The sequence below is a fragment of the Amblyraja radiata genome, chromosome 25, assembly GCF_010909765.2.
Source record: "Amblyraja radiata isolate CabotCenter1 chromosome 25, sAmbRad1.1.pri, whole genome shotgun sequence".
NCBI classification, from domain to species: domain Eukaryota; kingdom Metazoa; phylum Chordata; class Chondrichthyes; order Rajiformes; family Rajidae; genus Amblyraja; species Amblyraja radiata.
In genome coordinates, this window is record NC_045980.1 from 31,158,886 (window position 1) to 31,393,067 (window position 234,182).

The window sequence follows — 234,182 nt, forward strand, 5'->3', positions numbered from 1 at the left end:
GGCTGTAATTCTTTTTAATCATGAGTTATTTTTTGCTGCAAATTGTAGCAATATGTAGTAGATGTTTGTGTTCACATGGGAAGCTGTTTAATTTGACTGCTGTAGTATATCCTGGTCAGCTGTGAGTCTTAATCCCACCCCCAACTTACAGCAGACCCAATAATGCCAATAGACATTCTGGAGAAGTAACAAATATCCACCATCTAGGGCCCAGTGCCAGATAGGAATATAATTGAGGGGTATGTTTGGTTTCCATGTAGAACAGCTGGTATTCTGAAGGAAGCTGCAGACGACGACCAATTACTTTTTGCATAAGTCAGATTCAGATGTATTTCTTCTTAAAATGTTTTACTAGCAATCGTGAAGATGGATTCTAAGCGAGCTCCACAGGATAAACTGGCCTGTATCTCAAAATGCAGCAGACATATTTTCTCTGCAATCCAAATCTCCAATGAAAAGCCAGCAGCTGCAGATGACTTTCTCTCCAGTTTGATTCATGTGGTGCTGAAGGTGAACCCTCCCCGGCTGCATTCGAACATCCAGTACATTATCCGCTTTTGCCACCCGAAACGACTGATGACTGGTGAGGCAGGTTACTACTTTACCAATCTGGTGAGTGATGGCTCCTGTCCAGTGCTGGGGTGGGGGAACGGCAGGGGAATCAAATTAACAACATGGAAACATTGATTTATTTCAGCAGTGATTTCAGTGACTGGGTGCTCCATATTTAGGTTTTGTTGATTGTTTTGCCTTCCAAAAAGGCTTTCTTTCACTCCATTACTGGGATCTCTTGATCCATCTGGCACAGAATACTCCCCTTAACTTTCCAGCCTTCAACCAAGGCAGATAGATTTCATGACTCCATTTTAACAATGATTAATGATCCACCAACGATAGACACAAAAAGCTGGAGTAACTCAGTGGGACAGGCAACATCTCTGGAAAGAAGGAATGGGTGACGTTTCGGGTCGAGACCCTTCTTCAGATTGGAGAAGGGTCTCGACCCGAAACGTCACGCATTCCTTTCCAGAGATGTATCCTTAAATCAGCATCTGCAGTTCCTTCTTACACATTAATGATCCACCCTTCCTACCCCAACGTAGACTAACTATATTGGACTTAAGCCACATTTTTACAATTGTTTCTCTAGTTGAGTTGATCATTTATCTGTGAGCATAACTCATTGATTCATTGGAAGTATTGCTATTGCTGAAAGTTCATTATTTTAGCACAGCAATAGGAACAGTTCTCCAGTACCTGTAAGCTCCATGACTTTGCCAATGGTTTTGAGCCACTGCTCACCAGCTCATAATATTTCAATGCCTCTGCAGATATTAGCATTTTATTTGTGCAAAAAAAAACATGAAATTGCTTGCTTTCATGTGACCCCAGCTCAGATTTTGTAACTGAATTCTTTGCAAAATACTTCCTGTGGGAGTACAGTAAGTTTTCTTACCAATCGCAGCACCCAGTCTCAAACAGTGTTTGCAACTGAGTGCTGAGATCTGTAAGAATGTTTGAAATGGTTAGCCATTTTCTAAACAAAGTTGCTTATTTACAACATCCTAAACATGCCTAATCCTCTTAGACTGGCAGTGCCATGGGACGATTAGTATCTGTTGGACAGGATCACATTTAATGTCATGCGTACTCCTTGTTGTTCTATTGATTCTGATTTTGATATTGCTGATGCACAAACATTGAAAAAGGCTCCACGTAGGAGATGTTTTTGAACAGGGAAATAGAGCAAGACTTCTGCAACGTGTTTTCCCCTTTTTAAACTATAATGGATCATTCAAGTAAGTAGAGTATTGTGAAAATGAGCAACGGTAGAAAAAGGAAGTGTGTTCTATTTTGGGATTGTTTTGGATAGAATCTTTGGGTAATATTAAATTCTCTTTCTCTTCCAGTGCTGTGCTGTTACCTTTGTTGAGAAGTTGAATGGCCCCTCTCTCAATCTCTCTCATGAGGAATTTGAACAATATATGCAAGGTCACAAACTGTCTGCTAAAAAGACTCCGAGCTCCCCCTTCCTTTACAGTGCAGACCCTGGCATTCAGAAGATGCACAAGAATCTGCAGCTGCTCCTCTCTGAAGTGTGGGAGAGACAGGACCATATTATTAAAGAGGTGAAGAAACTGGAGCAGGAGGTTCTCGAATGGAAACGTTCTGTTAAGGAGGAGGTCGAGGAAACCATTGAAAAATTTCCACTCTGTAACACTTTGAATCCAGAATGAGGTATTTTGGAAATTGGGTCTGTGTAACTGTGACTTCCACTATTTGTAGAGAATCAAATTTTGCACAATAATTAGATTGCACAAATGAAGTAGGTTTTTATAAAACTTGAATGCACAATAAAACAAGCAAAATGTTTCATTACGTCTAACTTCCCATTCAATAGTTTGGCATCAGGAATTTAAATTTATGTTACCTTAATCTTGTGGCCATTCTTCAGTAATAACAGGAGACACAAGGAAAATTGGCACCCCAGAAAGTTCTACTGGATTCCTATTGTGATTATGACATTGTAGCGCATTCTGGTCTGTTTGTTGTGTCGCAGAAATATGATCCACAGAGCACAGTAATAAAGAGTGAAGACCTTTCAGGGATGGAGGGGGAGGAGAGAGCATTTTATATGACATTGTCAGAGTGAGAAGGAAACGGAATGAAAATATTTTTTGTTCTGATCAGGAATGTGACTTCATTCTGCCTCTAGTAACCCCATCAATAGAACCACTAGAGGGCATATCAGTTCTTTCAAATACAGATTTGAACTGAGTCCTGGACAGCTATGTGAAGGTTTATAATTTGTGATGGAAATAGTAGTAGATCGTTCAGTTATTCAGTGAGATCATGCCTGATCTTTTACCTCTGTATCCCTCCTCCTCCACTAACTCCATATCCCTTATGTAAAAATCTATCTATCCATCTTGAATATAGTCGGCAGCTGGGTCTTCACAAGCCTTGGATAGTGAACTACAAGATTTGCTATTGTCTGGGTGAAGAAACTTCTCACCTTATTCTGAGATTGTGTCCCTTCCACCCCATGCCCCATTTTTAACTACCTCAGTCAGAACAAATGCCATCCCTGCATCCACCCTGTGAAGTCACTTTAAAAAATGTATATGTGGATAAACTTCTTCTTCTAAACTCGTTTAATTCTCTCTGCGCAAGACAAACTCATTGCCCCAGAAATTGATCCTGTAAAGCTTTTCTGCACTCCCACTATTGAAAGTATATCCAGTCACATTTCCATTGTGGCATTGAAGCAGGCTATTGTGCCAGCTCTTGGCTCACGCCCATTAGTCCAGTCTCTTCCTCACTGGACTGCCCCACTTTACGTCTATGCATCCTGACTACTCTCAATAAATATCAACTTCCCCAAATTTCCTTCCAACTGTCCATACTAGGGGTCATTTACATGGCCAGTCAACCTATCAGTACATATTTAGGATGTGTAGGAAAGAACTGCAGAGGCTGGTTTAAATAGAAGGTAGACACAAAATGCTAGAGTAACTCGGTGGGACAGGCAGCATATCTGGAGAGAAGGAATGGATGACATTTTGGGTTGAGACCCTTCTGACTATTCTGGGTTCTGAGCATTTTGGAAGTGCATCCATATCTCCATTAGCACCACCATTGAAATCCTGGTGAGTAGGTCATCGGATCTTGGGCATTTATCACATTCAGTCCCATTAAGTATTTTTTTAAAAGTCTTCGATATCAGCCAGCAGAAGATGGCTGTGTAGCAATGCATCCACAAGGTTGTCCACTGTGGTTTAAGTGTCCTATCTGAGCACATACTGAAACAGTGTCCAGAGGATGGTGCCTGCCAGATGGGAAGAAATAAGTAGGTAGTACAAAAATTTCCAGAGTAAAATTTGCTCCCTCTCCAGCTTTGAAAGTTTATCTAGGGGGTTAAGCCAATGATGTCGTTAGATGTGTCACTGCCTCATTGGTAAGACTGATATGTCACCCATTTCTTTTACAGCATTCTTTTGAAAGCTTGACAGGTAAAGTTAATCAGTGAGAAACTAAATACCAGAGATATTAAATCTGCTCACTATATGGTCTCCTCTGAAATGGAGAAGCCAAATGCAGTTGGGTGTCTAGGTTACAGAATAGGTCTGGTTGACTTGCAAGGGGTGGCCCTGAATTTACAGATGCAATCTGTTCACTTTAATTCTTCATTCCACTTTCTGTAGCCGCTGATGCCCAAAGTAAGATTGGGGAACAACATTTCCTTCCCTTGGTCACACTGCAGCTCTCTGAACTCTACCCGATATTGTTTTATTCAATGATGAGAATTATTTTCTTTTATCTCTGACTGCTTGGATTTAATTTATTGCATTTTGGTCTCAAGATGTGCTTTTTCTCTGCAATTTGTTTGCTCCAGATACTGGGACCCATCTATCCAATTTCTCATCTTAATGTTGTGCAATAGTTGGGTTTTCTTTAACCACAGTGGTTGGCATGGGATATAATTGTCAATCAAATGGGTAGTTTGATCTTTTTAAGTGGATGTTTAGAATGAGATTTTCTTTGCATCGTTGCTCCAGCAAAGTTTGTTTATTAAGCTACTACAGTGGTTCTGTTGGAGATAAATTAAAGATATCAGGCAGGGCCTGTGGTTAAGTAAACTTAAAACTTGTGAAATTTTGAATTATAAACAGAATATTCATCTGTGAAGCTCCAATAATCCCTTCTCCATTCAAATTAAACAAGTTCCAGCAGGACCACTGGTCACAATTTATTTGCACGGTTTTCTTATTTGAGAGCCTGCTTGTGCCAAGGAATTAAAAATTCTCCTTCTGCCTTTGATTGTATCCACCCCAGCTCCAGTAACAGGCTCTGAGGCTGGATTAAGTTGCCTTGCATTGCTTGGTAAATGTCTGAATCAATTCTATCTAGTATCCCTTTGTTCTGCCATACGATTAACAATGGGCCAAAACACATTAAGATACTTACAAATTTTATTAGTTATGATTCAAGTTTAAGAATTATATTCCATCATGTAAACTGAAAGAGGGAGATATATTCAATGAAATATCTCTGACCTGTGAATATTTTACAACTTTTGTGAATTTATTCCTGATATTCTTGCAAACAAACTTTTTTGAATCTCAATGAATATGTGGCAAATCTTTATTAAATCCACTATATTTAATCTATTTGCAATATTATTTAAAATTTGGGACTTTCATCTTTGCACAGGATGGTAAATCTTTTCAGACTTGCTGTATTGTTCAAGGCTGAACTGGCAACTTGATAATGAGCTGTGGGTGAAATGACCCCCACCTTCTCGGGTAAAGAGTGGAACAAGTTCCTACACTAGCTGTTTGGGATACGAGTACAATAGAATTAACAAACCTGCCTTTTGTTTTCCCCCATCATCCTTTGAAAATTGTTCTGAAAATCAATTTTTGACACCATTATCTTTTTTTGCTTTCATTCCTGTAAAATGGTTAATTTCTCCAAATGCAAATTGCTGAATTCTATCTTGTTAGCAGCAAGTGTTATCAGATTTGCAGTGAATCTTTCTCCATTCATTCCAGCATATGCTTCAACTTGTACCTTGATTGACCATGTGGGAATTCATCAGTTGTGATCTCAAGGATAATTTAAGGACTTGAAGCCAGTTCCTACACTAGCTATTGCTTTGGGATACGTTTAACAGAATTGACTAATCTTTGAAACTAAAACATTCATCTTATACTGTACACTTGTTTGTCAAGACATCTCAAACTGTAATCCAGGAAGCATGAGTCATGCTCCAGATAATAACATTGAAAGTTATACTTTGATCAGCACCCTACTGAATTTAAACTACTGCTTATATAAGGTAGAAAAATGCAGGTTCATTGAGCTTATAATCATGGGCACTTCAAGCAAAATTATTTACCTGCTAAATGCAAAAGTCTACCTAAATGATGTGATTTGCAGCAGCAAGTCTGTCAGCCAGTCATTCACCTAAGACAAATATGCTGCTGTAAATGGAACCATGTCAAAACATCAGCACTTCTAAAGTTGGAATGTCAACACTGGGACAATTGCAGGTGGGTGTTCATAATTTAAATAATGAAAAAGTAAAATGGTAGATGTATGTACACAAGGAACAAATGGTACAATTGTATTTTTAATAAATATAATACAAAATTACAGGCCCATTAAACAAGGTGTAAAACTTTAAAGCTAAAACCTCAAAATGAAGTAACATTTTTCTAAAACACTGCTTACATTTCGTCCACATTGCAGCAGTGTACTAGAGACCTTTCCAATACACTTTGTAACAGGTGTATGTGTGGGAGAAGAGGGTTGGGGTATTCAGTCCACTTTTGTAATTAGTTCCTCGATGTAGGCATCGAGCTCGTCGTCTGTGCTAATTTCAATATCCTGTAAAGTAAACAAGCATTTGTTAGTGTCCTATTACAATAACCAGTGTAGTGTACTGAGTCAGTACACAAGAATTGCTGCGGTTTAGAAAAATTAGCAGTTACCTCTTGAACTTTCCGCAGCAGCTCCACTATGTTGTTCCTCAGTTTGCAGAGCTTTTCCTGTGCATCTGTCAGCTCTGCATCGTTCTGTTGCAACTTTTTCTCTGTGGTTCGGACACGCTCTTCAGCACGGGTCTGGTAAGCAGTGCACAGGTTCTTCAGCCCCTCTTCATACTGCTCAAAGTAATCTTTCTGTTTTTAATACAAAAGTAAATATTTTAATTACAGTAAAGCGACTTTAATACATCTGGTACTATACATATCCAAGAGGCAATACAGATTGCTGTTTGCAATATACATGAATGATTTGGGCATGGATGTAGGAGGCAATGATCAAGAAGTTTGCAGATGACACAGCCCAACAGTTGTGGATAGTCTTAGGCTACGGAGTGATATTGTTACGGGGAAATTGCAGATGGAGATTTCATTTAGATGTAAGTGAGATGATGCATTGTTGGGAGTATTAGTGAACTACAGACATACACTAAGAATTGGTGGCGTTGGGGAGCACTGATGAACCAATGGACTTGAGATCCTTGAAAATGGTAGCACAAGAATGTGGTTAAGAAGGCATTTGGGATACTGACTTTCATTAAATCAGGGCACTGAATACAAAAGCATGTAGTTTATGTTCCAACTTTATAAAACTTTAGTTAGTCCTCAGATAGAGTACTGCGTGCAGTTTTAGGTGCCGCATTGTGGGAAGGATGTGTGAAAACCAGGGAGGGTGTAGAGGAGATTCACCAACATGTAGCCTGGGAGGGAGCATTTCAGTTATGAAGAGACTAGAGTAATTTGGTCTACTCTCTAGAACTGGAATGGTGGAAGTTAAGAGGGCACATGACTGAGGTATATAAAACAATAGGGTATAGATAGGGTAGACTGCAGGGTTTCCCCCACCTAAATCAGTGATAGACTAAACATGATAACAGATTTAGAATAGGGAGGAAGAGATACAGAGGGTGGTGAGTATCTGGAATGCACAGCTCAAGAATACGACTAAAACAGTCCCTGACAGCATTAAGCAGCTCTAGATTAGCACTTTTTAATTACATGTGTAGAAGGGTATGGTCCAAGCCTTGGGGATGAGAGCCCACTGCTCGGTGCAGATGTGGTGGGGTGCCCAGCCTGACTCCTTGCTGACTATGAAATCTGAATCCCATTTAAGAATGGTTAATGACATCTTTAGGATGATGATCCAGTGTAGTGCTCAATTGTCATGATATCTATTGGACAAAATATTGGACGCAACATCCCTTGTCCTTCATTGCTGGATTCAAACATTCTTGGTATGGAGTTCTCCATTTATCTTTCAGTTCCTCGTTAATTTATAAACTTACAGGGGTTTTCCTCTCAACTGTGCAAATTCCAGGGAATCGCATATTTCGCATGGGCAGCTTACAGCCCAGTGGTATGAGTATTGATTTTTCTAACTTCAGGTAGCCCTGGAATTCCCTCTCTAACCCTCCCCCACCTAAGTCTCATTAGTGTCTCATTCTCACCCAACAAACAGCTAACAATGGCCTGTTTCCTTTATCAGTGTTACATTTTTGCATATTTTTCATTCATTGTTCTTTATCTCTCTACATCATGGTCTATATCTCTCATTTCCCTTATCCCTAACCAGTCTAAAGAAGGGTCTCAACCCAAAACGTCACCCATTCCTTCTCTCCAGCGATGCTGCCCTGTCCTGCTGGGTTACTCCAGCTTTTTGTGTCTATCCAGTGGATCTGTCTAATATAGTTTAAGATAGTTTGGTGGCAAACGTAGGCAGGTGGGAGTAGTTCAGCTGGGACATGTTGGTCGGTGTGGGTAAGCTGGGCCAAAGGGCCTGTTTCCACGCTGTATCACTCTATGACTATCCTCGGTGATTTGAAATCCATGAGCAACTCTGGTAGATCTGTTGCTGCACTCCCTCCAAAGCCAGTATTATAGATAGCCAGTACTCGGTGTTTCTGGGCAGTGTATGTTCTTATAAGGGATTTTGTACAACAATGGCACAACTTCTGTCTTGTATTATAGATTTTTATTCCTTTGGATTATTTCCTGTACTTTCCTTCAAGTTTTTTAAAATGGTGCACATAAAATCACTCTACTAACCCCAAATAATTTATATCTACTGTTTTGAGTTGATCACCATTAAGAAATTTACTCTCATCCAAAGTTCTGCATGAATACATTTGCTTAAATTTTAGAATAGGACTTGAAGCTACAGGCAAGTGTTACAAATGTAACCAAGATAATTACTGTGCAAATCTGATCAGCTAACCCGTTTGGACAGAACAGGCAAAGAGACTAGGAATGAGCTCTTATATCCACTGATTCGCAAGAGATGCAATTAAAAAAAAAAGCACATCTGCACAAAATGGCCAAAGTAAATACTTTTAACTTTGATCCAAATCTTACCAGAGGGAATGAAGCAAGTTCTTCTGGCGTCATTGAGCTCAATTCCTCCTTATTTATCCTGTAATTTGGTGGCAGAAAATACCGCAAAGTATTTCTGAATAAAAGGAAGTGAGAAAAATGATTAAATTGTATTCACATGTTAAGAGTAATTTAAAACAGGTCTTTGGCCTAACACACACATGCCGACCAAGATGCCCCATCTAAGCTAGTCCCATTTGGCTGCGATTAGCCCATATCCCTCTAAACCTTTCTGATCCATCTGTCAAAATGTCTTTTAAATGTTATTGTACTTGCCTCAACCAGTCCTTGAACTCCTCGTTCCATATACCCATATTCGCATTAAATCATTCCCCTCTCACCTTAAACCTGGGCCCTTCATTTTTGATTCCTCTAACCTGGGAAAAACTTTGTTTATACAACCATATCTATTCCCCTCATGATTTTCTACACCTCTATAAAATCACCTCTCGGTCTCCTGCCCTCCAAGAAATAACATCCTAGCCTACCCAATCTCTCCCTTGAGTCCTGGCAACATCCATGTAAATCTTGTTTCCATTCCATCTTAATGGCATATTAACCAAAGGAATAAAATGACAAGAGTATGTTTGTATGTTAGGCTCCTGGAAACAACTGAGGTAGGGATTGGAGCACTCCTAGAGACAGTTAATAAAATTCACTAAAGGGCCACAGGACCATGGAGGTCATAGGTTCAATTGTTTGGATGATGCAGTAGGGAAATACAAAACTAAGGGAAATAGAAGTTTGGGGGAGTGGGGGAAGAAGAGAAACAGGTGCCAGCAATTACTCATGATCCTGCAAGCCATTCTGGAAAAAGCACAAGTGAGAATCAGACATTGACTGGCCTCACATATAATTCATAGGCTAGATGCCTATGACGATTTTCTTGACGTTGGGGGAGTCCAGAACCAGGGGTCACAGTTTAAGAATAAGGGGTAGGCCATTTAGGACTGAGATGAGGAAAAACATTTACACCCAGAGTTGTGAAACTGTGGAATTTTCTGCCACAGAAGGCAGTGGAGGCCAATTCACTTGATGTTTTCAAGAGAGAGTTAGATATAGTTCTTATGGCTAACGGAATCAAGGGGAACGGGGTACTGATTTAGGATGATCAATAATGATATTGAATGGAGGTGCTGGCTTGAAGGTCGAATAGCATACTCCTGCACTTATTTTCCATGTTTCCACTCAATATCTGGAATTGGATATGAAGAATGTCAACTCCAAGAGCCTTTTGCACCTGATGCATCCCAATGTTGAAGTTGTGTAAATAATGAAGAACAAATTGCTCCTTATTCCTGAATGGAAACATTGGATGGCTACTGCATCAGAGATGTCATGTTTAAATACTTTGTGATAGTCTTTGTGATTTATGCCTGCACATTTTCCTTGACCGTCCAGTCAGAAGGTTAACGGGGTAGATAACCCATTAACTCATTCACCTGAAGCTGAGCACAAGTGATTCCACAGTCTCTTTGCTGGTTGTTGGCTGTGTAGTGTCTGGCTCCATCCTGGTACTGTCTGAAGTTGATCCTGTTTCCGCAGATATGTCTTCCTCACCACCCAGTGTGTCAGGTGTCTGGTATTCAGGAGACGGTGGCTTCATTAGTCTCACATCCATACTTCCCTTCTCAACCCTGCAGGAAAAAAGTTCTCAAGTTAACTAAATCAACTTTTGATCACAAGATGTGCTCATGGAAAGGACAGCTGGCAGTCACCGACCAGCTTGGAGTGCCAAAAAATCTAGAAACTGGAAATAAAAGCAGTTTATTCCATTAAACATTTCTTAGGCTGGAGAAACAGAGTTAACATTTCATTAGTTCTCAAAGGCAGAGAGAGTGGGGGAGGTATGTACAGAGCAAAGGACATGGCCAGTGTTGCTGAAGTTGTAAGCTGTTAATGGAGCCATCTAGTTGATAGATTAATAACAACAGTTAGGGAGACAGAACCCAAAGGAAAATGTATGGAGGCAAGAGACTCCAGCTGCTGGAATCTAGAAAAAATAAACTTGGAAGAACTCTGTCCAACAGCATTTGTGGAGGCAAAGGAATGGTTGACATTTTAAGTCAACACCCTGCATTTGAGCATTCCTTTGCCGCCACAGATGCTGCTTAGCCTGCTGAGTTCTTCCATCAACTGTAATATGGGGGGGGAGAGGGGGGTGAAATGCAGAGCTGCAGGAAGTGTCCAACAGTCCAGTTTGTGAGTGGACAGGGAAAAAATTCATTAGCTTTCTGCCCCCACAGCAGCCAATCAGCATTATAAAATAACTCAGAGCTGGTTACACTTATTTTCATTTAGTGAAGACCAAAGCAGTACGCCAAGGTGTGGTGAGCGCAACAGAAGGAATAGAATCATTCAAGGAGATGATGGCAGTGACAGAGTTGGATGGGGTTCTTATGATTCTACTGTTAAATATATCCTCCTCTAAACTAATTACACTCTGCGTATTAAACTTCTCTATTTGCAAAATAATAATTAGAAGAGGCTAATGAATAAAGAGGCATACTTCAGAGATGTCTTAAAGTGTAGACTAGGGAGTGATGAGTTTATAGAAAAGCGCAATTTTCTCACCATCGGTCTCTCGGAGTAGTTGCCGTTGGGACATAATCAAACTTGACCTTCCACCGCACTGACTGTTTGCTGGCTGCAACAGCAGTGACCCGACCCGTGTGCCACTCCTTATTCACCTTCATTTCTACCAGAAGTCCTCGGTCTGTACACAGGAAGGACAAAGTGTTCTCATTACACAATGCGGATTACCCAATGCATTGATGGAAATACAACACACTGCCCCATTTAAATAATTTCAAGTTCCAGCACAACATTTTTCCTCTCATGCGCAGATTGTTCAGTTACTTGCTGTGAATCATAAACATTAAGAGCACAAAAAATTCATTTGGTCCACCAGTTGGACTAAAATATGGAACCACATTGCTGGAGCCATAATGCTAGTCAGCTCTTTCAAAGATACTTCAACGTAGCTTAAGAGTAGGAAATGTAAACCCCATTCCCACCTTTCATGGTGCTGACCTGCTCCTCTTCATCCACCTCCCCTCCACTGTCCGAAATCTGTAATATAACACACTATTCAATTCAATTCAACTTTAATGTCATTGCACAAATACAAGTATAGGTACAACGAAATGCAGTTTAGCGTCAGTCCGTAGTAATAGTGCAATATAGAAATAAAAATACAGAATAAGCAAACAATGTGGACGGAGAGACTGGAGAAATCTATCGGCGGGACTCCGAGTTCAGCAATGTGATAGTGTTGTTGTAGAAGCTGTTCCTCATCCTACTAGTACGAGACCTGAGGCTCCTGTACCGCCTCCCTGATGGGAGGAGGGCAAACAGTCCATGGTTGGGGTGGGAGGGGTCTTTGATGATCTTCCCGGCCCGTCTCAGACACCGTTTTCGGTGGAGGGCATCCATGGCAGGGAGCGGGGCACCGATGATGTACTGAGCGGTTTTCACCACCCGTTGTAGTGCCTTCCTGTCCGCTACGGTGCAACTGCTGTACCATACCGTGAAGCAGGTGGTCAGGATGCTTTCGATGGTACAGCGGAAAAAGTTGGTCAGGATCTGGGGGGACAGGTGAGCTTTCTATAGCCCCACTAAGACACTTATTGGGGCTATACAAACAACCAGTTCTACAATTTAGAGAGAAAAAGCACATCATTGTTTATATCATCATAATAATCATAGTCATACTTTATTAGCCAAGTACGTTTTGCAACATACGAGGAATTTGATTTGTCATACAGTCGTCATACCAATAAAAAGCAACAGGACATATAAAATACATTTTAACATAAACATCCACCACAGTGACTCCTCCACATTCCTCACTGTGATGGAAGGTGAAAAAAAAGTTAAATCTCTCCCTTCTTTGTCCTCCAGCGGTCAGGGGCCTCTAACCTTCCTTTGACGGGACGATCTTACTCCCGTAGCCGGGCCTCCTCGTCAGGGCAATCGAGCTCCTGCATCGGGCGATCTAGCCCGGGTCGGGGCTAGTCGAACATCGTGCAGCTTTTGGAGCTTCCCGACGTCGGGCTCTCACCCGAGACTGCGAGCTCTTTGATGTTAAAGTCCACAGGCCGCGGTTGGAGCGTCGATCCCAGGTAAGGAATCGGTTCCGATGGTAAGTCCACGCCCCGCAGTGGGGCTTAAAGTCAGTCCCGAGCAAGGCCTCCAGCTCCACGATGTTAGGCCGCAGAGTGACCGGAGAAATGATCCGGTAAACAATCGCATGTCCGACAAGGTAAGAGACCGAAAAAAAGTTTCCCCCAACCCCCCCACCCCCACATAAAACAAACCAGAGAACATTAACACATACTTTTTAAACACACTAAAAACAAAAAATTACAGGAAAAAAATCTCAGAATTGTAATATTTCCGAGAATATTTTGAGATAATATTCTCAAAATATTATCCGAAGAAATATGTCTTGCCCATTTCTCACTTCCCTCCTCAAAGTTACCCAAGACCATTATTCAGATCTCACCACTGTCTGAAATCTGATTATTCCCATTTTAACCTAAAAGCTCAAGTTCAACTTAAAGTAAGGAGGAAGGAGAGAAAATCACTGGTAAACAACATGGGAAATTGTTTGCAAGTGCCCATGTAGGTGGTGGTGGTGAGAAAATGGTGAATGTTTCTACACAATGCACACCTGCATGTGCATGACTAACTCCATGTACTGTGGGCTCAGACCCTATCAATTGACACAGTACATAGGGATCTGGCTTCAAAACAGTTTCATCGATGGTTAGTAAGAGCAAGATTAAGAAACCTCATATACTGCAGGAAGGTGGCAAGTTCCAACCCTATTGATAACAGCTAATCCAGAATGGAGACCAGAAGGCCCAGTTCGCTCGCCCAGAATGGTGGGCCGGGAAGCAGACCAGCTGCGGGAGGCAGTGCAGTGCCTCGACAGAGTGGGCCGCTGAAGGCCCTGCAAGAGACTGGGGCTCGGCTAGACCGAACGGCGCTCCAAGATCCCGAGAGCATGGGACCGCATGTGGCCAACAGCGGTGGAGGACACCAATGGCTACGCTTGACCATCACTGCAAGGCCGCCAGGACATCGGGCCTTCATGGTCAGGTGAAGAACTCTGCACTTACAACATCTGGGACTTGACAAGAGGAAATTGCCTGATGTTGGCAGTTATCATACGCTGCTGCTGAAATGTATGTGGTGACTTGAGCACAGTGCCAGATTCACCCAAGAAGTCAATCCTTCTTTAGTCTCACCTAGGTTTGCCTTCCAAGCAAGATGCTAGGTGACTTTATACACCAAGGCAATGTGACCTCAAAAATCAGTACGGTATGGATAAAATAACAAAAAAAACACTGCTAAAGATTAGAATCCAATTACTTGATTATTTTCAAATAATAACAAATGGCATGGGGACATTGAAGGAATGTAGTGTTAGCAAATAAAAGGAGGCTACTGAGGGCACCATATAAAATGTTATATTACCTCCACCACATCAGCTGTGTCTTTTTTCAAGCGCTTTGATTCGGAAACGGTGGGGATTATCTTAGATTTCCTTTCTTCCTGTTCTTTTTCTTCTTCCTCATCATCCTCGTCGTCATCTTCCTCGTCCTCCTCACTACTTTCTATGATCGTATTCCTCTTCCTCGTTCCGGCAGACTGGAATAGAAAAACACCTTCAATTATAACATCTTCCTAAAATTGCCTTGGGAGTGATATGGCAGGTAAACAGACCACTGAACCCGCCCGCACTGACTACCAAACACCCATTTATAATAATCCACCACATTATATTCTTTCTACTTATCCACGATATCTCACCAGATCCTGCCACTCACCTATACATCAGGGGCAATTTACAGAGTCCAATTAATCCATACGTCTGGGACATGGGAGGAAACCAAAGCATCCGGAGAAGATTCTTGCAGTTACGAAGAGAATTTGCAAACTCCATATGGACAACAACAGAGGTTGCTTTGGCTCCGAGGCAACAGTTCAACTAATCAGTCTGAAGACGGGCTTCGGCCCGAAACGTTGACTATTTCCTTCGCTCCATAGATGCTGCCTCACCCACTGAATTTCTCCAGCACTTTTGTCTACCTTCGATTTTCCAGCATCTGCAGTTCCTTCTTAAACAGTTCAACTGGCTTGCTGCTTTCTGGAAGCAATTTAAAAAATATCTCTCTGCAACAGTCGGTGAAGTGTTTCTGGGGAATTCTGTAACGTTATAAGACCGTAGAAGTATCCTGGTTTTCATCTTCCATCTTTAAGTTCTATGATCCAACACAGAGGAAATAATTGCAGGCACCTGCTTGGGGGCCTGCGGTGGCCAAAATTATCTCTGGGGCCTTTTCCCAAGGCATTACCCATCCCTGGCCCTCAAATCATCAAGTCCACAACTCCTGCCAACTGCAAAGTGCACATTTGATACGCAACTAAGTGTTTTTTTGTTAGTTCTGAGTACTTCCTTCATACTGCAAAATTTGATATGAACAATTTACATTATCAGTTAAATATTGGATCCAGAGTAAAATCCAGATCCATTTGCAATACCAGACAAGCACCTTATTTCTAAGAGCACTTTAAAAGACACAGTATTTAAAATGTCAGTGCATTTTTTTTAACCACAGTGGACAGCAGGGAATTGTCTAGTTTTTAATGGAACATATGCATTAGTGCAACAGAACAAATTCTGAACTGAGTACCAACTATGAAGCATGCAAATGAGTTAGTTTGCAATAATAATGATCTACAACTGAAGATGCTTCATTGATTTAGCGATGTGTTTTCCTTAAACTTGTGTAAAATACCTGCACCGTCCTACTCGGCGTCTCCCTTTTGTGTCCCAAGGCCTTTGTTCCTTTCACCTGTTGGCTCTTTGTGTTCACAGAGACAGGGGTGGCATTCCTCACAGAGGTGGATGGCTGCGCTCCGATCCTGGGAGACACAGCGTTTTGTTTTGCAGAGGCTGACAGCCGCTGCTGGGATCTTCCCGCGTTGGTTACTGCTTTCTTAACGGTAACGTTGGCGTGAGTGTCTGCAGCCTTGCTTGCGAATCTGGAGGTGGAAGACTTGCGTTGTAGCGCGTGGGACCTCAATCCAGGTGGGTGGCTCGGGGCATTTTTGATGATGTCAGCCAACGGCGGTGATCGTGCACGCTGACTACTTACAGAAGCCCGTGCCTACAGAGAAGTCAAAGTAATATCTTACAAAGCACAAATACAAAGTTCAACAAGTTTATTTTACGTTTCGTTTAGTGACACAGCGTGGAAACAGGCCTTTCGACACCGCGCCGACCAACGATCGCCCCGTACAACAGTTACACCCCCACACACTAGGGACAATTTACAGAAGCCAATTAACCTACAAACCTGTACATCTTTGGAATGTGGGAGGAGACCAGAGCACCCGGAGAAAACCTACGCGGTCACAGGGAGAACATGCAAACTCTGTACAGACAGCACCCGTATTCAGGATGCTACCCGGGTCTCTGGTGCTGCAAGGCCACAACTCTACCAGCTGCGCCACTGTGGCGTGTTATTTAGAGACTTAAAAATGTTCTCTCTTCTTGCCTCAAGAGACAAATGAAAATGAGCAGGGAATCAATAACGCATTGCTCTACGTGGACATGTAATGAATTTTCTCCTTTCAAAAGGAGAATCGATGGAATGAAGACCATCTCTCAAAATGTTTTGGCAAATTTCAATCCACTCACTAAATTGTTATTGAAACTGTGGAGTGGATATCCAAACTATAAGCAGTGGTGGCAACCAAAGGCGTATCTAGTACAGTCTAGTCAGTTCATTTTCTCCTTTACACTCTTACCAATCTATATTAGGACGGCTGAAATCCTCAGTTTTCACTATTCTATAACAGAGTGGAAATGTCTCCGTTAAAAAAACTCGATTTCCACTCCTCTGACTCAGTCTGAAGAAGGGTCTCGACCCGAAACGCCACCTATTCCGTCTCTCCAGAGACGCTGCCTGTCCCGCTGAGTTACTCCAGCATTTTGTGTCTACCATCCATTAATTAACACCTAAATATCCCGTGATATGATATTACAGTTAACTTCAGTGCACAAGCCCAACTCATCTCTTCTCTAGATTGCATAGTAACCATTGAACTACCTACTACTCACCTCCAGCGTGGGATTGCAGCTAACATCAAGTGGAAGTTTCTTTAAATCAGCATTAGAACGGATAGGCATGTTTTTCTGGGGAAAGACAAAAACCAAAAAATATACATATAATAATAGCTAAAAAATGTTTGAATGAACATTACTTAAGACAAACATTACATAGAGTCATAGTGATACAGCGTGGAAACAAGCCATTTGGCCCAACTTGTCCACAATGGCCAACATGTTCCAGCTACACTAGTCCCACCTGTCTGTGCTTGGTCCATATCCCTCCAAACTTTCCCCCAATTCCCCCAATTTGGCTAGCCTGTGCTGTCCCCTCCCCTTCCTTCACCCTCTAGCTGTCTCCTCCCACCCTCCCATTCGCCCGCCCTCGGGCTCCTCCTCCTCCCTTTTTCCTTCTTTCTTTCCCCACCCCCCATCAGTCTGAAGAAGGGTTTCGGCCCGAAACGTCGCCTATTTCCTTCGCTCCATAGATGCTGCTGCACCCGCTGAGTTCCTCCAGCAATTTTGTGTACCTCCCTCCAAACTTGTTCTATCCATGTACCCGTCTAACTGTTTCTTAAACGTTGGGATAGTCCCTGCCTCAACTACCTCCCCTGGCAGCTTGTTCCATACATCCACCACCCATTGTGTGGAAAAATGTACCTCTCAGATTCCTATTAAATCTTTTCCCTTTCACCTTGAACCTATATCCCCTGGTCCTCAATTCCCCTACTTGGGGCAAGAGACTTTTCTACATTTTCCTAATTTTTTTTTGGCAAGCAGGAACATTTTAATTATCTGCGGGCACATTACATGTAGAGATGATGATCAACAATTATACAGTTTGTGTTAGATTTAAATAAAAGATGTGCCCACTCTGCAGAGATGCCGAGACAAGTTTAACAACGAGATCGAATAAACTGGTGTTACTTACTTTGAAACAGTAGCAGCCGGGGGAAAACTTAGTTGCGGGATAGTTACATTTCAAAGCAAAGGGACAGCACAGTGGCCTAACTAGTAGACTGCTATTTTACAGATCCAGACACTCAGGTTTAATTACAATCTCTAGTGGCATGTGACGTTTGGCCTCCCTGTGACTGGGTCCTCTATTTTCTTCCATGTCCCAAAGACGTGCTAATTTGTAGTTTCATTAATCACTGTAAATGGCCACTAGTGTGCAGGTGAGCGGGAGAATCCGAGGGATGCTGATAGGATATGGAGGGAATACGTTACAGGGAAAATTAACGGGGGAATGGGACTGTTCGGTAAACTAGCATAGACTCAATGGGCTGAAAACGCCTCCTCTAACGTAAAAGGAAATATGTAATATTCATATTACATGCTGGAGTAACTCGGCAGGTAACACAAAATGCTGGAGTAACTCGGCAGGTCAGGCAGCATCTCTGGAGAAAAGCAATAGGTGATGTTTCGCGTTGGGACCCTTCTTCAGATGTAATATTTAGATTGAGCCACTTACCACAGGATAAGGATCAAAAACTCAGGAGGCAGAAGTTTAAAGCATGTTATCTCAACACTATTTATGGACACGCAGGGAATTTAAATTCATATTATGATTGAGTCTAGGCATTTTACTTTCTGTTTCCTAGCTTTGCACTCTGCATCTGCAACATTTCCACAGAGTGAGCCTTTACTTGCTTATTTAACGCACTTTTAAATGTGTTTATATCCAATCAGTGGTTCTATTGGAATTTATTGTCTTTACTTGCACCTAGGTACGGTGAAATTCCCTTTTACCTGCTGGGAAAACATGAACATGGCCGTCAGAACCACTAGATAGTCGAAGAATCTGGTCATGTAACATATCACCTCACCTATGGTAGCCATTTGGGATGGCACCAAAAACATTAGCAAAGTACAAGAAACGCAAGTGAGGGATGTTAAAATAAGGCAGATACACGTTCAAGAATAATGAAAGTCTAGTGTCTCTGTTCACAAACTTAAACTATCTAAATTATTTAATGCCCCGTTTATACATCTCACCTTACCTTCAATGCTTCCAGCTTCTTTTGCTGCACTCGTATTTTATCTTCGTGCGACTTCACATCTTTTCGCAGTGTCCCTATTGGTACATTTTGCTTTTGCTCTGGAGCATCACATCTGGAAAAAAAGACGCGAAGTGCGCTCTAATGTAATACTGAAATGTAAACCATTCATTGTCCACTTTCAATACCATATTCAAATGGATTCTAGCCTTGAAATGTCTGATCCAGTAAATAGTTCGGCACAGTGATGCAGCGGTAGAGTTTTTGCCTTACAGCGCCAGATTCCCGGGTTTGTTCCTGACTACAGGTGCTGTCTGTACAAAGTTTGTACGTTCTCCCTGTGACCGCGTGGGTTTTATCCAGGTGTTCCAGTTTCCTCCCATACTCCAAAGACGTGCAGGTTTATAAGTTAATTGGCTTAAGTGAAATTAAAATTACTGCCAGCGTTTCGGATAGTGTTATGATCGCTGGTCTGCATGGACTTAGTAGGCCGAAAGGCCTGTTTCTACGCAGTACCTCTGAAGTCCGTTTTCCACTGTAGTGTATTTAAAACACATGCTCCTTTATCGTAAGTGCTCAATGTTGGAAACTTAACAATTACCTCATTGCAGTCTGTGCTCTCTGAATAGAATTTTAATCTTCCACACATCATAGGACAGTTGCATCATCCAGCCAGGTTAGACATAAAAGAGAGATTACCAACACTACCCTAACAATGTCAGGCATAGCAGGGTCAATGCAGACTTTTACCTCAGTTGTGTGTCTTGCATTTACTGTACGTACCGATTCTGGATATGGTCAGGGCTCATGGAACACATCCAACTGTCTGGATATGCCTTACCAACATCATCCACTCGGTAGGGAAGGGTCCGCCATTTTAAACAGTGATCTAGAAAGCAGTTCCAAAATTGTTAGTTTGCAGAAAATGGTCCATTTTTGGAATAACTGTTTAGTATCAACTTTGATGGCTTTTTAGCTTACCAATTTTACTCCCACTCAGTGCGGCAGTCTTTTAATCAATTCCCTTTGCCCTTTTTCTCTATAATTCTTCTAGGGCTACTCTCCATCAAATCAGGGCACTGACTCAATCAGGGTACTAGCAGTTCAACTACCTCAGCCATTAAGTTTACATTTGAGATCTTAGAAAGTGAGCAACACCAAACAAAAGCAATATATTTCAGAAAATATGGGACAATGTGTGATCTCTTGGACTTGAATTGAAATCTCTCAAAATAAACTTGTAATTTTTTTTTCAAAAGTGGAAGGGCTTTAAACACTTCTCTGCCAGTTTTAAGGATTTCAGTCCACCATTTAGTCAAGATAGCAGTCGTGATCGTAGTAATGGAATAGTGAGCTTCCTAATTGTTTAATGAGTAACTGCATGGCATGAAATTGAGGCATTCAAAATTGGCAAATTCTAAATTGCAGTTCAAGATTTGTTAAAGGCTAGCTGTTGTTCCAGTACTCATAGAGTCATATCGCGTGGAAACAGGACCTTCAGCCCAACTTGCCCACACTGGCCAACATGTTACATTAGTCCTATCGGCTTGTGTTTGGCCCTCCCAACCTGTCCTATCCATGTACCTGTCTAACTGTTTCTTAAACGTTGGGACAGTCCCTGCCTCAACTACCTCCTCTGGCAGCTCGTTCCATACACCCACCACCCTTTGTGTGAAGCAAGGATAAGAGGCAGGCTATGGGCATTTTAGCCCGCAATACTCACAATCTAATCTCCCAAAAGTAAAAGCTGGCTTGATACCAGAAAACAAAAAGCAAGCACCATCAATAAGGCAGAAGGAAAGAAAGAAAGCTGGGAAGCAGAACAGGACATGGATGGACTAAAAAAAGGGAATCAAATGTAATGCAAGTATGGAACATAGAATCAAATATGAAGTAAGAGCCACAACTTCAGTGGCTACTGTTTAAATTAATTGTTGGTGAGCAGGAGGAAGGATTTTGATTTATTTGACATGACTAGCCTAATAAGCGAGTTCGGTGTCTCAATAAACGCAAGGAATCATAGGATTTGTCAAAGGTCATTCGGGATAAAATAAAAGCGAACGCAACGCTGTATCAACAGTGTATAAATTGTTAACTATTCTAACAATGAGTTAATCTAGAATTCTGTCAATTCAATAACTTCCTTTCTTGTTCTGCTGTTCACACACTACTTACACAGGCCCAGTTCTAGTTCAGTTCATTAATCTGCAATTATGAGATATTCAAAAAGTTAGAATTTATTATTTTCATTTAATCCTTAATGTGTTAGCTACTGTAATAAGAAAATATTCCGCGTTTCAAACATTTTCTTATCTTTATTCATAATTTATGTGTAGAAATATATTTAATCTGAGGCAGGCAGGCAGCGACTGTATCAGTGTGATGTGGGCTGATGCTTTACCTACAGGCGGTGTGAATGTACCGTTAAGGCAAAGATTCATCTCCGAGGAAAACTGAGTACAGGGTTGGCCCTGTGAAGGAGCCGCCAATCCGATATAAGACATTTAACTGTGAAATGCCTGCCCTTTAGTATTGGATTGGTTGAGTGGAGGATCTGTGCAGTTCCAAGTTGCCGGTGGTTGCGGTGCGTTTCCCCAGCCATCTCACCCAGTGCATGTTGACCAGCACAGTTCGCCGGCCCTTGTTAGCAGAGGCTCTTTATGCAGGTGTTACCCAAAGCGCAAAGGTTTTGTGGAGGTTCTGCGTTAGGATCGGGCACGCAGCGAGCGAGCGGGAGGGTTGTCAGATCAGCTCGGGTTGCCGAGTGGCTGAAGGGCGGATTTTAATGGGTCGTTATTAAACTGTTCCGTCTGTGCGGCATCGCCAGCTCTCTTGCTACCAGATCCCCCGCCCCAACTGTCGACAAAGTCTGACTGAGTAAATGCAACCACTCATATTACGGGTTGGCTCCGCGTTTGACCACTCACTGGGGCAGGTGGCGCCTCCTTCAAAGAGAGCGAGAACAGGTCCCGTCAGCTGGGGAGCTGCCACCCACTCCTGAATGAAGCTTCTAGTTTGGCTGCGGTTCAAATGGCTGCAAATTCTCATAATTATCACCGCCTGATCACCCGGACCCGGCTCCCAACTGTGTGCCCTGACACACTGGAACCAACCCCAGAGGTTAAAGTGACAGCATCTTTATTTAAGCCAACCCACCTTGAAAGGTTAGCCAGCCTGTTCGAATCCAATCTGAACTTTCCAACCTACCTCCCACACAGCACGTTCTCCTTGTTTCCTTCCATCCAGGAAGGTTGTTTAGATAGGAATGCAAGGACTGTCTCAAATTGGTTGACCACACAACTTGTAATTCGTGTAAATCAATATCGAATTTGAATGGCTGCGACTCAGGCTAATGCCAGGGATTTGATAATCGACAGGTTCGTTCCAGGCATTCTTGCGTTTTTAAAACTGGTGCTGTATTGAGTCAATAATTTAAATAGATACAATTGTGGATTTGTGCAGCCTGCAGTACGCTGTGGCCTACTGCTGACATATATGACGGATAAATGTATTTATAAATCTCATTGAAATGAAGACGCAGGTCCGTACACACACACACACACAATAGCTCAGCTAGCGAGAATGTTTATCCCGAATGAGCCATGACCTGGGCATGCGCAGTTGTAATACCGAACTCGCTTATTCATACTCGTCTGTGGAACTTACCAACTTTATGCACAGAAAGCATTGTGGTGAGACGTACCGCACTGAATGGTGGTCGGAATCTCCATGGCACGCCGCCTCTTGTACAATGTCTCATCAGAAGGCGAGTGGTTCCAGTTGGCTGACAGATAGCCAAATTCATCCCAGAATTTCACTATCCCCTTCTGTGCTGTAGGCCAGGAGAATTACCGTGTTAACTTTGTAAGTCATATTCTTTAAAAAAAAAAGCTGTACTGCAATTAATCTTGCACTATGAAAAGAGAGTGTGCTCTATAACCTAGACACATCCAACAAGAACAGTTTCCAAGTAATGAATGGACAAAGGACAAGGACAAAGGACATTTATTGTCACATATCCCATTTCTGGTGTAGTGAAACTTGAGTTGCCATTTGCAGCACACCAATAAAAGTAAGACCACATTAAAGACGAATTTAACATAAAACATAAAAACATCCCCCCCACATTGGTTCCCACTGTGAGGGAAGACAACAAAGTCCAGTTCCTTTCCTCTTGTTCACACCTTATTCGGGGACTATTTGAGGCCTCCGCAATCGCCGCAACGGCGGCCCGATGTTTCTCATGTGGATGATGGAGCTCCGGCGTCGGGAGGACACTCTTCAGCGGCTTGGTGTGTCTGGAAAGGCTCCCGAAGTCCACAGGCCGCGCTGGTCGGAGCTCCGACACTGGCGATCTCGGTGAGAGATCCCAGGCTCCGTGGTGTTTAAAAGTCAGCGTCGCCGCGGCTGGGCAGCTCCGCGATGTTGGAGTCGGCGGTCTCAGCACTCCGGAGCTTACCACACGGCGACCCGGGTAAGGCATCGCCCGCTCCGCGCTGGTGCTTCAGCGCTGAGCCGCCGAAGTTATGGCCGGTCATGGCAGGGAACGCCGCTCCAGGCCCGTTGGTAGGCCGCGAGGAAGGGGCGAAGATAGGACTCGGAGAAAAGCCGCATCTCCGACCAGGTAGGGACTGAGAAATGCAGTTTCCCCCTTCCCCCCCACATAAAAAAGATTAGACCTCCAAGACGAAACCTTTTAACATACTAAAAAATGTTTAAAAGGGTGAAAAGACAGACAACTGCAGGCTGGGCAGCCATACTCGACAGCGCCCCCCACTCGAGCTATCGAGTCCCATGGATCCACCTAGAACCAGGTCTAAAATAGGAGTTGAAATAAGATCACCTGGACAGTCTTGTGAAAAATCACAAAGCAAAAGGGATTAAATAAAATGATGGCAACAGACAATATCAACAGGTGAGTGATCTGTTCAGGTTAATCTTAACTAGCAGGTGGCAAAGAACATGGTGCGTTAACCAAACTGGTACAAAATGACCAGCTAGGTTAGGTAACTCGGTCGGCATGGAGGAGTTGGGACGAAGGGCCTATTTCTGCATGGTATAGGTTTCAGACTATAACAAACAAATATCAATTCCATTACAATTAAAGTTAAACATGCGTTGAGCTGCAGATAAGCTGGAGGTTCATTGTCAACCATCTATCTATCTATATACTATTAAAACTCTGTGCCTGCCGCCTGGCTGCCTTTCTGCCTTTTGATTCGTTCCATCATGTGATGTCACAATGCCCAATACTCGCAGATGTCCAATCGGAATGGCCGATGCTCGCAGATGTCCAATCGGAATGGATCCATTTACATGTACGGCTGCCGGCTGCCTTTCTTCCTTTGATTCATTGCCACGCCGAATCCAGATGCTCAATCTCCGAGATCTTTTCCATTTTGGTAGAGATTTCGCTTTTCTTTCTAAGTATCCGCTCCTCATTACATTTCGTCGTGTTTAAGTACACGTTTTTAATCAAATCCTTCTCCCCCCCACCCCCCAATATTTCAAAAATAAACTGGCTTCTCACCCATAGAAGCAGCCATTTCGGTAGACATTTCACTTTCCATTCCAACTATCCACTCCTCATTAGATCTCGTTATGTTTATGTCCACATTTTTCATTAAAACCTTCTCCCTCCCCCACACTCACTCATTTTGTCGCCTCCTGCTAGCCAGCGACCATAACGGCTGCTGGCGCCCGCATCTCGCCTCAAAGACGCCATTTAAAACCAGCCGCACTGCTCATTCCTGGTCCGCTTGAGTTGGAGGACCACGTCTCCCGTGGGGGGTACGGGTAGGGAACGGCTGCGTTGGGGGAGCAGACCCAACGGGTCTGCCCTTGGTCTAGTATCCTTTAAAACTCTGCATCAATCCACCAATCAGTTTGTTGTTTGTAAGCAAAAGAACTCAAGAATAACATGCGCAGAAAAAGCTCAAAGGAGCGGTCAGGGTCTGTTTAACTATGTTTGGCACAGCTGAAAATCCTTCCCTTACCTATGCCGATATCTTTCCAGTACTGCACCAGGTGTTCTCCCATGGCTCTCAGTAGATGGCGATACTCCTTGGCATCTGCAAAGTCCTGCTTGTTGTGGGTGGGCTCCAGAACCAGGTATGGGACGTCCACTACACCCACAACTCCACCACACGCACTGATGATAAATAAAACAATCGTTTCAACTGTTTGCAGATTAACTTCCCCTTTTATGCAACATTTTTATCTATTCCTTGGTCACTTCTTAATGTAGCTTTCCTCACGCTGACCTTCATCCACTATGAAGTCTACAAATCATCTATTACACCTGGTCCAGAAAACATTGGCTCAGCTGCCCTCCCCGATTCCCCAAATAGAATAGAATGAAATCTTAGTGGTATTTGCACCTTAAACAACCTCAGTCATCATTGTCACTGCAGAACTAAGTTCCTTCCCATATGTTCCAGACGTCTGACTTCACTTCTTCCCTTGCTACACTCTCAGTGGCAGCCTCTATTCTGACAGATCCTCCAATTTCTCCACTCTGTAGCATTTTCCCTATCTTAAGGCCTTTTCCAATATACATGTGACTTTTCAAATGCAGTTAGAAAAGCCAGTGTGTTGTTTTTTATACCGGGCGGCACGGTGGTGCAGTGGTAGAAATTTGGGCCTTACAGCGCCAGAAATCCGGGTTCGATCCCGACTATGGGTGCTGTCTGTACGGAGTTTGTACATTCTCCCCATCACCACGTGGGTTTTCTCCAAGATCTTCAGTTTCTTCCCACACTCCCAAGATGTACAGGTATGTAGGTTATTTGGCTTGGTGCACGTGTAAATTGTCCCTATTTTGTGCAGGGTAGTGTTAATGTGCGGGGATCACTGGTCGGCATGGACTCGGTGGGCCTAAGGGCCTGTTTCCGTGTTGTATCTACAAACTAAACTAAACTCCTTAGGCAATTAGATAATGTGACAACTTGTCACACGAACATGTTGTATCACAGGACACAAATGTGAAAACGCACACCTCCAGATTCAGGGACAGTTTCTTCCCAGCTGTTATCAGGCTACTGAATCATCCTACTACAACCAGAGAGCAGTCCTGAACTCTTATCTATCCCGTTGGTGACCCTCAGATTATCCTTGATCTGACATTGCTGGCTTTATCTTGCACTAAACGTTATTCCCTTTATCCTGTATCTATACACTGAATGGCTCGATTGTAATCATTTATTGTCTTTCCGCTGACTGGATAGCACACAACAAAAGCTTTTCACTGCACCTCGGTACAAGCAACAATAAACTAAACTGCAATTGTGGTGGAACCTAGAGTGGACAAAGGACATTTTCAACAGATATCTTGAAGACTACGACAGACGCTGGACAAAGTGCCGTTTTCAAGATGGTGGCGGACAGAGGAGAGGATCGGTGTCGTCAGGACAACAGGCCTTTAAGGCCAAGATAAGACAAGACACTCTTAAGATCTTTGAAACTTTGTGTACTGTCTCGGCTAAGTGTACTATTACACTACCACCCTCACATCAGTCTGAAGAAGGATCGCGACCCGAAACATTGCCTATTTCCTTCACTCCATAGATGCTGCCTCGCCCACTGAGTTTCTCCAGCAATTTTGTCTACCTTCGATTTTCCGGCATCTGCAGTTCCTTTAAACATATTACACTACCATTGTTGGTTGCACTTTTGTACTTATCTATGATTGTGCCCATCTATCATAGGATTTTACTGGATTGCATGCTAAACAAAAATTGTCTCTGTGCTTAGGTACATGTTAATAATATCATCATATTCTAGTAATTTTTTAGACTGATACTGAGAAAAATGGACCTCATTTATCAAAGTAGTAACAAGCTTATGGTAAGATATTTAAACTAAATGCAGGCAATTCTCCAAATACTCACACTCCTCCTTCCAGCTGTGGCCCCACTTTCTCATACATCTTTATGAGACGACTGCAGTTATAAATAAACATTCCATCCTGGACGCGATACTCAATATTAACACCGAAAATAAAACACATCTCCTTTGGTTCCTTCAAAGCTCTATACGAGTTAGAAAATAAGATAGTTTACCAGAGATTCTCTTCAAGCACATTAACAGAAGGATTTTTATTTATAATTAGTTGGCTTTCTAAACACATTAACAATGCATCACCTTTCCGATGGTTTAATTTACCACCTGACACATGATGTTTCTCTCAGAAATTGGGAAAATGGAATGACAAGGGACCATAAAGAAAGATGTTATTCCACTTTTACACGAGACAACCAAGAAAACCCATAAGACACGAGGAGCAGGATTAGGCTGTTCGGCCCATCGAGTATGTTCTGCCCTTCCTATCTTTCCTTCTCAATCCTATTCTCCTGCCTTCTTCCCACCAACAAAATGGGAAATGGAACTTTAACAACTGTGGGGTTACCCGCTACTACAGCAATAGCTTATTGTTCTATTTTCCTGTCATTGCCTGCAAGATATTCTCATATTTGGCCACCGGAAAAAACCAAATCACTTAAGCATTTTAAGGCTCTTCCCAGATTCAAATGCTCAGTAGTAATTAGCATGTAATTAAAATATAGAGACCACAAAAAAAATCTAAGCCTGTGTCAACGGTCCTCAGTGACAGGAGGAGCATTTCATTAATCACAGTGGAGTTAGCATGGGTGGGAAGGAAAGTTGTGGACCCCACAAGAGAATAAATAGGTCTCATTCCTGATAACCCACAGAAAACTTTGCATGCAAGTATCAGAATAAACAGATCATACCATGATCTGCTTCAGTCAAATGGTTTTCCAGTGCTAAACATGTAGATTTACATGAAAGATAACCATCGAGTTAAATAATTGAATGGTAATTGGTAGCCATGAAATTATACCCAAGAAAAAGAAAAGAAGCCTGACAGGGCAAAGTCCACCCAAACCACCCTCCGTGGTTTTACCCTCACTGGATTTATGTTCACTTGGAAAGGCAGGGATTGATTAGAAGGAGTCAGCATGGTTTGTACAGGGAAAATTTCAGGTTGAGAACACAGGCAGTCTGACTAGTCTTTGCAGACAACATGGAAATTGGAGACATAGGTAGTGAAAAGGATTGGGCAGACCATAATCAGCTGCAAAGTTGGTTGGAGTGACGGCACAGATGTAATTTAATCCACATAGTTGTAAGGTAATACACATTGAGAAGATAAATTCTGGCTCAATCCGAGACTTCAAAAGAGTGGGAGGGTAGGGAGAGTTTGATGATATGTAAATCTTGTAAACACTGCCGAAATAAATTGTTAACCTGGAACATCATCCAGCATGACAGGTACTTTGCTAAAATAATTAAATATTAGAAGGTGGCATTGCAGTTTTCTTGGATTTTTTATGGTTGTAATTTGTACATTCAAACTTCTACTGATGTAGAGTCGCTAGCGATGTTTCTCAGTTTGCCCCCATTTTGAATTGAGATAGATTAGGGGGACCACTTCTCTATTCCCAAAGGACACGGCTAAGAAGCATCACCTATGGCTCTGAAGAAGGTCTCGACCCAAAACATCACCCATTCCTTCTCTCCAGAGATGCTGCCTGTCCCGCTGAGTTACTCCAGCATTTTGTGTCTACCTATGGTTTATACATCAGTCACTGGTGAAACTAAGGGAGTGACATCTTCAGCTTGTGCAAGGCCTGAAACGTACCGAAGTTTGGCTTCATGTATTCGCTTCTTCACATCAGCTTCTCTGCTGAGATTGAATGCAGCATCCTGCACTTGTCTCAGATGAACCTGGAAAACAAAGGTCATCTAGGTTAATTAACTGCAACTTTTGGTTTAAGGAGGAAAATAGAAACAGGTTCCTGACACTTACTAGAAAATACTAAAAGAACAAACTATTGCAGTTGCACAACCTTCTCACTTGATGTACTATTTTACACTGTACATCAAACCTTTCAAATTATTCTTAGTAAGATTGTCTTGCATTGAATTTTTGTCATTGGTAAATGACAAACAAACATTTCTAGTTGGGCAGCAATTTCCAGGTATGAGTTTTTCCAGGTATTTTTTGCTTTCATCTCTGTTGGTTTCACTTGTAAGTTTCTTAACCAACGAGTCTGGGTATGTAATGATTGACCAAAGATTTTAAGAGTGCTGGAAATGCTAAACAGTCCATTCAGTATATTTAGATGAAGCAGGAAAAAGCAAAAATAAATCGGATTAATAACATCCTTTCAGAAATGAAAATTAATCGACTTGAAATATTATTTTTTTTTTCTTCCCTGATGCTACCTGACCGGCTGAGAACTTTCCAAATTGTATTTTTAATTTATTTCCAGTACCAGTGTTTTGATTTGCTCTTTGATTAGTGATGATTAACCAGATTACAGAACTAACTTTGTGCAAAACTTTTCAAATCCTAGAAGTCGATGCCAAAGCTCTATGAAGTTTCTAAAGTAGCTATTTCCAGATAGCAATATTCCCTGTGTGGAAACTAGCATTTAGAGTTACAGCATGGAAACAGGCCCCGAGCCACACTGACCATCGACCACCCTCTCATACCAGCTCCACGATATCCCACCCCTACATCCACTCCGCACACACCATGGACAATTTACAGAAGCCAATTAACCTGCAAACCCACACGTTTTGGGATGTGGGAGGAAACCCATGCGGTCACAGGGAAAACGTGCAAACTCCACCAAGATAGCATCCGGGATCGAACCCGGCTCTTTTGGCAGCAGCTATACCAACTGCGCCGCCCCTTGCCCATATTGTTTTGCTCATGATGATGCAACGTTGCATAAAGGAGAAACAGTTTTCTTCAAAGCTATAATACTGACAACTTAATCAAGAAAACAGACAAAATTATCCTTTATGGCATGCAGCCAGCAAGCGACCACTGCCCACAGCTACCAGAGAATAACTATGACATTTCAGTTTATGACATCCACAAACAAATCCATGTGTGCATATTCAGAGAAATAATTGCATGAGTTCTAATTATTTACTATATACGCTAAATAAACTTACCCTTGATTCCCTGCTCAAATCACCACTCAGCTTCAATACCAGGGCACGTGCTTTACTCTCTGCTTCCCGTGACTTCTCCTCAGCTAGAAACAATAAGAGACATTATCTACTGATAGCGACACCATTAAGAATTAAAAGAAGTCATAACGTAAAAACAGAGATTGCCTTTCAAATATGAAGTTTTAATATACATTTCAAATATGACATTTTCCTACTATTTTCACTTAGTCATTTGGACAACATTTTCTTTGCAGATCCTAGTCAACAGAGTCAGGAACACATAGATGAACCCATAGCTTTCTCGTGATATAATGGAGCCCTGAAAATGCAAACAGTAAACCTTCTTTTTTGGATTTCTTTATAATAGATTTTGGTTAAAGCAGCCCGAATTTGTTGTAGACAGAGTTTGTTGTTTCACAGAATGACCACTAGGTGGATGGTGTTTTTGAACAATTTTAGCTTAAGCTAAAGTTTAGGGATCCAGCGTGGACCAGCGATCACCCTTACACTAGTTCGATCCTACACACCGGGGATAATTCACAGTGTGAAGAATAAAACGACCGTAGTGGTTTTATCTTTCCTCCCACATTGCAAAGACCTTGTGAAAGTGTGAGTTTCCCCAGGCACCTCCCACCCCCACTGCAAAGACGTGCAAACCTGCAGCCCAACTGGCCTCCGCGAACTGCTGACAAAGCAGCCGATCCCGGGCATCCCCAGCACCCGCTCCGGCACACCAGCTCCACCCCACATCCCAGAGTCAACTCACAGTGCAGGTTTGAACCAGTGCACTCAGAGAAAACCCAGGCGGCCATCGAGAGCATCCAAGGCCAGGATCGAACCCGGGCCCCTGGCACCAAGAGGCAGCGACTCCACAAGTGACCCACAGAAGCCAACCAGACCACAAACCTGCACGTCTCTCTGCAACGTGGGAGGAAACCCGAGCACCTAGAGGAAACCCACGTTGCGGCAGGGAGTACCTGAAGCCAGGATCAAACTTGGGTCTCTGACGCTGTGAGGTAACAACACTACCACGGTGCCACTGTGCCGTCCCAAGGTATTGTGTATGTCTGTGTCCTTTACTCTTTATTGTGTAGTGTATGGTTATTGGCTGCTTTTTTCCCCCAATACTACTCTACATATGAACCCCCTTATTCGAGGGGGACAATCGGTAATAACGGACACCATCTCCTCCGTGCAGTCCGTTATAGCAAGGGTTTAGTGCATTCACATTCATTCAGCTCTGAATAATCCTGCAACATTCACTATGTTACCTTCACTGTAGAAACAAAAGTTGCTGAATTACCAAATTTCAGCAAAGAGAAACATTTTCTAAAATTCTGTAAAACAATCAGCTTCATTAAAACAAATTCTCAGCACCAGCGCCTCCCGCTCAGCCCCTTACTATAATCCCTATAGACATTTGACTCGGCAGACAAATGCTGCTGCAGCTCCATAAACAAGTTTGCAGATGATGACAGTATCATAGCCGGGCTGGATCTCAGACAACAATGAGATGGAGATAGAGAGATCTATAGCATGGTGTCACGCCAACAACCTTTCCCTCAACATCGGCAAAACAAAGAAGCTGGCCATTGACTTTGGGAAACGGGGTGGGGTAGGCACCACGGTCTGTACCAAGGCTGTTGAAGTGGAGATGGTGGGGAACGTCATGTCTCTAGGTGTAAATATCCACAACAATTTGACCCACATCGCCAATACGGCCATAAAAACACACAGATACTTCTACTTCGTCAAAGTACTAAGGAAAACCAAAGACCCTTACTGAGTCTTAGGTTTAAACATGAATAATAAACACGATGTTGAAAGCTTTATTTACCCACTTTATCCTCAGAGCAGGTAACATGTACAAGGTGCTACCCATAAAGTATAGGGGAGGAAGAAACGTGTGTGGGGAAAAAAAAACCCACAATAAATTTTGAAATTTTAATGCTCCATTGTTTAATTTTCAAATCTCTAATAAATAATCTGCCTTTGTCCATTTGTCCTATGATGCCTCATCTGAATTAAAATTACAACACTGGAATACCACATCAAACAGTAAAAGGCAGAATCACAGCAAGAAATTAAAATACCTCAAAGTCGCTCACAGTCCAATCATCCCCTCGTACCTGGACCAAACAGATGACTAAACTAAGCCTTGACATCCCTCAGGCACAGCATGACATGGTTTTACGTGCAGAATCACATTTTTGCAGACATTCCTCTCCCTGTGAAACATACCTATTTTCATCAAGTGCTCAGCTTTCTTCACCTCTTGTTCAGCACGGGTCCTGAACCGATTCGATGTATACTTGTACATTCTGTGAAGGAGGGGAAAGCTAGTTAGAGCCACTGCATCAACACAAAGATCAAAACATAATCTGTGATTTTCAATTTAAATTTAAACAACATGGGGATGATCAGCCATGATCACATTGAATGGCGGTGCTGGCTCGAAGGGCCGCTCCTGCACCTATTGTCTATCACTACGATTTGCCAATTAAACAAAGATATTGGTTTTTAAAGATCACCATTTGCCATTTAAATTATGATGAATTTCTAATGTATATACCTGTTTATCCACAATGTCCCTTTCCCATTTCTCATTCATTATATTCGACCTCCACCATAAATGCACAGCAACTGTCAGGACATGCTGCCCATGCTGTTAAGAATTTGGGAACAGGAGTAGGATATCATTCCATTAAACGATATTTTGTTCATTTCAATGCTCCATCTACGAGTCATCTGCTTGACTACGAGTCAAAGCTACAGGTTCAATTCTTTCTCCATAGACATGAACACGAAAATCTAAGCTCACAGCCAACTGCAGCCAAGACAACATGAAATAAAAAGGAACTGCAGATTGTTCAAAAGGGAACTGCAGATGCTGGAATATCGAAGGTACACAAAATTGCTGGGGAAACACAGCGGGTGCAGCAGCATCTATGGAGCGAAGGAAATATGAACTGCAGATGCTGGTTTATATCAAAGATAGACACAAAATGCTGGATTGACTCAGCTGGTCAGGCAGCATCTCTGGAGAAAATGGATGGGTGACGTGTCTGGTTGGGACCCTTCTTCAGACTCAAAACCTGAAGAAGTCTCTAATCTAAAGAAGGGTTCCGACCCAAAACTTCACATATTCATTTTCTCCAGAGATGCTGCCTGTCCCGCCGAGTTACCCCAGCATTTTGTGTCTATCTTTGGTACAGCTAAGATAATGTTGGATTATCTAGATAATGAAAGTGGTGCAACTTTCAGATGAAATGTTACACCAGAACTCAGTTTACCCTCTATCTCAAATGTATAAACAAGAGCAGAGGGATGCCCCATCCTTCCGATGTCTTAGTCAGGTTATTATCAAGCTCCTGTCACTAAGATCTTGCTGTATATAAAACGTCGGCTAAATTTTCCACATTACAACATTGACCAAGCTGTATTTAATTTACTTAACACATGGGCATGTCTGAATTTCAGATCAAGTCACAGTAGAGTTTATTATCATACGCACAATAACCGTGAGATACAGGTCTGAAAAATGCTGTTCTCAGCAGCATCGCAGGCACAGACCTAGACAAACACCCCAAAACAAATTATACGTAAATTTCATATAAAATTCTAAAGGAATGCGCAAAAACACACGACATTAGTCCAATAACATACATGGAAAACAAAACCAAGTCCACAAAAGTGCAAAAGATGGGTTGGAGTATTTGGTTGTCGGGGCAGGTTGTGTAGGTTTTTTTTCAAGAACCTAGTGCTGGGAAAGTCGCTGTACTTGAACATGCTGGTGTGGGATTTCAGGCCTCTGTACCTCCTGCCCGATGGTATCAATGAGAATACGGCATGGTGCGTTTGTGAAACACACCGTATAATCCAAGTTTATCTTTATGATAGTAAATGTCCATAGAGTCATCGTGCATGGGAAAAAAGCCCATACAACCCAACTTGTCCACACCAGCCAACATGCTCCATCAACACTGGTCCCACCAGCCTGGGTTTGGCCCTCTAAACCCATCCTGTACATGCAGCTGTCCAAATGTTTCTTAAACATTGCCATAGTAAAACGTTTGCTATTACCTTGGTTTAAACAGGCAGCAAGACAGTCGTTTTGTCCGGACCTTGTGACCCTGGATAAAGATTCTCATTCTAGGGTCAATGTATAGAACAGCTGTGTATGCTCTGAAGGAGCGCCGCTCTGGTTTGCTACAAAATAGATACATCAATTAGAAAGCTAAATTCAAAATCTCCAAGCAATCATGCAATAATCTTGAGTGACCTGCTCTCTCCACACCTGAATCTCAACCTCAGTATAGAAGTTGGGAGGTTATGTTGCAGTCGTATAAGACATTGGTGAGACCGCATTTAGAAAATATTGTGTTCCGTTCTGGGCACCATGTCATAGGAAAGATATTGTCAAGCTTGAAAGTATTCAGAAAAGATTTACGAGGATGTTGCCAGGACTAGAGCTACAGGGAGAAGTTGAGTAGGCTGGAGGCGCAGGAGGAAGAGGGGAGATCTTATAGAGGTATACAAAATCATGAGAGGAATAGATCGGGTAGATGCACAGAGTCTTTTGCCCAGAGTAGAGGAATCGAGGACCAGAGGACATAGGTTCAAGGTGAAGGGGAAAAGATTTAATAAGAATCTGAGGAGTAACATTTTCACACAAAAGGTGGTGGGTGTATGGAACAAGCTGCCAGAGGAGGTAGTTGAGGCTGGGACTATCCCATCATTTAAGAAAGTTAGACAGGTACATGGATAGGACAGGTATGGAGGGATATGGACCAAGCGCAGGCAATAGTGGGACGTGTAGCTGGGACATTGTTGGCCGGTGTGGGCGAGAAGGGCCAAAGGGCCTGTTTCCACACTGTATCACTCTATGACTCGGCTTGGAGACTTGTTAACTAGTTTCCAAGGAGGGAAACTACCGACATACTAACCCTCACATGCATCATGTTAAATTGGCAGATTGCAGGGATTACACCCACAATAACGGTGTCATGTTTCTCAGCCGAAAGAGAGTGGTAGGGAGATTAGTGTGAAGAGGAAAATAAGATGTAGAACCCTCAAGAACTTTGTTGAGAAAGTCATCACCGCCTCTCCAATTTTCAGGACAAACTGAAGAAAGAAATGGATTGATGGTGAAAATAAAAAGTAAACTGCTCGTTTCCTCTTTGTGGAACTGGTCTTCAGATTTTCATAACTATATCTTTTACTCATTTATGACTTCAAGTCACAGTGGGAGACTCTAGGAACAGAGGCCACAGCCTCAGAATAAAAGGATGTAACTTGAGAAAGATGAGGAGGAATTGCTGTAGTCAGAGGGTGGTGAATCTGTGGAATTCATTGTCAGATTGCCATGGAGGCCAAGTCAATGGATATTTTTTAAGGCAGAGATTGACAGATTCTTGATTAGTAAGGGTGTCAGGGGTTATGGGGTGAAGGCAGGAGAATGGGGTTGAAAGAGAGGGAGAGATAGCTCAGCCACGATCGAACAACGGAGTAGACGATGGGCCAAACGGCCTAATTCTGCTCCTAGAACTTAAGAAATATTTAAAATTCCCAAAGGATCTACATCAAATTCAGTATGCACCGTGAGAGCTACAAACTATCAACACATTTAGATCAATATTTAAGTTTATTTTTTATTGTTTTACAAAAGACTACCACAATATCCAACCTCCCTTTACAAGTGCAAAAGGAATGGGTGATCTGGTTCTTCACCACCAGTGAGAGAGAAGAATCAGAGGGTGGCAAGAGTGCATTTCAACCAATGGTTTATATTATCATTCAGACCCCATACCCTACAGCTCATAGTAATGGTTTAAATCCACATGTATTATTTAAAATTGCAAGTCATTTCATGGCAGCTTTCATCACATTAAATAGAAGTTAAGTTGTTTGCAAGGTACTGTAAGCCTTATTCACTGTGGAGATTTTTTCTTCCCCAAATAAAACACGCCCGCAGCCTCCTCACTGATTACTCACACGCCCTCAAGTGGTGGACCTGCCATCAGAATGTCAGTAGGATCAGAGATGGCATCCAGCTCTGGCTCACCATTATCCATCAGTTTAAGGTTATAAACAATCACCAAAGTACCTGCAAAGTATTAAAACAGTACAGAATGCAGTTGAGGATTTAACAAATACACTTCACAATCAATTTTCACTGTAACAATCTTTCATCACACATAATGGACACATTGTTCATTTCAAGAATTGTGGAAACATCTACAATTCCACGGTAAAACAGGTCACTCTCTAACACTTGTCTGCATCAACATTTGTTTTACTTTCCGTCAACTATTCAAGTGCTAGTTTCTCACATGCTCTTCGTAACTGAAGAAACAGGAGAGAGCCAAAGAATATTCCAGCCTGATCCGCCATTGGGCATGGCAAATACTATGGCTCAAGCCCATTCATAATTTTGTCATGTCAAAGGAGGTCGTTCTTCAGGGTGGCACAATGACGCTGCAATAGAGCTGCTGCCTGACAACGATAGAGACCTGGGTTCGATCCTGACTATGGTTGCTGTCTGTACTGAGTTTGTACGTTCTCCCTGTACGTGTGAGTTTTCTCCGGGTACTTCGGTTTCCTTCCACATTCCAAAGACGAGCAGCTTTGTGGAACCTTACCTTACGTGGAAAAGACTTCCAAACTTATGTCTACTCATCAGGTCTGGAGCTTAGCTTAAACTACATTGGTTGGTGTGGACTTGGTGGGCCAAAGGGCCTATTTCAGCGCTGTAGTTTTAAAACTAAAGATTGAGGCAAGCCACCTTTGCCATATTCATATCTTTACTAGCTCTAGAATTGACCATTGTAATACCATCCTAGTCAGCCTCAAATCCTCTGGTGTAGAAATTGATGCCTTACGCTAGGGGTTTCCAACGTTTTTCATCCTGTTTACCCCAGGCAACTTTAATAGCAAATGTTAGTTTCACTTATTTATGAACAACTAATGATGAACAGATACCAGAACCAAACAGTCAGTCAATGAGAAAAAATATGTACAAATACAGAATCAACAAATTTACCCCAGGATGCTAACCTTTGCCTTACGCCTTCCTTTCAATTGTGAATCATTTCTCAGTCCATCAGCATCAAAGCCTTTGCACTCCCATTCTATGCCAGTATCTCTACACTCACAACCCCAAACTTGGTCTCCACTTCTTGTTTGAAGCTCGTCACTACATCTACTAATACTTTGGGATATATTATGCTAGAACAGGTTTGTCATGGAAAAAGGTCCTTACCATTATTTTCTTTGATTTTCTCAAACTGCTCCATGACCTCTGACTTGGACTTGAATGGCGAATATTTGTAGATGAGTTCTGTTTCGATGGCAAATTTCTCAGGATTGTCAGTCATGGGCTCCCTCGTTTTGGAATTCCATGTTGGAAGTGGAACTATCACCTGTTGTGTCCCAACCAAAAAGAACATAATTGAAATGAAGGAACCACAGCCAAGGTTTTCAGGCTATCACCTCTGCAATGTGAGGATTATTACTCAGCAGGTATTAAAGATTCCTATTTATTTGGTCAAGTTAACAGAATTGGTCAGAACCACAGAGGTCAATTCCTGGCCTATGTGGCGCAGTTCAATCCAACTGTCTGACAGTGGTCATATTGGAACTAATCACAGTTCCCCAAATTAGAGACCAAAAAAAATAGGACTACCACTTCTGAGGCCACAACAGTAACTGCAGAAATGTGGAATACAAGTGGAAAAAGCAGAGAGGTCATTAAAAAAAGCATTCACTTGCTGTCAAACAGCATAAATTACGTTTAAGATTAGGCTATTGAAACACAAGTAGAATAATGTTATCTAAAAACAGAAACTAACCTCATCAATCCCTTCCTCCTCATGAAATGTTCGTGAAAGGAAAACGCAGGTCATTGTATCCTCTTTTTTGGTGAATAAAATGAAGTCTCTGCCTATTCGCATTGAGCCACTGAAGGGGATGAAAACAAAATATTTAGCACAACGATAGAGTTGCTGCCTTACAGCGAATGCAGCGCCGGAGAACCGGGCTCGATCCTGACTACGGGTGCTGTCTGTACGGAGTTTGTACGTTCTCCCCGTGAACTGCGTGGGTTTTCTCCGAGATCTTCAGTTTCCTCCCACGCTCCAAAGACGTACAGGTTTGTAGGTTAATTGGCATGATAAATGTAAAAATTGTCCCTAGTGGGTATAGGATAGTGTTAATGTGCGGGGATCGCTGGTCGGTGCAGTTATCCTTAAAGTTATCGTGCGATAACACGTATTAAACAATTACCATCACAGTCACTGGTTATTAAGATCTTGCAAACTGGTCACACAATGACTAGTCTGTGGTTTATCCATATCCAAGCAAATTCTAATAATGGGTTTCCCGAGGCTTCATTTTCAATGGCTCTTTTACACAAACGGCAATAGGTATATGGAACCGCCGGCGGCGGTGGCAGTTTAGCCAAGTAATATTGCAATGTTTAAGAAACATTTAGACAGGTTTGGAGTGATGTGGGCCAAACACAGGCAGGTGGGACTAGCGTAGATGGGACATGTTGGTCGGTTGGGCCGACGGGCCTGTTTCCACGCTTTATGATTCCATGACTCTGCCAGAGTTTTGATACGTGGAAGACACATTATTAATCTATATTCTGACTTTTCTCATACTTCAAATAGGTGTTATTATTACTTCAATTTAATTTCACCATCATGGACAATGCCACATATCCCAATGAAACCCAATATAACCTCTGTTGATATAAATGCATGTCACACAAAATAAATCCCCTTCCCTTACTCCTCTGCCTCTATTATTTTATTTATGACAACAAGGCATACATCTACTTCAGACTCTCCAATTTCTTAAATATTACTGGCCCCTGGGCTTACAGAGTTTCACTATTACTCATCCTATTTAACAATTTTGGACTGATTTCCTAAATGATGTCTCATCGGCCACCCACCAGAAATTCTATTTTAAGCAGATCACCAGTCATCTGTACCACTTGAATAAGGAGGTTCCGCTCTTTCAATGTCCGCAGTAAGATGCTGCAGATGTTCTATCAATCGGTGGTGGCCAGTGGCATCTTTTTCGCTGTCGTGTGCTGCGGTAGCAGGGCGAAGGATGCAGGCGCCGACAGAATTAACAAGCTCATCGGGAAGGCTGGCTCCGTCCAGGGAATGGAGTTGGATTCATGGGAGGTGGTCTTGGGGGGGGGGGGGGGGGGGGTGGAGGGGAGGATGCTCCTCAAACTGCGGAGCATCTTGGACAATACAGCTCACCCCCTGCATGACACACTGGTCAACCCGAGGAACACCTTCAGCAACAGACAGGTTCCACCAAGATGCAGCACAGAACGCCACAGGAGATCCTTTTCCCCCTGTGGTTATCAAACTGTACAACTCCCCCTTCTGTCGTGGGGTAGACACCCCTTCCCTTTCTCTCCCCTCCCCCCACCCCCCCCCCCAAAGTTTGCACATCGCCAATCCTAGACATTCCACTCCTCACTTTAATTTCACGTTTCATGTTTCTTGCTGTGTTTTATGACTGTTGGCAGACCAATTTCCCTCCTGGGATGAATAAAGTTCTATTGTATCGTAATACAAGAACATGATCATATGACCACATTTTTCATCCTAACCTAGCTGTCCAAAAAAAAAAACAACTGTGCTTTCAGAGTGAAGACACTTTCATAACTCAGAATTCTAGTGACAATCAAGTAATTTCCGTTTAATTTGGTGGTGGGTGATTAATTCGTCCAGAATACTTGGGAATGAGAGCCTGTTAAATCGACCGTGACAAATCTAGCCTGTCCATCATTTTTTCCCCTCATCTCCTCTAGGTTTATAAAACTTTGTTCACACCGTTCACTACTATGAGCATTTTCGGATCGTATCTTTACAAAGTTACTGATGACAAGGTTCTCAACTACTCTAATCTTGGTCTTCAGGATGACACTTCTAATTGTTCTCCTGTCCCCCCCCCCCCCCCCTATATTTTATATTTTATAGAATGGCCATTTATTTGACCAATCACCTCAAAAGAGCTTTGAATATTGTTGATGCTAAAGTCAGCAGCAAAACCCAAGTTGCTGCTCTAGTAGAATTTTGTCTTCAATCTTCAGTGAAGGCTTTCTTCAACACTAACAACTGTGAAATATTTCCATGGTTGCAGGTCAATTGCCTACACAACATCAGCAAGAATTATCGCAGTCTTTGGGAAATCTTGCTTTAAACTATATCAATATCCCATTAGTATTTAACAATTTCTAGTATTATATAACACCAAAAACAACATAACTTGCCACTACAAAATCCCAACAATGTTTTGCTAAGAGGACAAAGTACATTTAAAAATAAATCAAATCGGACTGAAAATGGAAAAGCTTACGACTTGAGTCCATTCCCATACTGCCCGATCTGCGTGGATTCTGGGGTTCTTTTGGCAGATTTTCCAAACTGGATCACACTGGCAGCCTCATCTGTCGGGGAAGAAGTTGAGGTAACTTAAAAAAATACCAAGGACATGTCATAAACTTCCTTCATGCTGTTAATAAAGCACGTCTGTCAGCACTCATTTATATTCCAATACCAGATTTCATACTGCCATAAAGTAACGAGTTACAAAGGTAAAGAACACACACTTGAGCAGGACGGGAGCACCACATGTTAAAATTAAGGTGCTCTAGACCAAGGTGCTCCAACAACTAGAACCAAGTAACTCCAATACAGGGTGCCTGCATATGCACGGATGGGACAGGTTTAGAGGGATATGGGTCAAACTTAGACAGGGACTAGTATAGATAGGACTGGTTGTTGGTTGGTGTGGACAAGTTGGGCCGAGGGGGCTGTTTCCCCACTCTATAACTCCACGACTCGATTCATATTTCATTGTTTTCCTATTCCTGCAATGCCATTAAAAAACCAATGGGGCACATTTGAGATAAAATCAAGCATGATTTTCTAACTCTGCCTTCTGACAGAGATGTTAATCATTTGCCCTCTCAAATTAAATGCACAAATCTGTGGCATTAATTTGAAAAGATAGCTATCTCTGAGGATCCAGCTAACTTTTACCCCTCATTCAGCATCATTAAAATAGCCTGGTCATTATCACATTGCTTTTGGGAGCTTGCTACGCACAGATTGGCTGGAGGATTCCCTACAAAAAAGCAATAATTTCACTTTTAAAATAAATAATTAGCTGTAAAGCTCTTTGCAGTCTTAAGATTAATTAAAAGCAATGCATGAATGCATTTTCAGTCCGATTTGATTTATTTTTAAATGTACTTTGTCCTCATTTCTCACATGAGAACCTCAAAAGATATCCTTGCCAAAATAAATCAAAATAAGAGTGATCTATTTTGCCAGCTGTCTGTTGACTATATTAAAACATAATTCACTGGCTATATTAAATGGAACTCAATTCTTTGTGTGAGATTATTACGTCATTCATATATCAGTTAAACATAATTAGCAATGCCATTGTGACCTGATAATTTGCCTGTAATCAAGATTGATGAATAAATTATTGGCCAAAACACTGGGAATAATTCCCACACTTCTCATTGTTAAACAATACACTGTGTATTGTTTAACATCAATCCAATGGCAATAAGGCCTCCAATTAGTGCTTTGCTGAAAGATAGCGTTTCCGATCGTGGTACATCGGAGCAATAACCGTGATATTTTAAGTCAAGTCACTGGAGCGCGACGAGACAGCACAGAACCAACACAGTTCCAAATGCAAGCCTGTCTAGATAGTATAATCAATTATTGGTTTTGTTTGGGAGGGGAAATGATGGAGAAATCCAAACCTTGATTTACTGATTTAAAAAAAATCTGATTTAGTAGACAGCAGATTAGTTACTATAGCACAAATAAATACAAATAGAAACTGCAGCATTAAAAAATTTCTCAAAGTGCCATGACTTCACGTAATTAATTATTTATTAACTGTTTTTTTACTTGATATGTCCATGAGTTTGTTAAATATAAATTGGACTGATTAAAATTAGTTGTTTTCACAAGTCATAGTACTTTCATAAAATTAAAATCATGGTTGGAAGCTTGCTCTTCAACAACCATGGATTTTTTCAGAACAGTTTTTCGGTTACCTTCACCTTAACAACCCTCTTGAGATCCAGAACATGCCAGAAGTGAATTGTCAATATTGACCTGGTAAAGTACATTACCACAAAGAGTGGCCCTCCATGCAATCACCTATAGCTAGTTATATTGGAAATAAATTCACTAATCCATAACATGCCTTGGAATAGCTTATATACTTACTGTAATCCATTCCAGTTCCATCGTCCAGAAAGCATAACATGAATGCTCCTCGAAAATCCACATTCTTTACTGGAATGTTAACAGCACAAAAGAGATAAAACGTATATGAATAAATCCATCAGTTTTGTTTAGGGTTCAACAGGATGTGATTAGATGTCATATCCAGCAAGGGTAAGAATGAATAAAACTCCCTTTACCCACCAGTGCAACATTCGTAATTTCTACACCTGCGCTATTTCTAAGTGGCATACAAGAGTCATGTGTGTGCAACAATTTAAGGTGGTTGATATAAGTGAATCAGCAGCAGCCAGGAACTAAAGGACTAAAGCTCGTGTTCCCAATTTATCATTGTTACAAAAAAAGTTGCCTTTGAAATAAGAATTCAGATGTCCTGGTGGTGCAGACACTGCAGTAATTTGTACGACATGGAGCTCATTTATTTATACAAATTTAAATGGTCCAGCATATAGCAGGTACTTCTGTCACATAGCATCCTTACTCTGTATGTTTTGAACTAGCATAATCTTGACTCTGGTCTTACCTGCTCTCCTACGTGATTGGTACATATTGAAAAGCTATAACCAAATTAAAGATTTTTTTAATCCTTCTGTTTCTATCATCAATTTAATTTTTACTATATTTACAGTTTTGTTTTCCTCTGGGCTCCATCAAATTCCCCCACTAACTTACTGGTATCTCAGAAACAGGTTTCACAGACTTTTAATCAATTAATTTAGAAGCAGCACCAAAGCATATGTAACCATATCTTAAGCACAAACGGAAAAATAAACCTTTTTCTTCCAGCACCTTAGTGGAATGGCCATAAACCCCAAGTCAAGCCTTTTTTTGGGCCTTGCTATATCTAATTTGTTAAGAACATATAATCTTTGCCTTGGCATCAGCTCCACCTACATCAACCGACTCAAACTGGTCCAGAACGCAGCCGCCCGACTCATCACCCACACCAAATCCTGGCATCACATCACTCCAGTCCTCAAACAACTTCACTGGCTTCCCATCTCCCACCGGATCAACTACAAAATTCTGATCCTCACCTACAAAGCCCTCCACCATCTGGCCCCCCCATATCTCACTGACCTCCTCTCCCCCTACCAACCCTCACGGTCCCTCAGATCCACATCAGCCAGTCTCCTCTCCATCCACAAGTCCAACCTCTGCAGTTTTGGGGACAGAGCCTTCTCCAGGGCAGCTCCCAGGCTCTGGAACTCCCTCCCCCAACTGATCCGCAATTCCGTGTCCCTCACCATCTTCCAGTCCCGCCTCAAGACCCATCTCTTCACCTCTGCCTATCCTTAGCCCCACGTCCCCCTCCCTTTTCATCTGTGCATTAATTGCCTCATATTGTGTTTTGTATTGAATTCTGTCTTTACTTTGTGTACTAGTCATGTCTCTACTATTTATTTCATTCCCCTTACATGTTTTTCCTCTACCTGCTAAATTTTGGTAAGGTGTCCTTGAGACTCTTGAAAGGCGCCCATAAATAAAATTTATTATTATTATTATTATACTAAACATCTTAGAATAAAATTTACAGGATTTTAAATGATCCCATTTTCTGTGGGTCTTGTTAATAATTAATGTGCAGTATAACATTTTCTATTTTGCATTACCATTTGTTTGTTAACAGTTAAATTTCAAAACTGTTAGCTAAAGTCGGGATTAAAAACATGCAAAGCCCTGAACAGAGCAGTGGAGTGCAGCAACAATGGTGAGATAACTGAGCTCAGAGTAGAAATAACAAAAAAAACAATAAGAGGAAAATATGCTGGAATATTCATGAAAGAGACGAGGGCAATATGCCCTTCATAGTCAAACAGTCTTCAATATTCATCACCCACAGTTAAAAAGTATCCAACTGTGAATTTTGCAGGATTTCCAGCAGACATGTAGGACCACATTAGCAAACCATTTTTAGAAGTGAAAAATTGTACAGAAGACTAATTGCGCCCCAAAACAAAACTGTACTGCAGAAAGTTGTTTTGGAGGCATAATTTTTACCCCCCCCCCAGATTCTCATCCTTTTCCCTCCCAAAATAAAAACTTTGTAGTGTCAACGAGAAACATAGCATGGAAACCGGCCGTTCAGTCTGCAAAAGATAGCAACAACCCATATAACTCTTTATTTTATTATTCCCATATTTTCATCAATTCCCCTACATTTTCTCCGAGATTGTCGGTTTCCTCCCACATTCCAAAGACGTACAGGTTCGTAGGTTAATTGGCTTGGTATAAGTGTAATTTGTCCCTCATGTATGTAGGATAGTGTTAATGTGTGGAGATCGCTGGTCAGTGCAACTTGATGGGCCGAAGGGCCTGTTTCCACGTTGTATCTCTAAATTAAACTAAACCAAACCAAGTGGTAATGAGCTTTGGACAATGCGTAAATTTGCATTTAAATGGAAATAATTTTGTTACTTCTCACCCCATGTATAGGGCCATAATTGGGTGAATATCAGAGTAAAATTAATACAGAATAAACGCAGCCAAGTTCCAAATAATGACATGACATTATGCATACGATGCCTACATGGTGTGCTTCTAAGAGCCATCATCAATCGTGTTTCTCAAGGCAGAATCCACATGAAAGTTACTGCTTGACTGCATGGGCAGTCGACCTGCTCTTCGGCCTCTACCACATTCATCCACCTTTTCAAGCGTTGGACAGCAACCAACTAGCAAATGTTTCCAGCTTGTCAGATTCAACCTAGTTTCTTTCCCCCGCTTGATGGAAATCTGCAATCACCACTTCAGGGACAATCTGGGCACACACTTGCACCAACGTTCCGTGGTGCAACATTCTTTAATTAATTGCAGGGTTTTTTTGTTTTTTTAAAACAGCGCATAGCTAATCTATTTTAATAGGAAGAAGTGATTAACTTTAACTTACCAGTATATATGTCCACTCTTGTAGCACCTGCATCTCTGCAAGATTTAATAAAAGGATAGAAATTTGAGATGAAAAACTGAGGTCATTTTTGCCCAAACCATTAAAGGATAAAATGTTTCAGAACCACCCCCCATCCATCCCTTTTTCAACGAGGCCTCTGCTTGTACATACTAGTAAATGATTGGAAAAATAAAACAGCTTGCTCTCGGGATAAAGCCATTCAGTTCTTTCAATGTTCCACAAAGAGGTCAGGTGAAGAGTCAGGATTGTTAAACCCTTTATCTTGAATAGGCACCATTGAACCATTTTAATATATCTCTGATGTTAAATAATTGCATCTACAGTATGGCACCTACAACAGCATCAATACTACTCATTAGTGATTTAATGCCACTTTATTGGCCCACGTACCCAAGTACAGTGAAATGCTTTGTTTTGCGTACAACCTGGTAAAATCATGAAGCAGACCTCACCCAGGCAGTACACAAGTGTCGCCCCTTTTTGGCACGATCTTAGCGAGTATACATTTTTCACATAAACAGGATAGATTGAAATAATTAAATATTCGCAAGTACAAGGGGAAAGAAAGTACATTCATGGACATTCTTCAGCTGGATAAACACATAAATGAAACGAAAGCAGCTGCAATGGCTCGCGTACATGAATGTAGAAATGAAAGGGGGCAGCAGATGTAAAGATTATACTCCTACCTGGCATTGTCCACCAGCTCAGCCAAAGCTCCAAAAAGAAACTCATGAGTAGTTCTGAAATGTTAAAAAAAAAAAATCTCAAGAAGAAATATTTATAATCACTTTTGAACCACTGTATTTTCAAAACATCCACATGCAAGAACATTTCAAACCATCCACAGATGCTGCCTGACCCACTGAGTTCCTCCAGCATTGTATTTTGCATGCGTTTTTTCCACGGGTCCAAATTTTATAACACTAAAAAAAGTGTCTTGCTGCGATAACCTCAAGTGGCAGCAATATTTTTGTTGCATTGAGAAATACTTAGGTATTCCACCTATGGGGATTAGGGCACGGTAACAGTCCCTACAGCCTTTGTGAGGCTGCCAACCATGAATTTACATTAATGGTTAATGTAATTCAATTCTTCCCATTGTTGAAGATTAGAATTATCACACAAAAACCTAGCAATATGAGCAAATCTTATTCACTGCAAATTTTCAGTAATAGTTTATTACAAAGAAATGCTTGGATAACAGTGGCTAATACCATAATTAAACAAACTAAGCATTATCACCTGCAATAAGCTAATGGATACTAAAGGAGTAAAAGTTATACTCCTAACATCATTAAAAATAAATACTTGTTGATTGCCTTGACAATCATAACATCACAATGATCGGATATTTCTGAGAATCAGTGGGAAGCCTAAACTAAATCTGTCGCAGCATGACAATTATGGTTGACGATCCCTTCACACAATTTCTTCATGGGTGATTTTGTACAAAATGTATATGTTTCTTTTTACAATACTGCACACAAAAATGTGACAAATGGGGTCAAATTTCAAATTCCTTCAAAAAATTTGACAAGCGGTTTATTGGGTTCATGACTGACATAGTATCAACACCAAATATAAGAAAAGATAGCATATTGATGGCAAGTTTCTGAAAATGGCCATCTCTCGTGTAACGGTTGTTGCGTGGTGTTCACCAGTGAACTGGTTGGCAGAGTTAGTACACATATTTCTTATTCCTTTCTACATTTATGAATACCACATGGAACAATAAAATTGCAAACACCATTTCCACTCCATTTACCCAGTCATGTAGTAGAATACCAGTTCTAGCCTGGTCTAGCCAGTTCTAGAACTGGCCAGTTGAGGCCAGTTCATTGGCTATATTTAAGAGGGAGTTAGATGTGGCCCTTGTTGGCGAAAGGGATCAGGGGGTATGGAGAGAAGGCAGGTACAGGATACTGAGTTGGATGATCAGCCATGATCATATTGAATGGTGGTGCAGGCTCGAAGGGCCGAATGGCCTACTCCTGCACCTAATTTCTATGTTTCTAACACTGCATCCATCTGAGTGGACACCACAACGCGCATGACACATCATACACACAAACGTACGTTGCAGTGGACACTAAAAAAAAAAAGCGTTTGCTTAGTTGTCCCAGCGAAAACCAAGCAATTTCACTGATGCAATCTAAACGGTACATTACCTTATAGATCTGAGCGACAACGATGGCCAATGATTTGTCAGATCGTTTGATTTGGGCAGATTATTTTGTAAGTAAAATGTCTCCGTAACGGTCATTGCGGAGCTTTCCGAAGTCAACATGAAGTAATGAAGTTAGCGACCTGGTCCGTAAAGGTAAACAAGCGGCGGTGTGTTGCCAAATTGAAGATTGGCTCAGTTTCTTAGTTTTGATTACCAATTTATGTCAATAATTTTTTTTTAAATAATATTTTTTAAATTCGGGAAATAAACCGCAAATGGACGTTGCGTTTGACACGTTTTTGATATATTAAATTGCAAAATTAGAAAAAATAATTAACTCACCCAAAGATCGCTACTGCCATAGGATACCTCATTGGGTGTTTGAAAAGCATTAGAGGTTTGGAGCCTCCATGGTTTAACTTACGGAGGTACCGACCCCCATAACAGACGTTGTGACAATGGACACCAAGCACAACGAACGTCACGGGATCTTTACTGTACTGTATTACCTTTATGTTACTGTATTTTTCTCCCAGTATAGAAGATATTTACCTAGACCATTATCAAAACGAATATGTATGAGGGGCCATATGAAGTTTATTTATGAATTAAATATTCATGACTAAATGTGGCAGAGTTATTAATGTCACGCTTTAGGTGTCCAAAATGGCGGGAAACAATGTAAATGAGTCTATTATGAAAAAAGTGTTTGACTTTCAGTTTTGAAGTTATCTACATTATATCTGCTATTTATAAGGTTTCACATGATGGGCAGATTTTTGTTAAGAACAGTGTATTGGGGTAAAAAAGTGAATACTAATTTTGTTTGTCAAAAACTCTCCAGTATTGTAAAAAGACATGGTAGACAAAGGTGCTGGAGAAACTCAGCGGGTGCAGCAGCATCTAAGGAGTGAAGGAAATAGGCAACGTTTCGGGCCGAAACCCTTCTTCAGACTGATGTAGGGTGGGGGGGGAGATGGGAAGAAGAAAAGAAAAAGGAATAAGGAAGAGGAGGAGCCCAAGGGCTGAGGGAGAGCTGAGAAGGGGAGGAGGCAGCAAGGGCTACTGGAAATTGGTGAATTAAATGTTTATGCCACTAGGGTGCAGGCGGCCCAGCGGAATATGAGGTGCTGTTCCTCCAATTTCCGGTGGTGCTCAATCTGGCCATGGAGGAGGCCCAGGACAGAGAGATCGGATTCGGAATGGGAGGGGGAGTTGAAGTCTGAGCCACCGGGAGATCAGGTTGGTTAATGAGGACCGAGCGGAGGTGTTCGGCGAAACGATCGCCAAGCCTACGCTTGGTCTCACCGATGTAGATCAGCTGACATCTAGAGCAGCGGATGCAATAGATGAGGTTGGAGGAGATGCAGGTGAACCTCTGTCGCACCTGGAACGAGTCGAGGGGGGGGGGGGGGGGTAAAGCGACACGTGTAGCATCTCTTGCGGTTGCAAGGGAAAGTGCCCGGGGAGGGGGTGGTGCGGTAGACAAGGGAAGAACTGACCAGGGAGTTACGGAGGGAGCGGTCTTTGCGGAAAGCAGACAGGGGGGGGAGATGGGAAGATGTGGCGAGTGGTGGGGTCACGTTGGAGGTGGCGAAAATGACGGAGGATTATTTGTTGTATGTGACGGCTAGTCAGGTGAAAGGTGAGGACTAGGGGGACTCTGCCCTTGTTACGAGTGGGGGGGATGGGGAGAGAGAGCAGTGTTACGGGGTATGGAAGAGACCCCGGTGAGAGCCTCATCTACATTGGGGGAGGGGAACCCCCGTTCCCTGAAGAATGAGGACATTTCCGATGCCCTGGTGTGGAACACCTCATTCTGGGATCAGATGCGGCGTAGACAGAGGAATTGGGAGTAGGGGATGGAGTCCTTACAGGAAGCAGGATGGGAAGAAAAGTAGTCTAGATAGCCATGAGAGTCAGTAGGTTTATAGTGGATGTCAGTCAGATGTCTATCACCTGCGATGGAGATAGTGAGGTCAAGAAATGGTAGGGAAGTGTCGGAAACTATGTTAAAATTCTTTAAACATTAGCCATTGTTTTTTAAATTATATCTTCTAACTAATTCCCAATTTACCATTGTCAACACATGTCTCATATCTTCATAGTTTTGTTTCGAACCCAGTTTCAGATTGAATTTTTTTTTTAAATCAAAAAAAAAAAATCAGGTTTAATCTTTATCTAAAATTCATCATATTATTGCTCTTCCCCAGCGTTATCTTACCTAGCGGATTATCAGGTCTTTGCCTTCTTTTGTTCCTCAACATCCTGATCTTAGAAAAGTACCTCTTTTACAACTCAATGAATGTCTTGCTTAGAATTACTAGTTATCCCAGTCAATGTGCAACATGATTATTATATTATCAATGTTACGAGCACCTCTAATTGCTGATTTATACTACACACTATACTAACTATTGCTATTGTTTGGGAGCCTAAAGGTAATTCTACTTTTTGATTTCCTGAGTTATAATCTTTCCCATCTATTACTTTTAACCATTCTTTGATATTAGGACCATGGTTTCATTTTGCCCCATCTAAAAGTGAAGTATGTCTGAATATTTAACTCCCAACTTTGCTCACCACAACCAGTCATGCCTATTTTATTTTTGTATCATTAATTCTTCCACCATCTTATGAATCCTGGACACATTTCGATAAGGAGCTTTTGTTATAAATTGGACTAATGTCATGGTCGGTCTCATTATTCATCACACATGGTTAAATCTGAGGTTACGTTGTTAAATAATCTTAATTCTTCAAATTGCTTCAATCACTGGTGAGAGCAGTAATAAATTATTTTTGCATCATACCTCTATTTTCTTGTGAAATAAAAGTGGACCTAATACAAACATTAAATGTAGATAATTAGTGCCCCAACTCCTAATGATATCACTGGTCCCATCAGTACTGAAGCAGACAGTGGGATGGCTGCAATACACAAATGTCTACAATATGTCAACATCTGAACCCTTCAGGATGTTTTTCTTTTGCAAGAATTCGAATTTGTTTGTCTTTTTTTTTAAACCGAAAAGCCCGTAGCAACAATGATGTTAAGTGTTCACAAACCCCTGGGATTCCTGTTCAAAGCTAGTTTGTAGTTTCACCATTAAATTGTTCTGCTTCAATGAAAGCAGATTACCATGTCACCAATTGCCTCATGATTTGCATTGTTAAGACCACACTCTCTCCAGTAACAGCAACGGTTAATGATAAATAAAACAATGGATCTATTCTATGGGAATCATAAAAATCTGCACGCCATACATCTGAACACAAACATTTCCCTTCAAAAATTAATTGTTATCTCAAAATATCAGAGCATCCAAAATAAAGCTTGCAGTTTCATCAGATACAATGACTAATATCTAAAACTGTCACAAAAATAAAGACCAGGCTACAATGCCTTCACAATTGCAATGGAGTAGCGCAGGAAGTTCCCGTGGCTGAGCAAGGCAGAGGGGGATTTGGAACTAATGTAGGCAAGTGGGATTGTGTAGATAGACATGTTGGTTGGTTTAGACAGTGGGCTGAAGAGCCTATTTCTATGCTGTACAATTCTATGGCTTTGAGTATATTAGCTAGTGTGAAAAGACCAGTGTGGACATATCAAATAAAGATGCAATGCCCTTACTCATTTAATGTGCACAATTCAGTTTTTGTCTTTATTTTATAAATAAGTGTCCAGTTGAGGTACAAGAGTTTCATATTCCCATGGTACCGTTCTACGCAGCCAAACTCATCTCTCTCCACACCACATCCATAGAAACATAGAAAATAGGTGCAGGAGTAGGCCATTCGGCCCTTTGAGCCTGCACCGCCATTCAATATGATCATGGCTGATCATCCAACTCAGTATCCTGTACCTGCCTTCTCTCCATACCTTTAGCCACAAGGGCCACATCTAACACATCTAAAGGGACGGATTGCATCTTAACAGGTGTGGGACCAGCATTCTGGCAGGCAGGTTTGCCACTGCTACACGGGTGGTTTTAAACTGAATAAGGGGGGTGGGGTGTCGAATGGGATAGTGGAGGATGGAGTTAAAGGGAAAGGGTTTCTTAAATGTGTGAGCGTAGAGACAGAGGGGTGTAAAATGAGGGTAGAAGCAATAGTTAGCAAGGTGAAAAGTAAAAGTGGCAGGCAGACAAAACCAGGGCAAAAATCAAAAAGGGCCACTTTTCAACATAATTATATAAGGGGTAAGAGTGTTGTAAAAACAAGCCTGAAGGCTTTGTGTCTCAATGCAAGGAGCATTCGTAATAAGGTGGATGAGTTGAATGTGCAGATAGCTATTAATGACTATGATATAGTTGGGATCACAGAGACATGGCTCCAGGGTGACCAAGGCTGGGAGCTGAACATCCAGGGATATTCAATATTCAGGAGGGATAGAGAGAAAGGAAAAGGAGGTGGGGTAGCGTTGCTGATTAGAGAGGAGATTAACGCAATGGAAGGAAGGACATTAGTTTGGAGGATGTGGAATCGGTTTGGGTAGAGCTGCGAAACACTAAGGGGCAGAAAACGCTGGTGGGTGTTGTGTACAGGCCACCTAACAGTAGTAGTGAAGTTGGAGATGGTATCAAACAGGAAATTAGAAATGCGTGCGACAAAGGCAAAACCGTTATAATGGGTGACTTCAATCTACATATAGATTGGGTGAATCAAATTGGCAGGGGTGCTGAGGAAGAGGATTTCTTGGAATGTATGCGGGATAGTTATCTAAATCAACATGTAGAGGAACCAACGAGAGAGCAGGCTATTTTAGACTGGGTATTGAGTAATGAGGAAGGGTTAGTTAGCAGTCTTGTTGTACGTGCCCCCTTGGGCAAGAGTGACCATAATATGGTTGAGTTCTTCATTAGGATGGAGAGTGACATTGTTAATTCAGAAACAATGGTTCTGAACTTAAAGAAAGGTAACTTTGAGGGTACGAGACGTGAATTGGCCAAGATTGACTGGCAATTAATTCTAAAAGGGTTGACGGTGGATATGCAATGGAAGACATTTAAAGACTGCATGGATGAACTACAAAAATTGTTCATCCCAGTTTGGTAAAAGAATAAATCAGGGAAGGTAGTACATCCGTGGATAACAAGGGAAATCAGGGATAGTATCAAAGCGAAGGATGATGCGTACAAATTAGCCAGAAAAAGCAGCATACCGGAGGACTGGGAGAAATTCAGAGACCAGCAGAGGAGGACAAAGGGCTTAATTAGGAAAGGAAAAATAGATTATGAAAGAAAACTGGCAGGGAACATAAAAACTGACTGCAAAAGTTTTTATAGATATGTGAAAAGAAAGAGATTAGTTAAAACAAATGTAGGTCCCTTGCAGTCAGAAACAGGTGAGTTGATCATGGGGAACAAGGATATGGCGGACCAATTGAATAACTACTTTGGTTCCGTCTTCACTAAGGAAGACATAAATAATCTGCCGGAAATAGCAGGGGACCGCGGGTCAAAGGAGTTGGAGGAATTGAGTGAAATCCAGGTTAGCCGGGAAGTGGTGTTGGGTAAATTGAATGGATTAAAGGCCGATAAATCCCCAGGGCCAGATAGGCTGCATCCCAGAGTATTTAAGGAAGTAGCTCCAGAAATAGTGGATGCATTAGTAATAATCTTTCAAAATTCTTTGATTCTGGAGTAGTTCCTGAAGATTGGCGGGTAGCAAGCGTAACCCCACTTTTTAAGAAGGGAGGGAGAGAGAAAACGGGGAATTACAGACCAGTTAGTCTAACATCGGTAGTGGGGAAACTACTAGAGTCAGTTATTAAAGATGGGATAGCAGCACATTTGGAAAGTGGTGAAATCATTGGACAAAGTCAGCATGGATTTACAAAAGGTAAATCATGTCTGACGAATCTTATAGAATTTTTCGAGGATGTAACTAGTAGCGTGGATAGGGGAGAACCAGTGGATGTGGTGTATCTGGACTTCCAGAAGGCTTTCGACAAGGTCCCACATAAGAGATTAGTATACAAACTTAAAGCACACGGCATTGGGGGTTCAGTATTGATGTGGATAGAGAACTGGCTGGCAAACAGGAAGCAAAGAGTAGGAGTAAACGGGTCCTTTTCACAATGGCAGGCAGTGACTAGTGGGGTACCGCAAGGCTCAGTGCTGGGACCCCAGCTATTTACAATATATATTAATGATCTGGATGAGGGAATTGAGGAATTGAAGGCAATATCTCCAAGTTTGCGGATGACACTAAGCTGGGGGGCAGTGTTAGCTGTGAGGAGGATGCTAGGAGACTGCAAGGTGACTTGGATAGGCTGGGTGAGTGGGCAAATGTTTGGCAAATGCAGTATAATGTGGATAAATGTGAGGTTATCCATTTTGGTGGCAAAAACAGGAAAGCAGACTATTATCTAAATGGTGGCCGACTAGGAAAAGGGGAGATGCAGCGAGACCTGGGTGTCATGGTACACCAGTCATTGAAAGTAGGCATGCAGGTGCAGCAGGCAGTGAAGAAAGCGAATGGTATGTTAGCTTTCATAGCAAAAGGATTTGAGTATAGGAGCAGGGAGGTTCTACTGCAGTTGTACAGGGTCTTGGTGAGACCACACCTGGAGTATTGCGTACAGTTTTGGTCTCCAAATCTGAGGAAGGACATTATTGCCCTAGAGGGAGTGCAGAGAAGGTTCACCAGACTGATTCCTGGGATGTCAGGACTGTCTTATGAAGAAAGACTGGATAGACTTGGTTTATACTCTCTAGAATTTGGGAGATTGAGAGGGGATCTTATAGAAACTTATAAAATTCTTAAGGGGTTGGACAGGCTAGATGCAGGAAGATTGCTCCCGATGTTGGGGAAGTCCAGGACAAGGGGTCACAGCTTAAGGATAAGGGGGAAATCTTTTAAAACCGAGATGAGAAGAACTTTTTTCACACAGAGAGTGGTGAATCTCTGGAACTCTCTGCCACAGAGGGTAGTCGAGGCCAGTTCATTGGCTATATTTAAGAGGGAGTTAGATGTGGCCCTTGTGGCTAAGGGGATCAGAGGGTATGGAGAGAAGGCAGGTACGGGGATACTGAGTTGGATGATCAGCCATGATCATATTGAATGGCGGTGCAGGCTCGAAGGGCCGAATGGCCTACTCCTGCACCTAATTTCTATGTTTCTAACTCCCTCTTAAATATAGCCAATGAACTGGCCTCAACTACCTTCTATGGCAGAGAATTCCAGAGATTCACCACTCTCTGTGTGAAAAATGTTTTCCTCATCTCGGTCCTAAAAGATTTCCCCCTTATCCTTAAACTGTGACCCCTTGTTCTGGACTTTCCCAACATCGGGAACAATCGATTCATACATAACCTACATAACATTGATTTTCCCCAACCCCAAACACCATCTTCTTCCTTTAACATTCAAGACATTCTCAATGTACACACATTGCCCAATGAATTAAAATGATGGCATTGTAAATAAGAACAGAAATCCAGATAGGAAAACTGGGTTAGATGTACAAAAATCGTACAGAATTAGCAGGATTTCTCATTTACCTTAACATAGCTTACAAAGTTAAAGACAGTTCCATTGCCCACTATCTAATAGCAGTTGGAGCTTTCGTTGCTAGGAAAACAAGCCTTCCACTTCTACAACACATCTACAATTAACTCTTATTTATCTAGAATTCTCATGCAATCAACCAAAAATATTAAGCATTTGATTCCGACTCTCAAAAGTTCTGAAGACCTGGTGAAATGCCATTAGAGTATCTAGAACAATTTTTTGACATTTCAGTTTAGTGCTAATCCCTATGCATGAAAGACTATGCAGAGCCTACATAAGAACGGTCTTATTTTTATAAAACAAAAACTTTACCTGCATTTGTACTGTTATGCAAAATAAGTGTTAAACAACATTTTTAGTCAAGTTACGTTGAATGGAAGTAGTTGTCAGCCAATTAGCAGCAATATCCTCTTTGAAGATGGTGACCTGTCACTGTTTTTACTTTACTGTAACACTATTCAGTCTTTAAATATAGAATTGTATAAAACAGTTAATTGAAGGGCAAGATAAGATAGTTCAGCAATTTGAAGGTTTCTGCATAGAATACTAACGTGTGATGCACAGTATTTTATTAAAAAACATTTCTCACAACCAGCGCTTGCTGAATGCACACTACATAGTCTGATAGCCACCACTTTGACAGATATGAAATGGTTATCTGTGTCGATACCCGTGCACATGAAAATTGGAGCATAAGACGACAGGAGCATTTCAAAACAAAGAGGTCTCTGCCACCCAAATTGAACCTTGGTTAGACCACAGGTAGAATACTGCATACGCTTGTGGTACTTATACTGCTAAAGCGTATGGACTCACTAAGGAGGGTGCAGCGAAGATTGGATGACGTTAGAATGCACAGTCCACATATCAGGAAAGGATGAACAGATTGAGTCTCTCTTTTTAAATATTCACTTCGCATGCTTTTGTCATATAAAATTCTGAAAAGGTAATGATATGGATGTAGTGACAATATTCCTTTATGTAGAGAAGATCGTAACTGGAGGCAATCACAATTGAATAGCCGCCAAAACATCCAACTGGGAATTCAGAATGGGAAAGAGCATGGAACTCATTACCACGTGAAGTGGTTAAAATGAGTAGTTGAGATTCATTTAAGAGGAAACTGTATATGTATTAGCATAGAAGGGAGAAGGGAAAAGTGTGTATTATTGATGAAAGATGTATAAATTGGTTGGATTAAACAGGCAGGTGCTGTGCTGTACATATCCATGCAAGTCCACATCATCTCTGCTGAGCTAAATAAATCATCAGCACCAACTGTCAAGGAAGGGAAGTTAACTAAAGTTAATATTCAACCAGCTGCATACAACTCATGCCTGTCAATACCCAATACGGTCGGTACAATCCCCAAAACATATACACAGATAACACCATATGAGCTGGCCAGCATATTTAGGAACCTCCTTTAAATAAAAAAAGTCAAAATACAGAAGTAGGGATTTTTTTTCATTTGCATTATAAATTCACAGATCAAATTAGTACATTTTCTTGCAACAAGAGCCTAACAACCTTCAGCCAAACAAACCAACCCAAACAAGTCAAATAATGAAGGAGGCTACAGAAAGTGGTGGGCATCGCACAGTTCATCAAGGATATTGAACACCTCACCTTTGAAGTGATGGGCAGGAGGTTCTGCATGACACCAAATATCAAAGACCCACACCACCATTGCCACATTCTCAACTACCACAGGGATGATGATACAGAGCCCAAGAATTATTATCTCCACGTTCAAGAACAGCTTCTTCCCATCAACCATGAGGCCCTTGATCTACACTGCACAATCCTACCTCAGCAACGAACTACAACGGACATTTTATAGGTTACACAATATACTCCGGCTTGCACTAATATAACTGCTAATTTATTGCATTATATTTATTGTACATGTATTTGTTGTGCTGTTGCATTAACAAGCCTGTAACACTACAGCAAGTAAGCTTTTCGTTGTTCTTTTCCTGGTGAATAAGACAAACACTCTTGACTTAACACTTGAGATTGATAAATGCAAAGTAGCAGGCAATTATTATATCTAACAGTCTATCCACCTCCTTGTGGCATTCAATGAACATTAGTGCCTCCTCCTCCCCCATCAACACTTTGGGTTATCTCTTACGAAAAATGCAAGTGGACTGAATGGTCAAAGGGCTTGGCATCCTGTGGCAAGAGATTCAGCCCATGACTCACAAAATCTTCCCCTCCGTTCTATCTGAAATTGTATGTGAAGGAATCACCTCTACTTGTCTAGGTAAGTGCAACTCTAACACATCCAAGCAGAATGGCCATCCTAGCTGGAGTAACTGAGCGGGATAGGCAGCATCTTTGGAGAGAAGGAATGGGTGACATTTCGCTATTACAGCAATATGTACCACATACAAGATGCACTGCTACATTATGTGACTTTTTCGATGTCAGCTTCCAAATCTATGATCTTATGTACCTCGAAAATGTAAAGCATGTGCTTGGGAACATCACCTTTAATGGAAGATGCTGGGTCTAAAACAAAATAATGGAATTCTGTATCTTGCCGCAAGTCATCAGCTCACCACTACTTCCCGACGGCAGTGTATGCTGGCTTTGCCAGTGATTCCCATAACCATAAACAATATCATTTCAGTTGCATTTGTGCATGAAGTTGCACCAGATTTATATTACTGCCTTTAGTTTGGCCTTCTATGAGTTTTTTTTACTTTTGTACTAGATCACAAATTAAAGAATCAAGGGGGACCCTTGGAGGATTCCAACTTGATGTTAGGATATGGTAAAATAAGCAATCAGTAGATTTCATGGTTATAATCAGATTAGTGCAGTTAATTTGTGCAGATTGACCAAGGACCCAAAATCCAGTGGTACTGAAAAAGGAACTCAGAAACCACACATTCAACAAACAGATAATTTGTGGGCTTTTAAGAGAAGGTAAATATTGTTGCAGGAAACTAACTGATTAATACAGAGATGGAAACTTGTCACCCCCCACCCCGTCTGATCAACATGGAGATAGACAGGGTGAGGATAATCTTGAACCGAACCATCGCATAAGAATCGTGACCCACCTCCATACACCTATTGAGTTCCTTTAGCAGGTAGATACAAAATGTTGGAGTAACTCAGCGGGACAGGCAGCACCACTGGAGGGAAAGAATGGGTGACGTTTTGGTCGAGACCCTTCTTCAGACTCACCAGATGATCCAGAGATGCTGTCTGTCTCGCTGTGTTACTCCAGCATTTTCAGGGCTCTGACAACTTTTTTTCTCTGTTTCCAGCCAGGCAACCTAGGCAACTTTTTAGGTTGCCAAATGACAGTTTAGGTGGTCACTTAAGGCAGCTTGCATGACGCGTGCGATAATGTGCTCGGACAAAGTGCGTAGTTACCAGTCGGAATTATGCGCAAATGAAGCATTCACATATTATTTCTGCTTCAAATAAAGTCACAAACGAAACATATTCACCAATCAAGATATGATATATACCACAATGACATGCAGCAAAATTATAATACAGTATATACAGTATCTCAACTCTTTTTACACGTTGCAATGAATGCAATTTATATTATTTCTTTCCACTTCCAAACAAAAATGTGGTTGGATCATTCAGCATATGATCAACCTCGGTGAGACCAAGCGCAGGCTTGGCGATCGCTTCGCACAGCACCTCCACTCAGTTCGCAATAACCAACCTGATTTCCCGGTGGCTCAGCACTTCAACTCTCCCTCCCATTCCGAATCCGACCTTCCTGTCCTGGGCCTCCTCCATGGCCAGAGTGAGCCCTATCGCAAATTGGAGGACCAGCACCTCATATTTCGCTTGAGTAGTTTACACGCCTGTGGTATGAACATTGGCTTCTCTAATTTAAGGCAGTCCTTGCTTTCTCTCTCCTTCCCCTCCTATTCCCAGCTCTCCCACAGCCTACTGTCTCCGTGAGTTTTATTGTCTTGTGTTCCAGATAGGACAGTAAAATTCTTGCTTGCTGCAGCACAACTGAATATGTAAACATAATACAGAACAGGAGATAAAGGTTCAGTGTGTCTCTACACCATAGACCATATATATACATAATAAATAAACAGATAAAGTGCAATAGGCTGTTATTTTTTCAGAGTTTGATGGTAGAGGGTCCACTCCAGTTTAAATTTCATTTGGAATATCTTTGGAGGACCAGGAAACCAAGAAGCAAGAGTTACTCCAGGGAGTTACTCCAGCTCCAGGTGGTGATTCTGCGTTGGTTTTCAGCGGTCGCGGCGACCGGCCAGCAATGGCGGCCAGATCTCCCACAATGCAAAGGGAGGGAGAAAGTGCCCGGCGCCAACCAGTTGCCGCAGCAGTGCGCATGTGCAGGGGCGGCCGATGATGTGCTGGCTGTGGTTGTGCGCATGTGCAGGGGGAGGATGTGCAGGCCGTGGCAGTGCGCATGTGCAGGGGCGGCCGATGATGTGCAGGCCGTGGCAGTGCGCATGTGCAAGGCAGCCGGCCGTGCCGGCGGATGAGGAGTGGGCGGAGAACCGGCGGCCTGGACACAGATACGGATGGCGACGGAGAGTGACAGAGAGAGGGGGGGGGGGGCCCCCATTCGTAGTTGAACGATACGTGTCCCGGGTGCTTGCCAAGCCGGGCAAAATGGCATGGCTTTTAGGTTACCCGGCGGGACTGTAGGTGGCCATTGGCACCCGGGCAACCGTTAATTTCGAGCCCTGATTTTGTATCTACCTTCGATTTAAACTAGCATCTGCAGTTCTTTCCTACACATGAGTCCTTTAGCAGTTTGTTTCTTTGCTATAGTCTGGTCAATTTGTAAATACAATCCTACAACAGAATATTAATATAACACAATTTCTTACGACCAACCAGAAATTAATAACAAATGTAGTCTTTAAATAAGGGATATCACATCTACATCACAGAATGCCGCTTGTTACTTTAACTCAGGGGAATTATGTTAAGTGTTGATGAACATACAGATGGACCTGACAACTATAACACTTCATGCTTCAACCTAATGAAATGTATTATTCACATAAATATCTTATCATTCAATTTCAGTAAATGAACAAAATTTTATTTCTGGAAAATCATCATATTAAAGGGGAAACGTGATCATTCCTAAACAGCACCACCTTCAACAGTGCCGTCAAACTTACAAACACACTTTGATCAAAACTTTGCTCCTTTGTCCGCATGCCTACATGTTCTGAAGAAAACGTATATGCTGGTGTTTCAGAATATGTAGGCATACTCAACTTACACCACTGCTGAAAATGATTTCAAGCTCCATGTTAATCATTTCCAATTGACTCCTATAAATTCGTCAAGAGTGTTTTATTGTCATATGTCCCAGACAATACAATGAAATTCTTACTTGCAGCTGCACAGCAGAATATGTAAACATGGTACAGTATAATAAACAAGAAAAAAAATATCCAGCACAACCTTTCCACAGAATTTCTTTCTCCAGCTTCAGTCCATTTAACCTTGATATTTGAAAATATACCACTACATCTGGTTAAATCTGACATGGATCTAAATAGCAAAATACAACATCTCTAGTCCCTTTTCTGGAGGATCTATTACCCACCCCCTCATTGTACAGGGTATTGGTGAGACCAAACCTGGAGTATTGTGTACAGTTTTGGTCTCCAAATCTGAGGAAAGACATTCTTGCCTTAGAGGGAGTACAGAGAAGGTTCACCAGACTGATTCCTGGGATGTCAGGACTTTCACATGAAGAAAGACTGGATAGACTCGGCTTGTACTCGCTAGAATTTAGTAGATTGAGGGGGGATCTTATAGAAACTTACAAAATCCTTAGGGGGTTGGACAGGCTAGATGCAGGAAGATTGTTCCCGATGTTGGGGAAGTCCAGGACAAGGGGTCACAGTTTAAGGATAAAGGGGAAATCCTTTAGGACCGAGATGAGAAAAACATTTTTCACACAGAGAGTGGTGAATCTCTGGAATTCCCTGCCACAGAAGGTAGTTGAGGCCAGTTCATTGGCTATATTTAAGAGGGAGTTAGATGTGGCCCTTGTGGCTAAAGGGATCAGGGGGTATGGAGAGAAGGCAGGTACAGGATACTGAGTTGGATGATCAGCCATGATCATATTGAATGGCGGTGCAGGCTCGAAGGGCCGAATGGCCTACTCCTGCACCTATTTTCTATGTTTCAACAGAATTTACAAAGGCATGCACTTCCATGGAACAGAATCTTATGCTAACAGAACAAATTTGTTGCCACGTCCTAATCTTACAGTAAAAATTGTTGCCAACACAAGAAATTACAAAGGTTACTTACTGTACTTTATTGCACATGTACATTCTACAGGCACACCCCTGTCCAAGAGTTCAAAGCAAGAACATCTTCAAAGTGGGAGCAGAGTCCAATAAATATGCCTTGGTGCAGGGATATTCTTCCTAATTTAATGAGTTACTATCTTATAATAAATGATCCACTAGCATTACATGGCACCCATCAGAAAGCTACCATTTACATGTCTTTTAAGGATATACTTGAATTATATATTTAAATTGCTTGACACAAGTTCCAGACTGATGAGCACTGGTGATACCTGTTGGGCTGGCACGGGAAGTGTTGAACATCTTCCATATTTTTAAGCAGTTACACATAATCTTGTGGATGCATAGGTTCATAGTACCATCCTGGAGAAGCATATTTTCTAAGTACCGTTCTGGATGCTCCACCTCCATTGTCATTTCGAGCAAGATGTCCATGACAGATGTTGAGGTTGTGATGTTTTTTGATGTTCTCTCTATTTAATTGAAGAAAATTTCTGCTTTGACAGTTATTGGATGACAGAGAAAATGTGACAAATTTGAGAGGATGGAATAGCCGAAAGAGATGGTGGCGAAATGGATAGATGTGATATGACCTTGATTTATAATCGCCACGCATCGCAATTAAATGATCTTTGGGTGCAATGCTGGAGTGGGAAAATAAATACTTGCAGATTTGATCAATAATAAGAAACAAAACGTGGAGAATGCAGGAAAGGCACAGTGGAAGACAGACTGATCAAATTTGGAAAAAGCTTCAGATATATCACGATGGCTGATGTTACAATTTTTGCGTAAAATTGATAAAGATTGCAACCTGACTTCAATCAGAGCCTGTTCAGTACCACAATATAGCTGCAAACCATTTGACAACAATTAAATGTCAACCATATTGGTGGGTCTGGAGTCACAGGGGGCAGTGAAGAGGGTTTTCCAAAATTACAACAGGATCCAGATGAACTGAGGAATTGGAATTTAACTATCATGTGCGAGGTGTTCCCTTTTGATAAATTAAACCAGCACAGTACATGGAAGATCCTAGGACAGTGATGTAGAACAGAGAGACCTATGGATATAGATATATAGTTCTCTAAAGGTAGCAATGCAGGTGGACAGGGTCGTGAAGGCAGCATTTGGCAAGCTTGCCTTCCTTCAGTCAGAGCACCGAGTACAAGAATTGGAGCATCATATTGCAAATGTACAAGTTATTGTCGAGACCACATTTGGACTGCTGTTTACAGGCAGGTCCCCCACCTACAGGAAGGATGTAATTAAACTAGAAAGGAACAGAAAAAGATTCATAACAATGTTCCTAGGACTGGAGAATTTAAATTATTACAGACTGGGATCTTTTTTCCCCTGGAGCGTGGGAGGTTGAGAGAAGATATTTTGGAGGTATATAAAAATCATGAGGGGCTTAGATAAGGTGAATGGAAATAGAATTTTTCTTAGGAAAGGAGAGTCTAAAAACTAGAGGACATAGATACAAGGTGAGAGGTGAAAGATTTAAAAAGGACTCAGGGAGCAACATTTACACACAGCGTGTTGGGTACATGGAATGAACTACCAGAGGAAATTGCAGAGGTGGGTACAATTATAATGCTTAAAAGACATTTGGACAGGTACAGGCAAATGGGACTAGCTCAGATAGACCTCTTGGTCAGCATGGAGGAGTTGTGCTGAAGGGCTGTTTTTGTGCTGTGTGACTCTGTGGGGTTGGTAAGGATGGCACATTTCTCTATTGAGGGGCAGGGTAGGTGGCATTTAAGAATAATCTAACAGCTGTATGGTCACCAATGTTTCTCACCACCCCCTTCCTGGATTATTGAATGTCCAGTGAAACCAGCAAGTGCTCCAACTGAAACATGTACTCCAGGATTACATTGTATCTGGACCATCATCAGAGCTCTTAATGATAGCCCAATAACATAACTAAGCTCCCATACCAAAATGACGGTGTAAAGTTACAACCATCACTTTCCCTGACTGGAAATAGCTTTAGTATCAAACAAGAAAATGTTCAAAACAACTTAAAAATACAGAGAACAAGCCACTTCATTTGGCTGCAGAATCAAAAGGAACACCTGTCATTTCCACATTGTGTTTACTTCACAAAATAAGGACAAAATTAAGTACCTGAAAGAACAGCAATGGAAAACCAGCAAACTGCAAATGTTGGGAATCTAATATAACATTTTTAAATTAAAGCCAAGCCTCCTCAGTCTGAAATGTTAATTATTTCTCTTTTCAAAGTTGCTGCCTGATCTGTTGAGTGTTCAACATTTTCTGTTTTTATTACATAAAAGAACTAGCAGCCAAACCAAATTAAACTAATGGTTCATAACAAGCAAGAGTAAAACCACAATAGGAAAAGTAATAAAATCTGGACAGATACATTTCAAATCACTTATGTAAGAGGGATCTCACAAGCAATTCTAATTGTTTCTATTTCTTATTTTCTCATCTTTCTTATTTGAATAAAATGCTACCACATGAGATTAATCAAGTAGACATTGCATAACATAAAACTAGAGCTTCCTTCTTTAAATTATTTCATCAATGCACAATCAAAACACATTCTACATTTCCTTATAATCGTCTGCTTTGGTCTATGTTTTCACATCTTACCCTTCCATATCTGTCTCCTCTCCACTGATTCAGTCTGAAGGTCTCGACCTAAAACGTCACCCATTCCTTTTCTCCAGAGATGTTGCCTGCCCTCGAGTTACCCCAACATTTTGCGTCTATCTTTAGTGTAAACCAGCATCTGCAGTTCCTTCCTGCACGGTCTTTTTAAGTTTATCTTGAGTATAACTCAAGTTAACCCGCCTATAGTTTAAAGGGTGTAGGAAGGAACTGCAGATGTTGAGTTACTTTAGCATTGTGTGTCTATCTTCAGTTTAATTAAAGGGCTCGAATAAACCCAGCACAATGTCAAGAATGAAGAAGGAGAAATGAGGAACTGCAGATGCTGATTTACAAAATAAAAAGATACAAACATTCTGGAGTAACTCTGCGGGCCAGGCAGAGTTGGAGGAGCCAGCATTTTTTAATTTCATTTTAAGAGTGAATTGAATGTATCAGAAGTAGACTGATCAGTACACCAAAAAAATGGGGGTGATAATATAACAATGTAGATACAGAGTGTGAAGAAAGCAATCACATCACTAATGAATTTTAGGAAACATGGAATCGACGATTGTATCTTCAAATAGCGAGTGTAAAGTTAAATACGCACGCCTGGTTTGATTTAGGTGAGGGGTTCACACTGGCTACTCACGAGTTAGTGTGCAGGTATTCGAAGGTGAGTTGAGCACGGTTGAGGCAGCTGTAGTTGGTGGTAGCCATGGCGCCTCGCTTCACCTTGCCCCGGCCAAACCTCGCCTGATGTGGGCCTGCCCGCTAACGCGGCGCCGCGGCCTCAGGCTGCGCCACCCGGGCCTCGCCTGCTCGACGTGGGCCGCTCTCCCCGCCACATATAACGCTCCCAATCGACGCGGGGCTCGGGATTTTTTTTTAAAATTCTGTTGAACTATACGTGTGTGTTTTTGTTTGATAAATCCGTCCGGTCACTCGTCGGCTGCGGCTCTGCCCTCACTCACTCACTCCCGCCACCGCATCAGCGCCGCACTCCCCCCTTTCAAAAGTAACTGCAACCAGCGGCCCCTCTGCGCAGGCGCCGCCTCGGCGGTCCCACTGCGCAGGCGCCGCCTCGGCGGTCCCACTGCGCAGGCGTCGCCCCGGCGGTTCCACTGCGCAGGCGCCGCCCCGGCGGCTCAGTCCTTCCACCCATCATCACACCAATCTACGCATGCGCCACAGCACCTCTCCATCCCTGCCAACTCTGTCATGGTTTGGAAGAGAGTAGTCAAGGCAATTACCTCATTCTATTTTTCTGCCCCCCCCAAAATAAAGGGGGGCATGTTTTATTCCTCCCCTCCCCCCCCCCCCCAAAAAAAAAGAACTGATGTCAGCTACTTTCACAGCATAGTCTACGTTCATGTTATGGTATGTTAGCTTTCATAGCAAAAGGATTTGAGTATAGGAGCAGGGAGGTTCTACTGCAGTTGTACAGGGTCTTGGTGAGACCACACCTGGAGTATTGCGTACAGTTTTGGTCTCCAAATCTGAGGAAGGACATTATTGCCATAGAGGGAGTGCAGAGAAGGTTCACCAGACTGATTCCTGGGATGTCAGGACTGTCTTATGAAGACTGGATAGACTTGGTTTATACTCTCTAGAATTTAGGAGATTGAGAGGGGATCTTATAGAAACTTACAACATTCTTAAGGGGTTGGACAGGCTAGATGCAGGAAGATTGTTCCCGATGTTGGGGAAGTCCAGGACAAGGGGTCACAGCTTAAGGATAAGGGGGAAATCCTTTAAAACCGAGATGAGAAAAACTTTTTTCACACAGAGAGTGGTGAATCTCTGGAACTCTCTGCCACAGAAAGTAGTTGAGGCCAGTTCATTGGCTATATTTAAGAGGGAGTTAGATGTGGCCCTTGTGGCTAAAGGGATCAGAGGGTATGGAGAGAAGGCAGGTACGGGATACTGAGTTGGATGATCAGCCATGATCATATTGAATGGCGGTGCAGGCTCGAAGGGCCGAATGGCCTACTCCTGCACCTAATTTCTATGTTTCATAGTCATAGCATAGTCATAGTCTATCTTCACACAGAGAGTGGTGAATCTCTGGAACTCTCTGCCACAGAGGGTAGTTGAGGCCAGTTCATTGGCTATATTTAAGAGGGAGTTAGATGTGGCCCTTGTGGTTAAAGGGATCAGGGGGTATGGAGAGAAGGCAGGTACGGGATACTGAGTTAGATGATCAGCCATGATCATATTGAATGGCGGTGCAGGCTCGAAGGGCCGAATGGCCTACTCCTGCACCTATTTCCTATGTATCTATGTCAACTATGAAACCAAGTACTGCAGATAGACACAAAATGCTGGTGTAACTCAGTGGGTCAGGCAGCATAACTGGAGAAAAGGAATAGGCGACATTTAGGGATGAGCTTCTTCTTCAAACTGAGAGACCTGTCTGAAGAAGGGTCTCAAACCAAAACGTCGCAAAGAACGGCTGATGCTGGTTAATACTTTAGGAGAAATTGAGGAAATTTTGAATACCAAAATTTGCTTTAAGCAGAGAAAGGGAACGATGCATTAAGATATCAACATGCATCTGCAATTAGGTTTCAGGGGTCATAACTCACAAATTAGTGTTAGCTATTCCCTCAAACACTCACACCTCGAGTTCAAGCATGCCTGGCATCTTGCGACAATGTTACGGTAATTCAATACCGAACGACAAACATTTTGAACCATAATTCCAAACAAGCGATTCAGCACATGTCCTACTAAATGCTGTACCCTTTATCCTTCATCTGTGCACTGTGGACGGCTTGATTGTATTCATGCGTTGCCTTTCTTTGACTGGATAGCATGCAAACTGAAGCTTTGCACTGTACCTCGGTACATTTTAGACTAGACATACAGCGTGGAAGCAGGCCCTTTGGCCCAATATGTCCATGCCGAACAGTGATTACCCCATACACTCGGATTCTTCTACACACTGGGTACAATTTACAGAAGCCAATTGACCTACAAACCTGCACATCTTTGGAGTGTGGGAGGAAACAGGAGCACCCGGAGAAAACCCACGCAGGTCTTGGGGAGAACTACAAACTCCGTACAGACAGCACCCGTAGTCCGTATCGAACCCGGGTCTCTGGCGATGCAAGGCAGCAACTCTACCGCTGCGCCTCTGGACCACCCTAAAAGAGGTGATTGTTCAATTCATGGCGACTGTTCCCTCTCCATATAACCATATAACAATTACAGCATGGATATAGGCCATCTCAGCCCTTCTAGTCCGTGCCGAACACTTACTCTCACCTAGTCCCATCTACCTGCACTCAGACCATAACCCTCCATTCCTTTCCCGTCCATATACCTATCCAATTTATTTTTAAATGATAAAATCGAACCTGCCTCCACCACTTCCACTGGAAGCTCATTCCACACAGCTACCACTCTCTGAGTAAAGAAGTTCCCCCTCATGTTACCCCTAAACTTTTGTCCCTTAAGGGTACAGCTTGTCTCTCATAATAATACTACTTCTGCCTGATCGTTCATACTCTTCACCCCATCGATCGGTAGCCTGCCTCAGAAATCTGAAAGCGAAGATGAAATGCCAAATACCAGGATCGAGGTGACTGTAAAAATACTAGAACAGCTAATAAAAAAGTATATCCTGTTAAAAGTAGGCCAGATCAGAAAAGGAGATTTCTTATCAACAGCTTAACTGCTAAAATAGATCTGTGGAACAGCTATTAAACAAACAAACTGTAAAGTATTTGCAAATTTTATGTATCTTTTTCCAGCATTAACACACGTGATCTGCCTCGAGACATTTTATTTGATTACATTTATTCCCCCATCAGGACAACCTTGCCTGAGGCGGATGTCCATGAATACTTTGGCAGACATCTGACATTTGCAAATTTCTGATAATAATTATCTGGGATGTTCTCAGACATTCAAAAGAAATCCCATCAGTACAAGGAACAGCAAAGTTCTTTAAATAATATTACATTTAAACCAACAAACAAAGTTAACAAATTAACGAATGCTTAAACCATCACCTCAATGACAGCACCCTTTTTTAAAACAGTAAATGGAAAATAGACCATTTTCAAAGTATACTGTAAGTTATTACAGACATTTGTAAAGATGTTTGCCAAGTCTTACAATTGGTGGATGACCAGCGGATTTTACACAATTAAAAAAATTCCACCTCCTCTTAAATAACAATCATGCCACAAGAAATAAATATCATTTGTGAAAGGAAATAGCAATAGTTCCAAAATTAATTGTTTTCAAAGGAAGAGTACAAATTTAATATGAGATTTAGCTCATTGCTATGTATATTTTCCTTTGGAGTGATTCACAAGAGATACCAAGATGAAAAATTCTCCATTCTCCTCATGGATCCCAATATTTCTCTACACAAGAGTTTGGTCAAAGATCACATTTCCAGAAGATGGACCTGGAATATAAAGAAACATCAGTAAAAGCCATGAATGTCAAGACAATTTCATCCTCATTTCTAAACAAACCAGCCTACAAAAGATACCGTGGTTCATTAACTGTGTGCTGGGCTGATGGGGATCAGATCTGGCATCAGTTCCATCACTTCCATCTGTTTATCTAAAAGCCTTTTAATGCATTCCAGGACCCCCACCACTCTCTGTGTAAAAAAAACCTGACCCACACATCCATCTCCATTAAACTTTCCCCCTCTTACCGTATAGCCATGCCCTCTAGTGTTGGACATTTCAATCCTGGGAAAAGGGTTTTGCCTGTCCACCTTATTTATGCCTCTCATAATCTAACATATTTCTATCAAGTCTACCCTCAACCACTGAGGCGTAGTCCCACTTGGGTGACCTAATTAGCGAGTTTAGAAGATGTTCGGAGAGTTTGAAAAAATTTCATGTGGAAGACCTCCTTCGACTATGTAGAAGATCTCCTTCGACCTCCTTCGACTATGTGGAAGACTAGCTTCGACTAGCTACGACTAACTTCAGGAAAATTGAACACCGAATAGTGGAGAGTGAAGACGACCTCCTTCGACCTCCCTTCGACTATGATGAAGGCTATCTACGACTGCCTTAGACTACCCTCGATTACCTATGACTAAAATGCCGACCTACTACGACTAAACCTACGAGTAAAAAAAGTATCGATTTTTTCCATGGCGACCTTTCTTTACTCGCGGGCATTTTTCAACATGTTGAAAAATACGCCGCGACCTAGCTGAGGCCTCGAGCACACGGGCAGGGCCGGATTTACCTATAAGCTAGACAAGCTTAAGCTTAGGGCCTCGAGGTCTAGGGGGGCCTCGCAGAGCCGGATTTACCACTTAGCTTCATAGGCTGAAGCCTAGGGCCTCGAAATTTAGGGGGCCTCCGGCCAAGGCAGGACACCTACCGTTCAACTCTGGGTGGGCCCCCCTCTCTATCTCTCTCTCTCCATCTCCCCCCGCTATCCGTGTCCGGGCCGCCAGGCTCCGCTCGCTCCTCATCCACCGGCACGGCAGGCCGCCTTGCACATGCGCATTGCTGCGGCCTGCACGTCCTCCTCCATGCACATGCGCACAACCACGACCAGCACAGCATCGGCCGCCCTGCACATGCGCACTGCAACAGCAACTGGTCGGCGCTGGGCACTTTCTCCCTCGCTTTGAATTGTGAGAGATTTGGCCGCCATGGCTGTCCGGTCGCTGCCTCGCCGCCAGCGCTGAAAACCAACGCGGAGGGGGCCTCACAAGTGGAACAGCTTAGGGCCTCTCTTCATCTAAATCTGGCCCTGCACACGGGGATTACTCTCGAGCATGAAGGAGAGTTATAAAGACCTCCTACGACCTCGTGTCGACCATGCTGTGAGTATGAGTCGAGGGCAAACTCGCCAGAACTCGCGGATTAGGTTGCCCACGTGAGACAGCCCCTTTAGTATATTGTGTGCCACATGATAAGCTTCTAGTCTGTGGACTTACACTGCAGTGCAGGTCCATCAGATCGGCTACCCTCCCAAAGGCCTTTCAAGAGGAACATCACGTGCACTGGTTGTAGTGGCCATTTGGCTTGTTTTGTGTGTCATTAATTATGGCATATGTCTTTAAATTTTAGACAGCCCGTTATTATGTGGATGGGATTTATGACGTATTTTAGGGCGTGTTTGAAGCTAAGTTTCTTACGCAGAAGCTTAGTTTTTAGTTTAGTTTTGGACCAGCATAAGGAAGGTATACCCTTTGACCATGCGAAGCGTAACAGAGACACGGGTTTTCTAACCTTTAAAGTGATATGCTGGAGTTCGATGAAGATTATAGTGTACGAGTCGCAAGAAGGTTGGATGTACCCTATTTTTATTCATCAACAATAAATAATCTAATAATCAAAAGACTGTGTTATGAATATTTATCTGTGAAGAAGCTCTGAAGTTCTCTGACGGAAAGCTCACATGCGTGTAACGACATTCTCCTTAATCATGTAGTCCACTTAGATTAAGTGGCTAGAGGGAGTAATCTCTTGAACGATATAAAAAATCTGCCGCTACCCTGGTGACGAATGTTAGAGCTAAGAGAGGTGGCACCTTCATCCATCTACCGAACATATATTCTCAGCAGAGTTCACAGGACTGCTATTGTAAGGAAAAACAATGGCCGATTATTTTTTCTGATAAAGGACGCAGCGGGTAACGGTTGGCATCCTAACTCCCACCACAGCTGAGCACAGCAGGGGAAAGAGAAGCTGCAACCTTCAGCATCATGTTGGAGGCACCCGAGGACCGCAGATTTGTTTTGTAGGACTATTTGTGTAATTTTACTACAGATCCACCACCGATTTTCTGGAAACTGGTAGTTCGGCACCTCCTTTAATCTGCGCGCCCCCCCCCGCGTAAATGTGGTGCCTAGGCCGGGTGAGGCGGACAATACCGACCTCATCGGGACTTGGAATTTGCACCCCTGCAGCCGGGGCTCTGGAACTCCGGTCTGGCCGGAGCCGGCAGATCCGTTCCCATAGCCGACTTCCGCGGCCAACTTTGCGAGCCGGTATCTCAACCCCTTGACTTCCTAGGTCGACCATCCCAGTACTGTTGGACCTCTGAGGCTGTGACCTCTGTTGGTCCAGCAAAACGGATAAGCCAGAAAGGCTTTGGAACCAAAGGTTTCGGAAAATCAGTGGTGGACCTGTACTAATTTCTTTAAAGGTGTCAATGATGCAGTATAATTGGTACAAATAAGGGCACAGGTGTATTAGAAATTTAAAATAATCACAATATTATCTAAAATTATCACAAACAAAAAAACCTCTAAAGCCCTAAACATATCAGTGGGAGTAAGGATGCTGCAGTTATTTGCTGCATACTTTATCAGGAAAATATTTTTTTATCTTACTAAACCATTTACCTGACATTCAGCAATCCTGCTTCAATACGAAATAGATCACGGTTCTCCTTCGGCAAATTAAGGCACTGATGATGCATGTTTTCCAAAAGGAAGCATGAGAACTATTGATATATTGTTTATTACCAAAAGAGTATGAATGAGCCTGGTTACCTTGTGTAAGTTTGTCTCTTTGTGCCTCAGTTTCTTTCTCAGCCCGGCTGCCACAGATACACTGAAGATAATGAGAGCCAGCAGAATTAGAACATAACTTGTATTCAGTAAATGCTGGCTGCAGAGAATCCGATCTTCCTACAGGTGAGAAATAAACAAGCAAAGTACATGTGACTCAATGAGTTCATCACTTTCGGCTGAGGAATTGTATCCTCTTGTTTAACACGAAACAAGAAAACTGCAGATGAGGGACAATTTACATTTTTTTCCAAAGCCAATTAACCTACAAACTTGTACATCTTTGGAATGTGGGAGGAAACGGGAGCACCTGGGGAAAACCAACACAACCACAGGGAGAACGTACAAACTCCGTACAGACAGCAGCGGTAGCCAGGGTCGAACCAGGGTCTCTGGCGCTGTAAGGCAGCAACTCTATTGCTGCACCACCGTGCCGCCCTGAACACAGTAGATAAGATATTTGTTGTTTTCTTTGTAAAACGATAGAATTAAACAAATAACGAATACTAAAGTAAGGTGTTTTTATTCAATTCTTACCTCCGACAGCAGAATGGTGAACTTGGGCTCAGGCATGTACTGTGCTGTGTAGCACTCAGGAGAAGTGTGACCTTTTGAAAATGCCTTCTCTGACCTCTCTGCGAATGTGGCCTCGTACAGAGACGCACCAGTGAGATTCTCCAGGTTACAGGAAGGAAAGTACCTAAAAGAAACAGAAAAGAAAGAAAATGTATTTAACGTCGCTAGTAACCTTAGTGCTCTAAAGGACACAAGGGACAATTTTACCCAGGATAGTGGACTCATAGGTTAGGAGCAGAGGTTTGGGTAGATTTTGCAGTTCAGGTAGATTTTGCTTCACAAACAATTCAGTATTTACCACAAATATTAGCATTTATACACAGATATGCTTAATTAATTTAATTTGAAATTCCTTACAATTGGATTTTAATTCATATAGTATATCTGGATCTGTGGTCCAGAAATGTCGATTTAGTTTAGTTTATTGTACGTGTACCAGGGTGCAGTGAAAACCTTTTTTGCGTGCTGAGCAGTCAGACGAAAGACTATACATGATTACAATCGAGCCATCCACAGTGTACAGAACAGGATAAAGGGAATAACATTTAATGCAAGATAAAGTTCAGTAAAGTCCGATTAAAGATAGTCCGAGGGTCTCCAGTGGAGTAGATAGTACCGCTCGGTCCCACTCTCGAGTAGGATTGATAGGATCGAAGTCCCTCACCCTGAGCACAGGATCCCCCCAGGGTTGTGTCCTCAGCCCCCTATTGTAGTCCCTGTACACAAATGACTGTGTGGCTAGGTTCAGCTTCAACTCGATAATCAAGTTTGCTGATAACACTGTGGTGGTGGGCCTAATCTCAGACAACTATGAGAAGGCCTACCGGGAGGAGGCGGCTGATTTGGCACTCTGGTGTCAGGGCAACAGCCTACTCTTGAACATCAAAAAAACTAAGGAGCTGATCGTGGACTTTAGGAGGGCACATCATCCGAGGACGTACATACCATTGAGGATAAATGGGGATACTGTGGATAGGGTGAGCTGTTTTAAATATCTGGGAGCAGTGGCGGACTGGGTCTAAAAATATTGGTTGCCAGGAGACAAAGGGGGCCCACTTCATCAGGGGCCCACTTGATATAGGGGGCCCACTTCATCAGGGGCCCACTTGCCATCGGGAAAGCTGACACCCTGGCCAGTCCGCCACTGCCTGGGAGTCCACATCTATGACATGGACATCACACGCTGCAGCACTCGTGAGTAAGGCAAGGCAGCGCCTTTACCACCTCAGGCAATTGAGGAAATTCAGAGTGTCTCCGAGGATCCTCCAGTGCTTCTATTCAGCGGCTGTGGAAAGCGTTTTGTCCGGAAATATCACAATCTGGGTTGGGAATTGCTCTGCCCAAGACAAGAAGGCTCTGCAGAGAGTAGTGCGTTCAGCCGAACGCACTATGGGAACTTCACTCGCCCCCCTGCAGGAACTATACATCAGGAGGTGCAACTCCAGAGCCAATAAGATCATGGGAGACACCTTCCACCCCTGCAACGGACTGTTCCAGCTGCTACGGTCAGGCAAACACCTCCGTTGCCATGCTGTGAGAACGGAGAGGTGGAGAAGGAGTTTCTTCCCAGAGGCCATTAGGACTGTAAACTCCTATCTCACCAGGGACTAACTTTACTGTACCATTCTACTGGGTTTTTTTTAATTGCTGGGTTTTTTTTCCCTTTTTCCTTCCGCTCGCAATATTTAATATGTAAAAGAATATGTGATTCTGTTCCATTCTGTTTGTAGTTTGGTTGTTTGTTTGTTTGTTGCACATAGTCTGCGAGCATTGCCACTTTTCATTTCACTGCACATCTCGTATGTGTATGTGACGAATAAACTTGACTTGCCTCATAACAACTGGGATGAAACTGTTCCTGAAATATAACTAATGGACCTGTAACCTCATTCAGCTTCAGATTAAATACAAAATATAGACAGTTTGGGATGTTGTCGGGGAATTGCTACCACTCAAGGTGGGTACCCTCAACTTGACCAACTTCAGGAGACAAGATAAAATTCAATGAAATTATGGTGAGGAAAACTGGAAACTGCTAGCATTAGTCAAATCCATGAGTCATCACGTTCATCGCAGTTTTTTTTTTAGCATTAACACACTGAAGACAGAATATCCTAAACTGGATAAACTGGTTATCATTGAAATATGAGTTATCCTAATCATATGATGTAAAGACAAGAGAAAAGCAGCATAGAGGGTGGCCCGGTGCCGCAGTGGCAGAATTGCGGCGTTACAGCGCCAGAGATCCGGGGTCGATCCTGACAGTGGGTGCTGTCTGCATGGAGTTTGCACGTTTTCTCCGTGACCGCTTGGGTTTTCCCCGGGTGCTCCGATCTCCTCCCACACTCCAAAGGCGTACAAGTTTGTAAATTATTTAGCTTCAGTTAAAATTGTAAATTGTCCCTAGTGTGTAGGATAGTGTTAGGGTACAGGGATCGCTGGTGGGCGTGGACTCAGTGGGCCAAATGATCTGTTTCCGCGCTGCATCTCTAATCTAAACTAAACTAAAAGGTCACATTTAAATTCTACCGATGCATAAGATCAAGAGAAGATCTTGAAGTTGTGGGTCAGTGATTTTATAGTTTTAAAACACAAAGGGGAATGTAAATGGCAGGAACATCAAGACCATCCGCATAACTTAAATTGTTACAAAGCAGAAGATTTTTAAAAATCTCTTTATGTTCAAGATCTTCCAATCAATGGGGATACCATCTGCTCTCAATCCCTTGTCTTTTGCCTGGCTTATGTCCTTTGTACTTATCAGAGCAGCGCACTTTCCACATTTTATCATGACTATCTCACCACGACCATGCAACAACTCCCCAAATTGATCTTATTCATTCTTTCCCTTGTCCACCTAATCCTAGTGTGTATGAAGATGGGAATAATATATGGTTCCATCTGTAAAGTAAAAAATGGCTTGGTGTTTCTTAAGGTCTGTATTCCTCCCTTACATCCCCCTCGTTTCTGGTCATGATACGTTATCCTGATCAGGTTTAGCAGTCAACAGGTATTAGTTCAATAAATTACAAGGAAAATATCAACAAAGAGAAACAATTTTCAAATTACTGGTGGCTAAGCCCTCATACTTTTACTCAACCCAATACAATAAACATCCTAAAAAACACACAAAAGTGCTGGAGTAACTCAACGGGTCTCCAGTCTGAAGGATCCCGACAAGAAATGTCAACTATTTATGTTCACTAGAGATGCCACCTGATCCGCTGAGATACTCCAGCACTTTTTATGCAAACTAGCATCTGCAGTTCCTTATTTCTATGTTTCAACAAACATCCTTCACAATTTATTTTTCACAGACCTTGCTTGGGGCAGGACATGTGCCGCTCCAGTCAATGCGATGCAGGTGAGGGGACTCTTGGTATTCGTGAAATTTACTCGTGAAAGGTAATGTTCAGGTATCCATGGTGACATGAGCATGACGTTAATCAGCTCCTTCGAATCTGAAACACAAAGGCGATGACGGCAATTGTTTAAAGTAACACAACGGAAGAACCATGGGGAAGCTCCACACAAATTTCTCAGAGGTAAGTAAAGGAAAGTAAGGGAGAGGAAGAAAAGAAAAAAACACTATAGTGGTATTAAAATTAAACATCACGTCATGAAAGGACACAAAGTGCCGGAGTAACTCTACGGGTCAGGCAGCATTTCTGCAGAACATGAAGAGGCGATGTTTTTGGTTCAGGAACCAGAAACTTCACCTATCCGTGTTCTCCAAATATGCTGCCTGACCTGCTGAGTTACTCCAGCACATTGTGTCGTTTTGTGTAAACCAACATCTGCAATTCCTTGTTTCGACTATGTCACTTTAGTCTTTTCGCCATTTTAAAGTGGTCTGAAAAATATGCCCTCAGTCTGCATAATTGCCACTGATTTAGATACAAAAGCCAAAACTGTCTCTCTAAACCTAAAAACTGTTGCTTTTATAGATCAATTTTAGACTTCAGAGATACACCGTGGAAACAGGCCCTTCAGCCCACCGAGTACACACCAACCAGCGATCACATTAGCACTATCCTATACACAAGGGACAATTTACAATTTATAGAGGCCAATTAACCTGCATGTCTTTGGAATGTGCGAGGAAACTGGAGCACCCGGTGAAAACCCACACGGTTACAGTGAGAATGTACAAACGTCATACAAACAGTACACGTAGTCAGGATCGAACCGGGATCTCTGGCGCTGTAAGGCAGCAACTCAACCGCTGCGCCGCCCTTTGATTGGGCAAGGAGAAGAGCAGAAGGAAAAGCATCTCAAATCCTACAGGTACACAAAAATGCTGGAGAAACTCAGCGGGTGCAGCAGCATCTATGGAGCGAAGGGAATAGGCAACGTTTCGTCCCAGATGCTGCTGCACCCGCTGAGTTTCTCCAGCATTTTTGTGTACCTTCGATTTTCCAGCATCTGCAGTTCCTTCTTAAACATCTCAAATCCTACATCTGTATTTACATTAAAAAAGTTTTGGAGTAACTCAGCAGGCATCTGTGGACGACAAGGATAACTGATGTTTTGGGTTGGGACCCTTCTTCAGACTAACTGTAGTAGGGGGGGGGGGGGGGAGAAAACCTAGAAGAGGTGGGGACGGGACAAAGCCTGGCAAGTGAATATTTACATAGTGTCGTTAAACATTACAAAACAGAGACTTAAAACAAAGACATAATTTATATTCAAGTGGATTCTAAAGCAAAGCAGTAACTCTTATGCAGCTACAAAAAAACTATATCAAAGAAAGGAGTCCTTGGTTTAACAGATAATGCTCGAGTTTTATAATCTTCATTGCAACCTGTCATTTTCCATGTGTCAAAACTATTACAGAGAATAGATTAATGAACAAGCATCCATAGATATTAGTTCTGAGGGATCAATACTGTATACTTTTGCTTACCTCCGAGTCCCAGCAGATTACCAGGCACCACAGCCTGAAGATGAGTTGTGTTGTCATACAATCTTTTTAATGGCTTCCTTAAGTCAAACCTCATGGGCACCAGCAGAGAGATGCTGACTGGTACACCGGGTGTAGAAACAGGGGTAGAAGGCTGCCCTGTTGTGGTATGAACTAATGGTTCTGGGTCTGGTCGCCTCCTTACCGAACCATGTCCCACAAGAGCAGGTAGACCTTCTGAGCTTTCATTTTTAAATGGACAGAATTTCAGTTTCCCGAGAGATTCAAGGACTGTATTCCAGATCTAAATCAAAATAGAGACATATTTAAGCACTTCAAATAAAATGGATGGCATCTCAGTAGCATCAATCTCAGTTAATCCCCCTTCCCCCCCAATCCCCCCACCACTTCAGAAAATATTGAGTTGAGGTGGGAATAACATTTGGGGCAGCACGGTAGCGCAGCTGTAGAGTTGCTCCCTTACAATGCCAGAGACCTGGATTCGATCCAGACTACGGGTGCTGTCTGCATGGTGTTAGTACGTTCTCCCTGTGACCACGTGGGTTTTCTCTGGGTGCTCAGATTTCCTCCCACATCCCCAAGATGTGCGGGTTTGTAGGTTAATTGGCTTCCATAATTGTCCCTGGTGTGTGGGATAACGGGTGATCTTTGGTTGACGCAGACTCGGTAGCTTGAAGGACCTGTTTCCTTGCTTTATCACTAAACAAAACCAAACAATTTCACAGCCATGAGGAGCTATCCGGTACTATATCTGCATAAAACCTACCCTATCCATGTACCTGTCTAAATGTTTCTTAAACATTGTGATAGTACCTGCCTCAACTACCTCCTCCAGCAGCTCGTTCCATACACCTACCACCCTCTGTGTAAAAAGATTACCCCTCTAGTTCCCATTAAATCTTTCCCCCCTATGTCCTCTGATTCTCGATTCCCCTACTCTGGGCAAAAGACTCTAAGTGTTTTACCCGTTTCTATTCCTCTCATGACTTTGAATAGCCCAAATCTGCTCCTATGACTTATGAACTTGGATGGGGCATCTTGGTCAGTATGTGCAAGTTGGGCCGAAGGGCCTGTTTCCACGCAGTCATGAGTATAGAGTGAGTACAGCAGGGGGGCTGAGCACGCAGCCTTGAGGTGCTCCCGTGCTGATTGTTATCGAGGATGACACATTGCCACCAATACGGACAGACTGTGGTCTGTGAATGAGGAAGTCGAGGATCCAACTGCAGAGGGATGCGCAGAGACCCAGATCTGAGAGCTTGGTAACCAGCTTGGAGGGGATGATAATATTAAATGCCAAGCTGTAGTCAATGAATAACAGCCTGACATATGAGTTTTTGTTGTCCAAGTGGTCCAGAACGGAATGGAGAGCCAGTGAGATCGCATCCACCGTAGATCTATTGTGGCAGTAAGCAAACTGCAGTGGGTCCAGGTTTTTGTCGAGGTATGAGTTGATTTGCGCCATGATCAGCCTCTTAAAGCACTTCATCACCACAGACGTTAGTGCCACTGGTCGATAGTCATTGAGGCACGTCACCTTGCTCTTCTTGGGCACCGGTATTATTGATGCCCTTTTAAAGCAGGTGGGGACCTCAGACCTCAGAAGTGAGAGGTTGAAAATGTCCGTAAAAACTCCAGCCAGTTGGTCCACACAGGTTTTCAAGACACGCCCGGGTATACTATCAGGTCCAGGCGCTTTCCGAGGGTTCACCCCTCTGAAGGATCTTCTGACGTCGGCCTCTGTGACTGTGACCGTAATGCCATCACGGCGAATGGGGACTCGGGAAGGCACATCAGTATTCTCCCTATCAAAGCGTGCGTAAAACGCATTGAGCTCGTCAGGGAGCGAACTCCATCATCAAGTTCGCCGACGACACCACTGTCATGGGATGTATCACTGATGGGGACGAGTCAGAGTATAGAAGCGAGATCGACCGATTGACCAAATGGTGCCAGCACAATAACCTGGCTCTCAACACCAGCAAAACCAAGGAACTGATTGTGGACTTCGGAAGGGGTAGGATGGAGTCCCACAGTCCCGTTTATATCAACGGGTCGATGGTAGAAAGGGTCAAGAACTTCAAAATCCTGGGCGTTCATATTTCAGAAGATCTCTCCTGGTCCCAGAACACTGATGCAATCATAAAGAAAGCACATCAGCGCCTCTACTTCCTGAGAAGATCACGGAGAGTCGATATGTCATGGAGGACTCCCTCGAACTTCTACAGGTGCACAGTAGAGAGCATGCTGACCGGTTGCATCGTGGCTTGGTACGGCAACCTGAGCGTCCAGGAGCAGAAAAGGCTGCAAAAAGTCGTAACCACTGCCCAGTCCATCATCGGTTCTGACCTCCCCACCATCGAGAGGATCTATCGCAATCGCTGCTTCCAAAAGGCTGCCAGCATCATCAAGGACCCACACTATCCTGGCCACACACTCATCTCTCAGCTGCCATCGGGTAGAAGGTACAGGAGCCTGAAATCTGCAACATCCAGATTCAGGAACAGCTTCTTCCCCACAGCCATCAGACTATGAACTGTAACTATAACTATCAAACTATGAACTATAACAACCTATTGCACTTTATCTGTTTACTGGTGTGTGTATATATATATATTCTATGGTTTATGGACACACTGATCTGATCTATATTTATGACTACAATATCCTGTTGTGCTGCAGCAATGCAAGAATATCATTGTCCTATCTGGGACACACGACAATAAACTCTCTTGTCTTGAACTGTGCACGACAAAGTCCGATAAAAGCATTCATATTATCTGGTTCAGTGGGTGCTGGTGATGGTTTAAAAAAAACCTACAGGACAAGTTTTCAGATTTTTCAAATGTGCCATAGTAACCTCTGCAACCACTTTGAAGAACAGACAAGTGTCTGTTTAACATTTCGTCTAAAGGGTGACATATTGAAGTGCCAAAGATTACTCAAGGCCTCAACAAGTGGCTTTCCGAGAGAGGTTTCACCCAAAGATCTTTGGTGCACGCCATACGCAAGAAGAAGAAGAAGAAGCACATAGCTCCCAAATTATCTCATGCAGCTGCATAAATGCAAAGGGAATCTGATTTAAGAACTGTACACTTTAACCCTTATATTTTCATGTGCAGTGGAGAGGGGGAGAGGGGGAGGGGGGAAATGACAAATTAGGCATGACATTCTTATTGCCAATACAGTATAACAAAAATGTGTACATTTTTCATTGACTGAGTTTAGTTCATTTTGAGATTCAGCATGGAAACAGGCCCTTTGGCCCACTGAGTCCACGCCAACCAGCAATCACCCTATACACTGGCGCTACCCTACACACTAGGGACAATTTACAATTTTTACCTAAGCCAATTACCCTACATTCCTCCCACGTCTTTGGAACGTGGGAGGAACCTGGAGCACCCGGGGAAAACCCACGTGATCGTTGGGAGAACGTACAGACAGCACCCGTGGTCAGGATCGAACCTGGGTTATATTTAACCTGGGTTGCTATATTTAAGAGGGAGTTAGATGTGGCCCTTGTGGCTAGAGGGATCAGGGGGTGTGGAGAGAAGGCAGGTACGGGATACTGAGTTGGATGATCAGCCATGATCATATTGAATGGCGGTGCAGGGGCTCGAAGGGCCGAATGGCCTACTCCTGCACCTATTTTCTAAGTTTCTATGGGTCTCCATGCACTTTAACCCGTATATTTTCATGAGCCGCAAAAGCAGAGGAGAGGGGGGAGAGGGGGAGATTATACTTCACGGTTATAGGTTTCCATGCAGAATCTCAAAATGAAATAAACTCAGTCAATGAGAAATGTACAGCCTTTGCTGTAAGGCTACAACTCTACCGTGTTTGCTCATTGCATTTTACCAGCTTACCTGAGGCACGTCAGGGTTTGTGATTTCATGTGACCGGATGTATATCCCCAGGCTGAAGAATGCGACACCCAGTGAGCTAACGCACAATATAAACACAACCAGTTGGGGCTGGTGGATAACAAAATACTTCACTTTCTCCAACGCATGTCGTGTTAACATGGCGGCAGCTAATGAAGCTAAATTAAAAAAAATATATACACATTAGTAAGTATTAAAGACATCTTTGCATAAAGCTCAAAACTGAAATGTGAATCTTGTAGAGGTGTATAAAATCATGGGGAGGGGAATAGAAAGGGTAAATGTCCAGAGACTTTTTACCCAAGGTAAAGGAATCCAGAACCAGAGGACATAGGTTTTAGGAACTATTGGGGTAACTTTTTCACTCAGAGGTTTGTGGACACAAGGCACATCTAATCAGACCGACTTCACCACAACCCATATAACCATTGAGTGGCATTTGGCGTGGGTTTCTGCACAGATGAAAATCATGACTGCGGCCCTCTTACAAAAACAGCAACCTGTTCACCTCAAAACCACAGATCACCGAGAAAGCACTGGAGCGCAAATTTTAGATTTCTCTATGGTTTTGCATGTTACTGAAAAGAGGATCTGCTGTCTCCCAGCGCCAGAAAATTGGGTTTGATCCTGACCACAGGTGCTGTCTGTGTGGAAATTGCATATTCTCTCTGTGATCGTGTGGGTTTCCTCTGGAGGCTCTGGTTTCCTCCAACTGCAAGGGTTTGGGCCGGGTGCTCCGGTTTCCTCCCACCTCACAAATTAAGATTTGTAGCTTCATTGGCCTCTGAAAATTGACCCTAATGTGTAGGGACTGGGAAAATGGGATAACAGTGTGAACTAGTGAAAATTGGTGTAAATGGGTGGTCGATGGGCGACGTGGACTTGGTGGGCCGAATGGCCTGTTTCCATGCTGTATCTCTATACTAAACTGTTAACAGCGGGATCTATGCCCATCAACTAAACTATACTATACCATTAAAACTCAGATCTGTGAAACAGAGCTCAAGGGCTACGTGTTTAAGAAGGAACTGCAGATGCGGGAAAATCGAAGGTAGACAAAAATGCTGGAGAAACTCAGCGGGTGAGGCAGCATCTATGGAGCGAAGGAAATAGGCGAAGTTTTAGGTCCAAGTTTCGTGTTTCCAGGTTTTGTCACAAGTTTTATCTTAAACATGTAACACTAATACTTCAAATGAGGTGATATGAAATAATAGATGCTACTACAAAGAAAAACAACAAAGCAAAAAATAAACTGCTAGAGGAACCCTGCATATCAAGCACTATTGTTCTTCAGCAGTTTATGTTTTGAAGTTGAGAGGGATGTTATGTTAGAATATCTGCCATTTCAAGACACCAGAAGCTTGAACAGATTAAGCTTTGTTTTTTTGTGAGTGATTTGGCAAAGGGAATGTTACACCTATTCCAAAAGTGGATGTATTCCAAGACATTGAGGTATTTTTGTGGTGTTACTCAAAAATAGGCCCTGACCTGACCTGCATCATAACTGCCAACATGACCTGCACCTTAAGGTAACAAAAGATACAAATTGCTGGAGTAACTCAGAGGGTAAGGCAGCATCTCTAGACAACCTCTTTAAAAGAAGGGTCCCAACTCGAAGCGTCACCTAACCATGTTCTCCAGAGATGGAGAATGTGGTGCAGCGGTAGAGTTGCTGCCTTACAGCGCCAGAGACCTGAGTTCGATCCCGACTACAGGTGCTGTCTGTACGTTCTCCCCTTGACCTCGTGGGTTTACTCTGAGATCTTCAATTTCCTCCCACATCCCAAAGACGTACAGGTTTGTGGGTTAATTGGCTCGGTATAATGTAAAATTTGCCCCTAGTGTGCGTCGGTTCATGTGCTGGGATTGCTGTAGTTGTGGACTCAGTAGGTGTGTCTAGTGTTCCTGTGCAGGGATCGCTGTAGTTGTGGACTCAGTGGGCTGAAGGCTGTATCTCTAAACTAAACGAAAAATGCTGCCTGACCAGCTGAGTTACTACAGCACATTGTGTTATATTTTGTAAACCAGCATAGGCAGTTCCTTTATTCTGCACCCTGAAGTCATTGCTCTACAATACATATGAGTGACGAGTGCCTATATTTTCAAATACCGTTTTGTATCCGAAGTAAATATGACATTTTGGAATGTAATATCCGGGTATGATGTTTGTGTGCTGGATGCAAATATTGATCATTTTTGTGCTAGTTGTTCCACAGTATGGATTACTCATGCCATCCATAACTCACCAAATGGTAGAAATGTCTATCAGTCTAAATTCTTAAACCTAAACTAGAGAAATGGAGAGTAAAATCTGCTTCAAGTTGTATATTTTTTCCAGTTCATTCTCTGAATACTAACACAAACACAGCCCATAGGTAATCACATCTTGATATAATATTATTTAAGAATTTCAATCTAAAAAATAAACGAAATTCTGTGGTTGAGGTTTCGTAAGTGGACTGATTATCAAAAATTCATATTTCATTTCGTTTCGTTTAGTTTAGGTTCAAGATACAGCGTGGAAAGGCCCACTGAGTCTGCGCCAACCAGCGATCACCTGTGCATTAGTTTTATCCTACACACTAGGAACAATTTGCAGAGGCCAATTAACCTGCAAACCTGCACGTCTTTCGAATATGGGTGGAAACCGGGGGCCACTGTGCCGCCCTCATGTATGGAATAAAATTATCAGTGTAGGAAAGAACTGCAGGTGCTGGTTTAAATCGAAAGATAGACACAAAATTCTGGAGTAACTCAGCGAGACAGGCAGCATCTCTGGAAAGAAGGAATGAATTGGTGACATTTTCGGGTCGAGACCCTTCTTCAGACTGATAATTATTAGTGTACTTTACAAGAATGGGTAACACAGAGAGCTGGGTTTGCATGGATATGCTGGTCCTCTTGTGGTTATTTTTGCGCTAAGAAATTGCAGTTGAGAAATGGCATAAGTCATTTAAAAAAAATTGCAAAGAACAGTCCTAGAAATGAAACGTGTGCAACTGTAATGTCACAAAAGATAGACACAAAATGCTGGAGTAACTCAGCGGGTCAGATTCTGATTTGTGAAATTGTGAATTAAGAACAGCGGGTGAGTTTATGCACAAAAACGGTGAACATATACCCAACGTCAACTGCAAGCCAATCACTGGGACACACGTTAGGCAAGGCTTCCAAAGTCTGAATCAAACTGCAATGTACCAGCTGTGTTGTTAACGACTCTAATCCACATGGGAGTAATGGGAAACCACAGTACAAAACTGTCGAGATATCTCAGGTCAAGTCTCACCGGAGCTTCATATATTTGAATACAGAGCAATTATAATTATATTACAGTTTTTATTATTTTTGCAAGAATGATTCATGATCTATTTACCCCCCCCCCCCCCCCCCCCCCAAAAATCTCCAACTGTTTGTCTATTCCTAATCACACATCCTCCAGAGACATTAGTGTCGAGAAGAGGAAACCGTGTTTGTTTTGACTTCGCTGTTCTCATCTGGCACAAGGCTATGAGTCAGATATCATAGTCTGAGTCTAGCATGTTATGGGATTTGTCTCAGTGTTATGTCCCCCAGGAATTAGGAATTTAGCAAGGTTTGGACACACTGTGGAAGGAAGAAAACTAGGGTGGTGGGAGCAGCAGGCACTATATTAGAACAGCTGAGAACAGAAAGTGCTGGAGTAATGCAGTGGGTCAGGCAGCATGAATTATTCCACCACTTTTTGTTCTATGCAAGATTCCAGCATCTGCAATACCTTGTGCCTCCATTATAACAGTTGAGACAGATGGTATCTCAGCTGTTCCTTCTCTCCAGAGATGCTCAGCAGCGGCTCCACCCTCTCCGGAGACTAAGAAAAGCAGGTCTCCCTACTGTTCACCTAAGGACCTTCTACAGGGGCACCATCGAGAGTATACTGACATAGAAACATAGAAACATAGAAAGTAGGTGCGAGAGTAGACCACCAGGTCCGTCGAGCCCGCACCGCCATTCGCTCATGGCTGAACACTAAACAGACACACTTACCCACAAACAGTAGACACAAGACACAGAACACAAGACACTACCCTCCCCTTTATACCGCTATCACCCCTCTCCACCCCAAGAACCGCGTGATCTCCTGGGGGAGGCAAAAAAACGGATAAAAACCCAGGTCCAATTCGGGAAAAAAATCCGGGAAATTCCTCTCCGACCCCAATCCAGGCGATCGACACTTGTCCAGGAGATCACTCAGGTCTTACTATACTAACCATACCTAGGTCCATATCCCTGCCCTCTCCCCGTAGCCCCTTATCCCCTTGGCAGCTAAAAAACCATCTATTTTAGACTTAAATATATTTAACGTTTCTGCTTCCACTGCTCCCTGGGGCAGTGAATTCCATAAATTAACCACCCTCTGGGTGAAGAAGTTCTTCCTCATCTCAGTTTTAAAAGAGCCCCCCCTTATTCTGCAACTATGTCCCCTAGTTCTAGTTTCCCCGATCATTGGGAACATCCTCGGTGCATCCACCCGATCAAGGCCCCTCACGATCTTATATGTTTCAATGAGATCGCCTCTCATTCTTCTAAACTCCAAAGAGTAGAGTTCCAGCTTACTTAACCTTTCCTCATATGTCAATCCCCTCATCGCAGGAATTAATCTTGTAAACCTTCGCTGCACTGCCTCCAGGGCTAGTACATCCTTTCTTAAGTATGGACCCCAGAACTGTACACAGTATTCCAAATGTGGTCTCACTAATACTGTGTACAGCTGCAGCAAGACCTCCGTGTTTTTATACTCAATCCCCCTAGCAATAAAGGCCAAAACTCCATTGGCCTTCCTGATTGCTTGCTGCACCTGCATACTGACTTTTAGTGATTCATGTACTAATACCCCTAGATCCCTTTGCGTTGCATTACAACGCAGCTCCTCCTCATTTAGAAAATAACTTGCCCTATCATTTTTTTTCCCAAAGTGAATGACTTCACATTTATTAGTATTAAATTTCATCTGCCAAGTTGTTGCCCACTCACCTAGCTTATCTATATCCTTTTGCAGACTCTTCCTATCCTCCTCATCCCCTACTTTTCCTCCCATTTTTGTATCGTCCGCAAATTTTGATATATTACACTTGGTTCCCTCCTCCAAATCATTTATATAAATTGTGAACAACTGGGGTCCCAGCACCGACCCTTGCGGAACCCCGCTAGTTACCGGTTGCCATCCCGAGTATGAACCATTTATCCCCACTCTCTGCTTCCTATTTGTTAGCCAATCCTCTACCCATGCTAATATATTACCCCCAATCCCATAATTTTTTATTTTTAGCAATAGTCTCTTATGTGGCACCTTGTCAAAAGCCTTTTGGAAGTCCAAGTATACCACATCCACCGGTTCCCCTTTATCCACCCGGGTTGTTACTTCCTCAAAGAATTCGAGCAGATTCGTTAAACAGGATTTCCCCTTCACAAAACCATGCTGGTTCTGTCCGATGAAGTCATGTTTATCCAAGTGCCCCGTTAGTGTTTCTTTAATAATTGTCTCTAACATTTTACCCACCACCGATGTTAGACTAACCGGTCTATAGTTACCCGCCTTCTGTTTACTTCCTTTTTTAAATATAGGTGTTACATTGGCCATTTTCCAATCCACTGGGACCGTTCCTGCCTCCAGGGAGTTTTGGAAAATTATCACCAATGCATCCACAATCCCCTCACCAATGACCTACGGCATCACTTCCTGGTTTGGGAGCGGCAAGGCTTATGAACAAAAACAACTTAACAGGATAGTGAAGACAGCCAGCAGGATCATTGGTGCTCTACTCCCTTTCCTGTTGGAGATCTATCAGAAGCGGAGCATCAGCAGAGCCATCTCCATTATTAAGGACCCCTATCATCCATCACACCACATCTTCTCCATTCTGCCATCTGGGAAGAGGTACAGGAGCATCAGCTGCAAAACCAGCAGGATGCTACACAGCTTCTTCCCACAGGCAATAAGACTGGTTAACGGACTGTGTCCCCTCCCCATACATTATACACCAACACATCTAACCTTGCCCATACTTTGACAGCTAGGCACCTGCCAAAGCAAAGCCACTGTTCGGTCTGAATGTCTGTTTTTATTTCAATTTCTAGGCCTATTTTAGATATGTTCATTTTAATTTTAAAGCTATATGTATTTATTCTGTTTTTATTAACTGCACTGACGGGAATTGATTGAGAAACAATTTTTTCGTTTCATCTGTGTATGTAAGTACTCAGTTAAAATGACATTAAAGTAAATACTGAATACTGAATGCTGCCTGCCCTGCTGAGTTACTCCAGCATTTTGGGTCTATCTTCGGTTTAAACCAGCATCTGCAGTTGCTTCATGCACAGGTGGCATCCTACTTTTTAGTAACTAAGGAAGGGATTACATTAACTACATCGTGTTCTAAATTTTTCATCCCACCTCTCTAATGCATTCCGTTCACCGCTCAGTTGGATGGTCCTGAATTTGCCAGATTCCACTCGTATCTATCTGCAGATAGAAAATCATCATATTAAAGGCACAGAATAAGCTGAAATAGTATTTGCCTCATACGAGAAGACTAATATATCGCTTAGCTTTTCAAATTTTAAATAGGTCAAGAGTTTCAGAAAAAGAAAATTACGTTGGAATTCTGAGAAATATTGATTCAGGTTGTTTGGTTTAGTATATTGTCAAGTGAACCAAGGTACAGTGAAAAGCTTTTTTGTTGTTGTGTGCTATTCAGTCTGTGGGAAGACTGTATATGATTACAATCAAGCCGTCCACAGTGTACAGATCCAGGATAAGGGGAATAATGTATACTGCATGATAAAGTCCAGTAAAGTCAGATTAAAGATAGTCCGAGGGTCTCCAATGAGGTAGATGGTAGATCACGGCCGCTCCCTAGTTGATCTAGTAATGAAACATTTAGATTTACTGAACTCAATATATTTGTGATAAATAGCTTTAAAATAATAGGGCATGGACACTTCATCTATTTAAAAATATGAAACATCTTAAAATAAGCAATTCCCAAGCAGTATTCAAATCATGTAGTAATAAGTTAGCTAATGGATTAGAAATAAACAAATCTCCCTAATCACTCTTAAGCAATGTTTTGAAAGATACAATGGATCAGAATCACCTACCAATTACGAAGGCACATACCCATCACGAGTTGATTTAGAGCCAAATTATAACAAAATTAGGCACACGTACCAATGAACTCTATAGATGCGCATAATGCTTATAACTTAATTATCACAAGAATCCAAGAGATGGAAACAAGGCCATCAAATTAAATTTGCAAAAACAAGTTTATCATTAGGGAGCATTTTTCATCTTTTAACTAATCCAAGGTTTAATCTCGAGAGGGAAAACTATAATTTCCAGTCCTGCTGCGTTAGAGTCAAGAGTGTTTAATTGTCATTTGCACCGACAATGGAAGAATGATATGCTTATTTGCAGCAGAAAAACAGGCCTGTAAAAGCAGTGCACAGATAATATATACAATACCAAAGAATCAATGAACACACAGAAATGCAACTGTAGTACATATATTATACATAAATGTTGTAATGGAGTGATTTTCTGTGGCGTCTTTTGACGGGGAATTTAAGCTACCAGTCATTTATCTTTGCACAATGTCACCTAAATGCAAGATCAATTAGAACGTTAGTTTATTGTCACGTGTAGTTGCGTGCTAACCAGTCAGCGTAAAGACAATTCATGATTACAATCAAGCCAGCCACAGTGTACAGATGCATGATTAAGGGTTGTTTAAGAAAGAACTGTAGATGCTGGTAAAATCGAAGGTAGATACAAAATGCTGGAGTAACTCAGTGGGCGAGGCAGAATCTTTGGAAAGGAATTGGCGACGTTTCTTCTGAAGAAGGGTTTCGACCCGAAATGTCGCCAATTCCTTCTCTCCATACATGCAGCCTCACCCACTGAGTTACTCCAGAATTTTGTGTCTACCTGCATGATAAAGGAAATACGTTAATAACGTTTAGTGCAAGATAAAGTCCAGTAAAGTCTGATTAAAGTTTGATTAAAGGTCTGAGGATCTCCAATGAGGTAGATAGTAGCTCAGGACTGCTCTCTAATTGTTGGTACGATGGTTAGTTATAATTAAGGTCATTAGTGATAGGAATTGAATGAGGCCGTTTGGCCCATCAAGTCTACTCCACCATTCAATCATGGCTGATGTACCTCGCTCTCCTAACCCCATTCTCCAGCCTTCTCCCCATAACCTCTGACACCTGTACTAATCAAAAATCTATCTATCTCTGCCTTTAAAATATACATTGAATTGGCCTCTGCAGCCTTCTGTGGCAAAGAATTCCACAGATTCACCACCCACTGGCTAAATAAATTTCTCCTCATCTCCTTCCTAAAAGAACGTCCTTTAATTCTGAGGATATGACCTCGAGTCCTAGACTCTCCCTCTAGTGGAAACATCCTTTCTAACCAAGCCTTTCACTATTCTGTATGTTTCAATGTGGTCCTCCCTCATTCTTTTAAACTCCAGCGAGTACAGGCTCAATGCCGACAAACCCCAATGGGTTAATATACTAATTCCTGGGATCATTCTTGTAAGCCTCCCCTGGACCATCTCCAGAGCCAGCACATCCTTCCTCAGATATGGTGCCCAAAATTGCTGACAATATTCTAAATGCGGTCTTACCAATGCCTTATAGAGCCTCAGCATTACATCCCTGATTTTGTATACAAGCCCTCTTGAAATAAATGCCAGCATTGAGTTTGCTTTCTTTACTACCGATTCGACTTGCAGATTAACTATTTGGGAATCCTGCACCAGCACTCCCAAGTCCCTTTGCACCTCCGATTTCTGGATTCTCTCCCCAGAGAAAATAGTAGATACCTTTACTCCTCTACCAAAATGCATGACTGCACATTATATTCCATCTGGCACTTCTCTGCCAACTCTCCCAACCTGTCCAAGTCCTTCTGCAGAGTCCCTGCTTTCTCCACACTGCCTGCCCTTCCACCTATTTTCAGATCATCTGCAAACATGGCCACAAAGCCTTCAATTCCCTCATCCATATCATTAAGATTGATATAATTGATTGTATAATTGAACAGTCTCTATCAGTTGGTTCTTTATTGAATGAAGATACAAAGATGTCTTCAAAGTTAAAAAAGACTCGTTGTCTGTCCATTTGGCTCCTCTTTGTAACTTGTTCTTGACTTCACATAAAGGGAGGTCAGCGAGGTATTATTAAGGTTAATCTTGTGCAGTTCTTTTCATGAGGTTAAGTTTGTCAACTGGGATGTTTGACAAGATATGAATCGAACCGTTCTTCCATAATTGTGGCACAAAAGGCGGAGAGAATTAGAAGACACAGCAAAGAAAGATTGGGATGAAACTCCAGTGAGAAGTAAAAATGAAAGTACATTAAATAAAATGAATCGAGAAAGAATACTTGTCAGCAAAGATCATGATGACAGACATGTAGATAGAGGGGACGAGGTTGAATGAGAAGGCAACAAAATGAATGTAAAATAATTGAATGTACAAAATGCCAGAGTAACTTGGCGGGTCTGGCAGCATCTCTGGGGAACATGGATAGGTAACTTTTCGGGTTGAATTCTTTCTGCAGTGCTTGCTACTGGACCACAACCTCACACTTTCGAATCTGTGTGGTAGGTGGTGTGCAATGGACATTCTACATTAAGTTTATATATAATCCAAAGAATACAAATTCCTTTAGAGAGGAGATACAAGGGACTGCAAATGCTGGTTAACAAACAGACACAAAGTGTTGTAGTAACTCACGGGTCAGGCAGCATCTCTGAAGGACATTCTTAGGTGACGTTATGCATTATGACCCTTCTTCAGACTTCACTCCTTAGGAGTGGAGTGTGGAATGGAATCAGATTGATGTTACGGATGAAAAGGTGAAGATAAAGGTTTCACTTCACACCAGTGTGTTAAAATAAACAGTTTCATCCAAGGCGTAATCAGATGGGCTGACTGATAGAATGGAGGCAGTTAAGAGCTCAATTAAAGTGTAGAAATTTAGGTTTAGGTTTATTATTCTCACATGTACTTAGCTACAATGAAAAACTTTGTTTTGCATGCTATCCAATTAGATAAGGTAATACTTTGCATAAATATAATCAAGTCAAATTCAAGTATGAATGAATGATATCTTTATTTCGAACGATTAAAAAAAGAAGAAAAGAAAAGATGAAAATGAATAATAAAAGGAAAATTATATATATGCATATATATATATGTATACATATACATATGTATACATATATATACATATATATATATCCCGACTGGACTATTGCAACTCACTTCTCCTTGGCATCAGCTCCACCTACATCAACCGACTCCAACTGGTCCAGAACGCAGCCGCCCGACTCATCACCCACACCAAATCCTGGCATCACATCACTCCAGTCCTCAAAAAACTTCACTGGCTTCCCGTCTCCCACCGGATCACCTACAAAATCCTGGTCCTCACCTACAAAGCCCTCCACCATCTGGCCCCCACATATCTCATTGACCTCCTCTCCCCCTACCAACCCTCACGGTCCCTCAGATCCACATCAGCCGGTCTCCTCTCCATCCACAAGTCCAACCTCCGCAGTTTTGGGGACAGAGCCTTCTCCAGGGCAGCTCCCAGGCTCTGGAACTCCCTCCCCCAACTGATCCGCAATTCCGTGTCCCTCCCCATCTTCCAGTCCCGCCTCAAGACCCATCTCTTCACCTCTGCCTATCCTTAGCCCCACGTCCCCGTCCCTTTTCATCTGTGCATTAATTGCCTCATGCTGTGTTTTGTATTGAATTCTGTCTTTACTTTGTGTACTAGTCATGTCTCTACTATTTATTTCATTCCCCTTACATGTTTTTCCTATACATGCTCAATTTTTGTAAGGTGTCCTTGAGACTCTTGAAAGGCGCCCATAAATAAAATGTATTATTATTATTATTATTATATATACATAAATACATACACACATACATACACATACATATATACATACATATACACACATATACATAACATATATGTACATACATAAATTAAAAAATCAAAAGCCAATTTCAACATAATACACATTAGACTCGTTCGAAAAGGGATAGGAAGAAGCTTATGCTTGTCAAGTCCTACCCCCATTCTTCATCATTAACAAATGCAAAATTCAATAAAATAAAAGTACAATAGATAGAAGATGTACCTTCTGCTGGATGGGAGACAAGACACAAAATACTGGAGTAACTCAGCGGGACAGGCAGCATCTCTGGATGGGGGCAAGGAGGAGGAGTGATTGGGGTGTGACAGGTCTTTGATTACGATGGCTGCTTTTCCATGGGGGCGTTAAGTTTAGATGAAGTGAAAGGTGGGAAGATTAAGTTGAGTATCCAGCACACCTGTGACATTGCCAAAGGTTGTTGGAAAGATGCAAGATGCATATTTTATTGAACATGAGGAATGCCAATAGAGGATGGAGAAACCATTACTAGTTTCTTATTACTGTGATTGAGTAGCTCAATGGAACTGGATGAGATGAAAGAGATTCAGAGTCTGATGTGGTTCAATCTTATTAAACTAATTTACTGATGCCGAATCTTCTAACCAGAGAAGGGAATCAAGAACCAGAGGACATAAGTTTAAGTCAAAGATCCTGAAGGGTATTTGTTTTCCACACTAAGAAGGTAGTGGGTATATGGAACGAGCTGTCAGAAGAGGCAGTTGAGGCTGTTACTTGAACAACATTTAAAAGACATTTGGACAGGTGCATGGATAGGAAAGGTTTAGAGGAATATGGGTCAAATACAGACAAGTGGGACTAGCATGGATGGGGCATCTTTGTCGGCATGGGCAATTTGGGCCGAAGAGCCTGTTTCCATGATGTGTGGCTCTATGAAACCTTTGTGAAAGAAACATGTCACAAAGCTGGCCAAACAGGGAGAGAAGGGCACAAGGAAACTCAACCATCCTAACACTGAAGATAGACACAAAATGCTGGAGTATCTCAGCAGGACAGGCAGCATCTCTGGAGAGAAGTGATGGGTGGCGTTTCGATTCAAGACCCTTCATCAGACTGTCAGGGGAGAGTGAAACGAGATGTGGAAGGTTACAAAAACATGTAAGGTGGGAAAAGAACAGATGAAAACTGACCCTAACACTATCCAAAACTATCTGAAAGAACTGATCCTAACACTGACTTTAAAAAAAACCCTCAAACTACGGGAACCACCTCGCCCCTTCATCAAAGAAAATAAAATGCTGGAAACTTGAAAAACAACAGAGAATGTTGCAAACGGTCAACAGGTCAGGCAACATAAAGTAGGGTTAATATTGTGTAGTAAGGAACTGCAGATGTTGGTTTAAATCGAAGATAACACACACTGAGGTTAATGACATGTACTAAATATTCAATTCAATTCAATTCAAAAGGCTGGACAGAAAAGGAATAGGTAACGTTTAAGGGTCGAGACCGTTCTTCTGACTAAAGAAGGGTCTGGATCCGAAACGTCGCCCATTCCTTCTCTCCAGAGATGCTGCCTGTCCCGCTGAGTTACTCCAGCAGCTTTTTGTGTCTTATTTTCCTTTCTTCAGACTTTGGGGGGGGGTCTGGAAATCAGGCAGCAGTTCCCATGGAGGCCGCAGCCTTTCTCCAATAAAGTATCTCACGTACCGGGTAACTAATACTTATCGACCACCGCCGTCACACTCTCCCCCCCTTGTCCCTCTCTAACTCAACGTTGTCGGGCCCATCCTCCATGTCACTCACCTACAACGCTGCGGCGTCAACTCCCCGTCCTGGTCCTGTCCCGCCCGCCCGCCCACCTCGACGGAAATGGCCGCCAGCATCGGCGGATATGGCGACTGTTCATCCCAACACACGTAGCACTGGTGCAACAGGCGAGGTCAGGGCCAGGACGGCGCTGCCCAGCACAACCTGGCCCCGTTGCACGGCCGCTGCTGCAACGGATTACACCGTCTCCCGATCCTCCTCCTCCTCCTCCTCCTCCAAATTTCCAGCAAACATCAGCACTTGCATTTATAATATCAGCGCAGAGAATCAATTCAGCGAGGCATGGTCTTGTGTCGGAAGGATCTGCACTTGATGGGATTTCTTACACCCAAGATAGACACAGAAAGCTGGATTAAGTGTGTAGGGACTGCAGATGCTGTTTTTTCCAAAGATCCTGTAGCAGATCTTTGTTTTTTTCCACCAAAGACAACAGACCCCACAATGCTGGAGTAACTCAGCCGGTAGGACCAGAATGTTGCAAATGTCAAACATACCACCTGTGAAGAAACAAAGAGCTGCAGATGCAGGTTTAAGCTAGATACAAAGTGCTGGAGTAATCCAGCGGGTCAGGCAGTATCTCTGGAGTTCATAACTTCCAGGAGCAGGATTGCTAGACTTGATGGCCGCTCTGCCCATCAAGGCTACTCCATTCATTCATGATATGGGTGATCTATTCACAGCTATTTTCCTGCCTTCGCCCCATAACCCCTGCTAATCATGAAACTACAAAAGCAGTCATTCAGGGAGGAAACGTGCCCTTCGGCTCAATTTGCGCACATTGACCAACGTGCCCCAACTACACTAGTCCCACCTGCCTGCAATTGCTCCATATCTAAACCTATCCTATCCATGTACCAGTCTAAATGTTTCTTAAAGGTTGCCATAGTACCTGCCTCAACTACCTCCTCCAGCACCTTATTCCACACACCCACGACCCCTTGTGTAAGTTACCATAGGATGGATGGTGTTTTAGGTCGAGACCCTTCTTCAGACTGAAAGTAGCGTGGATTTGAAGAGCTGGAGGCGAGAAACACATCACTACACCAGCAAAATACAAAGTGTTGGAGTAATTCAGGGGTCAGGCAGCAGCTGTGGAGGGGATGGACTGATGATACTTTGGGTTGGGACCCATCTTCCATTCCCTCTGCAGATGCTGCCAGAGAATGTTGCAAACGTTTAACTGGTCATGCAAGTTGTTACTCCAGCACTTAAAAAAAAATAAATTATAAACCAGCACCTGTAGTTCCTTAAATGTCCAACATAGAAAAACAGGTGCAGTAGGCCATTCAATATGATCATGGCTGATTATCTAAATTCAATACCCCGTTCCTGCTTTTCCCCCCAATATCCCTTGATACCTTTAGCCCTAAGAGCTAAATCTAACTCTCTCTTGAAACATTTAGTGCTTGCTCAAGATTCTGACCTGTAGTTTCTTGCATCTACATCATTTGGTGAGTGTCCTTTATGCAGTTTTTGAGAACAATACATCCAGGGCTGCCCTTGTATTGCCAGACAATTAGCACATTACTAAAAGCTGCACTATTAGAAAAGGAATGGACGACATATATAAATAGATAGGCCAGTTAAATTTAGATGGGAACAGTGACTATTGGAATCAATCCTGAAAGACCTTTATTTAAAAATACTTATCAAAGAAAATCAGCTTATATTGTAAAGTTCAGTTGGTAGAGCTGCTGCCTCACAGCCCGAGATATTGGGTTCAATCCAGACCTCTGGTAGTTTGTCAAGTTTGCACCTTTAACCTGTAACCATGTGGGCTTCCTCTGAGAATCTGCTATTAGTTTCTGCTCCAAATTCTACTCTTCACTCACTTGGCATATCAGTTAAAAAGCATAGAAACAAAGTACCAGCAAGCCAGGCAGCATCTCTGGAGAACATGAATGGGTAACGTTTTGGGTTGGGTAGTTGGGGTAATGCGAGGAAAGCTGGAAGAGAAGTGGGGGCAAGTGATAGGCGGACATAGATGAGAGGATCTTTTGATAAACAGATGGTTAGACAAAAAGGCTGGCAGTATCATCAAAGACCCACACCATCCTGGCCACACACTCATCTCCCTGCTACCTTCAGGTAGAAGGTACAGGAGCCTGAAGACTGCAACGACCAGGTTCAGGAATAGTCATCAGGCTATTAAACCTTGTTCGGACAAAACTCTGAACATTAATAACCCATTATCTGTCATTTTGCACTTTATCAGTTTATTTATTCATGTGTTTTGTAGTCAATGCCTATTATGTTCTGTGTGCTGAAGCAAAGCAAGAGTTTCATTGTCCTATCAGGGACACATGACAATAAACTTGAACTTGAAAAGTGTGAGATAAGGAGAGAAGAGGTGCAGATTGTGCCTAGAATGGAAAGCCTCATCTTGGGAGCAGATGCAGAGATTGAGGGAGAAGATCAATGTAAGGAATCACCTGTTAAAAGAAGAGAGTCAACATTTTTACTCCTCATTTGCAAGTCTTTGGAACTCTCTTCCTCATAGGCTAGTGACAGCAGATCCCATGAAACTTTCGGCAGACCCAGATATGTTTGTTGTAAGCAAGGCGGTGAATGGTTGCCATGAGTAAATAGGAATGTGGAGTTGAGGTTACAATAAGACGTTAAATGTTTGAAGGATCATGTAGCTTACTCCAGCTCCCAATTTGTACGGTTATGTTCCAACTAGTTTTTTATGATTATGATGTGAAAAAGTAAATTATTCCTTGAATAACTCTAAAAACTGTAAATTAAACTGAACATCAAGTCTGAATAAAATAAGTTGAAACAAAACAAGTAAAATTACTGAATACCAGTTTTAATAAATGCCAGCTTTTATGACTTGCTTAGAAGACCAATTTGTGTGGATAAACCCCCTTAGACAAATAGAACGTGGAATGGAGGTAACCACGTAGCTGCTGGACCTTTTTAATAACAGACATGAGCTGGCAGTCCACAATCTTCTGGTCTTTCTTGCGCTGTTCTGTTAACTGATACTTCTGTGAAGAGAGAAAAGGATAATAGTGAGGCAAGGTAAAAAACTCAGTAAGGCTACAGTAATTATTATCAAATCTGGTAACTGCTGTAATGTTGTATGTGAATTGTGCGTTGGACCATTAAACAACTGTTACAGATTTCAGCTTCCTAAGACAGAGAAGTCGCAATTATTGTTTCTGCTCCAAATTGTGATGCAACCAAATGAACACTTCAAAAAAATGCACAGGATCAGGAGCAATACTTAAATTTGTGCATTTAATGCCAGCAGCAATGCTATAATTATTTATCTCTTAGCAAGATAGTATAACGTGTGCCCAGCAAAGTATACAATGTACTCGCATAGAAATAATCAGCAGATAGATTTTTAGGCTCATGTCATGTGCATTCCACTTTGGGTGGCACAGCGGTAGAGTTGCTGCCTTACAGTGCCAGAGACCCGGGTACGATCCTGACTACAGGTGCTTAGGTTAATTGGCTTCTGTAAATTGTTGCTAGTGTTGGTAGAGTGGAGCTAATGTACGGGTTGGTGCAGACTCGGTGGGCAGAAGGGCCGTTTCCACACTGTATCTCTAAACTAAACTTAGCTATAATTATTAAGCACTTGTATTGACATAGGGTAATCAAACAGGTTTACTATTTTGTACATCCTACTTACTTAAGAGGCTGTCCCACTTGGGCGACCTAATCCGCGAGTTCTGGCGAGTTTGCCCTCGACTCATACACGCAGCATGGTCGACACAAGGTCGTAGGAGGTCTTTGTAACTCTCCTTCATGCTCGAGAGTAGTACCCGCGTACTCGAGACATCAGCTAGGTCACGGCGTATTTTTCAACATGTTGAAAAATGCCCGCGAGTAAAAATAGTTCGCCATGGAAAAAAAAAATCGATACTTTTTTACTCGAAGGTTTAGAGTAGGCCGTAGTAGGTCGGCATGTAAGTCGTAGGTAATCAAGGGTAGTTGAAGGTAGTCGTAGATAGTCTTCATCATAGTCAAAGGGAGGTCGAAGGAGGTCGTCTTCACTCTCCAATATTCGGGGTCCAATTTTCCCAGTTAGTCGTAGCTAGTCAAAGCTAGTCATCAACATAGTTGAAGGAGTCGAAGGAGGTCTTCTACATAGTCGAAGGAGGTCTTCAACATGACATTTTTTCAAACTCTCCTAAACTCGCCAATTAGGTTGCCCAAGTGGGACAGCCCCTTAACCAGATCCAGTGGGACAAATGGAAAATTGTATCCCCAAGATCATGGTGCAGAACATTGAATCTTTTTTTGATGCTCATTACTGGGAAAATACTTATTTGCAGTAATTTTCATTCTAGAAATTCCTTAAATCAGCATCAAAGGCTAGAACTGTGGAACACGCACTAAAACTTATCCATAATATGCTAATGGACATGTAGTTCCTCAGGACCTCCAAACGCACTTTCGATCTATGATTCTATAGAGTGATACAGTGTGTAAACAGGCCCTTCGGCCCAACTTGCCCAGACTGGCCAACAATGTCTCAGCTACACTTGTCCCACTTGCCTACGCTTGGTCCATATGTCTCTAAACCTGCCCTATCCATGTACCTGTCTAATTGATTCTTGAACGATGGGATAATCCCAGCCTCAACTACCTCCTCTGGCAGCTTGTTCCATACACTCACCACTCTTTGTGTGAAAGTTACCCCTTGGATTTCAATTAAATCTTTTCCCCTTCACCTTGAACCTATGTCCTCTGGTTCTCAATTCCCCAACTCTGGGCAAAAGACAGTACATCTACCCGATCTATTCCTCTCATGGTTTTGTACACCTTTATAAGATCTCCCCTCATCCTCCTACGCTCCATAGAATAGACACCCAGCCTACTCAACCTCTCCTTATAGCTCACACCCTCTCATTCTGGCAACATCTTCGTAAATCTTTTCTGAACCCTTTCAAGCTTGACAATATCTTTCCTATAACATGGTGCCCAGAACTGAACACAATATTCTAAATGCAGTCTCACCAACGTCTTACACAACTACAACATGACCTCCCAACTTCTATACTCTGACCGATGAAGACCAAAGTGCCAAAAGCTTTTTTGACCACCTTATCTGCCTGCCACTCGACCTTCAAGGAACCATGCACCTGTACTCCTTGATTTCTCTGCACTACAACACTACCCAGAGGCCTACCATTTACTGTGTAGGTCCTGCCCTTGTTCACGTCCCAAAATGCAACACCTCACACTTTTCTGCATGAAATTCCATCAACCATTCCTCCACCCACCTGGCCAATCGATCCAGATCCTGTTGCAATCTTTCACAACCATCTTCACCATCTGCAAAACCACTAACTTCTGTATCATCAGCAAACTTGCTAATCTTGCCCTATACCTTCTCACCTAAATCATTGAAGATGACAAACAGTAACGGGCCCAGCACTGAACCCCAAGGCACACCAGTCACAGGCTTCCAGTCTGAGAAGCAATCTTCCACCATCAAACATCACACTAAAACTTTATCACAAATTCAAATCATTCTTTTACAAACCTTGGGATAAATCTTTGTTTCATTGCTGTTTGTCAACACTATTACAGCATCTCTCGTGGGAAAGACCACTGAATGGGTTAAGACAACTACTGCAAGGAAAAAATTGTAGTAAATCATTGGTCAACTTTTTCCAGAGTGGAACTTGCACCTGCACACTCAGTAGGAATCATATGCAGTAGTTGACTTGAGTAATTACAAAAACAATGACTTTAACCTTCTAATCCAAAGCACAGAATAATAAATGGGGTATGGAGAGAAGGCAGGTACGGGATACTGAGTTGGATGATCAGCCATGATCATATTGAATGGCGGTGCAGGCTCGAAGGGCCGAATGGCCTACTCCTGCACCTATTTTCTATGTATCTATGTAAAACTGTAATCCATCTAAATAAAAAAAACTTCCCACTTCACAAAAAAGCACAAGGTCCAAAATTCTACTCAATTAGCACGTAAAGATGTTGACACACAATAAATACGACAGCCACTAACCACCACATACAACAATGTTTATCACTGGATTTTTTTCAAAGCAAAAAAAGTGGAAAATAGTATTAACCACAGGACACCCGAATGTGTCACAAATAATTAATAACATAGTGCCATGGGGTCTTCCTGGTCTAGGAAAGAGCGGGCAAGTTTCTTTCAAATGATGCCTTATTTTGCCAGATTTCACTTCTTCAGTACTATGGGGTCTTACTAGTCCAAGAAATTGAGGATAGATGCTCTGCCTAACAATTTGTTCAATTTATGACTTCCTTTGGCAGACTGCACCTGGATGTCAGGACTTCTAGACATCTGTGTCTTGTCTCTGGAGTAAAATTAAAGCACATGCTGGGACACAAGGTGCCACTGATGACACAATACAATTCCGAAAAATGTGATGTTGAAATCAAGTCTTGTTTTATCCCCCTCAGGGGCGTACAAGATCCCAAGGGACCAGTTTGAAGAGTAAGCATATTGTTGCCAGAGTCTGGTCAAAATTCACCTTTCAATTGACGTCATTGACATAAACTATCCAGCTATGACCAGATTGCTGTTTGCAGCGTGTCCTGTCACAACAGCAACTACACTTCAAGAAAGAACTTCATTAGTTGTCAATCGAGTGACTAGTCCCAAACAGTAAATGGCATCATGTAAATATACTACCCCCACCCACAATCTATACTGTTGGTCAAACCTTTAGACATTAAAAGTTCAGTCTAGAATGCCACAAGGGATTGAAAGACAGCAGAAAAATGGAAAAAAAGAAAATCGACTCTTAGCAGAAAGCTCCCATTTGTAATTGAGACAATAACAAGAGCAGGATTGATTGCAATACAATCATGCCCTCTAGCCTTCGTTATATCCAACACAAGAGGTTTCAGATTCTCAGCCTCTGCTGTGTTTCTTTAAAACCGCTTTCTAAACAGCTACGGCAACAGCATGAATCATAAAGAGGTATCAGGAAGAGGTAGAGGGAGGGGATAAATCATCCCACTTTGATTTCTACAATTCTAGATTTCCCCCCATAATATGACCCCTTTCTACAAGTAATTTACCTGAAGATACAACTCATATAAACCAAAAAGTGACGTGACCTGCACTGTCGCATGGCCACCCATTCTCCAGCTTGCTCTGCAATGCTAGTTGCCCCAATCCAGTAATGAATGGGATTCAAATCATTAAAGGGATTGTGATTCCAAAATAGTATCGGTAAAAGTTTCAGAAACTAAGTTTCTGTAAGATGCTAGAATCCAACAAAACTGCCCTGCGGCTCATGGGAGGGGCAACATGCGATTAATGGAATTCAGGTCACGCTCCAAGTTAAAGCCTCAAACCGTGTACACCACACGAGAGATACTTTAACCACAACCAACTGTACAGGGAAGGGGAAAATTGAGGTACCATGCACAGGGCAGGAGCAAAGGCCAACCTATTGTCTCCACCAGGGAAAAATTGGAATACCAGGAGAAAAGAGAGGCCATTTTGGCGACTCAAGTAACAACCATCATGTGTTATGACTCTAGAGCTGGAGCATCTTAATATAGCGCAATGTTACCTCTTTCTCAGTGTCAAAGATCTCGCCTTCTTGGTGTTTGGGCCGGCGCAGCCTCTTCCTCTTGAAGTAGGAGTCAGTCAGGTGCTTGGGAAGTTTCACGGTGGACACATCAATCTTTGTAGTTGTCGCAATGACAAATTTCTGGTGAACCCTTCGCAGTGGGACACGGTTTAGAACCAGGGGGCCTATGGCAAAAACAAAACAGTAACCATCTCAATCAACACAAATAATCTGGAAAAGAAACATAAAAAGTAAAGTTTAATGTTAGCCCCATTGAATAATTCACATGTTTTTATTGCAATATGTCCCAATGCTGTTATAGTATGTTTTATATTAAAGAATTTCAATAAGTCAGTCTGACACACGAAAGTAGAGGTCAGGATAGGTAGTGGGAAGTTTAATTGGATGCATTTGTCTTTTTGCACCACTTTTGTAACAAAAATACATACCATTGTGACAATGGCCTTTAAAGGCAAAATTAGTTTATAGACTCATGAATTTCCGTCCAAATTACCATTTTTGTATGAGAGGAGCAGAATCAGGCGAGTCAGCCCATCATATGTTTGCAAAGAAGTTGTAATTATGAATGAGTGCATGGAAAACATGCCAGGAGTAATATCAATTGCCCCAGCAGAAGAAATGAAGGTGATAATGCTGTGGAAGAAATTGTATTTACCTGAGACCAGCAACAGACCGCTATCGAGCTGCTTCAGGAAAACCACACGCTGCAAAGTGAAAATAAAAGTCTCTATGAAAATCATTGACCACCAATGAAATTTGAAAATGACCCCCGATGCCAAATGGAAAAAAGCTTTCACTTGCCCACAAAACCCAGTATTTCCTACACATCTCTCACTCTAGTGTTTCACACTCCCACCGAGACTACAATTACTACAATTGAATGGTAAATCCACAGCCTCTACCTTGCACCTGTGACGACCGGTCAGCAAGATAAGGATTGTTCCTGGGGTGATGGTTTTCCGCAGGCGTCTTTTATGCTGGCTGAAAGGTTTGTTACCATGGCTGAGCCTTTTACGGGGAACATCTTCAGTGGGGTAATAACGTGGCTGAAAGATACAAGGCAAACATACAGAATTATAGGTGACTGCACAGTACACTTATGTCCCACATAATGTATGTTAACAAAATATAATATAATAAAATTGCACCCAAGCTTTATTCTAGCTGCCCAGAGACCTACATCAGCCCACAGGGATTGTGAAGTAACAAGGAGTAACAAGAGCCCATGCCCCTTATCATGTGAAATGTGCAAAACCATTGTCAGAGCTTGGGGATGGGGGGGGGGGGGGGATAAGTAAAGGTAAGAGGCTGTGAATTGAAGCCAAATTATTGCAAAACTTGAAATCTCAATGTGAAAATGGCAGTTTGAAGGTTGCTGCTAACATCATTTTGTTCCACAACACTTCATAATTAGCCATTTTAAATCAGAACTCCAAGACATATTAACTCAAATAATGAAAGGCCTCGGTGGAGAGGATGTTCCAGTCATGGGAGAGTCTAGGACCAGAGGGCACAGCTTCAGAATTAAAAGACAAATCTTTAGAATGGAGATGAGCAGGAATTATCTTGCCAGAGGCGGTGAATCTGTGGAATTCATTGCCAAAGACGGCTGTGGGGGCCAAGGCATTCAGTATTTTTTAAACGGAGATGGATGGGTTCTTAATTGGTATGGACGATAAAGGTTATGGGGAAAAGGCACGAGGATGGGGTGCATGGTGAAGAATAGATAAGCCGTGATCAAATGGTAGAGCAGACCTGGGGACAAATGGCCCAATTCTGTTCCCATGTCTTATGGAAATTGGGCAATCCTAATACTAGCTATTACCACATCTCCCTTAGGGGAGAGAAAATCACCAAGCGTGCTGCAAAATAAAACAAAGTTTCATACAACAGTCTCAACTTAATATGACTTGAAACAAAATGAACAAAGTGATGGCCCTCCTGTTCCACTGTGCCAAAGTAGGATTTTTTAAATCATACTTTGGCATAGTGGAACAGATTTGTTTGCAAATCTCAAAACAGAAAAGGGTTTTGTTACCATCTTGCGGATTTTGACAACGCGGCTACCGCCATTCTTGTCTCCACCAACAGGCTTGGTGACGCTAAAGGGCTTCTTTTCCTTCAGCTTCTTCTCAATCTGAAAAAGGAATGAGACAGGACTTTAATTTTAGTCACAAAAGATGCAAAGAAAAACAGGTGTACAGAATTGGATGCTTAAAACCAGTTACAGCAATAATTTACACACAATATCTTTTGGGTGCCTAAAAAAACATACTAGATTGTAGATGACACTGTAAAACAAACTTCCAGAGTGCCTTCAGATCCTTCTGCTCACCTTGGTTTCAGGAGCATAATATTTGCGCTTGTACATGGCTCTTCTGGCAAACATGGCAGAGCGGGAATATCTGCCAATGCCCCGGGCCAGCACTGGGTTGCGGCTGCAATGGTGCTGTCCTTTCTTTGCTTCCTTTTTTTCTTCTGCCATTGGTTCTTTCTTCTCCGCCGCTACCTGTTCCTTTGTTTCCCCTGCCATCTGCCAAAACGATATTGGGTTTTAGTACAGGTGCGCAAGTGCATGAAATGAGACAAAAGTGACGTAGGCTGCCATCCCACTGGTAAATCAACCAGACCAAGGCAATGCTGGGAAATTAGGTTACTACATGCAAATTGCAGCCCAATTTGTTAAAATAATACCAACATGATAAAAGACCCTAGGTAGACAAAAATGCTGGAGAAACTCAGAGGGTTAGGCAGCATCTATGGAGCGAAGGAAATGGGCAACGTTTCGGGTCAAGACACTTCTACAGATAAAAACCTTAGACATCTAAAATTAAACACATTACAACACCGTCCACAATTGAATAAACAATTTACTGCTGGACACAAAATGCTGGAGTAACACAGCGGGACAGGCAGCATCTCTGGAGAGAAGGAATGGGTGACGTTTCAGGTTGAGACCCTTCTTCAGACCCTAAATGTCACCTTTTCCTTCTCTCCAGAGATGCTGCCTGACCCTCAGAGATACTCCAGCATTTTGTGCCTACCTTCGATTTAAACAGCATCTACAATTCTTTCCTACACATTTACTGCTGGATATGATTTCAAATAATATCTGAAATAACAGAAAATTTAAATGGACTGGTTTGCCATGAGTCAACAATGAAGTAAAATGCAACTTTCTGCTCTGGATTGTCAAGGACTGTCACTGCTCTGCTCACATCTTAAGTCCCACACATCGTCACAAGGATGACACATTGATGCAGCAAGTAGAGCTACCTCACAGCACCAGAGACCCGGGTACAATCCACACCTCAGGTGCTGCCTGCGTGGAGTTTGAATGTTTTCTCTGTGATCACATGGGTTTCCTCCCACATCACAAAGCCGTGCTAGTTTGGTTAAAGGTTAATTAGCCTTGGTAAATTGCCCCTCAATGTAGAGGGTGTGGATGAGAAAGTGAAATAACATTAAACATGTTATTAATGCTAGAAACGCGTACTTTCAAACCTGTTAAAAACCGCGAAAACGGTTAGTTTTTGCGCTATAAATAATTGTGCCAGTCGGGGTGGCCGTGAGACACAGCTATCCTACTTTAGAGTTCCAAAGATTAAGAAAAATGAAGGTAAAGAGAAGAAAGAGCTGAAGGGAAAATAACAGCGGAAGTTGTTGGCCGTGCAGATATAAAGATAGAAAATATCGGGAATTATCGCGTTTGCTCACTGCATTTCATCAAAACATCAATAATGCCTTAGTTTTGATGAAATGCAGTGAGCAAACGCGATTTTTCTTAATCTTTGGAACTCTAAAGTAGGATAGCTGTGTCTCACGGTCACCCCGACTGGCACAGTTATTTATAGCGCAAAAACTAACCGTTTTCGCGGTTTTTAACAGGTTTGAAAATACACGTTTCTAGCATTAATAACATGTACTGGAAGTGACGTTTGTACCCCAGTTGGATTTTGCGGCTCCGTGCGTGAAGACCTATGACTCAGTGACCTTTCGTGAAATCACCCAATAAGCAGATAATATTCATACAATGAGCAAGTGACAATATTATTTGCCAAATGGAGAAAAAACGTCAATACCCATTGATTTGTAGGAAGGAACTGCAGATGCTGGTTTAAATCGAAGGTAGACACAAAATGCTGGAGTAACTCAGCAGGACGGGCAGCATCAATGGAGAGAAGGAATGGGCGACATTTCGGGTCGAGGCCCGTGAGGGGAGTGGGTGGGACAGAGATAGAATGTAGTCGGAGACAGTAAGACTGGTGGGAAAACTGGAAGGAGGGGGGATGGAGAGAGAGGGAAAGCAAGCGTTATTTGAAGTTAGAGGTCAATGTTCATACCGCTTGGGTGTAAGCTAACCAAGCGAAATACGAGGTGCTGTTCCTCCAATTTGCACTGGGCCTCACTCTGACAATGGAGGAGGCCCAGGACAGAAAGGTCGGAATGGGAGGGGGAGTTGATGTGCTTAGCAACCGGGAGATCAGGTAGGTTAAGGCGGATTGAGCGGAGGTGTTCAGCGAAACGCTTGGTCTTGCCGATGCACAGAAGTTGACACCTGGAACAGCAGATGAGATGCAAGTGAACCTCTGCCTCATCTGGAAAGACTGTTGGGGTCCTTGGATGGAGTCGAGGGGACAAGGTAAAGGGACAGGTGTTGCATCTCCTGCGTTTGCAGAGGAAAGTACCTGGGGAGGTGGTGGTTTGGGTGGGAAGGGACGAGTTGACCCGGAAGTTGCAGAGGGAACGGTCTATGCGGAAAGCAGAAAGGCTTGGAGATGGGAAGATGTGGCCAGTAGTGGGATTAACCAATGATGGGCAATAACCATTGATTATTCAGTATAGAAACTGAACCTAGTGTTTCAGAATCGAAGAAGCAGCAAAATGTATTTATGGACAAGTCAGTTGGATAAACTGGTTCCATGGCTATTAAAATATAATAAGGGATAAAGGACCTGGGACAGTTATGTTCTAGTTAACCCTGTGGGAGAATTAACAGGAAGGCCAGGCCGAAGCTCAGTTGTAGCTCCAACAACTAACCCAATGTAGACTGTCGGCCCTGGCTACATCTACTCTCCTCTCTGTTATATATAACGGTGACTCGGCATCCACCGTGTCCGTGCCGCTTTCCAGCTCAGTGTCAAAGCCCAGAGCCGGCATTACGCCGCCTCTCCTCTGGTCCCGCCGAACTCCCCCAACAAAACGCCGCACAAACGGCAACTTAAATCGGCATCCACCACAAATAGCGGCTGATCCCGACCGATGATACCCCGGGACGTGCTTTTCGTGCATCATTTGATGTTAACAAGTCCCCCCCAGCACGGATGGAGCCCGATATCCAACCCTCTCGCTTCACGACAAACGCCGCCATTCTTACCTTTCACTCTAAAAAGGCCTGACATCCGGGCCACCGGGGTATTAACGTCTGCGTGCGTCACACAACTTCCGGCAAAAACCGGCAAGGCACGTTGGGAGTTGTAGTCAATTAACCTCCACTTCCATTGAAGATAGACACAAAATGCTGGAGTTTAACTCAGTGGACCAGGCAGGCAGCATCTCTGGAGAACATGGAATAGGTAATGTTTCGGGTCGAGACCCTTCTTCAGACTGAGAGTCAGGGGAGAAGGAAACTAGAAATATGAAGAGGTACAGAGAACAAATGAATGAAAGGTATGCAAAAGGAGGTATCAAAACCAGCAAAGATCAGGGAAACGTGGAGCCCACAATGGTCCATTGTTGGCTTTGGAGATGGTGATAAGGAGTGGAACTAATGAGTGAAATTTTTAGGACAATTAGGGTTGGGAAGGGAAGGAGGGAAGGCCGAGGTTCTTTGAAGTTAGAGAAATCAATTTCATACCGCTAGGTTGAAAGCTGGCCAAGCGGAATAAGAGGTTTTGTTCCTCCAACTTGTGCGTGGCCTGGTTAGTATGGGAAAGGGTGAGAGAGTTAAAGTTTTTGGCAACCGTGAGATTGTGTAGGCCAAGGCGGACTGAGCAATGGTGTTCAGCGAAATGATCAGCCAGTCGGCGATGGTCTCGCCTATAGGAGAACAGCGGGTACAGCAGATGAGGTTGGAGGAGGTGCAAATGAACCTCCACATAACCTGAAAGGGCTATCGGGGTCCCTGGACAGAGTTGAGGGAGGAGGGATAGTGATGGGCAACACCACGAAGCACCCGGAGGACGTGCAAACTCCACAGACACCGCCCAAAATCGAACTGGGTTTCTAGCTCTGTGAGGCAGCAGGTCTATCAGCTGCGCTACTCTAAATGAAAACTTGTGTCGAGACCTAAAATTATTTACTTCTAAAGATATTTTGCTACCTTTCATTCCTTGCTCCTTTGTGTGCCTACCATGGTAAGAAGTGCACATGAAACGCAAGCCATTAATGCCTTGGAGACAAGAACAAATCGTGACACAATGAGATGCACTGAAAATAGCAAATATTTTAATAATTATGTTTTAATCTTTCTAAAAAGATATACGGATTTTGGATGACTTTATGGTGGACACAGTCATAGAGTGATACAATGTGGAAACAGGCCCTTCGGCTCAACTTGCCCACAACGACCAACATGTCCCATCTACACTAGCCCCACCCGCCTGCTTTTGGCCCATTTCCTTCTAAACCTGTCCTATCCATGTTTCTTAAACATTGGAGAAAAAATAGTGAGTCATGAAACATGGAAAGCAGGCCCTTCGGCCCAATTCGTCTATGTCGACCAAGATTCTCCATCGAAGGTAATTCCGATTGCCAGTGTTTGTCCTATATTCCTCAATCTTACTTATCCCTCACTTGCTCTCATTCAACCAATGATACAGCAATCTCATCAAATCAACTAGGCAAATTGCAACCAGCTCATACTTTACCCGTCAGTAACTTTGCTGAACCATCATCTTGATACTCCGTGTCACAAAGTAGCTTCCTCACGGCAGGGTGAAAAAACAGTAACAATCTACGTAGATTTTTCTTACCTAAATTTGATGAAAGGAATAGAGAGGATTGATGCACCGAGTCTTTTACCCAGAATAGGGGAATCAAAAACCATAGCTATAAGGTGACAGGGGAAAGATTTAATAGAACCCAGAGGGGCAACCTTTTCCACACAGGGGATGGTGGGTTTATGGAACGAGCTGCCAGAGGAGGTAGTTGAGGCAGATGCAATAGCAACATTTAGACAGATACATGGATTGGAAAGGTTTAGAGGGATATGGGCCAAACACGGGCAGGTGGGACTAGTGTAGATGGGACATCTTGATCGATCTGGGCAAGTTGGGCCGAAGGAACTGTTTCAATAGACAATAGGTGCAGGAGTAGGCCATTCGGCCCTTCGAGCCAGCACTGCTAAAAGAGTCCATGTTGAATTGCTCTATGAAAGAATAAAGTATTGCAGGATTGTGTAAAAATACAAAGACAATTCGTGTTATTGATAATCCAAAGTATTTCACAGACATGATTGTAATTTTATTTAAGAAATGTATAGGCTTAAAAAACACACAAGCAATTGTTCTGTTCATCCCCAGTAATCAGCTGTTCTTTGTGGAGCCTATTTGTTTCAATTCAAGCTTGGCAACAAAATTCCTATGAACCTCATCTGGACCATCAGCAAGTCGCAACGAGCGTGCCATTCCAAAAAACTGAGCTAAAGGGTAGTCTTCACTGAGGCCAGCTGCTCCAAATGCCTGAAAAGTAAAGAAATAAAGAGTTGGCAAACACAAGTGTTGGATGATTTTAGACTTTAGGGATACAGCATGGAAACAAACCCTTTGACCCACCGGGTCCACGCTAACCAGCAATCTCCATACACAACCACTATCCTATACACTATAGTCAATTTTACCAAAGCCAATTCATCTACAAACCCACGTCTTTGGCATGTGAAAGGAAACTGGAGGACCCGGAATAAACACAGGTAGTCACAGGGAGAACGTACATATTCCGTATGGACAGCACCCATAGTCAGGATCAAACCTGGTTCTATGGTGCCGTATGGCTTTCTCTCTCCTCACACCTCACACCTCACACCTCTCAATATGGAAATACTCTAACGTTAAAAGATGCTACCCAACAACTCACTCAATAACCACAATTGGCAGCACCGTGGGGCAGCGGTGGAGTTGCTGCCTTGCAGTGCTAGAGACCTGGGGTCGATCCCGACTACGGGTGCTGTCTGTACTGAGTTTGCGTAACTTTCCTCTGCATGCTCCAGTTTCCTCCCATATTCTAAAGATGTGTGGGTGTGTAGGTTAATTGGCTTCTGTAAATTTGCTCTCAGCGTGGAGGATGCAAAAGTGATCTAGCGTTGAACTAGTGTTCAGGCGATCAATGGTTGATGTGGACTTGGTGGGTCAAAGGGCATGTTTTCACTCTGTATCTCTAAACTAAACTAGGAAATCTGAATTTCACAGATAGATGAGAGGCTCAGCTTTATGATGGCATCTCTGCATCAATCAAGTATGATCCTAGAATGGAAACCTGAAATGCAAATCTTCAACTTCGACATTGCCTGAGGTTTCGTAATTAAAGCTTCAATGTTAATGTTTTCCCCTATGCTTCTGAGGAAGTGCCAAGGTTGGTCCACCACAAACTTCTGATACTTTAGACAAAGGAGGGAAAAAATTCCCTACCAGGCTAGTTTTATGTAGGAGATTAAGGTTTTCCAAACTCTTACAGATCGTGTTATAGGCATGATGACCTTTAAAACATTGATTTGCCACCTTTTATGTATAAGTGCCCCGAGGATGCACTAGTTTATATTTGATGTTGGGTTTGATAACTTTATAATTTGATATAAGCAATGAGATTTCATCAAGAATTATTTCTAACCTATGGTTTACACAGGCATTTCAGCAGGGAAAACATTGACAATAACCCAGGTAGAAACAAAAAGGAAAATCATTGTGGATACCCTTGGCTTAGATTCAATAGTGCTACAGCTTGAATGAAAGAATGGAAACACAATTCATTCTTTATTTACACACAAGCTACACTCACCTGGATGGCACGGTCAATAACACGCAACGCCATGCTTGGTGTCACCAATTTAATCATTGAGATCGCAGAAGCTGCTTCCTGCATTGTTAAAAACAAAATTCATAAACTATTGTATTAAGTATAAACAAGTGAGAATATTAGCTGCAATATACAAAGCTATTAGTAAAGCAGAAAACTACCCTGGTTGATAATGCACCAATACTTCATCCATAATCCATTAAGAAGCAACAATAACAAATATTTGTTCTCTTAATAATGACCTGTTATTATTGGTGATTAAGCTTTAATCGTATCACATTGGTGGTGTGGGCCCATGATAAGTTGGAGGATGTGTCACTGTCATGCCACAGAAACAGGCCCTTCGCCCCAACTTGCCCATGCTGACCAAGATGCCCCATCTACAGTGGTCCTACCTTTTGTTATTGTACCTGCCTCAACTAATTCCTGGGATGCAAGCAGAAGCCTCCACGTGGCGCATCCCGGGCAATGCTGACGACAGCAACTGTACCACAGTGACTGACTGAAGTAGCCAATTCTGCAACCACCGACCGTCAACCGTCACTGACCGACCGGAAAGACGTGATATCGAAGATGGCCGGACACGAGGAAGAAGAACTATTTCCTCCAGCAGCTCATTCCATCTACCACATGTTATTTGAGAATGGTGGGAGAGATGTACAACTTAAAGCATTACTAGATGGTCAGACCTCCTTTGGCATCTGCTAATTAGACTGTCCTCACATAGTCTAATGCATGTTTCGTTAGGATAATACTGCTAATTCTAGGTGGACATTATAAACCAAACAAATATTACACCAATGTTTGTATCCCAGGAATAACCAGCCCCCCGAGATTCAATGCACTATAGTCTGACGTGACATGGATTATTTATTCATACAAATTCAAGTCGTAAGAGGGATTAAGTGGCATCAAGGACATCAATGTACAAGTGCCAAGAGTTCAAACGAAGTGAACAGCTGGCACTTCTTTCATTCTAGTGAATTACAATGCTTACAATGTAGCTTGATTGGGCGACTGGTTTGTAGAGCACATGAATTGATAGGGTGAATGCAACAAGTCTTTTACCCAGAGTAGGGCAATCAAGAACCAGAGGACATAGGTTTAAGGTGAGAGGGAATGAGTATAAGAAATGTAAAATGTTGCCAATTTTTAAATCGGAGGTACAAATAGATCATGCTCAGTGAGTCTTTACCTTGTTTCCCACAGTATCCATCAGATGGGCAGCTTTGAGCACCAGCAACCGTGCTTGCTCAATCTCAACCAGGGAGTTGGCAATGTCAGCCTTGATCGTGCCCTGATCAGCTAATGACTTTCCAAAAGCCACTCTTGTCTTTACCTACGTACAGACAGTGGGAAGTTAGAAAACAAGTTAACAATCATCCCTACATAACTGCATTCCAGTTTTGCAGAATTAGACAGTACCAGCAAAGAGATTAGGCCGATACACCGAGCAGTTGCAGCTATTGAATGGAATACCTTAGTGGTGTTATGTGTAATGGTTCCAATGGGACTTTATTTGTCACATGCAGTGTACAGTGTAATTCATTTTTCTATATAGTCCAGTACAAATATCACTGTACATAAGGACTTAGATACTACTGCAGCATGACATACTAACACAAAAAAAATATCATTTATAAATTGTTTGATATTGTTAAGACATCTCTAAACACCACACCATGAAGCATTTCAGAATACAACCAATTGCAACAAGTAACATGGGTTTTTGGTTTGTACATAAAACAGGTCTGCATAAACAACAATCCCTGGTCTAGGTCTGACTGAAGATATATTAAAGGTCAATTTCTTTCTGTCAGACACTCACCCTCTCCTTCATCAGTTCCAACGCCCGATCAGCATTGCCGATGAGTCGCATACAGTGATGTATTCTTCCTGGTCCCAGTCTACCTTGGGCGATTTCAAAGCCTCGGCCGGGCCCCAGAAGAATGTTCTCTTTTGGCACTCGTACATTTTCAAATATAAGTTCACTATGACCACCTGGAGCAAAACAACAAATTAGCTTTTATCATCAAATATAGGCAGCACGGTGGCGCACTAGTAGAGTTGTTGCCTTACAGCGACTGAGACCCAGGTTCGATCCTGACTACGGGCGCTATCTGTACGTTCTTCCCGTGACCGCGTGGGTTTTCTTCTGGTGCTCTGGTTTCTTCCTACACTCCCAAGACATAGTTTTGTAGGTTAATTGGCTTTGGAGAAGATTGTAAATTGTCCCTCGTGTGTAGGATAGTGCGAACGTACGGGGATTGCTGGTCGGCGCGGACTCAGTGGGCCGACAGGCCTGTTTCCACACTATCTCGAAACTAATCAATCATAATTGGATCTACCCCTCTTTTTACCTCATTTTGACAACTGTCTTATTGTCTTACAACTGCATATTTGTTATTTTTCCCAATTCTCTATTCAGGCCAAAAACTTGGCTTACGTTCACAAGTCATTGGAGCAGAATTAGGCCATTCAGCCCATCGAGTCTGCTCATGTGCTTATCAACCACAGTGTAGGAAGTGGTGATTTGGCCCAACTTGCTTATTCTGATTAAAAGAACCCCCAATTAGTCCCATGACCCTACTACATTTTTTTTCCTAATTTCTTTCTGTTATGTGTTAAAAAATTGAAGAAGTTGCTGAAGAACCTTCTTTGAAATGGAACAACCCACATCATAATAATTCACTGTGTACAAATAATTCACCCCATTGTTTTCTGCTTAATAGACCTTACTCCCCATCTGCTTGGTCAAAAGGTTTTAAAGACCCCTAGTTGTTCAACCAGTTCCACAGTTATCTAAATTAACCTAAGATGAATCTCCAATAACACCTTGCCTTACCTGGAGGATCTTCCATTCCATAAACAGATAAGGGTCGGATAACTTTAATCCCTGGAGTATCCATTGAAACCAGGACCATGGACTGCTGTTTGTGTTTACTAGCTTGTGGATCAGTCTTCCCCATAAATACACAGAGTTTACAGCGAGGGTCCATCGCACCTGTTAAGATACACAGAGGAACAATGGCTATCACTGCAAGGACGGTAAATTCACGATGTTTGTAAGTATCACTGATAGATTGTGTAGCATAATTATGCTAATAGATAATCATAATAATTCAGTTTTAATACCCTGAGAATTTTATTGTAGGTCTGATTACATGCTCTACAAGGAAAGATCAGTAAAACTTGAGGTCTACGGTTGAAAAATAGAAATGAACGCGACAAATTAGTTTAGTTTATTGTCACGTGTACTGAGGTACAGTGAAAAGCTTTTGTTGGATGCATTACCAGTCTGAAGAAGTGTACCGACCCAAAACATAACCTATCTATTTTCTGCAGAGAAGCTGCCTGACCCGCTGAGTGACTCCAGGACTTTGTGTCTATTTTTGCTACAGATTTCATGCAAGGCAAAGAAAAGGTATCTCAAAAATTTGCCTTACAGCACCAGAGACCGGGTTCGATCCTGACTACTGGAGCTGTCTGTGCGGAGTTTGTACGTTCTCCCTGCGACCGCGTGGGTTTTCCTCGGCTCTGGTTTCCTCTCGCATTCCAAAGACGTACAGGTTTGTAGGTTAATTGGCGAGTGTAAATTGTTGCTGGTGTGTAGGATGCAAATGTGGGATAACATAGACGTGTGAATGGATGATCGATGGTAGGTGTGGACTCGGTGAGCCAAAGGACCTGTTTCTATGCTGTATCTCTAAACTAAACATTGAATTTTCTAAGACAAGGGGATATAATGTAGGCTTAAAAAAAGTAAAAAAATAAATTAAAAACAATTAATTAGAACCTTTTTGTACAAAATGTAAACAATTATAATAACATGCCATGGAGGCTAACAGATATAAAATAGAAATTCAAAGTGCACCGAAATAAGAAAATGGGAGACCTAGAGTAGAATGTACAGTATATAAAAAATACATTTATGACATTTCCTCTAAAATGATAAATTTCAGAAATAGGACATGCATGACAATATCTAATTATCTCATATAACCATATAACAATTACAGCACAGAAACAGGCCATCTTGGCCCTTCTAGTCCGTGCCGAACACTTATTCTCCCCTAGTCCCATCTACCTGCACTCAGACCATAACCCTCCATTCATTTCCCGTCCATATACCTATCCAATTTATTTTTAAATGATAAAATCGAACCTGCCTCCACCACTTCCACTGGAAGCTCATTCCACACAGCTACCACTCAGTTTTCACTTTTTATAATTTAGTTAGTCCGAGCACGAGTTCAACTTGGGCTAATGACAAAAACATATAGAGATTATAAATAAGAAAGACTACAGAGAAGAGCAGCAACATTATTACAAAATGTAAAACTGCTGGACTTTGATAAAAGTTGGGAAGATAGGGAAAGTAACAGATGAAGCATTATTAATTTGGCAGTCAATGAAAGAAAGAATGCATTAATTATTGACATCATTATTCATTTGGAGAAACATTTTCAGTGAGAACTAAAAATGCAAAGTATTGGGCATGAGAAAATATAATTGAATTCACAATCACTGGCAGAGGGATGAATGGGTTTAGTTTAGTTTAGAGATAGTGTTGAAACAACCATGCCCGCAGCGATCAACACCCCATACACCAGTTCCATCCTACACTCTAGAGACAACTTACAGAAGCCAATTAACCTACAAACCTGCACATCTTTGGAATGTGGGAGGAAACAGGACCAACCGGAGAAAAAAACCCATGTGGTCACAGAGAGAACGTGCAAACTCAGTACAGACTGCACGCGTACTCAGGATCGAACCTGGGTCTCTGGCACTGTAGAGCAGCAAATGTAACCCTGCACTACTGTGCCGCCCAAATTAGCAACTGATCATTTGGACGTGTCCTATTTTAAAATCCAATATAAATACGAGACTTGTACGACAATTTCTAGATGATCCATGCAAACCAACAAACAAGAAAAAACTCTAACACAGCTTAATTCGACATCATCCACACCAGAATCAACTGCATCGCTGGGAATGTCCTCCTAATTTCAATCTTTACTTGGTTATCTCCAAGCACACATCTCCTACAGTAGTGGTTTGAGAGGGAACCATCCCACTCTTTCCCATTTTATCACATTGTGCATTTTCCTTACCCGATGTCCACCACTTGTGGCCATTGAGAATATAGAAGTTGCCCTCCTCAACAATTGAGGCTTCAATGTTTGTGGCATCGGAAGAGGCAACCTGCATGATTCAAGAGAAGGAATCTGAAACCTCTGCAAATAAACCTCTGGCAAGATGATTATCAAGATCTTGAATATGAACAAGCAACTGAGTCTTTTAACGCAAAAAATAAATAAAATTACAATGCAGTCTATTTTAATAAAAATAGAAGTATGGGAGGAAACCGGTGCATGCAGAGAAAACGCACTCAGTCACAGGTAAAACGTAGAAATTCTGAACAGACCTCTGTTCAGGATCGAACCCGGGTCTCTGGTGCTGTGAGGCAGCAACTCTACCGCTGCACCACTGTGATGCCCCACCCATTGTGGATCCTTACAGGGAAATAGTTCCCAAAACACCAGCATTTTGAATATGTCACCAAGATGGTCATTCTTCTCTTGACAGAGATGTACTGACACTGTTGTGTTGCTGGAATCCTGACCAACAAAAGTCGTTTTGACCAAGCAGATGGTGAGAATGGTTTTAACCAGCGGAGACAAGGTTAAGGTAATCAGGGGAAAATACTGGGGAGAATTCCGAGTGGAATTTGCACGTTGTTTCTCTGCCAACCTTTGTTTCACTTCTTTGAGATGCTCTTGTTTTGTCCCGCATCTCAAGGAATTGCTGGTGGGTTAAGTGGCGACTGCAAATTGCCCCTTCTGAAAAGTAGGTGATAAGAGAATCGGGGGCAAGTTGATGGACATCTTACCTGGAAATAAGTATATTGAAAAGAATGTTCTGAGAGCCAGCATTGACTCAATGTTCATAAGTTATAGGAGCAGAATTAGGCCTTTTGTCCCATCAAGTCTACTCCCCCATTCTATAATGGCTGATCCACCTTTTCCTCTCAACCCCATTCTCCTGCCTTCTCCCCATAAAGCTCTGTTCATCATCTTAATGTATCATCCCATTGAAAGCATGTTCAATTAACTCTTGAGGTCTTCACATACCTCAATACCCACCAACTGATTCCAATACATTTATATCTGATTGTATTCTTGTTATGGATTCCTTTTAACAAGCAAAGAGAATATATCAGATCAAGAGCACTCAGATAATGGCAATGACTGTCAATGGGTTACAAGTATACACATTCTGAGGCATTTTGGGCTTCTCTAACAATTTTGGTTATGAGCAGAGCAACAAAGATCAGAATATCTTTCATACCTGCGGTTCAGTCATAGCAAAGCACGACCGGATTTTCCCCTCCAATAATGGCAGAAGCCATTGCTGATTCTGTGCTTCTGTTCCATATTTCACCAGCATCTCCATATTCCCTGTATCTGGTGCAGAACTGTTAAAAATCTGTTCAACAGAATTCGTTATAAAAATATTAGCAGACTCGTGTGAATAAAGGTCAGTTCACTACATCAGAAACATGAGTGCACTCTTTACCACAAAGATACAAATGAAACAGTAATACCTCTGGTGCAAACAGAGATCTCCCCATAACCTCACAGAAAAAAGCATATTCCAGATTTTTCAGCCCAGCTCCATATTTAGCCTCAGGATCAGTCTCCAGGGGTAGAAACAAGTTCCAGAGACCACTTGCTTTGGCTTCATTCTGATAATGCAAAATAAAAATCTTTACTTATTAGACAGCATCAGAAAACATTTTTGCTAAACATTTTCTTGTCAGCATACTGCTTTCTACTACTTCACACAACCAAAACCCACAACATTCTCTGATAACCTGCTTGAGCTGTCTCAGGATGTTTTAGGGGTCAGGGGTTATGGGGATAAGGCAGGAGAATGGGGTTAGGAAGGAGAGATAGATCAGTCGTGATTGAATGGCAGAGTAGACTTGATGGGCCGAATGACCTAATTCTGCTCCTGTGACTTATGACCTTAAATCAAGCAGTTTCCAGACATCTTTAAACCTCAGTCTAATGAAATCCCCATTCTATGATGCTTTGCTTAATTTCCCCTTCCTCATAAACGCATAAAATTCACCTCCAGACTTGATGTCTCCTAATCCTTCCTCAATACATCATACACAAGACACAAACATCAAATCTAAAGCATTTCCAATTGTAATTTGTCAAATGTTTAGCCATCTCCACACCCCTCATGACCTCCATCAACTTTTTATCTCCTATGTACATGTTCAAAAATCTAAAAAAAAAACGACATCAGATAGCAAACATATCTTAAAATGATGCCTCGTTCCAAAAATTCAGAATATCATTTTTAATATCTTTCTGTTCCATATTTTACCAGGACTTCCAGGGATCCAGGACTGAGTGGGCTGAAGGGCCAGCTCCCAGGATTCTTCCTTAAAACTTGGTTCAGATACAGTCATACAGCATGGAAAGAGGCTATTTGGCCCATCTTGTCCATGCCGACCAAGATGCCCTATTTAGTTAGTCCCATTTGCCTACGTTTGGCCGACATCTTTTAGGACCAATCATTTAGAATGTGGATCCGTTGGCCTGGTATGGCATATCAGAACGTTGTCTCTGTTTGGAACTGTACAGTGCAATAACACCAGACAAAGTCGGTGGGTAATTTAAAAAAGATTGGCAGGTTCTTGATTAGTAAGGGTGTCAAAGGTTATGGGGAGAATGCCGAAGGATGGGGGTGAGAGGGAAAGATAGATCAGCCAAGATTGAATGGCGGAATGGCGGATGGGCCGAACGGCTTAATTCTGCTATGGCATGCAAACTTATGAACAAATTCTTCAACACAGTTGAACACACCTTCAATTCCTCTATTCTAGGATTTGGGATCCATCGACGATCAGATCTGTGATAGTCAGCAAGTTCCTTCTCATGGGGATAGACATGTTTATCCATGAAGACAGTCAGTCTGTGGTACAAGTCTTTCACCCGCGTAGGTAGTCCCTCAGGTGAGATGATCAAATGTCCTTTAGGAACTGACACCAAAGGTCTGTGGTGATTAACATCAAGCAAAGAAGGAGACAAGAATGTTGCTGGCGATGTCCTCTGCCGGTTCCACGTGGAGTACTTTCTCACTGGAGGCCCTGGATTTCCAACAGGAATTGAATCGAAGATTCGGAACCCTTCTCTTACTGCAAACACCCATGCCAGGTCAGCCATTTTTGCAGCAAGCTTCCCAACTATTTCACCTTTATCTGAACTTGCCTGCCCTAAATAGAATATTAAGAGAAACATGAGATCAATTAAATATTCAGAAACATGGAACTGCAGATGCTGTAGTAGCTCATCGTGTCAGGACCCTCGAGAAGTGTTCCCACCAGAAGCATCGCCTACCAATATCCTCCTGAAATGGTGCCTGACCCGCTGAGTTACTCCAGCACTCTGTATCTTCCATTCAAATATGTATATTGAGCAACCTGTGTAATGGATGTTCGAGGCTCCAGTTTGGAGTCCACAGGTTAGTGAAGGGATAAGAATAAATAATAATAGCAAATATAATGGCTGGCCATTCGGCATGTTTACTTGAGCTCAGTTTAGAGTTGTGCGCGTGGAAACAGGCCCTTTGGCCCACTCAGTCCACACCGGCCTTGATCAGCAGTTCACACTAGTGCTATGTTATCCCACTTTACCATCCGCCAAGGGGAATTTACACAGGCCAATTAACCTATGAACCTGCACGTCTTTGGGATGTGGGAGGAAAGCTGAGCTCCTGGAGGAAACCCACACGATCACAGGTAGAATGTGCAAACTCCACACAGAGAGCACCCGAGGTTTGGATTTAACCTAGGTCTCTGGCACTGTGAGGCAGCAACTCTACCGCTATGCCACTGTGCTGCCTCGTGTGCATAAAATCTCTCCTAAACTTCTACAGATGCACTATGGAACGTAGTTTAACTAGACGTATCTCAGCCTGGTGTGGCAATGGCTCTGCTTTTCTCTCCCTCTTTGAATAGTTCAAGAGAATCTTTCCCAAATACATTTCGTTGTTTTCTTGACATCCTTTTTGCTTCCCAGGAGATGAATTGATTTCTACTGCAGATTAATACTTAGTACTGAAATATCTAAGACCATAGACGCAGGAGCAGAACTAGGCCATTCAGCCCATCGAGTCTACTCCGCCATTAAATCATGGCTGATTATACAATCTAATTGTAACGTGACTGAATGGGTCTACAAATGCATGGAATTTCTAGATGTCATTTAAAAAATCCTTCCTCTCTTTCTCCTGCTAACACTACAGCCAAATGTAGCATCCTTGTCGATAGCAACCAATCTGGAATTGTTATTCTCTGAATGGCTCAATAATTCTTATATCAAACTTAGTTTTGCAATAAAGTTTGAGCCGCTAGTGATGCCTCAGTCATTCAGCACTCTGCATTAACGATGCTAAGCCCTACATGTAGAACAAGGTCCATAGTCCAATCCTTCTGGATCACCAGGAAGTCAATGGAGCACAAATAGAATGCGTTCCGTGTCATGGTCCACAGTCTTACCTTGAAGTGACCGCTTATAGACACCCTGGAGTATCGCTGAGATTCGGAAGAAGGAGAAAGCCACATAGAAATTCCAGTTCTCAATGGGATTCACCCCCAAGTTGTTGCAATAAAGGGCAAGGTATTCCAAATCGGACGGAATTCCTAATTCCTTTAAATCACACTTACTCATTCCTGCGGCAGAATAGAAAGAGGCTGAATTAGGGTTGAACCACCACAGTAAATCAATCCTCAATCACTGACCTGAAGATTATTGCATCAAAATTTTAATGTACTAAATTAAAATATATCAAGAACTGTAGCAAAATAACCTACATGTAAACCACATTGAACCAGCTTGTTTCAGTGATATCTCTATTCGAGTGCAAAGAAATCGTGATCTGAGTGTAGAAACTGAAATGTATCATTTATACACTTAAAGCAACGTAAAGGAGCATATTATGACTTTGGACATGAATGTTTGAGGTTTAACCAAAGCCACCACTGACACATTAACTGATCAGATGAAGCCAGACGTTCTAGCAGAGCAATTAGGGTGGCACAGTGTCGCAGTGGTATTGTTGCCTAACAGCGGCAGAGATCCGGGTTCAATCCTGACTATGGGTACAGTTTGTACGGAGTTCTCTCTGTGACCGTGTGGATTTTCTCCAGGTGCTCCGGTTTCCTCCTGCATTCCAAAGAAGTGCAGGTTTGTAGGTTAATTGGTTTCTGTAAAATTCTCCCTGGTGTGTAAGATAGAACTAGTGTACAGATGATCTCTGGTTGTTGATTGTATGCTTATTTTGTATTTTGTATTTTTACTTCTACTATCTTGCACTATGACTATGACCAGACGCTAAACTGCATTTCGTTGTACCTATACTCATATTTGTGCAATGACAATAAAGTTGAATTGAATTGAATTGAATTGATGTGCTAAATAAACCAAATGAACTTGTGCAATGATTTGGCCAGCATTAGTTTAGTTTAGAGATAGAGCATAGAATCATGCCCTTCGGTCCACCAAGTCCACACCGACCATCAATCACCCGTACACACCAGTTCTATGATAATTCATAGAAACATAGAAAATAGGTGCAGGAGGAGGCCATTCAGCCCTTCGAGCCAGCACCGCCATTCATTGTGATCATGGCTGATCGTCCCTCATCAATAACCCGTGCCTGCCTTCTCCCCATATCCCTTGACTCCACTCGCCCCTAGAGCTCTATCTGACTCTCTCTTAAATCCATCCAGTGACTTGGCCTCCGATGCCCTCTGTGGCAGGGAATTCCATAAATTCACAACTCTCTGGGTGAAAATGTTTTTTCTCACCTCATTCTTAAATAACCTCCCCTTTATTCTAAAACTGTGGCCCCTGGTTCTGGACTCGCCCAACATTGGGAATTTTTTTCCTGCATCTAGCTTGTCCAGTCCTTTTATAATTTTATATGTTTCTATAATTCACTTTCGGATCCACTCCCTTCACACACGGGGCAATTATACAGAGGTCAATTAACGTCCAAATCCGAGGATAGACACAAAATGCTGGAGTAACTCAGCGGGTCAAGCAGCATCTCTAGATAGAATGAGTGTAAACCAGCATCTGCAGTTCCTTCCTACACATTTAACCTCCAAACCCACATGTCTTTGGGTAAGAAACCGGAGCACCTGGAGTCACAGATCGTCCCCCATCAATAACCTCACACGAGGTCAGGATGGAACCCGGGTCACTGGCACTGTGAGGCAGCAGTTCTACCCGCTGCCCCATTGTATCTCCTTCATCCTCACTAGTGCCAAAAACAGGTTGACGGGGCATCCATCTCATTGCTCGTTGGCAACGAGATTGAGTTATAAAATAAATGCAATTTATTTATTTCATTTTGGTATTAAGGCCCCAGTAATAGAAAACTGTTTAACTCATATTACCTCTGATAAGGGGGAAGTCCTCTGGGAGATGATGTGCTACGCAGTTATAGGCAACATCACAGATGGGATCACCCAGTGTAGACAGCTCCCAGTCCAACACTGCCAGCACCTCAGGCTTGTCAGGGTGGAAAATAAGATTGTCCAGTCTAAATCATTGAGGAAAGGATGGAATTAAACAGGGTGGATGTGGAAGGGAAATGTTTGGTAAAGATGGAGAGGTAACAGGAGGGGCCAGTAGGTTTGGGGGGTGGGGGGGTGACGGACGGACAGGAAAGTGAATGTAAGTCAGAGGAGAGAGAAATTGAGAACAAAAATAGTGTGGTCAATAAAGAGAAAAATATTTGATTTCAATTATAAATTTCAATCATTTTCAAAATTGCACAAGGCTACACAAAGTTATACTTGCAGCATAACAGGGGCGACACGGTGGCACAGCGGTAGAGTTTGTGCCTTACAGTGCTAGGGACCTGGGTTCAATCCTGACTACAGGTGCTGTCTGTACAGATTTTTATACGTTCTCCCTGTAACCACGTGGGTTTTCTCCAGGTGATCCGGTTTCCTCCCACACTACAAAGATGTACAGGTTTGTAAGTTAATTGGCTTCGGCAAAGATTGTAAATTGTCCCTATTGTGTAGGGTAGTGCTAGTGTACGGGGATCGCTGGTCGCCACGGACCCGGTGGGGCGAGAGGCTTGTTTCCACTCTGTATCTCCAAACAAAAGATACTTTCGTATTTCTTGAATACATTGATACCCAGATTACCAGCTTCAACGGGATGCTGTGTCCCATGGTTTAAGTCAAGTCTTCAATGGTCCATGGATTTTGAACCCTAGTCTTAAATATTACATTAAACTGGTATCTCTGAAGCTTGTGGATAAATTTGTCTCTGATGAGACAGTTATCATTAAGTAGGACAGTTTAATACACACCTGAAGTCTCCGTGCACAACTGTGGTCTTTTCCTGCTCTGGGATGCGCAGTGGAAGCCACTTTATCAGTTGTTCCATTGCCGGAATAACATGGGTTTCACTCGCTCGATACCGCTTTGTCCATGTGTGAACCTGCCGCTCAATGTAATTGCCTACGTGGAAATACAGTAAACACTCGTTTTAACCGACCCCTTTACAATGGATTTCAGTTATAGAGGACGGACCTGCTGATACCATCCTCCTGTAGCCTCCCAAACAATGGCTTCCGCGTTACCCTGGGCTCGCAAGAGGCATGAGCGAGCCCTTTGTCATCCATCAAGCGATTCGGTTAACGTGGCTGTTGTTGTCAAAGATCCTATAGCGGAGCAAGATAGACCACTCCTTCTAAATGCAATGGGCTGACGTGTAGTACGCAACGGAGCGGAACGTGGGCCTTTTTTTCATCCATTTCAGTAACCCGACCCGACCCGACTCGCAGTGTAATCAACGTTGCGGGGGAACAGTTTGTGTTAATAAATTATAATTCTGAAAATGCGGAGAGGATTTTTACCAAAGAACTTTTATTTTTACGAGGATGTTTCCGTAACCGGCTTCCGTCTCCGCACTAGTATCTTTGATCCGCTATGGGATCTTTGGTGCGGAGACGGAAGCCGGTTACGGAAATGGGGCCGAAAATTACCCATGAATCTGCCCATGGGTAATTTTTCTACGTCTTTTTCGTCGCGTGATCTATCTTGCTTGCTATAGGATCTTTGGTTGTTGTGGCCCATGTTGTAGCCCCTGGGGACAGCACTTAGTGCGGGCCGCCAGCGCGGAAGTGTCACACTGGATCACCGCACGGTTCCCTCCCCTCTCACCTCCTCCTTTCTTCGCTTTTTCCACTCCCTACTCCACTACTGCCTCCTCCTCCTCCTGTCCACTCGGCCTCTCCTTTCCCCTTCCTTCTTCCTCCCCGGAGTCGCCGGCATGCTCCACCTTGGAGGGTGTCAGCAGTGGTGGGGAGAGTGAGGGGGCGGGGGGGGTAGGAGGATGAAGGGCGGGGAGCGGGCCCCGCCGTGGCCAGCTGCATCTTGTTGTTGGCGGCAGACTGAGGGGGAGCTGACAGCCAGGGGCTGCGGCGTGGGCCGAGGCTGAATCCATCTGAAGAAGGTTAAGGTCATAAGTGATAGGAGCAGAATTTAGGCCATTCAGGCCCATAGAGTCTACTCTGCCATTCAATCATGGCTGATCTATCTCTCCCTCCTAACCCACATTCTCCTGCCTTCTCCCAGGAACCCGACACTCGTACCAATCGAGAATCTATCTCCTGTATTAAAAATATCCATTGGCTTGGCCCCCACAGCCTTCTGTGGCAAAGAATTCCACAGATTCATCGCACTCTGAATAAAGAATTCCCTCCTCATCACCTTCCCAAAGGAACGTCCGTTATTTCTGAGACTATGACCTCTAGTCCTAGACTCCCCCACTACTGGAAATATCCTCTCCACATCCAATCTATCCAAGCCTTTCACTACTGGGTAAGTTTCAATGAGGTTTTCCCACCCCCTCATCCTTCTAAACTCCAGTGAGTACAGGCCCAGTGCCGTCAAACGCTCATCATATGTTAAATTAAATCTAACTCAAAACACAACTAGAAGGAGCAAATATACGATAGGCAATAACTGATCAGAAGGTGGCACGGCGATAGAGTTCCTGCCTTACAGCGCCGGAGACCCGGGTTCGATCCTGACTACGTTCTCCACGTGACCTGCGTGAGTTTTCTCCGAGATCTTTGGTTTCCTCCCACACTTCTAAGACGTACAGGTATGTAGGTTAATTGGCTTGGTGTATGTGTAAATTGTCCCTAGTTTGTGTAGGATAGTGTTAATTTGTGGGGATCACTAGTCGGCACCGACTTGGTGGGCCGAAGGGCCTGTTTCCGCGCTATATCACTAAACTAAAGAAGGTGTCCCATACCAATTTTCCCATAATCCTCCAGTCCAGCAGCCTGGATATCAACCTTGTGAATCTTGCAGAGGACATGGTTCATGGCGGTGTAGATGTCTCCCCGCTGGTTGGCTGTTAGTCCGGGCAATGTTGGGTCTTTAAATATCCTTCCCGGGCAATATTCCATCAGGTAAAAGGAAGTCCCAACAACACTGCGAAAAATAGGGGAAAAACACCATGTGTATGGATGAATGATCGTGTTATACACCTGTGCAAGTGTGTTTTAAAACACAGCAACGTGTCTGGGCAACAAAGGATAATACAACCTTCAGATAAATAATAGGTAAACAAAAATGCTGGAGAAACTCAGCGGGTGAGGCAGCATCTATGGAGCGAAGGAATAGGTGACGTTTCGGGTCGAGACCCGAAACGTCACCTATTCCTTCGCTCCATAGATGTTGCCTCACCCGCTGAGTTTCTCCAGCATTTTTGTCTACCTTCGATTTTTCCAGCATCTGCAGTTCTTTCTGAAACATTTTGGATTAATAATCATTAGAAGTACAGTAGAAGTAAAATTATGGGCATTACAATTACATTTCCAGGTAGAGTTCAGCTTATGCTTGAAAACGCATATATAATTAGACTAACATAAATCTGCAACACAACACATATTCGCTAGTTTATATCCAAAACAGATTATATTCTTCCTTTCCCTCATTGTTCTAAAATCCTTCAAGTTGCTTTTTATTAGCAGATAAGGTAAACAATCATAGAGGATGTTATGTACATTATTAAGAGCAAAAGGTTAAGAGGAGAGAGAACAAGGCCATTTAAGGTCGACGTGGTCATCTGTGTGTGGAGGTGCAGGAGATTGGTGAGGTCTTAAAATAATATTTCTCGCCTGTAGTCATCGCAGAGGTGGTCATGGAAGATGGGAATTCAGAGGAGAAAATAGAGTCTTGAAAAACATACCCACATTGCAAGGGAGAAGATTTTGGCAGTCTTAATTGTGGATAGGAATAGTTTGGGGCATGGATAGGAATAGTTTGGGGCAAACACAAGCAAATGGGACAGGTTCAGGTAGGCGGGTTAGTGGGCATGGACAAGTTGGGTTGAAGGGCCTTTTTCTGTGTTGGATAACTCTATGACACCCACTTGCCCCCCTTCTCAGGTTGCATACCTACCCTTTTTTCCCCCCAAATACTCTTGCCGGCAATAATGACGATACTCATGCACTTATTTATACGCAACATACATTGGAGCTCATCTTTTGTACCTGGGGTCCTCGCAAATGTCGAGTAGCGTAGGAACGGGAATTCCCACAGCTCCGAGAGCCTTCATCACCCTGAATAAACAGAGAAGTGAAAGCGAAACTTTAAGCATTTAATTAATCCTCTCAGCAAACTACAAGATAATCTTTAGAATAGTGTGTAATTAAATGTCCATAACCTCTGCAACTTGTGTAGGAAGGAACTGCAGATGCTGGTTTCAACCAAAGGTAGACATAAAATGCTGGAGTAACTCAACGGGCCAGACAGCCTCTCTGGAGAAAAGGAATAGGTAATGTTTCGGGTCGAGACCGTTCTTTAGACCTCTGCAACTTCCCTGTTTTGACCATTTCTTTCCTCCCCTCCTGGGTTTATGCAATTCAACATGTATTGGAAGCTTTCAATTGCATGCTGGCTTTACTTATTAATCTGTGTTTGCGCATTATTTAGTTTAGTTTAGAGATATAGCGTGGAAACAGGCACTTTGGTCAACCAGGTCCACGCCGACCACCGATCCCGGTACACTAGCGCTATCCTACACACTAGGAACTATTTTACAATTTTACCAAAGCCATTTAACTTACAAACTTATACGTCTTTGAATGTGGGAGGAAACTGGAGCACCCGGAGAAAACCCACGCGTTCAAGGGGGAGAATGTACAAACTCCGCACAAACAGCGCCCATAGTCTGGATGGAACCCGGGTCTCTGGCACTGTAAGGCAGCAACTCCAGCACTGCGCCACCGTGCCACCTATTTATTTAATCCTTGATCAGCATTATTAGCCATCTCATGGTCACCAGCGCAACCCTACAGTTGCTATGTCAATGTATAAATCCTGCCTGGAACCAAGGGAATACTATTTGGCATCCACCCTTATGAAGAATATGGTGAGCAACTCCCTTGTTTTGATTACTGCTTCCCCCTAACAAAGGGGATACATGTCCTGGTGACTTAATTACCGCATGTACAGGCATCCTTACCAACAGAACGAGTTTAAAAAAAAAATCCTTATCCAGCTCCTCAACTACTTGCTCTTTAACTATAAGATTGGGAGTATCTTCTTTCTTGTAAAGATAAATGCAAAGTATTATTTTGGTACCTCTATCATCATCTCTGCCTTTTTGATACTTAATCAGTTCTTTCCCACTTGGCACTATCATTTATTATTTATAAACCAATGGGAAATTCTTATGTGCGCTCCATGTCCACTTTCCTTCGATTTACTTTTCATCCGATGTTTCTATATTTGGTTCAATTTTCATTCATGTTATCAACGTGAAATCTGTTTACATTCTTTTTTCCTGCTTCATCTTATTAGAGGTAGAGTTGCTGCCTAACAGCGCCAGAGACCCGGGTTCGATCCTGACTATGTATGGTGTCTTGTACGTTCTCCCCATAACCACATGTGTTTTCCTCACGTGTTCTGGTTTCCTCCCACACTGTAAAGTCGTACGGGTTGGTAGGTTAATTGGGTAAATATTGTAAATTGATCCTAAGATGTTGGGTAGTGCTAGTGTACGGGGACCGCTGGTCCGCATGGACTCGGTGGGCCAAAGGGCCTGTTTCCACCCTGTATTTCTAAACTAAATGGGTCAAATAAAGTATCTGGAGATATACCTGTCTGGATTTTTAAAAAGGAATATGATGAAGCAGGAAAAATGCAGCCTGACTTCCTGACTTATTCCTGCAGTTGTGCATTTTTTTAAACTAAGATGTGAAGTTTATGACAAGCACGTTCTCCCTCCGTTTACTCACAACACACCTGTATTCTCTCTCCACTGCATGCGCCGACGGCAGTAGTTTTCCGGGAGGTTTCTTTCTCAGAACCAGCTGGTGGGCACCACTCTGTACGTGGTACGTAGGATTAGATTGTCCGTGACTGAACTGACGGAGGAGCACTGCATCTGGAACCAGATTCATTGTTTAATATATGAAACAAGTCATCAATAAACAAATTCCCACCAAGGCAACACTGGTCACAGACATAATTCCACAGGAAACACAGTAGCCCGTGCACCCACAGATTACAATAATTCACAAACAGAGTGTAGGGCTGCATGTTTGTTTCCAGTGTCAGCCTGACTGCCTGGCAAAATGTTAGCAGTTCCACTCAATCCAAATTACTAGTTTTGTTTAGAGATACAGTGCGGAAACAGGCCCATCGGCCTACCGAGTCCTCACCGACCAGCGATCCCGCACACTAACACAATTTTACCAAACCAATTCGCCCACAAACCTGTATGTCTTTTGAGCAGGGGCAAAAAAAAATTGCTATCAAAACATGGGGGGTGGGGACGGCACAATCTCTTGGCGGCCGCGCACACACAAACACGATTTTAAGCTGTGACGGGCGATGAAAGGCCCCGCGAACGGGCCGATTCAAACTCCACTCTATGATCTTTGCTCCACCAGGAAGTCTTCCCACCCCCCCCCCCCCCAACACTGCCTGCTGACCGACATCTCTCTTGTCCAATTGGCACCCTCGATCATCAGTCCGCGGAAAGCGGAGATTTTTAATATTTTTTTTCACCGAATTTAATAATCCAGATTACAAAACATGGGGGGGATTGTCCTCCCCATGCTTTGGAGTGTGGGAGGAAACCCACGCAGGTCTCGGGGGGAACGTACAGACAGTACAGAACATACAGCACCCGTAGTCAAGATTGAACCTGGGTCTCCGGCGCTGTAAGGCAACAACTCTACCGCTGCGCCACAGACCATCTTGTGAACATCGTCTTACTTTCTGAGTTAATTACTGTGAAGCCATCTCAATGTTCTCTCTAAGGCAAGCAAATACTTCCTTGGATACGGAGATCAGACCAGAAACATAATTGTAGCATGATATTTATACCTTCATCCTCCATGTAATAAATACACAAAACATTCTTTAGAGAAATTGCAGGTGCTAGAATCTTGAAGAAGACACAAAGTGCTGGAGGGACTCTTCTCTGTCTCGTGTTCTCGTGTATTTTTATTTCTGATCTTCCAAGAATCCAACACTGCAGAGGTAAGGGTTTCACGAAGGTGCCCAACGTACCTTCTGAACTTAGCCCCAGAGTAGTCTGGAGATAATTCTTTAGACTGTCTGTCGGAATTTCCATGCCTTTACGAACGGCCCGAGTTCCATGCACAAAGCCACGCAACGGAAACCCCAGCTTTAATTCCAGCTCCTGGATAGCTGTGGCTCTATCTGCAACCTAGAAATTAAAATCAAAAACCTGTCCCATATTAGACCATAAGACACGGGAGCAGAATTAGGCTCTTCGGCACCATTGAGTCTGTTTTATCTATCTTTCCTTCTGAACCCAGTTCTCCTGCCTCCTCCCTGTAACCTTTGACATCCTTACTAATCAAGAATCTATCATTCTCTGCTTTAAAAAATAACCAATGACTTGGCCTCCACAGACATCTGTGGCAATGAATTTCACAGATTTGCCACCCACTGGCGAAGGAAATTCCTCTTCATCTCCATTCTAAAACTATGTTCTTTTATTCAGAGGCTGTGCCCTCTAATCCTTAAGCCCCTGTCCCAATTAGGAAACTTGAACGGAAACCTTTGGAGACTTTGCGCACCACCCAAGGTTCCCGTGCGGTTCCCGGAGGTTTTTGTCAGTCTCCCTACCTGCTTCCACTACCTGTAACCTCCGGCAACCACCTGCAACCTCCGGGAACCGCACGGAAACCTTGGGTGGGGCGCAAAGTCTCCAGAGGTTTCCGTTCAGGTTTCCTAAGTGGGACAGGGGCATAATTCTCCCACTAGTGGAAGCATTCTCTCCACGTCCACTCTATCTAGGGCTTTCATTATTCAGTAGGTTTAGATGAGATTCACCCCCGCCCTCCCCCCTTCCTCACCCCTCACCCACTCATATTGTTGTTCAGCTGTTGATTCTGTGTATTTTATAAACTATTTAATATCCATGCTATTATGAACTCTGCAATGGAGCTGTGCAGTGGCCTTATGAGTTATAGCAACACACAAATGCACCATTCAGACTATAAAGGTCTTCAAACTGATTCCCGGCCAAAGATGCTGTTGGATCAGTTCCCTCTGGGCCAGAGTGGACCATAGTTTCCACTCTGGATATCTATCTGGCGACCTGGAAAACTATAACCATGGATGGTGTGAGTTCTATTGTGATGCCAGAACCATCATATATCTGGTTTGTGATCACCATCTGGTTCATTCATAAAAATCACTCAAGTGGTCTAGATTTGAGAGGAGAAGATGCCATCTGACACCGAGGATGAAGAAAAGCTGTAATTTGGGCAGCACAGTGGCACAGCTGGTAGAGCTGCTGCCTCATGGTGCCAGCGACCCAGGTTCGATCCTGACCTCGGGTGCTGTCTGTGTGGAGTTTGCATGTTCTCCCTATGACCCCGTGGGTTTCCTCCGGCGTCTCTGGTTTCCTTCCACATCCCAAAGAGGTGCAGGTTTGTCGGGTAATTGGCCTCTGTAAATTGCCCCCAGCGTGTGTAGGAATGACATGACATATAAATAGCGTGAATGGGCGATTAATGGTCGTGTGTGGACCTGATGGGCAGAGAGGCCTGTTTCCATGCTGTTTCTCTAAACTAATATTGACAGAATCAATGGTACCTGTACAATGCATCTCTCTTATCATTAACCCATTACAGTCTCAGACTCGCTACATTACCTTAATGGTGTGGATCCCAAGCTGGGCTGCTGCTTTCAGGTTTTGTCCAAGATCATCGAGGAAGATGGACTCTTCAGGGCAGACCTTCATTCGGTCCAAACAGAGTTTGTAAATCTCAGGGTTCGGTTTGGAAACTCCTTCCCGGCACGACTCGACGATCTGCAAAATAGAACAGTACAGCACAGGAACAGGCCATTCGGCTCATAATGTCTGTGCCGAACATGATGTCAAGTCCAACACTTACCTGCCTGTACATGCAAGAACGTAACTCACTATCAAAGCATGGCGGGGACGGGGGACACAATTTTTTGGCGGCCGCTCGCACATGCGCACACTCACACACGTGCGCGAGGCTTCGGAGGCTCAATCCAGCGCTAAATGCACCGGGTTAACTACAGCCCTGTCTGGACTGATGGGACACCAGCGCTGCTTCTCCATGCTGGCCATATTTCCCGCAAGTCCAGGCAGGTTAACCTGGCGGGGATGTCGCCCACCTCTCAAAACATGGGGGGGACGTGTCTCCTCTGGCCCCCCCCGGGTTTTCCGCCCGTGTACATGATCCATATCCCTCCATTTCCTGCATACCCATGTGCTAACCGAAAAGTCTCTTAAATGCCACTAATGAATCTGCCTCCACCACCCACTCCAGCAGCCTGTTCCAGGAACTCTGTACAAAACAAACTTTCCCCACACACTTCCTTTAACTTTGCCCCTCTCACCTTAAAGCTGTGCTCTCTAGTATTTGTTATTTCCACTCAGCGAAAAAGGTTCAGACTGCCCGCCCATTTATAAAAAAAGGTTCTCAAGACCTGGCAACATCCTCGTAAATCTTCTCTGCACTCTTTCCTGCTCAACAGCAGCTTTCCTATAGCTAGATGACCAAAACTGAACTTAATACTCCTGAAGTCTGAAGAAGGGTCCCGACCAGAAACATTACCTATCCCTTCCCCCCCCCCCCCCCCCCCCCCAGCTAGCTGCCTGACCCGCTGAGTTACTCCAGTACTTTGCATTTATCTTTGGTATAAACCTGCATCTGCAGTTCCTTTCTGCACAATACTCCAAATGTGGCTCTCTCAACGCCTTGTTTGTACAACTACAGTTTTCTGGGAATTTATATGTTGGAAATATTTGTTCAAATGAATTCAAATAATCAACTGCCTAGGCAGCATTAAATCTCATTTTCCTCTATTGAATGTTTTAAGTCAATGACATTTCATCAAAACTTGTTGGAATAGCTCATTGACCTGAAGCATGTACTCCATAGTTTTATTCCAACGATGCTTCCTGATCAGCAATTGATTTAACTTTATATTTCAGATTTTAGCACTTTCATATTCTGCCAATCTATGCCTCTCATAATAATTTTATATGCCTCTCTCCTCATGAAGAAATTTCAAAGCACACTGAAGCAAAGAGTAACTCTCAATCCAATTTGATTTCTGCATCCATGGCTTATAATTTATGCATTTGACACTGCACCACATTAGATGAACTATACAAATCACTGCAATCAAAGTATGCAATACTGTACCAAAAAAAGTAATCCTTGATGAATTGCTTATACATAAAGCGCTGGAGTAACTCAGCAGGTCAGGCAGCATCTCTGGAAGTCATGGATGGGTGACCTTTCTGGTCGAGACCTTTCGGGCCTCGACAGAAAATAAGCAGGACTGAACTTAAAGCAGAGTCCACATGGTGGCACAGAGCATTCGCAGTCTCAGCTCGATTTAATAGCTTGTTTGCGCAACATAACAAAGATGCAGAAAGAAAGGGAGGGAGAGAGAAAACGGGGAATTACAGACCAGTTAGTCTAACATCGGTAGTGGGGAAACTGCTAGAGTCAGTGATTAAAGATGGGATAGCAGCACATTTGGAAAGTGATTAAATCATTGGACAAAGTCAGCATGGATTTACAAAAGGTAAATCATGTCTGACGAATCTTATAGAATTTTTCGAGGATGTAACTAGTAGCGTGGATAGGGGAGAACCAGTGGATGTGGTGTATCTGGACTTCCAGAAGGCTTTCGACAAGGTCCCACAAGAGATTAGTATACAAACTTAAAGCACACGGCATTGGGGGTTCAGTATTGATGTGGATAGAGAACTGGCTGGCAAACAGGAAGCAAAGAGTAGGAGTAAACGGGTCCTTTTCACAATGGCAGGCAGTGACTAGTGGGGTACCGCAAGGCTCAGTGCTGGGACCCCAGCTATTTACAATATATATTAATGATCTGGATGAGGGAATTGAAGGCAATATCTCCAAGTTCGCGGATGACACTAAGCTGGGGGGCAGTGTTAGCTGTGAGGAGGATGCTAGGAGACTGCAAGGTGACTTGGATAGGCTGGGTGAGTGGGCAAATGTTTGACAGATGCAGTATAATGTGGATAAATGTGAGGTTATCCATTTTGGTGGCAAAAACAGGAAAGCAGACTATTATCTAAATGGTGGCCGACTAGGAAAAGGGGAGATGCAGCGAGAACTGGGTGTCATGGTACACCAGTCATTGAAAGTAGGCATGCAGGTGCAGCAGGCAGTGAAGAAAGCGAATGGTATGTTAGCTTTCATAGCAAAAGGATTTGAGTATAGGAGCAGGGAGGTTCTACTGCAGTTGTACAGGGTCTTGGTGAGACCACACCTGGAGTATTGCATACAGTTTTGGTCTCCAAATCTGAGGAAGGACATTATTGCCATAGAGGGAGTGCAGAGAAGGTTCACCAGACTGATTCCTGGGATGTCAGGACTGTCTTATGAAGAAAGACTGGATAGACTTGGTTTATACTCTCTAGAATGTAGGAGATTGAGAGGGATCTTATAGAAACTTATAATATTCTTAAGGGGTTGGACAGGCTAGATGCAGGAAGATTGCTCCCGATGTTGGGGAAGTCCAGGACAAGGGGTCACAGCTTAAGGATAAGGGGGAAATCCTTTAAAACCGAGATGAGAAGAACTTTTTTCACACAGAGAGTGGTGAATCTCTGGAACTCTCTGCCACAGAGGGTAGTCGAGGCCAGTTCATTGGCTATATTTAAGAGGGAGTTAGATGTGGCCCTTGTGGCTAAGGGGATCAGAGGGTATGGAGAGAAGGCAGGTACGGGATACTGAGTTGGATGATCAGCCATGATCATATTGAATGGCGGTGCAGGCTCGAAGGGCCGAATGGCCTACTCCTGCACCTAATTTCTATGTTTCTATGTTTCTAAAATAAACCTTGCTTGAAGAATTGTACTCACCACATCAAAAAGGTTTTTATCTGAAGGCAAGACACTCTGGCCTTTGAACCAAAAGTTATTGGTCAGTATAGCAGCTTTCAGTCCCTCTGCCTTGATGCACTGAACTGCCTCTCTCATTGCCACACACATCCCATCACTCACGTGATTTGTCAATTTCAATAAGTAAGATTGGACTGTATTGGTAGTTTGAATCTGTGTGAGGAAAAGGAAAATGGTTAACACGTTCAATAAAGGGGAATGATGTACAAGTGAAAATTAAAAATAAACAACACAATTGGGAAAACACACAGGGAAAATAGATCATTTTTTAAAATGTAGACACAAAATGATGGAGTAACTCAGCGGGACAGGCAGCATCTCTGGAGGGAAGGAATGGGTGACGTTTCGGGTCGAGACCCTTCTTCAGAGTCTCCTTGTACATTACTCACTGTAAGTATGCATGCAGGTGCAGCAGGCAGTGAAGAAAGCAAATAGCAAGTTGGCCTTCTTAACGAGAGGATTTGAGTATAGGAGCAAGGTCCTACTGCAGTTGTACAGGGCCCTGGTGAGACCGCACCTCGATTATTGTGTGCAATTTTGATCTCCTAATTTGAGGAAGGACATTCTTGCTATTGAGGGAGTGCAGCAAAGGTTCACCAGGTTAATTCCCGCGATAGCAGGACTGACATATGATGAAAGAATGGAACGACTGGGCTTATATTCACTGGAATTTAGAAGGATGAGAGGATATCTTATAGAAACATATAACATTTTTAAAGGATTGGACAGGCTAAATGCAGGAAAAATGTTCCCGATGTTGGCGGAGTCCAGAACCAGCGGTCACAGTGGAGATAGGCCATTTAGGACTGCGATGAGGAAAAACTTTTTCACCCAGAGAGTTGTGAATCTGTGGAATTCTCTGCCACAGAATGCAGTGGAGGGCAATTCACTGGATGTTTTCAAGAGAGAGTTGGATATAGCTCTTAGGGATAAAAGAATCAAGGGATATGGGGAGAAAGCAGGAACGGGGTGCTGATTTTGGATGATCAGCCATGATCATAATGCTGGCTCGAAGGGCCGAATGACCTACTCCTGCACCTATTTCCTGTGTTTCTACGTGCTGTCTATAGTTAGTTTTTTTAATAACAAACTCGTTAGTGAGAATCGGATTTCTGCTTATTGATTATTTTATAATCTGAGTGATACTTACAGCCGTCCCTGGATCTTTGCCGCATAATTTTACAAACTCCTCAAATGTCAGTTCCCCCAGCAAGCAGCGATCCCACGCAATGCGAGTCTCTCCACTTAATATTGTCCGCCATATTGACCCAGCCTGGAGGCCATTCTGCCGCTCCCACTCTGAGGAACAGGAAGAATTAAATAAAGCTATGGATTATAGAATAGTCGACAGCTGGGAGCTACAAAACATGGAGGTTATGGCCTTCAGAAAGGCTACTGCACCTAAACTAGACCATAGAAACAAAGAACTGCAGGTACTGGTTTAACCTAAAGATAGACACAAAGTGCTGGAGTAACTCAGTGGGTCAGGCAGCATCTCTGGAGATAAAGGATAGATGACATGGAGTCGAGGGAGAGGGTACAAGGACAGATGTTGCATTTCCTGCTGGGTTTGCAGGGGAAAGTACCTTAGGAGGCAGTGGTTTGGATAAGAAGGGATGAGTACCAAGGAGTTGCAGAGGGAGCGGTCTCCATGGAAGGCGGAAAGGGGTGGAGATGGGAAGATGGGATTAGTGGTGGGATCACGTCGACAATAATATGTTGGATGCGGAGACTAGGGGAGTGAAAGGTGAAGACCTGGGGGGCTCTGTCCTACTGGAGTCTGGGGGGGGACGAGAACAGAGCTAAAGGACACAGAGGAGACAAGTGTGAGCGTCCCATCTATGACAGAATGGCAAAACCCATTTTCCCTGAAGTGTGAGGACATCTCGACTGTCCTAGCATGGAGGGAGCAGAGGCGGAGGGATTGGGAGTTGGCAAAATGACAAGGTGTCCTAGTCTTTGTATTTCCCTCCACACTGCCATACAGTTTAAGTTTCTCAGGTACACAAAAATGCTGGAGAAACTCAGCGGGTGCAGCAGCATCCATGGAGCGAAGGAAATAGGCAACGTTATTTCCTTCGCTCCATAGATGCTGCCTCACCCGCTGAGTTTCTCCAGCATTTTTGTGTACCTTCGATTTTCCAGCATCTGCAGTTCCTTCTTAAACAGTTTAAGTTTCTCAGCAGCCCTGGACATCTGAGAAAGCAGAAAAACCTGCTTGTGAAAGGGACAAAAGCAGCCACTTATCCTCCCAGTAACTGTGGTCTCTGCAAAGACCCGAGCATGTTGTTTATTAAATATCAAACGATAAAATAAGTGCAGCCAAATCTCTGTCCTTTCTCTGAAACTGAGAAATGATCTGTGTAGCTGTTCTCGATACAGTTGCCCAACTGCTTTTAATCAGTTTAAAACTGCCCAAGTGGGAAATCTGTATTCTGAGTTTTCGTGCAGGTTAGGTACAAATGGGATTAATGTTTAGGGTACTTGATGTCGTAAGACATATATGACATACGTCATGACATATAGCAGAATTAGGCCATTCGGCCTATCAAGTCTGTTCTGACATTCAATCATGGCTGATCTATTTTTACCCTCTCCACCCCATTTTCCTTCCTTCTCCCTATAACCTTTGACATCCTTACTAATCAAGAACCCATTAATCTCAGCTTTAATAAAACCCAAATGATCTGGCTTCCATTGCTGTCTGTGGTAATGAATTCCACAGATTCACCACCCTCTGCCTAAAGAAATTCTTCCTTGTCTCCATTCTAAAGGTATATTCTTTTATTCTGAGGCTGTGCCCTCTGGTCCCAGATTCTAGCACTACTGGAAACATTATCTCCACATCCACTCTATCTGGGCCTTGGCCTCCACCGCCGTCTGTGGCAATGAATTCCACCGATTCACCACCTTCTGGCGCTGTAGACTCAATCATCTGAGTTCCAGTTTCCACTCCTGTATAACTCCTGACTCTATTCCAACTATTTGCCATCCTGAATAAAAAGCAAATTAAAATTCTGCAGCCTCACCAGCAGCAATCCTGTATGGAGAAACCATCAGAACTCCGCCCATGTCGAATATCACGGCTTTGTACTGTCGAGAGGCAGAGTGTTTCCATCGCGATGATGCCCACACGGACAGGGGTAAATGGCGCAGGGACGTCAACCTCCATGGTTTGGCCGAGCAATACCGCGAGACACAGGACATCCCACAGACTGACATGGTGGTGGGAGCAGCTGTGGAAAGAAAGGGAGGTGTGCTAATTGGAAGCCCAAAGGTGCAGAAATGACAACACTTGAAATACTTGTTCAGTTTATTATTGTCATGTGTACTGAGGTACAGTGAAGAGCTTTATGTTGCGTGCTGTGGCGGGCCGTGACACTTTGGTCTCGGACGGTCCTGCGTCGAGCTCGAACACTCGCGTGGACCTGGCATGATCTGGGCCGAACAATCAACGCTGTCAGCTGGCGGGATGCAGCGAACGGCAGAGCTAGTCTCCACTTCATGGTCAACACGTTAACACACACAACTTGCCCTTTTGGACTAATTGTTGAGCTGTATCGTTTAAATATTAAACTGAATGTTTAAACATTAAACTGAGTGTTTATGCAACACATGAGCCTCTTCAGTGCTAACCAGTCAGTGGAAAGACGATGCATGATTACAATCGAGCCTCCACAGAGTACAGATACAGGATAAAGGGAATAACATTTAGTGCAAGATAAAGTCTGATTAAAGATAGCTCAAATTTTTGTTTCAGTTTAGTTTAGAGGTACAGCATGGAAACAGATCCTTCAGCCCACCGAGTCCACGTTGACCAACTCTCACCCGTACACTAGTTCTACCCTACACACGAGGGGCAATTTAACCAAAGTCAATAAACCTGCACATCTTCGGAGTGTAGGGGGGAGACACCCGGAGAAAAAACCACGCCGTCACAGGGAGAACGTGCAAACTCCATACAGACACAGACAGCACCTGAGGTCAGGATCTAAAATTAGAAATAATAGAATTTTTCTTAAGTCTTTATGATCCCAATATTTTGCTGCAAAATATGTCGCTGCCAGATGAAAGATATCTTCAGGACTTGAGAAGTCTTTCTGGCACTGAATTGAATTATTTCTTCATGTCTAACAACACACCTGAAACATTAACATTGGCTGACCCAAGGAACTGCAGATGCTAATTTATACAAAAAGAGAAGCTGGAGTAACTCAGCGGGTCGGGCAGCAGCGAAGGAAGACATGAACAGGACTCAGTAGGCCAGTAAAATATAGACACAAGGGACAGCAGATGCTGGTTTATTCACGTCCTCTAGCGGTGCTGCCAGATCGGCTGAGTTACTCCAGCACTTTGACACTGACTAACAACATTAACTGTTTCACTCCCCCACAAACAGTGCCTGACAAATTGAGTACTTCCAGCATTTCCCCTTTCAAGCATCTGTTGTGTTTTCTTTTCCCATTTATTTACTGGATAAGAGCTCAGTAAAATTCACCATTCCAGGTCAAATAAAGCTAGACTCCCGAGATTCAAGTTTAGTTTAATTTAGTTAGTTAAGAGTCATAGAGTACGAAAAAGAGGCCCTTCAGCCAAACTTGCCCACACCAACCAACATGTCCCAGCTACACTCGTCTCACCCGCCCGAATTTGGCCCGTTTCTCTCTAAACCTGTCCTATCCATGTACCAGTCTAAATGTTCCTTAAACATTGTGATAGTACCTGTCTCAACCACCTCCTCTGGCAGCTCTTTCCATACATCCACCACCCTATGTGTGGAAAAAGTAACCCCTCTGGTTCCTATTAAATCTTTCCCCACCTCACCTAAACCAATGTCCTCTGGTTCTCAATTCCCCTAATCTGGGCAAGAGACTGTGGGTCCACCCGATCTATTCCTCTTATGATTTTGGACACCTCTATCAGATTTTTTGGTAAATTTAGTTTAGTTTATTATTGTCATGTGTACCGAGCAACAATTAAAAGCTTTTGTTGCGTGGAAAACTAGGACACCTTTTCCCATTCAATTGAAATCAGGCGTATGAGTTTGATGCTTTTGATTTTGATCCAGTTCATCACGTCGACAATGGCTAATAAAAGACCTTAGGTAAATCCCGCTTTCAGGTTCTTGGTTCCCCGCACTGTGGTAACAGCTCTTCAAATGTTTATCCAGGTATTATATGCTTTAGTTTTAGAGATACAGCGCAGAAACAGGCCCTTCAGCCCACCGAATCTGCGCCGACCAGCAATCCCCAGACACTTACACTATCCTACACACTAAGGACAATTGACAATTTAACTAAATCTATTAACCTACAAACCCCTACATCTTTGGAGTGTGGGAGGAAACCAGGGATCCCGGAGAAAACCCACGCAGTTCACTGTTTTACTTTACTGCGCTAATTACGTTTTTTCACATCTTTCATTCAATTGTTCTATATCACCGTCTATATCTCTCGTTTCCCTTTCCCGACTCTCAGTCTGAAGAAGGGTCTCGACCCGAAACATTACCTATCCTTTTTCTCCAGAGATGCTGCCTGACCCACTGAGATACACCGGCTTATCTACGGTTTTCTGTTTCCTCCCATATTTCAAAGAAGTGCAGGTTAATTGGCTTCTGTACATTGCCCGGGGTGTGTAGGATGGAACTAGTGTACGCTTGGCTACACGCAGAAAGTGTGGCCATAATGGCCTGTTGTTGGCTGAGGAACAGGTGATAACGAAGGGATACATGGATGCAATACAATACAATACAGTTTTATTCGTCACATTGCACATAAAGTGCAAGTGAAATGAATTTGACAGCAGCGGTACAATGATAAAGAACACCCAAATCACACTAAAATTTTGCGAACAGCAGAACTGGTAGGATGTCTAGACTAGAGTGGCGGAGAGGGGATGGATGCAGGAGTTACTTGAAATTGGAGGAATCAACCTTCATGCAGCTGGGTTGTAAACTGCCCAAGCGAAACGGGAAATCATTGACTCTTCAACCATCAGTTAGAGGCTCCATTAAAAAAATCGAGCCATTTGCACAATTGCCAATTAATTGGCTCGGGTATGAAGAGTAAAATTACTAACTTCAATTCCCAGACTCTTTTGGGATGTTCTCGGCTTGTTTCACGCAGACATCTGCGGCATGGAGTTGACAACTAACTTATTCTCAGACTTCCAGCCGGGCGCGGCCACTGGACGGAGGGATCACAACAAGGGCGACACCAGGCCTCGACACCTTCCACTGCCCCGCCCAGGCACCGCCCCGTCCAGGCCCCGCCCAGCCCCCAACCGCCGCCTGGGCCCCGCCCCGCCGCCCAGACCCCGCCCCTCAGGCCCCGCCCCGACGCCCAGGCCCCGCCTCTCCTCACTCGGCCCGGCCCACCACCTGCCGTCAATACGCCGTCACCCTCCCCCTGCGTCCGACCTCACCGTCCCACCCACCTCATCATCCCGCGTCCGACCTCACCGTCCCATTCACCTCATCATCCCGCGTCCGACCTCACCGTCCCACCACCTCATCATCCCGCGTCCGACCTCACCGTCCCACCTACCTCATCATCCCGCGTCCGCCCTCACCGCCGGGATCCCCTCGTCATCCGCGGGACTTAACGGCCATTCGGCCCCTCGAGTCCGTTCCACCGTTAACTAGTCATGAGGCAATACGGCGCGGGAACAGGCCCTTCGCTCTATCGAGTCCATGCCGATATTCCGGGCTAGCCCCAATTTGGCCCATCCATATCCCTCTAAACCCTTCGTATCCACTTATCTGTCCAAATGTCTTTTAAAACTCATAATTGTCTACGTTTCTTTCCTATTTCTTTTCTCCAGAGACGCTGCCGGTCCCGCTGAGGTACTCCAGCATTTTGTGTCTAGCCGGTGTAAACCAGCACTTGCAGTTCCTTCTCACACATTCTCCCATATCCCTTAATTCTTTTTAACAACTAAACATCAATTCATCTCTGTTTCAAATGAATGAGGGGGCAGCACAATAGCATAGCTGGTAGAGTTGTTGCCTCACAGCGCCAGAGACCCAGGTTCGATCCTGAACACGGGTGGTGCCTGTATGGGTGAACGTGTGGGCTCAATCTGGGTCGTCTGTTTTCCTCCCACGTCCCAAAGACACACAGACAACTAATGTAGGTTCATTGGCCTCTGTAAAATTGCCCCTAATGCGTAGGGAGTGGATGGAAAAGTGGGATAATGTTGGCGTGGCCTTGATGCAAAAGTGGGATTAATGTTGGTGTGGCACTGTGAGGCAGCAGCTCCACCTGCTGCGCCTATCGTTTGAGAAATAATCGATGATAAGTGTGAGTAGAACATGGATGTGGGAGATTTGAAATTGAAACTCAAAATGCAATAAAGCAGTATCTGTGCCTTATGAACATACTCAAGTTATTACTTCAACTCAGTTAGCGGTTTCCGATATTTATTTTTATTTGTTTCGGGGTCAAGACCCTTCTTCATACTCGGAAGAGAATGATCCTTGACTAGACTACACAACTCAACGAGGGTACAAAGACTAGACAATAAGACATTCCAAAGACGTACATGTTTGTAGGTTAATTGGCTTGGTATAATTGTAAATTGTCTGTGGTGTGTAGGATAGTGTTAATGTGCAGGAATCAATCAGACGGTGGTCGGTGTGGACTTGGTAGGCCGAAGGCCCTGTATCTCTAAACTAAACTATAAGGGTGTGTAAGGAATGTGAGCACTGCATCCTGCTGCTGCAGATCCTCTGTCATGTTGTATTTATCTCTTTTCAATACACTTTTGATTATTCCTGCGCCTTTGTTGTATCTTCTGACGCTCTGAGAATGGCTGAAATCTTATCTAAGTGATCCGTGTTGAGAAAGTCAGAAATTGTGCGCCTCTCACAAATCTCAGCACCATAGAAAATGTAAAGTACGGAATAAGGCCATTCGGCCCATTGTGTCCCCACCAGTTGAACATGATACCTCGCCAAAGAACCTTCAAGCAATTGGATCACGTGGCACAGCTGGTAGAACTGCTGCCTCACGGCGCGGCTTTATAATTGCCGCGGGACTTATTTACCATCGCCCGCCGGGGGCTTTGACTGACATCGGGAGGAGAACGAGGAGTGCAGGGGAGAGATAAGACTTTGCCTTCCATCACAGTGAGGAGGAGATTCACTGTGATGGATGTTCGTGTAAATTGTGTTGTGTCTTGGTTCTTCTTCTTGTTTGTATGACTGCAGAAACCAAATTTCGTTTGAACCTCTGGGTTCAAATGACAACAAATAAATTGTATTGTATTGTATTCCTTCTCTCCAGAGATGCTGCCTGTCCCACTGAGTTACTCCAGGTTTTTGTGTCTATCTTCGGTTTAAACCAGCATTTGAAGTTCCTTCTTACACCAAACGTCACCTATCCATGTTCTCCAGGGATGCTGCCTGACCCTCTAAGTTACTCCAGCACTTTGTCTTTTTGTTGTTTGTAAAGCTACATCTGCAGTTCCTTGTTTCTCCATTTTACTATCACAAGAGCTGGAGATCAGCTCATGGATGAAGCCTGCTCTCCACTCCCACAGCTGGCTTGAGCAGCCCTTCATACGGATAGGATGATTTAAAAACGATACTGCAGAATAAATCACTACTAAATCAACTATATGTCATGTAAATGGCTTTATTTAAACCACATCTTATAAAAAGTACATGTTAAAAATGTTAATATTAACAAAAATAATGAACTAAGCATTAAACATATAACTATAGGTACAAAGCAAGAATTTCATTGTCCTATCTTGAATTACAGCACATAAACATATTTTCATCAAATAGCTTTGCAATCCAAATGTGAACAGTCTCATCTGGAACGATACACTAAATATTTTGCTTTAATGTCACAGCAACTAGAGACATTAGCAGAATCGCTACACCGCTCACATCTGATTTTTGTTGCATTTGCTCTTGCTTTGCATCCACTACCATATTTCCATCATCAATGCAAGCCTGATTTACAGTATTTGCATTACCCATCATCAGCTAAAAAGTTGAAATGTACAAGAAAAATGTACCTCAACTGAGGAAACATACTTCAACCTATCTGATATATACAGGTGCTTGAATACACTTTGGTGAGTAAGAGTGTATTATTGTTTTAATTATTTAATGCTTTTACTCTACTCGCACTTAAATTATCTTAACTGTCTAATTTTTATTCCCAGTGCTGAACAAATGTTATAGTCATGGTAAATAATGAGTCCACTGTCTGGTCAGCTGGAACCAGTTATTTGAAATGAGCCGAATCAGAATTTATGGACCCTGGGGTTTCGGTTCTGTTAAGGCACAGCTTCTGACGTTAGTTGTATGGGGTTCGCTGATGGTCATCGGAATACCCCCATGAAGATTTAAATGGATTAACTAAGTCAGTACAGGCGGGCACAAAGTGCTGGAGTAACTCAGCAGGTCAGGCAGCATCTCTGGCGAATGTGGATAAGTGACTGACCGGGTTGATGGTGGAGTCAGATACGATAGTGGCTTTGGATTGGCACATGGATATGCAGGGAATGGAAGGATATGGATCAGGCGGAAGAGATTTAGTTTGGTGCTGGAGTAACTCAGCGGGTCAGGCAGCATCTTTGGAGAACGTGGATAGGTGACCTTTTGGGTTGGTACCCTTTTTGAGACTCAAAATCTGAATTGTCACCTATCCATGTTCTCCCAAGATGCTGCCTGACCCACTGAATTACTCCAGCACTTTGCATCTTTTTTTTCGTAAAGCAGCATCTGCCGTTCCTTGTGTCTCCATTTCAGTACTGGCACAGCTTTACAAAAAAAAGACACAAGGTGCTGGAGGAATAATGTAAATGAAAAGAAAAAATTAATGTGCAGATAACAGAGTTACAACCGAAAATATAGGACAAAGAATATATATCTTTGGCCTGCTCCACTGTTCACTTATGCATGGCTGAAAGAGTATTACAGTCAACATTACAGTGATCATTCACGGCGGACTTTGACATATATATCAGGCAAGTCAAAGCAACAGGTATAGGGCAAAGTGAAGACTCATGGAGTGTATCAGAGATAGTTTACCAAATTGAGGAACCAATTTAGGAATAGCCTACATTAGATCTATTATTGTGCAATAAGCTTAATTGCTAGTGCTGTGATGAGGTCTCTGGAGGAATTGACCTAATCCAAATATAAAATGAGACACCATATATTCAACATTAAAACTGGATAGACACAAAAAGCTGGAGTAAGGACAGGCAGCCTCTCTGGAGAAACGGAATGGGTGACATTTCAGGATTTCTGAACATTCTGAAGGATCTCAACCCGAAACGTCACCCATTCTTTCTCTCCAGAGATGCTGCCAGTCCCGCGGAGTTACTCCAGCTTTTTGTGCGTCTATCTTCGATTTAAACTAGCATCTGCAGCTCCTTCCTACACATTAAAACTCGAGGTACGTGAAGGAATGGAAGGAGGATGGTCATTCTCACACCATGTTGGAGGGAGTTCGGGCTATTCTCTCGGGGAATCTACTCATCTTTTTTTAATCCCCTCGGGCAGAGCAGAGCTTAAACAAGGACCATTTCACTGCAATGTATGAAAGCACTGTATAATAAGACATCGGAAATAGGTATTTCAGCCCATTCAGCCTACGCCATTCAATCAGGGCTGATCTAATTTTCCACTCAACCCCACTCTTGCCTTTTCCCTGCAACCTTTGATGCTCTTCCTATTCAAGAACCTTTCAATCTCACAGCATTTAAATAACATTTGGACAGGTACATGGATAGCTTTTCACTGTACCTCGGTACACATGACAATAAACTAAACTAAACTCGAATGTTAGCAAATCAAAACGTTAGCTTCGTGTTTTTCTCTCCCCAGATGCTGCCTGACCCGCTGAGCATTTCCAGTCTCTTCTGTTTCTTTTTGTATACTTTAAAGATACAGTGTGGAAACAGGCCCTTCGGCCCAGAGTCTGCAGCAAACAGCGATCACCCCATTTACCAGCACTATCCTACACAATAGGGACAATATACAGAAGCTAATTAACCTACAAACTTGTACGTCTTTGGAGTGTGGCAGGAAACCGGAGCACCCAGAGAAAACCCACGCAGTCACTGGTAGATCATACAAACTCTACAGACAGCCTCCGTGGTCAAGATCAAACCCGGGTCTCCGGTGTTGTAAGGTGGCAATACTACCTCTGTGCCACTGTGCTGCACCATTTTTTTAAAAAACATTTAAGGGACCGGTATACTCGTGCCAATATATATCATAGTCTCAGAATAAAACAACATTGGATTGGAAACTAAAATATTGTAGTTTACACAATTACAACAAACACATTATGGATTCTGGTTAAAATTAGACGCAAATCTCATTTGATTTTCTGAAGATGCATGTTCAGCCTGATTTTAAGTAGTGTTCACCATTTTCTGTCGCGCATCAGAAATCCATTTGTAAATTGCAGAAGAATGGATTTTATTACAAAAAAAAGGTTATGGTAAATAAGCTATCAGAGCAGTGTGAAGGGTGTAATTAAAGGCCTCACATTCTCCCAGATGCAGGAGAAGTTCAATCTTTGTTAACCAGCTTCAAACACATTCCCATCAAGGTGTTAATTCCCTACTGAGCACCAATTAACTGGGCGTCGTTCATATTTTCTAGGAACAGAATTAGGCAATTCAGCCCATCAAGTCTACTCCTCCATTCAATCATGGCTGATCCAGCTCTCCCTCTCGACCCCATTCTCCTGCCTTCGCCCCATAATCTCTGACACCCTTACTAATCAAGACTCTGTTAATCGCCTAAAAAATATCCATCGACTTGGCCTCCACAGCCGTCTGTGGCAATGAATTCCACAGATTCATCACCAGCTAACTAAAGAAATTCCTTCTGATCACCTTTCCAAAGGCACTTCCTTTTATTCTCTAGTGCTCAGCAGGCTGTGTCATTCAGAACCAAACACTTCACCCTCTGGCAGTGGAAATGCAGATCTGCAGCGCTTCCAGGAGTGTTGAAACCAGTAGATGTGGATACTCCTATTAACGTTAAAGTTCGGATCTTCAATGAGATCGCTTTGGCTAGTGATTGTCAGCAAGAACACTTCTAAACCATCACGCATGGTGGCATTGGAGGCACCGTTCAGAAGCAGCAGGAGGAATTAGGCATCAGTGATCGCCAGTCACCGATAGTGTTCTTAAAGCATTTTCACCAAGGCTTCTGTAATGGAATGGCGAGTCATACAATTCTGCTTCATGTACACTGCGTGGGAAATTAGTCATATCTTTGGATTGTAGGTTCTCTTCTTTGGAGCAGGTCCCACGGCAAATTATTAAGAATTCAAAACAGGGACTGGGACCAGTCACGGTGACAACTGCGGTTCTTATCCACGACGCACGTCAAAAGGCCTTCATTCCACCTACGCATGTTGCACGATTGTTTTAAATATAACTTTCCATAAATAATCCCAGAGGCAACACCGTTTCACCGAGCCTTGTTGATGTTCTTCGTTCCTTAGCATTGACAGGTACCCACTCACCAACTAAACTCACTGCTAAAGACCACTGCACTCCCTGGAAATCTTCTCACACAGGGACAGAACAGTTAATTACACACAGCTAAACCTAGAAGGTAATAGTCCGTCACCAAGGCATGACACTTTGTGTTCTCGGGGTTGATACTGAAAGCAATATACAACTCCGTAAAACCAGTTTCCTCAGCACCGAGTCCATGAAGCTTCTCTCAATTAAATAAATAAAATTCACATGTTGCTTTCTTCAGCAAGCTTCATGTTGTCAGTGAAGCTGATGGAACACGGAGGCTTGTACATTTCTAGCTTCAATTTGATCGCCGGCTCCTTGCTTCCTGCTGCTGCCATCTCACCGATGGGAGTTATCGAAGATCTCAGACGCTAGAATTCACATAAAGAAAAGCTGGTTTATTTGTGTTTCGATTTGAGACTTTACTTTCAACTGTAGAGATACGGCGTGGAAACAAGGGCGATGGACCACCGAGTCCACGCCAACCAGCGATAAACCCCTTACACTAGCACTGAAACTAACAGAGGAAGAGTTTTAGTGTTAGAGAGACAGCCTACAAACAGGCCCTTTGGCCCAGCGAGTCCACACCGACCAAAGATCACCTGGACACTAGTTCTATCCAACACATCAGGGACAATTTACAGAAGCCAATTAACCTACAACCTGCACGCCTTTGGAATGTGGGAGGAAACCGGAGCAAAGAAAACCCATGCAGTATAAGGGAGAACGTACAAATACCGTACCGACAGCACCTGTAGTCAGGATCGAACCTGGGTCTCTGGCGTTGTAAGGCAGCAACTTTACCACTGCACCATTGTGCTGCCTTGCTATGGCCGTGCTGAAAATTTATGACCTGGATTTTCATTGAATGGTCCTCACCCAGTGCCTTGTATTCCACGTATGTTTGGTCGCACTCCCAGACAAATGACGTCAAGGTATTTTTCTGTCCCTTACACCATTTCCCTTATAAAGCACAGAAGAGTAGAATGGCCCCGACCCGAAAGGTCACCTATCCATGTCCTCCAGAGATGCAGCCTGACCCGCTGAGTTACTCCAGCACTTTGATTATTTGAAAAATACAGCATGGAAACAGACTCTTTGGCCCATCGATGCCATGCTGACTAGTTCTATGACGGCACAGTGGCGCAGCGTTAGAGTTGCTGCCTTACAGTGCCAGAGACCCGGGTTCGATCCTGGCTGCGGGTGCTGTCTGTACAGAGTTTGTACGTTCTCCCTGTGACCACGTGGGTTTTCTCCGGGTGCTCCAGTTTCCTCCCGCGCTCCAAAGACGTACAGGTTTGTACGCTAATTGACTAGGCAAAATTGAAGATTATCTCTAGCATGTGTATGACAGTGTTAGTGTTTGGGGATCGCTGGTCGGTGTGGACTCGGGCCTGTTTCCGCTCCGTATCTCTAAACTAAACTAAATCATTGGTCTACCAGCGGCACACTGCGAGCAGCTCTCCCCGACCCGTCGCCATTCTCACCTGAATAAATGAGCCTTTGCTGGTGTACAGGGTGTGCACAGCTGCCAGTGGGATCCAGATGATGGAACAGAGGGAGATGATCCAGCCGAGGCCCTCAGCCCAAGGGGGGTACTTGTATGTTTGACCGTATCGGGCAGGACTATAGCGGACTATGCTGGACACCAGGATAACCTGCAGGGAAGCAACACACGGCATCAAAGACTAGTTTAGCAAACATTAAATGTTGCTGAATGAATGTATCAGATAAACATTTTCATGAATTGCACCGTCATAGAGTCGTAGGATAAGGCAGAGCCAGTGGATGTGGTGTATCTGGACTTTCAAAACGCCTTTGACAACCTTTAGAATGGAGATCAGGAGGAATTTCTTAGTCAGAGTCTGAAGTCTTAGTCTGAAGGAACAAGGAGTATCAAGAGCCTTTGACCCTTATATTGTGAAATGTACACAACCATTGTGGATAGGGGGTGATAAGTAAAGGTGAGGGACTATGAATTGATACCAAATTACTTTTAAGTGGAAAGGCAGGAGGGTTGAAACAAGACCACTGCTAACATATCATTTTATTTCACAACACGTTATAATTAGCCATTTAAAATCAAAACTCCAATAAATAATAACTCAAACAGAGAAAGACCTGGAGAGATTGGATGAGGAGAGGATGTTTACACTAGTGGGAGAGTCTAGGACCAGAGGGCACAGCCTTAGAATAATAAGATATATTTAGTATATTTAGAATGGAGATGTGGAGGAATTTCTTTAGCCAGAGAGTGGTGAATCTGTGGAATTCATTGCCACAGACAGCTGTGGAGGCCAAGTCATTGGGCATTTTAAAGGGAGATTGGCAGGTTCCTGATTAGTAAGGGTGTCAAAGGTTTTGGGGAGAAGGCAGGACAACGGGGTTGAGAGGGAAAGAAGGATCGATCAGCTATGATCGAAGGACGAAGTCAACTCGATGGGCTGAATGTCCTAATTCTGCTCCTGTAACTTGTGAACCGCTGGTCGCCTCCAATCTCTGAGGAGTTGTCATTGTTTTGGGAGGGGGAGAATTAATGGTCAAGGAGCTTAGCCCCTCCCTGAATCGATGTGATCTCCCCCTCTATCGCGGATAAGAGCGTTATTGGGAAGTTTAGTTACTCACTGTGACCAGCAGTGGAGAGACAACCCACCAGCACAGCTTGAAAAATAAATTTGGTTCAGTTCCCAACATCTCCTTGTAGTTGGCAGATAATCTACGAACACCTGCAACAGAATGCACACACAACACAGTGAGGATGTTGCTCTGTAAACACAATGTGGCTGATAAATACTATCTTGCTTCAAAGAGGATATTACTGTTTATTACTTAATTACGGTATAAGCATAAACATTATTAAGAGCAGTGTTGATTTTTCAGCCAACTCATAGTAGAGTGGAGATACAGGGAACTGCAGATGCTAGTTTACCAAAAAAAAGACACAGGGCTGGAGTAAAGGCCGTTAGGAGGGGAGAGAGAATGGGGGTCTGGCCTATCGCACCCTTCAGGTCGGCTGCGGGGACAGAGGTGGAGGGGCGAGGAGAGGGACGTGGCGTAAAAGGAAGAAGATGGCTGGAGACCTGGGGCAGGCAGCCTGGGACTTGCCTGGAATGGGCACCGCTCATAAGAACTGGAGCATGGACATTGCAAGACAGCACGGTTTGGGAACAGCTCCAACCAAGACTGCAAGAAATTGCAGGGAGTTGTGGACGCAGCCCAGACCATCACCAAATCAACCTCCCTTCCATTGACTCCATCTACACTTCACCCTGCCTCAGCAAGGCCACTAGCATAATCAAGGACCAGACTCACCCCGATCACTCCCACTTCTCCCCTCTCCCATCAGGCAAGAGGTGAAAATGAACACCTCCAGATTCAGGGACAGTTGCTTCCCAGCTGTTATCAGGCGACATAACCATCCTATCACAAACTAGAGAGCGGTCCTGACCTACCATCTACCATCTAAAGAGATCTTTGAATTTTCTTTAACACCAAGCTTTTATCCTGTATCTACCCTGTGGACGGCTTGATTATAACCATGTCTAGTCTTTTTGCTGACTGGATATCAGGCAACAAAAAGCTTTTCATTGTACCTCGGTACAAGTGGCAATAATAAACTAAACTAAAGTGTATGGTGTGAGCTGGAGTGCAGGATTGTTGGATCTTAGATCGGGTGAGGGCAATAAAAGACTTCATGGATGAGTGAACATTGACAATTAGATTGGCTATTACTGAGAACCATTGTGATCAAGAGCAGCATCCCTTACCATCCCGTTTACAACCATCCAACTTACAGCTTGTCACAATTTATTTTGGTCATAAATAACACTTGCACTCTTCTCTTAGAGCCATACAGCTTGGAAACAGGCCCTTGCCCACACCGACCAGCATGTTCCATCTACATCTACCAGCCTGTGTTTGGCCCATCTCCCTCCAAACATGTCCTATCCATGTACCTGTCCATCTCTGCCTTAAAAATACCCAAAAGGCAGCAGGTTTTCTTAAACGTTGCAATAGTCCCTGCCTTGAGTTGAGTTTTGTTTATTTATTCTCACCTGTACCGAGATACAGTGAAAAGCTTTCAACTACCTCCTCTGGCAGCTCATTCCATACACTCACCACCCTTTGTGTGAAAAAGCTACCCTTCAAATTCCTATTAAATCTTTCCCCCCTCAGCTTAAACCTATGTCCTCTGATTGTCGATTCCCCTACTCTGGGCAAGAGACTCTGTGCGTCTACCCGATCTATTCCTCTCATGATTTTGTACATCTCTACAAGATCACCCCTCATCCTCCTGCACTCCATGGAATAGAGACCCAGCCTGCTCAACCTCTCCCAGTAGCTCAGACCCTCGAGTCCATGCAACATCCTCGTAAATCTTGTTTGTACCTTTTTCAACTTCTCTTGTTTTATAATCTGGCTGGATCTAGCAAATGAAACACTTAATATATTTAATCCTTCTGCTCAGGGACTCTGCACAAAGCTCTCCCGTGTAGTTCAACACATGCCCATACTTGTGGGATAGAGATAATGCTGAACTTGGCAAATGCAGGAGGAGACAGGTTACTAGTTTAAAGGTTAATAAAAAAGTTGAGGCAGGTACAATAACAACATGTAAAAGACACGTGGATAGAACAGGTTTAGAGGGATACGAGCCAAAGGCTGGCAGGTGGGACGAGTAGATGGGGCATATTGGTCGGCATGGCAAGTTGGGTCAAAGCTCCTGTTTCTCTGCTGTCTTTTGGATATTTTTAAGGCAGAGATGGACAGATTCTTGTAGGGGTTATGAGAAGAAGGCAGGAGAATGGGTTTGAGAGGGAAAGATATATCATCCACGATTGAATGGCAGATTAGACTTGAATGAAGGGACAAATTACCTAATTTTGCTCCCATAACCCATGAACTTATTTATCAGGACAGATCATTAACTTATCCGTGTTACTGCAAGAGGGGCAGAGGGTAGATATGAACAGGGTTCGGAAGGGAATCTGGTGGAAGTGGAGGGCAAGATCTAGACAAAATAAAGCAAGATATCTCACAAAAGCAAGGGGGGAGCACAGCATCGGGCTTATGAGTGTCGATAAGGTAAAATGAAGGTTGTACCATAAAACCAACAAACGGCCAAAACTTCAAAGAAAGCCAGGAACATGAGTGACACCACGGCTGTGTAATGATCCATTAGTTGGAAGAAATAAATTCCGCCCTTTGAAAACAAAACATGAGTTAATTAATCACCTTTTGTTGCATAAAGATAATGTGATATTTCTAAACGACTTTTAAAAGGCGTTTGGACAGGAACAAACTGGATTGGTTTTATTAAAATCGAACAATATGTCGATGGCCCACATGACCTTGCTTTCCTGTAACTACTTCCCTGCTCTCCAAAAGCTCTAAACCATCCCTGTGGCTCTGGATCGTAGAGAGTATAGATCTACTTTCTGCTCTATGTGGAGTCAAATGATTCTGGCTTCATTTACATGGCACTTGAAATGCGCTATACAAATAAAATGTATTATTATTATTATTATTTACAGTGGTGCAGCTGTAGAGTTGCTGCCTCACAGGGCCAGACACCCGGGTTCGATCCTGACTACAGCTGCTGTCTGTACGGAGTTTGTACCTTCTCCCTGTGACTGTGTGGGTTTTCTCTGGGTGCTCCGGTTTCCTCCCACACCCCCAAAGACGTGCAGGCTTCGGTAAAAATTGTGAATTGTCCCGAGTGTGTGCAGGATAGTGCTAGTGTATGTGGTGATCGATGTTCGGCGCGGACTCGGTGGGCCCATGGGCCTTTTTCCGTTGTGCATCTCTGAAGTCTCAAAATAAAAACCATGGTCAACATTCAATCCCAGTATTTCTCCTGAACATCCACTAAAAGAACAATACCTGTGTGACGTTGGGAATTCCAAGCAAAAAGGCCACACAACACACAGCAAGAACCACGAGTTCTTTGCGTCTGAAAAATTGCAGCAGACTCGACCCCCAATTGTCCATCAGACTGACCACCATCACCTCCACCATGGCGAACTAGATCGTAATGAGTTAGAGGATTTATTAACAAATAAAATGTTCAGAATCAAAAACATTCACCACATAGCTTACTGCAAAAATAATCTGCACTTCTATATTCTCAAAACAGAATAAAACACACAAAATACTGGAGTAACTCAGCAGGTTAGGCAGCATCTCCGGAGAACATGGATACGTGATGTTTTGGGACGGGACCCTTAATCGTTCAAAATCTGAAAAACGGTTCCCACCGCAAACGTCACCTATCCACGTTCTCCAGAGAAGCTGCCTGACCCGCTGACATGCCAGCATCAAACTAATCTCCTCTGCATGCATGAGATCCATATCCCTCCATTCCTTGCATGTCGTTTTCACGCTTCTGTACCTCTTGCCTGATGGGAGAGGGGAGAAGAGGGAGAGTCCATGGTGAGACTGATCCTTAATTATGCTGCTGGCCTTGCCGAAGCAGCATGGTGTAAATGGAATCAATGGAAGGGAGGTTGGATTGTGTGATGGTCTTGGCTACAACCCACCCGTCCCCAGCCTATGATTTCCCTCAGGTTTAACCCTTCCCCCGACTCCGCGTTCCTTCCCACCCGGCCTTGGGTTAAACTAATGAATATTTACCCCTTCACCCCGTTATAGCAGACAATCGGCAATAAGGAACGCCATCCCCTCTCCTCCCGCGGTGCGTTATAGCGAGGGTTTCCTGGATGTTATTTATGTGTATTACGCTTACAGCTATGCTGCTGCAAGAAAGGGTTTCATTGTTCCGTTGTCGGTACATATGACAATTAAACACTCTTGACTTCAGACACGGTTGTGAGATCTGCTCTTAGCTGGCAGACGGCACTTAGTCTCTTACCTGGCTGTCCACTCCCAGGCAGAGGAGCATGAAGAAGAACAGACTGGCCCACATCGGGGCAATTGGCATGGTTACAAAGGCCTCCGGATACACGACAAACACTAGGCCCGGGCCTGCCAGAGGCAATCAGACGTGAAATTAGTCAGAAAACTCTGCCGAGGACATTCGTCAACACAATGAGATTTCTAACTCTTCCCGCAGCCTGACAATATGCATGTTTAGATTTATTATTGACAGGATCTCAATCAACTGTTTGATCAAATTTTTTAGTTTAGTTTATTATTCTCACAGGTCAGGTCAGGTCCGCTCTCCAGTAGGTGAAAGGACGGTTTAGTTGCCTGATAATAGCTGAGAAGAAACTGCCTCTGTATCTGGAAGCGTGCATTTTCAAGTCATAATCTGTCTGAAGAAGGGCTCCGACTCTAAATGCCACCTATCCATGATCTCCACAAATGCTGCCTGATCCACTCCAGCACTTTGTGTTCATCTTTGGTAGACCTACAATTTCAAACATTCATTCCAAACATTTATCTCCCTCCCTTCCTGTCTGGTGAATTGCTCCCATTATATTTCTTGTATTTTGCCCTAATCAACTACATTATTGCTGCTGATAAAGTAATTCTGTGAACAAACCCCATTGGAGACCCTTGGACTATCTCTAATCAGATTTTACTGGACTTTATCTTGCATTAAATGTTATTCCCTCTATCCTGTATCTGTACACTGTGGATGGCTCGATTGCAATCATGTATAGTCTTTCCGCTGACTGGATAGCACGCAACAAAAAGCATTTCATTGTACCTTGGCACACGTGACAATAAACTAAACTATCCATCCCATTAAATCAATGCCATTTTGTTGGAGATGAGAAGCTGCTGGCAATGTCTACCCAGGACTGATGAGAAGGTGACTTACCATCAGTGGCAATGTCTTCAACAGGTAAATTGTGCAGGTGGCTCATGTACCCAATGGCAGAGAAAATCACTAATCCTGCAAAGATACTTGTGACCGAGTTTATCACTGCCACAATGAATGTATCCCTGGGAGAAGAAAATAAAGTACAGACATGTAGAATATACATAGCAGAAACACCCAAGCAAAAATAAATCTGATGTCACGTTTCAAGCTGTTGTTAAGCAGAACTGGTCATTAAATGTCACAAATAGGCCTGCCAGGAGTCACTATTGGGCAACTTTATTTATTCTCACAAGCTGCTATCCTGGTCTCTGGCGTCGTAAGGGTGGCATATGAGTAGAGTTGCTGCCTTCCAGCGCCAGAGACCCGTGGTGCAGACTACGGGTGCTGTCTGTATCGAGTTTGCAAGTTTTTTCATGTTCTCCCTGTGACAGCGTGGAGGTCGGGCTGGTTGTGATCCAGGCGCTCCGGCTTCCTCCCACATCCTAAATATGTGCAGGTTTGTCGGTTAATTGGCCCCGAGTGTGTCGGATAGAAGCAGAGAAGGTAAGACAAAGATCATTGGAGTAACTCAGCGGGTCAGGTAGCATCTCTGGAGAGAAGGAATAGGTGATGTTTCGGGTCGGAATCCTTCATCAGACTGAAAGGTAGCGAAAGCCAGAACAAAACAGGACTGGCAACAGATGACCTCAGGAAGGATGGAGTCCATAATAGAACTAGAAAAAGGGTGATCGCTGGTTTCCACGCTGCATCTCCAAAATTAAACATTGTCTATCTTTTAGCGTCACTTTTCCTGTTGAGATCTGATGGTATCTCGAATGTATAAATGCTACCCTTTCTGCAATAATAAAACAGTGAGCAGGAATGTTACCTGAGGATGTTGTTATTGAATTTGTTGTAACTGGCCATGGATATCATGGAGCCAAATCCGATTCCAAGCGAGTTAAAAATCTGTGCGGCAGCATTCACCCAGACCTATGGCGACAAAACAGGAGACACATAAATATGACATGATGATGTGATGAGTGATCAATTGTGAGTTACGTTGAACTTGATCATCAGTCACTAATCATTGACAAAATACTACAGTTGCTGAAAATCTGTAGGTCATTGAGCCGAAGCATTAACTTTGCTCCTCTCTCCACACATGCCTCCTGACACAAGATGGCAGTGATGGCCAAGTCAATGGGTATTTTTAAAGCTGAGACTGGCAGGCTCGTGATTAGTAAGGGCGGCAAAGATTACGGGGAGAAAGCAGGAGAATAAGGTTGAGAGGGAAAAATAGATCAGCCACGATCGAATGGTGGAGCAGACTCGATGGGCTGAATGGCCTAATTCTGCTCCGATGCCTTATGAACTTCTCCAGAAATATTGAAAAGGAGAAGATAAGATCATTCAGCTCTGTGAGCTTGTACTGCTATTCATAGAGTCATACGCTGTGGAAACAGGCCCTTCAGCCCAACTTGACCACGCCGACCAATATAAGTTCCACCTACATGTGTTTGCCCCATATCCCTCCATGCCCATCCTATCCATGTACCTGTCCAAATGCTTCTTAAACATTGTGATATATTACCTGCCTCAACTACCTCCTCTAACAGCTCGTTCCATACACACACTGCCCTTTGTGTAAAAAAAGTTACCCCTCAGGTTCCTAATAAAACTTTCTTCCCCTTATGTTATACCCATGTCCTCTGGTTCTCAATTCTCATACTCCGTATCTGTGCATTGACCCAATCTATTCCACTCATGATCTTATACACCTGTATAAATCTCCCCTCATCCTCCAGCGCACCATGGAATAAAGTCCTCGCCTGCTCAACCTCTCCCTGCAGCGCAAGCCCTCGAGTCCTGACATTGTAGCTCATTCCTGATCACATATTCCTGTGCTGGTCCCAGCTTCAGTGACTAGGTTCGATTCTAAACTCTGGTGTTGCCTGCGTGGAGTTTGCATGTCACCCCGTTATCATCTCCCATATCCAAAAGACGTGCTAGCAGCTGATAGGTTATCAAGCTCCTATAACGTACTCATAAGCGTTGTGTGTGAAAGGGTGTGCGTGTTACAGTAAACCAAATACGGGAAAGGGATTGCTTTGTGGGCTAGCATAGTTTGATGGACTGAATGGACACCGTAAGGAAATATAAAAGTATAAAACATAAAATAATACGAAAGGCAGTTTTCTACTAAAATCCTGGTGCTGACAGGCTGATGACGTGGAGGGGTTTGGGGGAAAAATGTTGCCTAATCAGATTTGGACAGCGTGCATATTGTTGAACCAAATCCCAAACAGATTAGACACAATTTTTCCATACTTCCCTCTACTCACAACCCAGGGAATTAACAGGAGAAACTCAGCGGGTGCAGCAGCATCTATGGAGCGTAGGAAATGGGCAACGTTTCGGGTCGAAACCCTTCTTCAGAACCCGCCTGAAGAAGGGTTTAGGCCCGAAACGTTGCCTATTTCCTTCGCTCCATAGATGCTGCTGCACCCGCTGAGTCTCTCCAGCTTTTTTGTGTACCTTCGATTTTCCAGTAACTGCAGTTCCTTCTTTAACACCAGGGGATTAACATCCCGCTTGTTTAAATGAATAGAATGCGGCCACCTGCTTTTCAGAAGATCGCGTGTAAAACAGTTTTGTTTTTTAACGACAGAGCCAGAGTGAAGCATAGGGACAGTGTCTCTGCCTCGCTCTGACCTCCCTCTTAAAACCCATTCATTGTTCTCATAGACACCTGGACATCCAGCAGCTTGCTCCAGTCGGGCGTGAGGAAGAAGAGAATCCCATCCTTGGCTCCTGGAAGCTGGACATTATTGATCAGCAGGATCATTAAGATGATGTACGGAAATATGGCTGTGAAATACACCACCTGGGAAGAGAGACGACAAGAGATTACTCCAGCATTTTGTGCCTACCTTCAATCTAAACCAGCATATAACCATATAACAATTACAGCACGGAAACAGGCCATCTCGACCCTTCTAGTCCGTGCCGAACACATAATCTCCCCTAGTCCCATATACCTGCGCTCAGACCATAACCCTCCATTCCTTTCCCATCCATATAACTATCCAATTTATTTTTAAATAAATCAGCATCTGCAGTTCTTTCCTACAAATGAGATTGGCCCCCATTTGGTACACTACAATGCAGAACAAAATCCTATTTTAATCAGTCAGAAACACTTGGAGCCCTTTTCCAATCCTCCTGACAAAAGCCCACAGGATATTCCAGTTGCCAAACATTTTAACTTCCCTTCCCATTCCCGTACTGACCTTTCTGTCCGGGGCCTCCTCGACTGTCACGTGGGGCCGCATGCAAATTGGAGGAACAGAACCTCAAATTTCATGTTCATAAGTTATAGGAGCAGAATTAGGCCATTCGACCCATCAAGTCTACTCCGCCATTCAATCATGGCTGATCTATCTATCTTTCCCTCTCAATCCCATTCTCCTGCCTTCTCCCCGTGGCCCCTGCCACCCGTACTAATCAAGAATCTATCAATCTCTGCCTTAAAAATACCCATTGACTTAGCCTCCACACCCGTCTGTGGCAATGAGTTCCACAGATCCACCACCCTCTGACTAAATAAATTCCTCATCTCCTTCCTATATTATCATGCAAGCATTTAAATTGGCCCAAGGGTCCGAAACGCCCACCCCACTCACTTCAGCTTCTCCTCACCTTTCCAGATGATTTGACTCCTTTGAATATACAGAAATAAACAATGATCCAAGATAAGATCAGAAGGCCAAACAGGTTCCACTGCATGTTGCCGAGCTGCTCGATCCCACTGCTCATCCCCAGCAACCTGTAACTGTTCAAAGAGTCAACTTGCAGAGTTTTGTTTCACTCCCATCACAATACTTCAATCGTACTTGATTTCTCACAGTGGATTAAATTCATTTTTTCTATTCAGTGCAGCACAAGAGTCTTTACACATAAGCATTCAGATACATCTTAGATAAATGTCTAATGGGAGTGAGGGGTAACCTTTTACACACAAAGGGTGGTGGGTGTATGGAACAAGTTGCCAGAGGAGGTTGTGGAGGCAGGAACTATCCCAACATTTAAGAAACAGTTAGATAGGTACATGGATAGGACAGGTTTGGAGGGATACGGACCAAATGCGGGCAGGTGTGTCTATTATAGCTGGGGCAAGTTGGGCCGAAGGGCCTGTTTCCACTCTGTATCACTCTATCTCAGATACAGTACAAGCGTATAGCAGTAGTACAGTGAGACAGTATACAGAGTCGCCAGTATACGGGCAACAGGTTTGTTTATAGGCAGTGGTGCAATGAACACCCAAGCTCCATCACAGAGACAGAATAGGCTAGAGTGTCACTCTTCACACAGAGCCGTCTGGGATATATATGTTGTAAGAGTCACCGAAGATAGACACAAAATGCTGGAGTAACTCAGCGGGCCAGGCAGCATCTCTGGAAAGAAGGAATGGGTGAAGTTTCGGGTCTAAAAAAAAGGCTCTTGACCTGAAACGTCACCCATTCCTTCTCTCCAGAGATGCTGCCTGGCCCAGAGTTACTCCAGCATGTGGTCTATCTCCAATGTAAACCAGCATCTGCAGTTCCTTCTTACACATATTGCAAGTCTGCATGCATGGAACAATCTGCCAGAGGAAGATTGGTACAAATATGAGACTTAGAGGGCGGCGCAGTAGCGCAGTGGTAGAGTTGATGCCTTATTCATGTTCGGCACAGACATTGTGGACCGAATGGCCTGCTCTTGTGCTGTACTCTTGTTGGCTCTAGTACAGAGGAGGAAAGAGGGACGGCACCATGGCGCAGCGGTAGAGTTGCCACATTCCAGCGCCAGAGGCCTGGGTTCCATCCTGACAACATGCAGTGACCATTTTGTCAGGGAGTGCATTTCTAAGGTGGAAAATTATGTACAGAAACATTATTAACGATGGAGATTTGTTTTTAGGTTGATGAATAATGACAAATTGCAAAGGCTTTGGAATTCTTGAATATTCAAGAAAGCCTCCTTTAATTGCAAAGATTCAATAATATTCTCAAGTGTCTGCACCGCAGGTCATGTTTTTCCAACTGTTCACTATGTTCTCACGGGAATCACTGACTCACCCAGATGGGAACCTCTCTTCCATTGAGAGAAGTGGAAATTTCCGTGTTGTCAAACAACATCTGGATTTCTGCCCATAAGAACTAAAAGTTCATAACATTGAAGGAGTCACTGGACAACCACTAGGTGGCACAATAGTCGGCTTCTCTCCTCGCCTCTACCATGTTTGAAAACTGCAGATGGGTTTCGACACAAAACTGTCTGAAGTCTCGACCCAAAACGTCACCCATTCCTCCTCTCCAGAGATGCTGCCTGTCCCGCTGAATTACTTCAATTTAAACCCCAGCGTATCTGCAGTTCTTTCCTACACAAGGAACTGCAGATGCTGGTTTACACCGTAGATAGGCACAAAATGCTGGAGTAACTCAGCGGATCAGGCAGCATCTCTGGAGAAAAAGGATGTGTGACATTTTGGGTCGGGCCCTCTACACATTTACCCTTCCAGCAGCGGGCAAGATTATTGGGCCCAACACTTGCAAGCTACATTATCATGAGGGGTTATAGGATTAAGGGATATGAATGGGGCTGTGAGACTATGGGAGGATTTGAAGGGGCAGCACTGTGGTGCAGTGGTAGAGTTGCTGGTTCACAGCGCCAGAGAACTGGGTTAGATCCCGGCTACAGATGCTTTCTTTAAGGAGTTTGAAAGTTTGCACGTTCTCCCCATGGGTTATCTCCGGGTGTTCCTGTTTCCTCCTACATACCAAAGATGTGCAGGGTTGTCGGTCAATTGACCTCTGTAAATTGTGCTAGAACTAGTCTACGAATGATTGCTAGTCGACCTGAAACGTCACCCGTTCCTTCACTCCAGAGATGCTGCCTGTTGCGTTGAGTTACGCAAGCATTTTGTGTCTATCTTAAATGAGTCGGGACATCCACACACTAAACTAATGGTATGTCATTGTGAAAAAATCGTCACGAAGGCCCTGTTTCCATGCTGTATCTCTACAGCTGACCTAACCTTTGGGTCTCGACCTGAAACATCACCCATTCCTTCTCTCCATTGATGCTGCCTGTCCCGCTGAGTTACTCCAGCACTTTGTATCTATCTTCAGTTTAAACCAGTATCTGCAGTTCCTTCCTACACCAACCTCTTTACGACACATTTGCAACACTTTTGAGGATTAATAATGTAAATAGGTTGGGATGTGTATGAAGGAACTGCTGAAGTCTTAAGAGGATATCCACCTGAAATGTCACCCGTGCCTTCTCTCCAGAGACGCTGCCTATCCCGCTGAGTTACTCCAGCATTGTGTGTCTACCTTAAATTAGTCAGGACATCCACAAACTAAACTGTGAAAAATACACCCCAAACAGCAACTGTTCACTCCAGCATATTTTTTACCTTGTACCTCTCTCTCTTATACTTACTCAAAAAACTGCTGACTGGCGGATTCGAGATGGGTGGCGTTCCTAGCAAATCCATCCGAGCAATTTTCCACCACGTTCCACGTGTTGTTGCAGCTTTGCCAGGGAAATGTGGCCCGGAAGGAGTTGAAGAGGTAGTACAGAGCCCACGTGATTATAACATTGTAATAAGTACAAAGCAAGAATGAAATGACAACCGTTGCCACGCCGACACCTGCACAGCATCAAAGGGAAAGTCATTAACAAAAGAAATGTGAGGTGGGAACAAACCACAGGCCACATCTGCGCCTCGCACGGAGTCAACAGGAGGCCGGCACTCCAACACGAAGACTTGCCCGCGGACCAAAAACACTAACAGTCAAACTTCACCTATTGATAAGATATTGCCTGGAAAGGAAGCAAAACAGAGTCTTTCATTGTATCTCGGTGCAAGTGGCACTAAGAGTTCTCCCCTCATAATGTGCAGGAAGGAACTGCTGATGTTGGTTTACACCGTAGATACAAAATACTGGTGTAACTCAACAGGTCAGGCTGCATCTCTGGATAGAAGGAATGAGTGGCATTTCAGGTCGAGACCTTTCTTCAGACCTTCTTCAGTCTGCAGAAAGGTCTCAACCCCAAACGTCACCCATTCATAGAAACATAGAAAATAGGTGCAGGAGGAGGCCATTTGGTCCTTCGAGCCAGCACCGCCATTCATTGTGATCATGGCTGATCGTCCCCTATCAATAACCCGTGCCTGCCTTCTCCCCATATCCCTTGACTCCACTAGCCCCTAGAGCTCTATCTAACTCTCTCTTAAATCCATCCAGTGATTTGGCCTCCACGGCCCTCTGTGGCAGGGAATTCCATAAATTCACAACTCTCTGGGTGAAAACGTTTTTTCTCACCTCAGTCTTAAATGACCTCCCCTTTATTCTAAGACTGTGGACCCTGGTTCTGGACTCGCCCAACATTGGGAACATTTTTCCTGCATCTAGCTTGTCCAGTCCTTTTATGATTTTATATTTTTATTCCTTCTCACCTCTTAATCTTCTCCCCTCAGGCAGAAGTTTATAGAAGTGTGTAAACGCACACTTCCAGATTCACGGACATTGTCTGCTTTGATCTATCGTTTACACACCTTACCCTTCCACATATCTCTAGACTCCCTCGCCCCTAACTCTGTCTGAAGAAGGATCTCAACCCAAAACGTCACCCATTCCTTCTCTCCATAGATGCTGCCTGTCCCGCTGAATTACTCCAACATTTTGTGTCTATCCAGTTTCTTCCCAGTTGTTATCAGGCAACTGAAGCATCCTACCAACAATCAGAGAGCGGCCCTGAGCTGCTATCTACCCAATTGGAGACCCTCAGATTGCCTTTGATCTGACTTTATCTTGCACTAGATGTTATTCCCTTTATCATTTATCTGAGGACGGCTCGATTGTAATCATGTATAATGTCGTGTGATAGGAGTAGAATTAGGCCAGTCGGCCCATCAAGTCTACTCCGCCATTCAATCGTGGCTGATCTATCTCTCCCTCCTAACCCCATTCTCCTGCCTTCGCCCCATAACCTTTGACCCCTGTACTAATCAAGAATCTATCTATAGAACATAGAAACATAGAAAAATAGGTGCAGGAATAGGCCATTCAGCCCTTCGAGCCTGCACCGGCATTCAATATGATCATGGCTGATCATCCAACTCAGTATCCTGTACCTGCCTTCTCTCCATTACCCCCTGATCCCTTTAGCCACAAGGGCCACATCTAACTCCTATGTTCAAGAAGGAACTGCAGATGCTGGAAAAATCGAAGGTAGACAAAAGTGCTGGAGAAACTCAGCGGGTGCGGCAGCATCTATGGAGCAAAGGAAATAGGCAACGTTTCGGGACGAAACGCTGCCTATTTCCTTCGCTCCATAGATGCTGCCGCACCCGCTGAGCTTCTCCAGCACTTTTGTCTACCAAGAATCTATCGATCTCCGCCTTAAAAATATCCGCCGACTTGGCCTCCACAGCCTTCTGTGGCAAAGAAGTGGTATAGTCTCTCTGCTGACTGGTTAGCACGCAACAAAAGCCTTTCACTGCACCTCGGTACATGTGACAATAAACTAAACTAAATAGACTCATGCCAGGTATGAGTCTATTTAGTTTAGTTTATTGTCACTACTACCGTCCGGGGGGGTCAGACGGTAGAGTGCTTTCGACTTTACTTGCCGTGCATCTAAATATTGTTCCAGGAAATCTCTGTAGGTAACAATTACTCCAAATAAAAGCTCCCTCCCACTCAAATAAGACGGGTGTGGGGGATAAAATTATTTAGGCAATGCTTTAGAAACGTCCATTAGGTGTTCTTCTATAATGCTCCGTTAACTTTTCCCCCCAAAATAAGTATGACTAGAGATATTCTACAGATGTTGTTAAACCGGAAAGTGTGCAGGAAAAACTAACGAGGATGTTGCCAGCACGCAAATGCCTGAGTTATCGGGGGGAGGTTGAGCAAGCTAGGACTTTATTCCTTGAAGTGCTGGAGGATAAGGGGTGATCTTATAGAAACATAGAAAATAGGTGCAGGAGTAGGCCATTCGGCCCTTCGAGCCTGCGCCGCCTTTCAATATGATCATGGCTGATCATCCAACTCAGTATCCTGTACCTGTTTTCTCTCCATACCCCCCAACATACCATCCCTTTAGCCACAAGCGCCACATCTAACTCCCTCTTAAATATAGCCAATAGAGGCGTACAAAAATCATGAGAGGAATAGGGTCGTGGAATCGAGAATCAGAGGACACAGGTTTAAGGTGAGTGGGGGGAAAGATTTAATAGGAACCCAAGGGGAAACTTTTTTTTACACAAAGGGTGGTGGGTGAATGGAAAGAGCTGCCAGACAAGGTAGTTGTGGCAGGTACTATCACAATGTTTGAGGAACATTGAGACAGGCACATGGATAGGATAGGTTTTGAGGGATATGGGCCAAGCGCAGGCAGGTGGGACTAGTGTAGATGGGGCATGTTGGTCGGCATGGACATGTTGGGCCGAAGGGCCTGTTTCCATGCTGTAAGACTCTATCACTCTCTATACTCAGCATTTGCACTTTTTTTTTTATCTGCACCTTCCCTGTAGTTCCTGCACTATATTCTGCACCCTGTTTGCTTTCTCTTTCGCACTGCCCTATGTACTGTGATACGCTTTGCCTGGAATGCATGCAAAACAAAATATTTTACTGAAATTTGGTTCTCGTGGTTCACGTGATACTTATAGACCTACGGCAGGTCTCAGGAAGTGGCTGACGGCAAAACACAAAAGGGAAACCAAACGAGTCTAGTACACGGCATCGTGGTGGGTAAAAGCTTCCTGTGAGTCCGACTGTCGTGCGCTTTAGACTTAAAGAGATGCAGCGTGGAAACAGGCCCTTAGTCCCACGCTGACCAGCAATCGCCCCACACACCAACACTACCCTACACACTAGGGACTGTTTACAGACACTAATTAACTTAAAAACTGGGATAGACAACATGCTGGAGTAACACAGCGGGCCAGGCAACATCTCCGGAGAAAATGGATGTGTGATGTTCCGGTTGGAACCCTTTTTCCAGAATGAAAGTATAGTGTGGGGGGGGGGGGGACACCTTTATATCTTTGGTATAAACCAGCATTTGAAGTTCCTTCCCACATATACCCTACAAACCTGTACGTCTTTGGAATGTGGGAGAAAACAGAGAAAACCAACGCAGGTCACGGGTAGAACGTGCAAACTCCGTACAGACAGCACCCGTGGTCAGGATGGAACCCGGGCCTGTGGCGCTGTGCTGCAGCAACTCTACTCCTGCGTCACTGGGCCGACCTTTCCGATTGGGTAGATTTAGATGCCTGCCCTTATTAGGTCTAATGTGGTCCTGTATATACTTGGAGTTTGTCCGCTCATTGGGAACTGAATTTAACTAGCACCTGAAACACAAAAGGGAAAGACCACTCTTTGTTGAAGTTACAGTCTGGGGTCTAGCTGATTCTTGAATCCAACCTCCTTTCTGAAGAAGGGTCTCAACCTGAAATGTCACCCATTCCTTCTCTCCAGAGATGCTGCTTGTCCCGCTGAGTTACTCCGGCATTCTGTGTCTATCTCCTTTCCTAAAATGTGTGCTGAAGATGCCCTGATAAAATGTGGCAGCTGTAATGGTGCATTAAAGGCGAGAAGAGAAAGAATCAATCATCAAGCGGCAAAAATAAAATCTAGCAGCACAAATGAAAACAAGGAAGTCAAGGCACAAATATGTGGACTCGGGAAGCACAAGATATTCCAGAGAAAAATGAACAAATAAAATAACAAACACCAATGTTTGGAACCCAAACATCTAATTAATAAATATCTTGATTCGTACGGATGTCAGGGGTTATAGGGAGAAGGCAGAAGAATGGGGCTAGGAGGGAGAGATAGATCAGCCATGATTGAATGGTGGAGTAGACTTGATGGGCCGAATGGCCTAATTCTGCTCCTATCACTTATGAACCATGTAAAATCGGCTAAACCATCGAGGTATCACACAACGTAGCCCGTGTCATGACCTTCGGGATGGATTTACTGAGTGATACCGCTAAATATTCAACAAAAAAACATTAAAGTGTAAACACTATAGGGTTTGAAAAAAAACAAAAAAACATCTGATAATTAATAAACCATTCACTGGAAAGGCCAAGATGACCCCTGGCCAGGTTGGCTTTGTGACAGTATTTCTCCCCAAACCTTGAATTGCTAAGCCCGGACTTTGACGGTAACAGATTCCCACCAGATCACCTGGCGTCAGCAGAAGATTTTTTTAAAAGAATCGTTAAATTTATCCTTACAATCTGCTAAATGGCGTCATGGCAAAGAATCAAAGAAAAGCACTAATCTCAATATCATATGTACCTGTCAGGAACTCATCCAAAAACATGAAGTGGAAAGTTGGAATGGCTTTGTTTTGTGCTGTCAATTCATGATTAAAATGGGCAAACAAGAATTCACATCCAAAGATTGGATTTGAATGTCATTGTAATACGTGGAGATCAGGTAACAAGGTAATAAATAGTTGTTCGTGTTTATTTTTCCTCTGCCAAGAAAAAGCAAATATTTCACATTACTTTATCTTGAAATTTCTCATGGAGTCAACATCCGTGGAACTGGCAAGGTTAATAGCAAGTACAATTGTGAGTTGACTGCATTACAGTGGGCCATTATATTAGGGTGGCGCAGTGTGGCACCGCTGGTAGAGCTGCCTCGCTACACCCGACACCCATGTTTGATCCTGACCCCAGGTGCTGTCTGTGTGGAGTTTCCATGTTCTCCCTGTGACCACGTGGGTCTATTCCGGGTGCTCCGGTTTCCTCCCACATCCGGATTATAGAAAGAGTGAAAGGAATTCCAAAGTACAATTATTGGCTAATTGCATCTGAAAACAATGGAGATGTGAGGGAGATGTGGAGCTTTGTGGAAGGTCCAGTCTGAGTGAATGTTTATCATGATCGAACTAAGCAAGGCGCAATATTAATTCCAGGTGGCAAGTATTAGACCCCAAGGACAGCTGTGATAAAACAATGTTACAATGAGGACAGAACGCAGATGAAGAAAGAATGCAGGTACATCATAGCATACGATGAGCGTTTGACGGCACTGGGCCTTTACACGCTGCAGTTTAAAAGGACGAGGGGTGCCTCATTGAAACTTCCAAATAGTGAAAGGCCTGGATAGAGGGGATGTGGTGACAATGTTTCCACTGGTGAGAGAGTCTTGGACCAGAGGCCATAGCCTCAGAATAAAAGCACATACTGTACCTTTGTTAAAGGCGATGAAGAGGTCAGAAAGTGGTGAATCTGTGGAATTCATTGCCAAACAAGGCTGTGGAGGCCAAATCAGTGAATATTTTTATGGTGGAGATTGACAAATTCTTGATTGGTTACAGGTATCAGGGGTTATGGGGAGAATGCAGAAGAAGGATTGTTAAGGGCTTGGACACGCTAGAGGCAGGAAACGTGTTCCCGATGTTGGGGGGGGGGGGGGGGGGGTGTCCAGAACCAGGGTCCACAGTTTAAGAATAAGGAGTAAGCCATTTAGAACGGAGACGAGGAAACACTATTTCTCACAGAGAGTGGAGAGTCTGTAGAATTCTCTGCCTCAGAGGGCGGTGGAGGCAGGTTCTCTGGATGCTTTCAAGAGAGAGCTAGATAGGGCTCTTAAAAATAGCGGAGTCAGGGGATATGGGGAGAAGGCAGGAACGGGGTACTGATTGGCAATGATCACATTGAAAGGCGGTGCTGGCTCAAAGGATCGAATGGCCTACTCCTGCACCTATTGGCGATTGTCTAATGGGGTTGAGATGGAAAGATAGATCAGCCATGATTGAATGGCTGAGTAGACTTGATGGGCCTGAATTTATAATGGGAAACAAGGAAATGGTAGAACAGTTAAACGAGTACTTTGGTTCTGTCTTCACTAAGGAAGACACAAACAATCTCCCGGAAATACTAGGGGACCGAGGATCTAGTGGGAGGGAAGAACTGAAGAGAATCCACATTAGTCAGAAAATGGTGTTAGGTAAATTGCTTGGACTGAAGGCAGATAAATCCCCAGGGCCTGATGGTCTGCATCCCAGAGTACTCAAGGAGGTGGCCCTAGAAATCGTGGATGCATTGGTGATCATTTTCCAATGTTCTCTCGACAATGTTCTCTCGACTCTAGTTCCTGTGGACTGGAAGGGAGCCAATGTAACTCCACTTTTTAAGAAAGGAGGGAGAGAGAGAAAACGGGGAATTATAGATCAGTTAGCCTTACATCAGTAGTGGGGAAGATGCTGGAGTCGATTATTAAAGATGTTATAGCAGCACCTTTGGAAAGCAGTGAAGGGATCGGTCAAAGTCAGCATAGATTTATGAAGGTGAAATCATGCTCGACTAATCTTGTGGAATTCTTTGAGTATGTAACAAGTAGAATGGATAAGGGAGAGCCAGTGGATGTGGTGTATCTGGACTTTAAAAAAAAGCCTTTGACAAGGTCCCACACAAGACATAAGTGTGCAAAAGTAGAGCACATGGTATTGGGTGTACGGTATTGACATGGTCAGAGAACTGGTTGGCAGACAGGAGGCAAAGAGTAGGAATTAACGGGTCCTTTTCAGAATGGAAGGCAGTGACTAGTGGGGTGCCGCAAGGCTCGGTGCTGGGACTCCGGTTGTTTACAATATATATTAACAATTTAGACGAGGGAATGAAATGTAACATCTCTAAATTTGCGGATGACACAATGCTGGCTGGCAGTGTGAGCTGCGAGGAGGATGCTATGAGGCTGCAGGGTGCTTGGATAGGTTGGGTGAGTAGGCATGCATTCATAAGTGCTTTGCACCTCCCCTGCTCCACTCGTAATCTGTTGAGGGTCTTCCAGGTTGGCCATGGGAGGTCGTGCCCGCTGGCGAGGCATTCAGTCGGAGTGATTCCTCTCTCCATCCAGTCGTGGGCTCGTGTGTTGAGCTGGTTCCATTCAACTTTCCAGATGTTGGTCCTTGCTGTTTCTTTGGTTGTCTGGAGAGGTTGGACTGTCTGCAAGAAACTGGCTCTGGATTTCAGTCGGGGTGGAGGTGCTGTGTGTCCGTGCAGGGGGTGCCTGGTATCGATCTCCTGTGCTCTCCGCTCGTCTTGGGCGACGATGGATCGTCTGATATGGGGGGGGGGGGGGGGGCAATACCAGCTAGGGCGTAGAGGCATGGGACTGGCGTTGTCTTTATGCATCCCGTGATAATGCGGCAGGTGTCGTTGAGGGCTGTGTCAACCAGTTTGGTGTGGTGGGAGCGGCTCCAGCTTGAGCACGCGTATTCAGCTGTGGAGAAGCACAGGGCTAGGGCAGTTGCACGGATGGTTGGTGGATCAGCGCCCCACTTTGAGTTTACCAGTTTGCGCAGGATGTTGTTGCGAGTGTTGACCTTGGCTTTGGTGTTCTGAAGGTGGGTTTTGAAAGAGAGTGTCCTGTCGAATGTGACTCCGAGGTACACGGGGTGGAAGTGGTTGGAGAGTTTGTGGCCATCCCATGAGACGTTCAGTTGTTTTCCTGCATCTCGATTTTTAAGATGGAAGCTGCATAGTTGGGTTTTTGATGGGTTGGGTTTCAGGTGGTTGTTATTGTAGTAGGTTGTCATCTCTTGGAGGGCGCTTTCCAGGACAGACTCGATCTTCTGGAAGTTCTCCTGTTGGGTGGTGATGCAGAGGTCATCAGCATAGATGAAGCGGCGGCATTGTGGGGGAAGTGGTTGGTCGTTGGCGTAGATGTTGAAGAGGAGGGGGGCCAGTACGCTGCCTTGTGGTAGGCCATTCTTTTGGGCTTTCCATTTGCTCTTCTTGTCGTTTAGTTGAACGAAGAAGCACCTGTCGTTGAGAAGGCTTTTGATGACTTGGCATAGTTCGAGGTCACCAGTCATGTCTAAAGGTTTCCTGATCATGGTGCGGTGCTGGACAGTGTCGTAGGCAGCGGTGAGGTCTATGAAAGCTGCTCCGGTGATGAGTTTGCACTCAAAACCGTCCTCAATGTGTTGGATGAGGTTCAGTAGCTGCCCGGCACAGGAGCGGCCAGGGCGGAAGCCAGCTTGATCTTTAGTAAGCTTGGAGTCTATAAGTGGCATAAGGCGTTGGAGTAGTAGCCTCTCGTAGAGCTTGTAGGTGATGCAGAGGAGGGAAATGGGTCTGTAGCTCTTTGGGGATGATGGGTCCTTTCCAGGTTTGGGAATTGCGACAGTCTTGGCCTTTCTCCATACAGGTGGAGTTGTTTTCTGTGCCATGCACGAGCTCAGCATTGCTAGGAGCCAGGTCTTTGCTTTAGGTCCAAGGTGCTGTATCATTTCCGTCAGTACATCATCGACTCCTGCTGCTTTCCCAGGTTTCAGCATGCTCATTGCAGCTTCGAGTTCTTCTAAACTCCAGAGTAGACAAGCCCAGCCGCTCCATTCTCTCAGCATATCACGGTCCCACCATCCCGGGAATTAACCTTGTGAACCTACGCTGCACTCCCTCAATAGCTAGATGCAAAGTTCAGGAATGTTTGTAGGATATATGAGCTCTAGCAATTATAGTATTTGTTTACATTGTGGTCACATTCGGAAGTTTCTTTGCTAGCCTCTCCAATGGAACGACAAAAGTATTTACTTTCATATGTGCAAAATTAGATACAGTTGCTTCGTTAAAGCGCCAGAGACGCATGATCGATCCTGACTACGGGTGCTGTCTATACGGAGTTTGTAGGGTCTCCCGTGACCGGCACATGTTTTCTGTGGGATCTTCAGTTTCTTCCCACACTCCAAAGATGAGCAGGTTTGTAGGTTAAGTGGCTTGGTAAAATTATGTGTGGGATAGCGTTTGTGTACTGGGATCACTGGTCAGCCTGGACTCAGTGGGCCGAAGGGCATGTTTCCGCGGTGTATTTCTAAGCTAAACCAAACTCAGGAAGGGAAAAATAAATATCAGAGGCCGTAGCTTTAAGGTGAAAGGGGCAAAGTTTAAAGGAGATGAACGGAGCTTTTGTTTTAAAATACAGAGGTTGGCGAGTGCCCTGAATGTGCTGCTGGGGTTGGTGGTTGAGGCAGATAAGATACAGGAACTCGTGTTCAAAAAGGAACTGCAGATGCTGGAATATCGAAGGTACACAAAATTGCTGGGGAAACTCAGCGGGTGCAGCAGCATCTATGGAGCGAAGGAAATAGGCGACGTTTCGGGCCGAAACCCTTCTTCAGACAGGATACAGGAACTCTGTTGGACTTCTCTGATATCGCTGGTCGCTGCAGGGTCGAGTCATGGATAGGGATGGTAATGCTGTCATCTGATAAATGATGTTTGCAAACGGCAGGGCAGTTTTGTCTACGCAGTACTTTGCAACAGTGATCATAGAAAATAGGAGCAGGAGGAGGCCATTCGGCCCTTCGAGCCAGCACCGCCATTCATTGTGATCATGCAATAAAAGCTCATTTTTCGAGAAAAAGAGGCAGATATTAAGAGACTTATGGATAACCATATGGATGTGTAGGGAATGGTGGGATATGGAATCTGTGCAGGTGCATCTTGACCCGAAATATCACAGTATCCATTTTCTCCCGCAGCTGCCTGACCTACTGAGTTACTCCAGCATTTTAGACTTTAGAGATATAGCGTAGAAACAGGCACTTCAGGCCACCAAGCCCACGCCGATCTGCGATCACCCCGTACACACTCACTATCCTACACACTAGGGACAATTTACAATTTTTACAGAAGCCTAATTAACTTACAAACCTGCAAATCTTTGGAGTGTGGGAAGAAACCAGAGCATCATGCAAATCCCACGCGCTCACAGAGAGAACATGAAAACTCCACACCTGTGGACAGGATCGAACACTGCGCCACTGTGCTGCTATTTTGAGTCTATCTTTGGTATAAAGCAGCATCTGCAGTTCCTTGTTATTAGTTAAGAGATGATCTTGGCATCAGGTTTGCCACAATGTGGGATGAAGGGCCTGTTCTTGGGCTGCACTGCTCCATGTTCACATTGATCACATGCCATGATGCACATTGAATGGCGGTGCTGGCTCAAAGGGCCGTATGGCCTACTCCTGCATCTATTGCCTATGTTCCATTTAGATCGCACCCTTTCTGATCCTGCCAGCCGTTCAGATTTTTAATATTCCACGTGAACAAGGCAGACCGAACCGCAGTGTAATGCCTCACTCTTTCACAAACGCAGCAAGAGTTAAACTTTGCAGTGCACATCAGCTTACATCACTGGGAATGCACGTTCCCAGCCAGCAGATAAAAATCAGTCAGTGAAGAAAAGCTAATTCTCCACAGTAATTAATCTATGCTGCGGAATAATTGTAACGTGCCTCATTGCAGAACAAAAAGTGCAGAAAGGAGCAGCACGGTGGCACAGCAGTAGAGTTGCTGCCTGCCAGCGCCAGAGACCCATGTTCGATCTTGACTATGGGTGCTGTCTGTACGGAGCTTGTATGTCCTCCCTGCGACTGTGGATTTTCGCCAGGTTCCTCCCATTTCCCAAAGATGTGCAGATATGTAGGTTAATTGGCTTCTGTAAATTCTCCCTCGTGTGTGGGATAGAACTAATGTGTGGATGGGCTGAAGGGCTGGTTTGCACGCTGTATCTCTACACTAAAAATACCCAATGACATGGCCTAAAAAGCCATCCGTGGCCATGAATTTGACAATTTACCACCCTCTGGTTAAAGAAATTCCTCCTCATCCTCATTCTAAAGGTACGCTCTTGTATTCTGAGACTGCGCCCTCTGATCCTAAACTCTACCACAATGAAACATTGTATCAAAAGATTGATCGGTCATAAATTACTACACATCTTTCTAGTGCGGAGGTCCAGCCCTCTTAATCAACGATATCCAGTAAAATCATTCATCAACTGAACAGTCCTTTGGATTTATTAAACTCCAATTAACTGCATTTGTGAGGAAGGGTCCCGATCCGAAATGTCACCTATCCATATTCTCCAGAGATGTGGGCTGACCCTCTGAGATGCACCAGCACTTTGTGTCTTTTTTGTAAACCAGCACCTGCAGTTCCTTGTCTCAGCATTGGTGACTGGTAGCCTGAGGAGTTAACTGTATCAGCTATGGGTGTTTTTATTCCGGAGAGTACAGGATAATGTAATGTCAAGTACAATATCTTAGAAAGAGTGAAGTCGAGAAACGTGCTGATAACACACCCAGGAGTAGAATTACAGCTAATAGCTAAGTGAAGAATGAAGTCCCTTTGGCACTGCAAACATGAAACATTATTACTTTTTGGAATCTCAGCCATGCTGATAGACAAGATAGTCCAATACAAATCTGAGTGATTTGGCAGCAAATGCAGTCTCAAGAATAGTTTTAATTTTTTTGTTTTCGAGATACAGAGTGGAGACAGGGCCTTCAGCTCACTGAGCCGACACCGACCCTTGATCACCAGTTCACACGCCCATGTTATCCCACTCTCGCATCCACTCCCTATACACGAGGGGAAATTCACAGAAGCTAATTAACCTACAAATCTTTGGAATGTGGGGGAGGAAACCATGACGTTACAGGGAGGACGTACAAACTCTGCACAGACAGCAGCCATAGTCAGGATTGAACCTGGGTCTCAGGCACAGCAAAGCAGCAACTCTACTGCTATGCCACCTTACTGCCAATAGTAGCAGCAAAAGATGTGCAACGTTGGTGAAAATTCTTTTAAAGCCGAATCAAAGCCATAACATATTAAAATATAGCAAGTTACAATTTAATCCGAGCACAATCTGGGATTGTGTACCAAAGTGCGAGAGAAAATGTGCTGTTTGACCAACAACATTCTTTGCCTCATTACCTCTAATATTGAAATGATTCTGACTGTTGTCAGTATACATTGATAGTTGTATGAAAACAGAAGATGTAAAAGTACAACACACTTTATTGCAGCTAAACATAGAAACTAGTTGCAGGAGTAGGCCATTCGGCCCTTCGAGCCTGCACCGCCATTCAATATGATCATGGCTGATCATCCAACTCAGTATCCTGTACCTGCCTTCTCTCCATACCCCCTGATCCCTTTAGCCACAAGGGCCACATCTAACTCCCTCTTACATATAGCCAATGAACTATGATTCAAAAACTATGGTGGAGATTAATGAATGGGCTTTCTCTCTTGTTTATATGGATAATTAATGCCCTGATGCCCAAGGACAAGAAAAACACAATTTAGAAATTATAAAAAATTAAAATACATATAACAATCCATAGTATATTTAATTAGTCTAAAGAAGGGTCCCGACCCAAAATGTTTCCTATCCATGTTCTCCAGAGATGCTGTCTGACCTGCAGCCACCCAAGTTGCAGACTTTGGAATGTAATTTGTCATAGAGTTTTTCAATTATGATACTGTTTCACACCACACCGCCCCTGTAGACTTGAGATACAGCATGGAAACAGGTCCTTTGGCCCGACCAGCGACCACGAGGGACAATTTATAATTACACTGAAGCCAACTAGCCTACAAACCTGTAGATCTTTGAAGTGTGGGAGGAAAAGGGAGCACCCGGAGAAAACCCACATGGTCGCAGGGAGAATTTACAAACTCCGTACAGACAGCACCCGTAGTCAGGATCGAGCCCGGGTCTCTGGCGCTGCAAGGCAGCAGCTCTGCCCGCTGCGCCACTGTTCCGCCCTGTATGCTACAGGATCTATACATGAAGACTACCACCAGCCTCCAGCAACGGCACTTTGAGTTGATTTATTGAACCTATGAAGCTCATCACCAACTTGTATGGCAGGGAGATGGTCTCATTGTCCTCGAATGCAATCAATGTGTCTATTATCTGCCCCAAAGGCAACTTTAACATCATATATGTAATTTGATGTAAAAATAAAAGCTGCAAATGTAAACAGGATAAGTGTTCCTTATTCTTAACCTGTCCCTGGATGGACGTTGGCAACGGTGGCACAGCGGTAGAGTTGCACCAGAGACCAGGGTTCGATCCAGACTACTGTCGCTGTTTGTCTGTTCTCCCTATGACTGCGTGGCCTTTGTTCTAGTGCTCCACTTCCTCCCACACTCCAAAGACGTACATGTTTGAAGGTCAATTGGCTTCATTAAAATAGTTAATGGTCCCTAGTGTGTTGGATAAAGCTAGTGTATGCTGGAGAGTGTAGACTTGGAAGGCCAAAGAGCCTGCATCCGTGCTGTATCTCTAAAGAATGCCCACACCAAAATGCTTCGATCATAAGATTGCAGAAACACCCAGTGATTAAATTAATCATCTCATGCATGTAAATGCAGGGCAGGCTTTACTAGAGCTAATTTTTAATTGAATGAGGAGAGAACAGTATGGTTAAAGGCACACAGTTGAAGAAAACAACAATGAAAAGATAATGGTGTTGGGAGCTGAACTGCACCGTGGACAAGTGTAGAGTTAAACACTCAGCAGGTACCTCCGCTCCTGCGAATAATACTGTGGTGGTGATAGGACTCGATTGGGCAAATTGAGGGACTGAGCTACAGGCAGATGTTGAGCACCCTAGGGCTTTATTCCTTGGAGTGCAGGAGGATGAGGGGTAATCTTATAGAGGTGTACAAAATCATGAGAGGAATAGATCAGGTAAATGCACAGAATATTTTGGCCCAGAGAAGGGGAAAATAGAGAAGCAGGGGATATAGGGTTAAGGTGAAGGGGGGGGGGGGGGGGGGGAGATTTAATAGGATCCTGAGGTGTAACTTTTTTTAAATTTTTTTAAAAAGGGTAGTGGGTGTATGGAACGAGCTGCCGGATGAGATAGTTGAGGCAGGTACTATCGTAATGTTTAAGAAACATTTAGACAGGCAAATGGATAGGATAGGTTTAGAGGGATATGGGCCAAACGCAGGGAGATGAGGCATGTTGGTTGGTATGGGCAAGTTGGGCCGAAGGGTCAGTTTCCATGCTGTGTGACTCAAATCAGTTTAGATGTGAGAGAGTCAAAATTTAAACCAAAATTGGAACTATTGAACATAAAAAAAGTGACTTAATTGGAGTTTGAGTGTCCGGATGTGGTATCAGAGTCTGTTCTGACCTAATGTCGCTGGCATTCGCTGAACCCACGTTGACTAGGGGCAACTTCACCTAAGGATCAAAGGGTCACATGCACGAGACAAAAGAGGTCATGGGAAGCGTGACAACATCATGACTAGCGACCGTGTGGGGAAAAGATGCGGAATTCACTACCTGTCTCTCCGTCCGATTAGCACAGATGTGAATGATCAAGCGATTAACAGATTTGATCGGGGTAGACTATCTCTGTCTCAACAAAAGAAACTGAGGAGAAATTCTGCAGGTTAGAATTGGAGAAAATATAGCGCAACCCTCTTGAGAAAATACAATAAAGGCAAAAAACAAAACCAGGTATCTGCCAGTGACTGAAGACCAAGTCCAATAGCTTGCAATGATAGAAAAACCATTCAGAGCAGCTGCCATGTGTCCAAAAGATGAGGAAGAACTCAATGTCCAAACAATTCCGGAATTGCAAATTTACTGTGAGGATGACTTTACTTTTAAAAAGCAAAAGAATGTTGGAAAAGATATACGTATAGAAGGACACATATTTGGACTTTAAGACGAGAAGGGAAAGATTGAATAAGAACTTGTGGGACAATCTTTTCAGCACAGAGGGTGGTGGGCATGTGGAACGGGCTGCCAGGAGGTAGTTGCTATAACAACCATTTTTAATTTATATTTTATTAGAAGCAGTGTACAAAAGCATAAACCGCGGCATATGACATAATACATTTATTGTACGGCTTCCAATTTAATTTTAACAAAGATGAAATAGAAAAAGAGAGGAAGAGCAAGAAAGAAAGAAAGTGAATGTGTAAGAAACTAAAACAACATTTAAAAGACATTTAGACATCTAGATGGATAGGAAGGGTTTGAGGGATATGGGCCAAATGCAGGCAGGTGTGACTAGTGTAGATTGGCATGGACAGGCTGTGCCAAAGGGCCTGTTTCCATGCTGCCCGAATTTATTTAGAAACATAGAAAATAGGTGCAGGAGTAGAGGCCATTCGGCCCTTCGAGCCTGCACCGCCATTCAATATGATCATGGCTGATCATCCAACTCAGTATCCTGTACCTGCCTTCTCTCCATACCCCTGAACCCTTTAGCCACATATAACTCTCTTAAATATAGCCAATGAACTGGCCTCAACTACCTTCTGTGGCAGAGAATTCCACAGATTCACCACTCTCTGTGTGAAAAATGTTTTTCTCATCTCGGTCCTAAAAGATTTCCCCCTTATCCTTAAACTGTGACCCCTTGTTCTGGACTTCCCCAACATCGGGACCAATCTTCCTGCGTCTAGCCTGTCCAACACCTTAAGAATTTTGTAAGTTTCTATAAGATTCCCCCCTCAGTCTTCTTTAGGATCGGTACCAACAACCAGATTCCTAATGCATTTGGGTTCAAGCTCTTGGGCGATTTAGAAGTCGTTTTGTCTTCATGCAATGGGATATTGTGAATAATCTCATACTGGCAGCAGATAGCGTTGCTGTTGGCTGGGTGTGGAACCAGCTACAGATGCATTAGACATTAAAGCATGTTTGTCTAGGACATTTTAATCGTTTAAAAAAAATAATAATAATAATGTGGTTCACCATCTCCAACTCCAAAGGCTCTCTTGACTCCAGAGATTCGAATACAAAATGTAATTTGATAATTTTACTGAACTCATCTTTTGCATCTCAGGTTTCTGCAAAATATCCCAATTGTTTTTTTTTTTCTCTCCCGAGTACCCTGGGCAGAATTAAAACCATGAAATAGATTGTTAGGCCAGGTCCTAATTGATGACTGGTAGCACTGTTGGGTGACGATTGCTGTAAAAGGTTCTGAAACAGTGCCGATAATTCAGGAGTACGGTTCTGAAAATGCCCTCCCTACCAACTTGCACCATGGAAGAGATTGGTGGGTGGACACAGGATTGGTGTCAAGGATGTGCTCACAGTGCCCCGACAGATTTACAACATCCCACCGACATCTGGGACTTTATGAACCATGACAACCTCAAAATAAGGAAGGAACATTCAGGATGCCAGGAACACACAGATGCCACATGTGTGTGCACCTCTTCACACACTGCACTAGGTGGGGCAGGAGGTGCTGGAATGGTTAGGGGACTTTGCCGTATACATAGGTTCATAAGTTATAGGAGCTGAATTAGGCCATTTGGCCCATCAAGGCAACTCTGCCATGGCTGATCCATCTTTTCCCCTCAACCCCATTCTCCTGCCTTCTCTCCATAACCCTCGACACCCTCACTAATTGAGAATCGATCAATCTCCACTAATCAAGACACCTTTACTAACCAAGCATTTGTCAATCTCCACCTAAAAAAAAAATATCCATTGAGGGCCTCCACAGCCGTCTGTGGCAATGAATTCCACAGGTTTACCACCTTCTGACTAAAGATATTCCTCCTCATCTTTCTAAAGGTACGTCTTTTTATTCTGAGGCTAAGGTCTCTGGACCTAGACTCGCCCACTAGTGGAAACGTCCTCTTAACATCCACTCTAGCCAGGCCTCCCACATTGACCTCATCAGTAACCGCAGAGCAGAGAATGTTGCTTGATCGAGTGATGAATGAATGGCATTAGGAGCAGATGTGGTTTCTATACTCACTGTGGTTTCCCCAAGCCCAATTTCACTCAACAGGAATGACTAACCTTTCTTGGAAACCAAGCCCAGCAATTGACTGAAATCTTATCACCATACTTTCCCCAAACCAAACCCATATCTGTGGGATTAAATTCACCAGTTTCGACATTTCACTATTCAAAGTTTCCAGTTCACCCCGTACTGCGCAACTCGGAAATGACAGAATGCTTCCTCTTGCTCGTGTGACTGCTGCTCTGGCAACACCCAAGAAGCGAATGTCACAAGGCCAAAGAGAGCCTGGCCTATTGCCACCTCCTCCACCACCAATGCATCATGCATCACAAACAAGATGCACTACACTTGCCCAGATTTATAGAGCTGTATGGCACAGAAACAGGCCAATCAACCCAACTTGCCCATGCCAAACCAGAATTACCCGAGCAAGGTCCACTTTCGACTTGAGATACAGCGAGGAATCAGGCCCTCCCACCCTCCGGGTCCACACCGACCAACCCCATACACTAACACTATACATTACAGACAACTTACAATTGGCAGAAGCCAATTAACCTACAAACCTGGGCATTTTTGGAGCGCGGGAAGAAATAGAGCACCCAGAGAAATCCCACATGGTCACAGGGAGAATGTATAAACTCCGTATGGACAGCACCCGTAGTCAGGATCAAACCCAGGTCTCTGGCACTATAAGGCAGCAACTCTACCACTGTGCCACCAGCAGTTTGCTCTGCCATCTCGTTTCGTCTTGGCTTCCGTGATAGTAGACTTGAGTGTTGTTGGAGCTGCAGACATCTGTTTGGCCCACATCCCCCTCACACTCCACTAAACCTTTCCTCTCCCTGCATCCATCTAAATGACTAAATGTTATTGTGCCCACCTTTACCACTTCCTCTGGTAACTTGAGCCTCATACCCACAACAGAATCTCCCAAACTCATCACCTCTGGCACCGAGGAAGATAGAAAGTGCTGCAGTAGTAACTCAACGGGTCAGGCAGCAGCTCTGGGAAAAAAAGGAATAGGTGACGTCTCGGTTCAGAACTGAAACCACAGTTCTTGGTTTCCACAAGATAGAAACTGTGTGCATCTGCTACTTTGCAGTCCCACATCAACACAAGTCCCAGAAGATTTTCATTCCTTCACTGGTCTCTATCTTAAAATTCTTAAGGGGTTGGACAGGCTAGATGCAGGAAGATTGTTCCCGATGTTGGGGAAGTCCAGGACAAGGGGTCACAGCTTAAGGATAAGGGGGGAATCCTTTAAAACCGAGATGAGAAAAACTTTTTTCACACTGAGAGTGGTGAATCTCTGGAACTCTCTGCCACAGAGGGTAGTTGAGGCCAGTTCATTGGCTATATTTAAGAGGGAGTTAGATGTGGCCCTTGTGGCTAAAGGGATCAGAGGGTATGGAGAGAAGGCAGGTACAGGATACTGAGTTGGGTGATCAGCCATGATCATATTGAATGGCGGTGCAGGCTCGAAGGGCCGAATGGCCTACTCCTGCACCTAATTTCTATGTTCTATGTTTCTATCCCTGGAACTTCCCACCAACAGCACTGAGGAATGAATACCTTCAGCTAAAGGATTGCAAACTGTTGAGGCAACTGATCAACACTACTTTAGGAAATGAGAGGCGAGCAATCCCATTAATGAATCCACGCCACAAGGTTTGTCATTTTACCGAGAAGCAGCTCTCTCGGGAAAACCACGTCACAAATAAGTCTCACATTGACTTCCCAAATGAAAAAGGTCTATACTTGCTCATCACACCTGCCTGCCCTGATCCAGGTTTTGAAAGGAAGGGTGCTGGTATATCAGGCAATTTTATTTAATGTTAAAAAAATTAAAGTAGCCAGCATCTACTGACCTTTGCACTGCACATTTTATTTTTAACGCCATGTTACTAATTAAGCTGATGGTTGATAAAGATTTTCCAGGTGGTGCAGGGTCTCGAGATGCAACCTCGTTTTGGTGGCTGGAGTCCATTAATGCTACCTGAATTTCTAGTTCCATTCCCCTGCTTACGTCCCTGCACCCTATTCTTTCTTGCAAGCCTTTAAATGCACTTGGTTTCAGCTAACAAACTGCCTACGGGCTTATCCACAATAGGCCATAATCTTCCACCACACAGAAGATTCTCATCTTCAAGAGAGTTTAAATAGGCTGCTTAATTCACTGGAACTAAACTGAATTTAACAGGAATAAAGACAGTGAGCTTCTATATTGCTGGGACAGGGACTGCCTGCTAGATAAGGCAGTTTCGAGTCCACTCCAGGTAATGACACATTTGCTGGGAAATCCATAGAAGTGTTTCCAAGTGAAAATTAAATAGCAATTGGACAAAAGGAGTCACCGATATCAAGCTGCCATTATAGTTCCTGCTTGGATACTAATGTTTACACTAAGATAAGGAAAGGCAGATGTTGGTTTACTCATGGAAATGAAAACAAAATGGTGGAATAACTCAGCGGGTCAAACAGCATCTTAGTTTTATTTTATAGAGATGCACTGTGGAAACAGGCCCTTCAGCCCATAGAATCCATGCGGACCTGCGATCACCCGCACTAGAGTTCCATCCTGCACACTAGGGACAATTTACCAGTCAATTAACCTGCAAACCTGCACACCTTGAGTGTAGCAGGAAACCAGAGAAAACCAACATGTACAAACTCCATACCAACAGCACCCGCAGTCAGGATCGAACCCAGTTCTCTGGCGCTGTGAGGCAGCAACTCTACCACTGTGACTGTCATCTCTTGAAGACATAGATAGATAATTCATGGGTGGAAATCCCAGGGGGGGGGGGGGGCAGCCTCTCCATGTTTTGAGAGGAGGGAGACGTCCTGGTGGAACAAAGATCATAGAGCAGAGTTTGAATCGGCCCGTTCGTGGGGCCTTTCATCGCCCGGCCCGGCATAAAATCGATCGCAGGATCTTCCACTGCCCCGAAATTGTTCCCCCCTCCCCCCCTCCCCCCATGTTTTGATAGCGATTTCCTCCCCCTGGATAGATTACATTTCAGGTCAGGATACTTCGAGTCTGAAGAAGGGTCCTGACCCCAAATGTCACCTATCCATATCCTCAAGAGATGCTGCCTGACGCACCAAGTTAGTCCAGCACTTTGTTTTTTTTCCCCTTGGTAAACCAGCACATGCAGTTCCATGTGTCCTTTCATATCAATGCTATCGATGCTGTATCTCTAAACTGAAACTCTGTTCACTGAAAACGTTGACTCTTTCCAGAGATGTTGCCTGACTGCATGCGTTAACATTTTCCATTTTTTCTGGCAATTTATAGCCCTTGTGCCTTGGTAGCTTTCCACCACTTCATCTACTCCTCTTCTTACCTGCTTTTGTTCCCTTCTCCAGATTTATTATTAAGGGGCAGATACTTTTTCCGCTCTGATAGATAGTCTGAAGTACGGTCTCGACCTGAAACGCTCCCCTCTCCTTCGCTCGAGATGTTGTCTGTCCCGCTGTGGTGGACTGTCAGGAACCATCAAGAGCTATCTGGCCATGGGCTGCCGAGAGTGAAGGGGGTACCCAGCGTGGGGGGGGGGGGGGGGCCTGCTGCCATGCAAGGCAGCAGGCAGAGGATAGAACGGTTTGGTGAACTTCAGTAAATTTGTCGGTGCCAGAAACATAGCGACTACTGTGTATGCACAGGTGGGGTCTGCCTTGTGGTTTTAACCAGGTTGTGTGCAATACCATGCATTTCACTGTATCCAAATACATGTGACAATAAAGTATCATCAAATCACCAAGGTAACCATGGAGGTGAAATCACTCGAAAAGGCAAGAGATATGGAGGTGACCATTGGACATGTAGCAGCTCATTCTGTGTTTAAAAGTTTAAAATTGTCCTTTGGGTTTCTAATAAATCTTTCCCCTCTCAACCCATGTCATCTGGCTCTCGATTCCCCTACGTTTTGCAAAAAACTCTGTGCATTTACCTGATCTATTTCTTTCATGATCTTGTACACTATAAGATCCAAGTGGCTAAAATAGCTTTAAATACGCTGAGTTTCCCCAGCAATTTTGTGTACCCTAGCTTAAATTACAGTTTGGTCTTCAGACTGCATTTCCTCCAGCCTCACTAGAGCTTTTTCCTGCCAAATGTTTCTTAAACGCTACGATAGTACCTGCCTCAAATACCTCCTCCAACAGCTCATTGAATATAGCCACCACCCTTGTCTGTATTTTAAATTTGTCCTTCAGGTTCCCAACTAACCTTAAACCAACATCCCCTGGTTCTCGATTCCCCAACTCTGAAAAAAGCCTGCATTTGACCCGTCTATTTTCATTCGCATCTACAAAATCACCCCTCACTCTCCTGTGCTCCAAGGAATAAAGACCTAGCCTGTCCAACCTCTCCCTATAGCCCAGGCTCTCGAGTCCCTACTATTCCACATCTGTAAAGAATCTGAGCAATTTTACATTCTCGGAAGCTTTAAAAATATTTCTTAATTTGTAAATGACTTATGAAGTGCAACCATGGTTACGCAGAAAAAAAGTCAACAAACCCAAGCAGTTCCTGACTGTGGGCAGTGAAAAAGAAAAAAAGTTTTAACTCTGCAGCACAACAGCTGCTTTTTAAATCTTCATCCAAAAACTAAGCTAGTATCACAAAATGCCAATTGTGGAGATGTGTGGTGTGTTCTAATGCTTTAGGATGCTTGTGGTCTTGAAGGCTATGCTGAGTTACAGCATGTCCTAGAGTAAACACTAAAATACTGGACATTCACAGGCACCTGTAATGAGCCTGTGTAGAGGATGCAGGGGATAGCAAGATAAATTGCAGGGAGTTGTAGATGTAGCCCAGTCTAATCTCACAGAACAGACTCCCCTCCATTGACTATCGACACTTCACACTGCCTCAGAAAAACAGCTATGATAATCAAAATCTTGTCCCACCCCAGTCAATCCTTCTCCCTGCTCTCATCCAGCAGAAGGTACACAAGCCTGCAAGCGCGTGCCACCAGACTCAGTTATCAGGCTTCTGAACAGTCCTTCCATAAGCCAGGGCACTGTCTGATTCTCCTCTATCCCATTGTGGACATTGGACTTTGTCTATGGATCTGATGCGCTATGATGCTGAGCACTATATTCTGCACCCTGTATCTTCCCCTTTGATCCATCTATTGTACCAGAGTTAAACATGATAGCATTTACATAGGGTGTATCTGACCTGTTATGATATCATACAAAACAAAGCTTTTTGCCGTACCTCTGTAGAATAATAAACGCAAACCCTAAATCAGTGTGGAGCTGTCACCAACCCGTGAATAGCACTTAGCTTCACGACTCAACTGATCTGTAGGAGGGGAGCCCACACACGTCTACAACTGATGACGTTGTTCTCCTGATACAGCAACTTGAACACTGGGCTTACTTTGTGAATAACCTCCACACATGTATTGCTGATGTAAGTGGGTGTGCTTTGGCACTGTGTTCCCCGAGTCCTGCATTACATCCCCAATGAAGAATGCAAGACTTGCTTGCACCAGTTGGCCTTCTATGTTGTTTTAAAGGATGTCGGCCAAAATGTTAGTCAGGGCAAAAGCTGCTAGCAATTCCACCACAGATGAAGCTTCTTTAAATGGTGCTCGAGTTCCATTGGCAGAGGAGAGGGAGTGGGGGGGGGGGGGGGGGAGGAGGAGAAGATGTGGACAATGTATCCCAGAAGGGAAAAAAAAGAAAAACAATGAAAGCTACAGGGAAAGGACAGGGTGCAGAAGAGAGCAAATTTTAAAGAAGGCAGCTGATCAATTAACATGCACTCGATTGTCATTGCAGATCACACTGATTCTAGCTGCCGTGTTTATTTTAGATCGAGTGGGGTTGGATTCAGTCACTGACAGACAAAAATAAACACGAGGAAACAGCATTGATTGGCAAAGGGTTAAATGTACAGACTAAATCAGAAATAAACAACATTGCAAATACGTTTTTGCCAGTACCACCTGCATTTAACCTCAGTATGTGACCCAGTTAGCCACTATCGCCCAGAGGGGCTGAAATTCCTCGTGTGTTATTTTTAGAGTTCTGACTCGTGTGCCTCTGCAAATGTTTATACATTAGTACTTGACGACATATTAAATAACAATCAAGGGGAATCAAGTGGAGAAGTTCCTTTGTTCTAATTTTGACTGCATCAATAAGCTGGCTAAAAAATATATATACATATACATATATATGTATCTCTGGGAAATACAAGTCCCAAAGGCTGAATTACTTAAATTCATCTCATGACGAGAAGAATTTATAGCAGCAACATTATTTAAAAAAATAAAAATCTGTGTTTGACTCAGAACTATGACAAAGGTTAGGGCAGTGGTTCTCAAATGGGGGTACGCGTACCCCTGGGGGTACGTGAAGGCACCCCTGGGGGTACGTGAAGGCACTCCAGGGGGTACGTGAGATTTTAAAATATAGGCCTACATATATGTAGGCCTATATTTTTGCGCTGGTTAGGGGGCACTTGGCTGAAAAAATATTTCACAGGGGGTACATCACTGAAAAAAGGTTGAGAACCACTGGGTTAGGGTTCCAGGAACTCTTGCTCTATGCGGCAGTCACAAGATCTACCACTGCACTGTGATCAATCATTGGTTGTAAATTCATAAGTTATAGGAGCAGAATTAGGCCATTCAGCCCATTAAGTCTACTCTGCCATTTAATCATGATCAATCTAGCTTTCCCTCAACACCACACTCCTGCCTTCTCCCCATAACCCCCGACACCCGTAATAATCAAGATGCTATCTATCGTCGCCTTAAAAATATCCATGGACTTGGCCCCCAGAACTCTTTGCGGCAATGAATTCCACAGATTCACCGCCATCCGACTAAAGTAATTTCTCATCTCCTTGCTAAAGGAACATCCTTTAATTGAGGCTGCAACCTCTGTTCACCGACTCCACCACTATTGAAAACATCCTCCCCATATCTACTCTATCCAGATGTCTTGGCATCAAGAGTATGCTTTGGGCCAAAGAGGTGCCAACTGCTCAAAGTTTATGCCAGAAATTGTCTTTAACAAGAGCATTCTTTCGTGAACCGCACAAATCTCTGGAAAGCATTGAGCAAGCAAACACAAGCTACTTCCAACCCCATCAAGGCTGCTGTGCCATTGGGTCTTAGGAGTATTGGTTGAGCAGTTTAAGATAAAAGCCTTTTCAAAGTAGATAATTAAATGATTACATTAATCGCCTCTCAGCTACACCTTGGACATTTACAAATGAAACCAGACACAAAAGCTTCAGTTGTTTCCAAGCTGAAACAGGCTCTAGAGAAGGATCGGGTCTCCTCAGTATCTGGCTGGTATATTTGTTTCATGAAACTGAAGACAGTGGTGGAAAAGGAGACGGAGTAGGTACAGGATTATGTGGCACCGATGGACAAGATCACACATGATCCCATCAAGGGGCCAGGCAACTACCAACTAATGAAGGGGCCAAAGATAGACACAGAAAGCTGGAGTTACTCAGCGGCTCAGGCGGCATCTCCTGAACCACCGACTTACTCCTGCTACTTGTGTGTAACTTCAGTTTAAACCAGCATCTGTAGTTTTTTCCTACACACAATGAAGGGTCCATCCTGCTTCCACTTCTTGTGCATTTTGCAGGTTCTTGAAGGATGTGCTGGCGGTGTAGAGGGTCCAGCGGAGGTTTATGAGAATGACCCCAGGGATGATGGTGTCAACATATGAGCACTAGGCCTGGTATCACAGGAGTTTAGAACAATGAGAAGGGACCTCATTGAAACTTACCGAATAGTGAAAGGCCTGGATAGAGTGGATGTTTCCATTGGTGGGAGAGACTAGGATCAGAGGCCATAGCATCAGAATGAAAGCACGTACCTTTGGAAAGGAGATGAGGAGGGATTTCTTTGGTCAGAAGGTGGTGAATCTGTGGAATTAATTGTCACGAAGGTTGTGGAGGCCGAGTCAATGGATATTTTTAAAGACAGAGATGGATAGATTTTTGATTATTGCCGGTGTCATGGGGAGGAGGCAGGAAAGATAGATCATCAATGATTGAATGGCAGAGTAGACTTGATGGGCCAAATGGCCTAATTCTGCTCCTACAACTAAAAAATTATATCCAGCACTTTTGTAAGTTTACATGGGCACTAGCATTTCAGTCTAAAAGCGCAGCTTATACTCACTAGTTAATTATTGTCCTACTTGGTCTGTTCATCAAGTTAGATTTTTAAAATAAACAGAGACGATAATTTGCCATGCTTTGTCCACGCCTTCAATTCTCTCCTCCCCACTTGAGAGGCAGGTGTTCAGCCTCAAATAGCAGAACTCAAGTTAAACTGCTCTCCCTCCTACAGCACGGGACATAACCAGACAATTAAATATTGTCAGATGTGGCGTTCTCCTGGGAATCATTGCAAGGTGGAACATGTTAAAGCAATGATGACTGGCTTGTCAGTAGCAAGCCAAAAGGTGCAACACAACTTCAAATGTTGTTTCCCTCGACTGGATTCACCTTAGACTCGAGATACAGTGCAGAAATGGGCCCTTCAGCCCACCCAGTCTGCACTGACCAGCAATCACCCCGTACACTAGCAATATCCTACACACACTAGGGACAATTAACAGAAGCAAATTAACCTGCACACCTTGAGTGTGGGAGGAAACCTGAACAAACTGATAAAAACCCACATGGTCACGGGGAGAATGTACAAACTCCGTACAAACACCTGTAGTCAGGATTGTACCTGGGTCTCTGGCACTATATGTTTAGTGATGGCCAAGTTATCAATGTTCACTTCTTCTAATGCTAGGGAGAGAACATAGATGAGAAATTTCAAAACTGGAGCGTTTTTTTTTGTTTTGTTTTTTAATCCATAGGATTTTGCAATTGATTGTAGATTATTCTGCAAAAACAGGATTACATGGAGCGTCATTAAGACTTGGCTAAACATTTCAGATCCTTCCATTTTAAACCCAAGACTCAAGCCTCCAAAGTCATTGGTTCCTAATGTTTCTCTTGGCAAAGAACTCATTCAGTGTACACCCCTCCCCCAATGAATGAAGTCAACAGTGACTGCGAGATCTCACCCATTTGGGCCGATTTGATACAAATCACCTTCTGTGGCAGATACAAAGTAACAGGTCTCTTCCTAGTTCCAGCCTCAAAGTACCAATGATGGTTCAGGAAGTTTAATGGCACAAGGAATTGACTGCAAGAGCAAGCTATTGGAAATAGTTAATGCTGATCTGACCGAGTCATGACTCTTGGGAGATTTGCTAGTCAGATATCAGCTGTCCGACACAGTTTAGACTAGTTTAATTGGTAAACAAATGGGGAAAGTTTTGTGTTGACAAAGGCTTCAAAATATACAATTGGTCATCAAATTCAGAGAGCAGAGTGTGCTGAACTCTATAAATAACACAGGCCGAGCCGAGGTTTGTATTTAGATGGTTAGTCCTCTTGCAGTTGAGGTCCAATAAAGAAGATTTAATGCACGGTAATCGTGATAATCAACCAACCTTTGAGTAGAGGGCAGATTTTAGCCAAGGCGTGGACGGGCCCCAAGCTCGTGTACTGTCCGATGGTGTATTCCATGAGAAGCAGCGGGATCCCACACAGCAGGACCATGACCAGGTACGGGATGATGAAGGCACCTGCCAGAGACCAAGAGAGAGAGTTAGGGTAAGTGATAAAGAATATATACATACACACATATATATACACACACACACAGATATATATATACACACATACCCACACACACACACATATATATACACATACCCACACACATATACATATATATACACATACCCACACACATATATATATATATATATAAACAACAGAATAATAATAATAATAATAATAATCTATTGTAGTTCAGAGCCTATACGAGGTTGTAGAGTTTAATAGCCTGATGGCTGTAAGAAAGCAGTAAGGAAGGGTCCTGACACGAAACATCACCTATCCATCCCTTCCACACATGCTGCCCGATATGCTGTGCTCACAGGCACAGTGGCACAATGGTAGAGTTGCTACCTCAAAAGCAGAGGCCTAGGTTAGATCCTGACTAAGGGTGCCGTCTGTGTGGACTTTGTACGTTCTCCCTGTGACCGTGTGGGTTTTCACCGGGTGCTCTGGTTTCCTCCCACATTCCAAAGATGTACAGGTTTGTCGGTTAATAATAATAATAATAATAATATATTTTATTGTCATTGCACATTAGTGCAACGAGATTTAGTATGCAGCTTCCAGCCGATGTAAAAAATAAATAAATAAAGCTGTGCGACGTGACCATCCGAGGGAGACAGTCCAGGGGGGGATGGGGGGGGGGGGCACTCAGCAGGGCCGGTTCAGAGCCGCTATAGCTCTGTAGAATTGTGTAGAAAGAAACTGCAGATGCTGGTTTATACTGAAGATAGACACAAAATGCTGGAGAATCTCAGCGGGTCAGGCAGCACCTCTGGAGAAAAAGGATGGGTCCCGACCAGAGACGTCACCCATCCTTTTTCTCCAGAGATACTGCCTGACCCATCAAGTTACTCTGGAAATTTGTGTCCAAGTTCAGGTTTGTAGGTTAATTGGCTTCAGTTAAAAAAAAATGTGTCCCGGGGGTGTATGTATGGGGTGATCGATGGTCAGCACAGACTTGGTGGGCCGAAGGGCCCGTTTCCACGCTGTATCTACAAAGTGCAAAAGTTCTTTAGCAATTTGCTTTACAGAAAAGAGACCCCTGGTAGATGGAGTAAACAGCGGATCAACCAGAGGCTCAATGTCTGCATGTTGTCCAATGTACATTGGGAGAATGCAACTACATTGGGACAATGTAGGGCTGGGAGAAGGTCAAATAAATTCGAGCCTTGCCTTGCCCTCAGGTTCTACAGTCCTGAGATGTTTACCACAACTATGTACTTGCCTTGAAAACTTTCAGTGATTCAGCCTCCAGTTCCCTAGAGAATGGAATTGCGAAACACCATGACGCAAAGCCAAAATTCTCCTTATAGTGTCTTCCCCAGTATAGTATCTTCCCCACCTGCCACGTCTAAAACAGCCTGTTTATTGGTTCAGTCCAGAACGTATCGTTCCAAGACATTTCCCCCAAGGAGGGGTGGCACAGTGGTAAAGTTGTTGCCTCACAGCGCCATAGACCAGAGTTCGATCCCGATTACAGGTGCTGTCGGTACAGCGTTTGTACGTTTTCTCTGTGACTGTGTAGTTTCCTCCCACACTCTAAAAACATACCGGACTGCAGGTTAATTGGTTTGGTATAATTGTACAATTGTTAATGTATGTGGATCACTGGTCGTCACAGACTCGGTGGGCCGAAGAGCCTGTTTCCACGCTGTATCTCTAAACTAAATTAGTCAAGGCCAATTTGATTTGTTCAGTCTAAATGAAAATTAAAAGCACCCACAATTCTATCAAACCCGGTTCACATAATGTCTTAATCTATAATGTCTCATAGTGGTGCAACCCTTGGTGGATTATAGACTACTGCCACCAATTACTCTTTCCCCTTTCAATTGCTTACCATCACACTTAAAACAGAAGTCTCCCATTATCATCAGCTAGCCAGCACCCGAGGGAAGTGAAACCACAAACATTATCACTTGACGTTTGAGGATATTGCAATCACACCCACTTGTTCTTTGGCAACATCAGAAGACGTAGCATGGTGGACGGACGGTCTGACGAACGAAGGGTCTTGACCCGAAATGTCACCCATTCCTTCTCTCCAGAGAAGCTGAGCTACTCCAGCATTTTGTGTCCATCTTCAGAAGACATAGGACTAGCTTGCATGATCTGGCAACACACAGGTCTACCTTCCCCCTTTCAATCTTTGTATCCAGGCAGGCTGCTGGCCCACCTTCCTATTCAGGACAGCCCACAAAAAACTATCTTCCTGCTCGGCAGTGTGCAGCTTGAAACAATATAGTCTCAAACTCTGGTTTAGTTCATTATTGTCACGTGTTACAGTGAAAAGCTTTTTTGTTGCCTGCTATCCAGTCAGTGGAAAGACTGTACATAATTACAATCAAACCATCCACAGTGTGCAGATACAGTATAAAGGGAATAACATTTAGTTCAAGATAAAGTCCAATTAAAGATATTCCAGAGGGCCTGCAATGAGATGGTCATTGTTGTGTGGGAGGAACCTGGAGAAAACCCACGCGGTCACAGGGAGAACGTGCAAACTCCGTCCTGACAACACCAGAGGCCAGGATCAAACCTGGATCTCTGGTGCCATAAAGGTAACAACTCTACCGCTGCTCCACCCGTACCACCGAACCTTCACCAACCATTGGTCACCCATTCACACTAGATCTACACAAGCCCACTATCCAAACACAAATATATTTCCAGTTCCGATAGGTCTCGGACCCAAAACATTGACCGGTTTTCTCTCCCCACAGACGCTGCCCAACCTGCTGACTGTCCCCAGCATTTCCTATTTTTATTTCAGATTTCCAGCACCTGCGGGTTTTTGAGATTCTCAGTCAGAAACAAAAGGAGAAATGGGAGAAATACTCAAACCTACAATTGGCTTGCATACTCATCTTGTAATTTGTTTAAGCAATTGCTCGTGGAACAGGATGGAGATGGTGAACCTAATACCACAGTGTCTGGACAATAACCTCTCCCTCAATGTCAACAAGACAAAAGTGCTAGTTATTGACTTCTGGAAGCCCCAATCAGCATCAATGGTGCCAAAGTGGAAATGGTCGGGAACTTAAAGTTCCTTGGCGTTAATAAGGCTAATAATCTGTCTCAGACCAACCACGTTGATGGCACAGTCAAGAGAACACCAATACCTCCACTTCCCGAGGAAATTCCCCAAGTCTCCAGCGACTCTTACAAACTTCTGCAGACACACGGTAGAAAGCATATTGTGGGGTTGCTTCACAACTTGGATTCAGAGTAGCTCTGCCCAAGATCGCAAGAAATTACAGAGTTGTAGATGTAGTCCAATCCATCACATGGACCCAGCTTCCCACCATTGACTCCATCTACACTTCACATGGCCTCAGAAAAGCAGCCAACGTAATCAAAGACTTATCCCACTACAGTCATTGCTTCTTCTCCCTGCTCTCATCCAGCAACAAAGTTTGAAAGCGCGCAAAACAAGACACAGGTACAACTTCCTCCCCTTTATTATCAGAGTTCTGAATAGTCCTTCCACTAGCTAGGATACTGTCTAATTCACCTCTACCTCATTGTGGATAATAATAATAATAATAATAATGGATGGGATTTATATAGCGCCTTTCTAGAATACTCAAGGCGCTTTACATCGCATTATTCATACATTCCTCAGTCACACTCGGTGGTGGTAAGCTACTTCTGTAGCCACAGCTGCCCTGGGGCAGACTGACGGAAGCGTGGCTGCTAATCTACGCCTACGGCCCCTCCGACCACCACCAATCATTCACGCACAGGCAAAGGTGGGTGAAGTGTCTTGCCCAAGGACACAACGACAGTATGCACTCCAAGCGGGATTCGAACCGGCTACCTTCCGGTCGCCAGCCGAACATTTAGCCCATTGGGCCATCTGTCGCCCCAAATATTAGACTTTATCTATGCAACTGGTGCACTATAATGCCAAGAACGATATCCTGCACTCTGTATCTTCCCCTTTGTACTCGAGATCGACCCTGGTGTATTTATGTATAGTATATCTAATGTTTGGAGAGCATGCAAAACAAAGCTTCTCACTTTAGCTCAGCACAAGTTACAATAATCAGGAGCAGGGGTGGCACAATGGCACAGCATAGAGTTACTGCCTAAAAGCCCTGTCCCACTGTACGAGTTAATTCAAGAGCTCTCCCGAGATTTAAAAATCGTGGAAAGAGCGTAGAATGAACGTAGCGGGTACGTCGGACCTCGGGGACGTCTCTTAGCGGCTCGTAACGCTAACATCAGGTACTCGGGAAGATTTTTCAACATGTTGAAAAATGTCCACGAGAGTCCAGAGTACCTACGAGCGGCCATTACCGTAAATCTCCAAGTTCGAATCAGGGCAAACTCGGGAGAACTCTTGAATGAACTTGTACAGTGGGACAGGGCTTTTACACCACAAGAGACCCCGATTTGATCCCGACTGCAGGTGCTGCCTGTACGTTCTCTCCGTGACCGCGTGGGTTTTACCCAGGTGCTGTAGTTTCCTCACACACTCCAGACGTACAGGGTCCACCGGGTCTCCAGCAATGCAAGGCCGCAACTCTACCACTGCCCCACTGTGCCCAGTCAACATTTCAGACTTTAGAGTTGATGTGTTGCCAGGGGTTCCTTCATGCTGCTTTGAGTTTGGCACCATAACATTCTACACTGAAGGGGAAACCACTGACCCATTGAGCTTTTGATGGTAGCTAACCCCCCCCCCCCTCATCCCAACACACCACCTCTGGTGCTATCTGTGTGTGGAGCCAGCACATTCTCCCTGTGACTGTTTCATAGAACAATACAGCACAGGTACAGGCCCTTCAGCCCACAATCCTTGTACCCAACATGATGCCAAGTTAAACTGATCTCATCTGCCTGCACATGATCCATATCCCTCTATTCCCTGCACTTCCGTGTGCCTATCTAAAAGCCCCTTAAACACCACTATCATATCCGTCTCCACCGCCATCCCTGGCAATGGGTTCCAGACCCCGAACAAACTTACTCACCAGCCTGCCTCCACTTGTGCCTACGTCACCCCAAAGACGTGCGGGTTTGTGGATTAATTGGCCTCTGTAAATTGCCCCCGTGTGTAGGAAGCAGATGAAAAAGTGGGATAATATAGAACTAATGTGAATGGGTGATCGATGGTCAGTATGGACTCGGTGTGCTGAAGGGCTTGTTTCCATGCTGTATCTGTGAACTAAACTTAAGCAGGTGTTGTGCCCACTTGCTGAGTCATTGTCATCTTGCTGCTACCAATGTAAACTGTAGTTCCTATGGGCCTAAAATGATATTTACCTCCATGACAACTTCTTGACTTTGCAAATACAATCTTTTTGCCAAATCATGATGAATCAGCATTCCAGCTATACTCTTGATGTGAACTTTCAATGTACGAGATCATATGATGCAGTCACAGGAAGTGACACAAAAAACTCATTGTGTTTCGTTCTGGGTAAAAGCTCGAGTACACGAGTATTCAGCATGGTTTCAATTTAACTTTTTCATCTCTCGGCTTCCTGAAATTTTAAAATGGGTTTAGGTTTATTAGTTCAGAGAGTTCCGTTTTTTAGCGGAAACAGGCCCTTCGGCCCACCGAGTCCGTGCCGACCAGCGATCCCCGTACACTAACACTATTCTACACCCTGGGAACCGTTTGGACTTTGTACTGAAGTTAATTAACCTACAAATCTGTAAGTCTTTGGAGTGTGGGAGAAAACCGGAGCACCCGGAGAAAACCCACAAGGGAGAACGTACAAACTCTGTACAGACAACACCCATGGTCAGGATTGAACCCGGGTCTCTGGTGCTGTAAGGCAGCAACTCTACCACTGTGCCACTGTGTTGCTCTCTGTTAGTTGTGTGATAGAATTATTACGTTATTGCAGCAATGTTGCAATAACCATCTGATGTACAAAACCAAACTGACTTCCGATGCATCAATAGCACAGACATTGAGAAAATGGAAACTTACCTGAACTAACTTCAAACACCAAACCTTGGCTGCAGGTTCGTACAATTGATGCCTCTGGCTGCAGGGCAATAATTAACTTTTTTTTTAAATTGTTACATCCTACCCTTTCAGCAATTCTTCCATATTGCTCCTAAACCAGTAATACTGTTGAGGAACACCGCCTTTACATTACCACTCATTCAAAGTCTGACATAGTTTTAGCTTTAGAGATACAGAGTGATGTCAGGCCCTTCGGCCCACTGTGTCCGTGCCAACCATCGATCGCCCCATACACTAGTTCTAACCTGCACACTAGGAACATTTTGACCTACAAATTTGCACTTCTTTGAAATGTGGGAGGGAAGTGGAGCACGCAGAGAAAACCCATGTGGTCAGAGAGAGAGAACGAAAAGCAGACAGGTTACGTTTCGGGTCGGGACCCACTCAATCCACTGCTTCTGCGCGCCTGATGACACATAAACGTCACCCACCCCTATTCTCCAGGGATGCTGCCTGACCTGCCGAGTTACTCCAGCATTTTGCATCTTTTTTTTTGGCAAGTCAAGTTTGTTTCTACATCAGACATGTCAGCTTGGCAAAGCATTGCCAGCAAATCATTAGTGCGGTAAGAAAGTAGACATTTGTCGTGCACAATTGAACATTGAGCAAGCCACTTAATTAATGCTTTGTGGCTTATGAACAATCTGTTGTACAGAAACAATGCTTGCACTGAAGATACCACTTCTAATGATTTGTTGACAATTACAGTCAGCTAAAAGCTCAATTGATGCTGGAGGAAACACAGACCAAAGACAAAACTGCAAATTAAATTACTTTGGCCACTTTGGTGAGGGCTGATCTGATAAAGGTGTACAAGATCATGAGAGGAATTGATTGGGTAAATGAAATGGTTCAGAGAAGATTTATCAGAATATTGCCAGGACTCAAGAGGCAGAGCTACAGGGAGAGGTTGAGCAGGCGAGGACTTTATTCCTTGGCGCGCATGAGAAAGATGGATGATCTTACAGAGGTGTAAAAGATCATGAGAGGAATAGATCAGGTAAACAGCCTTTCGCCCAAAGTAGGGGAAAATCGAGAAAACAGAGGACATAGGTTTAAGATGAGAGGGGAAAAGATTTAATAGGAAGCGGAGGGGTATCTTTAAAAAAAATTTTTTTTTAAAGTGGTGGATGTATGGAACAAACTTCTGGAGGTTCAGATAGGTATTATCATTATATTTAAGAGACATTTGGACAGGTACATGGATAGGATAGGTTTAGAGGGATATGGGCCAAATGCAGGCAGGTGGGACTAGTGTAAATGGGGCATGTGGGTCAACATGGGCAAATTGGGCTGAAGGGCCTTTTTCACACTGCATGATCATAACAAGGATAAATCTCCCACTGATTCAAATAGCCAGTACTTTCTAGTCATCTCGCTATAAAGCCAGGTAAACCTGTTGCCAACATTGGCTCAACTCCACTAGAATGCCCGACCCAAGATATTAACTTGGCCGACCCTTCAGGGAGTATTGCTTCCAAGGTCAACACTGGGTAAAACATTAAACCAAGACATTGTTTTCCCACTTGGTGGGATGAAAGTGAACTCAGTAATCAACAACGAATGCTCATAGAATGGGAAAATTCAAGACACATTTACAGTCATTCAAAGTTTAGTGATATCGAAACAGACCCTTCAGCCCACGCTGGTCATCGGATCACTCGTATATTAGTTCCATGTTCACCCACTTTCACATCCACTCCCTACACACGAGGGGTATTTTACTGAGGCCAGTTAACCTACAAGCCTGCATGTCTTTGGAGCGCGAGGAAACCCGAGCACTGGGAGAAAGTCCACACGGTGAAAGGCAGAATGTACAAACTCTGCACAGATCGCACCCGTAGTCGGGATCGAACCTGGGTCTCTGATACAGAGAGGTAGCAGCTGTACCGCAAGAAACAACACAACTAATTTTTCCAACCAATTACAATAAAAGTAGACAAAGGCCACGTTTAAAACAAACCAGCATGAGTTTAACGGGTTCCCCCAAAGATGATTGGGTTAAATTATTAAAGTTGTAAGAAGCTCTAGATTTTTCTTTAAAACGAGCCTCTGGATAAATAATCATTGCTGTACTTGTAGGAGGCAATGGTTGTGAAATGGGAAAGTGAATGCAAGGCTGTTATCTAGTAATTGTCCTGCCAGCAAATACGCACAACTCATAATTTAGACATTAGAGATCGAGATACAGGGTGGAAACACTATGGACTACCACATCCACTCCCAACAGCGATCAGCCCATAGACTAGACTATCCTACAAAAACCAGGGACCATTTTTACCAAAACCAATTAACCTACAAACCTGAGGTAGACAAAATTGCTGGAGAAATTCAGCGGGTGCGGCAGCATCTATGGAGCAAAGGAAATGGGCAACGTTTCGGGCATTCGGGTTTCAGCCCGAAACGTTGCCTATTTCCTTTGCTCCAGCAATTTTGTCTACCTTTGATTTTTCTGCATCTGCAATTCCTTCTTGAACAACCTACAAACCTGCACGTCTTTGGAATGTAGGATGAAACCAGAGCACCCGGAGAAAAGCCACGCGGTCACAGAGAGAACGTACAAACTCTCCCTCAGGCCACTGGGATCTCAGCAATGGAGTTTAGGGACAGCACAATGGTATACTGGTAGAGATGCTGCCTTACAGTGCCAGAGACCCAGGTTCGATACTGGCTACGGGTGTTGTCTGTACGGATTTTATGTGTTCTCTCTGTGACCGCATGAGTTATCTTCAGGTGCTCCGGATTCCTCCTACAAAGCTGTTTGTCTTTGGAGTGTATGTTGTAGATTTGCTCTACCTATTGCTAACACACATATGTTTCACATGACTCGGATCTATAATCCAGTCCGGGTTTTACCATACAGTCTCCATTTATTACTAACGTTTCCAGACACTAGCTGTGAGTCGAGATGTAGTCAAAGTGGTGTCAACATGCGGTGTAACTTTATTATATGTTAATAAACTTGGTGGATCGTTACTTGAAGTATTTGTTAACAGCTCTACGTGGTGTCAGAAGTGGGATTCGAACCCATGCGGACATATGTCCATTGGATAATGCGGATGCTTGATCGCAGTATTCAGATCTCTGGGTTTGATACAGATTCGTACTGCTCCTGCCTTCTCGTCACCGCGGTCGGTGTCCCAGTCTCCAGTCTCCCCTCAACCATCTGTCGGATCTCTGATGCTCTAACAGCCCCTGGTCTCAGTTCTCGCCAGTGAAGGGTGGAGATGCGAGCTTGTATCGTACGGGTGCGGGTCACATTTGCAAACCTACCCTTAGATACGGAGACTATGTTTAACCTGCTCCAGTGATGAAACAACTGCCTATTCTTAGAGACGCCAGTTAAACTTGATTAGTTGTACTCACACATATATATTCATAGTTACGTTATTTTCTTAAGATCCGCTCTAACTAATACCAACACACACACACATTGTTACACACCACTCGGATCTATAATCTAGTCCAGGTTTTACCATACAGTCACCATTTATTACTAACGTTTACAGACACTATGTTAGTCGAGATGTAGTCACAGTGGTGTCAACATGCGGTGTAACTTTATTATATGTTAATAAACTTGTTGGATCGTTACTTGGAGTATTTGTTAATGGTTCTACATAGGTTACTTGGCTTCAGTTTAAAAAAATGTTTTAATGTAAATTTGTCCCTAGTCTGCACGATCGTACTAGTATACGGGATCAATGATCGCATAGACTCGGTGGGCCGAAGGGCCTGTTTTCATGCTGTATCTCAAAACTAAATCCTGACTGCTGCCTTAACTGTTTAAGAAACATGCAGACCATTACATTTTTCCAATTTCAACAAGTGTAGCGTTCACAAAGCATCATAAACAAATAGGCTAAACTGGCAGCTGCAAACTAACACATGAACCCAGGAGACAAAAAGAGTCAAAAGACGCAACAAGTAGGAAGTACAGTATATTTTACCTCGTGAACTTTCCACACTCTATGAATGTTGTGAAAGTGGGCATCATTCAAGGCAAAAAAAGCTAATAAACAAGATAGTATGTACCAGCCGAGTTATTCCAGCACTTTGTGTCTTTAAAAAAAAAAAAATAGCCTGCAGTTACATTGGCAGGCTGTCAAACACCAAAGAAAGGCAGCTTCGTACTCTTTGAAAAATACTGGCCTTTTCCTCAGAGCAACATTCTTGGGAACAGTGGTCGAAAGTGCTGACAGCACAATTGCACAACCAATAATTGCACAACTAATCCTCAATTCCCTTTCCCTGCCAGCGTCTCTGGCGACAACAAATGTAATCACGCCAGCACCACTTGCCCAATTTCAGTTTTAATTCTGGGTTTTACGAAGCTTCTCCTGTCTGCATTAGAAATCCACAACAAGAATATTTTTGACCCAATATGTCACCTATTTCTTTGCTCCAGAGATGTTGTCTGACCCACTGAGTTACCCCAGCTTTTTGTGCCTATCTTTGGTTTAAACCAGCATCTGCAGCTCCTTCCCACACAAAAAGTATTAACAAGTCCCAAATCAGAGAAATGTTTCAGTAGACACAAAATTCTGGAGTAACTCAGCAGGTCAGGCAGCATCTCTGGAGAAAAGGAATAGGTGACGTTTCAGAGAGACCCTTCTTCAGACATTCAATAATGTTTCAGTTGCTTATCCCACTGTTCTAAACATGTCCTCTATTGCACGCTCAATTGTTATTTAACATTGAGTGTTATCTACGCAAATATTTCCAGCATTTTGTTTTAGCTTCCATTGATTTTGTTTCCCATAATATCCAATGAAAAAGTCTGCTGTTTATCTAGCACCCCTATGGCATTATCTGCGTATCTCACACACCAGCCTCCCCTCTCCCTCACAAAACACAAACATCTCTTGTTTAGTCTCTCCCCCAATAAACCAACTCAAGGCCTTTCAGAGTATTAGCAAACAAAATTTGACACCGATCTCCAAGAATACATATTGGGAGTATCTGTAGGGGTTGGGGTCATTATTATCAAGTCTTCCTTTGTTTTGCACACTATCCAAATAGATCAGATATACTATACACAAATACAGTCAAGTTAAACTCAATATAGATAGAGCAAAGGGCAGCATGGTAGAGTTTAGTCTCAACCCAAAACATCATCTATTCCTTTTCTCCAGAGCTGCTGCCTGACCTGCCGAGTTACTCCAGCTTTTTGTGTCTATCTTCAGTTTAAACCTGCATCTGTACTTCCTTCCTATACAGCAGTAGAGTAGCTGCCTCACAGCGACAAACCCTGATTACAGGAGCTGTCTGAAGAGTTTGTACCTTCTCCCTAAGGCAGAATGGGTTTTCTCTGGGTGCTCCAGTTCCCTTCCACATTCCAAAGACATGCAGGTTTGAAGGTTAATTGGCTTCAGTGAAATTGTAAATTATACTGTGTGTGTGTGTGTATAGGATATTGCTAGTGTACGGGGTGATCGCTGGTAGGCATGGATTCAGTGGCCGAAGGGCCTGTTTCAGTGCTGTTTCTCCAAAGTCTAAAGAGAAAGGGGAAAGATAGAGTGCAGAATATAGTTCTCAGCATTGTAGTGCATCAGGCTTTAAGTAGGAGAGATTTCCTCACACAGGGTATGAAGGAATGCTTTGGAACATCAAGTTTGTCATTTGCCACATGCAGGATGAAAATCTTACTTACACAAGACAAAGATTTAAATGTAAATTTTGTAAGATAATGTTTTCGCTTTTTATTATCACCTGTACTAAGGTATAGCAAAAAGCTTTGTTTCAAATGCCTTCTTTTTTTTAAAAATGTTTATTAAATATTTTTATTAGAAGTGATGTACAATAATATAAGATAAATAACATTACATTTCATGTACAACTTCTTATTTTAAATTTAATAGTAGAAAAAAAAGAGTAAGAAAAGCAAGAAATATAGAGATAGAGAATATTATATAGCTCGAAAAAGGAAAGAAGGTGATGTGAAATAAGCAGAGAGAGAAAGAAGAGAGAGAGAAAAGGAAAAAAAAAGAGAAATTGAAAGGGATATGCCTCCTTCGTATCTTTACCCACCCTTCACCTGGTTATGACACAATTAATTTCTAAGGTTCTGTTAAGTCGATAAATGGAGACTAAATCTTTAAGAATTGGTCTGATTTGACTAATTTTTCCAAATGTTTCTCCCATCTGTGATAAATGCCTATCTCAAAACGCTGATCTGTTTAGAAATGCCTTCTAAACAGATCAGATATACACGTATAATCCAATATGTATAGGTTTGGAGATATAGAGGGATATGGGCCAAAGAGCCTGTTTCCACACTGTATGACTCTAATCAAGTCAAACTGTTTATACAGCACCAAAATACATCTCCAATTAGTACAAACACCAAAACGTAAATTCTGCGAGACGATGGAAAGAAAACTGTGCAAAAAAAAATGCTAAACACAATTTAAAAACAGGTTCAAGAGGCTGGTGTATGAAACTAAAAGACAACCACGAGGCTAGAATTGTAGAACATTGTAGAGCAGTCTAGTCTACAGTGGACTACACTCCATGGCCAGTTTGTTCCTGCCTTCACTCTGTGGTTAAGTGGCAGCCTCAGCCCCAGCCCTCACTTACCTCCGCCGCTTCGATAACACAGATAGGGGAACCTCCACACGTTGCCCAGTCCCACCGCGTAGCCGACACAGGCCAAGGTGAACTCCAGCCGGCGACTCCATGTCTCCCTGACCTGCCGCTGGTTGGATCCGACCTCCCTGCCCGGAGTCTCGGCTCCCCACTCGCTCTCCACTCTTGCTTTCTGCTCCTGGGCAGCGGACGGCGACAGCAGCCCGTCCTGTGCGGTCTGAGCCCCGACACCCATGTGTGTAGCTCGTTGTGTAAGCGCTGCACTGCAACCTCCAGCGGCGGCGGGCTCGCTGCCTCTTATTCATCGCTACCTTCCCCGAGCTCCGAGCTCCTCCCTCGTCTCCGACTCGTGTCCAATGCACACCCTCCGTCCATGATCCATACATGGACCTTCACATTCCCCGGGTTTATATAACGCTGTTTTATATAACGCGGACCTTGCCGCGAGGTTTTTGACCGAGTTCCCCCCTCCTGAAGAAAGGACTCGACCCAGAAATGTCACCCATTCTTTCTCTCCAGAAATGCTGCCTGTCCCGCTGAGTCACTCCAGCTTTTGCTGTCTATCCTCGCCTTAGAGTGACGGGTATGTCCACCTAACGGTATGCGAGCCCTTTCCAATAAACGTCACCTATTCCTTCGCTTCATAGATGCTGCCTCTCCCGCTGAGTTTCTCCAGCATTTTTGTCTACCTTCCAATAACCACAGCTGTCAAGTGTTTTACTGTCTTATTTCCCATACAGAACAATGACATTCTTACTTGCAGCAGTACAGCAGAATATGTAAACATAGTACACTGTAAACAATAAAATAAACGAGAAAAAAAGTTATATATATATATACACACACACATACATATGTGTAGGAAGGAACTGCAGATGCTGGTTTAAACCAAATATACTAGATCCTATGGTATCTTTGGTTTAAACTGAAGATAGACACAAAAAGCTGGAGTAACTCAGCGGGACAGGCAGCATCTCTGGAGGGAAGGAATGGGTGACATTTCTGGGTCGAGACCCTTCTTCAGATATGTGTGCATATAATATATATATATATATATATATATACTAGACTAAGTGGGACCCGTTGGGTCCCATGTTCACACGGGAGGGCTGGTCCCCTGACGCAATATTCCACCTCTCCACCAATTCCAATATTGGTGGTCAGTGGGGGTGGGGGGGGGGGGCTTTCTGGAGTGTTGGTATGGGTTCATGGGGTGGCAGCTCAGTCCCTCAAGCCTGATCTGCTGGCAGCTCACTCACGGCTGGTGGGCTGGCAGTTGACTCATGACTATTCCTTGAAATTCCATTTCAAGCAGGATGCAAGGCCACCAAATTCAAGTGCAGTTTCTTACCACTATGAGCAGGGTGCAAGGCCACCGAATTTAAGGGCAGTTTCCAACCACTTCAAGCAAGGTGCAAGGCCACCGAATTCAAGTGCAGTTTCATACCACCCAAGTAGTGCCTTTGAAATTGAAAGGCACTACTTACTGCAAATGGTGGCATGAAGTTGAAAGGCACAACTTACTGCAAATGGTGGTGTGGGTGCATTGGCTTGAAGTTGATAGGCACTACTTACTGCAAATGGTGGTGTGGGTGCATTGGCTTGAAGTTGAAAGGCACTACTTACTGCAAATTGTGGCATGAAGTTGAAAGGTACTGCTTACTGCAAATGGTGGCTTGGGTGCTTTGGCATGAAGTTGAAAGGCACTACTTACTGCAAATGGTGGCTTGGGTGATATGGCTTGAAGTTGATAGGCGCTACTTACTGCAAATGGTGGCTTGGGTGCTTTGGCTTGAAGTTGAAAGGCACTACTTACTGCAAATGGTGGTTTGGGTGCTTTGGCTTGAAGTTGAAAGGCACTACTGCAAATGCACTTAATTCCTGTTTGCACTCTATATTGATTTTAGATAAAACGCCACCACTTACGGCTGTGATTTTTGGCCATCTTACTCAGTCCCCCCTCCGCTGAGCAGGTGCAGAGAATTCCTCCCATCAATGAAAAATAAAAGTGTTATTAGTGTTTAAAAAATGTTGAGAATCTCTCTCCTGTGAATCACGCCCTGAAAGCCACACCTTTTCCGGTGGGAGGGGGAAGGGTTATAAAACCCAGAAGTGTGGGTGTGGCTCAGTCTCTGCATGATGGGGGAGGGAGAGGTCACGACACTGTCTGAGCTGTGAATCAACTGAACACACTGAATGTCTACTGAACTGTGAGTTTGGTGTTTTGTGTGGTTTTATGGTGGTTTCACCCTGCATGAAATGGTATGAAGCTGCATTTGAATTTGGTGGCCTTGGACCCTGCTTGAAGTGGAATAAAACTGCACTTGAATTTGGTGGCCTTGCATCCTGCTTGAAGTGGTATGAAACTGCACTTGAATTTGGTGGCCTTGGATCCAGATTGAAGTGGTATGAAACTGCACTTGAATTCGGTGGCCTTGCACCCTGCTCATAGTGGTAAGAAACTGCACTTTAATTTGGTGGCCTTGCACCCTGCTTGAAATGGAAATGGAATTTCAAGGAATAATCATGAGTCAACTGCCAGCCCACCAGCCGTGAGTGAGCTGCCAGCAGATCAGGCTTGAGGGACTGAGCTGCCACCCCAAGAACCCATACCAGCACTCCAGAAAGCCCCCCCACTGACCACCAATATTGGAATTGGTGGAGAGGTGGAATATTGCGTTGGGGGACCAGCCCTCCCGTGTGAACATGGGACCCAATGGGTCCCACTTAGTCTAGTAACATATATATATATATATATATATATATATATATATATATATGTGTATACACACACACACACACACACACACACAAATACATATATATCTACGTATACACACATATATGTAAACATATAACATATATGTGTATACACACAAATACATATATATCTACATATACACACATATATGTAAACATATAACATATATTATGTGTATACACACACACACACAAATACATATATATCTACATATACACAAATATATATAAACACACACATGCATGTACATAAAAACAAACAAACAATAATAGTGCAAAAAGACAAAATATTCTTCCTTCCAGCACTCAGCGCTGCCTCGATGTTGGGCAAGATTGAGCAGCGTCTGATAGATGTATATGAGAGGCCTAGATTGGGTAGATATGGATTAGCATGGATCAATGGAGAATGGGGTCACATACAGTATGATGAGCGTTTGATGACACTGGGCCTGTACTCGCTGAAGTTTAGAACAATGAGAGGGAACCTCAATGAAACTTACTGAATAGTGGATGTGGAGAGAATGGTTCCACATGTGGGAGAGTCTAGGACCAGATGGCACAGCCTCAGAATAAAAGGTTGTACCTTTGGAAAGGAGACGAGGAGGAGTTTCTTTAGTGAGAGGGTGGTAAGCCTGTGGAATTCGTGCTCTCGACAGCTGTGGAGGCCAATGGATATTTTAATGGCGGAGATTGACACGTTCTTGATTAGTGCAGGTGTCGGGGTTATCGGGAGAAGGCAGGAGAATGAGGTTGAGAGGGAAAGATAGATCAGCCATTATTGAATGGTGGAATAGACTTGATGGGCCGAATGGCCTAATTCTGCCCTATAACTTATGTACTTATGACAGTCAGAACTTTGTTCCCAGGATGGAAAAATCAAATACCAGAGGGCAACTGAAAAACATCTCTACCATGCACTGTAGATGGAATCTCCGGAACAATTAATATCACAGTTATGGCGACAGTATTATAGTACTTTATTCAACTGTGTCCAAGGTGATTTATGTAGGGTGGACAATATTGAGAGTAATGGTTCAATGGTGATTATGTCACATGAGGTGTATCATGCCATGAACAAGCTGTCCAACAACAAACTAAGTGGCTTAGATCATATTTTTGTTGAACATCTTAAGTATGTTTGGAATGGCCGGGGGCTCTAACATCAAGAACCCGGTGTGCGGCCTTGCATCACCCGGCGTGGCTTTAATGGCCGCGGGACAATCGCCATCGCCAGCCGGGGGCTTTGACTTTGACTCTGACTCTGACATCGGGGGGGAGAGTGCAATGGAGAGATAAGTTTTTTTGGCCTTCCATCACAGCAATGTGGTGGATGTTTATGTAAATTATGTTGTGTCTTGGGTCTATTTGTTTGTAATGTATGGCTGCAGAAACGTCATTTAGTTTGGACCTCAAGGGGTCCAAATGACAAATAAATTGTATCGTATCGTATGCGAGTACTCCTTGCTATTTGTTTTACTGGCTTTATGATTCATGACTTGTTACCAGACTCAATGTTGTCTGTTCTGCTTGTGCCGGTCATTAAAGGCAAAGCTGGTAAAGTAGGCAGCCTAAATAATTACAGGCCCATAGCTTATCCAACATATTGTCAAAAGTCCTAGAAAGAATTCTGCTGGATAGATTAAATGAGTTTGTTAACTCCACAGATAACCAGTTTGGTTTTAAAGCTAAACATGGCATTGACTTATGTATATATGCCCTAAGTAGAGCTAATAGGACTCGATGTTTCAATCCCTGTAATAAGTCGTCACTCTTGCTATTTGCAGTGGGATTGGAGTGGTGAAAGGTACGTCATCGGGCTCATCAGATGGGCACCCTCCTTCTTTGACGTTTCATTGATAAGCCCACAACATCTCCAGAGGGTTCAACGGTGATACCTGACATCCCAGTTACATCCCCCTCAATTCCATACCCTCCTGTCTTCATCTTGCAGCACAATTGTTGTCTCTCCTTTTGATCCAAATCCAATTATTGCTTTTTTCTGCAGAATTTGATAATGATTTGATTGCCTGTTGGAGGGAGCGACCCCTCACCCCCATTTTCTTTAATAGCCTAGTCGTAGATGTTGCAACAAATCCCCTGCATCCCACTTCGACAGGGAAAAAACAAATATGGAGGTAAAAACTCGTCAATTCTTATGTGCTTTATTGATGCTTCCAAAGCCCTTGATCGTGTTAATCATGGAAAGCTGTTTGTTAAATTGAGTCAAAGAGGGTGTGCCTAAACACATTGTGAGAATTCTGGCTTACTGGAATGCCCAGCAGGCTATGTGGGTGTCTTGGTATCACGTTCAGCACAGAGAATGTGGGCCAAAGGGCCTGCTGTTGTGCTGTACTGTTCTATGCAAGTGGAAGAAGAAACAAGAGCCCCAATTTGGCGGTAAACGAGATAGTGTGAACGCACAGAGTCTTTTACCCAGAGTAGGGGAATCAAGAACCAGAGGACAGAGGTTTAAGGTGAGATGGGAAAAATTCAATAGGAACCTGAGGGGCAACCTATTAAATTGAGAATGGTGAGTATATGAAATGAGTGGCCAAAGGAGGTAGGTGCTATAACAACATTAAAAAGACATTTGAACAGGTACGTGGATAGGAACGGTTTAGAGAGATATGGGCCAAATGTAGGTAGGAGGGACTAGTGTGGATGGGGCATCATGGTTGGCATGGACAAATTTGGCTGAAGGGCCTGTTTCAGTAATGTTTGACTGCACGATGAGCCACACGGCATGATGGGCTGAAGTGCCTGTTTCTGTGTTGGATGACTTGATGATTCTAGTTAAGGTTTCAGTTCCAGGACTTTTGATCAGAAGAGTTCCTACGTTAAATCTGTTCCTCTGTCCACAGATGCTCTGTTTTTATGAGAGAAATAGTTGAGACTCTATTTGAGATTTAATGGCGGCAGACTGGCGCAGCTGGTAGAGCTGCTGCCTCACAGCGCCAGGGACAAGCTCAAACCGGACCTCAGGGGATGTCAGCGTGGAGTTTGCACGTTCTCCCTGTGACTGCGTAGGTTGCCTCCAGGCGCTCCGGTTTCCTCCCACATCCCAGAGATGTGCGGATTTGTAGATTAATTCTCCCCCTGTAAATTGTTCCTACCGTGTAGGGAGTGGATGCAAAAGTGGAATAACATAGAACTAGTGTGAACAGGTGATCGATGGTGGGCATGGACTCTGTGGGCTGAAGGGCCGATTCCCATGCTATATCTCTAAACTAAACTGAACTCAAAATGAACGCATTTTAAGGGTTCTATTTTGGCTTTGGTCATGCAGGATGTTATTGAGCAAAGATCTGACAGGTGTGAAGAGACTTCCTGAGCTGCTGTAGAATGCATCCGTGCTCTGAGCCACTTACCAGAGAACTGAGTTAAATTCTCATCACAAGACAGACTGCCTCAGGAACTCAGCAGGTCGGGCAGCATCTGTGGAGGGGAATGGACAGACAAAGTTTCGAGTGGGAACTCTACTTCACGATTGGAGCTGAGGGGAGATGGCTGGTACAGGGTGAGGGGAAGGAATGGGATTGGGAAATGATAGGTGGACTCAAGTAAGGAGGGTAAGCACAAAAGGTTGGAGTAACTCAGTGGGTCAGGCAGTATCTCTGGATAAAAAGAATAGGTGACGTTTCAGGGTCGATACTCTTCATCAGACTGTCACAGTGGTGCAGCAGTAGAGTTGCTGCCTCACAGCTCCAGAGACCCTGGAGCTGTCTGTAGAGTGTTTGTATGTTCGGTTCGGATAGTACCTGCTTCAGATTGAAGAAGCAGAATTCCTCACCTAACCCATCCTTCCCTGCATCCATCTATCACTTGGTTGACAAAAGTGCTGGAGAAACTCAGCGGGTGCGGCAGCATCTATGGAGCGAAGGAAATAGGCAACGTTTCGACCGAAACCCTTCTTCAGACACGGCCCGAAACGTTGCCTATTTCCTTCGCTCCATAGGTGCTGCCGCACCCGCTGAGTTTCTCCAGCACTTTTGTCTACCTTCGATTTTCCAGCATCTGCAGTTCCTTCTTGAACATTCCATCTATCACTTGCTAGCTCCTGTCCCACCCCTTTCCCTCACCTCCATCTAAAAAACATTTTACTCTTACCTCATCTTGACTGCTGCGTTAAATATATGTTTGTCCCTGTCTGCAGGGCAAAGACCTGGATGCATTCTTTCATCTGATGCCTAACTTGCCATTCATTAAGCTTTAGCCTGTATTTCGAGTTCCTGTTCTCTGTCTTCAGACACACTACAATCTCCACATTCCTCTTTCACATTTTTAACAAATTGAGCGTAACATAGAAACATAGAAAATAGTTGCAGGAGTAGGCCATTCGGCCCTTCGAGCCTGCACCGCCATTCAATATGATCATGGCTGATCATCCAACTCAGTATCCTGTACCTGCCTTCTCTCCATACCCCCTGATCCCTTTAGCCACAAGGACCACATCTAACTCCCTCTTAAATATAGCCAATGAACTGGCCTCAACTACATTCTGTGGCAGAGAATTCCAGAGATTCACCACTCTCTGTGTGAAAAATGTTTTTCTCATCTCGGTCCTAAAAGATTTCCCCCTTATCCTTAAACTGTGACCCCTTGTTCTGGACTTCCCCAACATCGGGAACAATCTTCCTGCATCTAGCCTGTCCAACCCCTTAAGAATTTTGTAAGTTTCTATAAGATCCCCCCTCAATCTTCTAAATTCTAGCGAGTACAAGCCAAGTCTATCCAGTCTTTCTTCATATGAAAGCCCTGACATCCCAGGAATCAGTCTGGTGAACCTTCTCTGTACTCCCTCTATGGCAAGAATGCCCTTCCCCAGATTAGGAGACCAAAACTGTACGCAATACTCCAGGTGTGGTCTCACCAAGACCCTGTACAACTGCAGTAGAACCTCCCTGCTCCTATACTCAAATCCTTTTGCTATGAATGCTAACATACCATTCGCTTTCTTCACTGCCTGCTGCACCTGCATGCCTACTTTCAATGACTGGTGTACCATGACACCTAGGTCTTGCTGCATCTCCCCTTTTCCTAATTGGCCAACATTCAGATAATAGTCTACTTTCCGGTTTTTGCCACCAAAGTGGATAACCTCACATTTATCCACATTATACTGCATCTGCCATGTATTTGCCCACTCACCCAGCCTATCCAAGTCACCTTGCAGCCTCCTAGCATCCTCCTCACAGCTAACACTGCCCCCCAGCTACGTGTCATCCGCAAACTTGGAGATGTTGCATTCAATTCCCTCGTCCAAATCATTAATATATATTGTAAATAGCTGGGGTCCCAGCACTGAGCCTTGCGGTACTCCACTAGTCACTGCCTGCCATTCTGAAAAGGACCCGTTTACTCCTACTCTTTGCTTCCTGTCTGCCAGCCAGTTCTCTATCCACATCGATACTGAACCCCCAATACCGTGTGCTTTAAGTTTGTATACTAATCTCTTATGTGGGACCTTGTCGAAAGCCTTCTGAAAGTCCAGATATAACACATCCACTGGTTCTCCCTTATCCACTCTACTAGTTACATCCTCGAAAAATTCTATAAGATTTGTCAGACATGATTTACCTTTCATAAATCCATGCTGACTTTGTCCAATGATTTCACCACTTTCCAAATGTGCTGCTATCCCATCTTTAATAACTGACTCTAGCAGTTTCCCCACTACCGATGTTAGACTAACTGGTCTGTAATTCCGTTTTCTCTCTCCCTCCCTTTTTAAAAAGTGGGGTTACATTAGCTACCCTCCAATCCTCAGGAACTACTCCAGAATCTAAAGAGTTTTGAAAAATTATCACTAATGCATCCACTATTTCCCACTCACCCAGCCTACAGGTCCACAAAAATTATCACTAATGAATCCACTATTTCTGGGGCTACTTCCTTAAGTACTCTGGGATGTAGCCTATCTGGCCCTGGGGATTTATCGGCCTTTTATCCATTCAATTTACCTAACACCACTTCCCGGCTTACCTGTTTTCATACTATCCCTGATTTCCCTTGTTATCCATGGATGCATTACCTTCCCTGATTTATTCTTTTGCCAAACTGGGATGAACAATTGTTGTAGTTCATCCATGCAGTCTTTAAATGCCTTCCATTGCACATCCACCATCAACCCTTTAAGAATCAATTGCCAGTCTATCTTGGCCAATTCCTGTCTCATACCCTCAAAGTTACATTTCTTTAAGTTCAGAACATTTGTTTCTGAATTAATTATGTCACTCTCCATCCTAATGAAGAACTCAACCATATTATGGTCTCTCTTGCCCAAGGGGCCACGCACAACAAGACTGCTAACTAACCCTTCCTCATTACTCAATACCCAGTCTAGAATAGCCTGCTCTCTCGTTGGTTCCTCTACATGTTGGTTTAGAAAACTATCCCGCATGCATTCCAAGAAATCCTCATCCTCAACACCCCTGCCAATTTGATTCACCCAATCTATATGTAGATTGAAGTGACCCATTATAACTGTTTTACCTTTGTTGCACACATTTCTAATTTCCTGTTTGATGCCATCCCCAACTCCACTACTACTGTTAGGTGGCCTGTACACAACTCCCACTAGCGTTTTCTGCCCCTTAGTGTTTCGCAGCTCTACCCATATCGATTCCACATCCTTTTTTTTTTAAACAATCGGTTATTATTCCTAAGTCAACCAGAATTAAAGTTACGTCAAACTCAGACAGCATACCTTCTTGCTCTTATAAATTGTTCAATTGTTAAATTCTGAATGAATTTAGCTCATAGTATAGTGCTAGTCACTCAGCAGGTCTAGTGCGCAGGCAACGGCACAAATTGCCTTAACACAACAAACCGGATATTATAATTTATCATCAATATACCAAACACTTTTTAATCCTTTTATTGTTCTATTTTAGTAATGCAGAATGCTAACATTTCCTGTCTTACCCTCTTGATTCCATATTTCGGCAGTCTTGAAATACTCTTGTGATTCTCTGAATGATATCTTCCCTGGTGTGGTGACTTTTGATATTGGTTAAAGCAAATGCAGTAAACCCTCATTTTAACAGATCCCTTTACAATGGATTTTGTGGTAGTGGATGGACCGGCCGACACCATCCCACCTCCTCCCCGGCCCTGGCTTCCAACGCCACCCCAGCTGGCAAGATGCACCAATGAGCCCTTCTTCACCCACCGTATGGTCCGGTTGACACGACTGTTGTTGTGGCTCACATTGTAGCCCCTAGAGACAGCACTTTCTTCAGGCCGATGCCACCAATAGGACGCACTCGGTCACCATGAGGCTCCCTCCCCTCCCACCTGCTGCTGCTTCGTCCTGTCCTGGTGGAGGCTCCACCACCACCAACTCCTCCTTTTTCCTGGTTCTCCGTTTCTCATTTCCACGCTGTATCTCTAAATGTCCACGCTTTACTTCTCACCAACACAGCATTTTGCCTTTAATAATGAACCACACAAAGTCAGTTTAAAAAGTAACAAAAGCGGAGAATTCTGGAAAAACTCAAAAAGTGTTGGAGGGGAGGGAAGTATAGTCCATGCATCTGATTGATGGTGTGGTTAACATATGATGAGCATTTGAAGGCACTGGGCCTGTACTCGTAGAGCTTAAGAACATGAGGGGAGATCTCATTGAAACTTACCGAATAGTAAAAGGCCTGGACAGAGTGATTGTGGAGAAGATGTTTCCACTAGTGGGAGAGTCTAGGACCAGAGGCCATTGCCTCAGAATAAAAGGGAGTACCTTTAGAAAAGAGATGAGGAGGAATTTCTTTGATCATAGGGAGGAATTCATTGCCACAGAAGGATGTGGTGGAGGCCATCAACGGATATCTGTAAGGCGGATATTGACAGATTCTTGATTAGTAATGGTGTTGGAGGTTATGTGGAGAAGGCAGGAGAATGGGGTTGGAAGGGAAAGATGAAATGGACATGATTCATTGGTGGAGTAGACTTGATGGTTCGAATGGCCTAATTCTGCACCTAGAACCTATGAGGTTGTAGAGTAACACAGCATTTCAGCCCACTAGGTTCACGTCTACCACAAGCATCCACTTACACTAACCTTCCCCGAATACAATTTATTCTCCCTGCATTCCCATCAACTCCTCCTCCCTCTTCCCATCTTCCACATTCATCTGCAGACTAGGGGCAACTTATAGTGGGCGATTTACCAATCTGCATGCCTTTTTAGGCAAGTGGGAGGAAATCAGAAACGTAGAAACGAAAACTGTTGTAGACAGGTCCACCACTCATGCTTGTTTCCAGAGCCTTGCTGGATTATCCATTTTGCTGGACCAACAGAGGTCACGGACTCCGAGAGTAGTCCAACGGTACCAGCCTCGGCTGCCGAGTACAGGTCCACAAAGTCGGCCGTGGACGTCGATCATAGGAACGGATCTGCTCTCTCCGTCTGTTCCACAGCCCCAGCCACAGGGGGTCAAGTTTGATCCGTCAATCGGCTGCGGAAGTCCTGATGAGGTTGAGTTTGGCCACCAAGTCTGGCCTAGGCTCTACATTTTCAGGGGGACTTCTGAGATGGGGGGGTGGGTAGTGGGAACCGGACCACCAGTTGCTGGAAAATAGGTGGAGGATCTGTATTGCAGGGCCTGGAAAGAAATTACTATTTGCTCTGATTCCAAGCTTTTTCAGGATTTGAGTTCCCAATCCTAATCATTTGTTTCACCAATTACCTTGCATCTTCCTGTCAATAAAAACAGTTTATCTTATTTACTCATCAAAACCCCCAGTGACTTCTCAGTTTAATCTATTCTTATTCTTCTTGGTTCCTGGGAGAAGATGACTCCAGCTGTCATTAGGAATTAGAGAGTTGCACAGCACGAGACAATAGACAATAGGTGCAGGAATAGGCCATTTGGTCCTTCGAGCCAGCACCGCCATTCAATGTGATCATGACTGATCATCCCCAATCAGTACCCAGTTCCTGCCTTCACCGCATATCCCCTGACTCCGCTATCTATAAGAGTCCTATCTAGCTGTCTCTTGAAAGCATCCAGAGAACCTGCAGACCACCGCCCTCTGAGGCAGAGAATTCCACAGACTCACCACTCTCTGTGAGAAAAAGTGTTTCCTCGTCTCCGTTCTAAATGGCTTACTTATCCTTATTCTTAAACTGTGGCCCCTCGTTCTGGACTCCCCCAACATCGGGAACATGTTGCCTGCCTCTAATGTGTTCAAGCCCTTAACAATGTTGTATGTTTCAATGAGATACCCTCTCATCCTTCTAATCTCCAGAGTGTACAAGCCCAGCTGCTCCATTCTCTCAGCATATGACAGTCCCGCCATCCCGAGACAGGCGCAACTTGTCCATACCAACCTTGCAGCGTATTTGACGCGTAATCTTCCAAATCTCTCCTGATCATGTACCGGTTCAAATGTCGATTTAAATGTTGTTATTGTACCTGCCTCAACCAACCCTGGCAGCACGCTCCATGTGCCCACCTGCGCAAAAAATGTTGCTCTTCAGGTTCCTTCCTGTTAAATAATTTGCCACTTACCTTAAATCTATGCCTTCTAGTTCTTGATTCCCCAATCCCATGAAAAATACAATAGTGTCTATGCCATTATGACTTTACATTGGATCACCCCAGCCTCCTACACTCCAAGGAACAAAGTCCTTGCCAGCCCAGCCTCTTCCTGTAATTGTGGCTATCTAGTTGAATGAATAGTTTATTTCGGTCATACATGTCACTGTATGTCATGTTGTTACTTGTGGGCGTAGCACCAAGACAAATTCCTTGTATGTGAATACTTTGCCAATAAACATACTTACTTACTTACTTAAAAAGAACAAAACTTTACAATCTGTGTGAATATGAACCAACACTGTATCCATTTCACACAACGTTCACATAATCAATGACCGAAAAACGAATAGGCTGAAGCCACAAAGCTTATTTTTGCCTATCCTTTTCTGGCAAAATCCCCATAAATAATTTCTGCAGTGTTTCCAGCTTAACAGCATTGTTCCATTAGCAAGGTGATCAAAACTGAACGCAATATGCAAATATGCCCTCACCAACATGAACAACTTGAACATAACGTCCCAACTTCAACACGTATGCTCTTATTGTTGAAGGCAAGTGTGGCAAAAGTCTTCTTCACCACCCTGTCAACCTGTGACTCCACGTTCAGGGAACTATGTACTTGTACTGCTTAGATCTTCTGCTCCACAACACTCCCCAGTGCCCAACTATTCCAAAAACCAACCCCTTGCCCTTCTCTCAATTAAACTACATTTGCCATTTCTTAGCCCACTTGCCCAGGTGATCAAGATCCTGATGATAACCTTATTCACTGTCTACACGGTCTACACCAGTACAGTGGTGCAGCGGTAGAGTTGCTGCCTCACAGCGCCAGAGATCTGTGTTCGAACCTGACTACGGGTGCTTGTCTGTACGGAGTTTGTACGCTCTCCCTGTGAACTGTGTAGGTTTTCCCCGGGAGCTCCAGTTTCCTCCCGCACTCCAAAGACATATTAGAGTCCAACGTTACTGGAACAGTCCGCCTCGGCTGCCGAGTGGCTGAGATACCGGTCCGGGAACGGATCTGCCCGCTTCGGCTGGGCCGGAGTTCCAGGGCCCCGGCCACAAGCGTCAAATTTGATCCGTCAATCGGATACTGAAGTCCTGTTGAGGTTGGATTTGGCCGCCAAGCCTGAGCTACATTTTCGGGAGGACTTCCCAGTGGGGGGCAAAATTCTTGTAATTTTGTCCGGATTAAAGAAACTGCTGGACCTCCAGTTGCTGGAAAATCAGCGGAGGACCTATATTGCAAGGCCTGTAAGAAATTACTATTTGCTCTGATTCCAAGCCTCTTCAGGATGTGAGTTCCCAAAATCATTTGTTTAATCAACTACCTTGCATCTTCCTGTCAATAAAAACCATCGCTCTTATTTACTAGTCAAAACCCCCTGTGACCGAGACTGTTCAGTTTAATCTATTCTTATTCTTGATTCCCAGGAGAAGATGACTCCAGCTGAGACCTACCATGCAATGTAATTAGGAGTCAGAGAGTCATAGTGTTACACAGCAACAAACAGGTGCAACTTGTCCATGCCAACCTAAAAGCCCATGAGAGCTAGTCCCATTTGCCTGCATTTGACCCGTAATTTTCCAAATCTCTCCTGATCATGGACCGGTTCAAATGTCTGTTTAAATGTTGTTATTGTACTTGCTTCAACCACCTCTGGCAGCTCGCTCCATGTATCCACCACCCTCTGTGCGAAAAAGCTGCCTTTCAGGTTCCTGTTAAATAATTCCCCACTTTTACCTTAAATCCAATTGGGTCCACTGTTGTTTGTCATGTACATCAATGATCTGGATGATGATGTGGTAAATTGGATTAGTAAGTATGCAGATTATACTAAAATAGGTGGTGCTGTGGATAATGAAGTAGATTTTCAGTCTACAGAGAGATTTAGGCCATTTGGAAGGGTGGGCTGAAAGATGGCAGATGGAGTTTAATGCTGATAAGTGTGAGGTGCTACATCTTGGCAGGACAAATCAAAATAGGACGTACATGGTAAATGGTAGTGAGTTGAGGAATGCAGCAGTTGAACAGAGGGATCTAGGAATAACTGTGCACAGTTCCATGAAGGTGGAATCTCATGTAGATAGGGTGGTAAATAAAGCTTTTGGTGTGCTGGCCTTTATAAATCAGAGCATTGAGTATAGAAGTTGGGATGTAATGTTAAAATTGTACAAGGCATTGGTGAGGCCAATTCTGGAGTATGGTGTACAATTTTGGTCGCCTAATTATAGGAAGGATGTCAACAAAATAGAGAGAGTACAGAGGAGATTTACTAGAATGTTGCCTGGGTTTCAACAACTAAGTTACAGAGAAAGGTTGAACAAGTTAGGTCTTTATTCTTTGGAGCGCAGAAGGTTAAGGGGGGACTTGATAGAGGTCTTTAAAATGATGAGAGGGATAGACAGAGTTGACGTGGATAAGCTTTTCCCATTGAGAGTAGGGAAGATTCAAACAAGAGGACATGACTTGAGAATCAAGGGACAGAAGTTTAGGGGTAACATGAGGGGGAACTTATTTACTCAGAGAGTGGTAGTTGTGTGGAATGAGCTTCCAGTGGAAGTGGTGGAGGCAGGTTTGATTTTATCATTTAAAAATAAATTGGATAGGTATATGGACGGGAAAGGAATGGAGGGTTATGGTCTGAGTGCAGGTAGATGGGACTAGGGGAGAATAAGCGTTCGTCACGGACTAGAAGGGCCGAGTTGGCCTGTTTCCGTGCTGTAATTGTTATATGATTATATGCCTAAGAAGGAACTGCAGATGCTGGAAAATCAAAGGTAGACAAAAATGCTGGAGAAACTCAGCGGGTGAGGCAGCATCTATGGGGCGAAGGAAATAGGCGACGTTTCGGTCGAGTCCCTTATACTGTTCCATCAGGGACTGGATTGTTTTTAGTGTTATGTGTGAAATGTTTTATATTTCATGTGCGATGCTCCGGTATTCCCTGGGAAACGTCTTTTCATTTTGCACTGTACAACTGTTGCTTGCAAGACGACAATAAAGGTTGATTGATTGATTGATTGATTGATTCTTCAGACTGATGTGAGGGTGGGAAGAAGAAAGGAAGAGGCAGAGACAGTGGGCTGAGGGAGAGCTGGGTAAGGGATGAGAAAGCAGGGACTACCTGAAATTTGAGAAGTCAATGTTCATACCGCTGGATTGACGGATCAAAACTGAACGCAATACGCAAATATTCCCTCACCAACATGAACAACTGGAACATAACGTCCCAACTTCAACACGTATGTTACTGTTGAAGGCTAGTGTGGCAAAAGTCTTCTTCACCACCCTGTCAACCTGTGACTCACGTTCAGGGAACTATGTACTTGTGCAGCTTAGACGTTCTGCTCCACAACACTCCCCAGTGCCCAACTATTCCAAAATCCAACCCTTTGCACTTATCTCAATTAAACTACGTTTGCCATTTCTTGGCCCACTTACCCAGGTGATCAAGATCCTGCTTTAATTGATAACTTTATTCAGTGACTACAAGGTCTACACCAGCACTGTGGTGCAGCGGCAGAGTTGCTGCCTTACAGCGCCAGAGATCTGTGTTCGATCTTGACTACGGGTGCTTGTCTGTACAGAGTTTGCACCTTCTCCCCGTGATCTGCGTGGGTTTTGCCCGGGAGCTCCAGTTTCCTCCCACACTCCAAAGACAAACAGGTCTGTACGTTAATTGGCTTGGTATAATTGTAAATTGTCCCAAGTGTGTCGAGGATAGTGTATGGGGATCGCTGGTCGATGCGGACACGGTTGGCCGCAGGACCTGTTTCCGTACTGTATCTCTAAACTAAAATTGTTGCCCATATTAGTGTTATCTGCAAACTTACTAACCATGCTTTGTGCATTTTCATCCAAATTGTTGATAAAGATGGCAAATAACAGTGGGCTCAGCACCGACTCCTGAGGCACACCACTACTCATGGGCATGCGTTCTGAAAAACAACCTTCTATCATAACCCTCTGCTTCCTACCATCTTATAGAACTATGGTTATTGGTCCCAAAGTGTTCCCCCTCTATTTTCCAAGAGTGGATCAAGCTTTACCCTTTGTTCGGAGGCTTCTATATATTCCCTGAGGAAACCTGCCTGTAAACACTCAATAAATTCCACACCATCCATGCCCTTCATAATATGGCAGTCACAGGCGATATTCGCAAAGTTAAAGTCCCTATCATGACATCAATATGGTTCTTGCAACTCTGCACCGTCCCTCCGATTCCTGTTGACTATTTGGGAGCCTAAAGTACAATGGCACCAAGCTGCTTCTTATGTCTTCACTTCATGCATAAAGCCACACTGGACAAACCCTCGCTAATTTCATCTCAGACTTACAGTAATCCCACATTTTAACGGACCTCTTTATAATGGATTTTGCTTATAGTGGATGGATCTACCGCCGGTCGCCCCCAGTTAGCGCCTCTGTCACCACTGCCCCACACCGTCAACCACCCTCACCTGCACTCCGGCCGCCTGTGGGCCGCGACCCTTGACTCCACCGATCCTTGCCTCTCCCCCAGCTGCCAGCAGGCCGAGGCCGTCAATTCATCTGGATTCCAGGCCCACTTCTGGATTGGGAGTCTGAACAAGGGTCTCGACCCGAAACATCATCTATCCATGTTCTCCAGAGATGCTGCCTGACCTGCTGAGTTACTTTGTGTCCTTTTGCGTTTATCTGATCTGATCTGATCTGAGAACGGCAGCCAGTCCCTGGGCACGCAGAAAGCCAACTTAATCATCATGAACAAATTGTGCCGGCCCATGTACGTTGCATAACTGACTATATACAGATCTGAATGGCCTTAAAATTACCATTTAAGCCAAATTGCTCCCACTTTCCATATTTTGAATCTTGAGATCAATATCCCAATGCTCTGTTATTTAACAGCGTTTAAGTACTTATGAGGTCGTCAGGGAAGGGGACATGTTTTTTGTTAGTTTGGTTTAATTTGTTAGTTGATTGTTAGGTGCGAGTGTCCCGGGCCGTCGGAGGCGTCGGAAGCGCCGCTGCCGCGAGAGTCTCTGTGCCGAAGGGACAGACTCTCAAAGGGAGGTGGAGAGAGAGAGAGGGTGGAAGGAGACAGGGAGACAGTGGGGAGAGAGAGGGGAGAGACAGAGGAGGGGTGAATGGAGAGAGAGAAGAGGGAGAGGGGAAAGAGGAAGAGGTAGGGAGGGGGGGGGTGAGGTGGGAGGGGGGGGGGGAAGAGAGAGAGGGGTGAGAGGGACGAAAGAGGGAAGAGAAAGAGGGGGTGGAGAGGGTAGGAGAGAATGGAATAGAGAGAGGGGAAAGAGAGGGGGGTGGTAAAAGAGAGAGGGGGAAGAGGGAGGGGTAGAGGGGGAAGAGGGAGAGAGGGGGAAGGAGAGAAACGGGGGAAAGAGAGAGAGATGGGGGGGCAAAGAGAAAGAGGAGATAGAGACAGAGGAGAAAGAGAGAGGGGAGAGAGAGCCAGGGGAGAGTGAGGTGGGAGGGAGATATGGGGGAGAGAGAGGAGGAAAGAGAGATGAGAGAGAGAGAGAGAGGGGGGGAGAGGGAAGAGAGAGGGGATACTGTGTGGAGAGGGAGAGAGGGGGAGATAGAGAGGGAGGGAGAAAGAGAGAGAGAGGGGGCAGAGAGAGGGGGACGCGAGGGGAGGAGAGAGAGAAGAAAGAGATTGGGAAAGAGAGAGTTAGGGGAAAGAGAGGGGAGAGAGAGGGAGAGGAGAGAGGGGACGAGAGAGAGGGGGGAGAGTGAGGTGGGACGGGGGAGAGTGAGGTGGGACGGAGAGAGGGGGAGAGAGAGAGGGGGAGAGAGAAGAGAGAGGGAAGGGGAGAGAGTGAGAGGGGGAGACAGGGCAGAGAGAGGGGTGAGAGGAGAAACAGAGAGGGAGAGGGGAAAGAGAGATGGAGGGGAGAGAGAGAGGGGGGTTGAGAGGAAAGAGAGTGCATCCTGGAGGACAACCAGTGGCTGCTGGAAGTAAGTACTAAGCACTGGGTAGAAACGGTGGAAGATTGTGGACTTCAAATGGGGGTGGTTGGAGAGAGCATCCTGCTTGCCTGCTAGATTTTCACTTACTGTAACTGCAGGAAAAATGTTCCCGATGTTGGGGGCGTTCAGAACCATGGGTCACAGTTTAAGAATAAAGGGGGGGGGGGGGGCAGTTTGGACTGAGATGAGAACAAACTTTCTTCATGCAGAGAGTTGTGAATCTGTGGAATTCTCTGCCACAGAAGGCAGTGCAGGCCAATTCACTGGATGTTTTCAAGAGAGAGTTACATTTAATTCTTGGGGCTAACAACATCAATGGATATGGGGAAAAAACAGGAAAGAGGTACTGATTTTAGATGAATAGCCATGATCATATTGAATGGCAGTGCTGGCTCGAAGGGCCAATGGCCTATTCCTGCACCTATTTCTATGTTTCTATGCTTGAGTATATGGCAATAAAACTCGATCACTTGATTTTGAATCATTCATGCATGGTGGAGGTATAATGTAGTCATAGAGTGATACAGTGTGAAAACAGGCCCTTCGGTGCAACTTGCCCACACCCGCCAACATGTCCCAGCTATGCTACCTGCTTTTGGTCCATACCTCCAAACCTGTCCTATCCATGTAGCAGTCTAACTTTTTCTTAAATGTTGGGATGGTCCCTGCCTCAACTACCTCCTCTGGCAGCTTGTTCCATACACCCATCACCCTTTGTGTGGATAAAGTTACCCCTTAAAAAGTTACCTCTTAAAAATACTTCATACAAAAAACATTGAAATCATACTTCTAGTGCACTAAAGCATGACTTTAATACATCAAATTTCAAAAAGTTCCTACCCTTGGAGGGGGGATATCCTTCTTCCACACCCTCTCCCCACTCGGTTGCTCCACTCCCTCACCGGGTACCCCCAAGCACAGTGGTCAATGATCGCACAGCCTCCCCCCTTTCAAAAACGCTCCAATCCAATTTAAAGCATATATATTGTATTCAAGTGTAAGTTAAAAGACTCGCTGCAGTATGCACCATATTGCACAATTCCAATGGGAGGGGGACACCCTCCTCCCTCCCCCCCGGTCGCTATGCTCCCTCGGGCTTGGTCTCTCGCAATTTCTCACTCCCAACTCTCACCCAATGTTGGCAGCCCTGTTATTGAATATAAAAATGTTAAACTTAGCGTGACAAATAAATATGCAATAAAATATTTGATATTTTAGAAAAAAACAGACCATGATTGTTCAAGCTAGTAAGTATATATTGCAACATTAGTAGTGCAAAGTTCATAGAGGTTCAGTGCTAAGGTAGGATTGTGGATAGGATTGTGCAGGGTGGTTCAAGAACTTGATGGTTAATGGGAAAATGCATTTTTTGAATATGAAGGTAACATTTCTCAGGCTCCTCCTGTACCTTCTTTCTGATGGTAGCAGTGAGCTGAGAGCATGGCCAGGGTGGTGTGGCTCTTTGAGATATTAGCTGCCTTCCAGAGGCAGAGCTGCCTGTAGAAGAGGCAGTGGTTCCTGTAAATTCGGAACAGGGTCCAAAAAAGATTTACAAGAACGATTCCAGGCACGAAGGATTACGGCTACAAATTTAAACTGGAGAAAGTGGAGTTGTATAAAATCTGTTGTAGGATCTCGGTGAGCACTGGTTTAAAATGTGGCAAAAAGATAGCGAGGGCTGAGAGGGGAAGCCTTTTAGACTTTACAGATACAGCATGAAAATAGGCCCTACAGCCCACTGAGTCCACACTGAATGCAATCACATACATTAGTTCTATCCTACACACTGGGGACAATTTACAGAAGCCAAATAATTTACAAATCTGCACGTCTTCGGAAGGTGGGTGGAAACTGGAGCACCTGGAGAAAAGCCACGTGGTCACTGGGAGAAGGTACGAATGCCGCAGACAGCTCCCATAGTCTGGATCGAACCTGGGTCTCTGGCGCTGTAAGGGGGGGGGGGGTGACTGACAGTCAGACCTGATGGGCTGATGGACCTGTTTCTGTGTGATGCATGACCCTGACACTGTGGTAGCACCGCGGCATGTTCATGGCTGAAACTCAGAAAGTCTACAAGTTGGAACAGTCAGAAAAATTACTGTCGGGTCAATGGTTGGAGAGGTCCAGCGAGGGTAGGCTATCCAGAGAGGGTATGAGGTCTAGAGAGGGTAGAAGATCAAGAGTAGGTCAACACAGAGTAGAAGGTTCAGAGAAGGCAGATGGTCCAGAAAAGATAAGAGATCCAGACAGAGTAGAAGGTCCAGAGAGGGTAGGAAGTCCAGAAAGGGTAGAAGGCCAGCACAGGAGATCCAATAGGACAGAGAATGTTGCTTGCAGGATAAGGGGTCTTCACTGGGATGCAAGGACTCCTTCCCATAGAAGGGTCCCGACCCGAAACATCACCTATTCATGATCTCCAGAGATGCTGCCTGACCCGCTGAGCTACGCCAGCAATTGGGTCTTTTTGTCCTGGAAGTTGGAGTTCACCGTGCATTCCTGCTGTAAGCAGGCTGTGTATGTGTCCCCACTGTAATACCTGCAAACAAATCATGATAAAATACACTAGGGCGTATTAGCATGAGTTAGAGTCAGGCACCAAAACAGGGCTCAGGTGAATTTAACTTCTCACACTTTGCTGCAATACAGCCTGGGACGGAGTGAGCTGCTAAAGGTGCAGGAAACAGGCAGCAGTAACACACTGCAGTTCCAGAAGTGGGTGTAGGGGAGAGGGGCCCCCAGGTTTAATGATACTTGCCGTTGAGATCAGTGAGCTGAATGCCGAAAGAGATCTTTTGTTTTTCTTGAGGTGGAGTGGGGCAAATAGAAAATAATAATTTATCCCCTCCAGGCCAGAAATGCAGTACATCCAGTCTGAATGAGTACACATAAATACTCACCTGTTTCACCATAGGTGTTTATGACAGCATTCCTAAGAAGCCAACCAGATGCTGCTTAACCTGCTGAGTTACTCCAGCTGTTTTGTGTTTTTGCTCCAGATCACAGGACTTGCAGTCTTCTGAGTTGTTCTTCATTCACTGATGCGTTAGGATCCGTGCAGATGAACATTCGAAGGAGACCGTGAGGAATGATTGTGTTCCCTGGCTTCTCTCTGCTGCTTACGCAATTTACCAGTGAGACAGAGACCTACAGTAGACCTGAGACTGGGGGACATGAGGCTCATGAGCGACAGAAACAGGTTGAGGGAGGCTTCTAAGGGAGTGTCTCAGCAGAACGCCAATAGGCTCATCAGGAAGTGCAGAGGATTAAGATATTAATGGTGCAGACAATAAGAGATAGAGTGAATACACAAGTCTTTCACCCAGAAGTCATAGGTTTAAGGTGAGGTGGGAAAGATTTATTAGAAACCTGAGGAGTAAACCTTTCAGACAGAGGGTGGTAGGTATATGGAACGAGCTGTCTGAGGAGGTAGTTGAGGATGGTACTACAACATTTAAAAGATATTTGAATAGGTACATGGATAGGAAAGGTTTAGGGGGATATGAGCCAAATACAGGCAGGAGGAACTTGTGCAGATGGGGCAAGTTGGGCTGAAGGTCCCATTTCCACCTTATAAGACTCCATAACTTTAAGGCAGCAACATGCCCAGATAAAGATAAGGTGCTGTTCCTTCAGCTTTATTAGGCCACAGAGGACAGAGTGGGAAAAGGGTGGAGAATTCAAGTGACCGACAACAGGAAGATCAAGGATGCCTACGTGGACTGAATGAAGTGCTCTGCAAAGCTGTAACCTACTTGCGTTTGGTTTTTCCGATGTAGAGGAGGCCACATGTTATGCGCTGAATGCAGTGCGTAGTTTGGAAGAAACTTTGCAAGTTGAATCAGTAGTAAGGAAGGTAAATGCAATATTAGCATTTATTTTGGAGGACTAGAATATAAAAACAGGGATGTAAAGCAGAGGCTTTATAAGGCACTGGTCAGACCGCATTTGGAGTATTGTGAGTTGTTTTGGGCCTCATATCTGAGGAGGGATGTTCTGACATTGGAGAGGGTCCAGAGGAGGTGTACAAGAATGATCCTGGGAATGGTACACAAAATTGCTGGAGAAACTCAGCGGGTGCAGCAGCATCTATGGAGCGAAGGAAATAGGCAACGTTTCGGCCCGAAACCCTTTTTCAGTTGATCCTGGGGATGATTGCGTTAACTCAGGGTCTGTAGTCGCTGCCGTTTAGAAGGATGCGGGGAGACCTCATTGAAACTAACTGAATAGTGAAAGGACTGGATAGAGTGGATGTGGAGAGAATGTTTCACTGGTGGGAGAGTCTAGGACCAGAGGGCACAACCTCAAAATAAAAGGACGTACCTTTAGAAAAGAGATGAGGAGGAATTTCTCTAGTCAGAGGGTCGTGAATCCGTGGAATGCATTGCCACAAACGATTATGGAGGCCAAGTCATTGGGTATTTTTTGTGGAGATTGACAGATTCTTGATTAGTAAGGGTGTAGTAATTAGTAATGGGGAGAATGCAGTAGAATTGGGTTGCGAGGGAAAGATAGATCAACCATAATTGAATGACAGAATGAACACGATGGGCCAAATGGCCTAATTTTGCTTCTATGAATTATGATCATGAATTAATCTCGCATCCTGATGTCTTCTGTTAACAAAAAGCTTCGATGAGACATGGTGATCTGCCTCAATGGTTAATGTCAATGGGCGGGATAGTCCAGGCAACTGTCACAAGGCCACACTAGGTTGTGTGTCAACTGTGTGGCAGAATGGATTCAATGGGCCGAATGGCCTAAAGCTGCTCTTATGAAACGTATGTGAATTGCTGATTCTCCTTGAAGGACGCATGTTTCTGGATGGTGAGAAGGGAAGAGACACAACGTAAACTTGAGGAACACCACCTCATCTTTTGTGTGGCCATTTTCTAACCTCTGTATTTGTGTTTACCTTTGGAATCCAGGTGACCTCATTTACAACTTAACCTGGCTTTACTTTATCAGAGACATTCCCTGAGTCCAATACATCCCTCTCCCACACTCCTGAAGCAAGACACTACCTTGTCTCCCCTCCTTACAAGTTCTGAAGATGTGTCCTTGACCTGAAGTGCTAACTCTTTGCATCGATGCTGCCTGATGGAATTGTTATATTTGTGACAAGAGCCACAAATCGGTCCCTCTAGGGTGAATACATCTGTACGCTTCACGGATACGTGCCATTGATCTTGTGGGAAATGGACCGATGATCCACAACCACCTGAACGTTGACAGAATGGAAACCTTGCCTGTTGATGCCAAGGTCCAGGATATCATTTCAAGATCATATTAGCGTCAATTTAAGCTGGTATCTATATCACAATGGGCGGCACAGTGACGCAGCGGTAGAGTTGATCCCTCACAGCGCTATAGACCTGGGTTCGATTCTGACTATGGGTGCTGTCTGTACGGAGTTTGTATGTTTTCCCTGTGACCGCGTAGGTTTTCTTCAAGTGCTCCAGTTTCCTCCAGCATTCCAAAGATGTGAAGATGTGTAGGTTAATTTCCTTCTGTAAATTGTCCCTAGTGTGTAGGATAGAACTAGTGAATGGGTGATCATTGATTGGTGCGGACTTGGTGGTCCGAAAGGTCTGTTTCCACGCTGCATCTCTAAACTAAACCACACAGTGCCAGACGTGGCATTGTCACTGAAACCAACGAAGATATTGTTTCTCCTTGAGCACAGTGAATGAATGGCCTCTCGAATGCAGTGAGGAACTGCAAATTGGGAGGCACGGCCGTGGCCACTTGGAAAGGTCCAGTGATGGGCGGCACAGCAGGTAGTACTGCTTGAATGACATGTACTGTAAGCTCACAGACTCCGACTGCTACCTTGGCCTCCTCGCAAATTTAGGTTTATTATTGTCACGCGTAGGGTACCACAATGGTGCAGCGGTAGAAGTAACTCCACCACAAAGAAAAATAGGTGCAGGAGTAGGCCATTCTGCCATTCTAGCCAGCACCGCCATTCAATATGATCATGACTGATCTTCTAAAAGCAATACCCCGTTTCTGCTTTTTCCCCATATCCCTTGATTCCTTTAGCCCTAAGAGCTAAATCTGACTCTCTCTTGAAAACATCCAGTGAATTGGCCTCCACTCCCTTCTGTGGCAGGGAATTCCACAGATTCACAACAAAAAAGGTCTTGATCCAAAACATCACCTATCCAGTCTGAAGAAAGGTCTCAACCCAAAACATCAGCTATCCATGTTCTCCAGAGATGCTGCCTGACTCAGTCCAACACTTTGTGTCCTTTTGTGCATTAACCAGAAGTCCTTTGTTTTGACAATGAACAGCAGATGTTTGATGCAGGAGTCGTGCTGTAAAGCCCTCAGGTGAATTACACTCAGAATGCCTGGGTCCATTTCCATACGTGGGGAATTCTATCCAGAATTGATTGTCAGCACGATCAAACTTGGGTTAAATTGCTTTTGTGTGTGACTTGTGCATGCTAATGGCTCCAATTTCCAGGCAGCAATGCCTTCACCCATCTGCACCATAGATTTAATACAATCACGTCTGAAGAAGGGTTCAGACCCGGAATGTCACCCCATCCAGATTCTTCAGAGATGCTGCCTAATCCGCTGAGTTACTCCAGAACTTTGTGTCCTTTATGGAATGTTCATTTCTGCCCTCACCAACGTTAAAAGGTCACGACCCACGGCCGTCATTAAACTAAACTGCGCTACCTTCTTGCATTTCTGTCTATTGGGAGGAGTCTCTCGGAGTTACTACAGCATTTTGTGTCGATCTCTAGAAAAAACAGCATCTGCAGTTCCTTGTTATTCCACAGATTTAAGGTCAGACTTGTGATTCAAAGGCTGGATGTGTAAATCAACAGAGCGAGGCAGTAGTGTGTGGTATCACTTTATAAGCATCATCAGGAGAAAGTGGTTAATAGCGTTTTATATCTACATGCACACAATGACGCTCTCAATATTGCAGGCACCTCAATACAAAATCAAGTCTTACTTCCTTTTAGCATACTTGAACCCAATTTCACTCCAAATATCATGCAGATTCCAAGGTAATCAGTTTGGACATGCTGATTAAGAAGGTATCACATGCTGCTTATATACAGAGCTAGGGGCTACAGTATAGCAGAGTCGTTCAAACATGTTTTGCTACCAGCACATCGAGAGGCATTTTCTGTATATATCTTTAAAATATTAGCATCAAATTAGATCAGATTACCCATTGAAACTAAAATATTTCTCATCCCCCACCCCCCACAAAAGCCCCCAATTTTAGGTGGTCGTCAGAAGTGCCTGATATATAGCAACATGCACTGCCTTCATTCATAGCAGCAAGTAGATTACAGAGAGATGAAGAGAAGCAAAGAGACAGAGATTATAGGGTCTGTTTGAGATCCATCTCAAGCAGAAAGTTGTAGATATGGAAAACAGTAGAGTGTGCATTCGAACGCTGAAAAGCAAAACTTTGCAATTAACGATCTCCATTTTCCCACCAAATGTTCTCTTTAACCAATACCTCCCAAACAAACCCACACGGAAGACAATTAGTAGAGATTTGGTAAAAAATGAACAGAACCCATTTATTGGGAACCTGTAAATCCATGTTCACAAGTTTGCAGGAAGCTCCATTTTATCCTGGTGAGATTTGGTACGTTTTGGCAAGTCTACATGGAATCTCAGTGGGTCAATTCTGCCAAAGCGTAGCAAGTGTGAATGTTCTAACAGCAAGTCTTGGTGTCACTCCTGGAAACCCCAGTGAGTCACTGTCACTCCACAAAGCCTCACAGAGCGGTACTGACAGTCCTGGGATGCAGGATGAATATTTGCCTGACGGCTGGTGGATCATTCATAGTTGGTGACCTTGCCATCGTTAGTGGCTGTACATCTAAATATGTCCTGTAATATTGTGATACGCTTCAGGGATGCATAAGGATGAAATAAGGGCTAAAATCATCTACATAATAAAAGATCCAACTTCAGATGTGGCATTCAAAGGGTGGACATAGGCTCTAGAAGCAGAGTTTAGACAGGACGCTGTCCCACTAGCGCAGCTGCATAGTGCTGTAATACTGTAATGTTAAGTTTACTAACTTCTCATACTCAGAGATGTGCACAGTCAAATCTACTATCCTGCACCAGACAGCGTTATTTACAAAAATAGATAAAATTAGGTGTAGGGTGAAGTTACCCCGACTGCATATTATAAACACGGTCACAAACGTCTACAAATGCACTATTCTAGAAAGTGTTCACCTGAAATTTAAACTTCAGTGATGAAAATTAAATTGGTGTGAAGTCAAGCTGTCAGCTCAATGGGGACCTGTGGACCATGAGCCACCAGAGAAGGCATCAGAGCTGTCAAACTGCATGGCCAATTAATTCAGCAGAAAATGAATTTAATTACACTAAAGACAAGCAATTCCCATCCCATTTGATTAAATATTGTATCGTATCTTATTCTCAAAGAATTCAAGACACCTTAAGGTACGAGATCATTACATCACCATTTGTTTCTTCCCACTTGCTCCTCATATTGTTATATCCAGGCAGTTGGACAAGATGTCCTCAAAAGACTTACAGGTTCAAAGTCTTTGGTCAAACATTGGCAGAGTTGGAGTTTTTTTTTTTAAAAGCACAACAGGAAGACAATGATTATTTCATTAATTCTCTATTTGGAAGGGATGGATTTTCCTGTTTGTGGAAATATTTTGAGTCACAGTGCCCTCCATAATGTTTGGGACAAAGACCCATCATTTATTTATTTGCCTCTGTACTCCACAATTTGAGATGTGTAATAAAAAAAAATCACATGTGATTAAAGTGCACATTGTCAGATTTTAATAAAGGCCATTTTTATACATTTTGGTTTCACCATGTAGAAATTACAGTAGTGTTTATACATAGTCCCCCCATTTCAGGGCACCATAATGTTTGGGACACATGGCTTCACAGGTGTTTGTAATTGCTCAGGTATGCAGGTATAAGAGAGCTCTCAGCACCTAGTCTTTCCATCACCTTTGGAAACTTTAATTGCTGTTTATCAACATGAGGACCAAAGTTGTGCCAATGAAAGTCAAAGAAACCATTATGAGACTGAGAAACAAGAATGAAACTGTTAGAGACATCAGCTAAACCTTACTAGGCTTACCAAAATCAACTGTTTGGAACATCATTAAGAAGAAAGGGAGCACTGGTGAGCCTACTAATTGCAAAGGGACTGGCAGGCCAAGGAAGATCTCCACATCTGATGACAGAGGAATTCTCTCTATAATAAAGAAAAATCCCCAAACACCTGTCCGACGGATCAGAAACACTCTTCAGGAGTCAGGTGTGGATTTGTCAATGACCACAGTCCGCAGAAGACTCCATGAACAGAAATACACAGGCTGCACTGCAAGATGCAAACCACTGGTTAGCCGCAAAAATAGGACGGCCAGGTTACAGTTTGCCAAGAAGTACTTAAAAGAGCAACCACAGTTCTGGAAAAAGGTCTTGTGGACAGATGAGACAAAGATTAACTTATATCAGAGTGATGGCAAGAGCAAAGTATGGAGGAGAGAAGGAACTGCCAAAAATCCAAAGCATACCACCTCATCTGTGAAACACGGTGGTGCGGATGTTATGGCCTGGGCATGTATGGCTGCTGAAGGTACTGGCTCACTTATCTTCACTGATGATACAACTGCTGATGGTAGTAGTATAATGAATTCTAAAGTGTATAGACACATCCTATCTGCTCAAGTTCAAACAAATGCCTCAAAACTCATTGGCCGGCGGTTCATTCTACAGCAAGACAATGATCCCATATATACTGCTAAAGCAATAAAGGAGTTTTTCAAAGCTAAATAATGGTGAATTCCTGAGTGGCCAAGTCAATCACATGATATGAACCCAATTGAGCATGCCTTTTATATGCTGCAGAGAAAACTGAAAGAGACTAGCCCCCAAAACAAGCATAAGCTAAAGATGGCTGAAATACAGGCCTGACAGAGCATCACCAGAGAAGACCCCCAACCAGCAACTGGTGATGTCCATGAATCGCAGACTTCAAGCAGTCATTGCATGCAAAGGATATGCAACAAAATACTAAACATTACTACTTTCATTCACATGACATTGAAGTGTCCCAAACATTATGGTGCCCTGAAATGGGAGGACTATGTATAAACACTGCTGTAATTTCTACATGGTGAAACCAAAATGTATAAAAATACCCTTTAATAAAATCTGACAATGTGCACTTTAACCACATGTGATTTTTTTTTCTATTACAAATCTCAAATTGTGGAGTAGAGGCAAATAAATAAATGATGGGTCTTTGTCCCAAACATTATGGAGGGCACTGTATGTGCATTTTTTCTTCCAAAGTCTTCCTACTATCCACTTAATGAAGATGTGTGTATTAGGCAACAATTCTTTGTCAATCCAATTTAAAAAAATGTTTCAGAGAACTTTCATGCATTTAGATGTTCCCCCAGTGTAGCTCAGATTGTTTAGCTTTAACCCTGAATACTTGGAATTTGTGTCTCTATGGTAGTACAGTAAAAAAAAAGGAGCGCCATTCATTCTACATCAACTGAATTGCTAGTACAGCCTCATTAATATTGAAGTTAAAGTTTACAATCAGCCTACGAAAGAACAAAGTTAAATTTGCTCACCATTCATCTCTGGAAACCGTTCTGGAATTCTCTCCCTACGCCTCTCTGTACCTCTGTGCCTTCCTCAAGACATTTGTAAAATTCAGTTTTGTTTGACCTGTTTTGTGTCGTTTCATTCTGTTTTGGGACATATGACAATAAAACACTCTTGACTCTCGTCTATCCTAAAATGGCATTATATGAATTAGTGTCACATTCTGTTCCCATGAAATGCGTTGGGCTGTTTCACTATGTTAGAAGTGCCGTAAATTTACAAGTAGCTTTAATGTTGTATTTATTTGCGAGGCAGTAAATGCCTGGAGAAGAATTTAGTCTGCAGCAGATGAGGGCTCAAAGAACTGCAGAAGGAATTACAATATATCTTCCATTTTCAACAAGCACAAACAGAATAATTCTGCATGGGTCAGATTAACTCTACACATGAAGAGACCCGCCCAAACTCGAGTTTCAACCTGATAATTTCAATTATTTCTGCTTGTGTTGGAGAATGATTTTGGTGAATTATAGTCAAGATTTTGCTGTCAGACCCACAGCTCACCCCAGCTCCGTTCAGTCAGGGCCACTGCACCATAAGTGATAATTCTTTCGTCCTGTATTTCTGGTTAGTCTTAGTCACGTTTAAAGGTGAAAGGACGTCTACTTCCTATTTATCACCTGTAAATCTCAAAATATCTCACAATTGCAGCTTTCTGCAACGGGAAAGTTACAGGTAAACAGAATTAAGGCACTGATCAGTTTACACCTTGCATCTGTATCATCTTACACAGTCAGTTATCATCTAAATATTTCTGAATTGATGGCATTGTGCCCAGTTTGTCATCATGCCCATACTTAGAGATTATGTTTCAATTACCCTAATCCTGGCCTTGAGCTCCTATTAAAAAGAATATAAAGCCCAAGATTTGTCAACCACTAGTAAAGAGATGCCTTGGTTTGAGCATTATTCCAGTTTTGCCCGCTGGTATAATTATTGAACTTGCTTCAGGGTATACTATCACACCAAACTACTAACTTAACTTGGGTTAGAAGCCTGAAAAAGCTAGAAATTAATAGTTTGTACAATTAAAACACATGATATTACCAAGAGGTTTAATCCACAATGCTCAGATAATCTTGCCCTAATAACCAAATTGCTTTTCAGGGGAATTCCATGTTGAGGGATGGTCATTAGATGTGGGTATAGGTAGAATTTGTTGATGTGCCACAAGAGTTAAAAATTGTATGGTTTTAATTAAAACCAAGATCATAACTATTACCTGATTTTGTATTAATCCCCTAAAATGCTCGCGAGTGACAATCTGATGTTCTTCTGATTACATTTCCAAAATTTAGGTGACTCTGAACTCTCCAGGGTAAGGGATGAGTGTCTCCATAAGTTCATGTCATAGGAACAGAATTAGGCCATTCAGCCCAACAAGTCCACTCCACCATTCAATCATGGCTGATCTATCTTTACCTCTCAACTCAATTTTCCCACCTTCTCCCCATAGCCTTTGATTATGGATCATCCATGAATGATGGTGGAGCCAAGCTCAGTAACCACAGCAACAGGCCATCCATTGAGTGCCCATCCATGGAGAGCCCATTCATGACAACCTATCCACGGAGAGCCCATTCATGGAGAGCCCATTCATGGACAACCCATCCATGGAGACCCCATTCATGACAACCTATCCACGGAGAGCCCATTTATGACAACGATCATGGCCATTGACACCTATCGGGAGCCCTTCATGGAGAGCCATCTGACAACAATTCGGGAGCCCTGGACAACCCATCATGAGACCCCATTCATGAACATCCACGAGAGCCCATTCTGTCCCATTCATGGAGAGCCCATTCATGGCAACATCCTGAGCCATTTATGACCCATTCATGGCGATCAGTTCACCACCTGCACATGGATCTGTTTACTGAGTCATAGATCTACCTCAAGCCCGTGGACCTGGGGGGGTGTAACCTACCAGATGTGCCAAGGGGGCACCCTCCCTGTGCCACCTCAGCCAGAACCACCGTCAGGGTCACGACCCGAAACGTCACCTATTCCTTTTCTCCACAGATGCTGCCTGACCCGCAGAGGTACTCCAGCATTTTGTGCCTATCTTCCATGTAAACTAGTACCTGCAGTTCCTTCCTACAGTTGGTCTGAAAGGCCTGTTTCCGTTCTGTATGAGGAGCCTATATTATGAGGAGGCTGCACAAGCAGAAGAGGGAGAAGTGAATACAGGAACATGCATTGACTGTAATAGCACATATATGCCAGCCTGGATTGGCTGGGCTCACTGCTCTGACTCTCTGCCACATACCCTGTACAATCCAAAGTAAGCTCCCTTGATTCAAGTTCATGATTCAAGCTTTCGGATCATGATAAGTGGCATCCTAACGCAGAACCACCTCCTGCTGACGTCATAACCTTGCTCCAGGGTTAATGAGATAAGGACACAGTCTGCATTATAATCTCACACAAAGGGAGGCGAGTACAAATGACCCAATCCCCTTCTTTTTTCCTATTTACAGTTGCAGCTAAATGTCACAATGACTAAATCATCAACAAATGTTCAGTGGTTTCCCATTGCAGCTTTGAGCACTTGAATTTAATTTATTTCCCTTTTAATACTGGTCTCTTCACCTTGTTTGTGGCTTGATATTGCTGAAAATGGAACAATAGAGATTTAGAGTTTAGAGAGAGTAGCGTGGAAACAGGTCCTTTGGCCCACCGTGTCAACGCTGACCATCGATCACCGCTTGCACTCGTTCCATGTCTTACACACTGGGGGCAATTTACACAAGCCAATTAACCTACAAACCTGTACGTCTTTGGGATGTGGGAGGTTACTGGAGCAACCCCATGCGGTCACAGTTTTGGTCAGAAATACATTTGCATTGGAAATAATCAACATGGATTTTTTAAATTTGGGGGCATGAGTATCATGGGGGCAGAGATACCACCTCATTCAGCAGGTGGTTGAAGGGGAACAATATGGAGAGAATACACTTGGATTAGATTAGTGCAAATGAGTGGATGATGGGTGTAACAGGCCATTTTAACCCAGTGGACTCGGTGGACCAAAGGGCCAGTTTCCATGCTGTATCTCTCTAAAATAAATCTCTAAAGCTGCCTTCTTTACGGTGTTGCTCCTGACTTGATCTCCGTTCCTTTCTAAGTTGAAGGGGCCTTTCCGACACTTGGATCTTTACCTGTATAGGTTTTTGTCCAGAAACATTCGAACAGGAGTGTGATACAGCGCACAAACAGGTCCTTCGGCCCACTAAGACCCACGCCGAACAGCAATCACCCATACACTCGTTCTATCCTGCGCACTAGGGGTAATTTACAGAAGCCAATTAACATACAAACCTGCATGTCCTTGGAATGTGGGTGGAAACCGGAGCACCCGGAGAAAACTGACAGGGTTACTGGGAGAATGTACAAACTCCGTACAGTCAGCAATCATTGTCAGGATCGAACTCGGGTCTCTGGCGCTGTAAGGCAGCAGCTCTACAGCTGCGCCACTGTGCCACCTTTGTGGTTTGTGACCAACTAGGTGAGTATTGTCGCTCAACAACGATCTATTAATATCCCAATCAAAGATTAACAATTGATTGAACAGAAATTCTCATTTGCAGAAAGGATGTTTAAACTCCCGTGACCCATTTGCCTTCAACCACTTGAAATTCCATGAAGCAGCAACCCTACTTGTTTAATTATTCATCTTAATTTAATGCTTGAAGGCCCAGATAAGAAATTGAACACACCTTTCAAGCCTGGCATGTTCTTCCTCATCATCCTATCACCACCTGACCTGCCATCTACCTCATTGGAGACCCTCGGACTGCCTTTAATCAGACTTCACTGGACTTTATCTTGCCTAAAATGTTATTGACGTTATCCTGTATTTGTGCACAATGGGCGGCTTAATTGTAATCATGTACAGTCTTTCCGCTGACTGGATAGCACGCAACAAAAAAGCTTTTCACTGTACCTTGGAATACAATAAGCTAAACTAAACGTGGTGCCCAGAAATGCCCATAGCACTCCGGCCAGGGCTTTGTACAGCTGAAGCATAACTGTTTTTCCTTGTGCCACAGACCTCTCAGTCTCAAGCATAAAGCAAATTACTGGAGGGACTCAACAGATTGAGCAGCATCTGTTGAGGAGTTGTGGAGCGCTGAAGAAAATCAGGTCTACTTGTGCCTCCACCGGCCATTTAACTTTCCCATGACATCTTAATGATCTATGTGCACTGACATCTCCTTCCACTTCTGCCCTACGTTTCCATGGACCTCCACTGCTTCCAGCATTTCACTGGTTTGGAAGTGCTACTTTTATTAATGTCCAAAATGGACGACCTTACATTTGCCTATGCTGACATTGTTTGATGAAGTACAGCAGCCCTCAATTAATGCTTCGGTCTACACTGCATGCAATATTTTGTGTTATCAGTAAATTTGAACACAAGGCTTTCTTGTCATTTAAGTAATTCATAAATATAGTAAACAGTTCTAGCAAATCAGATCCTTGATGAACACAGTGCCAGGTGCTGCCAATGTGACTACCCACACATGATCCCTATTTACTGTGCTGCTGTTGGGCAGTTTCCTTGCTTGCTCAATAAACTGCTTTCAGTTTCAATCTCCCAGCTACCTCAATGGAGACCTTTAAATTATTTATAATTCGACTTTATCAGACTTTGCACTAATTGTTTTGCCCTTCATCCTTTATTTGTGCACTGTGGACAGCTTGGTTGTATTCATGTATAGTATTTTCTCTGACTGGATACCTCAGTACAGCTGAGAATAATATATTACACTAAACTAAACTAAACAAGCTCAATGAGGGACTTCATGGAATGACGTCTTTAAGACCTTAGAAAGAACATCCAGAGATGACGCAGTGGTAGAGTTGCTTCCTTACAGCGCCAGAGACCCGAGCTCTATCCTGACTGCAGGTGCTGTCTGTATGGAGTTGTATGCTCGTGCTGTGACTACGTGGGTTTTCTCCAGGTGCTCCAGTTTCCTCCCACATCACAAAGATGTGCAGGTTTGTAGATTAATTGGCTTCTGTAAATTGTCCCTAGTGTGTATGATAGAACTAGCCTACGGGTGATTCCTGGTTGGCACGAACTCAGTGGACTGAAGGGCCTGTTTCCATGCTGGATCTCTTATCTGAACTAAGACTACTGACCTAAACTTGCCACTCCCGTGACAGGCATGTTCCCCCCCTCTACGTAAGGCCGCTCTGAACAATCGAAGGTTTACAAGAAGGTCCAGTCACTCAATCCCTATCCATAGTTTCTAGATGACTGGCTATCTAGTATTTCCGATTCTCATCCCTCATCTTTAATAAGTAAGAGTTGTACGTAATTTTCAATTTTAATGGATCAGTTCTCGAATCTCTGGCAGATTATATTTATGGCATTTATATCATCAATTCCTTCTGTAAAAAACC

General features: G+C 43.6%; 6 protein-coding genes across 17 annotated transcripts in view; 1 reads left to right on the forward strand and 5 right to left on the reverse strand.

The window, feature by feature from the left end:
- Positions 1 to 3,703, forward strand: part of LOC116987579 (rab5 GDP/GTP exchange factor-like) — a 15,814-nt gene extending 12,111 nt beyond the window's left edge. For all 5 annotated transcript variants that reach the window (XM_033043720.1, XM_033043722.1, XM_033043721.1 and 2 more), the window contains exons 8-9: positions 356 to 612; positions 1,911 to 3,703. In XM_033043720.1, coding sequence (XP_032899611.1) covers positions 356 to 612; positions 1,911 to 2,237 — 584 coding nt within the window. In that variant the 3' untranslated portion in view covers positions 2,238 to 3,703. The remainder of the gene's footprint in view (positions 1 to 355; positions 613 to 1,910) is intronic.
- A 1,256-nt stretch (positions 3,704 to 4,959) lies between these two features.
- morc2 (MORC family CW-type zinc finger 2) lies at positions 4,960 to 64,905 on the reverse strand. Of its 2 annotated transcripts, none has more exons than XM_033043719.1 (26): positions 64,525 to 64,905; positions 45,938 to 45,991; positions 45,228 to 45,262; positions 42,320 to 42,388; positions 40,419 to 40,509; positions 37,883 to 37,991; positions 37,294 to 37,453; positions 36,027 to 36,138; positions 34,116 to 34,241; positions 32,274 to 32,353; positions 30,033 to 30,115; positions 28,705 to 28,790; positions 26,933 to 27,073; positions 25,040 to 25,194; positions 22,747 to 22,875; positions 19,827 to 19,932; positions 19,047 to 19,158; positions 17,056 to 17,130; positions 15,728 to 16,099; positions 14,403 to 14,576; positions 11,936 to 11,990; positions 11,493 to 11,634; positions 10,361 to 10,555; positions 8,901 to 8,994; positions 6,498 to 6,686; positions 4,960 to 6,393 (listed from the first exon to the last, which is right to left on the reverse strand). In XM_033043719.1, exons 1-26 carry the CDS (start codon positions 64,590 to 64,592, stop codon positions 6,325 to 6,327), a joined length of 3,081 nt encoding a protein of 1,026 aa, XP_032899610.1. In that variant the 5' UTR covers positions 64,593 to 64,905; the 3' UTR covers positions 4,960 to 6,324. The 2 variants fall into 2 exon arrangements, with proteins under 2 accessions (XP_032899610.1, XP_032899609.1); XM_033043718.1 differs by having other exon boundaries at positions 11,936 to 12,005; positions 64,525 to 64,891.
- Positions 64,906 to 67,598: 2,693 nt separating this feature from the next.
- On the reverse strand, positions 67,599 to 93,618 carry LOC116987580 (transmembrane protein 248-like). Of its 5 annotated transcripts, none has more exons than XM_033043728.1 (9): positions 93,539 to 93,617; positions 87,203 to 87,271; positions 83,019 to 83,056; positions 80,755 to 80,930; positions 76,868 to 77,168; positions 75,281 to 75,422; positions 71,923 to 72,085; positions 71,368 to 71,505; positions 67,599 to 68,295 (listed from the first exon to the last, which is right to left on the reverse strand). In XM_033043728.1, the coding sequence occupies exons 4-9, from the start codon at positions 80,911 to 80,913 to the stop codon at positions 68,275 to 68,277; spliced, it is 924 nt and encodes a 307-aa protein (XP_032899619.1). In that variant the 5' UTR covers positions 80,914 to 80,930; positions 83,019 to 83,056; positions 87,203 to 87,271; positions 93,539 to 93,617; the 3' UTR covers positions 67,599 to 68,274. The 5 variants fall into 5 exon arrangements, with proteins under 5 accessions (XP_032899619.1, XP_032899620.1, XP_032899617.1 ...); XM_033043729.1 differs by having other exon boundaries at positions 93,443 to 93,551; XM_033043726.1 differs by lacking the exon at positions 83,019 to 83,056 and having other exon boundaries at positions 93,539 to 93,618.
- A 2,740-nt stretch (positions 93,619 to 96,358) lies between these two features.
- rpl6 (ribosomal protein L6) lies at positions 96,359 to 106,575 on the reverse strand. Its single transcript, XM_033043731.1, has 7 exons — positions 106,505 to 106,575; positions 103,463 to 103,660; positions 103,166 to 103,264; positions 102,030 to 102,173; positions 101,783 to 101,831; positions 101,107 to 101,291; positions 96,359 to 96,555 (listed from the first exon to the last, which is right to left on the reverse strand). Exons 2-7 carry the CDS (start codon positions 103,658 to 103,660, stop codon positions 96,403 to 96,405), a joined length of 828 nt encoding a protein of 275 aa, XP_032899622.1. The 5' UTR covers positions 106,505 to 106,575; the 3' UTR covers positions 96,359 to 96,402.
- A 1,978-nt stretch (positions 106,576 to 108,553) lies between these two features.
- On the reverse strand, positions 108,554 to 139,937 carry acad10 (acyl-CoA dehydrogenase family member 10). Of its 2 annotated transcripts, none has more exons than XM_033043733.1 (21): positions 139,752 to 139,937; positions 136,703 to 136,909; positions 134,824 to 134,972; positions 133,635 to 133,826; positions 130,404 to 130,562; positions 128,786 to 128,945; positions 127,511 to 127,652; positions 125,755 to 125,823; positions 124,509 to 124,690; positions 122,554 to 122,704; positions 121,625 to 121,770; positions 119,720 to 119,893; positions 118,026 to 118,435; positions 116,750 to 116,890; positions 116,494 to 116,631; positions 115,257 to 115,347; positions 112,985 to 113,143; positions 111,968 to 112,140; positions 111,335 to 111,478; positions 110,122 to 110,199; positions 108,554 to 108,809 (listed from the first exon to the last, which is right to left on the reverse strand). In XM_033043733.1, the coding sequence occupies exons 2-21, from the start codon at positions 136,893 to 136,895 to the stop codon at positions 108,654 to 108,656; spliced, it is 3,207 nt and encodes a 1,068-aa protein (XP_032899624.1). In that variant the 5' UTR covers positions 136,896 to 136,909; positions 139,752 to 139,937; the 3' UTR covers positions 108,554 to 108,653. The 2 variants fall into 2 exon arrangements, with proteins under 2 accessions (XP_032899624.1, XP_032899623.1); XM_033043732.1 differs by lacking the exon at positions 139,752 to 139,937 and adding an exon at positions 139,586 to 139,604.
- Positions 139,938 to 144,875: 4,938 nt separating this feature from the next.
- LOC116987583 (sodium- and chloride-dependent GABA transporter 1-like) lies at positions 144,876 to 200,172 on the reverse strand. Of its 2 annotated transcripts, XM_033043735.1 has the most exons (13): positions 199,824 to 200,172; positions 187,084 to 187,218; positions 160,441 to 160,651; positions 157,654 to 157,786; positions 156,704 to 156,838; positions 154,841 to 154,944; positions 153,970 to 154,094; positions 153,055 to 153,167; positions 152,067 to 152,207; positions 151,287 to 151,386; positions 148,809 to 148,909; positions 147,671 to 147,841; positions 144,876 to 146,554 (listed from the first exon to the last, which is right to left on the reverse strand). In XM_033043735.1, exons 1-13 carry the CDS (start codon positions 200,065 to 200,067, stop codon positions 146,405 to 146,407), a joined length of 1,863 nt encoding a protein of 620 aa, XP_032899626.1. In that variant the 5' UTR covers positions 200,068 to 200,172; the 3' UTR covers positions 144,876 to 146,404. The 2 variants fall into 2 exon arrangements, with proteins under 2 accessions (XP_032899626.1, XP_032899627.1); XM_033043736.1 differs by lacking the exons at positions 187,084 to 187,218; positions 199,824 to 200,172 and adding an exon at positions 165,327 to 165,722.
- Between the last annotated feature and the right edge of the window lie 34,010 nt (positions 200,173 to 234,182).

Excerpts from the sequence above, each read along its gene's own strand:
- morc2 (XM_033043718.1), bottom strand. The coding sequence starts at position 64,592 with ATGGCTACCACCAACTACAGCTGCCTCAACCGTGCTCAACTCACCTTC. Across the intron at positions 40,510-42,319 it reads TGGAACTGGAATGGATTACA|ATGAGGCTGCCAGTGTGATC; the intron begins GTAAGTATATAA and ends CTTCCCCGACAG. Across the intron at positions 8,995-10,360 it reads TCACTTGTGCTCAGCTTCAG|AAATACTTTGCGGTATTTTC; the intron begins GTGAATGAGTTA and ends CCTTTTATTCAG.
- LOC116987580 (XM_033043726.1), bottom strand. The coding sequence starts at position 80,913 with ATGTTAACACGACATGCGTTGGAGAAAGTGAAGTATTTTGTTATCCAC. Across the intron at positions 75,423-76,867 it reads TAATCTGCTGGGACTCGGAG|ATTCGAAGGAGCTGATTAAC; the intron begins GTAAGCAAAAGT and ends TTTGTGTTTCAG. Across the intron at positions 71,506-71,922 it reads TCACCATTCTGCTGTCGGAG|GAAGATCGGATTCTCTGCAG; the intron begins GTAAGAATTGAA and ends TCTCACCTGTAG.
- rpl6 (XM_033043731.1), bottom strand. The coding sequence starts at position 103,660 with ATGGCAGGGGAAACAAAGGAACAGGTAGCGGCGGAGAAGAAAGAACCA. Across the intron at positions 101,832-102,029 it reads CCGGTCGTCACAGGTGCAAG|CGTGTGGTTTTCCTGAAGCA; the intron begins GTAGAGGCTGTG and ends TTCACTTTGCAG. Across the intron at positions 96,556-101,106 it reads TCTTTGACACTGAGAAAGAG|AAGTATCAGTTAACAGAACA; the intron begins GTAACATTGCGC and ends CTCTCTTCACAG.
- acad10 (XM_033043733.1), bottom strand. The coding sequence starts at position 136,895 with ATGTCAGTCTGTGGGATGTCCTGTGTCTCGCGGTATTGCTCGGCCAAA. Across the intron at positions 133,827-134,823 it reads GCAAAGATCCAGGGACGGCT|ATTCAAACTACCAATACAGT; the intron begins GTAAGTATCACT and ends TTCCTCACACAG. Across the intron at positions 121,771-122,553 it reads GTTGTGCACGGAGACTTCAG|ACTGGACAATCTTATTTTCC; the intron begins GTGTGTATTAAA and ends TCAATGATTTAG.
- LOC116987583 (XM_033043735.1), bottom strand. The coding sequence starts at position 200,067 with ATGGGTGTCGGGGCTCAGACCGCACAGGACGGGCTGCTGTCGCCGTCC. Across the intron at positions 153,168-153,969 it reads TGAAGACATTGCCACTGATG|GCCCGGGCCTAGTGTTTGTC; the intron begins GTAAGTCACCTT and ends TGCCTCTGGCAG. Across the intron at positions 146,555-147,670 it reads GCAAAGGCTCATTTATTCAG|CGTCTGAGATCTTCGATAAC; the intron begins GTGAGAATGGCG and ends TGTGAATTCTAG.